The sequence below is a fragment of the Rattus rattus genome, chromosome 3, assembly GCF_011064425.1.
Source record: "Rattus rattus isolate New Zealand chromosome 3, Rrattus_CSIRO_v1, whole genome shotgun sequence".
Taxonomy (NCBI): domain Eukaryota; kingdom Metazoa; phylum Chordata; class Mammalia; order Rodentia; family Muridae; genus Rattus; species Rattus rattus.
In genome coordinates, this window is record NC_046156.1 from 114874504 (window position 1) to 115162861 (window position 288358).

The window sequence follows — 288358 nt, forward strand, 5'->3', positions numbered from 1 at the left end:
ATGATACGGTCAAAGGAAAGTTACTCCCCTGCATCCCAAGTTGCTGTGTGAAGATCAAGAACCATGGGATATTGCTATATAATGAAAGACAGCTGATCATATGATGAAAGTGGCCTGTGCCTAGCTTAGATGAGTATGTCCTGAGAATTGAGCCTGGCAAAAATGGCTCCCGCAAAGAAGGGTAGCAAGAAGAGGAAGGGCCATTTGATAATCAAATTGGTGGTGACCTGAGAACAGACCATCAACATTCACAAGCACATCCATGGACTGGGCTTCATGAAGCATGCCCCTTGGGCACTCAAAGAAATCTGGAAATTTGCCATGAAAGAGATGGTGACTCCAGATGTACAAAATGACACCAGGCTTAATAAAGCCGCCTGGGCCAAGGGAATAAGGAATGATCCACATTGCACCCGAGTATGTTTGTCCAGAAAGCGCAATGAAAATGAGGATTCATCAAACAAGCTCTACACAATGGTAACTTACATGCATGCTACCACATTAAAAAAAAAAACTAAAGATGGTCAATATGGGTGCGAACTAACCTGCTGGATGTCAAATACAGTTACAGAACTGCCTCAAAAAAAGAGTATGTCATGAGAAATGGGTAGAACGAACCCAGTTTCATGTGAGGTTCAGTTAAGACCACCATGCCCAAGTTACCTCCTCCAAATTTATAAGTCAAAATTCTAAATACAGTATGAAATTTGGGGCTTGCAAATATCCAACTTTGTAAATAGGAATGGCTAAAATGTGGGAAAAGTCTAGTACATGGAAAAGTATAAACCCACTCTAATCTCACCAAAAAAGCTATTGGCAGAACATCACACTGATGTAAGAATGATTAATAATAGCCACAATATCATTTTAATAACAAAAAATGTTGAGAAATCACCAAGGCCTCTTTTTGTTAAATGACTCCAGGATACTTGATGAATGAGCTGGGAATCTTTAAGTGACAACACTGAGAAATTTTCAAGAAAGAATTTCTAAAGTTCAGTCTCTAAGGGTCTGATGTTTCCATCAGTAAAGACCCCTGTGGAAAGATCTCAGTAGGAAATCTTTGGGTTTCTGCTCCAGACTTATGTATTGTATCATTACTGTGGACATGGGCAGGAAAGCCAGTGGCTGGGCAATCATGTCATCCTGTAAACATGCACAAAAGCCAACAGCTATAGGCAAGAAGGGAAAACTAAAAGAATCAACCCTCAGATCACTTGGATGCCATGGAATCCCCACTCAAGCTTTCTGTGAGTTTCTGCCACTCACAAACAAACACAAACCTAGGAGGTAACTCAGTCTGCAAAGGCAAGCAGGGAGGCCTGAGTTCCACCCCCAGATCTCATGTAAAAGAAGGGACTTGTGGTGACATGTTGCTGTTATACCAGCACTAGGGAGACAGAAACAGGTAGATCCCCAGGGCTCAGTGGCAATCAGTCTACCTTATTTGTTGAGACCCTGTCAAAACATATAAATAATAAATAACACAAAAGTATAGAGTAATTAAGAACAGGAAAGATCTATACTGACTTCTGCACACATGTGTATATAGAAGTGCGTATGCACATACAGTAGAGAAGGAAGGAGAGAGGGAGTAGAAAAAGGAGGGAGGGAGAGACAGGGGTTGGAGAGAGGAAGAAAGGGAGAGAAGGAGAGGGTGAGAGAAGAAGAGAGAAGAGAGAAAGAGAAAGAAAGGAGGAGAAGAGATGGGAGAGAGAGAGAGAGAGAGAGAGAGAGAGAGAATAGAATGCTCCATCATTTTCCATGCCATTTTCATCAATGACCTTTACTTTCCCTGTGCTTTAGCTGAAGCCCAGCCAACAGAGAAAAACACACACACACACACACACACACACACACACACACACACACACACACACACACACACACACACACTATAAAATAAAATTTAAATATCCCCCTCTATATGTAAGCCAAGGATACAAATCAGTGGCAAGGAACAGCTGAAATACCATAAGAAGTTCTTGGTCCATCCAGGGATTGAACTCTGGTCATTAGGTTTGGCAACAAACTGAACTCTCGTCAGTCCATAAGGAAACCCCATTATTAGTTCTCACATACTGTTCTGTTTCCCTGCTTTATCTCAGCACAGGATTTAATTTTTATTTCCTAAGGACAATGAAAACTTCGGGTTTTTTTTCTTTTGTAATGATTTTCTAACTTCCAAGTGTTAAGCATAGAGTCAAAGTGAACAAATCCACCATGTTTTGAAAAACATTCACTGAATTAATTATAATTTTTCAGTTTAACAGACAACAATGCAATGTAACATTTAGCGCAAACACGTATCTGTGTCTCATTAATGGAGACAAGTATTTCACAGCCCTTCTTATTCACCTAGACTATTTCTCAGCCATTACAGCCCTTCTTTGGCATCTTTCATGTTGAGATTGTCTTATAACTCCACCATTAATGACAATGATTGAAGAGCCATTTTGAAATCAACTCAGGTTGTACACTTAAGCTTTTCAAAACCTACTTTACTAAGGATTTTTAAACACTTCAGCCTCCCTGCTAGTCCTCTCACCAGAGATAGCAGGAGAAGGTTGTTAATAGGACGAGGTGGAATATGAAGATGTTTAGAAGGAGTTCTTTTGAGCAATTTCAGTCTTTGTTGTGAGGATGTCAGCAGTCGAGCCCAATAGTCAAACACAAATCAGTAGCAGTGGCTCAATACATGAGAAACCCTCGAGGAAGGGGCAAGAAGCAGGGTTGAAAAAGTGACTTTGTGGTATGGTAGAACTACTTTTGGGTATATGCTCAAGAGTGGTTTAGCTGGGTTTTGACGTAGAACTATTCCTAATTTTCTGAGAAACTGCCAAGTTTATTTCCAAAGTGGTAGTACAAGTGTTCCCCTTGCTTCACATCCTCGCCAGCATGTGCTGTCACTTGAGGTTTTTGATGTTAGCCATTTTGATGGGTGAAATCTCGGAGTTGTTTTGATTTGCATATTACTGATGGCTAACGACTTTCAGTATTTCTTCAAATCTTTCTTGGCCATTCAAGAGTTCTCTGTTGAGAATTCGCTGTTTAGCTCTGCACTCCATTTTTTATTGGATTGTTTTATTTGGGTTATTTATGTCTAACCTTTTAAGTTTTATATACAAATATATATATATTGTATATTAGCCCTCTGTTAAATGTAAAGTTGGTCAGGATCTTTTCCCATTCTCTAGGCTGCCACTTGTCCTATTGATGGTGTCCTTTGCCTTACGGAAACTTCAGTTTCACGAGGTCCCATTTATTAATTGTTGATCTTCGTGCCTGAGCTATTCCTGTTCTTTTCATGAAGTTGTCTCCTGTACCAATCAATGTGTCAAAACTACACCACACTTTCTCTTCTATTAGATTTAGTGTATCTGATTTTATGTTGAGGTTTTGATCCACTTGGACTTGAGCTTTGTTAAGTACCAAATTTTATTGCCTATTCCTGTGTTGATGACTATCTCAGCTGCACTTCACAATTTTAGAGCAAATGTGAACTTTTCCTCACTTTTTCTACTTTCTGCACAGATGTTCTCATCAGTGAAAAAAATCCTTGATTTTAGTCACCCATTCTGCACATTTTTCCAGTAAGATGATTAATATTAAACATAAATCTTCCCAAAGACTTTATGTACTTTTTAACTGTGTTAATTTGCAGCTCAGAAGATACCAATGGCACTGGAAATACTTCATCAATATATAGTGTTTGATTGAGAAGCATCATTTATATCCTAAAATAAGAACTTCTCACATAAAGCATCAGTTCAGGGAAGCCCTGGGTGTCTGCAGAGCGACCACCTTTCATTCCTTTATCCCATTTTGTCCAGATTTATTTTTCAGAGGCTCAAGGAAAAAAAAACATCAGGATCCGAGCCTGCAGCAAGTATTCTGAGACTTTACTTCTCCCTGACATTTTTAGAAAAAATATATTCCTTTCTTCATATTTATCACCTTTAAAATGTACTCTTTCTTCCACGAGTAATTTTTGTATCCCATGTTGAACATAATTGTTTGTCCGCTGCCTGATGCTCTGGATGTAGCAACCACATTGCTCATGGACCATGTATAGTGAAAGTCAGATTGGTGTTTGCTTTGATGTGAGATGTTTATTGCACCTGAGGTGGCATGAATGGAGCTTGACTCTGATCATGTCATACACAATAAAACATGGATCATTGCATCTGCAGCACAGACTGGCTCATGAAGTTTATAGAAGTCTGTCCTTTCATGTGAAGCAGACTGCTAATGTAGCAGAAAATGAATGTAGAATTATATGCTCCCCCAAACCTAAAAGGTTAAATTTTAACCATTAGAAACAATGTGTGCGTGTTTGTATTGTGTGTGTGCACTCTCATGTGAGTGCACACATACTCCGATATGCATGGGTATATGTAAACTCATACACATGCGGTCAGGATTACTATAAAAAGACATTCACACTCTAAAGAGAAGTACATGTGGCAGCCATGTGATCCCTGTGAACTAAATATGAACCTATTTCAAACAGAAATACAATGCTGGATCAGTGAGTTAGAAGGGACTTATAGAGCAAAAATATAGACATGTGACAAAGGGCAAGCCTGAACCTTAACTCTACCTGTTAAGTGAGTCCCTTGCATTCACTTGCTCAAGAGTTACATGGTTATATTTTTGTAGTACTGAGAATTGAACCCAGGTCCTTGAAAAAAAGGGAAATGTAGTCAGGTGGAGTTTCTTTTATTGTTTTTAACATATAGAATTACATTTAAAAATATTTATAATGGAAATATTGTAAAGGGAAAATAGTGTTTGCCTAAGACTTTTTACATGGGTTTGTGTACATATGTGTGCATGTATTTGTGCATGTTCATGAAATACCCTAGACAGTGTGTATGTGTAAGTACTAGGCCAACTTTAATGTGCCTTCCTCAAGTGTAACCCCACCTTATTTTATTTGTTTATTTATTGATTTTGAGGGAGAGGCTCTCTCTGAACCTGGAACTTGCTGCTATTTGACTAACTGGTCAACCAGCCCCAAACCTGCCCGTCTCTGTCCCTGTAGACTTGAGTTATTGCCATGCCCAGCCACACCCAGATTGGTGCGTGATGGAGATTCAAACTCAGTTTTTTTAATTAAAAATTTAATGCAATATATTTTAATCAAATTCTTTAACCTCACAGAACTCCTACCAAGTCCTCCAAAGCTTCCTACCCACTCAATTTCAAGTTCTTTCTTACTCCTTATTTTAATAAAACAAAACAAACCAAAGAAAAAAATCAAAACTTTGGTTTGGTAATTTTCATTCAAACATGTTGTATAGCATGCAATTCTCTACAGACCTTTGGTTAATACTTTTCAACCATGGGACTGTGTGCCTTGATAAAACAAAAAAAATAGTTAATTACTACATTTTGATCTAAACTTATTGCATTAGTAAATAAAACCCACACATCTTCAGGCTTTGAGTATTAAATTTCATATCAGTTATGTATTTGTGAAAGCTATTTCCACAACTTCACACTCCGTAGACAGTATAGATGGATTTCACATCCTGTCATTTCTCACAAGGCAAATCAACACATTATTGACTCACATTTCGAAATGTTCCTTCTGTATAAGCTTTGGATCCTCAAAGGCAGATACATGAAAACTTGATTTTACAGTAAAGACAGAAGCTGAAACATCATCTGTACTTCTATTTCTTTTGGTTTTGCTATAGAACAAAATTGAAAACCCCAAACACCGGTGTCAGATTTATTCTCATTGTATTCATGTGCAAGTAAATGTCACCTGGGTGTGGCCTGGGAAAGCCAGTTCCTTTTGCATAAGCTTCAGAATCTTAAAGGCAGAGACATGAAAACTTAATTCACCATAGGGACAAAAGCTAAAACAGTGTATTGCTATTAGATATAGCAACCAATGACTATATGCCTCTGTGGAACTATTTCCAAAAACACTTTATATGTTTGAGTCTATAATTTTCAGAATGACAACACAACTGAAAATTTTGTAAGTTATTCCAAATAGCAAATGGCTCTTAAGTAATGGTTCCTGAAACAGATGCATAAATAAATATATATGGCATATATCAGAAATATGTATATACAGTGTGTCTATGCATTTTATACAGTATTAATATATAAATGCATGCATACACATCTGCACTTAACCATTTTAATAAAGACCCTTTAGAGTCCAGTACTAATAACAATCTCTTCATGGAAGAGTATGTTCTTGCTAATATTGCATAACTCTGCCGGAACATTAGAGTTAATAAAGGTTATTGACTCTGCCCACCATTTTCAAACCGTCTGTGCACTACATACACCGTCACTATCCTTTGCCTTTGTGCCAGCTCCTTCCTGCCTCTGTCTATGAATTCTCATGACGGCAGACTGCCTTAGAACATTTAAAGGGTCCTCTTTGACTTGTGTGCTCTCTTTCTTTACCGTGTACAGTCATCACACAATAATAGGGCTCTCGCTGTTTATCCTGTCAGCGTTTTTAGAACACAAACAATTTAGATCACTAGTTATTTGGACAAATATTAATTGTTTTCAAAGGTACATATAAAAGTGTAAAAAATATTGTGCTTTTTAAGTCTGAAATAAGTCTGTAAAAATCCCATCTGGCTACTCAGTATTATCTCTGCTATACTAATATAAAGAATCATTATTACAAATACTTTATGGACTGAAGACATCTCATGGTTTTGGTTGTTTCATTGGGTATGGAGTTTGAGCTGACTCCTGACATTCCACAGTGCAGAGAAGATGGGGTCAGCAAGGAGCGCTGGACAAGTCTGAAGATTTGACAGTTCTGGAGAAAGGAGGAGTCTTCATGTAGACAGCTTTCCTCTGACCCTCTTCTGAGAGGAATTATTAAAGCAACTGAGACATGCTGCTAAGCTTGCTGCCCCTCTTCTGTTAGGTACACAAAAAAGCTGAAAGCCAGATACGCAAGCACCCAGGTTCTATCTGATTTCTCTTTCCAGTCATATATCTCAGAGACGGCCTTGCGAGGTGGACAGAAGGAAGCCTTTGGTCACAAAGTCATAATGAATATGGTCCGTAGACCTGCTCCTCATGGGTAGTGGCCCTTGGAGGTAACTGTACAATCTAGAGGCATCCTCTGTTGTCAGGACCTGTGAGGTCTGGTTGGTGGGAGCCAGAGATTCTGCTGTGTCATGCCCCTCCTTACAGACTGACTTCATGCAAGAAGTCAGTCTTGCTGACGTCACGAAGCCATGGTGGAGGGTCTGGACAGCCAAGGCTCTTCTGTTTCTTTTCAGAGTTTCTCATCTGTGTGGCCCCACCAGCCACATAACTATGTTTAAATAATTTTGCCAAGATTTCTAATTCCCGTCACCACCAATTCAGGAGCATTTTCCGGGATACTAAGAATAGCCTTTTGGCCAAGGTAACCTAACTTTAGGAATCTTTCTAAATTTTTTTAATCAGACTCTAATTGGCAGGAAATGTTCTTTCTGATGCTAATTACTATGCAATCACACACATTCTGCAAGTGAAAATTATGACTTACTTAAGGCATCATAAATATTTGCTCTTACGCACACTAGCATTTTTCTGTATTATGGCTTATGTACTTCACCACAAAATGTGGAATTCATGTGCAAGGTCAGCAGGAGAAGTACAGATTTGGAGCCTCCTGCATGGTTCGGGTTTTGCATTATGAATATGGGGAAGAAACCTTTCTCATTTTGACTTTTACCAAGAAATTATTCTCTAAGTTTCTTCCCATACATGCTGTAACTGAGGCAGGAAAGTGAGGAAAATTACGGGTGCATGGAAGAATAGCACCTCACTCCAGAGTTTGGTTGATGCTTCTCTCCACTGAGAAGCCAGAATCCCAGAACAATTAGAATTCGTTGTGAAGGTCTCCAATAGAGAAACTCTTGAAATGGTATTGAGTGGCTAAGGGCTATGTGACTTTAGGCATTGCCTCATTCCTCTCTGCAGATCTTTTCTGGGAACACCGATCAGGACTGTCAACTCTTACCTCCCAGCATCCTTGTGAGCTAGACTTTCCCTAGTCAATTATAATCCTGTCAAGTGCTACTAAGGAATCAGCCTAAGATCCCATTAAAATTCTTTGGGATCCCTTTTGTACTAATTCATGTGCATCAGCTGTAAAGACAATGAAGGGCAACTCTAAGGTCCTTTATTTCCTTACTAAGTGATCTCTTTCTCTTGTTTCTCCTGTTTAAAATCTGGGGAGGTGGCACAAAGTCCCATCCCTAGCTGAGAAGCTATTGGCAATTCATAGAGTACTGAAGTGGGAGAAGCCAGTTTTCCTTAAGGGTGTGGCCCCAGGTAGGTCTACCACTCTCCAGGGACTGGCCACATACTCAAGAGTACTTGTGTTTCATTTGCTTGTCTATTTGTTTGGTTTAGGTTGATTTGCTTTTTTAAGACGAGTCAGGTTTAGATGGGTAGGGACCTAGAAGAATTAGAGGAGGGGTAAATGTGACCCAAATATATTGTGCAAAATTCTCAAAGAACTAAAAGCATGAAAAATCTGTTAAAAGTGTCTTTTATTGAACTCCATCTCTAATTATCCTGGAATAAATCAAAAGAAATAAACAGATGGATTTGTCCAGAGGGTATCACATGCAACTCCAGAGTCAGCACAGGGAAATTTCTAAAAGGGCACAGTACATGTGTGTTGTTTGTTTAGGAAAATATGTTTTAGGTTTTCGTCTGTATGTTGTTAAAAATTAAAGCTCACTGGGCCTTTATTGGGTCATGTCCTGTCACCGGTGGCTGTACAGTCACAGGAAAGGAAGGTCAGAAGGGAAAAACTGACTACTATTCTTTTTTTTAACATTGTGTGTGTTCATGTGTCTGTATGAATATTTCTGTATGTATATGTATATCTCTGTGTATTTCTGTGTGTATATGTATATTTCTGTGTGTATTCATGTCTGTGTGTTTGTGTGTGTGTCTAAGTGTATGTATGTGTGAATGTCTGTGTGTATGTGATTTTCTATGTGTATGTGTGTGATATGTTAACAAGCAAAAGTGGAGATCAGAGGACAGTTTTGAGGAACTGAATCTTTCCACCATATGGGTTTTGACTCAGCTCCACTTGCTACCATTCACCATGAAATTTCTTATCTCCATTCTTCTCAAAGTCCAAGAGATTCCTTTCAGACATGGATCCAGGTAGAGAGAGTATGCACCTGGGAAGCAGGCAACCCCAGCTCCCAGCTCCATCTCAGTTTCCCCTACATGTAGGATCCATCTCTAATTTATGTGTAATTCAATATTAGTGCTTTGTGAAAATCATTGTTTATTTTCCTATTTCACACCTAAAAATGATTGATGGAATGAAAGACACATGTCAAATATAGGCATTGATTTGATATAACTGTTTGGAGAAGGAATGTTTTAGAAGCAAAGAAAGGTTTTGTTTTCTGTTGGACATTTTTGTTGTTGTTATTGCTTTCCACTTTGAACCCAGTTAATGTAAAGTTCAGCCTGTATTTCTTTGTTGGTCAGATGCTTTCATTTGGCTCCAGGAATATTTATTCTGAAAAAGCTCATACAACATTTAAATTATTTTTTACTTCATTTCCTGTTATCTTGAAATATTAAAAGTTATGAAAGACATTTTAATAGGTATCTAAAATATAACTATGTGCAATTTCGATACAATTTCCAATGGTATTTTAATAATACAATTCTGTATTATTAACTTTGAAACTTTCTAGAAAAAAATCAAATTTGTTTATTTTCATAAAATTTGCATGAAAGACAAATACAAGTAATAAGAAAATCCTTCGGAGTAGCTTGGGTTTTTGTCTTGTGGTAATTTGAATAGACTAGACTCTATGGACTCATGTATTTGAATGCTTAGTCGTCAGGGTGTGACAGTATTTGAGAGGCTTAGAAGGATTGGGATGGATGGCATTGTTGGAAGAAGTGTGTTTCTGAGGGCAAGCTTTGAGGTTTCAAAAGCCTGTGCCAACCCGAGTCACACTCTCTGCCACCAGATGAGGATATAGAACTAGAACTCTCAGTTACTTCCCCAGCAGCACGTCCACCCATGTGCCGCCATATTCTTTACCATGACGGACTAAACTTCTGAAGCACTAAGCAACCTCTCAATTAAATACTTTCTTTTAAAAGAATTTCCTTAGGCATGGTATCTCTCCACAATAGAACAGTGATTAAGACATGTCTCTTGTTCTGCACTGACATTCTTCTCAGTGTGGCAAGGAAGGGTCTTGTTTCTTCACACTCTTTGATTCTAATGGAACCATACAGTTGCATGGAGTTACATATGTGTCAAAATATGAAGAATGATGTTAAGTAGAATCAATAGTACAGCTGGAGTCACTTTATGATTTGGAAATCATAAAGTGTCCCCAAAGCCCTTCCTGACAGGCTGACACTCTTTCACAGGTGTGTGTAGCACTACCAGCATGACTGGTGACATTTTCTAAGCAGCTTCACTCTGAATACAAATACAATAAATCATACAGAAATAATGTTTGATTGTGTTTCATAATCTATACTCAGGGAAACTATGAATTATCTTCATAAATATAGTGTCATTATGGATTTACAAGTAGAAAATAAATGATGGTCTCTGAACAGAATCTTGACTGTTACTACAAACAAAACGAATTGTGTATTTCAAAATTGATGAAAGAATATTTACGTGTTTTGCCACCAAACAAAAAATATTTAGGGTGTGTAAGATGATATATTTGCCAAAAAAATAGACTTAATGATTTTACATTATAAACACATGTCCAATATTACTCTCTGCCCTACACACACATATGATTATTATTTGTCAATTAGAAATACAATTCTGTGGTTTAAATATATTTGGCCCAGGGAGTGGTAAAACTAGGAGTTGTGGCCTTGTTGCCGGGGGCGTGGCCTTGTTGCCATGGGCGTGGCCTTGTTAGTAGAAATGTGTCACTCTTGGGGGTGGGCTTTGAGGTCCTATGCTCAAGCTCTGCCTTATGTGGAAAAGTGTCTCTTTCTGGCTACCTGCAGATGAAGATGTAGACCTCTCAGCTCCTTCTCCAGCACCATGCCTGCTGCACACTGCCATGTTTTCCACAATGATGATAATGGACTGAACCTCAGAAAATGTAAGCCAACCCCAACTAAATGTTGGCCTTTATATGAGTTGATGTCTATTTACAGCAATGGATAACCTAAGTAAGACAAATTCCAAAAATGAGAAAAAACTATGAAAATATTGTCATACAAGAAGGAAAAATGAACATACTTCAGTGAGTCCTCTTGTCATTTTCCAAACCGATTCTGCTCTACTGACACAGTGGAGTCAGATTTCAGAGGCAGTGCAGGTCAGAGCCTGCTCTCTGGGAAAGAGTTGTCTGACAGTACAAAAAAGAAGAAAGGAGAGAGAGAGGGAGAGAGGAGAGAGAGGGGGGGAGGGGGAGGAGGGGGAGGGAGGGAGGGAGGGAGAGAGAGGGAAGAAAATCACCTTCTGTTAAGATCTACAGGGAATCATCAAGAAATATACAATCATTTGTTCACACCATGACAAACAATCCCAAATAGCCTGATAAATGTTTTTCAACATAGCCTAGATCATCCATGCATTACTGAAGAGCCTTTATGTCTGTGAAATATATAAAATCAGGCAGCAACTTGGTTGCTCTGACGCCTGTGGTTAAATCAGATGAGACACATCAGCGGGACTGTCACAAGTCATTTCCCTTCTTCAAAGCTTGTGCTATTGATGTGCAAGAATGCATCCTGGCAGTTGAAGGCAATGCCGTGACCAGTAGTGTCCAGCACTCGAGGATGAGCCTCTGGGGTCAGGCACTTGCTCTTTCTCCTATACATTTGCTAGGGCCAGTAGTTTTATAGGAATTTTATTTTTATACATGAAACACCAGGGCATTATAATTACTATAAAACTGTACTTTAGGATGAGAAATGTTGTTCTCATGAAAATTCTATTACAGCTACACAATAAAACCATAGCAATTATGTAGAGAATTCGTTTAATGTGAGCAATGGTCAACTCTGTACCCGATGCTTAAAATAAATGAAACCTACCCTCTTTTGAACATAGACACATACAGACACATAAGGCAATCATATATGCACAGGACACAGACACAAAGAGAAGGCTCAGCATGCATACGCTTACACATCCAAAACATGGGACACACATGAATACTTGCACACAGGACACACACATGTAATCACATGTACACTCAATCATGAATTCATGTCAGATGAGGAACTGAAGAACCTTCTAGAGATGCCATAATAATCCTGATAATCATCAACTATACAGCAATGCTTGAACATCACTAATATATATATATATATATATATATATATATATATATATATAAAACCAGTTTTATTGTGTACAGATTTATACAGAAACCTTCACTTCCATGTGAATGTTGTATCTAAGTCTCTATCATGCTTGGGCTTGAGGGACTGTGATGAGAGGGGAAAAGATTCCAGGTGGTGACTCAGAACTTATAAATTTGTTTCATTGTCACTCAACATTAGAAATGATCCACATGAACCCCAAGGTCCCATCATTCCTCACTCTGTGTAACAAAGCTAAGATTCCAAATTCTAAGGAAACTACTTATAGAAAATTACTCTCCTTTTCCTTTAATCTATACTCAATTAAATGTCTAGAGTCTTTCCAGTTTTTCCCAAGAATCCTATGTAATAATGATGACTTTGGCAAGAAACATAAAGTACTATTCCAGGATCATAGATATGTTCACTTGAAAATTGTTGTAGCCATACAGCTATGTGTTCATATTACAGCACGCTTTGTCCTTTCTGTTACAGCATTTCTACTTCTTCCTTGTTCTTCCATCCCCTTTGTAGAGTGAGTCTGCCATTTAAATGTATGTCTTATGCTAGCACATCCATCTCTGTCTCCATCTGAGGAACAACACTAGCTCAGTTAGATGGGGACTCGCATGAAGACAAGCTGTGGACGTATGCTTGTCCGTCAGGTTATGTGCTAGGTCCATTTACCCCCAAGATTTTCCTCTGTCCTAGGAGAATTTCAAGTCCAGGCAAAGTTACTAAAGTGAAATTTTCCAAAACCCCCAAGGTGCGGATTTTTAAAGTCATCAAATATACAGCTATGCCAGCACGGGTTTGCCTAGTGAACTGTTCAGCCAATCTCCCTTGATAATGCAGAGAAAGCTACAGGCATTAACAGCGTCTGGATGGGAACTTGTCCCACCAGAGTGGACAAGTTTACCCTGTGCAGGTCACTTGCTCATGAAGCTTGGCTGAGAACTGGCAGATTGGTAGCTGTCCTCTCAGCTGAGAACACACACATCCCTGAGTGTGTCACTTTTCCTTCCAACTATCCTTGTCTCAGCAAGGAGCAGCCCAGGAGGCTTCTAAACTTTATGAAGCCAGTGTGTTGCCATTTAAAGCATATTAAACAACATTAATAATAATAATAACAGACATGGTTGGAAAGATTATACAAATACAATAAGGCTCAATGCCCACAGGGAGCCAATCAATGCTCAAGAATGTCCCCCAGGAAAATTGTAAGACATGAGGAAAATAGAGATTTTATCTGTGATGATAAAAGTTTCAGCTTAATTGAAGCTTGAATTCAATTCAATCTGGTTTAGGGCAGTCTGTGATTTTCCCTAAAGTATTGCTGTAATGTGTGAAAATATATCTCAGAGGAATTAATGGTATTCCTCAACACATAAATAGAACAGAGGTTGGAAGATTCTCCCCCACCCCTGCCCCGTAAATATTTAGCATGGGGAACTTTGCTTCATTTTAAAATGCAACTATTTGGGCAATCTTCTGAATTATTTAAATCTCTTGATTGCAATATCGAATAACTGAGTCAAGACAATAGGCTTAGAAATGGCTAGAGTTTTGCTTTTAATTTCCTTTCTGTGTTCATGACAGGTAATCAAACAGTACGGCAGAAGAGAAGATGCATTCCTGTGGTAGTTGAAAGCCCTTGACTCTGCTGATCAGGACAATAACAAAAGTGTAAATAAATGAGAGCCCTAACTGTGCCTCACACACAGCTTTGGGATGTTAGGGTTGAAGGCTGGAGAGATGGCGAAATGGGTAAGGCCTTTGTTTTGTAAGCACGGGGTCCTGAGTCCAGATCTCCACAACTCAGGCAGTCAGACTCAGTGGTACAGGCCAGCACATCTGGGTTATGTCGGCAGGAGCACGGGCAGGCAGGGGAATCCCTGTAGGAACAGGGTGGCCTGGAAAGACTGGAATTGGAGGCTTTCCCGGTTGACTTCCACACACACACACAGGCCGCGGATGTCACTCATATCTATGTTCGAACATGCATACAGATACGTATAACATCATACACAGATATATACACACAAATAAGTTGTTAATTAAAGCATCCACACGTTAATTAGATTACTTAGTGTGGGTCATTTTATTCATGAAAAGAATTGAAGGGAAATGACGATAATCTCCACCAGGAACTCGAAATGAGCCATAAAAATGAAGCAAAAGGCAGACTTTAAATATTTGAACACACTTTTTGAATTTAAAGCTTAATTATCAAGTGAACAAAGAAGCTGATTAATGATTGATCGAGGAAAGTGATATTCTGTAAAATCTTGTACTATCTAGGAATATATGAAAGGGTTCTGAGTGGGCCCAGTTAGATGTGAGTCAAAAATAAAAGTGGGAATGAAGATACTGCACATCAGCAGAGAGAAAAAGCAACATCCAGCAAACTCCCTCTGTCTTTTGTTCTGTCCTTGCAATTTGCCTGCAGCTCTAGTTTAACTCTTAGCATAACCCACCCCTTCTTATGCTCCATTATGTATGCTTTTTTTCCAAGTGGCACTGTGGCCTGTGAGAAGGTATGATCTGTTTGGCTCTTCCACAGTGGCACATGGGTGGATGGGGTGATCTGACTTGGTCAAAGCACAGGAGTCTCTTTTGTTCTTCCCAGGATCTGGGGCATGCAGCAGCCTCATCTGGGATCCCCATTGTCCTCATGGGACTCTTGTATGCATATTTGAATGAGCAAATGAGTATGTTAACTTTTCAGAGGGAGAGAGAGATGGAGATGGAGAGACTGACAGAAAGATGGAGAGGAAGGGAGGGATGGAGGGAGAGAGAGGGAAGGGGTGGAATGAAATATATTTCCTTTTTATGTCTATGCGTGTGAAAGTGTGTATGTGCATGTCTGCATGCAAAGTCTGTGAAGGCTACAAGAGAGTGTCTGAGTCACTGGAATTACAAGTAGCTACGAGCTGCCTGATGTTGGTACTCAGAAGCAAGCCCAGGTTCTCAGGCAGAGCGCTGTAACTTCTGAACCATCTCCACTTCCTCAAACCTTTTAATAGACCATTTCAGTTGAGAGTAACAGTGCCACTGCCTATCATGTATTTCAAACATGGGTTTATAGATGGTGTGCTTCTTATCAGCCAAGAACAAAACATGGTATAACAACACGGCACAGACAGAAATGGCTCTGGTCCCTTTCTATGTTCATTCACGAGCATGAAATTTCTAATTAATTTTCTGTGTATTATGAAGACACTGCATTGTGGTTCATAACTCAGCTGAGCAGTCCACAGCCTTCCAGACCCTGCAATGCAGAATGAAGTCCATATAATTCAGTTACAGCCATTTAAGCTGAACTGTGAGCACCGTACATCAAATCAGAAGAGGTTTTGCAGTCCTGAGCACAGAAACTTGAATCAGGTAAAATAGTAGTTTAATGCGTCTATCACATTCAATGCCTGACCCATTGATAAGCCTTTGTATGGAGCTGTAATAGTCGTTTGCAGAGCACACACTTGACGTTAAGGAGAAATTGAAGACTTAGAGAGATGATTTGGTCATTGAAGTGCTTGAGATGCACACAAAGGTTGTGAATTTGGAATTCCCATCGTCCGTATAAAAGGCTAGGTAGGATACTTGTAATTCCAAAACTGGAGAAGCAAATATAGAAGAGCCTTTGGCTAGCCTGCCTATCCAAATGGGTGTGCTCTGAATCAGTGAGAGGCACGGTCTCAAAATATAAGGTGCAAAGCAATGGAGAGAGGAACACATACAATGATGTCATCTAGACACCACACATGGGCGTATTAGCATGTGGGTGCACATGCGCGCACACATGCAGGAGGAATAGAAGAAGCAGAACACATTGACTTTCTCTGCAATTGTGCCTCAAGTGCACTTCAACAGCCCTTCACATTTCTGAGAATGACTATGACAGGCCCAGCTATTATCACCATTTGGAGAGTGGGAGCAGGTCTTTATGATCAAACAGCTCTATTGATTCGTTATCATCCTTATGTGTTGTTCAGTGACCTTTGTACATCTACTATATGTGACTCTCAGAATAATTAAGGAGTCAACAAAAGAGGGCGCTGTCTGGGATTTACCTAACCAGTAGAGGTAGTAGAGAAATTTTCCCCACAGAGGACCGAGAACATGGCATTAGCCAGGAATCTTTCCCGTAAATATATTTTCTTATGCACATATTCAAATGTAGCCAAACTCTACCATATGCCAAACTGGAAAGTTATCTGTGAATGTGTAAAACATATGAAAGCTGGAAAGCTAAGCATCCAGGGGAGTCTAAGTAAAAAATAACACATCCCCATTAAAAAAAAAATCTGCTTTTCTTAATTGGCAGTATTTCCCAGTGAGTTTCTTTGTATCCTTTCCAACGGAGCACAAGGAAAGCAATTGACACCTGGAAAGCTTGACAACACCACCGCAAAGGGACACAAAGGCCAGCACGCCCTGGCTTGCCTCTGGCATGTCACCAAACCAAGATCTGCCTCGATGCCTGAGAGACAACTGCTTTCCTTCTTACCTAAGCCCGGCTTTGAATTTAATTGTGTTTAAATAAGAACATTAGCGGTGTAAGTTTAGGGAGCTGTGGATGGGGAGAGTCCAACATTTACAGATGTCTTCTCTAAAACCACAACTTCAGCTTTATAGTGAAAGTCTGTCCTTAGCTATATCCACTTAAATTTAAAAGAAAGCATGGTTTGGTTTGGGAAGATGACTCAGTTGGTAAGTGCTTGCACCACAAGCATGAGGCCCTGAATCCTGCAAGAATGGTTTCAATGAGGTATTTTTTCCTCCCTATTTTCTCCTACGTTTGCTGGTTCATCATTTTTTTTCTCCTTTTGGCTCATGAGCTACCAAGAGCAAAGTCTTTGCTAACCCAGCTGGGCACTGGGAGAGCTCCTTCCCTGGGAATCCTTTCGATCTGTTCTGAGTCCTGATGATTCTGTAAGCATCAAATGGCTTCAATTTGGTTCTTGGATTTGGCAGTGAAGCAGTTAATAGAAAACATAGTTTCCCCGGTTTATCTTGGGTTGAATCCATGGTGATCAAATTTGGGGCATGATAACAGACATTAGGAGTACTGACAGTGAGAAGAGTTTCTGTCCCAGAGGCAAAGCAGAATACAGGTACTTTTCATCTCCTCTTAGAAATTGGCGGGTTTTCTCTACTCCCCCTTTAGTTGGTGGCAGCACTCCTCTGAATCTGCCTTTATCTATTAAGCCTTCAAAGAGCTTCTTCCTCTCCAGCAGCTTCTACCCCTTGAGTTCAGGGGTGCAGAGGGCATGTGCTCCTTACTCTTAGAGGTCAACTGAATGGCTTCTGTTGTGTGTATCCTCCTCAGTACAAGATGACGAAGGACTACCATACACCTGCTCGCAGTCATCATTTACCTAGTCATTTCAAGCTCAGGACATTGTTGCAAGTTATCAGTCATTGTATTGTGGCTAAGTAACGAAAAAGCTTCGTGCACTCTACCTTGCCCAATCCATCTGTTTGTTATGATGGAATTAGAAAAGCTTGCAATTAGAAAGACTCAGCTGACAGAGCTCAGAATGCGTGCAGCCTGGAGTCGATCCCCTAAACCATTTAAATCCAGTGTGGAGAGATGCACCTGTTATGCCACCAATTCAGGTGAAGAGGCAGGAGGATCCTAAGTTCAAGTTCACATTTGGCTATATAGCAAGTTCAAGGCCAGGTTGGGATACATGAAAGCATGTATAAAAACAAAACAAACAAACAAACAAACAAACAAATAAGCCAACAAATAGAACTAGAAGGAAACTTGTTTTCCACACTAAGGGAAGCTTAGTTGTGATCCTCAAAAACCTTGCATCTGTGTTTGAGTCTCTAGTTTACATATTTATTCTTCCCACATGGCCTGAGTCATTTATTCTACATGCTTTATTAACACACTTTGCCAACACAAAGCCTTTTACAACATTTCAGGCAAAAGTCAAATGAAAATATTCAGAAATTCCACTTATTTTAAGTAAGACACCCCCCCACAGAGACTCATATTTCAGAGATCTCCTAATGAGAATGTGACCCTCCTGAAGGTCCCTAGACCTTGAGGATGATGCATCGGGCAGGACTGATTTGCGCAGGGGCAGACGCTCTAAGTTACAGAGTATATAAGCAGCCATGTCTATGCAACTCGCCTTGTCACATAAGACGAATAATTCACAAGTGATTTAATAGATGTCAATGAATCTCTGAATGGTCATTTCTATGCTTTTTCTTTTTCTTTTGTTTCAAGTAAGAGACGAACTCCACCTTCAGATTCTGGTGTCCACAAAGATGCTGGACATTCTGATGTCCATCATCTCGGATGATGATAGGGATGGCAAAGTCAACATGGATGATGACATAGATGCCGGAGCGCATCAAGGATGATGGCAAGGATGTTGGAAGCAATCAAGTACATCGGCAGTCTGGAAAGTTCTTTCTTTCAACTTGAGTCTACCTTTTAAAGTTAAAATACTCTCGTCATGATACAGTTCTAGACAGCCACATAGATGAAAGCCTGGTGATTTCAGATACATGTATCCTAATGTTCTTGACAGTTGCTCTTCTATGAGTTTTAATGAAAGATTACCATTGAAATTATGCTTGGATGTATGGTCTTACATGAGTACGTGTGTGTGTGTGTGTGTGTGTGTGTGTGTATGTGTGTGTGTGTGTGTGTAATCAGAGGATAGCCCTTGCTCTATTCCTCAAGCACCATCCTCTTCCCTGTGTAGAGTTTATTGATTTAGCTGGGATGTATGACCAGCAGTTCAGGGATCTATCCAGCTGTCTCTTCCTTCTAGAGCTGCCATAATTTCTCAACACCATACGTACCCTTTCTTTGCCAGTTCTGGGGATTAATATCAGGCCCTGGGCTTTCAAGGCAAGCATTTCACCACCTGAGCTATCTCTCAGCCCTCAGATTATGCTTTTTGACACTGACACTAGATGGTGAGTAGGAGTGTACAGGGATTATCTTATTCCTATAATAAACCTATCATATTTTTTAATGAACCTCCTTGGAAAACTTTAACAAATTATTTGTAGCAATTTACTTAAAATTAATCCAAGTAAATCTTGGGCTAAACCACACATTTTCCACTTCTTTCTTTTGTCCTCTAACTTCCTTCTACTTTTTAATATTCTCCCCTCCCCCTTTTCCTTGAGAACTTAAAAAGAAACAAAGAAAACTGAAATGTAATTTCTTCTGCAGTATTTTGTTTTGACACTGAAATTTTGGCCAGAAACGATGCTGCTTTAAACATTCAAGAGTGTGGGCCTGTTTTCAATACGAACTGAGATTCAGGGAAACATTTTAGACTCACTCAGCCTCAACTGCATTGCCTGCCAGGAACTCCACACAGCTGCAAAACTCACTAAGGAAAACCAGGGTAATTCTTAACAGAAACAACTATCAAATATCCTTACAAATAGAAAATAGAGGTGGGCATAATTAGCAGAGTGGAGGGTATGTTTCTTAGCTCTGTCTCATTCCTTCCACCTTTAATAGCAAGAAAGCAAGTTAGTTTTACAGCCTACAAAAGTGTAGCGGTTCCTCACCCCATTTCCTGTCACTCACACTCAAACTCAATCCACCATGGTCTGTCAATAGACTGGAGATGTTTGAAAGTCAGAATAGTCAAAGCTGAAAAAGTATTTTCTTCTTAGGATTACACAGATCTGATCAAAGAATGGAGACTCATACTGTAGTGCTCCGTGCTATGGCTAGGAAAAGATGTGAGGTGGTCATTCATTTCTTCTCCCGCACTCATTTCCCACTCCTGTGACTTCAAAAATGTGTAAACAAAAATAATAAGAATATTTGGGTGTAGGTTAATGGGGTCCCGCATCTGCTCTGCCACAGGGGTCAGGCCGCTTAGGGAAGCAGGACTCTGACTGCCACTGGGTGGGTGTCAGGCTGTGAGAAGCCACAGGACATGGCTCTGGGGGTGGGGAAGCACAGTCCGAATGCAGGACACAGCTGGAGCTGGCTCTGGTGTCCCCAGACCTACAGGAGACTGGGGCATCAGTTCTTAGGCTCTTGGGCATCCAGGAACCTCTGTGATGCCAGGAAGAGCTGAGAATGGAGTGGTCTCCGGCTGGGGCTGGGCTGGATCTAGCCCGAGCGAGTGAGGAGAAGGGGGAGGGGCAGGGAAGCTCTCTTCTGAAATTAGAGGTGGCTCTGTAGGTAAAGGCCTTCACTGTGGCTCCCCAAGGCGGATCCCAATGAAAAGAGGCAGTCCATGGTTTCAAGGCATTTATTGTAATAGTGGAAAGTGGATGAGTAAAACCGTACCCCACTTATCAGAGTGGACCTGAGATTAAATTCCTTTTTCAGGGAGGAGTGTCTGGGAAGGAAAGTTCATTGGCTAAGCCTCCAGGCCTCTAGGCACCTCAGTATAATGAAGAGCTGTCTTGAGCCTATGTGACCTGTGGTCCCATCCTCTACCTAGGAAGGGGCTTGGGGCGTTTCCCTTATGTGACTGATGATCATAAATCTATGGAGGGCTACAGCTTGTGAATGGCCTGGTTTCCTGGAAGTCAAGTGAAGCACCTACCATCCCTTTCAGATTCTCCGGTGTTCAAACCTCCTCAACCGGGAACCAGAGCATCTTTCACTTTCCCACATTTGGGGGGGGTGTATATTCAGCTGATCTCAAACAATAGAGCAGAATCAGGATGATCAAAAGAAAAATAAAAGCAGATGACAGGCCCAAACTCCCCCACCCCCGCACTCAGCAGACACCTCTTCCCAATGTCTTACAGTATTACTGAAGGCTAATAATAAATTTCAGAATACCCCTTTTCCCCCTTGCAAGGGGCTGGACTCAGAGCTACACACATGTTATCCAATTGCTCTGATGCTGACCACATCCCCAGCCCCTGAGACCACTTCTTCTGAGACCCTGAATATCTTTCATGTTAAACTGATGAGGCTGAAGCAGTGTGTTGTGGAGTACAGAAATGTCTGAAAGATAATTTATCATTTTCCAACTCCAAATGTAAAGAATGCATGAAGTTTAAGGTCTATGGAATCCAAAATGTTTGCTAAGTTTGATAAATCATTTAGGTACTAGTGCTGTAGCCAGACTTGACCAATAGCCAAGAGACAATTCATTTCTAGCAATCATTATTAAAATCAACATACGTCGTCAATACTTCAAATTACCCATTGTCGCTCTTTGTTCTCCAGAGGCTCATGTGTTTGAACAGTTGGTTCCCAGCTTGATGTTGTGTTTGGAAATGTTCGTTAGAGCTTTGAGGGTAGAGCTTAAGGGATAGAGCTGTGGGTAGAGGGGTAGAGCTTTACTGAAGAAAGCATTACACATTGGGGCGGGCTTTGAGGTCTGATAGCCAGACCCACTCCCTGTTGCTTCCTTCTGCTTCCTGAGTGCCGAGCCAATCTCAAACTCATGCTGCATGAGGTCCACAATGATGGGGTGGGACACTCTGCAACCGTGAGCCAAAGAAATCTTTTCCCCCAAAGTTGCTTTTGACAAGTATTTTCTCACAATACCAGAAAAGAGCTAAGATACACAATGAAAATGTGTCCTGCTGCTACCTCAAGATCTGGTCGGGGCTTCTCAAGTGTCTGTTGTCCCTGGGCTCAGCAGACTTGTTGGTGAGGGTGTGTGCCCTAACTCAGTCTCTCAGAGTTGCTTCTGCATTCATAGCCAGCTCCCTTGCCTGTCGGTGGTACCAACATAAAAAACAAAACAAAGCAACCACAACAATAACAATGACAACGACAACAAAAGAACCCTGAAGATCCTCGAGTCTTTCACAGGGAATTGAGGTAGCTGGCTAACATAGTTTTTATGTGAACATGAAATATAGAATATTTACATTCAAGGAAGCTAATGTTTTGGCTCTCCTTAAAAGCAAACTAGTTGATTTTTCTTATAGATTCCACATCAGCCCCTCAAGGCAGATAAAAACAGGTAGCTTTGTTCATCACAGTGCCTCTGCCACAGTGAGCTATAAATATCTGCACCCCTGTCTTTGAAGGGGACTGTGGTAGAACACTTACATGGCTCTGAATCTTTAGATGTTTACGAAGAAAGCTTGATAGGAAGGTATCTTCCCAAAGTCCAGAACCCACTGAGAGGCTGTTCTCTGCTATTAAATGACAATATAACAGGTACTACTACACTAGTACCAGACTGGCACTTTCCTGACATGAAATACCATCAAAATAGAAACATTATGTTTTGGCTGCTGATTCTGACTCTCCTTCCATGGAAGATATAAATATAAATATATAAGTATATTTTTTCTCCCATGGAAATGTTATCCTCAGCATTAGAAAAATAGATTCTGTTGCCATTTTGTAAAATAAAAGTAAACCTATAGTTTTTAGCATTTGCCTGAAATGTTGTTTCTCCTTTCCAGGCTAGGCATATCCCTGTCTGCACACAATTCCTGCTACCTAGGGAGTGAGCTCTGCTAACGTTATCACTCTGTGCTGCCCCATGGTGTGGGCTCTACCCTGGGAGACAGAGGGTGCTCACTGTTAACATTCAAACTCTGTGCTGGCCCATGGTGTGGGCTCTTGTGCATGTGAATTTACAAGTAAACAGAGGATGGACTGTACCCTGTCAATTTATCTGCATAAAGGAAGCAAGATTGGTTCTAAGTGTAAAATGTAAAGCTAGGGAGACACGCAAATCTCCGATGGTCACTGGCCTGTCAGTCTGCCCTACACGGTGAGTTCCAGGCACTGTGAGAAAACCTAACTCAAAACTCAACGTAGGAGTCGCCTCAAGATTAACAGTCAAGATTGTGTCTGTCTTTTCCCACATGCATGTGCAGACCCATGTACTCACATAAACATGAACACATGCATACAGACACACGAGACCTACATACATGTAAAAATGTAAATGGTAACAAGATTTATCGTGCTGCTGAGAAAACCAAAACCAAAAGCTGAATTTTTGACAGTTAAATGGTGACCGTTTTAAAATGGAATCACTCATTAGATAGATGAATAGATCCCTAGCCACTGTTACGGATTAAGTCAGAGTCAATGATCCATTGGATGGGAACTTTAGGACTCCACCTCTTTCCCAGAGCTGGTGGCAAAGGGCTGCACTTGTTTTCAGGCTGCACAGTGAGACTGGAGGACGCTCAGGATTAGTGTAAGTAGACAGTCCTGCTCAGGCACTCTTGTGTCCATTTCCCAGGCCTACTTCATTAAAGTTGGATGAAAAGCCAAACTTTGTATTAAATAGTTAATTTTAAGTATACATACTGAATATTAATTTTTAAAATGTGCTTATATTACATATAATTTAATTTAAACTTTGAAAAACCACCTTATTAAAGCTACAGACCTTACTTATTTACAATATTCATTTACTTTATTATTTTGGGGGGATTTAAATAACTTTTTATTGATTCTTTGTGTATTTCACACCATGCATTCCAATCCCGGTCATCCCTTAATCCCTTCATATCTGCCCCTGCAATACCACCCCAACAAAACAAAACAAAGCATAATAATGAAATAAAATGAAAGCAATAACAACAAAAATTTCTCCCTGGAAACTGCAGTGTGTCACAGTATGTCCTACAGCTTCACTTGTGCCCAAAAAGCTTCACATGCAAGTGCTCATTGCAATGAGTCATTGATCTGCTTGGAGACCTCTGGCTCTGCTACACTATCAATACATGATCCTCACTGGGACTCCTCTCAGATATCCTGTTGTTGTCCCATGTTATGGAAATCCTTCAGCTATGGATCTACAGAATTAACCCCTGTATGTGATTCAGCAGTTCGTAGATGAGCTACATGTTGGTTTGGGACAACTCAAGGTCTGAATCTGGTCTGGGAGGAAACTGAGTTGGTCAGCCCACCAGCTCTCCTGTATCCATGACACCAGGGTCAGTTCTCCAGCTTTGCCCAAGTGAGGGGTAGAGCCAGCTCTCCTGCTATCCAAGCCCTTGCCCAGACACTCCCATGCCCACACCATTAGAACCAGCTCTCCCCTGCTTTCCAGGTGAGGTACATGGCTAGCCTTCCTACTCTTACCCCTTGGGGTCAGCTTATCAGCCAACTATAGTCATTCCTAAGAGCTCATTTTGCTGTTTTTGTGTGTAGTTTGCATGTATATGGGTGCATGTCTGTGCACAGCTCTATGGGTCAGTATGTGCAGAGGCCAGAGACTATTTGCTAATGTCTACTGTGACTGCCCTTCACCTTAAATGTTGCTTGAAGTGACTGTGTTCTGATCTGTCTCAGTCTTACATGGCAGCAGCAGAGTTGCAAAGATCTTCAAGGCATGCTACTACTTGAATTTTATTTGATCCCTTCCCATCAGGGAAATCAGCAATGACAGCATCCAGAAGAGATGAGAAGGTCAATGGGAAGGAAGATGACTCTAATATTTTACCCCACAACCATCACAGGTACTGTCATTATAACACCCTTGTCTCGTGACCCTCATGATCCCTTTTGGAAGAACATCGGGGTTTTATATACATTCTATACCTGTGGGAAATTAGCCAGGAACTTTCCCTTTCTCTCGTTTTCCTGGACCATAATTGGAAGCAATGTCATTTAGTATCTAGTTAATTTGTATAAAGCAATCAGTGAAGGGATCGAGGCTAATTGAGTTGCCTTCGTTTGAAAAGAAACAGCAGGGGGATGGCACATTACCTAACAGTGGCAGTCAGCTCCAGGTACCACCATCCACTGAACTTCCTGATTTCTTACACTGAGCCCACTTTCACACACCTCCAACTTATGTTCATTAATGCACTCAATAGGGTCTGGGGTTAAGGAAAGCTGGGGTTTGGAAGTGGAGAAGGGGTCAGAACTGAGGATTAATGCATTGCAACATAAAGGCGGTGTGTAGAAAAGCCATGCAGTTCAAGAACCACCCAGAAGGACTGAGAAAATGGGTCATGAGATGAGGGGGACAAGAACTTTGTGGAAGACATAAGAACTTAGCAACCGAGACATTGGCCATGGAGTACAGAGGGCAGAAATGAAGGATCTGAAGGAGATGGATATAGGTCACAATGGTCACAAGAAGATTGATGGCTGAACAACTGAGATGTAAACAATTCTGTGGGTGAACAAATGTGTGGGGCCCAACCAGGTCTCTACACTGAAAATATGCTGGAATTCTTTACACCCAACAGAAATGTATCCTGTTGGTCCAAAGTATATACTGCATTCCTACTCTGCCTCATTTTCTGAGTGGTAAGTATTCTAAACTGGACTAATAATGAGGACTACAGATTTACTAATGTAGTAGAGCTAAGTACTACACACTCAGTACTGCAGTGGTAGTGAATACTACAGACTCAGTACTACAATAGCAATGAGTGTTGTAAACTCAATACTGCGGTAGTACTGAATACTACTTCATTAGTGGTAAGATGCTGAACTGGTCCAAGAGTCAGACTGCCCCACAAACATGATATTTATATCACACATCCCAAAGCCCAGAAAATGCTACAGAAGAGAGAGCAGAAGGATTGCTATGAACTTTGGTCATATGGATATGTCTCAACCATAGCAATCATAAAGGAATGGCAGCTCTGGCCCCCTGCACACGACAGTAAGAATTGGCAATAGGAGAGGAACTACTTAGGAGGAAGTAGGAGTGAGCAGTAGTCAGGAAATGGCCTGCAGGTAGAGGGAGAGCAGGTAACCACAGTACCTGTATACAAGGATGAGATTCCCAAAAGCCAATCTAACATTGAAAATAGTGATGGCTTCGCTTCACAGTTCTGTGCATATGCTGTTCTCAAACCCATCAATACACAGTGCATGCTGTATAACTAGGGAAATTTTTTTAAAAACATATTGCAAACATGTAGCAATAAATACATAGAAATTATTCACTATAATAATTCTCAAGACACTAGCATGTCTTAGAGAAATAAGTGTATGTGAAAAGCTGAAATATATAACAGAAAAATATTTGACTTCTTTCTGCCTCTGGTCACAAAAATCACTCATAGAAATGGTAAACACTAATTGTAATCGATCTGTGTGTGAATTTTGAAAACACTAAAAGAGTTAAATTTTGGAATTTAAAAAATGGATATTATAGCATTATAGTCATTATCCATTGCTATAGTATTTGAACAAGATCAATGGCTCAAGTTAAAACCATCCTCAATAGAGAAGAAAATAAAATGTTATGCAAATGAACTAGCAACTGTACATTTTTTTTTGGTTTTCTTTCTTTACCTGGATTTGTAGGTTGACTTGTAGCAATTTGTTTAATGAGGAATCAGGAACAAGAAAACAGGGCAATGACCCCGTGAATTTTTGAGTCAGATTACTGTTACTCCCAGAGATGCTTCTGATAGCCACCCATCCTTGTAAATTGATCAGCCCTGATTAAAATGGAATTTAGCATTTATTTCTGGGTCTGTGAAGAAGTTTGGGTTCACATGAAAATAGGACTGTTTTTCTCATAGACTTGATTTGGTTGAATAACTTTTTAAAGTCGATAAGTAAAAGAAAAGGAAATTTCAACTTGATGCTCAAAGAAAATCAAAACACCTCACTGGAACAAAACAATGTTTCAGTGTAATTACTCCTCAGAGTGCCTTAAGGAAACAAATATGAATTTAAAAATGTAATATTAATAATAACAACAAAGACGACAACATTATTTTTATTGTGGGCTTTTTTAATCCTAATGAGTTTCCTTTAAAACTAAAGAGTAAAAAGGCTTACTTTTCAAGAAACTATCACTCCATGGGTTTCCAGTCATTTACTTAGTAGCCTCACCTGCATACTTTGCTTGGTACGATGAGGAGAACCAGAAACAAAATTTGTATGTTGAAATCTCTTGATAAGGAACCAGAGTAGACCTTGAGAATTATAATCCATGAAAAATGTCCTCTAGAAAATTATACTCGGAAAAGCAAACTCTATAATCTTATTTTTCTTAAAACCATTTTAGAACCTATGCTTGCTTTGTTACTACTTACTATTTTGTTCGATATTTTTACTTCTACGCACGAACGTCAGAGTAGAATTCTGAATCCCTCGTTAGCACTTGGAATTTCCTTTTTATTCTCGGTGTGTTTTATGAAAAAGAAAAAGAAAAGAAGGAAGGGACGGAGAAAGGAAGATAGAGGAGGGAAGGAGAGAGAGAGAGAGAGAGAGAGAGAGAGAGAGAGAGACAGACAGACAGACAGACAGACAGACAGACAGACAGACAGACAGACAGACAGAAAGGAAACTAATGTCTGAAAGTCAGCATGAGGTTAGCTGTATACGTCTATCTTAGAAACCTGTTGAACCTTCCACTGTTCTCTAGAAAGGATTTCTTTTTGCTGCTGAAGAGCTGGCTGGCAAGGCTCTGTCCCTTCCTGGGGTTCACTGATCCAGCTTTTCCAGATCCAGATTCCTGAGAAGGAACTGGACATTGGAGGAATGAGGCTGCAAGAGCCCCACGTAATGCAGCTATGAAGCTTGTCTGGGCAGCAACAGGGTGCACGGGTGGGCTATGCCACAGCAAAGGCCTCTCTTACAGATATGCCATGCCCCTGAGAAAGGGAAAGAAGCCTGCTGCAGCAGCGGGAATGGTATATGCGACGCCAAGAGTCCCCTGAGAGGACAAAACTGGGAAGGAACCCACACTAAAACATCAGCAATCGCCTTCAGGAAGGAAAGCCAGGAGTTCAGGGTCACTCGTTTCTGACCTATCATGCTAGTTCCCCACACCTTAAGTTTTATCTGCTGAGAAAGAGCAGGGTACCACCCACGTAACCCAGCCAAGGAGGACTTCTCCACGGATGCTGGCAGCTCAGAATTTGCTCCACAAAGCGTGTAGGTCTAATGTGGCAGACTGAAAGACTTCTGGAGTTATTCTTTATCCAGAGCCATGTTCCAGTCAGTTATCTAAACTGTTCATCTAAAAAGAACATTTTCAGCCTCATCTATAAATCAAGTTTCCTCTTCCAGCAAGAGGTCTAGGGATAAATTCTCTTTTGATTTGCATTGATAATTAAAACATTCTTTTGGGTTACTTCATTCCACTGTGGTCTGACTCCCATTTCTTGTGTTACTTGGGCTTTATTTTGGAAATACTGCCGTTAACCAAGTATTTCTGAAGCCGTGTTTTTCTTCTTGTGTATTTTGGGTTGTATTTTATTTTTTCGCCTGTAGATTTACTCCATTTTCTCTCTCTCTCTCTCTGTGTGTGTGTGTGTGTGTGTGTGTGTGTGTGTGTGTGTGTGTGTGTGTGTGTAAAATCAAGGGTTATTTTAGTGATGATTGTGCTTAAGATTTGTGTTAGGAAAATTTACGCATTTATTTGATCCAATGAAGACACACGGAGAGCAAAGTCACTGGTATGTGTGCATATTTATCACAGGTGTACTTGACTGTCCCAGAGCCAGGGACACTGGCCTGACCATCTTCCCATCCCTACAGACTAATTGTTAGAGACAACACCACTTGTGAGAAATACCTATTATGGGAGTTATGCACTGAAATGATGGCCGAGTGTCCTGGAACCAGTTCCAATTCTCTATTTAAAAAAGAAAGAAAATAATCTCTTTTTTAAATGTTGGAATGATTTACTGAAACAAATTAGCCTTTGTTGAAGCTGATTTATTAGATCATAAAAGCAGTTTAACATATCTGATCATGCAGCAAACAAGAACTTCATTTGGGGTGCAGAGGAAGGGAAGTGGCCATTCTAAAATATAAAGGCAAACTCTTACACACATTTTAAAAGACAAGTTCTGCCATCGCTTTATAGACCCATCCTTCTACAGCAGAGTCCAGGAGTACACCCCTGTCTGTTCTCAAGTCTGCCAGATAATCAATGTCTGGGAAATCTACTACTAATCAAGACTCAGCAGAAATAGTTATTCTACTGTTTAATTAGGAGGTCAAGCTAAGCTAGAATTTTAGAATTTCCTCACTTTGCTGGTACATCCTGTGAGACACACACTATGTCTAAGCTTAGGGTTCATTTGTGTATGTGAACCACGTGAAAACATGTTGACAATTCTATTACAGAGGAGGTACAGCGCACGTTTGCTAATTCTGGCGATTGACTACTCAGAAGCTTGCAGTGTGTACAGGGTGACATATACTGAACGGAAGGGGCACAAAATAACAATTAAATAAATCGTAAGCACACACGATCCATCGACAGAGACAATGTACCTACCACTGAGCACCAGTGCACTGCAAAACAACATCAACTCAGGTTTGACAAACTATTATATGTGCTACCTGGTTTCATGTCAACTTGATACAAGCTGGAGCCATGTAAAAGATGGAAACCAGTTGAGAAAATGCCTCTGTGGGATTGGGCCAGCAGGCAAGCCTGCAGGACAGTTTCTTACTTAGTAATTGATGTGGGAGGGCCCTGTCCATTGTGGGTGGGGACACCCCCTGTCTGGTGGTCCTGGATTCTGGTGGCTGTTCCTCCATGGGGAGAACAAGCCAGTAAGCAACATTGCCGAAGAGTGAGGTGGAATCCTTTGCCCAATAAACCCTTTACTCCTCAGGCTGCTTCTGATCACCGTGTTTCACCCCAACAATAGTAACCCTAACTAGGGCAGGATGCAAATGTATTTCAGAGTAATCTTTAAAAACTAATGCTTTGGATTGATTTTTTGTTATAAAATATTTATTCTTTGCTTGATAGCCAAGCCTTACTATTTTGAAAAATGTGAAGGCATTATTTATCTGTTTCCACTGTTTAGATTTCTTTCATTCCCTCTGATTTTAAATATTTATAGGAAGTGTCCTTGTGTAAAGTTTAACAGATGATCATATCAAACACTGATATTGCATGTACGTATAGAGCAGTTTCAACACCAGCTCTGGGTAACATCATTGTTCCTTTGTTTGAATTTCTCTGCTACATTCTGGGTGTCTCCTTAAAGAATATTTTATGACCTGGTAAGAGGTTTTGCATGATGGATTGTATTTCAAAGTTTCATTCCAATATCGTGCATCTTCCCTTGTGTACCAGGGAAATAACTTAAAATTCTTTCCATTCTTTTTTTAACCCTCATAATTTCTTTTTTATTGTTTAAATTTATTTACAATCCAGTCCTTTTCCTCCCTCAGTTTCCCCCTCCCAAATAGAGATTGAGCCACCAACCAGGAGCATAAATGAGCTGGTCTGAGGCCCCAGGCACATATATAGTAGAGGGCTACCTGGTCTGGCCTCAGTAGGAGAAGATGCACTTAATCCTTGAGAGCCTTGAAGCTCAGAGGAAGGTAAGGCCTGTTTTCATTCTGTGAAGGCTCATTTCCCAAGTGTTGGGGGGAATGCCAGGGTATTGAGGTGGGAGCTGTTGGCAGGGAGTGGGAGCATCTTCATAGAAGCACAGGGAAGGGGGGTGGGAGAGGGAGGAAAGGAGATAACATTTGAATTAACATTAAATGTAAGTAAATAAAATATCCAATAAAAATTCAAAAAAATAGAGAGATTAAACCCATGACCACAAGACTAAGTATACAGAACACTTTCGTCATGGCTACGTGTCCAAACCACATTCCACACCTGTGTTTTAGTAAATGTGTGATAAAATTGTGTGAGTAGTTATGTCCCTATGAAGATGTCCCAGTCAGCTCCTTGAGACTGTAACAAATGCCTAATAGTTAACTTACAAAGTGAGAAGGTTTAGTTTTGCTCCTGAATTAGGTCCATGCTCAGTCAGCCCCTTGAATTTGTTCTGTTTTGCTTCATTGGTTTTTTGTTTGTTTGGTGTTTGTGATTTTTTGTTTTAATTTGGAAACAGGCTCTCACAGTGCAGGCCAGGTTCATGCTTGTGATCCCTCTTCCTCAGCCTCTCACACAGTGGGATCACAGGTATAGCACCACACTGAGCAAGCCTCCTTGCTTTTGGATCTGTGTGAGGAAAGCATATTAGAGAAGCTTGTGTCAGAACAAAGCCATTCACCTCATATCCACCATGCAGAAGATACAAACTGTAGCGGCAGCTAAGTTATATAGTAATTAAAATAGAATTTGAGGTACATGCAAGCTCAAAATACATCTTTGTTCTAACACTTTTTGAAGTAAATAGACTAATATACCACATTATATGCATAATGTCTCTTTTTAAAGGTAAACAAACAGAGAAAAGATCTGGCACTCCATTTTCTTCTCTTCCCTTGTGCTCAGGAATCCAGGGATGGCTCAATCAAACTGGCACCTGTTTTTAAAACACCTAATTTGAAAAGCAAGGGAAAGTGGGTGTAGTCATAGAATATGCAATCATCACACAGGCAGCCCAATCTTCAGTGCCAAGAAATAAGCAATACCTAAATAAATTCAATGAAACGAAGAGATAGAGAATATAGACAGACTCTCCAAGACTGTGGGTCTTGCATACCCTTCTAGGAGACAATCTTAGATCAATGCCATATTGGAACCTTATACTAAGCCTCTTGCTCCAGATCTAGGTTCTTCTTTCTCTTTGGTTCTTTTAGTTTTTCAGATCTTGTCTCTTAAACATGCAATCTCCTTAGGTGTTTGCACTGGGCTCAGTTGTCTGTATTGAATATATACTAGCTGACTACATCATCTTCACTCATTTACATCTTCCTCCCATATACTCTTTAAATGCTTTGTCCATGTGTTCTACTCAAAGAATGAAATACTATTATTATTCTTTGAATCTTAAATGTTCCCCAAATACATATCGAATACTTAGTACCACAAGCTTTGAGGGTAATTTACAGACATTAGGTATTTCAGGAAGTGGGACATTGAAAGGTATACTTCAGACCCTGTTCCTTTTTCCTTTCTGTTTGCCACTGTGAGGGGAGCAGTGCTTCTTTACTGGGCATTCTCTTTCGTGTTATTCTCCCTGGACCAAGGCCCAGAGCCACAGAAGCCAATGGACTCAAACTTCTGAAGCCAGCGGCCCTAACTTGGCTTTCTTAGGCATTTTGTCACACCGACTAACTAGCATAAACAGGAAAATAAAGAACTGTGTCCCCAACTCTGGAGTCCCAGAAATTTAATATCTTAAGTGGAGACTTGGAAAAAGATTTTAAAGAAAGCTCCAGATTGTCCCTGCTTAGTTTCAAGTGAAGGTGGGTGCTCCACATTCATGGGTAGAGGATGGGAGATAGACAGAAGTATGAACATGAGGATGTTAGGTAGTCTCAAAGAGGCAGAGGACCCAAGACCTTAGAAGAAAGCAAACAACAGATCGGGTTTACACGTCCTGGGAATAAGGGTGATGACAAATCTCAGACAAAATGGTGTAAGTGCTGTGTCTAGCAGATGCTGTGTTAGTTGAAATTACAATGGAAATGTGTGGAAGGAGCAAACCCAGTTTCTGTTTCACAATACTAGAGAATGAGTGGATAGGGCAGGGCAGAACTAGAAGACAGGCATAATTTCCCAAGTATAATGCCCAACACTTGGTATGAGGGATCCTTGAGCTGTTGGTCAGAGGTGTCTCCAAAATTCCACAAACAAAATAGGCTCTTGCTATTGATTTGTTTTCCCACCAGAACTCGATGATGAAACTCTGTTGTGAAACACACCATATACATTGGCTGCAGGATACGGAATAATCAAATTTGACCTTAACCAGGTAGGTTTCTCCCTGTTGACTTGCTTTCATAGCATTGGATGGTGTTATACAGTCTGCTGAGGGAGAAAGTCATCAAAGTCTAATATTTGCATTAGAACAGACCCTATGAATAATGCAAAAACAGTCATTGTGGAGAGATATAAGCATGTGTATTATTTGTGGCAAAAATATTATGGGAATGACCAACCATTTTCTGATTGGTTTTAAGGCCTGCTTCACAGGAGGAAATGTGTCTCTGGTACTGTAGTCTGTCCAAGAACCCATGTTGGGGAGTTCACAGACCCCATGGGTAAGCCTCCTACCACAGATTTGCTAAATGGTTATAGTATCAAACTACCCTCTAAATTCATGTCTCTGCCCAGTTGGTTTAGTGCAACCCTCATGCTTCATCAAGTAAGTTTCCTTTGTATGGTGGACAAAGAAACTCACAGCTAGTAAAGGAAGAAATAAAATGTCTGTGGAGTGTTCAGTCCCAAGTGAGATATTGATATCGACCTCTCTCTCTCTGAGGAGTCATCAAGTAGGAAACAGAAATGTAAATGTAATTTGGGGGGTTTCATCACCCCCTTTGTTCCCAAGTAACTGTAGAGTATTTCTAAGCCTACTCTAGCCCCTTTTAGCTCCATAATAAATGACACAGAGACCTGGAGTGTTTGTTAGCATTTTACTGCTGTGAGCAGATGCCATGACCAATGCAACTCTTATAAGGATAGCATTTAATTAGGGCTGGCTTGCAGGTTCAGAGGATCAGTTCATATCATCAAGGTGGGAACATGGTGGCATCCAGTCAGTCATGGTGCAGGAAGAGCTGAGAGTTCTACATCTTCATCTGAAGGCTGCTAATAGAAGACTGACTTATAGGCATCCAAAATGAGGGTTTTAAAGCCCACAGTCATAGTGACACACCTACTCCAACAAGTCCACAACTTGGAATAGTGTTGCTCCCTGACCCAAACATATACAAACCATCACACATAGTATTTTTATTAACAAGCTGCAAGCAGTGTAAAGCAGGTTTTGAGCTGTTGTAACCTGACTACGCTGCCTACTACCCAGCCATGAGGTCCTTTGCCTGCATCTGCATTTTGCTCTGGCTCATTCTGGTCCATGTGTATCCTCATGGCTGCTCTCTTGGTGTGACATCATGGTGAATACCCCTTGTCCATCCACAATGTTTCTCCATACCTTATTTCCTTCCTCAACCACCTCTCTTTCTCCCTTGCCCAGTTATTGGCTGAATCACCTCTTTATTAGCCAATCAGATGGGATCGAAAACAATGTTTATGTATCATTGAGACCTGAGATGTTTGACCATGCCAATGCAAACAGATGCTGGGCATCGAAGTCAGTATCTGAATACACAGTGCCCAAAACCATCCCCAACACAAAAACATGGTAAGAGCTGGATGCTGGGAAGGAATGAAACAGTATCCTCTAGACACAAATACCCCTGCCCCCACCCACACGCACTCATGAGCTAACACAGTAACTATGAAAGGTCCAACCTGCCAATATTCTAACATGAGCTAAATGACCCCTAAAGTAAGAGTTAGGGACACTTGACTGCTTCTCAGGGAGGAAAAAAATCAGTTTTCTTTAAGAGTGTGGCTCCTGTGGACAATTCTATATGCAGAAATGTATGGATAGTGCAAACTGAACTTGAAGGGTTACTAAATTTTAAAACTACATAATGTTGCTGGGTAGAAAGGTGGGGATGGATATTGTAGGACTCAAGGGGATGAGTTAGGAGTGGCTAATATAATGCAATGTATAAAATACTCAAAGAATTATTAAAAATACTTATTTTAAAGGAGAAGATGGGTAAATAAGAGGAGATGGAGAAAGAGGAGGAAGAGGAGGGTGGAACTGAGAATGCAACACAGAACCTGGGTCAGGCTGGGCTGTGGAATCTTCTCTAACTCAGAAGATCCCCAAGATTCCCTGACAGTGAGCTCCTTTCTAATGCTGGGTTCTTCTGAGCCTTTCAATACCATATTCTACTTGAAAGAAACATTTGTCCTAGCTTGACTGGGTCTAATTTTTGGTACCATAGAAAGATGGAAAGAAAAATGAGTGGAATTTCAGAGATGCTACACAATTACACCATCTGTAAGGATGACCTCACTCTGCATGGGAAGAGGTGTTTGTCTCAACCCACACTTTCTAGTTTGACATGAGATATTTTATTCTAAAATGTTCCCCATGCTCTTTTAAGATTTTAGGAGCAAAGCTATGTAAACCTTGGGATGTAGAATTTCTGGCCCATTGGTTTCAAATTGGATCAGATTCATTGAGTCCTTTAGTTTCTCTTGCATAGGAGAGATTTCAGGTCACCCACTCACATGTGCTCACAGCTGCATAGTCACTGGTAGATCCCTGAGAGTAGAACATTACATGCAAAGGTAAACTCACATGACAGAAACTGCTCCCTTAAAGCCCATACTTCATTAAGGACATCGCCAGGGACTTGGCATATATAGCAGCAGAAAGAATAGTTACAGGCGTCTTCCTCATGCAGCTTAACCCTTCTTGGTTTCAAATTAAGCGAAAGTTTTGGGTTTTTAAAAACTGCATTATTAGACTTTTAAACTCTTTTCTTTTTAATTAGTATACAAAGTAATCAGTTTCCTTAGGCCATTTCCATAGACACTTAATTTGGGTTAGGCTAACCCAACTTCCCTATCTCCATGCTCCCACCCCTGTCTCACACATCTTACCCTACTCCTGTCCCCTCAACACCACACCCTTTCACTCTCATCCTCTGTCTTCTCATATGTGTCCTCTCACCTCCCCACCAGTCTCCATTTCACTTCTTACATCCTAGACCTCTTTTCTAATTTCCTAACTTCCCCACTACTCTCCTCCCTCATAAATACATGCTCAGCAGGTAAAGCCATCTGTGCTCAAGTCTGGTGACCTGAGTTTAATCCCTGGCTCACCAATAGTGGAAGGAGTGAATAAACTCCTCAAAGTTTCATCTTGACCTTCACACTTCCTTAGGACACATATATCCCCAACACCTAAAGAACAGAAATAATCATTTTTTTTTATTTAGAGCAAGTATGTCCTCAATCTCTTACAATACCATTAGCAGTATTTGCTATCTGGAATTGTTCTGTCATATGTTAAACTAACAGCTGTATTATGTAAACATCATAAAATATTGAGATGAATTTTATAAATTATTATTATTATTATTTCTTTTATTGGATATTTTATTTACATTTGAAATGTTATACACTTTCCAATTTCCCCTCCTGAAAAATCACTATCCCATTCCCCTCCCCCTGTTTCTATGAGGGTGCTCCCTCACCCACCCATCGATTCCCTCCCACCTCCCTGCCTTGGCATTCACCTACACTGGGGCATCGAGCTTTGACATTGATGCCCGACAAGGCCATCCTCTGTTACATATGCAGCTGGAACCATGGATCCATTCCTGTGCACTCTTGGGATGGTGGTTTAGTCCCCGGGAGCTCTCAGGGGTCTAGTTGGTTAATATTGTTGTTCTTTTTATGGGGTTGCAAACCCCTTCAGGTACTTCAGTTCTTTCTCTAACTCCCCCATTGAGGATCCCATTCTCAGTTCGGTAGTTGACTGTGAGCATCTGTATTTATCAGGCTCTTGCAGAGCCTCTCAGGAGACAGCTATATCCTGTCAGCATGCAGTTGTTGGCATCAGCAATATTGTCTGGGTTTGGTAGCTGCATATGGGATGGATCCCCAGGTAGGACAGTCTCTGGATAGTCATTTCCTCAATCTCTGCTCCACATTTTGTCTCAATATTTCCTCCTATGAGTACTTTTGTTCTTTCTTCTAAGAAGGTCTGAAGCATCACACTTTAAGTCTTTCTTCTTCTTGAACTTCATGTGGTTTATGAATTGTATCTTGGGTATTCCAAGATTTTGGGCTAATATCCACTTATTAGTGAGTGCATACCATGTTGTTCTTTTGTGACTGGGTTACCTCACTCAGGATAATATTTTCTAGTTCCCTCCATTTGCCTGTGAATTTCATGAGGTCATTGTTTTTGATAGCTGAGTAGTTCTCCATTGTGTAAATGTACCACATTTTCTGTATCCATTCCTCTGTTGAAGGGCATCTGGGATCTTTCCAGCTCCTGGATATTATAAGTAAGGCTGCTATGAACACAGTGAAGCATGTGTTCTTGTTATATGTTGGAGCATCTTTTGGACATATGCCCAGGAGTAGTTAGTAGCTAGGGTCTGCATACAAGAGAGAACATGTGTTTGTCTGAGCCTTTGTTACTTTACTAAGTATATTTCAATTTTTCTGAAAGTTGTAAAACTTCATTTTTTTACAGCTGAATAATATTCCATTGTGTATAATATCACACTTTCAATAGTCACTCATTAGTTCATGAACACCCAGGCTGATTCACCTTTGGTGCTATTGTGAGCAGAGTAACACTGACCATGGACATACAAATAAATACCTGTTTGGTAGGATACAATGTCATGGTCTTTGGAAGGTCAGGACTCCTTGTGGCAGTGCAGAGCTAGCATCTTGGACATACTGGACCCACAATCTGATTCTGGGAACACAGCAGCAGCCACTCTCTCTAAAATAGACCAGTGAGATAGGAGGAAGTTTTATGTTAAGTTCTTCTGTGGAAAAGGACAAAAATCTGTGTCTCATCAGGTGGTCTGTGAGTAGGCAGGTCATGAAAGTATTGTTTTCTAATCTTTTGTAAAGAATGCTGACATCAAACTCTTAAAGAAATTAGACTGAGGAAATGGAAGGAAGAAATGAATTCCGAGGTGGGCCTTCTTTCTGTATCCAGTGGAATGAGGGCACTTGATTCAAAGCCCATGCAGAAAGATTTCATTTGTAACCCAGACCCTTTATGTTTCCATGTTCTGTCGCAACAACAGTCTATGGACCCCTTCACCACATCCTGGGTCAGGTGAAGACAGAACCATATGGGAAGCAGTCTAACCATGTAACAAAAAGTGGAAAGAAAGAAGAGCAAAGTTCACCTGGAGGAAATTGGTGTTGGGGGTGGGGCTTGGTGAGAATGGCCAGGTCTTCAGACTCCACACAGACTTTCTTAAGAGAAGGAAGGAGGCTCAAGAGTCCTCTAGGTGATGTGATATGAAATAGGGAGCCTTGGTTTCAGAACCAAGATAACCAAGATAGCCCCCTAATCTCCGAGGTCAAGCACTATAAAAAGCTGTGTATATCCCTGGACCACAATCTATCTTCTTTTGGAACAGGTTTCATAGTAGTGTCCCCTCCCCTAATACTGATATTTATGAATAGGGTTCAAAGATACTCAGTGCTTAATTTTTTTGGAGTTGGGGGACAAGTCAGTTATAGAAATCAGAATATGTGTGGATGTTAAATACCTCTATGGTTTGTGGGCTTACTCAGTGGTAGGACATTTGCCTACCATGCAGAGGGCCCTGGCTTGGTTTCTTTCTACAGGACAGCAAACGAAAATCTCAGTAATGAAAAAAAAAGACAAGTGAGACTGTCTTTCGTATTGCAGCCTGTTCACTGGCTAACACCCTCCCTTTTAGAAAGTGTTCTGAAAATCATGTAGGCTGAGTGTGGTGTGTTGCTTGAAAATATTTTAGTTAAGAAGGAAAATATTTTACATACAATGCTGCTCTTTCTAAAGAAAATTCTAGAATGCAACACTGTCATGGAAACCTGGTATAAGTGAGCCATAGCAGAACATAAGAATTTGAGTTGAGTCAGCTTCCTTCAAAAATATGTTCTACAAATAACTTCCAGTGAGACGTGCTAAGTAGATTCTTATTAACAGTCACACAAATTCAGAATCTGTGCTTCTGAGAGGATATATGACTATAGAGCAATTCGGTGAGACCAAAGTTGTGAAAGGAAGTTCCAGGTAGCCGTGTCGATTTCTGATTACACTAGTTTTATTTGATAACTAAACCAAGTTCAGGAGGTTAGTTGAATATTCAGAAATGATGAGTCAATGCTTTTGTGCACCAAGCAATTTTCTAGAGTATAGGGATGCAGGAAGGAGGAGTGGATTAGATGCCTCATCAGCTGTTTCCTCTCCATCCATCATTGACGCATTTTTATCTCTATTGAAAATGATCACAGGCAAAAAGTAGACACAGGTCATCTAAAATTAAGTTAAATGTCAGTACAGATAATCAGGCAGTCAAACTGCTGCAAAGACCTTCCTTGCTGATCTCTGAGTTCCTCCTACCTCCCAATGAACTACCTGAAGTTTAAGAAGAATAATGACCTTCATATTGCTGGAAAATTCTATGAAAGCTACTGAGGAAGAAAATTAATCAACATTCTTGCAAAGCCATAATGTCTGGTAGCTACTGTATGGATGGACCCAGCAAACCATGCCCATGGTCCCATAGCAGCAAAACCATATGGAAGAAGCTAACCAATCTCTGATGGAACTTATACCTGATGCCATTAATGAGAGAGGTGGCTTGCTGTGGAACAGACCTAGGAAAAAGGCATTATTTTTCTAAGTTCACATATTAATCTCAGCCTCATCAGAGAATCTATTTTACTATAACAAAAGGTGATTAATAGGGAGACCCACAATTGCACAGCATATGAGTGTCACATCACACCCCTCCTCCCAGCCTCCATGATCACTGTAGAAAGGGAACAAAGATTGTGTGAGTCTAAGGCAGTAGAGTGAAAAGTACTTGCCACATATGACAAAGCCTTTGCACAGTTGAACTTACAGTGGCTGTGACAGCACAGACAAGATCCAGCCAGACAAAATCTCCCGGTAGATGGGGAAGGGGCTCTTGAAGTCCCACCCGTAACTGGGTAGCTATGGGCAATTTTAATGCTTCCAGGGGAAAGATAGCTGGTTATTTTCAGGGATGCAGCCCTGAGAGGTTATTCATGCTCCAGCATACGGCCCCACACCGGGGCAAACAGAGGCAGCACTAAAGTGGACTCTCACCTTTACAGAAGACCATGGGGAGTTGGGATGGAAAGAAGGTTGGGTTGACAAAAGCACAGAATATGTATGTATGAATTTCCCAAACCCTATTTATCTTCTAGATATCAAAAATAAAGAAAAATACAAACTCAAGTAAAGTAAGGCAATTTTGATGTGCTTTTTACCAAGATAAGCTCACAAACAAAAACTGAAAGGCGGAGCAGCTTGATGCGTAGATCTGGAAACTCCATTGGTTTTCTCTATGTGGCTGCACCTGCTCCAGGGTCAGCTAGACCCTCAGAGTGACTGAAACTTAGGCTTCATTCCTTCTGAGTGGGAATGAATGTGCACCATTTGAGATCTCTGATTTCTCTAAGCAATTGTTCTTTCCACTGTTAACCGAAGCAGAAATGACAACCTGGCGTGGGACTTACAGAAGCCTATAGAAGAAAAGTCATCAAGATGTCAACAGACCTGTCATTCATGCTTTTATTTTTCCTGTACAATTAAATAAGTTATGGTCTCTAACTGCTGGAACATTGTGCATAGATCCATTTGTGAGACTTGGGAACATGCATCTTCTAAGTCCAGATTCTGATGCAAGGTGGGGCTTGCAAGTTTTCATAATTTTAAGAAGGTTAAACAGACATCTGTGATATTCCATGTCCTGTTTTGAATAGTAGGTCAGTCACAGTTGTCCACAAGTAGATTACTTAGGGTGCCATTCTGAGCTATCCAAATCTGAGAGATCTGCTTATGTGAGGGTAGAGCATTATATTTCAAGTTCGATATTGGCTGGAATGATCAGAAGGGAGACAGATTATTTCTTCATCAATTTAAGTCTCTTTTTCAGGCTTTCTGGGGGGATACAGTTTCCTGCCTCATTCAGCAGGATCTGCTACAGAGACTGGGGTCAAGACTATGATTCTGAGAGTAAAGCAAGAACTGACAGCCAAGAGATGTGTATGTAACAGTTCACGCTGTCTCTGTTTCCACTCCTGCGGGTTTCACCTCGATTCCACTGAAAGTCCTGAATCTCTGAGTGTTTTGAGTATTTTGCACGCCCGATGTTAGAACAGAGGGTAATGATTAGGAAGGAGACTCTCTAGATATGGCTGTGAAGTTGACAGTTATTTGCACTGTAACAATAGCTTGCTTTTCCTCTCGTAGCTCAGTTTCTAGCCATAGGCTCAGTCATAGGGTTTTCTTTTTACCCCTGGGCTACAGAACACAGGAGAGCCTGACACTGTCTTCCCCTTTTATTTTTGGGTGTATATACACTTATGCTCACTACAAATAACAAAAGCGTTCTTTTTTCTCTTGGAGATTGACAATACCAGAGAAAGGGTCTCTACAGCTTTATTTCCCTTCACCCACAGCACTGGAGTGGAGAACTGAATTCTCAAACAAGAAGAACACTTGCTTTGCTATGTTTCGAGCCTCTCAAAATATTTTGAGAAGCCCAACAATTAACGCTTTTCTGAATATTTTTTAGGGAATTTAATTAAATCATTTGAGGTTTTTTTTTTTTAACCTTAAAAGGAGAAAGCTTGAGTGTTACAGGAAAAGAAAAACCTATTTCCACATCTATTTTTCTCAGCTTTGTGTTCAAATAAGCTATGATCTACATTTGAAATTAAGCATTCTGGGATGAAACTTAGAAAAGAACAGAAGAAAATATTTTGACAATTACCACAAACTCTGTGTGCTTTGACTCCTTTTAAAAAGCCGATTTCTTTAATTAATTCATGAAAGCATTTGATTAACTTTTTCACCTTTCTCCATACACACACACACACACACACACACACACACACACACACACTAACACACTATGAATTTAATCCTAGTCATTCTTTGATATTTTTTCCATAAATCTTATCTATAAAAGCTTAGTTATGTCTATGGTTGGCCAATAAGGAATACATTTCTGAACCATCTTTGCAAGTAATTATAGCCATTTGCATGATTTGGGCTTCTTCAAGCAATACTTGGTACACAATAAGCAAAATTTTCCATTTTTTGAAGTGAAAAAGTATGAGTCTGAAAATATGTATGTACCATGTCTAGGTCTTGCTATCAATGAAGAGGGTCACTCCTAATGACTGCTTCCTTTTCTTTTGAACGTAAAGAAGCTATGATTGAAGTGGTTGTGTTTGTAGTTGCCACATAGAGAGCCACATAACTGATTGTCAGCTGTAGATATCATATGACAAAAAATATATACTTTAGTCTCGAGAGTAGACCTAAGATCCATATTATGGTGGTTTAGCTTGTAATCAATTAACATAGATTACTAATAACCTTCCTTTAAGAGAATTCCTCTTAGAGAGAATGTGTTACTTTAAAAAAATTAGTCATTATGTTTAAAAGAGAACACCAACACAAAGATGCATGTGGCAAAATTTATTAAGCATAATTTTGCTAAGTGTGTTATACATATAAGTATCTGTAACTCAGTGCAAGTGGCTTGTCCATGCTTTTCTGTTGTGACAAAACATTCTGCCCAAGGCCATGAGCATCACCATTCAATAGTCATCCCATTTGAATCAGCAGAACCAAGATAACCCCACATAGACATGCTCGGAGACCCAGATGCCATGTGTTTATTTATGAAATTGAAAATTAACACTGAATGCTAGAGAGATGGCTCAGTGTTTGGAAGCACTGGCTGTCCTCCAGAGGACCCAGGTTGATTCTCAGCCCCCCATAGTGGTTCACGACTGTCTGGTACTCTGACTCCAGGAGATCGGATACCCTCATTCATCCTCCAGTGGCAGCAGGCACAAGATACACTCATATATGTTTAGATTAACACTAAACTTCACAATTCCACCTCTTGTACTGTGACCTTGGAACACAAGTACATCAATTTTAAGGCACAATCTCCCATCTCTTTCCCCTCATAGCTCATATTTATCTGATGATATACTATAAAATATTGCCCAAATTTAAAAGTTTCCATATTCTTTAGAGTTTTAGCATTTCAAAGTCTCAAGTGTCTTAACTGCGAGTTCAGCCGGTGTATGTAATGCCACAGGGTAAACAGTCCTGTTTATAAAGGGGAGAATGATGGTATAGCAAAGAAGAAACAAACAAAACCAAAATGCAGCAGAGCAAACACAAAATCCCACAGTTGCATATTCAGCATCTGGGTCCCCAGTGTCATTTGCTGAGCTCCATACTGCTCTGGAAGCCCAGCCCTTCCAGCTCTGCATGGCATAGAGCTTCTCTCCTAGTCTACTCCATTCTGGCTCACAGCCTTGCTGGCAGACATTCCACAGTCCTAGCAGCTCCAATAACCTAAGGTCTCAACTGCAGTTCGATTTCGCAGCTGTATATAATGGCCTCTCAGCGCCCCTCCCCTGGGACCCCAAGCATGCCACAGAGTGCATTGGCGTCATCTGTTCTCCATGACCCACTCAGTATTGCAGCTTCAATGCCTTCAAAACCAGTATCACAGAGATGATGCTGCCAAGTTCTGCTGCCAACTTGAGATGGAACCTGGGCCCTGGACCACAGCTGCATCCTCTTCTATGTGCTATGAAACACTCTACTAGGCAGCTGCATTTAAGGAGCTACGGGCCTCTGAGGCTGGGGCTTTCTTCCTTTGAATGAATTTGCATCTAAACAAAATGGGATTCGCTCTCATTCTCTGTGTGCTCTACAATGGTGCTGATCTCTCTACCAGTTACAGATGCTTTAGCACCAGCTCGACTACCTTCCTGCCTTGAGATTTCCTCTGCTAAGCAGTCAATCTTTAAATTGAGCTACACTCAAGTTCTCAGGACATAGGCAATATGAAGCCAAATTTTTGGCCAAAATCCCACACGAATGGCCCTCAACCCAGCTGATATTTGAGCCCTTCTGAGACAAGAGCACAGTCCATAGTTTTCTCAGCATTTGTGCTTCCCAAACTCTCACTCGAACATCCCAGCAAGCTCTGCTTCCATCATTCAATGTTCTTTTTGCCTTGCTCAAAGTTCTACATGCTATAGCCAAAAAAGTCTTCAGGTGGTCAAACAGCCATATAGTCACGTTTATCACTCTACAGCACTACTTCTTGATACCAATTTTGACTCTAGTTTCTTCTCCCACTCCTGTGCTAAAATGCTTCAACAAAAACAACTGAAAAGAGAAAGGGTTTATTTAACCTCAAGGTCCAGGCTACAGTCTGCCACAGTGAAGAAGACACAGCAGCAGGAGTTCAGGGTAACTGTAAATGCTGTCTAACGTAAGAAGAAAAGCACTGTGATTGTACACTCGCTGATACTACGGTTTCATTCCTGTTACACCATCATGGCTCCCTGCATAGAGAGTAGTGCCACTTACAGTGGGCAGCTTCACCCATGTAGATCAAACCAATCAAGAATCTCTCAGTGACATAGCCCGAGGCCAATCTCTCAGATGATCCTTTATTGAGTAGACAGTTGTCACTAACCATCACATTTGAGTTGAAGTACTAAGCTAATTGTTCTGTGATCACCAACCTTCTTAACCAGCAATGTGTTTGTTCTTTGCAGTTGCGCCCTCTTTAGATTTTTGCTGTAACAATAAAATAATTGTTTTTCTTTAGTATCCACGACTTTGATTTTTCTCTTTGGTCAGATTTTGCCTTTTCTTCTGCGTTACACTCATTAAAAATGATACTGTATCCTCACATCTGTGGCACAGCACAGTATTGAATGTGTCAATACGAAACGGGGATATTTTACTTAAAGTAAGTTTGGATTCTGTTCTCACCAAGACCTCTTTGCCCCCCTGTGGAGTTCAACATTCAAGTTTAACCCAAGGACACAGCTCAACTCAAAATATGCCTTGAACCAAGTGAGTCAGTTTTGACAGGATACACACAGAGAACCAAGTTTAAAGGGAAAAATAAACACTATAGTTAAGAAATACACATCTGTAAACTAGAATGCTAGAAAAAAGGAGTGCAGGATAAAGATTCGAAAGTATCAAGAATGTCAAGAATGTGTATGGCTGACATATGAGGTACCTGGCCCATAAGCATGAAGTCCTGAGTCTGATCCATGGCACACACAGAAAGCTGCATACAGCAGTAACTGTAACTCCAGCCTCGGAAGCGGGAGAAAAGAGACAGTAGATCCATGGTGCTCATTGGCCAGCAAGAATTAGTAATGCCCAAGTTCAGTGAGAGAACTTGCCTTAAAAACAAAGTGGAGAGCAACAGAAAATACCCAGTGTCAACTTCTGGCCTACACACACACACACACACACACACACACACACACACACACACACACACACACACGAAAAATAAGAATTTAAATAAATGCAAAGTACACCATAGCTTGTTCATACTAGTCCCTAAGGAGATGCACAAAGACAGTAAAAGGCAATTTTCTTTTGATCTCAGCCTGAGGGAACGAAGATGCTAGAGATAGCTGCCGTGTGAGCTAATGTGAGTGGCTGTGTAACTCCCTTCAAAAAGCTCAGGGAAGGCCAAGCCCTTCCACGATATCGTGTTGCATTGTTTGTGGCTGAGTTGAAGTAAGGCAAGGCAGATGCTGGGGTGTTTAAAGGGAACGTAACAGGAGTGTGAGCGGATGAGAAAATCTACCACCAGCACTGTGAGGAGAAGATGTTTTAAAACATTCACAAGGGTAATATTTGTATTTATTGGACTAAACCTCACAGAGAGATCTCGAACCATTGAATGGAGAAGGCAAACCAATACATTTGGCTTCAATTAAAGAAAAGGAGTGTTGGTGTTGAGTGGAAAGGGGTAAAGTTTTGGCAGATTCTTGACACCCACTTCAAGGCTGGGTGTACATGATCCCAGCACTGTATAAAAGAGTGTAGGCTCTTTTTAGGATGCTCCAGCGTGAAAGCCAAACCATAAATCCAAGCTGAGGCAGAGCCACATCCAGGTTGTAATTCCTGAAATGTTAATCTGAGCCCTGGAGCATAGCCCTTAGCCCACACATTCCCTGAACTTCTCAGCCAACTTCTGTCACTCCAGAGGTGATAAATAGAGTGAAAAGCCATTCAGCCACTGTGGCTTCAGAGCCTTCCCAGCCCCGTGTTCTGTCCTTTGTGTCCCTTTCTCTTTATCACAGTGACATTTCAGTATTGTTGAAACTCAAGGAAACTGAGACTCAGACTTGGAGCAGGTGGCTTCAGATTCCATGCTCCTGAGACCTCAGCATGTACTGGAGGATGGGAGATGGGGACAGTAAGGATGGGGAAAGTAGAGGGGCAGCCAGGCCTGGCTTCCTGGTGCATTGTGTGTTCTAGCAATTCCAGGAGGTTACAGTGCTAGCTAGGAAGAGGAAGGAAGATGCATGGAAGAGTCTGGGGACAATGCCTGTGTTCCTTCTGGTAGCCCAGGCATGCTGTGAGATCAAGGACCCCATCACTTGGTCCTTTGTGACAATATCCAGATCCTACATTCTTACAGAAACCCTGCCATTTACTTTAACTAGTTCTTGGTTCCTGTAAGAGTTGGCTAGTTTCCAGAGTAACCATCTTGTATATAGGTGCAGTCTCTGTACTTTAGCTTCCCCTGTCCCCATCTGAGTCCCAACATCTACAGATTCTTGTCCCTCTTCTCAGTCATATTCTTAGTGTTGATTTGCTGTTTTACTCTTTGCCCCGAACTTCTGGAATTCACCCAGATAGACTAAATCAAGAATCACTACACAGATTTTGGGTTGCTTTTCAAACTTTGCATGGGAACCTGGGCAATGCAGAGTATGTGTTGCGATGGTAACTGCCCCATGGTGCTGGGTAGTGGCCCAGGGCCAGTTCCCTTGGCCACCCCATTGGTATGCCTGATCCCTTCTCAGACGCTCACTCCCACTATCAGAGACCCTCACCATAGTTTCTCATGCCACAGCATTCCCTGTACAGAATAACTTAGCCTATATATAAATAAAAGTAATCTTGAGAAGCAAGATTCTTGAGGAGAATCTTGAGAAGTGCTTATTAAGCACTTGCAATCTTCAGAAATTAAAAAGAAGTAAATAAAACCTACACAATTATATGCAAACAAATATTTATAGACAAAACTATTCATGCTGACAACATTCGATTATCAGTTCGTTAACCCATTGCTTTACATACTAATTTTTAAAATTAACTAATTTTTAAGTTAGCCATAAAACTATGAGTCATATATATGATCAAAATAATAAGGTTGAAATATTTGTTTTAAGATCATATTTATGTTTGGAACAGTGGAAAAGATTTGTTCAGTTTCTCATTATTTTAAATCTAGTATTCCTTTTTAAGTTATTAAATCTTCAACTCTAGGGGATGGCCTCTGGGTTTGTGATTTGACCTCCACTTGTATTTTAGAAACCCAAGAGTGATCTTGTAGGGCTACACTGACCCCCATACCCACCATCAAAGTGTGGGAGCCCCTGTTCCCCTAAGGCCTTCATCACTTGCTGCCATCAGTGGATCAGACTCTGGCCATTTCTGCATCCTGGCATCTCACTTCAATTTCCATTTTCCAACTGGCATATGGCATTAATCTGCTAAGGCTACCATCCTGCAATATGCAAAGTAAAGGAATGCAAAAGATAAATTCCTCTTTTCTTCCAGTCACAGGGGCTCAACTATCAAGAAGGCAGTGGGGTTGGTCTCTGCCAGGGACTCTGGTCTTTGCTGGCAGACTGCTTTCTATCTGTCTGTCTGTGTTCTTACACGGTACCCTTGCATCTGATTACTATCCCTGGCATCTCTTTTATTATGAAGACACCAGTGTTATAGATTTGGGGCCCACCCTAACTTGAGCTCAGTTCTCTTGTTAAAGACCTCAGTTATAAAGATGACATTTTCAAAGAAGAACACAGTAGGAATGAGAGTTTCTACCTGTGAGCATGGGGCGGCGGCCATGAAAGCCATCATGCATATGATCTGCTTCAGCCTTGAAGTTTCATGCTTTCCATCTGCACATCTTTAGCGATGTCTATTTAGTCTTTGGGAGCATCTGTTAAGCAGTTGTTCAATTCTCCATTGTGTTCTGGATCTTCATTCTCTGTAGATTACATGGCAATCCTTCACCAGATAAATGTTTCCACGTATCCTCTCCCAGTTCTCTCCACTCATGTTTGCAGTTTGATTTTCTCTCCCCACTTAGTTCTGCTTGATGGAATTTCTCTTCTTCTGTTCCTAGTCTAGGACATAACTGGAGGGAGAAGCTACACACCATACTATACTCCAAGGCTGTTTTCTTACACATCCTGCAAAAAGAGCTTGGTCCTTGATAGTTTTGTGGAGTGAAAGAAATGAGTCTCTGAAATCTTGATTGAATCAATGTAAATCATGAAAACTGACACAAATTCAATGATTAAATTATAATTTTTTCTTTTATACTTTATTATCTTTTTTAATTTGAATACGTGTTCCCCAAAGGTCACTATATTATATAACTATTCCCTAGGGCAGCAACTCTTGGGAGATGGTGAGATATTTTGGGAGGTTAAGACTAGCACTCCTTACATCATGAAGGGCATGGCCTTCCAAATACTCTAAGCTCGCTCGCGCTCTCTCTCTCTCTCTCTTACTCCCTGAATTGAAGTAACTGATTTATCCCATAACCACAAAGTACAATCTTCCCTTCAGTTCTGGTACATCCAAAGCTAAGACTTTTCATAAAATGTCTTCATTGTTTTAGTAACACATGGTTATACAAAATTTTATAGCAGGAGTGATTCTTATGATACTCAATTGTTCTCAACCTTCCTGAGGCCGCAACACTTTAATACAATTTCTCATGTTGTGGTGACTCTTAGCCATAAAATGATTTTATTTCTCCTTCATAACTATAATACCTAGGGTATCTGATATGTGACTTGCAAAGATGTTGTGATCCACAGGTTGCAAACTACTAATATAAAGAGCATGACCTAGCTTTATACGTATGGATTTGGATCTCTTTAAGGAGTAATGAAGGTGCTGGGACAAGCATCCTGTGCCATTTGATCTCCCACACCAATGCTATTATAGGCATGAATATTAGTCTTCTAAGACCTCACAAAGGCATAAGCTGAAGCTCTCACCCAAACAAAGGAAATGATACTGTTGGGAATGATGCCCCCATAAGACAAAGACATTGAGAGTTCTCACTCCATCAGGGCACAATAAAAAAGAGCAGCCATCTAAAAGTGAGACATAGATCCCCTCCACAACAGAACCTTGAGCCATGAACTTTTCTAGATCGAAACTATGAGGCAAATGACTTGTGTCACAAGGCCTTGAACCTACAATTTCTTCCTAGACTCCCTCAAGCCCTCTGTTGCCCTTCAGACAGTAAGGCTGTAAACTCAAGGTAAAGGAATGGAGACAGTCTTCTAGCAAATGTTCATGTTCTTTTGCTTACATTTATATGCTGTGTTCTATTTTCAAAGATAACTGTCATCAGTCTTGAGAAATGGTACTCTGTTTAAGAGTACCAGCTGCTCTTCCAGAGGACATAGGTTTAATCCCCAGCAAGATACTCACAGCTATCTACTTTCCATCCCAGGGAATATAATTATGCTAAGTACTCACTCTCAAGCTACCTTCTACTCTTTCCCCAACTGTTTCAGCATCTAGTAAAGACTTTTTGTCATGCAGTGTCATTTCACTCCAGAACACAGGTCATTTGAGGCTGGATCTCCCTCTCCCTATTCTAACATCTGATCACATTGTCAAGCTGAGGTCAACACCAAACCAATTCACTCTGGTGGCCCTATGGCATATCTGCAGTTGAACTCAGTAGAACATCTGAGAAGACATCTCAAATAAACACCGAACTGACCAAAGGTACCCGGCCTTTTTCACAGTGTGCTCTGTGATAATTTTTAGAGAATAAAGAGAACACTGAGCTCAGGTAAAGGAATGTTGGGAACATAGGAGATCCTGAAAAGTATACAAGGTGGTAAGAGAAAACCACAAGCTCTAAGAGAACACAAAACAGAACAGTAGTTTGTGATGGGGCAGACATGTATATTGTTTGTATTTGTGCAGCATTCTTTGACTTGTAACCCTATTGAATAATTGTTCCCAAAGAACAAAGATACCATGACTGAGTGTATGTCACAGGGATCACAGCACCCCATCCTTCAGCAATCAGAGAAGCATCTTTCTTCTCTTCTGCATGTCAAGTGGTGCTTTGCCAGTTTACTGTATTCTGGGAAGTTGTTTGCTATGTGCCCTATGAAAAGGACAAGGCTGGGATGCAGGAAAGAGTTACCCATAAGGATGATAATGTCTTTATTTCAAAGTAAGCATATAATTTCTGTCATTTCATTATTCATAGTGAAAGTATTGTTGTATTAATGTCTACTATTTCTTTAATAACCTCATTTTTCAAATGAGGTATTATTTAGGAACTAGTAAAAGAAATGCCTCCTGCTACATTGCGTGAAGCATGTTGGACTTTGCAAACGTCAGAGGCATAAGCCATATTGTCGCAAGCCTCAGATTTTATTTATGATGAACATGGCCATTTAACTTCCACTCCTGGAAATCAAATTCTAGGCTTAGAATTTCTTCTTTTGATTAAAGTTAACACAATTAATGTTTCTAGTAGTGTGTTCAGGAATCTCACAGTACAACTGTAACATGTCAAACACAATTTACTTAGTAGAGAGTGGACAATCTTCAAAGCAATGAAACTTGCTATGTTATGCCCAGCCCATCTCATGCACTTTCAAGGACTGTCAAATATCTTCACAAAGAAACATAAAAAATTTGGAAGAGCTGACTTATATTTAAAGAATCTGGGTGTCTTAGATAAGACTAAACATTCACTAAAGAAGAGAAGCTGTCATGGAGACACGTACAGTTTTTGACACTGGTCAGTTTTAAACGTGAATTATTCAGGCAAACAGTATGCATCTACCACTGCAGAGCATAATATAACAGAAGACAGCAAAACCAGAAGCTGACACAGCATGATTTATAGGGTAAACCTTGTTCTCCTCTGATGAAATAAAAGCACCTGTTACTAGACAAAATATATGCCAGAGGGAGTTGTTCTGTTCAAAAAGCTTTCTACTTAGAACTGAAGAATTCAGCTCAATAAATCAAAATTGTATACACTAAAAGCAAAGCCAAGCACTTGTTTTATTGGGGAATGAGTGTCTTAAAGGCTCACCAGACCATCAATTCTGCCACGAAGTAGAAAAGACTGCAGTTAACTATGCAAAGGGCTCTTTCTCCCAAAACAAGTTTTAAATTGGAATCAAAAATCCTCCGTATCTATAATCTTGCTGATGTTAGGGCTTGGCACAAATATCTTTGTTTAACTAGTCAAAAGTTTGTCCTTTATTGCTTTCTGCTTTTAAAGAAACATCTCTCTCTCTCTCTCTCTCTCTCTCTCTCTCTCTCTCTCTCTCTCTCTCTCTCTGTGTGTGTGTGTGTGTGTGTGTGTGTGTGTGTGTGTAAACCTGTGTGTATGTATGAATGGTATATGTATGTGTGGAAGTCAGAGGGCAACTTACTGGAATCATTTCTCTCCTTCCGATCTCAGAAGAAACAGATAAACAAGAGCAGGCTTTCTAGCGGCATACTTTCTCTAGTAAGGATGCACCTCGAAAACCTCCAGAAGCACCAGAAGACTATGGGGTTCATCTCATTTAACCAACAGCACTAAATGCTTTGAAGCAATATCTAGAGGTTCAGTCGTGTTGAGACAAGACTGTGTGCTGATCGAAACCCATGGGATTTCAGGCTCTGCCTCATCCTAACAGACTCTACCTTATAAGTGGATGTTTACTCATTTGAGTGGAAATAATAAGGCAAGGTGATCAAATCTTTGTGGAAATAGAAACAACATTGTCTAATTCTCTTTCTGACACCATCCTCAAAATATAGACTAGCTATGTTTCAAATGTGCCCCTCTATAAATGTTACTACAATAAATTGGGGCCATCTGAACACATAAATATATTAAAATTATATCAGGTAGTAAATGCTTGAGAAGTTATTGAATACACCACACTTAGGAAAGGCTGTGTAACACACTCATCTAACCCCACCAACAGAAGGACACTTCATTGCAATAGTGTCAACCCAGCTAGGATAATTATCCTACTCTGTATGCGTGGAAGAATCCACAAGAGGTCTCCAGACTGTCTCAGTATCTCAGCTTAGCTAATCCGTGGTTACCTTCCCCTACCTAACTCTGTATGCAATATCATGAACAAAGAGAGCTCTGACTTCCACCAACACAAAGACCAAGAATCTAATCCGAAGGCACAATTTCCAGTTTTTCTATAACCTGTCTGATATTTACACCAATGTATTAGAGCATGTCTTAATTAGTGAGATTTTTTTATTCTGTTATTATAAACATTTACAAAAACTGATATTATATCTGAATATGACATTAAGGATAACCTTATTCCAGGTTCCTAGGCCATTGTCACTTGTTTTTGGCTGCAGAGTGAACTATCTCTCATTCCCTTTCTCTCAAACAGAGGAGAGTCTGACTGCCAATCCTTTCACGTGACATTCTCTGAAGAACCTTCAGTGCAAACATCATGATTTCATGTAATCCTTCCTTTCTTATGCACAAACTCTAATTTCTTCATAAAATGTATGATAAACAATTGGAGAATGGAAAGAAGGAAGGAATTAGGAAAGGAAGGAAGGAGGGGAGGGAAGGAGGGAGGAAAAGGAAAAGAAGAAAAGAGAGAAGAGAGATGGGGAAGATAGGAAAAGTGAAGGGGTGGGAAATAGAAGAGAGGAGAGAAAAGGGGAAGAAAGAGGAAGGAAGGGGAAGGAAAGGGAGGTAGAACACTAGAGCAATACAGGAGTTTTAAATTTCATCAGATAACAAGTTATCATCCTCTCTGCATGCTGTATTTGTGTAGGCAGGAGATAATATAATACATATGGTTCATGTTGGTCATTTGTTTCTGTTTTTAAAATGACAGCTCACTTTTGTTCAGTAACAATGAACATGTTCATTGTTCTCTGCCTCCTCTAACACAGAACCCTGATCTACAACAGGGCATGTACATGACTCTCGCTTTTTACTGTGACTTAACACAGCTTTAAGTGCATCTCTAAAACTAACGCAGCCCTTCTTGATGTGATCACAAACTGAGTCAATGCTCATGGCATGAGAACTTTACATTTGCTAAAGGAGAACCCAGGAGCAAAGTCATCACAGAAAGCACTTAATTTTCAGGAGTTAACTTTGTTTTAAGTGTTCTAATCTTAGAATATTTTTTCTGATACTAATTAACCAGTACCACTGGAGTTTAGCCTCTTTCTAAAGCATTGCTGTTATTGGTCTCCATCTGGTCTAATTAATAAGAATTCTTCATTAACTGGTTCTGACCATCAGCCAACTTTCATGTTTCCAATCTGTTAAACTTGGTTAAGAACTAGTGTAGCTCCATCTGCATAGTGGCATTTCCCAATAAGCAGGACCCACAATGGCTATTGGCTGTAACATCCTAGCTATGTTCTAGCATGTTCCTCGAATTTTCATCTTGCTAATTGGTGTGAAAGAGATTGAAAGTTTTCAGTGGTTCTTCCACAACAAAATTTCCTACACTAAGCAAATATACCAATTCCAAACTAAGAGCATGGTCCTTTGCTGCTCATGATAGTCTGAATCCTAATGTCATGGTTACCTTGACTGACTACTCTTGGCTTCTGGTTCTTGTGCTCCCTGCTCTAACATTATTTGCTGACATCATCTCCTTTCACCTCTTCATGATCTTTTAAGTCTGACTCTAGGCATACTCACACCCTAGCTACTCTTTAAACAACCCGGTGGCTCTGGCTTAAGAGACTTTTGCTTTTCCTGTCACCTAGCATGATTTCCCATAATTGCCTTTGTGGCTTTCTTACTACTGTGGTTCTGTGTTTGAATGTATTATTTCCAAGATCAGACTTTAAAAATACCAAGAGCTGCAATCTGTCATGATTAGATCTTCAAAGACAACTTGGACCATACCACACCACACACACACACAAACACACACACACACACACACACACACACACACACACACACACACACACACACACAGACGAGAGAGAGAGAGAGAGAGAGAGAGAGAGAGAGAGAGAGAGAGAGAGAGAGAGAGGTGGGGGGTGTCTGGAAGACTTTCACTTAATTGTGACTTGTCTTTATCTTTTCAAGAAGAACCTGGCAGAGAGAGGAGCAGAAAACATTCTCTAGGTGACATGGCATAGAACTCCAGAGTCACCTGCATTCTGCATGGGACAGTCTTCCTAGCCTGGTGTTTGTTCTGTACTGCTGATTTCTTTCTTTACTTAAAGAATATTTTCAGCCTCTCACTCCTTTCCTGCTGCTAATTTCAGAATCCCAGGATGGTCAGCACTCGTGTGCATAGACCACTGACTCTTCTCTGTCATTCATGAGTGTGCTTGTATTAGGGGAGGGGCAATTAAGTGGAGAAAATGGTTTACTGTGCATGGGTCTGACCAGGAAACACCGATTTTCTGTCAAATTTGTCCATATCTGTTAACAAACAGACAGCCCTGAAGGGGAAACTCTCCCCACATTCCAAGCATAGAGCTCTATTGGGCTGTTTGTGCTCTTTGCTGATCCCAAAGCCTGAGGGAGTGCCATTGCCCTCATGAAGCCAGAATGAATGGGAGGGAAATGATATTGAAAGGCCATTAGTTTTTTCCAGTGAAGGCTCAAGAGTCCTTTCATGTTCTTTGGAAGGTCATTTGAGATGCCAAGCTGATGACCCTGCCTAAGGTGCTTAGATCAGCGTTGACTGTCAAAGGGATAGGGATTAAGAAATGTAGGAAATGTGTTTTTACTCTAAACCATTATTTCTATCAAAGAAATGAACTTTATAAACTCTAACCCATAATCCCCTTCCTTGCTTATTTTATGCAGCTTATTCATCTAACACCACAAGAATTAATGATCTGAAGAAGATCCTCCGAGGATGACAGGGAAATAACACCAGTGTGAAAGCCTAAATTTCAATCTTCAATGACCCAGAGCAAACTAATCTTTTTGAGCAACTCCTTCACGGCAGTAAATTTTATTTGTGGCATTAACTCTGTGTGGAATTTCCTCTGCAGCAAGATAGAGCAGCATTTCTCAAACTTTCAATAGTCTTTGCACTTTTTTTAAAGTAAAGTCCACCTAATTTTAGCACCGAGAATCTTAAAAGCTCACACCCTTTCACACCCTTGCTGGTTCCAAAGGTCAAGAGATGCTTAAGGAGTTAACTTAACCCTTTCTCCTTCCTCCTCAAACCTAGTATTTACCTACTCACCTTTCATCAAGGTCAAGAGGTTGCCCTTTTCCTTGCAGCCATTTTGACAGTCATACTTGAATCTGAAGCCTCTCACCCTCCCACATTCTGATCCTGATTTTTCCTGCCTTCCTCTTACTGCCTGCCTCTATCCTGCCCACCATCACAAACTGTATTGTTCCTCATGGCAACATTCCCTGTGTCTTCATGCTTTCATTTACCTCAATGCCAAAAGAGACATATACATTGCTTAATGACTCTTTAGACCATTCAAACATGTCTTGATTCTTATGCTGGCATTCCTAGTTTGTCTACCCCGATGTGCCAGTCTTCAAAGATTTGGGAACAAAATCACCTGACAAACTCATCAAAAATACAGGTTCAGACGCCTTAAAGAACATGAAGCAGAGCCTCTATTCGTAGGTCTCTGGGTTCCTGTATTGCACTGAAGGCTGCAGACTGTGGCTATAGAGATATTAGAACTTTCACCATCCATCTTCCCAGCTCGAACTGAGCTCATTCTGTGTGAAGCATCCTCACTCTGACCCTGAACACACAACTCTCTGCACAGCACTTCAATCCACAAAAGCCAGTCTGCAGCCTGTCTCTCTTTGATTCACACACACAGAGGTCATCTAGTATCTGCCTGGTTGTTATTTGGTTTTGGTGTGCTTTGTTTGTTTTTGCTTTTGGAGAATAACATCATGTCTTTCAGATCTACAAGGAGACTGTTTGAACTAAAACTACAAATACTGATACCATTTCCCATACTGTGTTCCTGTCAGTATTCAGAACCAGAAATTACATGACACCAATATACCTAACAAAATAGGCTTAATATGATTTTGTGACTTTTATACTATTGGTGATGTTAGCAGTTAGACAGTACAGATGTGTCTGTGATTCACAAGTAAATTTCTAATTCAAGAGCATAGTCAGCCAATGATTTACATGTTTCCTTTACAATTTGAAGCATATTTGAAATATTTGATAGGTAGTTCACTTCTGTTCCTCGTGGGAGGTCATAATTTAAATAAAAATGAAGTTAGTAAATAGGGGGTGGATTGGCAGTTGATTAGAATAACACCTTTGTTGTCATGTTATTGAATTAGTCCATTCCACATGAACAGACAGCATAGGAGGCTGTTTTCTGAAACACATTCTTTAACTCTAATAGCTTAACGGTTCAACTGCTGGTACCAGAACATCCTGTCACTTATGGTGGGTTAAGGCTCTAAAGTATTACATGTGTGCAATGGGCCTCCACATGCGTGAACACAAACCTTTGTATGCACTCCTACGTATACTCTATTTAATGGCATGTTCACAAGGTGTCCAAGTATAACAAACTTTGAAAAGTGTTAGGATAAGGTATATAATTAGGCCTTGTGACATTCAGGAATTCAGAAGACGGCTTGCCACAGTCACCTGAAACCAGCGTGTTAGAGCCAAGACAGGGTTTTTCCATCACATGATCAGATAACTTTGTCAATGGAGCATAAATATTTGGCAAATCTTCTTTTGCAAACATACATTTACTGTGCCGGTTCATGTAAATGACTTCTAGAATGAGGATGATGCTGAAATCAAAAGTGCTCCATTTTGTACACTGTATGTAAATATTTTGCTTCTGAGACATGACGTGAGTTTTGAAAACATAACAACAGGAAGGACAGCTCTCCATAAGGCAATGTTTTGTTAAACAGTGTAACTCTAATGTCAACAGAATGAGCAACTGTTGAAAGGCTCATTAATAATCATAAATGATATTGAGACCCACATTGGGTACATGTAATGTTCACAAGGGTTCTCCTAAGAATGCTGGGTGTTGCATTTTTAAAGTCATAAATTCAGGCACTTGAGAAAACAGTAAGTCTAAAGATCAGATTTCAGTGTGTGATGGCAAAATGCAGAGTACTAGGCAAAGACTTTTTCTAATCTCTAATACTGAAAGCCTTCTGAGGTAAATACAGCATTTACTTTGTGTTATTGATGTCTCACATATACTTCATTATAACATAATTATGCATTAACATGAAGCACTCATTGCATATAATTATTCAAATGTTTTAATAATTGACACTGAATTTCATAAACATTCAGTGAGGTGCACTTGCTTACAATTCAATTTTTTGACTGTTCTGAACAAAACTATACCTGGTAAAACATAATTCCCACTTTAAGTGAATTAAATAGATTATATTCTCAATATTTTTCAAATGCTGTTCAATATGCATATGAATTTACAGCAATTAAGAAGCAACACTGTATTCATACTCTGCTCAGTTTGATCATTAGGGACTTCATAGCCTCTGGGACCATGAGTAGGCCTTTTTCTCTTGGTACCACGCACAGCTCAGGGTTCTATATACCATGAGCACAGGCACTTCTTGGCCCTTTCCTTTCAAAATGAAAATCAGATGTCAGACCACTGACAAATCTTGTGCTGTTATTCACATAGGAATATTTAATAATAATATCTCTCAGAAGATAACATATCTGTAGCCCATTGAAACTTTCATACATGTTAACAGGTCTATTCTTCAAGACCACGCATCACTGTAGGTAGGACAATTTAGGGATTATAGAATAGACAGTGTCAGGTATAAAGCTGCATATAATATATAGAGATTAAAACCTTTGGTGAGAGAAAACCAAAGGATTGAAAAAGAAACAAGACCATTCTAATAATTAAAGACATTAGAAACTAATCGGGGCCTTCTGACAGTTAAATATTCACAGAAAAATATTTTTAAGACACTCTTAAAAAGTGACATTTAGAATGCCCACTGAGGTATAGAAAAGACAATCCTTAAATTAGAAATAGAAAAAAATTATTCCTTTTGTTTATATTTATATTCAGATAGTCTAAAAATATATTTATATTTATATTTATATTCAGGTAGTCTAAAAATCTGCTTTCAGGCTGTTTGAGACTCAAAGTCACAGCACGTGGTCATCAACCTTCTACCATCAAAGTGGTGAATTCAGGAAAGAAAATGTTCTCTTCTGTTTGGATTATGAGACTGTGTGTGTCTACATATGGGCGTGGGCTCTACCACAGGTACATTCCGAGGTCAGCAGAGGTCAGCAGACCTCTGAAGCGGGAGCTCTAGGCAAGCGAGTGATCACGTATGGGTGTTGGGAAGCAGGGTTGGACCCTATGCAAGAACAGTGCCCTCTCTTAGTCAGTGAGCTATCTCTCCAGGCCTCGGAAATTTTACTCTTAAAGGCCTGAATCACTTTCTCTACCACAATTTTTTTTCATGTAGCTCTTATATTCATTTTAAATACTGTTATTTAGTTGTTACTTAAATACTATGTATTTCCTTCACTAAAAGATGAAGCAGGTCTGCTAACTTTCTCTCACAATGAGCAGTAAAAAAATAGAAGGTCACAATATAACTGCTGAATCTGTAAAAAGACATTTCCTCTGAATTTAAAAAATAAGGTCAAATGGACACTCACAAAATAAAAATTGCACAAATATATTCTGCTCTTTACTCTTCAGAGAGCTTCTATATTCTCTGCATGCCTGATCTGGTTTTACATATGAGTTTTACATATGTAAGTGATCAACGGAATGAGACTTTGCAAAACATCTATGTGTGTACACAGTGCACTTCAGGCCTCTAACTGCACATACATGCACAAACCATATATGTGTTTTTCTCAAGTAAATAATCTCCATAGCCGGACTTCGCCCCTTCCCACACAAGCACAAGCCAGCGGTAGCAGTGAGGTAGAATCAAAGAGACAGCACTGGAAAACTGGCCCATTTTGAAACCTAATCTGGTTGCTAAGTTAAAGTTAACAAGGTACCCCACACATTGGGGTTTAATCCAAGAGGGGAAGAGAGAAATGCAATTCTAGGTGGAGGTGGCTCCCGAATAGCCAGGGCAGCCAGGGTAACCAGAGCAGGCAGGGAAGCCAGCACAGCCATGGAGGGCAGCCAGGGCAGCCAGTAAAGCAAGGGCAGCCAGGGCATTTGTACTCGCTGTTCTCTGTGTAGCAGCAAGAAGAGGAAAGTCTTCATTGGTGGCAGGATTACTTGGTTAAGATTAAACAAGTAAAATGGGTCAACTGTCTCAATATTTTAGGAGAGAGCCATAAATTTCACTTAAAGGTTATCCTATTGGATAGGAGTTAAAACAGAGAAAAGCTTGAGGGTACCCAGGAGTTGCTTACAATAAATAGCATCTCTCAAAAGGCATTGACTTTCACAAAGCTTTAGATCACACTTGTGAGAAAGAAAACACAGATATCAAGCTCTTATCTCATGTAGAAATCAGAAAGGAAAAAAAACATGTTTTGTGTTACAGATTGAGGCAGACAAGTCCCCAGCGTCTTGTGTGATAATGGCTTATATGCCTGAGCATGGCTGTCTTTAGGATTGATGGAACCTTTAAGAGGGGAGGCATGCTCTGTTGAGGACGTGGTTTCTTTCTTGCTCTCTCTCTTTCCTTCTTTCTCACTGTGTGTGTGCGTGTGTGTGTGTGTGTGTGTGTGTGTGTGTGTGTGTGTGTGTGTGTGCGTGTGTGTCTGTGTGTGTCTGTGTGTCTGTGTGTCTTTTTTTCCACTGTAAGCTTCTGTAATGATGTCCTACCTCCCATGGCCTGAAAGCTAGTGGACCCAGAGATCACGGACTGCAATCTGGAGAAACTGCCAGCCTTCTTCTCTTTAACTTCTTTCTCTTGGGTATTTTGTCACAGTGATGGAAAGATGAGACAGAACAATCGTTGACAATTAGATTTGCTTATGTGTCCACATCAAACACAGTGGTTCACATGCTTGTAGAATTCATTATTCAGAGAAATGGAGGACTTCTCTAGTGCAAAAATACAGCGGAGTTCCAGAATGAAGTGGACAGAGTAAATGGCGATTGTGAAGGCAACTGAGGAGATGCTGACAAGGACCCCAGCACTGCAGAGCAGCTTGTGAGGACTCAGCAGGCAGCAACCCTGTTAGGTAAGGGACTGCTCCATGAAATCTGTATGTTGAAGCCTATCTTTGTCTAAAGGATTTTTGTTTTGTTTTGCTTGTTTGTTTGTTTTGTGGAACAGAAGCTGGGAGACAAGGAATTAGATGTGAAGAAGGCATGGAAAGTGCTGGATCTGTGTCATGGAGCCCTGACTAGTTAGACACCCTTGAAACTGCAGTTTCGAGTTGCTGCCATATTAAAACTAAGGAGTCAGGGCATCTTTCCCAACTGCCATGGGTGTGTATTCAGGAAAGGTCAGCACCATTGGGTGGACAAAGACACACACACACACAGACAGACATATACACAGACACACACACACACAGACACACACACACACACACACACACACACATATACCTAATAAATAAATAAGTGTAAAAATATAATTAAAACCCCAAGCCCTGGTAAAGAGATGAATACATTCCCCCCTAAGAATTCCCTTTTATTGACTGAGTAGGTGAATGCCAGCTTTGGCTCTCTCTGGCTCTCTTTGTGTATCAGTTACCATTCTTAACATAAAGTACCTCCTTAAACAGAAGAGGGACTCACTAAAGCCGGATTTTTGAGTCCTTCACCCTGAGAATACCGAACTGCATTTAAATTATTTTTACTATAAAGTGAGCTTATCATTTCATAAGGGAAAACTCATAGCCTGGAAAGATAATACGGTTCTAAGTGGCAGGTGCCCTCTCAAAGCATGGTTTGTGGTACTTTGTTCAAGCCACACACAGACACATCACTCCGGGGCTGTATGTGAAGAAGGCACTTGAAACCCCAGCAGTGAAGTAGAGTGGAGGTGAGGAGTGGCTATCGTTTCTTCCGAAGCCAGTGATACTGACTTACTTCCTTTTTTGAGTAGAAGCCAGGACTCTCCCACGTGCATAATTTTTTTGTTCCTTAGAAATGCTTTCTAAGCACCGGAACCCAGACCTCCTCCCTGGGTTTTATTTTTCCTGTTTTAATCTCACCAAAGAAATGCATAGACATAGATTGAAAATAGCACGCATGGCACTCCATCCTAACTGATGTCTCCGAGTGGGCATTAGATAATCACACACATTCCCATAACAGAAGGGCTGGGGAAATTTTACCAAATACATAGAGGTAGTGGAAGAATTTAGATGTTGTGTTTGCATCTCTGCATGCTAAAGATTCTTTGCTTTAGGAAAACCCACACAAATGCCTCACATCAGACCTGCAATGTATGTCTGGGGATGAAGGGTTTCTGTTTTGGGTTCTTTAAGTCTGTTGGTCTTCATCATAAGAACCCTGCACTTTCTAGTCTTTTATTTAGCCTTGCCATCATCTGGCTATTTGACAAATCAGCAAGATATGAATTACTGAAATGTTCCGTTTACTGGCCCCCAACACACCTGACCTCTGACCTTTCTGTGGCGAGCTCCAGTGGCCTGGTCCCTTAGTGGTTGCGTTCCCCATCTCCCTGTGACAGTGGGATGTCCAGGATCTCAGGACACTGGACTGTGGGGAGTTCCTCAGCGTTGCCTCCAATAAGGTGCAGTGTTTATAGTGGCTCAGTCGTTGGGGTATTTTGCCCTTCTTGGCTCATTCTTTCTGTTTTCCTTTTCAATGAGAGCAGCTTTGAGCATTAAATCCTCTGTCAGTCACATTCTCCACCAGACGTTTTATCTATACCTTTCACATAAGGCTCTCAATTACACCGTGAAGTCTGTCTTGTCGTGGCTAGAGAAGTAGACTGACATAAGTTGGCCCCATATTTGACAAAACATGAATGTCATGAATGAGACCTCAGATATGCCTGACATCACAGCATGCACTTGGATCATAGAGCACTGAGCTTAGCCCATGGTGAACCTGAGGTCGGGCTTGTACTCTCTGCCCTACTATTGCTCTCTCTGCACAGTTACACGTTTCCACAGTCATGCTGACAACAGCTTCCGAAGCATCCTCAGCAGTCCATCCTGGTCGAACATTTGAGAAGGGGTCCAGAAGAAATGTGTTCAGATGGTCATTTAAATGTTCTCTTGGTGTCTTGTGTGAATTTTGTTTTATTGCTAAAAAAATGTAATATGATCAGGCTGGAGAGATATTTCAGTAATCAAGAGCACCTATTACTTATGTAGATAGAAGACATGGGTTCAACTCCCAGCACCTAAGTCTGGCAGCTCACAAACATCTGTAACTCCAATTCTAGGGGATTTGATACCCTCTGGCTTCTATGAACCCCTACGTGGAGTAGGTGGTAAACATACACTTATAAAGGTACAAGTGTTCACATAGATAAGTAAATGTAATACAAAATCTATATTTTAAGCACTTCAGCTCAAATGCAGAGGAATCAAATGTATGCACAGGGCTGCGGACCTGGCCTCCACACTAGCTTTCGTCTGCTGAAAATGAATTTCATGTACCTGAAAAGTCTCCTTTCTGCTCTCCCACCTGCCTCAGACTCCTCTATTCTATTTCCTGCTTCATATCAACTTCCTTCTATGCATTTAGTAAAATGTCCCCAGCCCTTCTATTATGGGAATGTGTGTGATTATCTAATGCACACTCAGATAACCCAGGACACATGTCTGCTTCAAGACACCTATGAGGAAACATGACACAGGGGGTAAGACCTGAAGGGTATTGTTCTTCTGAGAAAATTTCTCAGAGATTCCTGGATCTAAACATCAATTTCTTAGCCACATTTCCTTCCTATTGAACTTTTTCCCAGATAAGAAATGGCTTCAGGAAGCCCATCACTTATTGAAATATCTGGGCCCATCATGAAATAAAAAATGTCTATAGTTATGCAATACATACCACTTTATCTAGTCAATTGTCAAAATGTCTTGAGAAATGACCTTATTGATATCTTCTAAGTTAGAGCCCTTAAGGCACCTAAAATGTTTTCTCAATCACCCACCCATGGGGTCAAAAGACAGAAAAGAGTCTCAAGTCACCTGATAATAGTAATAAACATGTTAAGAAATTGTTCTATGGCAGTTATAATCAATGTGACTTTAATATGTACAGAGAACTGGTTGGTCTTCGACCCCAGAAGGTATCCAGAAGGCATCAGACATAAAAACACACACGCTCAAGGCGCAGAACATGGTTCTTGTGAGGAACTGGGGAAGTCTACTTGCCTGAATCCCTGCAGTTCTGTGACTCAAGGGCCACCTTGTATCAATGAAAAAATGCTCTGAAGTTCAATGTCTAGTTTGATGATGCTATTTCTATCTTATTACCCATATCACATTCTAGCTTTTCTTTTATTTGGGGGTTGTTGTTTTTTTGAGGTATATGGCCAACAATTTATCACTTCACCGAGTATCTTTAGAAGAGCAATGACACTTTCCCAAGCTCACCATACAACCCAAATCTAATTGTAATGGCTAGAGACAAGACTCTGAGCTCATGATTTGTGGATCAATGCCTTGTCATTTTCAGGGGCCACGGGCAGATCAAAACAGGAAACCTGAGAGAGGTGATGGAAGACTGGAGGACAAAGACTTCTGTACATACCTCCATCAAGGACATAAAGTGGGACCTGACTCGTCTGGCCAAAAGAGAGGAGCAGAAGAGTATTAGTTCTTCCGCCTCAAACCTTAGGTCATGGCTGACACATTCTTGCTTTGACCTGAGAAAGCATACATCTTAGATGCCAGTGAACACATGGCCCCTCCACAGGAAGAGCCACGTGGAGAGAGGAAGAGCCACATGCAGACACTCCACCACACAGTGCTGGGGTGGTAAAAGGTAGCAAGAGACAACTGGCAGCCCTGAGAGAGAAGCATCCTGCTGTTCGTCACCTGCCACTGTGGAGTTTTCTAATAAGGCCACCCCATCCCATCTGCTCCTCCATCCAACTCATGCACTGAGAAATGATTACTCATCCTGATTTTAGCCGTCATGTCATATATATATATATATATATATATATATAGATAGATAGATAGATAGATAGATAGATAGATAGATAAATGAAAAGAAGGCATCTCATTTTATTTGAATTAATCTCTCCAAAGTTCTGAGCCAGTTTTTCTAGAATCAGTGGCACGATCATGGCTCCCTTTCTAGACATTCTAAGACTCCAGCTTAAAGTAGAAGTTTATTTTCTAACTAGGTGAATCTCACCTCACTTGGTCCTATTTTCTCTTTAGACTGTGGTGACCATGCTTCCTGGACACATACATTTTCATTTCTTATGACGGACTGACACATCACTGTCCCCTTTAAGTACCACGACAAAAATCCAAAACCATTAAAAATTTGCACCAAGCACGTTGATAAATTATATTTGATATCAGACAGATGTTGTGCTATCATGGAATTTAAAAAACGAGTCCAATCTTAGTACTAACAGGTAGAAGAAAACAATATCCCGTTAAATATCTTCCAAGTAATTGTGCATCGGGTCTTCAGAACCAATTAGAAAATGCCAGTACAAGTTTCATTGGGAGGGAGAATGAAAATTCAGAAGTTGATGTAATTTGTTTGATATTGAACAGAGGTCAGTCTCTACTAGTCTGTGTGGGTGAAACATTTTCACAGGTAAAGCGCCCACTAATATGCAGTATTTGTTATTCTTTCAAATCATATAAGCATCACACCTGTGTGGGGACTCTGCCAGTAAGACAGCCTAACAGAGACATTTCTTTAGTATGTTAGTTCCCAACAATGGTGCTGTAACCAGTGAAGTCTAAGTCAGTGGCATCTTGTGCATTTACTTAAACAGTCACAGATTTTTTAGGAACTTAGAAACTGGGAAGTCCATGGTCATGTTGCAGATGGATAGTTTGTGGAAGGGAACCACTTTTTTAAAAAAGATTTATTTATTTTACATACGTGAGTACACTGTCACTCTCTTCAGACACACCAGAAGAGGGCATTGGATCTCATTACAGATGGTTGTTAGCTACAACGTGGTTGCTGGGAATTGAACTCAAGACCTCTGAAAGAATTCTTAAACCCCTAGCCATCTCCAGCCTGGAAACCTACTTCTTGACTCTGAACTCCCACTCAGTTGTCTTCACATTATGGACAGGGGACTCTATGGTATTTTCTGCTCTTCTGAAGGAGTTAGTCCCAACACAGTGTCCTGGGCACCTCATTGAAACCTAATTGCCTTTCAAAAGTCCCATTTCTTAGGATAGTCTCATTGAGAAATCGACCCTTAATGTATGAATTTAAAAGACAACATTCAGATCATATTTTTCTTTACCATTTCCTATTTCATTATACTATCATTGTGCATATAAATGACCTTCCTCTTGCAAAGTGACAAACTCCTGAAATCTCCAATTTTTCACTTAAAATTGTTCCATCCAAGCCTCCGGTGCCCAGGTAAAGGGATTCCTGACAGCAAGATAAACTAGAATTAGATGTTGCATTTCCCCTGATTTAGCAGGATTTTTGTTAGTTTGTTTTGCTTTAGATTTCAAAGTCGTTGTTTTTACTTTGAAAACAGATTTTATTTTCCCTTTCTGCCCAAGATAATGGCGTCTGTACATAACTACCAGAATGGGCACTTGGAAGGAAAGAGGTTTAACATATCAAGATCTCAAGGCAAGAATCAGGCCTACATTGCTAAATGAGAATCTACTGGTTGGAAGAAAGTGTTGTTTCTGGGACCCTCTAAAATGAGGTTTGAAGAGGATGGTGGAATAAACACAGTTAGTTCCCCTTTCTCAGCCCTGGTTTCATGGGTAAAAGTGCCTGGCAGGTTTTTGGAAAGCAGTTTAACTCTCATATCTCACTGCGACAACCTGCAGACCTATGGAATGGCACCCAGCATAGTACCAAATACAATCAGCCGTCACAGACAAACACCAACAAATCCCCCAATTTTGTTATATAATTTTACCTACTGGCATTACAATTATATTTAAATTGTCAAAGATGCTTTTCTCTGAAAATGTCTGAGTTGTGTTAAATATAGTCCTTTCATGGACTAAAGTGAGCAATCTACTTCCAAAGGAAATGGTCAAGGTTTGATATTTTCTTCACGAGTGGGTGGCTTTACCTCATTGGATGCTTTTGTTGAAAAAGTGTCAAGTTTTATCAAGCTTTAAAATGCATGTGTTTTTAATTATGTTCAGAGAGATCATACAGTTGGAAACAGTTACTCTCACAGCGCACTGTGAATCGGCAGGCCTTGATTGCTTACCCAGTAGGACGCCTTTGAATTGGTTAAATCAAATAACTGTCATGTTGGACAATCCAGAGGGGACTAATGAAGTAGATGGAAGCTGGAGAAAAGCCAAAGCAGCTCTGACATGGGAGGAAGATGACCGTGAAAATGACATAGTATTCTGCTCCTGTGCAAACATACATCTATCCCCTTTCTGCAAGCATTCATCATTCAAGTGTACAGTACGAAGGGAGACTATCAGTCGGATAAGCAGTTAGTTTAGTTTCTAATAAACAGCAACGATAAAGGATAAACAGTCTAATCTTCTCCAAGCCATCTGCACTCAACTACTCTGGAAAATTCAAGATGCTAGCATAAGCTTCATTATACTCTGCCATTTTCATGCCTACTAGTACCACAATTGTTTATGTGAAACACTAGACACCTATAATAAATCTTAATTAAAAATAAAATTATAAAGAATTTGTAACATTATAAAATATATACACGCATTATACTAAGCAACATAAATGAACAGAAAATGCAATGTTTTAAAGGTATATTCACTTTCTGTGACAGGAAAAAACATATGAAAATAAATTAATAAACAAGAATTTTGCCTCCAAAGGATCAAATTACCACTTTGATACAGTTGACCAACCCATACACTAATGGCATAGTTTTATTTTTGATTCACATTGAACTTTAGTGAATGGTTTTGGGGATTTATGAGGTCTCTGTTGCTGTTAAGTTTAGGGTCTTGTGCCCTTAGGTGAGTTCACACCGATACCCTCCTACCCTTGCAGTTGAAGACCCTCTCAATTTCTAGACCTCTAACGGCAAAGAAAAAGACCCTCCTTTGCTTTGTTCCCTGACCTAAACTGAGTTGGTCTGGATCATCATTTCCACCCTTGGGGCACTTCAGGGAGTGGTCCCTAGTTGTCAGTGCTAGGCAATGGTTAAGCAGCTCTTCTCGTTGCTGGTGGCATCTCCCCTCCCCCCAGTGTCCATAGAAGTTAGACATTTCTAAAAAACAAGCGCCTCAGAGTGACTTACCATTTCATCTAGAAGACCAAGCAAACAAATCGTATTCTTACATTACAACTCCTTCCCAAACTTGTCCTCTTCTGTTACTACATTTCTTTCTTTTCTTAACAAACCCTGTGTTCTTAGATATTCTATGACACCCCTCCCCAGTATCTCTTCATTCTTGTGGCTACATTTCCCCCAAAATACTGTGAAAATGACCCCCTTAACAGTGGAGGCATAGCCAAATGCATTGTAAAAGCTATAAATTTTATACAGTTTGAGGTATATTATCTAGTCGTGTATTCATATTACAGTTGTACTCAGAATTCTCAGAATTCTTTAACAGTTAAGAAAATTAACTTATTAAGGATAGATGGGGGTTGTAGAGATGACTCAGTGGTTAGGAATACAAACTGGACTTGATTTCAGTTCATAGCACCCAGATCTGACTGGTTACAGCAGCCTGTAACTCCAGCTGCAGAGGATTCCATGCTTGCTGACGACCCTATGTGGACATTACATCCCTGTACACACACAAACACACACTCGACTAAGAAACAAGTCAGTATTTAAAAAATAAAGAACAGACGCAAGCCAATATAATTAAAATACAGCTTGCGATTTCACAGCACTATCCTAAGCAGTTTGCAGATGTGAACGCATTCATCGAGCTCAGCAGCTCTACTCAAACAAACGAGAAAAATGAGATGGAAGAAAATGAAGAATGTGATGAAATTCACAGAAGCAGAGCATGACATCGGTACCCTTCAAGCCAACATTTTAACACAGCAATGACAGTGTTGGAAGAACAGAAAAAACATGGGCTGCTCAAGCAACTGGAACCTTCCACAGCCAGTGCACATCAAACATTTTCAAGGTAGTAAGTTAAAAAGATTGCCTCTGAAACTCTATGGTAGTGTGAGTCTTGTGAGTCTTTCCCTATCTCCTCCCAAGAAAGCTCCTAGGACTTTAAAGTATTCCTCAAACTGTCAGCAACTGAATGGTATGTGTGTACCTGCGCGTGCACGAACGTGCGTCTCTCTCTCTCTCTCTCTCTCTCTCTCTCTCTCTCTCTCTCTCTCTCTCTCTCTCTCTCTGTTTGTGTGTGTGTGTGCATGTGTGTGTATACATTTTCCTTTCATTTTAAATCGATACTTCTCTCTCCCAAACTAAAAGCACTGTGCTTATTTAATAACAAAAGATACATTGTACACTCTCTGATTTATTATAAGAAGTCAGATCCATTAACGTGAGCAAGTAAATGTGCAAAATTTATAATGTGTCAAAAGCCACTTCAATGGTGGACAAACCACAAGTGGTCAGGAGAAATGTGCTTTACCTGATGGACTCTAAACTAAATGTAGAGGGAGACAGAGAAACTAAGCAAATTCACACTGTGTCAGGCCGAGAGGAAGAAACAGAGGTCTCTGGAAGTTTCCATTTCAGTCTTGGGGCCTGAGAGGGTGGTGCAGAATCTAATGGTCTGACAAGTGTGAGAGAGCCCATCCTGTGGGTTTCTTAGGAAGGATGATTTCAAACAGAGAATACTATCAAGATCTGAGGTTTGTGACTGGAAAGATGTCAGGTGGGTATGGAGGAACAGGGAGGAAAGGAAGATTTGAAGTCAGAGGGGCTTCAGAGAAGGTCAGGGGCGCCTCAACTTCAGCTCCCTGCTAAAGAAGTGGGTAATGATAAGTCTTGACAACAGAAATGACAGAACCCTCTGTGTCTACACAGTTTCTAGTTTCTCTCCCTCTCTTTCTGTCCCAGGCAGTAAAGACCTAAGCAGGAATGTAGAAAAATGAGAGAGCTGTACACATTTATTGTATTAAATTATATAAGCAAAAACAACACAGCACTTGACTCAGGGGTCTCCACAGAAGTAAGTGGGAGGCTGCGCTGATATGAGACATGTACAGTCCATGGATGCTGGGGAGCCAGGGTTGGCAAGAGGGAGCCATTGCTGACATGTGACGTCAACAATCAAGGAACAGGCTTAGCCTTTCCTGAGAGGAAAGTGAAGTGTGCAGAGGCAGTATGGGGGCCACTGAAGTCTAACACTGAAATTCTAACCCTGTCCAACAACCACATCCCACACCTTCCTCCAGAAACACTCAAGTTCAGGCCAACATCGCCTCTCCGGGGTTATTGCAACAATTCCTGGCTAACCTTCCTTCCCTTCTACCTCCTACATGAATTCTCTCCACTGCCTATGGTAATCCCTGTGAAAACCATACGGACGGAGTCAGATCGCCTCACTCCTACAGCAAAACCGTCGAAATCTGCAGGAAGGCAGAGGTTATCGTAGCCTCTTAGTTGGCAAGCACTGCCTCTCTCATCTCATCCAAAGCCAGGATGTCAGGCCCTCACAGCTGTGCCAACGAGTGGTTTTATCATCAGTTATGGGGACTTGGCTCCTTCTGTTGCTAAGTTGAAGGATCTGCCAGGTTTGGGTGGGAGTAGCTCGGGTCTGCAGCTAGGCAGAGCCCCCTCCTCAGCAGGGCAGGGAATGCATGTCAATAGCAGAGAACCCACTCTACATGTGCTAAGCTGGTCTGGGCTCAATTTAACTTCTCAAAAAGCAAAAATTAAAAATAACAAAATAGCAGCAGGAACAATGGAAAATGAATGGTTTATAACATGTAGAATGAAATAAGATACAGAAAAATAAAATAAAAGATTTAAACCAAACAAAGATGAAAAGAATTAGAGACAGCACAAGCAAAAACAAAACTTTAAGGGAGGGGGGACCCAGAAAACAGATGAGGAGAAGAAGAAACATAAAATTATGATAAAGGGGGGAGGGAAGAGAGAGAAATAACAATTAGAGAAGAAGCAGAAGAAGGAGAGTCATAAGAAAAAAATGGAAATGCATGAACACAAAAGTTGATAGAGAAAATCAGTTTAGGGTAAATTGCGGGCCTGCGTGTGATTTTTGAAATGATGGCATATGTATAATATGCCATGAAAGAATTTCTTTACACTCTGGAACATGAAAAAATGACTTTCATAGAGTGAAATTTGATCACCTTAAAAGAGCAGTGTGATACAATAGAATCAACATGTTATGCACTGCATCTCTGAAGAAATAAAGAGGGTCTTCAAAAGTGGGCTACAGAGGGGGCCAAGGCATCTGCCACAAATAAACAAAGGCTCATGGGAAGAATTTACAAAGAGTAAACAAGACAGGAGTATCCTTACAGAGCGAGCAGAACATTGGAATGGGGACTGGGTTAACAGAGCAATGGGTGACTGTGCTTTGCCAGTGCTGGCTGTTGTGACACAGTGGCTGTCGTTCAGGCACCCCTCATGAGATAGGCGTTCTGAGTGAAAACTGCAAATAAATTGCTCTGTATTTTTTTTCTGCATCATAAATTTATTTCACATCACCACCGAAAATGTCTTAAAATCAGAATTATTTCTTTTCCATTAAGAAGGTTGTTATCAGAAAGACTCTTTACTATACAGCAGCCATGGAGAATGGATTCTTGTGATTCCCAAGGGAACAAATGAGGTCACACAATGATGTAGACCTGGGAGGAGACATTAGAAAATGGAGCATGTCTTAAGTGGAGTCAGCTGGATGAGTGGAGAAGGCGGGAGGTAAGGTCAAGGGAAGATGGCCTTTGGATCTTCCAGTCTTGTATTTATGGCTACAGAATATTTCCTAGAGATATTAAACTATTCCTATGTGTTGGTAGAGCACACAGAAATATATAGGTCAACCCTACACATTCAAATTTCATAACTGCCTTCCATTTGCAGATGGTGGAAAGCAGGCTTAGAGCTAAGATCTGAGAGTAGGATTCCAAAGCCAGAAATGGCATACACCCTGGGCCCGAGAGCAAAGTAAAAGAAACATTACCAATCCAGCTTGCAATGTGGGTCTTATCGATAATCAAGTTTCTTTACAGTACAAATAAAAAGAGACCATAAAAAGAGGAAAGCTGATTCTTCTGGGAAGCAATCGAGTTTAATTAGCTCTTTATAAGCGGTGTGATAATTGGCAGCATTCAAACTGCTGACAGCTACGCTTTCTCCGTTCGTTTTTTTTTTTTCATTCCCTTTTCCCCCATGCTTCTTTTAAAGGAAGATCAAAGCGTTTATAGCGAGTGAATGCTAATGGCGCATACATTTATGTGAGACACTTTAAAGTCCTTCAAAGGCTGTTCATGAGAATGTTCTTTATTCCCGGATGTCTGCCTGTTAGTGTATTTGACACTATTAGCGGGAATTATCTCTATTCCCCTTCTCCTTTTAAAAAGAAAACAAGTCTACTTTAACATTTTGAAATGTTGGTTAAAATGAGAGTTGAGTAACCTTTTTGCATCTCGCATGGGATCCTTACTTTGAGCCGCAAATCACCACAAAGTTAATGAGTCTCTGTGCCCTGCACATGCGTCTTTGTCTACATTGTATGTTGCTAGGAGGGCCCTGAGCCTGCCACACAAGCTTGGGAAAGTGATTAGCCCCTCTTGTGGAATATCTGAAGCTCTGACAGGTGGGAGGTTTAGCTCTTGTAGTTTGTAAAGAGAGAGCAGAATATTTTCAATTGAGCAAAAACATTTCCCAGACTCTTACACGAACAGTTTTCTTGAAATAATAAGATTTACTCACGGCAGCTTTTTGCAAGGCTGGGATAGGTTCTTGCAAAAAGCAGAAATGGATAATGATGAAAAACGACGAGTGGGCTTGGGACGGATTAACCTCCTGAAGCATTGGCTGAAGCTTCGAGTGTGTGGTCCTCAGGCTCCGTTCTCTGAGTGCACATTATAGGGTGTTTCTAAGTGTTTATTCCAGCCACGTCTCAAGGGTTACTGTGTATACTTGAGCACTATGCTTGAAGTGTAGAAGTTGCCCAGTTATTAACTGTTGCTTTTACTACTTCTGTTGAAGAAATATAAGAATAAAGAAAATATAAGGCGCAAAATACCTATGGGGCTCAGCATGTAAGAGTTTTAATAACTCTTTCCAAAGATGTATCATATTCTCCTCTCAGAGCAAAAGAAACAAAAATTACTGGATTCCATTCAACTCACTAGAAGAATGCAAACAAAATTTAGTATGGCAAAGCAGAACATTCCAGAAGTGAAAAACCTGATTTAGAAAGATCTGCCCTGTCCTATGTAATGAGAAATATCTACCATCATGATAAGCCCAGGGGTGAATTGAAAAGGAAAACACCTCAAGCTAAGGTTCAGAATCCAGAACTTACCTACTTACCTACTTACCAACTCTCAGAGGCTCAAAAACACATGGGCAGAGCACACAACAGAAGGCCACCTTTGAGAGTATTGCAGAAGATGAAACTGAGGCACTCAAAATGTTAGTGTTTTGGACAAGAAGAGAATAGTCTTTCTCTTGACTAAGTCCTACACATGCCACCAATATACACACACACACACACACCCCACACCACATACAAACACTCACATGGTGCTGATAGTGCGAGCTTTGCCTCAAAAGGATTTTGAGCTATTATTTTATAATTCTGGACATATTAACATGATAAAAATATACCATAGATTAAAATTGTTTGGGGTATTAAGATCTTGGGAGCTATTTTGGACAGAGTATCAGGGGGGACCTCTGTTGATTGTACCCACCAAGAAAGTCAAGGGTTATCTCCATGGAGAATGATATATAAGAATGAGAGAAAAGGTGTTTCTAATAATGTCCCATTCATCTACTGACACAATGTCTATGTGTGAAGAACCAAATTTTGCTTTAAGGTGGCATTTATAAAAGCCACTCCATAATCAACGCCCCATCCACTCTCTGGTAAAACAAGACCTATTTCTAAAGTGTAAACAGAGAGCATTGTCCTCAGTTCTGTTCTGGCTGAGCAAGGACTGTTATTTAACGTATGAATATCTCTGTGAGTCTCTATGGTAACAAAGACATGTTTTGGCAGTGATTGCAGTGAGTCCTGTGATTGAAAGTGTGATAAGAATTATTATTATTATTTTTAAATCCCAGGCCTTCTGCCAACATTTGAGAAACCCGTCTTTCTTTAAGCCTGTGAATTTGTTGAACTGAAAATTTTTAAAGGAAGACCTCCCCTAGTGAGGAAAGCAACTTTCTACTATGAATTATCCTGCAGTATCTTGTAGTATGTTGGCAAAGAATCAGCATTATGAGGTTCCTCTTCAAAGTTAGATTGGGAAACAATTAGTAAAACGTGTAACAACCAAAATGTAGTATTAGACAATGTGCAAAGCGTTGAGCTCAGCTGTGGACTAGTTCGGGAAACTCTAGGACACTACACCACATATGGAAATGAGAGCCCTAGAAAGTTGGTTGCATAGAAACCTCACCAAGTCACTGAAGATCAGTTTAACTTAACTGACTGGCAAACCTACACTCTGAATCATTTTGCTGTATTATTTGATTTTCAGTTATTCCAAGATAGCCAGATTAAACATCGAGGAATTCTAACACCGATGTTCTTATTCTGAGATTACATGTTGTTGTGTGTGTTTAGAAGCTTTACAGGTATTATCTACACATTTAACATCAGTCTTTCCATAAAGGGAATGATCTTAAGACTTTGGGCATATCTAATGTCTATAAAGACACAGGTCTTACAGGACTGTGTGTATCTAACGCCATTCTTTCCATCAAAGAATTTTCTTCTTCATGAGCTTGCCCAAAGCAAAGGAGCTTTCTCAAATGACTGTCACTTAGACATGATGTTACTCACTTATAGACAGGAGGGTAGAACGCAGGGACCTCAAATTGTAAGAGTGCCCAATAAACTCGTGGGTGTTTGTTCTTTGTTTTAATCTTCACTGATTTATGATGAATAGTCTGTGCTCATTTTGCTTCTAGCTGGGTAGGGATATCGGCCAAGTTGCTGAGGGGTGTGGCTTCTACATGGATGTGCCAAGCCTAAGAGGAATGTATGGAATCTGATGTTTAGTTCAAGTACCTCTTTTCTCTCTGAGAAGACAGGTGGATAGGGGACACTTTCTGCTGGCTTCCCAATAATATGCTCTACCACAGACTATATTGAAAGGCCTTCCAGGACTGCTACTGCCTTTCTGAGCAACTTCGAATGAGTGAGCACAAAGTCACCATTTTTCAAGGAAGGGGATGTTCTCTGTGTGAGGATAGAAGTTGGGAGGGTCACAGATCTGTCACAAGGGGATGTGCTTGTACCCTGGTGACCTTGAACAGGCATGTGCGGTATTTCCAGGCCCTTTCAATTCCTATGCATAAAACAGGTATGAAAACTGGAGGCTTACATCCTGGACATGTACAGCTGGACTTGCAGCTGTAAGACACAGGAAATCTCCAAGCAGAAACGAGTCCATGTTGGTTGGGAGTAATAGCAGAGGAAAAAATCAAACTCATTGAGCTGTCTCTTTTCTTTCCCCCACCCCCGAGTTTGAGTCAAGCAGGGGTTTCTGCTGGCTCTTGGTCTTCCTCCAGCGAGATGATGGAACTACCAGCAGTGACCAGTCTCAATCTTCAGGCCCTCCCAGACCAGGCAGAGGAGAATCCCCCAATAGACAACCAGATTGTGCAGATGCCTTGGCTGGTTTCAGTGGGCAGTGTTGAGAGCACTGGCACACTTCACTCAATATTGGAACTGTCACTTGGAACAAGGATAAAGCTGTGCATTCTGGGTCTTTTCCATTGCACATGTGTGTGGGATTCAAGTTATTTGAACTATAAAGAGGCCGTTTTATTTCCTTTAAATTCTTCACTACAAAATATAACTAAAATCATTGATATCTCAGTTCATCAAATGGCTGAATCCATGTGTGGATAAACATACATTACTTTTTTCTCACTATTATGATGAGGAGAGCCAACTTAAAGGAGGAGAGACTTGTTTGCATTCACAGTTTGATGGAGCAGTCTATCATAACAGGGTTGAGGACCAAATGCTGTGGGAGTGGCTAGCAGCTCCATGTTAGGATCACAGTTACTTGTTAACATGTGAGTGGGTCAAGGTGCAAGGATGATCCAGTGAGAATTGGAGAAAGGCTATCACCATCAAAATCCATATCAAAGAAACCACTTCTTATACCTCAACTATACTTTTCAAAGGCCCACAACTTTCAAAAACAGGGGAACCAGCTGGGATTCAGTCCTGCAAAGCAGGGGCCATTTTACATCTGCACCATAAGGCTAAGCAATTAAAAAACATAGTACAGATATAACCAGCTTTTTTCTAGAAAGCTTTTCCTGAATGACAGCAAATGAACATTACCTGGGTGCACAAAAGTAGCTTTTCACATGCACTCACATATGCACCCAGGGGCACAACCACACACACACACACACACACACACACACACACACACACACACACACCACACACACACACACACACACACACACAATATACACACACACCACACACACACACAAACCATACCACACACACACACCACAACACACACACTCATACCACATCCCCCCACACACACACACACCACAACACACACGAGAGAGAGAGAGAGAGAGAGAGAGAGAGAGAGAGAGAGAGAGAGAGAGAGAGTGTGTGTGTGTTTGGGCTAGACCCCTCTTAAAAACGTTTAGCTACAGTAATTGCCAAAAGAAAGTTTTAGCACCAAATCAGCATTTCGGTTTGAGAAAGATCTGTTTAATAATTCACCAATGCTCCATCTGCAGAAAGTATAGAAATGCCAGGAACAGCACTGTTACTGGGGTGCAGGGCTATCTAGTGTATCGGCAAACCACACTTAGCAGAATAAATATTTTTGGCTGGAGAGAGGGAGGCTCTCCAAACACAAATTAATCTCCTTAATGCATTTTCCTTACCTTCATGAGAAATCCATTATGGGCTCTTAAGTCACACTCCGCACATTGTTAGGGCTTTATATGATGTGGGGTTGGCACAAACCTAGTTTTTCTTTCACACTGTGGGTATAAAAACAATGGGCTGGGTGGTTTGGAGCCAGGCTCCTTAACCACTAGGTGAGAACTGGCTATCCAGAGAAGCTGCCGCATTCCTAACACACAAGACCTCAAATTCTTTGAGAGATTCAAAAGTCAATTGTTACAAAGGCCTTCACATATGTGGACTTTTCCAAGTATCCAGAAAACTGTTAGTTTAAGCACGCCTCCCACCCCCGCTATAAATTGACTAAGGAAAAGGCTCCTGATGCAAGACTGATTGCTTCTGTCCATGCCTGTCTCCTTATTGTCAAAACGGGCAGTGCCGTGAAGGCACTGGAACAGGAGACATGGCAGATTGTGGCCTTAAAAGTTCCACATTTCTTCAGTATTACAGTGTGTCTAACCTTAATTGTGCATACATTTATTTACAGTATTCATAAGTTGATGTTCATTTGTTCAGGACTGGATGTCTTCATCAGCCAGGTCAAATCACAGAGTAGCTAAGTGTGCACCACATCTCAGACATTAGGATGTGCACAGGCCAGATGTGTCCTGGTGCTGTTTGATGGGACACAAACCCAATTATGAGAGGATGAGGAACCTCCTCAAGGCAGATGTATGGTCCTTAAGAAACTGCCTACAGTTTGATGATAAAACCCTCTTCTCTTTTCTTCAATGTTATTAGCTTGAGTAGTACAAAACCATTGAGAAACCAACTTGGGTTCTATTTTCTTTAAAATGGAGGTCAACAGTCAGCTGTCAGCACAGGTGGCAATCGAACCTCTCTCCTAACAAGGAGCACAGCTTCTGTGAGAAGTCACCTGGATGCTGAACACAGTGAAACCTTGCCACTATGTGCAAGATATTCCTGTTGGAACAATAGGAGGCACAGACACCCTCCACATATAGTCTTCCTCAAGTTCTCTCAGAATTGCTCCTCAGCAACAGACATCGGGAGTGTGGAAGCCACCGACACTCACACATGGGATCCATCTCATCTTTCAGTTTAGTCAGAGTGTTCCCAGACTCCCTGCATAAATACATCCCAGGGCTTCAACATTCAGGGTCACCAGTCTATAGCCCCAAACATGACGATTTCACCACAGAACCAAGTGCTGGAGCATCGGTGGGTATTTCCACATTCTGCGACCATTCAACTAAGTAAGGTAATCAGAACCACCATAGTAAGATCCAAAGCAGCCAAGACATGTTATGCCTATGGCCTTGGAGCCGCTGCATTAGTTATGTAAAGTCACAGCACGCAGGAATTATTTTTTTTCAATTAATAGTGTCCAGCAGCCTATGAATTTTCTGTTTGTCATGAACTCTAAACCCACAAAAAATTCTATGTGTGCTGTGACTTTAGTTTCCCAGACTTTGCAGTTAATCGGTATTCTAGCATAGTGGCTAAAAGTCAATGTTCTTTTTACAGTGAACCTAGTAAAGGAAAGTATTTTATCTCCGAAACATCAGCTTAATCATTACTTATTTCATTTAGGGAGCACTTTCTATTCCAATGGAACAGATGAAAATGTAGAAAACAAGGAAGCCTTTCTTTTTACTCCTTAGCCACTACAGCTGACAGAAATTAGGTTATGTAAATTTTTTGCTTAAATTTAAGCCAAACAAACAAACAAAAAATCCTTTGGCATTCCTAGTTGCACAGGCAACTTACGTCAATGGTATCTGCCTCCTTCCTCATCTCTGCTTGTATTACTGTTTCTTCTCTTGTGTAGTTCTCTCTCTCTCTCTCTCTCTCTCTCTCTCTCTCTCTCTCTCTCTCTCTCTCTCTCTCTCTCATGTTACTTGAGAGCTTAGGGATTGCATGACAAATGTTACACCCAGTGGACCATCTGCCCAGTCCACCTGCAATTACGGTATATCATAAGTAGGAGAAACATTGCAAGTGTGATTACTGATCTTGAGATGGGAGCTTAGCCTGAACTAACTAACTGAACTCAGTAGAGTTGCATACACGCCTACACGGGCGTGTCAGTCAGATAGAAGATGCAATAACAGAAGCAGAGATCAGATACAAGAGAGTTACTCCTGGCTGTAAAGATGGTGGGAGGGGGTACTGCAGAGATGGCTCAGCAAGTGAGAGCACTGGCTTTCTGCAGAGGACACAAATCCAATTCCCAGCATCCACATGGAGGCTTATGACCATCTGCAGTTCAAGGGATCCAAATCCTTCTGACCTCCACTGGAAATAGGTACACACATGGTAAAGTGACACCCATTCAAGCAAAGCAGTCAAACACATAAAATAATAAAGTCAATAACCCTTCAAAGGAAGATGAAGTGAAAGAGCATGAGGCAAGGATCATTGGGAAGACTCTGGAAGCTGAGAAAGACCACAGAACAGACTTCCATAGAGCCCCCAGGACGAGGGTCAGCAGCCAACTCCTTGACCTTATCTTATCCAGTGCAACTTAAACTTCTGGCCTCCGGTTGGTAGTCACTAATGTGTGTTGTTTTTGGGTCCCTGCATTGATGTCACCCTGGTATAGAACATGTCAAGCAATAGCTCTTTCTATTTCTCAGCATACACAAGCCACTCCTCCAATAAGGAGCTTTTTTCTTTAGACCCCAAGGAAGAGAGTCTCTCTGAAGCTTCTGCCCCTTCTTATCCCTGGTCTACTGGGCCAGCCAGGCAATTAGTAAACGGTTGCTGGAGAGATGCATTAGATGAGAGACTAGGAAGATAAACAGATTCATTTAAAAAGTGATTTAACAGAGTGAACCTCTTATTCTATGAAAAGCTAATTATTTTAAAGAATATGTCTGCCAGGCATTCCAAATGTATAATTGCTGTGAGCTTTTTAATCATTACACAACCTGTCCTATGATACTAAATGCTCCTTAGAAAGTCTTAAATAAAAAACAGATAAGAGGAAAGATGTATGGAAACCCTGACTTTCCTCCTCTTCTTTAAAAGTGTTAAGTAACTGACCACATGAACATTAACAGCCTACTCATTTGACGTGACCAGAACCTCCCACAGGACTAGGTTTTAGAATTTCCAAGGGGGTAATGAACACCTGGGATTTTTGGAAAGATAGAAATTGATGAAGTTGGGGTCAGGGCTGGACAATAAGTGATCTTTACTTCATAATAAGAGCCCAGGATACTCAAAGCAGTAAAAGTGAATCAAGCTTTCTTACAGCCTTACAAAGTCTAACCTAGGTAAAAGGAAAAAATGCCTAGTGCCAATTTGTTTCGAAAAAAGTGGTTATTAGAGTTCTCCATTTCATTGGCCCACCCCCTCTATTTTTCATTGGGTGAGATCTTCAGGAAGGTTAAGTCTTCCTGGTGGAAGTCCGTCAGTGTTACCTCCCTATATTCTCCATCCTATAAGTTCAGTATGCAAAGCCTTATCTAATGTATAGCCCCATCTCCAGGTTCCCTCCTTTTCTGGGAGGAGGCTTAGTCACACAACTGTATATTTTCAATCCAGTATTTAACTGAGTGTGCCTAGAGGAGGAAGCACAAACTGAGAGCAGGGAATATAGGGGTCTAGTGTCTCCTGCTAATCCATATTTCTCTGGTGAGCTCTAACTGTACCTCTTACTGACAGTGGATCATAATGACTTGTTTCTTGACAGACCAACCAGCTAACTTTTGCTAACAGGCTTCTTTTATACCTAGACCCAAATAGCCATCAGATTGTGTGAGCCCATAATAGCTTACAGCCCATTGAGTTCTGTCAGTATATACTTCATTTATAGTTTTTTTCCCAAATTCTCCATAAGAGAATTGGGTTATTGACATACACCATCCATCACCAGGAGGAGCTTGTTTTACAGACCCAGTTAACTTAAATGATAAATTTTATATAACATCCTTTTTCATGTAATAGATTGGGAAGAATCGTGCTTCTGGGTAATTTCTCCTTTTTATCAAATGTCAAGTCTCAGGGTAGGTTAGGGAGATGGGGGTGTAATAGCCTTACATGTGTGTGTTCACATGGTTATGAATGCCATCACAGGATGCTGGGAGAGATCCTCAGTTGTCTCCAATCTATTGCGCTGGGATAGGGTTTCTCATTGAACTGGAGGTCAGGATGGCTGGCAAGTCCTTGGGATTGCCCAACCCTAGCCCTAGCCCTAGCCCTAGCCCTAGCCCTACCCCTAGCCCTAGCCCCTACAATGCTGACATATGCTGCATGATCAGGCAATGTCTTGCATTTTATACAGGTACAGAGGATTCATGTTGCAGGTCAAGTGCTCTTAACCACTGCTGTAACTCCCTCAATCTTTCTTATGAAATATAATATTCATTTGCTGTGATATTTTAAAGACTGTCATTATTAAAAGTTCCTCTGGCTGATTTAAAAAGCATAAACCACATTTGCTCAAAGTAATAGTTTTAATTTACCTTTTGAGACACATATAAACGTAGTAAAGATACATTGTTATATTCAATGACATTATTTGATAAATAGCATGATATCTTGTTGAAAGTAAATTTTTATTTTAGTGTTTTATGCTAACTTGAATTTTTACAAAGTATCCTTTGTTTATGCATATCTTGAAAATATTTTGTATCTAATAATTTGATAATGTTCTTTAGATCTGAGAGGAGAAAATTTCTACATCAAGGAGATTGAAATTAAGTAATTAGAAGGTTCCTATCCCTCTTCCTCAGTGACTCAGTCTTGTAAAGACAATGTTTTATAGAAAATTGCTACATATGAACAAGCTGTGCTAAGGTCTCTAGATATATTTTACTCTAAATGCATTCTCCTGAAAGGGAAAAAGTGTGCACTTATAAATGTCTCGTTTTCCATGCTGGTGATCAAATAGGACCTGGAACATGCCAAGTGGGTGCTCTAACTTGAGGCCACATCACCAGTTCCTTGCTCAAACATTTTTCCTGGGATACTGGAGATTAAATTCACAGCTATGAACCTGCTCACCAGGCTCCAGAATCAGATTTGCATCCCCAAACCATAACCACAAGAGAAAATGAAATCAAGGAAAATGAAACAAAGAAAACACTTAAATCCTGACTTTTCACTGTCAAAGAGTAGTCTAATGATAAAAGATGTCAAAGGATGCTTCCTTTGAATATTCTAGTGAAAGTCACAAGAACATAGAACTATTTTACTGCCAGACAGAAAATACTTATACCAAAAAACTCAAAATGGAAAAACTTTGCCTAGCATCCAAGACTCATAGCAGCCATCCCCTGGGATACAGGGAGCTTAATGTAACTGCAGTTCTGTTTGAAAACATTCTTCTGTGCTCTGTCAGTACTGTGCAAAATGTCAAGCTTTCTTCAGCTTTCTATGCCTGGAAAAACCAGACCTTGTTCAAGTATTTCGAATCAGAAAAGGTTACATCTTCTTCCAATAGGAGTGGTTTAGCTGCAACTACTAGAAATCAAAGACTATAGCAAAGATATCAAATACACAGTACTCATTTTCAAACGTCTGGTTGGGTACCAGGCTGCCTAACTTAGTGGATTGAAAAATTCCAAAAACAAATCATATGGCATGGTGACTTTTGGGGCCCAAATTATTATCTATTTGCGAAAATAAAATAGTCCATTACCAAAAGCACACCTTTTAAAGATAATGTGTGTGAAGATCGAGGGAGTTTGCACAGCAGTTAAAAACACTGACTGCTCTTCCTGAGGACCCAGATTCAGTTCTCAGCAACCACCTAGCAGCTCACAACAGTCTGTGATTCCAGATTCAGGGAGTCCAATGCCTTCTTCTGGCTATCTTGGGTACCACATTCATGTGAACAAGCATAAACACATGCAAAATTCCATATAAATGAAATTAAAAGTAAAATAATAAAAATTAGAAATAGTGTACATAGAGTGTTTAAATACAATATATTAATGAATTTTTTTTGAGAGATTGGGTTTAGAACCTTATAGCCTGACTTCCCAAAAGCCCTTGAGTTTTGAAATAACAAATAAATTAGCTTACTTCAAGTCTTGAACACATGGTCTCTACTACTAGGCTCTCATTCTGGGTTTGGTTCATTTATTTGCTTGCATGTTTGTTTGTTTGTTTGTTTTTGTGACAGTCACTGGGGGAATCTATATCTCAGCAAAAAAAAAAATTCTAACACTTTGATTCACTCCTGATTCAATAACCAAATTTTATGGCAGTTAGGAGAAAACTTGGAAATCTATATGGGTGCATGAGTTACTTTGTTCCTGTGAATTACTTGCTAAGTTCAGAAAAAAACAGTTTGTTTTGCACCGTTCTGCACATAGTTAATAAATTTGAAGAGGTTTCCAGTGTTATTACTACACATAAAACATGGACAGCTAATTAGCCTCTCTTGAATATTTAATGTGCTCCTCTGTAATACAGTTTTTAATGATAGCAAGTAAATCAAACTGATATTACAGGAAGCAGAACCTGCAAACTGATCCTTTTCAATTGCTACCAGAGGAAACCAACCATCACCATGGGTTCCGGAAGGTATCAATAATTTAGTCAACAGATGGCACCGAGTGCCACCAAAAACAATTCTCCTTTGTACTCACTTGTCTGGAGATAAATGTGGAATTGTGGCTTTCTATATTAATCTAATTATTTTACTTGGACATCAGACATTTCACTAAAACATAAGATAATAAAAGGTTATTTTGTCATTTTGAAACACACCAATATTTGTATTTTTGTGCCAACATCACCTTAAGTTATTATACCTGAAAATCAGTCTCACTCAGATTTCTGTTTCATTTGCTTTTCCATTTGAGTCTATTTGCAAGGGTGACCTGTGACTGGGTGGCCTTGCTGGATCACACCATGGGGCCTATTCTCTTTCACTCTGTTCTTTCCCTCCTATGTCATTGAATCTTCACAGAAAAAGAGCATGACAAGCATCTATACATGATGCTCTTAAATGTCCTGTTCTAAAATGCAAGACTACATTTTCAGTCATGTTTAGCAGGTGTGTACATCAGCATGTGTCTGTTTGAGCATGTGTGTGTGTGTATATATACACACACATATACATATATACATATACATTTATGCACATACACACTTGTATACACATACACACATATACACATGTATACAAACATATATACACATGTATACATGTATACACATACATACATATGTACGTGTTCATTTGAGCATGTATGGGTGTGTATATATCTGCACATGTATGTGAGTATTTACGTTTATGCATGTGTGTGCATATTTATGTCTGTACATGTATAGCTGTGAATGCTTGTCCTCAGGTACCCTCCACCTTTATTGTGAGTCAGGGTACCTCACTGGCCTAGAACTGGCTGGCCAGAGAGCCCACCAGATTCCTGACTCTACATTCCAGCACCAAGAACAAACTGAAGTCCTCATCATTGCAAGGGAAGTACTTTGCCAGCTGAGCTGTACTGAGCCCACCCTAAATAAGTTTCTAAGTATAACTTATCCAATTTGCTCCTGATTCCAAAAATCAGTTCCCAAATGCTTTCAGGGGTGTTGAATGGATATGACATAAAAATAAAGGAACATTGCTAATAATTATAGAAATAACACTGACACAAATTGTCATGTCTGTACAGTAGACTAAAACACTTAATCTATTTATAGTCCAAATACCATAAAAAGTAATGGAAGGGTAGAGATCTTATTAGATTATTATTCTAAGTTATAAACTTAGCAACATTATGATACAGTGGGAAATAGCCCATGTCCTATTGTGTTTTTTCTTAGACTTGGGAATGCACATAAATTGTTGCTGAAAAATTATTGCAATATCATACTATAATGTACAAGTGGGGTAAATTTTTGAAAGGCATAAAATTGTAGTATTAGTCAATATTGCACATTAAGAAACAGGAATGGTAAAATCCTGTTTGCAGACATGTTTAATTCTAAGCATCCACTCCTGGGGAGTCAATACACTATTTTAAGAACATTGTACTGTTTACCAAATACCATGGCAGTGTTAGAGAAGACAGATTCTGTTCCAAGTATGAGGTCACCTGTCAGCCTACAGACCTATCATGCAAAGCATCACAAATGGGAAAGCAATGCCCAGGAAGAGGAGCTGGTACCTAGCTGCCACCAGAACCAACAGGAGTTGTCAGGAGCTCCTCCCAACTGAGCAAAGCAGATCCTGGAGCTATGAAGAGGCATGACAAATCACAGTGTGTGTTAACAACAGTGAGATCCCATAACGGAAAGTCAATGTTCTGGGAGACCTGATACTTCTCTGCTTCGACTGTAGTTATCTGAGGGAATGGGGCACTAATCATCTATATTTCTCAACACAGATAACAAGCAAACAAATGAAACCCAGTAAAGTCATTTTATTTTAAAGTACTTCTATGCACTGGCACAATGGCTCAGGAGGTAACAATTACATTACCGGTTATTCAAATCTGATGCCCTGAGTTCTGTCCTAGAGACCCACATAAAGGAAGGAGGGAACAGAGTTCTGAGGACTATCTTCTGACCTCACACACATGTTGTGGCATAGCACACATCTACATACACATACAATAATAACAATATTTTGTTTCCTGAAGAGTGGGGCTGCCTTTACACATAGAGAATTCCAACAGGAATATATCAACAGTTCCTTTCAAGGGAACTCTAATTCAATCTCTTAAACGATGCTCTCTTCATCTGTGAAATGATATGTCTAGGCTTCCAAAAGGTTTTAGCATCAAATATTCACACACGTTGGACCTCCATGCTGAAGCTAAAACATCTGGGAGGCAGGCCAACTATAACTGTGATTTCCTTTTCTCTCTACGTGTGGTTCCACGTAGTCTTTTTAATTCAGTATCTCCATCTCTTAAGGATTGAGGACATAGCCATTCAAAAAAGGAAAACCAAAGTGGCCAAGTATAAGGGAGAGCTGTGGGTGAGACTGAACTTCATGCTAGGTATTTGCTCTATAAAAATGAAGAGCTACCTCACTCAGGATGATATTTTCCAGTTCCATCCCCCAATCACAGAAAAACACACATGGTATGCACTCATTGATAAATGGATATTAGCCCAAATGCTCAAATTACCCTAGAAGCACAGAACACATGAAACTCAAGAAGGAGGACCAGAATGGGAATGCTTCACTCCTTTAAAAGGGGAACAAGAATACCCTTGGCAGGGAATAGGGAGGCAAAGTTTAGAACAGAGGCTGAAGGAATGCCCATTCAGAGCCTGCCCCACATGTGGCTCATACATATACAGCCACCAAACTAGATAAGATGGATGAAGCAAAGAAGTGCAGGCTGACAGGAACCGGATGTAGATCTCTCCTGAGAGACACAGCCAGAATACAGCAAATACAGAGGCGAATGCCAGCAGCAAACCACTGAACTGAGAACAGGACCCCCGTTGAAGGAATCAGAGAAAGGACTGAAAGAGCTTGAAGGGGCTTGAGACCCCATATGAACAACAATGCCAAGCAACCAGAGCTTCCAGGGACTAAGCCACTACCCAAAGACTATTCATGGACTGACCCTGGGCTCCAACTCCATAAGTAGCAATGAATAGCCTAGTAAGAGCACCAGTGGAAGGTCCTGCCAAGACTGAACCCCCAGTGAATGAGATTGTTGGGGGGAGGGCGGTAATGGGGGGAGGATGGGGAGGGGAACACCTATATAGAAGGGGAGGGGAATGGGTTAGAGGGATGTTGGCCCAGAAACTGGGAAAGGGAATAACAATTGAAATGTAAATAAGAAATACCCAATTTAATAAAGATGGAAAAAAATAAAGTGATTAAAAGAAATTGTCACATGGAAAAGAACAAAGTGAAGAGAATGAGAGGCAGAATAAGTATTGGCTGAGCATAGTAATTCACCCCCAGAGAATCAGGAGGGAACAGTCTGACATTTTTTAATTATTACTATTTATTTTATTTATTTGCATTGTCCCCACTCCTGGTCCTCCCTCACAGTTCCTCATCCCATTCCCCCTCCCCCTTTCCTCTGAGAGAGTGCTACCCTTCACCCCCCCCCCGAGCCTCAAGTCTCTTCAGGACTAGGCACATCTTCTCCCTGAGAAGTGAGAGACTCTCAGGACTCAATGGGGGTGAGATTAGCCCAAATGCCCAAAAGTGGGGAGAGGAAACTCGAAGAGTCCATCTCTAGTAGATAGACAGAACTTCAAGTGGAGGGACAGGATTACCAATCCACAGCCAAAATTTTTGACCCAGAACCATTCCTGTCTAAAAGAACTTCAGGGACAAAAATGAAGAAGAGACAGAAGGAAAGGCAATCCAGTGACAGGTCCAACTTGGGATCCATCTCATTTGGAGCCACCAAGGCCTGACACTATTATTGATGTTATGATGTGCTTACAGACAGGAGTCTAACACGGCTGTCCTCTAAGAGGCCCTACCAGGAGCTGACTGAGACAAACACAGATACTACAACAAGCATTGGCCTGAAGTTGGGGACCCCTATCATTGAATTAGGAGATGTATTGAAGAAGCAGAAACGGAGGGTGACTCCATAAGTAGATCAATCAGTCTCAACCAAACCGGACTCCAGGGAGCTCCCAGAGACTGGGCCACCAATCAAAGAGAATACAGTGGCTGGCCCAAGGCCCTACCACACTGACATTATTTATGCATTGTATTCTGCAGGCTTTCTGAGGCCAGGCCATCCTTACCTTGTCCTTTTGATTCCTGTGGGTGGGTTTTCCGTGTGTAGTTCTAACTACCTGGAATGTCAACTCCCTAAAGTCTGCCAAGAAGAAAAGGAGAACAAAGCCTGTAAAGTGAACAATCCCAAACATGACCAAACAGGAGGAGAGGGGAAGGCAACCCCCAGCAGAGACCCCACATCCTCTTTCCAATGGAAGCTTTCCAGTGGAAAGAAGTGCTGTGCACTTGGAAACCCCAGTGTCCCAAATAGTAACATAAGATGGCTTTTCAAATGAGCTGACACTGGGCCCTAGGAAGCCTGAGATTTGAAAGCAACATAGTTCTCTAAAAAGAAAAAAAAAGAAAGAAAGAAAAAAGAAAACCAGACTCCAAAAGCCTCCCACTAGTCACAGTAGAAGCAATAATGAGCAATAATTATTAACATGCTTCCACAGCCGCCATCATAGGAGCCATGATTCTCCCAGAGACTGTGAGATTATTTACCAGCCTGGCACTTATGAGAGTGATCAGGCTGAGCTAGAATCCTTATGCCATCTGCATCCCCTTCCATGATTGCCTGGAGAGCGGCTGTTCCATTACCAACTACAAAAGCAGCAGCCTCGGAGGGTCAATATCAAAGTACACTTAGCTATGCAGTGGACCACCAAGGCTTCCTGAAAAGAGCGCTTTCAATAAGAAATACTTGAATCTGTGAATCCTTCATCCAGACTCGGATAAAGAAGAAATATGTGTGTACATGGATGACCTGAAGGTAGAAGAGTGACTCCAAGAGAGGAGGAAGGTGTTCGAAGGAGTGGGTGTGGGGAGAGCAAGAGAGTCATAGGGTAGAAATGGCTCCAAAGCAGACGGAGAACTAACCAAGGAAAGAAAGAGGCCAATAGGAAGGGGAGACTGAAATAAGAGGGACGGTTGGGAGGAGAATGAGAACGACTGAGATACAGTGGTATATATGCATCAGAATGTCACAGTACAACCAGTTCTTCATATACTAGCCAAAAACAATCTGTTCTTGATGGATTAGTGTCACAAAGGTAACATTGGACTTGGAGTAGATAAATCAGCCAAACTGACACACACACACACACACATACACACACACACAGACACACAGACACACAGACACACACACACACACACACACAGCAGGAGATGGGGAGAGAGAGAGAGAGAGAGAGAGAGAGAGAGAGAGAAGATTGTTGACATTTGACAAGCTGTTTTATAAAAAAAATATTCCAGATGATTTGTAAAACAAGTAATCACACTGTAACCTAGCATGTGGATCAGAATGCTGTGAGTCCCAGGTCCAAGTTTTCAGTGGCTGTCCTGTTTGCACACCTTCTTGGGTTGTAGAATATGCAATTTGTCTCAGTGTGATTCTTTGTCTTCCTCCCTCCTGGGGAATAAGATCTCTCTCCCTGCTATGCTGCAGGCAAATATATAACTTAGGCTAGTATACTCCAATTGTAAAATGAAGTTTTCCAATACTATCAAAAGTGCAATCAAAATTAACCTTTAAAACAATTCATTCTTAGAACTCAGTATAAGAGCATATCATCTTAGTTTCTTTTTCTGTGATAAAATATATCAACAAAAGCAATGTCAAGGGGGTAAGGGATTATTTTGCTGCCAGTTCAAGGTTACAGTTCATTATGATGAGAAGTCAGGGTACTATGGGCTTAAGTGGCTGATTACATCCCATCCAATGTCAGGAAACAATGAATGCCTGTGTGCTCAGCTCAACCTCCCCATTCACATGGTCAAGAATCAAAGAATATGTATTCCAACCCTTCTTAAAACATTCAAAGAATAGAAACTGAATGAACACTCCCCAATCCCTTCTATGATGTCAGTATGACTCTGATATCAATATTAAGTAAATACAAAATGAGAAAAGAAAACTGCAGGCCAATATCTCAGATGAACAAAGAGTCAAAAATGCTCAATAAAATGCTTGCAAACACAATACAGGCATACATTAAAAATCTATTCACCAGGACCAAATTGGATTCGTCTCTGAAATTTAGGGAAGGTTCAACATATGAAAGCAAATAAACATTATAAACCACATAAATTGACTTAAAGAAAAAAGTAACACCATCATCTAAATAGATATAGAAAAAGCCTTTGACAAAATCCAATATGCCTTCAAAAAAAAAAAAACCTCCTAGAAAATGTAGGGCTAGTGGGAACATATTTCAACATAACAGACAGAACCTATATATGAGAAATCCATGCCAATATCATCCTAAACAGAGAAATACTTGAGGTGACACCATTGACATCAGAATCCAGACAGTGATGTCCACTACCTCCATTCCTTTTCAATATTGTGCTCAAAGTAGTCACTACAACAATAAGACTAGAAAAGGAAATTAAAGGGGGTAGAAAGAGGGAATAAAGATGTCAAACTATTCCTATTTGCAGATGACACAGGACTATACATTAGAGATCTCAAAAACATTACCAGAAAACTTCTAGAAATGGCAAACAATTTCACCAGTGTGGCAGTATAGAGAACCAATTTTCAAAGTCAATAGCTTTTCTATGCACCAACAATAAATATACAGAGAAAGAGATAATGAACACATTCAGTAGCCTCAGATAATTGTTGGGAGCGATGCCCTTGAAGCCCTCCATTATTGATGTTATTATTATGATTAGTTAAGGATGACTGGGTTCATGGAAAATCCCCAGCCAGCTGCAGAAGACTAATACAAATCTGATCGTCAGGATGAATGATATGATAAAGTTGTGACCTTGCTGAGAAATACATCTGATGTCGGGATGCCCAATGTGATGACCTGTAACCTTTCTGAAAAACCAACATCCTGCTGACTAATAGACATGACAAACCTGTGACCTTTCTGACATCCTGTCAACATCAGCCAATTCCCTGACCACACGAATATTGTGTCCTTGGCCTGCATAAATGTTCCCCCCCATCTGTTACCCATGTTATGGTATACATTCAGCCTTGGGAAAAAAATAAAATTGTTGCCTTGATCAGACTCTTGTCTTGGCGTCCTTCTTCGTGTCTCTTGTCCCCCATTCTCTTCCAGGTACTCTCAGCCCCCATCGTTGACATATAATTATGAGTAAGCCTAACCAGAAATGAAGTACTGGGCTTGATCTGACTAGAAAGCTTCCTCTCTAAGGACAAGCTTTCATAGTATCAGAAGTGGCATGAAGGCTTCCAAAGGAGGTAAGCAACCAACAGGCCTTACCATATCTCTGTCATCCATGAACCATAACAATGACTGGTATGGCACAGTAACCCCAAGGGTGAATACCTTGGCAGTAACCAACAACTTTCCAATTGGACTGAAGACCTACTCAAAAAGGGGGAAACCTATCTGGTACTAGAAATCTAACCATCGACTTGGAGCTAATGAAGTCATGAATCTTGAAAGAGAATCTACAACTACCACTTTAGTAACCCAACATAATCATCTCACGACATTCTAAAGACTTATTCTTATACCTGCGGAGTCTCCTCACCCACTCAAAGGAACTTATTTTTGCAACAGACAGAGACAACTACAGAAAGCCACAAGTAGTCCAAGGGCAGAATTGTGGAGCAGTTCACAACTCTGGTATCGCAGGTTCAGGGAATATTGTGGAAGAGTGTTTGAAAAGATTGTGAGAGTCAGAAGAACAGGGTATACCTGTGAGATTGTCTCTTAGGAAAGTTAGAAGCTACCATAATATCAAACCAACATGACTACCCAAATGTGAACTGAACGAGAATATCAACAGTCATGCTCACATGCTCAGGGAAAGTCCAGAAGGCCTCAACCCTACCCAACAAAGGCAAGTAAAGAATGCCTAGGGAAACAGGAAGGGGAAAGTCTTCCCCAAGGATGAGCACACCAAACGATCAGCCCTGACAACATATATTCAGTAACAGCATATGGACAGAGTAGATTGTATTCATCTATTTACGGATTCACAAACACACACGTACATATGTAGCAACAATTAAAGAGAAAGACATGAATTTGAAAGAAAGTGAGGGGGTACATAGGGAGGATTAAAAGACAGAAAGGGAAGGGTGAAATGATGTAGCTAAAATCTAAAATAAAAATGAAACCAGCCATTCTTGATATAAACATTTTAAAATAACAAAGGAATAATGTACTTTTAAAGAAAAAATGAAATTATGTCAAATTTGACAGAGAAATTTTATTGTGAAACAAGGATCTATAGAGCTATTTTACACATCTCTGGCAGAATAGTCAGAAAAGTTTATGACTAGAAAACACATGTCGGAAAATACTTGAATTGTTTGTTCAGTTGTCTTGCCTCTTCTTTCTTTGTGTCCTCTTCTCACAGACTATAGCCATGAGGAGTCCTGTGTCAGCTCAAGAAGCCCCGGGAAATTAAAATGGAAAATCAACAGCACAGAGACTGCAAAGCTGAGGGAGCTTTGAGACGGGGAGACAGATGTCAGAAGTAATTACTTAGTATTCCAGGACTTTTAACCAATTTAGACATCAGCCTTGTTTACCACAAACTCAGCAAAACATGATCAGTCTGGGAAAATGAACATATTTTTTTCCTGGAGATGACACCCAGTCTGTGACAGTGTTTGACTAAAACCAAAGAATCCACTCCAGAATGGCTGTGCTCTGACAGTCACAGCCTGGATGATTAACTCATGGTGGTAGCATTCAAATACCAGGATTTTAATGTGCTCTTAGCTAATTAAGACAACAGAACTCACTGAAAATATCGTAAACTGGGTTGTTCTTTAAAACTCACAGCACATTTTAATTACTTTTGAAACTGAAATCTGAGAACCCCATCTTAGCAAACAATTGAAAGTTGATTGCCCTTGATACTGTATGTGAGATTACTGCTTATTGACTGTGAATCACTGGGTATCAAATTTGAAGGTCATAGCCTGTACCCAAGTTGCATCAGAACACCCATATAAAGTAATAAAATGAGCAAAATTAATAGTGGAAAGCAAAGAAAGAACATTTATTCTATGTGGCCACATTGGGAAGATGGGCAATGAGATACAGGGAAGCCTCCATGTCTGCCCCTGGGTCCTAAAGTGAGATCAAAATTTGTATAGTGGGCCATAGAAATGCACATCTAAGCAGTCCTGGATAAGGTGTGGTGCTGCCCACTACTGACCCACTATTTTCTGAGCTTCACGCTCGTCTTGTAAGGTTGTTAGAACTGTGAATAAAATCTCTTCCCAGGAGACAAGATCCCCTCTGGCTGGGGGCATTTTCTTTCTCCCAGAATGAAATTCTGTACAGATACTCATTGCTTTGGAGTCCATTGTTTCAACCATCTGATAGATTGAGAGACACACACGTGTCTCCTTAGAACATCTCCATTTCTGCTGGGCCTTTACGTACTTACAGTTTTCTTCAGTAATTTTTCAAAAATTCTAGGGACCTAGCACTCTAAAGGTTTTAAACTTGACAGGATTTGACAAATCACACTCTATTTGCCCATAACTGCAAGCCCTCCTTTATTTGATTCATCTTTTATTTGCAGAGTTCTCTGTGCTGGTTGGCAGCTGAGGACTGCTATTGAGCAAGTCAAATAATTTTACACAGATTCATAGGCGAATGCATAAGGCAGAGTTATTCTTTCCTTGATAAAAAACAAAGACTAGGTCCACATTGGCCACTTGAAAGCAGCACGACTATGTGCCCTAGTTTTATTTCAACTGGGAGCATAAAACACATTGATAAAAAACAACTTAGGCAAGAAAAGGGATGTATGTCTATTGCCAGATTACAGTCCTTTGTTGTGGGAAGTCACAGAAGGTCCTTTGAACGGCAGGTCACATCGCATCCTCAGTCCAGGGCAGATGGTACTGATCTAATAGAGGCTCCTTGCTGACGGGCTTATTTGCTCAACTTCTCAAACAGTGCAGCCTCTGCCCAGGAACTGGTGCAGCCCATAGCAGGTCCGGTCTTCTGTCAATTACCAAAGATGATCCCCTAAGTGTTCACCCACAGTCAACCCAATGCAGATAACTGCCCATTGAGAAGCTCCCCTTGTGTGATTCTAGTCTGTGCCTAGTTGACAATTAAAGGTGGCCATCACACGTGTAGATCTTTCATCAGCATAAAAGGTTACCTGTCCCTTACAGCATTACCCTTAGATTTTTCAAAAACTATTTTAATAAGGGTTGTTAAATTCTTCAACCTCCCTTTTAGCCCACCAATCAAAGGTACGGTAGAAGAAAGGTTACTAGGAAACAGGTGATATAGAACTGTTTAGAAGTAGTTTCTGGGGGGCAATTCCAAGCATTAATCAGCAGGAGTGGCTAGATCCAGAAAAAACCGCGAGGCTCTGCAGAATCATCAAGAAGCAGTCAGAATACTCTAAGTTCTTTGGTGAAGTTCCTTGGTGCTTTTTCTTTCCAGAAAGTCATGACAAACAATGATCAAAGAAGACCAGCAAAGTGGTGTAAGGTGAACCAATGCAAAATCATCTTCTCACTGTCTGGGGAGTTATATTTATAATATTTCTAAACATCATGTGCCCTCTCAAGCATCTGCTCCAGCAAAATAGCATTGCCCTCTCATAAGACAACTTCCAGAACACCACATATCTATTCTCAGCAAAATATTCTCTCATGTGTCTGCTTCAGCAAAACATCCTCTCACTAGACAGAAAAAGATTACGTGACACAAATGAGTTGTCAGAGAAACCAGAAATTTCTACTTCATACAGCTATCTCTGCTGCTTTAAAATCTGCTTAGGATTCCACGAACTCATTCTTTTCAAGTTGTGCCATGACAGCCAATCCATCCCTCTTTCTTGGAGTACCAGTCAATTCTCTCTGAACTTAAGGAGACAAATTGCATGAATGTGACTCCGCCCAATCCATGGAGCACTCTGTAGTAGATTTTGAGCATGGTATCTAGATTACATGAAGTATGTTTGCAAGACCCAAATGGCCTTATCAAATGATGGCTACCATCCATCGTTTCTTCATATTTCTTTCTCTTTATTAATTCCTTGAGATTTTCATACGCTGTATTGTATTTTTTACCATACTCATCCCTCCCTTAGCTCCTCGAGATCTACCCCTTCTCTCTCCCCCCATTTTCATGCCTTCTCTCCTTTGTTCGTTATAGTCATTTGCTGTCCATCAAATCAAGACTCAATGATCGTTCTGCCAAAGCAAGAGAACAAACCTCTGATTTTCTCTTTATCCAAAGCTATTTCCACAGTTCACCAAGGTCTTATAAAAAACCACTCCCATGACCTGGCTTTGCATTTTATCACCTTAGACTCAGCAGCCAGACATGTCTTACCTCAGATTATCATTTGTCCCTGGAACATTTTATGTTTCAAATTCAGTCAAATATTGACTGCCATGACACATTTCAGGCCAGGACTGTCAGTCTGAGGGCAAAAGGGATGACTTAAACATGCAGACTGCTGAGGCAAAATGGAATCTTATTTTGATCAAAATCTGTACCACATGAAATGTGGTTTCAATTTGAAATTAGGAATGATGAGATTGCCAGGGAACTTTGTCCATAGTTGGTTATTTTATTTGGGCTAGAACAGAATGTAGAATACCACCCGTGCTTCTCACCAGAACACAACGCTCGTGTGCATCACAACATGAGTTGGAAGCTCAGTAAACAGTCTCCTAAACTAGTAAAATTGCATGTGAATGTGTCAGCTGAAAGCTGCCTGTAGGGGACCTGTAAATTTTGTGGCTATTTCTTCAGACAGCAGGACTCCCTCACACATGTATGTTCAGAAATCTACATAGAACATATCACCTGTTTTATAAAGAGTCAAAAGGCCTGGCATCAATTCACATTCCTTTACTAAACACAAACATTCTTTATCTCTGCTTGATAACAACTGTATGTTTTCAGACCTGTTCATGTTAACTATGACTCCATTATGGGCCTGGTATTTGCCTACTATGCAGAGCATGAAAAGACTTCCCCAAGAGTTTGGCCATGGTTGATGAGCAAAATAACTCCTCCTATTTTCATCTCATTCCCCAGAACTCTACTTGGAGGCCACCAACAGTACAATGTACTTTGAAAAAAAAAAACCTGTATGATTGACGCAGATGTGGACTTACTTATGCTCATTTCAAACAATTAAAGATGAATTAAGATGCTATTTGAGGACTGTATGTGGTAGTATTCACCTGTGATCCCAACACTTTGGAGGCTGAGGCAGGAGGATTACAATTGGAAGGGCAGCCTGAGCTACATAGAAAGATATAACCTCAATAATCTCAAAGGGTGAACAATAACAAAATAAAACCTAACAAACTTTCTGGAAAATATTTGACCTCCTTGAGCTTGAGCAGAGATTAATAGCGATGGCTTTGAGCCTGCCTCTTTCACACCTCTCTCCCCCGAGAATGCATCTATTCTATTCATTTTGAAAAATATTTTTGTTACAATCGATCCATCCTTAAAATGTAAAACTCAATTTCTAAAATGTAGGCCTCTCCAAGGTGCTCTTCAGGGGGTGTTGTGTGTCCATACTGCAACCCTTGTTAACAACAGAATTTGAACGTCTTTGTCGTCAGCTTCCTAAGGAGTGGTCCCATTGATGTGATTTCCCTCTATGTCTGGGATGGTCGTAGAAATGGTATGGATGAGTCATGGTCACTAGAGGGACTTCTCACAGCTTTTCCTGTCTCGTTTTATCTTCTGAACCTCAGGTGGACCGAGCAGAGTCAATTTGCATTCATGCTGTGAAGCCCTTTCTACTGTATCGCTGCCGGACCCTGCTCTGGACTGCCCTTCAACAGATACCAAACCTGTGCAGGCAAGGAATGAACCACTGACCACCTTGCTCTAAACTTACTAGGAGATAGTGCTTTTCTTCTCATTGAAAGCAAAGAAACTATTGAATTTATACAGAACACCCTTGATATTCCTCTTAGACTAACAGACCCTTCAAATCCCCAGCCGTCTAGCCATGTGATCTGCATGCCATACCGGGTGAACACAGGCAGTAAGGGCTTACAGCTCACTAGAGACCTGGTTGGGTGCCAGAACAGCCATCTTTCCTGAACTCACTTCTCCCAAGGAAAAGTCAGTTCTGCTGCTTTGAACTACGACTCCTTTGAAAACTGGGTCCACAAGTAAAATGGGAAAGAAAACTCTGCTCTGCTGAATTATGGAACCGAAAATGTTAAAAAGCAAAAAGTCTAACTTCACACAGATTGATCTCACCATAATGTTAAATTCACGTAAAATAAAACCCATGCCTGTTTGCGATGCCAGTGATTGGTTCTTAGACGGAATGTCTGCAGGGAATAAAGTCACTTTGCAATGTATTTTTTTTTCTTATAAATAAAATATTTATGAAGTACATGACTTTCAAAAGTGTGAGGATTCTGCTTCTCATTAGCCTTGTTGTTCATAAGCATTTCCTTAACAACATGGAGCTGAAGAGCTGTGTTCCGGGCCTTTCTCATTCCCCATCTTTAAAAAAATTAAATAATGGTTTCAATTTAGCTTAACAAGCTATCAATGAATCAGCTAACTTAGAAAACTCTAGAAACAACCCTCAAAGCCATAGGGATCTTCACCTCAAAGACAGAGTCCTGGAAGCTCTGTGCTGAGCCTCTCTAATGAGGGCCTGGTAACCGCCTCTGCTCCTGGATGATAGTACAAACTCCCTTCTTCCCCGAGGGCATGGGGTGAAGAGGGCTTTTAAGGTTCCTTTGAAAGCATATCAAGATATTTTGCTGAAATACACAAGAGAACCAATGGAGCAGCCATATTCCAGGAATCCCAAGCAAGCCTTTCAGGGTATATATAAAACTCCAAGGTTATGATTTTATGTGTGAACACTCAAGTGGAGATCAACCATTTATTTTGTTGAGATTGTTACCTTGTGAAATCACACATCATATCTCCCAGGCAGGATATTCCTGCCACACTGTGACCTTGGGAAGTAGAATGTTGATTTAGATTCTATGTGAGACCTTCACTCCACAGAGATTGGATTTTTCTTGCTGTAAACATTGCCCTTGCCTTAGTGGGGGTTGGGAGGAGGCTAAGAGGAGAAGATATTAACAATTCCTTGCAAGAGTGCCACTTGCCCTGATCTAGGATCCGGGGAGAGGGCAATGAGATTTCAAACTCAGAGAATTATCCACACCCACCTCTCCTCCTCTAATGGGTAGCTATGATTGTGTTCACTGGTTTACTCTTAGCTCTGTTCTGAATTAGAGAGTTTTATGTCCTTAAGGACATGAAGATGCTGCAGAATTTCCTCATAGGGGAAACAGTTTTCTGTTTTGAGTTATACAAAGGCAGGAACATATCCCCATATTTGGGGAATAAACGTGAAACACTAAGACTCACTAAGACGGTTTGCTCCACACAGATCACCCAAAAAATACAAAATTAGATTAGCATCTGTTACTGGGGTTTAAACCACATTTGATGGCTGTCATGATTTAGATGATAACCCATATTATACTTCTTATTCCGAAACACAAATAATCACGCCAACATTTCTTAAAATGCCAGAAAGAAATTCAGGATATGTGGCAATTGGGTGGTTTTAGTTTCAGGAGATTTTTATGTATGTTGTAAATCCTTCAGCTGTAAGGTGATGTTTGATGGTCAGTGTGAAGAAAGCCTCTGAGGGAATACAAGGTTAGGGGCAGATACTTAATTCTAGAATGTCCTGGGGGACAGGAGTGAGGCAAAATCATTTTAAATGTGTGGTGGCTCTTTATAAACCAGTAAGTCCCGTTGAGTGGCACTCTCTGCAGAGACTCTTTGCCTTTCTGCATTCTAGGAAAGAGGGGCTAGCCTCAGCTACGAGAGCATGCTCACTGTGTAGACATTCAGTGTGAAAGTGGATGGTAGGTTAAAGATGGGTACATGTAGGAGACCTTCCCTGATATTCCTCTTCCCTGCCTTGGAGTTAGAAAAACATGGAGCTGTACTCTTAAGGAAAACTGTGGCTAGAGATCTTTCACAATCAGCTCTAATTCAAGGCTGCTTCTACCACCATAAGCCCAGTCTGAAGCTGTCTCTCATAGATCAGATCTGGCTCAGAAGTTCGAAATAGCGAATATGCTTCGACAGGGCTCAATATGTTGGTCCCACCATAACCCCACGAGCTTAGATTCAGTTTCCTTCAGGAAAGTCCCAGGACTCTGGTAAGCAAGAAATTAGTGGGTGGCTTTAGGATGTCTTTTCTGACTGTTAGCCCCAGTTCTGATTTTTAACAGTAAGTAGTATAGCCTATGTAAGTTTATCTCACTATATGTCTCTCTAAGACAAAAGAGAATATTCTCCATTGCCTACTATAGAACAGAGAAAGATAGAAACGGATGCTCACCCAAGGACACGGTATTTTAAATAAATATTTTAATTCTATTGTTGGCATTTACAGGTAGAAAGCATACAGTATGTTACAGATATCAAACTGTGAAAATATGAATGTTACATAAGTAACAAATGTAAAAAACACATTTTCTTACCTTCTCTGAAAGCAAGAAAAGTTTCCGGCATAGGAAAATATCAGTATCAAAACCACAGCTCAGGTGTAAAAAAAAAAAAAAAAAAGTTTTACACAGTATTAAAAAATGATCTACAAAACAACAGAAAGTAAGAAACGCTGCAATCTGATTTTATATAAATTATAAAAACTGGGTACTTGGGGTAAATGTTGAATGGCTAGAAAATAAAACCAATTAGGGCCTGCATAGGTCAATTTGTTACAATGTTAAAAGCATAGAACTTTTTTTTTCAATAAATAACTTTAAAAATTGTCTCTTAGAAGTGCGCTGAGAACGTTATTCCAGAAGAGAAAGGTGGCAGTGTTCTGGGGACAGTATGTGGTCATCTTGTTCTTCCTGGAAGCCTGAGGTAAGTCAGGAGGCCATGACAGTTCGCACAGAGACACAAGTGTGTCTACACAGTTTTTAAGAAAGCTTTAAAGTGCGGAACAAAATGACTTAAGCCTAGTACCCACCGTCATGTAAAACAAGCCCTTATCGTGTCTGAGCAACATCACATATGAATCTATACGTCTGAAGAGTGTTAATGTGCAGTCTTTCATCCCTCCAAGATGGGAAGCGCTCCTTCCTGCACTTTACGCAGGTTGGTTAAACTCAAATGATCTTGCAAGGTAAAACACAAGGAAAACAAGCAACCCCACTGTGAAAAGACAAGCTCATGTCTACAACTGCAATGGTATAAACTGCAAAAAACCACAAACCAAACACAAAGCAAAACTCCCCAATGTTGCATGCCCCAAAACTCATCACAAAACAAGATGCATGCAGGAGGATCATTCTGTTCCACCGTTCCACCGAGCACATTTAAATTAAAGAGTCATTTGGAGTCTATGCGAGCAGCTTTGTGGTTAATTTTAAACGTGTCCCTCCCTGGCCACCAGTCTATACTGGCCTGTTTTACAAAGGTGACCCCGCTGGTGGGAAGCCACACCATCTTTTTGAATGTTTCTTGCCCACACATACACCTCACACGTACTGTTCTGCCTCCCCGTCTTTGGCGGCTGGTTTAGCTGCCCCGCTTTTACCTTCTTCGTTACCAGCTGCTTTTTCTGGGAGAGAGGCCAAATCTTTAAAGACATCCACATAGTGGCCAAAGCCCGGGCCCCAGTTCAAAAGATTGTCCCAGTTGAAGTTGCCTGCCTGCTGTCCCAGTTTCAGGGTGCTGTCTGCAGCCCCAGATGCTGCTGCAGGGGTACCCACCGGTCCCCCCTCAGCCCTGCGTCCATGGTACCTTCTGGGTTTCAGTCTGGCTCCATAATTATCTTCGTCATCTGCATCGGATTCATTAACTTGAGATAACTTGGGCATTCTGGAAGTGTAGACCACCGGCTTCTCCCTGTCGTACTCCATTTCTGAGCATGTGAAGGAATCATGGGAGTCACTGTCAGAAGAAGATTCTGGGGCAGGGATGCCGTCTGCTGGGTTCCTGGTTCTGGACAGAGGCCTTCTACAGTCTTCTTCAGAAGAGGATCTCCCATGGTCTGCACTGCAGATGCTGGGGTTTCTGGGGCGAGGGGTATTGAGCCTCTCTACCTCCTCGATGGAGAGTCCCACAGGAGGAGAAGATTCTAGGGGGATCTGTGCTATGGGCTGCTTGAGGCGACTCCCAGGTCTCGAGCCATGTGATGCCATGGCCTGGGGGCTCTTACTTCTTCTACCTAGCCTGGTGGCATAGTTGAACATGCCAGGCTGACAGGGGTCCCCATGCATTTCCAGCGTACCCCCATCCCGCAGAGGAAGATGCAGTTCCCGGGCTGGGCTGTTCCTGTAGAAAGCAGATGGTTTGGAGAAAGGAGCTGGGCTGTGTCTGGACAGGGGGTTGGGAGTGGGGCAGGCCGAGTGGCTGAGGGAGCTGGTTCTTAATGCCTGACCATATGAAGAAGGCTGGTAGGTCAAACTGCTTGCTCCCAAAGGCATAGGGGACTGCCTGGCGAAGCCCAGAGGACTGTGCCTCTGGATAGAAAACTTAGGTGTGTGGCTTCGGAACTGTTTGTAGTGCTGGATGATGTCTGCATCAGAGGGCGCGATACTGCTGGCATTGTCGATGTCGTAGTGTTCAATTTCCTGCTCAGGGGAAGCCAGTGGGGCACTGGGGATGGTCTCTGAGTTGTGGGGGATGTCAGTCTCATCGAAGATTAGGTAAGGGTTCTCTCGCTCTATGATGTCCGGCTTGGGATTCCCCTCAGGTTGTTTCCTAACAGCTAGGTCATCCCCATAGGGAGGGATGTTGTCTGGGTCATCAAAAGCCACATTCTCACTGCCCTTTTTCTTTTTCTCCTTTGGCTTCTTCTCCTCTTTGGGGTTTTTGGGCATCTTTCCCCTGCACTGGTTGCATAGAATCAAGCTGAGGACGAGCAGTGCTAGGGCTGTGGCACAGCTGCCCACGATTGCAGGCACAGCCCACAGAGGTAAGGAGATCTCATCTGGACCCTGACTCTGGACACACACGTGTCCCCCAGGACTTCCAGCCTTGCAAACCTTGCCCTGAGGACAGAGAACACCGAGGCAAGCCACCACTGTCTCACAGGTCCTCCCAGTGTGTGACTCTGGACAGCTGCAAGTGTAGCCAGAGAGCAGACCTGGCTCACAGCTACCTCCATTCTGACAAGGGTGGGATGCACAGTCACCAGGAGGGACACATTTGTAGGCATACCACTGGTTGATACACAGAAGATCGCCCCAGCAGGGGTTGCTAGCACAGATGTTGGGACCCCGACAGCCAATCTTCACTGAAGGATCGGTTTTGGAGATGGACGCTAAGCTGTGTTTCCCACCGAAGGGAAGGCTCTCTCCGCCATAGAGCACTGAGGCGATGCAGCCGTTAAAACCTGTCAGGGCAATAGGGTAAGAGATAATTTAGAGAAAAGCAACCATTTTACGTCTGAGTGCTGAGATCTGAAGGCGAGAAGCTCCCATAGCCCCCCAAGAGGTTCTCAGTCATGTTCCAGCTCAAAGATGGGGAGTTCATGTCCGCTGGGACTAACCCAGATCCATGTAGTTCTATAACGAGAATCAGAATGCTTCGGAAGGTCTCCACTGACAGAATTGTCTTGATCCTACTCTCTGTTCATCCACTTAACAATTTACCAGTTTATCAGTTTGATTCTTACAGGCCAAAGACCAAGAGTTACTAAGAGATCAAATTTATTTTGTGAACATCAGAAAGAACAAAATCAAGGCGAATTGCTACAACCACAAGACCATGGGATGTGCAATTATTGCACATAGTGTTTGGGGGTTTCCCAGGGTGGGAAGGTGGCTGGGGCACCCATGTTGCAAAAGATCAGGATGAGGGAGTCAGGAAAAAATGTCCCAAGGAATGTGTTATTAAGGAGTAGTAATGATAGAAACAACTAAGAAATTCTTGATTGGGCTTGAGCCCACTGATGCCAGGGAATGCCTATCTGAAGGCACAAGACTTTACTTTGCATAGCAGACTAGCAGAATCTACTCTGCCTTGATTTCTTACAAAATCCAAATAGACTGTGCATAATCTAAAATCTTTTACATAAAAGAACTGCTGACCTAGAATTAATTTTTTATGCTTTAATTCTATTATTGGTACCACATTTTGTGTTTTCCTCTGTTCTGACACACTTTCCCACCCAAGAGGCAGTTGTCAGCCTGAATTTCTCCCCCCAGATTTTTCTTGGATATCGATCCTTGACTCTACATCCATGGATTTTGACTTCTTTTCCTCTTTGTAACTCCTCTTTCTTGCTGTGACATTTTGCACTCTTTGAAAGTTCCGAACATTTGTACTGACTCATTCTTCTCCAAACCCTCCTTCTCTTTTGAAGTAGCTCGAGGTTAGACCCTAAGCTTCCTACACCCTTACCTCAGGGACACCCACCTGGGACCACCACCCATCTTATCTATACCCACCGACACTCCACTTACACACATGGGACTGACATCTCTAGACCAAGTCTATCCCTCTCATCCATTTGATGCCTTTCAGAGGAACTTTAAATCCATTCGTTCCATAACAATCCCCAGGATTCCCTGAGATCTGTTTCTCTGTTCTTTTCAACAGTCCCCTTCCCTGGTAGCACTAAGCTTGTTTAAGATAAAAAGTAAGAATGCTCCCAAATCTTTACTGAAAATGGCCTCCAGATTACTTTGGGTCCATTTACTTGAATGTCATAACTTGGCCATCCCATTAAAACAATATCTTTCCATAATGCTGTGTTTTCCATATACTAGCTACCAACCCCTGGTCCTGGAGCTCCTCCAGAGTTCATCGTCATAAACAGCTTGAAAGATGGGCAATGCTATAGCATGTTTACCTGCAAATACTCATTAAAATTTTAATTACTCTTCACTGTTGTGCAAGTGAAATAAATAAGTCCACATTTTCCAACTAGAACACCATCTTTAATTCCTCAGTCTCACTATCTGCCTCGAGCTCACCTTTTCCATCAATTAAACCTTTCCACACTCTCACCCTCCTTCTGACTTAATAACACATGGGTTTCTGCATTTCCTTTTGTACCACTGACCTAAGGTAGCATCTATGGCCTGTGAGGACCTGTGAGGGTATTTTCTTACTCTGCTCTCCTGTGTTACTTGGGAGACTGGCTTTGATGAACACAGGAGTGAGAAGACAGTGGCCCTGAGCACAAGCCAAGCATCAGAGCAGCCCAGGCTTAAATCAGATTTCAGCAGCATTGGCAAAAGCTGTTCTTGGTAAGGACAGTGCCCTGATCCAAATCTCTAAAGACAGTTAGGTTGATGAGATGATCCATAATCACAGTATTGGGAATCCAACTGCTTTTGTAAAAACTGCACTGTGATGGAACTAACTCCGTGGAAGTAAGTTACATAAACTAAACTGAAGTTTACCCCCATCATATTCTGTTTGCCAGAAACAACACCTACATCTTGAAGAGCAGATTTTCCTCTGCTTTATCATCTTCCTGGATATACCAGGCACTTACCTGTCTGCGTGTCCCGATGGGCTTGGTTGGGGGGGATTCCTCCCAGAGACATGGAAAGCACCTCGATGCCACCAAAGTCCTGCGTGGGGTGGACAATGTCTCTACTGTGCATCCTGTCTACAGACAGCACAGTGGTGCTTCCATTCTTTGAGATCCGGAAGGTATGCCAATGGCCATCTGCAACGTATGCTTCTGGGATGATCCGCTCCACTTTCCCGGCAACACCTGCATCTGATGTAAAGTGCACTTTGCCGTTCTTAATCTGGAAGATGCATTAAAAACAATGCACAGGTCAAACATGATATCTTTCAATAAAAAAAATGGATTTAAAATACAGACCAACCTAAAGGAGTTGGAACCGATGAGGCATCTGTGGCAATACAATGTGCTCACATATATATGCTCACATATATCATCAAGGTAATTGCAGACATCGTTGCTTATTTACTAATTCTAACATGTTTTAAGTTTATAAGTAGTTTCCTGAGGGGTGTGTAACTTTCCAGAACAAAGCTGAAATACTGAAATGACTAGGTAAACTAAATAATTGACACTATTTGTGGTTATTTGCATTTCAAGGACAGGGAGAAGCATGTTAAATCACTAAGTTTATTTTAAAAATGGCTAAAATGGTTTTAAAAAATGAAAATAAAAACTTGCAAGTCCAAAAAAAAATTGATAGGAAGCTACAAAGGCAGAGCAGTTGGAAAAACAATGACAGATGTGGTTTTTCTTTCTTGTCCCACAACACTGGCATTTTAGAAAAAAATGGGATTCATTATTCCATTTCTAAGGTGGAACACCATAAAGTAAGAGGGGATCTGGCCAGGACTTCACTACAGCTGTCTCTTCAATTTATCTAAAGGAATTTGATGTCTTTCAGTCCACCCACTAGAACACTAGGTAACAGGACACTCCAGTTTCCAACTCAAAAGTTTCCAGTATTATGAGCTGACCCTTCAGAAAATGAATAATTTGTAAGGCAAGATGAGCCCATGGGTCAGAGAGCCCTTCCCATCCCTGCTGCCAGATAGAACTGCTGTCCAGGCAAAGAAATGCAGTAACCCAGGAGTGACTGAAGGGAAAGCGTCTGTGTGTCACTCAGCTCAGACACTATGTCTATATGCAAGGACTACTCCTGGGAACACTACAAATCAGTTCATTTGTACTTTGTGGAAAATTCATGCTGCAGAACTACATATATCAATCATATAGTAATATTTTAATGTGATAATTCGAGATAAAAATAGTTTTCATAGCCTGAGAGTTAGATCACTGGGTAAAATGCTTCTTTATAGGTATGAGGACCTGAGTTCAAATCCCCAACACCCACATAAAAAGATGAGCACAGCCATGTGACTCCAGCACTGATGGGAAGTATCTTGGGAGCTTTCTTACTAGACAGCTTAGCAATATGTGAGGCTTCCAGTTCAGCAAGCGACCCACCCAAAGCAATCAGGCAGAGAAAAATAGAAGACAGGAAGGGTCATGCTGTGGTCTGCAACATATAAACCTCTCTTATGTGCAAACACCATATACTCACACATTGCATATGTGTGTATAAGTATAATATGTATATGCAAATTAAATTATTAGAGAGAAACCATTCTAGAATTCTCCTCTCACTTCTTCTAATTATATTCTCAAACCCTTAATCATCCAGAACCTTATGGCCATTAATGTATGGGTGTGTGCCTATGTAAGTGTGTGTGTGCCTATGTAAGTGTGTGTGTGTGTGCGCCTATGTAAGTGTGTGTGTATGTGTATGTGTGTGTGTGAGACAGAGAGAGACGGAGACAGAGACAGAGAGAGACAGAGACAGAGACAGAGAGAGACAGAGACAGAGAGAGACAGAGACAGAGAAAGAGACAGAAACAGAGACAGAGAGCGGGGAGTTCAATACATGAAGAGTTTAAGAAATGATTAGAAGGTAAGACAAAAGAAACAAAAGCCATGGTTCCTGGATGGCCGGCAGCTGACATTAGAAAAGCACATTCTGTCTCAGCCTTCCTCAACTGCACTCCAGCAGAACCCTTCATCTCTTGCCCAGCACGGCTACTTTCTGAGTCCATTTTCTCTTTTTTTCTGACTGCCTTTTCCTTTCTACTTATTTCACCTGCCAAGTTCCTTAGTTTTGAAAACTTGCTGCTCACAATCTTCTCACTAAATGTCATGACTGCTAATTACATGGTTATCCGACACCATGTTGAGGAGGCACAAGCTGCTGTCCTAGTGACAAAGACAGACCCTAACATTCAGCTGCTTCCTTATGGAAGCTCTCACTTCTTCAACCATAATATACGTCGTCTGAATTTCTTGGCTGAAGGAGAATGTAGATAGCAATGTGTCATATGCCATTTAAATGGCCTCTGGACTCGGAAGCAGCCTCACAGATAATCTCATACAAAAACTGTAGTGTGGTCTCTCAGAATGGAGGAACTTTGAGCAGAGTCCTCTTAGTGTCCCCTCCCAGTTCTGTTCTAAGAAGCAGAATCCACTCTGTAGATCCTGGCTATTTAGATCATGGCTCTTTTGGCCATCGCTCTTTTAGTATCTTCTGCCTTCATTGCTTCTAATTTGCTTTTGAATAGAAATTATATACAGCATACATCGAGCACACTTCAAACACTTCTCTGTTTCACAAGTTATATTTATTGATGATCCAAAATATTTGTCTAAGTAATGAAGTTAGTGAAAAATTCAAGATGTCCTTATAGGAAATCGGGGCCCTACCTTAAATTCCACACTGACTGACGTTTCTGACCACACAGTTCTCCATCAGGGTACCATTTGTATTATAGGATTCTCAACTCTCATCTCTAGCAACTACCTGGTCACCATCACCCCTCTAATAAACAACATCTCCAAACACTGCCAAGTTACCATAGGGGGTAACTCCATGTAGAAACAAATACCTAAGGAAGATACAAGTAGATCACCAGAAAAAGAGTTGCTCTTTTGTGTGCCTTACTGAAAACAGACACCTAAGATACAGCAGGGTAAGTTGGCTGCACAGAGAAACCTGGAAAAACAAAACCTAAAATTTAACAATAAGCTTCAATTTCATTTTTTAATATTATTTGTGAATTAAATCAAGCAATTGCTAGTACTGTTCTGTATACTTCAAAATTTTGATAGGAAAAATTAGTAAGTGTGGGTTTGTTGTAAGAATTTTCTAAAATCAATACAAAAGTATCAATAAAATTGTAAAACAGAATGATCTTGTTAAACAGTTGATACAAATAAATACAAGTTCTCATGGGTGAATTGGTGCTAATATTTGTATATGAAAGATTGTGGTTGTCATTTCAGACTCTCAGAAAGTCATAGGGGTGGGAAAGTGATGGCTCCTAGCTTGTGAATAACTTGTTTTTATGTCTAGTTATAGAGAGGAAAAGTGAAGTAAAAGGCTGGAGAGAATCCACTTGTTAAATACCCATTTCAAAAATTACTGTTTTGAGATTTTTATTTTATTTAAAGTGGGCAGAAATATGATTCAGTGCTTGCTGTACAAGTGTGAGAACCTGAGTTTGGAACCCCAGCACCCATGCCAATAGCTGCAAAGGAGTCAAGCAAATCCTAAATGTACATGGTCAGCCAGAAAAGCAGATGTATGGGCTCCAGACACAAAAAGAGACCCTGTTTCAAGGGAAGTACAGTAGAGTATGATAAGCCAGCTCATGTCCTCTGTCTTCATAGTAATAAGAATGTACCTCTCACACAGGTTCTCCAATGCCCCAACACACACTTCCCCTCTCATTCTCATTGAAACATATTTGGAGAGACAAAAATAAACTTTACTTACAATAAATACCAAACACATTTAACTTCATGGATTTTTCCTAGGTGATGAATGAAAAGCGTATTTCAGAACAAAGTTAGATAACTTCTAAGTACTTATTCCGATCCTAGCATTTAACCTATATTAGCAGTGTTTAAAATAATTCTTGATGAAAACTAATTCTTCATAATTAAGGCACACTCTTCATGCTTTATTTTGCTTGCAGTAGGAAGGAAAGCTATGCTGATTTTTATCAGGCAAAACAGATTTGACAGCCTATTCATCCTGGCTTACCTGACAGTTGACTCTAAAACAAGACAAAGATTTAGAAACTGACCCTCTCAGATTTTATTTTTTACTCTGGTCCAGGCCCTGGAATCATGTAGGGTGGATGGTATTGGATCACTGCCAAGCATTGACCAGAATTCCAAGACTTATGTAAAGAAGAGGACAGAATTTCTGGGAGAAGTGACTGAGCCCCCAGAGTAGGTAGGAGTCATCTGATGGGTCATCCCTGGTTCCCCTCTCACCTTCACTGTGGTATAATTGCTGCTTTCCTGGATATGGATCAAAATGCCATTCTCACTCCGAGTTCTGAATTTTACTTCCAGGCTATTGACACCAAAAGGCTCCAATGTGGCTTCCCGTATGCTCTGCGTCAGCAAGTATTCCCGCTTCTCGCTCTGGCTCATGTGGTAGTCCAGGCGTCCTTTGCCTTCTAGTGACAAGGCAGTGTCTGGAGTGACAGCTGAAAGCCAAGAAGAAATTGAAGGCATTCACTAGACTTTTTAGAGCCTTCTTCAGAGTAGCAGAGAGCATCAAAACTGACAAAGTTCAAGTTTTTAAAAACGCTGCCCCTGGTCCTCCTCTGAGAAAACAATTTCCATTTGTTAATAATTGTGCAAGTGTATTTCCAATAGTTGAGTCCTTTTTTGGATCTGTGAAACATAACACCCTTGATGACAGTCATTAATCACTGGGGAACTCATCATCCAAACTCTTTGCTGTGGGAGAGAAAGCCTGGACATGGAACACACAGCCAACTGCTAAAATGCACAACAAAACTTGTCACAATTTCGGTGCATTCCTGAAATTATTAAGCAAATATATTTTTAAAGTTGGAAATCTTTGACTCTTTATGCCCACTAGTCTCTGCTTTTTAGAATTATGGACCCTCAAAAAGTGTCCAGAAAAAGATTTCTATTTGTAACTCCCTCTACTTGAAACCATTGTCATGGATGGAGTATCATCAGACCTAATAAAAGACTCCCACTCCAGAAGTAAAAACTTAACATCATCATAACCAATAACATAACATAACTCAGGAAAGAATGCTAGGGAAATGGAATGGGGGTAACTCTGCCCTGTGTGTTACACTCTACACAGATAAACAGAATAACATTGGAGGAATTATTTCTGGGTTTACAAAAATGAGTCTCGGGGCAGCTCACTGAAGAAATACCATGTAGTAATCTCTCTCTCTCTCTCTCTCTCTCTCTCTCTCTCTCTCTTTCTCTCTCTCTCTCTCTCTCTCTCCCTCTCCGCCCCACCACTGTTATAGCCAGTATGCTAAGTTACATCTATGCTGTCTGCCTCTAACATCTTCTGAATTGTAACAGATTCTAATGCTATCACTCACTTCTCTCCATTCTCTATTACAGTAGCAGCAAATGGTTCCTTTAAAGGCCATCAGGTGCCTGTGGCTGAATTAAATAGTAATCATTCGTTTCAAAATAAAGCAGTTCTCATAAAGGCAGCCCCAAGGGCTGAGTAAAATAGAATACACAGCTTTCGATTAAAGAGCCATTCTTTACTGATGGCTCAAGTATTACAGACACTTGATCAGCATAAGATTAGGGCTTACAGGAAAGTCATTAATGAGCAGACTGAGAGAGCACTATTCAAAACCAACCTAAGCTAAACAAGACTGAGACTTTTATTTTTAGCACATGAACTCTCACACACAATTTGGAGCTTTGCATTATTCAGTGATACAGTGTGTAAATTTTTTATGCCAGATATAAAAAATGTGGCCAGAGAATTATCACTAGACCTTAGACAGTATTGATCTACAACCTCAATATAGTTGCTGAAGTTTTAGAGTTCCTAACTGCCTGATATGTGACATAAAATAGCCCATGATTCATTTATAAGGTGAAACTAAGTAGTTAAGTCCAGTTATTTGATTCTTCAGAGAAGAGGCCAATTTATAGCCATCATTGTATTCTACCCCATGTTAAATACTTAGCAATGGTCATGTTAGAGTCCAAATGCAGTAACATGCTTTGGTGCACATGCAAACACTTTCTGGGGCAGCAATGGTGTCCTGTGAAGGGGAAAATGGCCACTTACATTTTTCACAGTACTTCCCAGTCAGGCCCTCCATGCACTGGCACTGCTGCCATGACCAGAAGTCCACACAGGTGCCGCCGTGCTGGCACGGGTTTCGAGCACACGTGCCTTCTAGTCTAGGGCACCTACAAGAGAGTCACAGAAAAAAGGGATGAAGCATGAAACTGGAAGAAGGAAACTTGTCTTGAAGCAGACAGACTGATCAACTTGCTTAATAGAAGGCCTTCAGGATAGGAAGGGACTTGTGCCAGCTACCCTCCAGCAATTAGTGACATGGAACCTTAAAACACAGTCTCACTCACACCAAAGACAAATACTTTATACAATGACAACCAGAGGTGACAACTTCTGTAAAGGCATAATGGTCCAGAAATCCTTGGGTAGAATGGTCTAGAGCCACATGTTAACTTAGGTCCCCATGCACTCCACAAAGACACTTGTAATTCAGCCTTTTATTATTGTTGTTAATCATTCCATTTGTTTACATCTCATATGACATCCCACTTCCTGGTTACCCCTCCACAAGCCCCCCAACCCACACCTTCCTTCTCCTCCCTCCTCTTTGTCTCTATGAGGGTGCTCCCACACCCACTTACCCTCTCCCACCCCACCCCTCCAGCCAGCTTTGACAACAGTCATGAACATAATAGAATGAAATAAATCCCTATACTCATGGAGAAGATCTTTTCTCCACCTGTGAAAATAACAGCCAATGAGGGAGAAGGTGTTTACGTAGTTTGTTAGACAGAGCTCCTCTATGTAAATTTAAGAGTGTGTGAGCATAGGGGGCTGCTGTGTCCCCAGATTCAGGGTAAGGGAAGGACTTTTGTATTGAGATGTCAAGGACATTTAAGATCATTCTAGGCTGAGGAAACAGCAGTGAGAAGTCCTACTGTAAACTAGGAACACTGGATGTGGGAAACATCAGGAACAGAATAACCAGTAAGAGGGTGCTGATAAGTTACAGGTTATGCTGCATCACAGACGCCCTGTAAATCAGGAAAGGACTCAGCTAAAGCCTTTAGATGTCCATTGTCTCCACTTCTATTGTTTAATGATAAGAAATAAAATCTTACTGATCAAGGATGCCTTGTGCTGCCAGAGCCTGGCTGGGCTCCAGGGGCCGTCCATTCACAGCGAACTCCATTATACAGCCCACAAAATCGTGGCTCTCCACATGCCCCTTCCTCTGAAGGATTGGCTCTAGTGATCTGATTCCTCCAACAGTGACTCGGTTTGGCTGTACATCAAGAGTCCTACGTGAACATGAAAGGGTAAAGATCTCAAAACCCACACAGCACACTTCACTCAATTACTAAGCTTTTCAGGAATGAGCATCACAGGTCAACACCCAGCCTTAAAGCAAATGCTCCCAGGATTGCTTGTTCTTCATATAAAAAAAAATACAGTGAAACTTATGAAACTATATTTTCAACTATCCAAGTTGGATGTGCACAGCTATAGTGTCAGAAGAAAAGAAAAAGAACATTGTAGAAAGGACCAAATGCACAGAAGTGAAGACTGATCTCTGCTGCTCTCTGAGCCACAGTGAGCCCTGAAGCATGCTGATAAAAACTGGGTGGGAGGTCACTGTGCATCTCCACTTCTCCTGACAAAATCCCTTATGCCTTTGATTGGCCAATGCTGCATTCAGCTTGAAGTGCTTTAGGAAAACATGCATTAATTAACATGAAAACGTGAAGAGAATGTGTCTGATTGGTGATCATGCCCTACAGGCTTGCAGAATTCAGCAAACACAAAAGCACTTCGTGGAGGAAAATCTAAACAGCTCTGGCTGCAGTGGACACTGTCTGAATTCCTTATCCTTGACTCTACTGCTTTGTGACCCTTAAGCTCAACATTAAAATAATATATCACGGACATTCATTACTTTATCAAATGAATATCTCTTTCAGGGAGTGGAGGAATGTTAAGTCTGGAGAATACTTATTTTAAAGTTCTTGTAAACCTTCATTTCAGTGATGAGGAGAACAGAGCTATCATTTCACTTACCAGTCATCTGAAACAGCCACATTACTGACAGTGCAATAGCCTGGCTCTTGATTCTCTGAGCAGGAGTCCACAGTTAACGAGGCTGCCTGTAAGCAAGGGAGGGGAATGGTTACCACAGGCCCACTGATGACATCAGCCTCCCCAGTAGACATTGCCAGCACTGCTCTCATGTGGGGATAAGTGAAATTATTGTTGCTATGATTTTCTTGATTTACTGTATACTTAGTACACCATATAACTTGCTTCATATATTAAGATATAAGTGCAGGTCTCCTTGGTATTTCATATATATACATATTGAGTATGTTTGAGAAATAGTCCTCTCCTTCTGCCGCATTTATACAAGAAAGGATTAAGAAGCTGTATTCTTTCTGGAAATTCTCAATTCCATGATTACAATTTTAATAAAAATATCTACTCTATAATCCAGTTTCCTAACAAATCTTTCAATTTTTTTCAAAAGACTTATTATATCTGCCTTACTTACAAAGAGAGTGTAAAGGCATATAATATATACTATAATATGTGGCAATTTATGGTTTAAATATATTTTCTTTTCAATTGACTATAATTATTTCCATGCAGTTTACTATGATCCTGGTTTCTCCTTCCTTGTCTCCCTGCAAAAATGTACAAACATCAAGTAAATTCCCTGATTGATGTTAAGAATTATTACTTCAAATAGCACTGGCAAACTTCTATGTCAGAACCTCTCATCAGTGTTTCAGTCACAACCAACAGCCATTGTCATGCAAGCTGGGGACCAGAGCCCTCCACACAGAACTTCCTGTGTAGTCAGTGTCTGGATAGACCACTTGGTCAGTAAAAAGCCACCAATGGCGTAGAGAAGACCCAAGGCACTGATTGAAGAAGCCAAAGTTTTCCCTATGGGCAGTGACCAAGAAGGCTACTTGTTGGGAAAGAAAATGTTGCATTTCCCCATTATTCTGCACTTCATGGTGAGACTGATGACCACTCCCCGATCATCAGTAAAAGTCACCATATGCCAAAGCTTTCATATTTCAACCAAAGCATTTGGTGTGAGGTTCGGTGAGTGGCATTATACTAGATACCCCAAGTTAGAAGGAGTGTTTCTCCTGGTACAGTGAAAGGATTCTTACGTGTACTTCGACGCCATGGCACACCCATCTGAAGGAAGTATAACCACAGCACTGCCCATGTGTGACTGTGAGTCACAGGGTTGATTATAATAAACAGTAGGAACACCACAGGGGCATAGGCAAGATTGTCAGCACACCTCCCTTGCATGAAAGCAGGGCAGACATCAGGTTCCCCGTCTTAAATATAAGGCCACATTCATGATGGGTGCAAATGACTTTACTTTCTTAACTCTGCCTATGACTTTTAAGGGCTGTCCAGCAACATGGATTTTTAAATGGAAGATTCGAAAAGTTTGTGTAACCCTCTCATTTCTCAGAATCTTATCAATAGAATCCACTTACCACTATTGCCCACTGAGTATTAAATGCTAACATTAAAACATATTATTCATCCATTTTTAATATATCTAACAACCATTAAAATCTCTAAGAATTCTTGTGAGCTGCATGAATATTTTTCTTACTTTCCTCTCAAGTGAACTGTAATAAATATTATCATTTTGGGGGGAAAAATCCACCATTCCAACCCAATGCAAGATATTTATGTCCCACTTTTTTATTATTCCTTGTGGTGTTTCCTCAAAAACTAAGAGACACCAACCTCAGAAGCAACATTGCATTTCAGAGAAGACTTTGAATGCTTCTCTGAACTCACTGCTGCAGAACAACTATGCAAAATACTGCTATTAAAAACCCCCAAATCCTTCTTACAAAATACAGGATGCTTATGCACCAACCAGTGCTCTGGCCTGCATCTGAGGTGGGCATTCTCAACCTGTAGTATGGATTTCTGTTTTGGGAAAACTCATGATGATAAAAATCCAAGATGATATAAAGGCCCTAGTCACTCATATAATTTCATCGTTAGAATTCTTTAAATAGTTATCATAGACACAAGCTCATAACACTGCTTTTTCTAACCAATATATTCTTTCTTTTCCTGTCAACAGGAGTTTAAATTGAGACATCTCTGGTCTGGCTATCTGATGATGAAATCCCAGAGGCTAGTGATGTTGCCAATTTCCAACAACTTTGTTTTGAAATGTATAGAGTAAGAGATTCAAAAATCAAATAGGAGCCTTTTTTCTGCACATTTTCTGAAGCAAGGACATATCTTCTGACTGTGGACAAATTAGTAATGGCAGAAATATTTTCTTCACATTTAGCATTACTCAAAACCATGGTCCAGCTCTGATTACAGCCATGGAAGAGGGGCTCAACAGATGAGTGTGGCTGTGTCTTACAAAGAGGTAGAAGGTCGAGAAAGCATCATTCCATGCGATGTAACGAATAATAAGTATTAACTTTTTTTCTAAGTTTTTGTAAGTTTAAACCCCATTCGTCCTTACATTCAACATGTAACATGAATTACATTCAACATGTAACATGAATTACATTCAACATGTAACATGAGTTACATTGAACATGTAACATGAATTAAACTCAACATGTAACATGAATTACATGTTCATTAGATTAATGATCTTCGAGACAGAAAAGTGATCATTTTAAATACAGTTCTAGGTTTCCTTTAAGCCTCTGAGCAGTACTGGCTGCTAATGCATTGACCGTTCATTTCCCACTCTTCATAATTAAATGAGCAAAAGAAAAATATTGCTCTGAGGTCACACAACCAACTCGTATATTAGCCTGTAATTTGGGCCCATATGCATGCTTCCCAGGGGGGCTGCTGACTGGCTGCTGTGCAGAGAAGGGATGCTGAGAGAGGAGAGATGCCTCACCATGCCTGCTCGCCGAGCAATCACTGTGTGGAATTGTCCATCTGACACCTTCTTCATGGTGGTCAGTTTGTACGTCCCACTGCCAAGATTATATGAGAATCTGAGCCTTTCTTCAGCAATTTCCAAGGCCAGGAACTCTGCCCGCTCTCCTGTCTGGTTGTCGTAGTTATAAAGCAATAAAGCATGACTTTTGATAGTTGCAAACTTGACATAAATATAGTTGTTGTTGGGATCCAGGCTAGGAAACTCCATGTATGACAGTTCCTCAAATCCATAACTGTTCAGTTCACAGTGCTTGCCAAAGACACCTGCAGGGAAGAGAAAGGACTTTGAAGGCCAGCAATGTTTTCTTAAGCTATTCTTAACAAAATATTTTCTGACCTAATAATGATTAAAATGACATTATCGCCATCCCTTCCTCGGGTGCTATCCAAAATTGACATTTTTATAAAAAGCGCCATGGTCACGATTGGCAGGCTGACCCTGCTTACAGCATCAACAAAAGAAGACCGAAAAGTATGAGAGAGACGAGATGCTGACATTGTTTGGTGCATTAGGAATTTACCACAGTGTGCCTCAATTTTAAAAATCAAAGGCCATGGAAAGAAATATGTTTGAAGAGAGTTCTTTCTCAAAATACATTGAAACTTAGTTTGTTGACATTTGTAAAATTTACTATGGCATAATATTCAGCCTTAATATTTTTCTTATTATTTTATTTTATTGACACAGGGCTTTACTGCTAACCCAGGCTGTGCTGGAACTCACAGAGATCCTCTCCTGCCTCTGCTTCCAGAATGCTGGAATTAAGAACACGTGCAACTACAAAGACCATGGTGCATCATTATAATTCTTAAAAACCGTGTTATCTCAATTGAGGACAGTAGACTCGGTTGCTTTAACTTAAAAATCATGTCCCCAACTCAATGTTCTTTTCCAAGGTCACAAAATGGGGGAAAGATGCTGCCACCAGCCCAGAAGTCACTGTTTTATGTTATGCAAATGGGCCTTTTGCCTTCCTTTGTGTCTGTGTACCAACTCTATGCCTACTACCCACCAAGACCAGACGAGGGCATTGGATGCTCTAGAATTAAAATTATAGATAGCTGTGTGCTGGGAAGCAAACTGTGGTCCTCGGGAAGAGCAGACGTTGCTCTTAAGCACGGAGCCATCCTGTTTCGAGCTTTGATCTGCCTCATTTTCAACTTGCCTTGGGATGAGTCAAAGGAAGTTCATTTAGAGTGACTTTGTGTTGGTCTTTCCATGTTTGTATTATCTTTTTCCAACTTGAAAATGAGTTTTACTGATGAGACTACACTAGGCAAAATGCTTTTTCCACAGACACTGGCAGATGTGGCTGATGCGTGGAAAGTGACACATGGCCACAGTCAGGGTTTATTTTCACCTTAAAAAGGTTTCGTTCTTTAGTTTAGATTTAGTATCTATTGTAAATGTATTGAAGCCACAGTCCGGAAGCTGCTCAGCCTCCAGGGGTGACTGCCACTATTTCACAGAGTATTTACAGCTTAAGCACCCAAGGTCACGGAATCATGGGAAATAGAAAAGAACTTCAAAACCAATACACTGATCTTGCTTAACTGTTTTGACTGTGTCATATTTTATATCCAGTCTTCAAGATAAAATAACCTAAAAGTGTTTGCAATGTCCACACGGATTATCTTGTCATTTGCTGTGCAGGCAGGGATAACATTTGGTAAAATGACTAGGAGTGATTTAAATCTCAAACCAAACTAAAGAGGAAACATTAGAGGAAGGACGCATAGGTGATATATTGCAGAGGTAGCCTTTAATATGCCACTAACTTACATCTACATTATTTATATTTTATGACTTTGTATTGCATATTATTCATACAAACAATAATGCTCCTGTAGTAGACAGAAGTTGCATTGTACATTATTTCGATAAGCAAGGAGTAACTGAAACTAAATAAAAAGCAAAGGAAAATGATACATGCTGTGTGTTTCTCTGGGTCTTTTGTTATATCATAACTAATGTACAAAAGGGTAGACAAGACTCAAGTGTAGCTGAAGTGTGTAGATGTAGGCAAGGAACTTCACACTTACATTTAAACGCACACTGTAGGTTCAAGTATAAAATGTGTATATAGATTTTTTCTTGAAGTTTTTTTTTTTTTACTATTTCTATGAAAGGGATATCGCCCATCTTAAAATATAAAATAAAATTTAGTTGCCTCTTTAAAATTTCTCTTCCAAACGTCTGTGACCCCCCCCCACATACACAGCACTTTCATATGTATATCCTGTGCAATACAAAATAACATAATTACATGAACTAAAATCTGAAAGGCTAGATCATCTTACAAGCTATTTTTCCTAAAACACAATCTGCTTTCTATCTATCTATCTATCTATCTATCTATCTATCTATCTATCTATCTATCTATCATCTATCATCAGCTATCTAATTATCTGTCATCTGTCATCTACCTATCATCTATCTATCTTTCATCTATTTATCTATTATCTACCATCTACTTATCTATTACCTATCTACCTATATGTCTATGAATCTAAAAATATATTGAAATCTACAGAATGAACTTTGGCGAGTGAGACTATAAATGGAACAGTTTTTCCACCTTCGAAATCCTAGGGAAGCTAGTGTTTGGGATGTGTGTCTCACACCCTGTGTGTCACCACCCTGTGTGTCACCACCTCCGGTCGTCCTTTGAGGCACTTTCATCTGCAACTCCTTTCTGTGTGTGTCACCCACATTCAATTTAAGAAAGCAAATTACTTTTCCTTCTAATTCAGTCTGCGCAGCTTGGGATGATGTATTGGAATTCCAAGGCCTTTTATTTTGTTTTTCTTTCTAAATGCTTCTATGGTCAGCTGACAGTCTACATTTAAACAGTGCTTTTGGGTTTTGCCTTTGGAAGGAATTAGCTTGGATCTGGACTGCCAGCCTCGTGTCTATTGTAATTTAGAGTATGCTGTTTCTCTCCCCCAGGGCTGTCTTCAGGGTGAGGGAAGGTCCATTTGGATCCCAAGGTACACCCCCGGTTTAATATCAGCACCATATGGAAAACTATCTAACTGTTTGGCATTAATTGTTCTCAGTATGCATATTTGCCATTGAAATGGCGAGGAATGCTAACATCATAAACACTCTGTCAGTCACTTGAAAATTATTTTCCACTTTCTATTCCAATTTACTTTTCTTTCATTCCAAAACACAAGTTAAATCATGAAGCTTGACTGTGGGATCCCAATAAAATGGCCTTGCAGGAGATCTGAGGAAATGGCTGTTTTCATACTGACAACCCTTTTGCTTCATGAGCATTTTGATGAGACCCTTGAAAATTGTGATATTGGCATGACCCCAGCAACGTCTACAGGTTCCACCTGCTCGCTAGTCAAATCATCATGGACAGTCTGTGACAAACTTTTCCTGATTTTGAACAAATACCTTAATTTCTGAGCCTCAGAAATATCGGTAAAATTGATTTTTCATAATAATTACTATTATCATCATAATAATATTGTTATTTCTATTATTATTTGTGTGTGCATGGTGGAGACATGTGTGTCACACATATATATGGAGGTCAGAGAACAACCCTGGGGAGTCCATTGTTTTCTCTCTCTCTGCTATAGTGTCATAGACTGAAGCAGTAGTACTGAGCAAGCCATCTAAACGGCCCCATGCTTACATTTTTACATCCCATCCCTAACATTTTCCCCTCTGTTTAGTTGGAAAAAGAAAACTAAATCCGAGAGTTGAGTTGTCTTCTGTGACTGGTACCACAGACATTTCACTGGTTACTAGTTCCAATGGACAGCCAGTAGACCTGCAGATCTCAGGCTCATGGGAACACAGAAGGCACATGCAAAACAGCCTCATTCTCAAGGACAGAGACACACCCCTGCAAATGGAATCCTGCTTCTAATGCAAGGCAAAGCCTTAAATCATTGAATTAATCACAGCTGCTTGCTGACCTATTTCTGGGTGACTATGAGGGGTCAACTGGAAGAAATCAGTAAATGCCATGTGAGGTTCTAATAACATCCATTCCCAAGGGAACCCAGTGGTAGCGTTTTTATTAACTTCTGCGAATTATCTATAAAGGCCTAATATACATTTAGGTTCCAAAATCATCTAGTATAGAAATAGTTGGATTAATGTAAAAGAGAAACAAACAAAAATACTTGACCATTCTTAGAAATCGAGGAAGAATTAAAAGTGTTTAGACAGTATTTTAATTGCTAAGTTCTACGCTGAAAGAAGGCGTCCATGAGGTTATTTATTATGTTGAGGTATTTTTTCCAAACAATAATTAAAGCGATGTACTCGGTAGCATTTCCACAATTAACCTTTAAAACAGTCAGCATTAAATATTTCATTTTACTTAATCCCTTTGTGCAAAATGATTAATATTCTCTCATGCTTTGAATGTCTGACCCTCCTGCCTCCTGGGATTGCATGCTGGGATTGTAAGAGTGTACCACCGTGAGTTTCTCATTCAACCCAAGGTTCCATGCATACTCAGCCAGCACTCTGAAAGCTCAGCCACATGCCATAGCCAGTCTCTAGATAGCAATGAAGACAGTCTACTCACCGAATGGACAGTGGCAGTAATATGACTCCACACCGCTCTGACAGGAACCACCATTGAAGCAGGGATTGCATTCACAGTAATTGACTGAAGATTCACACATTTTTCCTAAAATGTATCAAACTGGTCAAGAAATCTTAAAAGTAAATATACCAACCACACCCACTATAAGTACATCCTTCAGAACCAAGTCACAGAGCAGAGACACAGAAGTCCATCAACTCAACAACAGGACACTGGGATCATTTCTCAGACAAGTTCCTTCTCTCTTCCAGATGCGCTGTCATAAAGACAGATACAATTTGCATCATCTAAGTAGCCATCTTGGAGAGAGACCCATTTTCAAGGGAGTTTGTGGTGAGAACATTGAATTATTTCCCTGATGTTGTTTTGGTTGAGATCCCCACCTTCTCATTGACACGCTGATTCACACCGACATGCGAACTTTTACAACCCTCTTTCCATTATAAAAGTTTTATTGCTTCAAATGTTTCAAGGGGAGAAATGGTGTGATTGGGCTTGTCAAGCACTCTTTTACCTCTCAAACAAAGCAAAACAAAATCCCTGAACTTGAACTTATCCTATGCCTTGTGTAAAGCAGAGTAGGAAATAAGAAAGTCTGTCAATCGCATTTTCGAATTCACTCATTTTTCATTTGTTCCCTAGCACAGTCCATACATGCTTTATCTGTTGCTGAGAGAATAATATGCTGCATAGTTTCAGCATATAGGTCTTGTTCATGTATACCTTGTTAAACCAGATGCATTTATATTGAGCCAGGCAGAGAGTGGATGGAGAATAGCAGATAAGAAAACATAAAACCACCCAAAGGGGATGTTTGCATGATCAGAGTCATGATAAACCTACATGAAGGAGAGGTACATGTGTCACAAGAGGTCTTCTTAGAACCTTTATGTGGACACTGTGTATTTGGGGTATATCTGTGAAGGGGTTTCCAGATCCTGTTCACTACAGTGGGAAGATTCATTCTAAAGTGGGCTGGAGCCCAAGACTAATCCAAAAGGGAACCTGCCCTGGGTGCCAGAAATCGTCTCTCTTCTTCCTACCCGTGGTTGCGATATGACCGGTAGCACCTGCTATTGTGACACCCACAAACTGAGAGCCAAAAGAATACCTCAAGATAAGCTGATATTTTTGACATGGAAACAAGAAAAGTGACTAATATGGAAGTGAGTTCCTGCCTGAGAGTTGATAAGTGATGCTACTGACCAATTAAGTCTTCTGCTTCTGTGTGCAGTTCGTCTTGGGCTGTGTGAGCATTCGCTATCCTGATAGCCAAAATACAGTGTCTATACCCTGTCTTGTTTTGTTGTTTATTTTTGCGTAATTTGAAAAATTGTTCTATAAACTGAAAGTGCTATTTTATATGACCTACTAGAAAATTCCTAATTTCCCAATGCTAACAAATAGGAAGACTGATTTTTAGTTAATTTCCATTAATCAAAATTAGGATTTTAATTATTTGTCTCAAAAAATCTGTTCTTCGTGTGTATATGTGCATGTGAGAGAGAGAGAGAAGATGTGTGTATACACATGTATGTGTTTATATATAAGCATATGTAGGCCTAAGGTCAACATTGAGTGTCTTCCTCAATGGCTGTCTACCATAGGTTGTCATAGACTGTCCCTGAGCCTGGTCATTGACTGAGCAAGCCGGCTGGTTAATTAGCTCTGTGAATCTTCCTGCCTTGCTTTCCCCAACTCTGAGGTTACAGACACACCATCATGGCAAGTTTTTTAATCATGCCATATGGATCTAAACATGGGCCCCTAGAGATTGGCAGCCAGCAGTTTGCCATCTGAGACACTCCCCCAACCTCCAGTTGCTTTAGTGGTTCTAGGGATTGATCTTACAGCCTGCTGCCTGCTAGGCCAGTGCTCTGCAGAGCTGTTTCTGCCCCACTAATGAGCACTTTGTGTATCTTGCAGTGCATGTATATTTTGTCCGCAGAGCGAGACAAAGCTGACCACAGACGAAGCTTACATCACAGCAACTTCACTTGACACACATCTTAAGTTTTTGTTTAACTCATTTTTTGTTCTTATGACTTGATTCTGAAGCCACAGTGGTTTGAGTCTGACATTATAAATCTAAGTCAGGCCTTGTGGTACTGCAGAGCCATTTCTGAGCATCACCGAATCACACACACAATATCTTTCCCTTATAAACAGCATCAGTTACCTCCTGACAGGAACACAGAGCACATTTTCAGAACACTCCTGAATTCTCAGGGGAGATCATGAAAATAAACAAGTTACAGTTTTAGAGGTACCAAAAATAAGTTCACAGTGCGGTAGGAAAGAGACACAGGCTGGACTGTGTTATGGTAAGTTTGTGCTGAACATCACACCATTTATGCTGGCTAGAAACACATCCCCCTCCAGCCCCCAACTCACTTTCCTACTGGATACAGGATACCTCTCCTTAAAATGTGGTTTATTTTCCCCTTATTAAAATGCCATTGCTGTCCAATACAGATTTAACTAAGACCTACTGACTTAACTTTTTATTGTTTTCCTACAAGAAAGTCTTACACCACTCCTTCCATTTATTTCAATCACTGTAAAAGAATAGGCAATTTTCCCATACACTAAAAGTTAAATACTGTTTGATTTTAGTATTCCCTTTCTGGTCTGAATGTTTCTTTTAGAATAATGCTAAAAGTGGCATATTTATATAAGTAGGCCCATATGTCTTACAGTCTGTGGGGGTGAGATGTAGATCATGGCAGCATATTAGCTGCTGCTGGGCTATAAACTGCCAGCCACACCTCCTAAAGACAAGAGACGGGGAAGCAAGGATGGAAAACCTAGGCTGGACTAGCAAAAACATTGGCTCGCATGAACTACAAGAGTTTTAAACCCACATGATTAATCTTTGGAATTTCTACTCCGGGGGCTGGAAAGATCACTCAATGGTTAAGAAAAATGCCTGCTCTTTCAAAGGACTGGTGTTTGGTTCCCAGCACCTACTTCAGGTGGCTCATAACCATTTGTAACTCCAGCTCCAGGGAAACAAGTGCCCTCTTCTGACCTATACAGGCACTGCACCTAGGGGCACATACCCCACACAGGCATACACACATTTGCATCACTAAAAGTGAGTCATTAAAAACAAACAACTCTAACATGAGTGGAATCCTACTGAAAATGTCATCTTTTAAATTTTCCCATTTAACTAATACAATAAATTCAGGTGTTCTTTTTGTGTACTTTTACAAGGAACTTGTCATTCATACATGGTACTTCATTGTAAACATCTAAGTTTAATATAAATATTCACCAAAGGCAATTTCAGTTAGTTCAAAGACTAGTAGAAAAACACCCTAAAATAAAATAAGCCTTACTCATGCATTTTAAAATATACAACTACAGTGTGCCTAAAATTGCTAGAAAATAAAAATATCCTGAGAATGGTTATCTTCACAATAAACATTTTCAGAAAAAAACAAACTATCTTTTTGCTAAGAATTTTAATTTAAACAAAATTTAAAGTAAATTTAATTTACTTTTAGAAATTTTTAGAAGATAATAATCAAAAATATATAAAAAACTTAATGATGGCATTAAATAAAGAATTAGAGTCTTAATAACATTCTTATTTCTTGTCAGAGTATATGAGTTATTCATTCTTTGAAAACTTTTTTTGAGTTCTTTAATTAATAAAAATTATGTAAAATCCATCATATTGATAAAGTTGATACTTATATTTAAAGACAACTTTTTGAAGACATAAGTATTTAATTTAAATTTCAGAATCTAAAAGAGTCATCATATGTACTTCTCAGGTGTGAAATGCTGAGACTGTAGGACCCAGATGGAAACCAACAGTCACTCCCAAACTGTTCTGTGTAGGTCTTCCTGTAAACGTAAATGTAAATCAACTTCTGTTCATGGCATACGGTCAGGCAGAGAAGGTCAGGCACCATAGCATCTTCTCTTATGACAACGTGTGTGTTGCGGTGGTGTGAAATAAATTCTTGGGTCATTAATTTGAATCAATCAGCAATACCCATCAGAGTCTCGAGGCTTGCTAGCTCTCTGTTCAGATGTACAGAGCAGATCTCTGTGTCCTCAATGCAAAGCGCCATCTCTGTGCAGACTATCATAGTTACTATCATAGTGGGCGTTTGAAGAATGAATTGCTCTTTCCCTGCTTTGACATCTGGCTATGAATTGTGCTGAAAACCACTATTTATCTTAGACAGATGGAGAGTTGCTTTGGGTTGTGTAGATCCTGATCACATGAAAAATGGAAACTAGCAAAGGTGAAAATGAACACATAATCATTAGATAGGGTGTCCACACAACTCTCAAGAGTAGAGTTCAAGTGTACAGGAAGTGCTCGGCCTAAGAACATGGTGTGCAGCAGAAGACAGGAGGTGGCTTGGACAGAGACTGGGTATAATAGGGGGTATTGAACACAGAGTGAAGATGGAGGGTGCGTTGAACACAGGCTGAGGATTAAAGATGTACTGGCTGGTTTTGTGTGTCAACTTGACACAAGCTGGAGTTATCACAGAGAGAGGAGACTCCCTTGAGGAAATGCCTCCATGAGATCCAGCTGTAAGGCGTTTTCTCAATTAGTGATCAAGGGGGTAGGGCCTAGCTCATTGTGGGTAGTGCCATCCCTAGGCTAGTAGTCTTGGGGTCTATAAGAAAGCAAGCTGAGCCAGCCAGGGTAAGAAAGCCAGTAAGTAACATCCCTCCATGGCCTCTGCATCAGCTCCTGCTTCCTGGCCTGCTTGAGTTCCAGTCCTGACTTCCTTTGGTGATGAACAGTAATGTGGAAATGTAAGTTGAAAAAACCCTTTCTTCCCCAACTTGATTCTTGGTCATGATGTTGAGTGCAGAAATAGAAACCCTGACTAAGACAAAAGTGTTTGTTGAATACAAACTAGCCCTGTTGGAAGTATCTTCAGTACATTTATTAAGGAAAAATATTCAAGGCTTATTTGTTAAATAGCACATCTTTTTGATAATCAGAATATAGCTAAGGTAGCAATTAGCTGTTAAACAGAACTATGCTATGTAGATAAGGATTCTTTTTTATATTCTTAGTTGATGAGACATTCTGTTTTCTCAAGCACACCACCAATGATCTGCCACCAAAAATGCCATCCTATCTCTTGTGTTTATACACAGAGCAGAAGGGTTCTATAGGAAAGTATATGCTTCCAATCCATTTTCTATGCAAATCACTGTATTAACATATTTTATTGTTAATATTTGTGTATGTGTTATTCATTCTGAGTATGGATTTTCTTTTTACTATTTTATTACTTTATGTGCATGTGTGTTTTTCCTGCATGTTATTTCTGTACACTAAGTGCATGCACACCAGTGTTTTGGAGGCCAGAAGAAGGCATCAGAACCACTGGAACTAGAGTTCCAGATGGCTGTGGGCTGGCACATGGGTGCTGGGAACCAACTCCTGTCCTCTGTGAGAGCAGAATGTGCTCTTAGCTGTTGAGTCATCTCTCTAACCCCTTAGAATCTTTTACAGTTAACTCAACACCAAGTAGATATTTTTGCACGCAATGTGAATATTGCCCGCACTTTTCCCAGGGAAAGGTACCACCAAGAAATTTAACTTGTCAAAATGTTTTTCTCAATACGTTTTTCTTTAAAATGTGAGGCTGCAACTACTTGCAGATTTCTTTCCTTCTGTATTATAAGTTTCTCTTACCTCATAGTTATCACAGCACTCACACAACTTGGGATCCTTTTTTCAAAGCCTCTTACTCTTTCCATTCTGTGAAAGCATGTGTTTGGCAAGCTCCTTAGGAAAAATTACTGTGTACGGTGTGTGTGTGTGTGTGTGTGTGTGTGTGTGTGTGTGTGTGTGTGTATAAAACTTTTTTCTGCCTGGAAAAATTATACTATAACTTGTCACAAAAGTAATGAGTGGACAAATTTTATCTTCCCCCTAAAAGAACAAGACATATTTCAAAGCAGATGGTGATAAATCCAAGGCATTCTTCCCAAGGCCACACCTGACATGTATCCAGATGTGTGGCTGTACTTGGAAAGGTTAAAGAAGTCGTGCACCAGCTGTATTATAAGCCCATGCACTGCCTATATTGTAAGCATTCTAGACTTAGGAACAAGTCCCATCTGATGGTTGAGCTTACAGACACGTTTCACCCAAGAAGGGACTCAAGGACATGCTCCAAACTGCAAACCTGTAGGTGTGAAGATGAGAGCTGAGGTGGCTGCTGACTACCTCTGTGCTTTCTAATCTGTGGTTCACTATAAACACAAATGGGTAGGAAAAGAAATACTGGGTTGTTAAAGAAATATGATTATCAGGCTGATGTTTTCTGGCAGGAATCCTCAAATTCTGAGGTGTGAATAACACAAAAAATTAATTTTGACTTACTGATATATATGAGCAATTGATGTGATCATGGTATTTATTCAATTCTATAAAACCTAGAAAAATCTTTTCAGGTATTCTATAGTGTAATATATTAATTAATAATTAATTAATATAATATATAGCATTAATCTTTTCTAGTAGCCTATAGCTACTCAGAAACCCACTTACTAATATGAAATTTAAGTTACAGAAAAAGTGCACAAACAATAAAACTATTAGTTTTAATTCTAGGTGTTAGCTTGCTGGGATTTGGAGCCACCCAGGAGACACGCCTTTGACTGTACATGTGACCATGTTTCAAGAGTTTAAGAGAAGATGATGAGTGCAGGTGGCTCAGCCCATGGCCTGGAGTCCTGAGCTGAATAAGAACAATGATAACAGTGTTCATTCTCCACTTCCTGACTGAGGCTGCTATGTGCCCAGCCACCTTCCATTCCTTCCCCATGCTTGTTTACTGGTGAGAATTTTCTTGGTATCCTGAGCTACCAGGAAAATGTACGTTAAAAGAGCATTGCACTTTCTCCTCATCTCAATCAGAGTGGTCACCATGAAGCAAACAGATGATGAAGAATACAATGAGGATGAAGAGAAGGGTAACTTCTGTGCACTGCTTGGAGGAATGGGAATTCATCCAGCTCACTGGCAAATGACCCAGCTCTACAAGGCTCAGACATATGTCTCAGGGAGTCATATCCAACCACAGAGATATGTGTGCATTTATGGTGCATTAGTCACAAAAGCCAGTGATTAATGGACCAACCTAGATGTGCATCAACGGATGAGCACAAAGAGACTTGAGTCACAGCTGGATGTGAGCCACCATGCGTGTTGAGTACTGGACCTAGGTACTCCCCAAAGGCAGCTAGTGCTCTTTTAGTGATCTTTACTACTGAGCCATCTCCCCAACCCTAGATCCTGGATTTTACATAGATACATAAATTCATATATATATGCAGAAAAGCAGACATGCATTTTTAACAACAGGGCAAAGGGAGGAAGAGAAGGAATGATCAATATACACAATATATGCATGAAAATATATTTAGCGACCATCTCTGTGCAATGAGCATGAGCCGATAGAAGAAAACCATGAGATCTACAAGAATTAATGGAAACTCAGTGAAAAAAATGCTTTAAGATATACATGAACAATTCCCTGGTGATAAAAAATAAAAGAACCAATGTATGTTTTGATTTATTTCCATATGTTCCTTTGTGCATACCTTATTTCACACAACACACAATGCCTTTGAGTAATCCATGAATACCCACAACCAGTATGTGCTGCTTCTCCAGTAATATACAAGATGCACAAAGATAAAGCACATAAAAGATAGAAATATAAAATAAAAAGAAGTCATATGTATGTATTGAAAGCATTGTTATCCATTCTTCCTCAGAGGTGTGTATATATATAACCTGGGATTTGTTATATGATCCATTAGCTCTGACTTAAAAGTAGACACAAAGCAGAGAAATGGGTCAGTAGTCAAGAGTACTCGTTGCTTTTGTAGAGGATCCAGGTGCTGTTTCCAGCACCCACATGGTGGCCCACAACCATTTACAATTCCAGTCCCAGGGTATGTGACACCCTTTTCTGAATTCTATGGATACCAGTCACACCCACGGTGCACAAACATACATGCAGGCAATCAAATACATAAAATAAAAGTCCAAATGTTAAAATAGAAATAATCATTAACCTTTGTATCTAATAACCAAGAAACAACACAGAAGAGAGGGTGGAAAGACTGTAAGATTCTAAGGACCAAGACACTTGGTGTGAGAGTGTCTTCTAAACATGACAGAGATGCTATACCCAGGAAATTTCAACATTGTTGCTGAAATGAGACCCATAAAATAACCACACCAGCTGCCACACCAATTACATGAATGCTGAAAATTTCACAGGGCCCCACCCCTTACTATGTACATATAAGCAACATTAATGGGCCCAATAAGCTATATTTGTGTGTATATGTATGGGTATATAGCAATAATAGTTATAGAAGAGATAATGACCTTGAGAGGGAATATGGGGAGAGTTGAAGGAGGGAGAGAGAGTGTTGGGATGATGTAAATATAGTATTAATGTATGAAATTCTCAAAAACCATATATGTTCAAATGTCAACATGCATATCAAAGCCAAAGTCTTAAAGAAAACTAGTAACAAGCACAGAAAGTAACACACTGACATACCTGTGTATCCAGTTTTGCACACACAGTTGAATCCCCCTGGGAAATTCTGACAGACGGCTCCATGCTTGCAAGGGCTGGGCAGACATTCGTTAATGTCTCTCTCACAGGCTCTCCCAGTGAAGCCCTCTGGGCAGCTGCATGAAAATCCCCCAACTAAGTTGTGGCAGGTCCCCCCATTGTGGCAAGGGGCTGGAAGGCATTCATCAATATCCACTTCACACCAGCTTCCAGCATAGCCTGGAACGCACTTACACTGAAAAGGCTGCAGTGGCTCATTGGCCACAATGATGACAGGCAGACTCTCCTGGATCTTCAGCGCAGAGCCCACAGCCAGCCTTCGAAGGCAGCTGCCTCCGTTCTGACACGGCGCATGAATGCATGGGTCATGATCCATAGATTCGACCTTGACTCCACTCTGCCGGAGAAGGATCTCTTTGATGCTTTCGAAGAAGGTGGCTACACCGCTGGGGTTCACATATTGGTTATTATTACGTTTCACAGCTGCTAAAAGAAACGTTCTGTTGTTCTCCTCATAAGCAGCATACAGCTGCACCGCAGTGCCCAGGCCGGTAAGCTGGGAACTAGCAATGCGCAGGAAGTGAAGGTAGTGATTAGTCAGGAAGTCCTTGACTGTGGGAACACCGACACGAAGCAAGATGCTGTTATCTATCGTAGCATTGGAGAATCCTGCAAAGAAAACTCGGATATTGTTGGTGACTGTGCTGTGAACCCCATCGCTGCTAACCACAGTCAGGTCGAAGGTGCCGTCTGTGGATCTGGGCTGGGAACTCAGGTCACAGCTGCCTGCTGGGATACTGAAGAGACTTGTGACTCCTGACGTGAGGGAACAGTGGAAACTGTCTAACACATCCGGATCCTGGGGCTTCACAGAGCCCAGAGTCCCGCCAGGAAATAAGTTGCCATAATAATTAACAAATATCTCCACTGTGCGGGACTGCGAGGGGTTGTCATTTTGATCTAGAACAGTGATGTGCACAGTTCCTGTCGATGACATCTGAGGAGCCCCAGAATCTCTGGTGACCACAGACAGATAGAAGTCTGCAATCTGCTCTCGGTCAATCTCCCGGGTTGTGCTTAAAACTCCAGCGGTGTTGAGACTGAAATAATTAGTGGCAGGGCCTGTGCTCAGCAGGTAATAGTTGAAAGGGCCTTGATTGGGGGGAAGGTCAGGATCCGTGGACTGCAGGGTCATCACTAGAGTTCCTGGGCGTTTGTTTTCTAGAACTTCTCCTTCACTGACAGTCAACACTGGGCCATTGTCATTGATGTCTTCTAGGGTAACTAACAAGGAAGCACTTCCTGTGGCAGAGGGAGTCCCTGAGTCTACAGCCAAGACAGTGAGATTATAAACAGGCAGGCTTTCCCGGTCCAGCCCTGAGGTAACTGTGATCTGCCCTGTCTGTGGGTTAATGGAAAAGGCACCATTTTCATTTCCAGACCCAATGAAGTATGAGAACCTGCTCCAGCTAGGGATGGAATCTGAGTCAAAGGCACTCACAAGGTCACATGGGTCCCAATAGGGACCCCTTCACTGATCTGGACTCTATAGGTGTTCAGACTAAACACGGGTGGGTCATTAGCATCAAGCACCGTGATGTTCACAGTGACTTCATCAATGTCTGCGCCCCGGATGTTGCCGAAGTTCTTGGCCAACACTTTTAAGGACACCCTTTCTTCTTTCTCTCGATCAAGAAGCCCAGACACATAGATCTGCCCTGTCATCTTGTGGATCTGGAAGCCCTTCTTCCTGCTGTTTCCAAAGATCAAATAGTGCACTTCTCCATCAGCACCCATGTCCCTGTCACTGGCAAACACTTCTCCAACAGCAGTTCCCCTAGGAGCCACTTCTGACACTTCAAAGTAGTAGAGCTTGGAAACAAAGCGAGGCACATACTCATTGGTTCCCATCAACTGGATGTTAACAGTGGCAAAGCTGCACTTTTCCTCATCGGGGACATTGAAGGCTTTCACTGTGAGGTGGTAGCTCTGCTTGGTTTCGAAATCCAAGAAGCCTTGAGTGGTGATGACCCCTGTGTTGGGATCAATGACAAACAGATCACTGTCTGATGACTGCACAGTGTATGCAATCACAGCATTGGCTCCCGAGTCAGCATCTGTTGCATTTAGGTGAATAACAGTGGTCCCGCTTGGGGCGTTCTCCATAACAGTTGGGAAGAATTCATCAGGAACAAACACTGGAGAATTGTCATTCACGTCGATCACACTCACAGTTAGGCTGCAGTAGCCAGTCCTTGCAACCCATCCTCCATCTGTGGCGCTAATGGTCATCTCATGCTTCGAGCTCAACTCATAATCAAGGGCTTTGGCTAGGGTTACCACACCTGTTGAGGAATTGATAGCAAAGATGCCCTCTTCATTCCCTGAAGAAATGTTGTAGCTGATCAGACCGTTCATGGCTGTGTCACGATCTCTGGCAGAGACAGTTCTGACCACAGACCCAATGCTGTGGCTCTCAGGGATGGTGGCACTTATATGGCTCTGGGAGAATTCAGGGGTGTGGTAGTTCTCTTCAGTGACTGTAATGTGAACGACTACTTGGGAGGAAAGTGGGGGATTCCCTTTGTCCTTTGCTGTGACTCTGATGAAGAAGTTTTGATTTAGGTCAGAAACCAAGGAAGATGCTATTGAAATCCACCCAGTATCATTATCCAACTTAAACTTCCCTAGGTGATTCCCATTAGACACAAAGTACTCCACTTCAGAGTTTAATCCAAAGTCTTTGTCATCTACCGCTGTCACTTTGATTAACTTAGTACCGACTTTAACGTTTTTGGTAACTGGGGTAAAGTATTTATTTTTGAGAAACTGAGGTGGGTTGTCATTGCTGTCTACTGTGTTGATAGTAACTGTGGTCTCACTGAGTAAGGAAGGGTTGCCTCGATCAGAAGCTGTTACAATGAAACTGTGCCTGTTGATGTTCACATTACTGAAGCCACTGACATTTTGGTATTTTAACACCTGCTTGTTGAAAATCTCTCCAGTTGTGGCATTGATTCTGAAATACTCTGACTTCGACTTTATGAAATAAAACACTTGTCCGTTTGACCCCTCATCGGGATCAGTGGCAGATACTTGAGTAACTCTGGAGCCAAGTTCAGTAAGTTCAGGGCAATCTAAATAATAAGAGGGTCTGCTAAATCTTGGAGTGTTGTCATTGATGTCAGTCACAAAAATGGTGACATCAGTACTTACGGTCCAGCCAGAATCATGTGCGGACACACGGATCCTGTATCGATCTGTATCTTCTCTGTTTAAAGGTCGACTGATAACAATATCTCCTGTGTTGGGGTTGATTGTAAATGGAAGAGCTGTGTCTGCTATGGAATATCTACTAATTGCATTTATGCCAATGTCTTCATCAGAAGTTGTGACACGGGTAACTGTATATCCCAAGGAAGAGTTTTCGGAAACATAGGCACTGAATATCTGAGAAAACCTAGGTGCATTATCGTTTTCATCTAAAACACTGATAATCACTTTGACAGAGGTGCTCTGAGAAGGAGACCCTTTGTCTGAAGATTTCACAGTGAGCTCATAATAAGATATTTTTTCTCTGTCTAGTGGCCGAATGCTTCTGATTTCACCTGTAGCGTGATTGATTGTGAAACTGCTTTCCTGGTTACCATTCACAATCTCATAAGCTAGTTGTCCATTGGGACCACTGTCCTTGTCTGTTGCTGAAACAGTAAGGATTTTTCGAGGGGATAGGTTTTCCAGGATCTCAGACACAAAAGGATCTTCTTCAAAAGCCGGGGCATTGTCATTGATATCTAGCACCGTGATGTCAAGCTTCTCATAAGAAGAGAAGGGAGGGAAGCCTCCATCTCTGGCTTCGATCCAAACAATGTATTTTTGTATCTTCTCAAAGTCCAAAGGTTGGCTGATGGACACCTGTCCTGTTAGTGGATCAATTTGGAAAGCGTTGCCCAGGTTCCCACTCGCGATGTAGTAGGACAAAGTTTCTCCTCTCAAGGAGGACCCGGTGATGGTTGTGACCAGAGTGCCCACTGGCTGGTTTTCTGGAAACATGAATGTTTGTTCTTTGGCTCTGACTTTGGGGAAATCTGCCTTGTTGGCAAACCTAACAGTCACTGTGGTAGAATCTGTCTTTGGAAATGAGCCGCCATCTTTCACATGGACAGAGAATGTCACCTCGGAAGCTCCACTTAGTGGCCCAGCTGCCATGATTGCCCCCCTCAGAGGGTCAATGTGAAATTTTTCAGAGTTTCTACCTGAGAGTGAGTAATGGAGTTCAGAATTGGGTCCAATGTCAGCGTCAGTGACCGTGACGGCAAAAACAAAGGAACCTGCAACAGAGGAGGGTCTCCGTTAAAATCACAGGGAATCTTCTGGGTGAATTCATGATAAGTCTGAGACCATGCGGCTGCCATGTTCAACCTTCCCAACACTTGGAAAGAACAGCATCAAGTTTATAGTCCCTGATGTCTCCAGGTCAAATCTGATTAATGACTTTGGAAACCAACCAGCCTTTACTTTCTCACCAAGCCCTACACACATGCTAGATTTATTTACTTATTTTTCAAAAAGCCCTTGAGAGAACCATCGTGAGGAGCAACTGATTGTCTGGAATCTCAGCCCTGCACACAAATCTGCTCTTCATACCATCTTCCAGCAGACACTAGAGTTCATAAGCTCTTCCAAGAGCCACACCCCATCTCAGTGGAATCCATTCACCAGTCCCTAGCATTTGAAAACACCATTGAATTGCTCTTTGTGAAAGCTTGTCCACAAACATGCTCCATCCCAATCGCTGCTTTTGGGTCACTGCCTCCTTTGTTTCCTGGCAAAATTGTTTGATCTTGGAGTTACCACTACATAGAGATAACGTAAACGTATGTACAGACATGTGTAATAGATTTAAGAAAGTGTAAAGTAGAATGAATAAGAAATGAAGAGGGAACTCAATTTGGATATCAACAATCAGTGTCTGGCAGGATGCCCTTAAAACAGACTGTGGTGGAAATATAGAGAGAAGCATCCAGTAGGACTGTTTTCAAAGATCAATATCTCATTCTGAATGCTTTTTCCCATATCCCCACAGAATTGACAAAAGTAGAAAGCTAGAAATTTTTTAAAAGCCAAGGAGTCTTGCTAATTATACTAATCCAATGAGATCATGACCAGCACTTCATTTTGCCTAGAGGAGTCTTCTCTGTATATCATACAGAGGCTGGATCACAATCATGCAGTAGCATCGTTCGAGCTAGATTTTCTCAAGAGGGATCTATGCCTCCCTATCATTTTTATAGCAACTTGGCACATCCATTTGTAGATTTTATTTAGTCAATTGGTATCAGATATGCTGTAGATAGTAGAAGATCAAATATGAAGAGAAATACTGAATCCATTAATTTATTCTTCTAGCAAAATATATTCAGGGTGGTAGTACTTTTATTTGTATATTTTACTGTTTATAATTTCATCAAAAACTACAAATCTAAGAATGTCTGCTTAGAGCCTAAGACAGCATACCACTACTTACAAAATAAATGGTAAACTACTTTTTAATGCAGGAAGATAAATTCATGTTGTTCCTAAGACGGCAATTCACAAGCGGCTCATAAACAAAAGGGAGACTGGAAGTAAAAATATCCAGTATTGAAAATTAGTTATTCATGCAACATTTTGAAAATAAGTCTATAAAATATTGAAGTTGAATATTCATTTTCCTTCAACAATCAGGGAATTGATATGAGAACTAAAGATGTTGTTCCTCCTCTTGGGAACTTACATTCAAATGATATGTCAGATGAAAGCCATCACTGACAACGAAGAGGGATCTATGTTTCTCATTTACTGTGCTGAAGAAGCATTTTGAGAATTAAAACTAGGGAGCTGTGTCAAGTGTGAAGTTCTGTACACACCCTAATTGGGGTAAAAGAAGATAATAGACAAGACAGGAATTGGAATCTCTTCAGGTTCATTGAATCTGAACCTCACACCCAGATTTTTAGGGGCTTGCAGATTAGGCTGTATTAGAAATATATGTCTTGTAGCTCTGTTCCCAGAAAGTGTCTGATAAGCCGCACATGAGTGACCTCAGCATTGAATTACCTGGAGGAGTAGGAGATGGAATGTGTGTAACATATGGGTGATGCTGGAACCGGGGTGGGTTGTCATTAACATCAGTAACAGTCACCAGCACACTAGTAGAGCTGGAAAGAGACTCTGGAGATCCAGCATCACTGGCAACCACGACCAAAGTGTAATTATCTTTGGTTTCTCTGTCCAGCAATGCACTAGTGATGATCTGTCCCGTGGATGGGTTGATGGTGAACTGTGAGTTTCCACCGATGATACTGTAACTGAGGCAGAGAGCAAAGAGAAGCAGGTCACCTTTAGCTGTGATTTCATGACACCTTGCTTTCCTTAAATAAATAAATAAATAAATAAATAAATAAATAAATAAATAAATAATAAAACAAGTGAAAATGTAGATATTTAACAAAAAAACTTGAACACACAGGAGTGAAGAAGGCCAGATATTAAACTGCGACTTGAAATGTTCTGCAGCTGTCATGGAAGCAATCATTATCCTAAAGTGTTCAATGACCACAAGAGCTGTACAAGATCCTTAGCAGTCTCCACACTCTCAGATCAATGTAAGACCACAAAGTAGGCCTAGAGCCCAGTTGCCGTGCGGACAATAAGCTAGAAATTACAACCGCAGGACCTTTTCCTAACACTGGAGTTAATGACCAGAATTACAAGTGGATACTTTTAAAACACCTTAAAAAGCATCTCTTTCCTATGCTTTATCTATGATAAAGAGAGTCATTTGGGGATATTATTCTTTAATGGCAAATGCTGGATTTGCAGCATGTTGGCTTTCCAGCACAGCAAACCCGCTGTTTGCATACAGAGCCTTTCTACTTCCACGTTGCCTCATAGCTCGCACCTCAGATGGCCTCACTATTTCCCTGCCAAGAAAGGATGACATTTTCCTTGTCAGTTTGATGGTAAACAGATCCAGGAGCTCTCAGGAGAAGCACAGCTCCTCCATTTTCTCTGAAGAGGGGGCAATTGGTGCTTATTCCTGATTTTATGTCTGAAGTAGAATCCAGGATGACAGTCAGAGAAGCAGCTTGACCTGATGGATCACAGAACAGTCTGCAGTCCACAAATTGCAGAGCAGAAAAGGTAGATGACATTAAAAAGCTTTCCTTTTCAAAGGAGATGATCTCCTTGGAGTCAGCTGTGTGTCTTGGTTTGGCCATGTGAGCAATGGGGTATGTCTAATGGAAACTACAGGGCAAGAAACACATACCTCAAGTCACAACAGCAGTGTGCATATTTCCTGATGTGCCTACGGCTGAAGGCAAATGTCAGCCTTTCTGTATTATTTTATGAATGTGATATATTACAGAGTTCATATTTACAAAAACAGTAGTCCTATAAAACTGAATTAGGAATATTTGGTTAAGAAGTGGCTTAAGGATATATAAAGTAGTTGGCATTATTCAGGCTTTTGTCCTTTGGGGCATACATATATGCCAGAATGAAGCCTAAAGGAAAATAAAATGTCCTGTATTTCTTGAGTTGAAGAGCCTTATGGCAAGATACAACTACTACCCCCTCCACAGTTCAAATCTTTTCTCCTTATTTAAGTAAAAATGTCAAACATTTATAGACAACATTCTAAAAGTTATGAAGCCAAGGCCTGTGAAATACTCAAAGGAACTTGCCTTTCTGACAGCTTCTGGAGAATGGGGTCCTGAGGGGCATGTGGTGTCTACTCTGAAAGTTTGGTTTCTCTCAATAGCTATAGGCATTTTCCAATAATTTATTAGGAAAAAGATGTGATTGGTTTTCCTAGAAACATTCTTTCGTAGCTTGACAACAACAGAGATCAAGATTCAACCATTTCCTCCCATAAACATCCACTAAAAATAAGGAGCAACAAAATAAAAGAAACTGAAGTTAATTGTTTCCTACATGGTGGAGAATAGGAGCAAAGGTGGAAAGACAGATAATGTCTGAGATAATCGCTGGGACAGGCTTAACTAAATGACAGAGAAAACCTCCACAGTAAAACACAGATTATTTCTTTCATGTCATTGGACATAATGCTGCCTGTAGGATTGTTCAAAAATAGGTAATAGATTTTAAAATTTTTATAAATATTAACTACCATATTAACATGATTCCTATTAGGGGCTTCATTAAATTCTGAGGTCCTAAAAAGTTTATTTCAACTATGAAGTATGGTGTAGTAGCCATCACTTGCTAATTTCTGCTTCTAAGTAGAGAAGAGTGGGAAGAAGCACAAGCCTATCTCTAAATAGACTGCCACATACAGCCTGTGGTAGGATTTTGACACCTCATTTATTTGAGGCTCAGTTGGGGTCTCATCAGTGTGGGTGATCTTGGGCTTCTGGACCCTCAGGGACTGTTATAGAGTTATGATGTCCTGAACCGTTCTTTTCATAGATGAATGCCTATTCTGTTCTTTAAACATTCCAACATATGACCAACATTTTCCTTACTGTATGACACACTCTAGGCAATTTGTATATTCTTTCCTTGAAATGCAAAACAATTCTCATCATTTAGATGTAGCCTTAGACTTTTAGTAGATGATGTATCTGAATCTATGGGGGAAATCTATGTACAAGGAAACTCGCAAGCTACAAATGGCCCATCTAGATGAAGGCTTTAACTCTGGTGACTTCAACATGCTCTTTGCACACCATACCATGATATTAAGATGGGAAAACTCAAGTGACGTTATATAATGAAGATAAGAAATGCCAAACCTGGGGTTAAGCATGGGGATGCATGCCTTTGATCCCAGTACTTGGATGTAGAGGCAGGTAGATAGCTGTGAGCTGGAGGCCAGCCTGGAGTTTCAGACTTGCCCATGTTACCTAGTAAAACTATGTGAGAAAGAGAAAAAGAGGGAAGGCAGGATTGAAGGAAGAAAGGAAAGAAGGAAGGACAGATGGTAGGAGCTAAGCTGATAGTAGAATATTGTTTTCAAAGGAAGAAAGGCACAGTCCTAGACAACCTTTTCATAAAGGGCCTTAGTGTTTTCAGCCTCACAAGATATCTATGGAAACTTGTGTAAGATACCACAGAGAAGGTGTTCTTTTGTATTCAGACTATATGACTGGGATTAGAGGTCAGACAATAAAAGCAGCAATGAGCCAAATTTCATCTTCCGGTGGCCATATGCTAAGCTTTGGTGGGAGCTACAATGGGGTGTGAGCATGGCTGCATGACTTGTGAAAGTCCTTATCCTTTCACTGGTCCAGAAAGTGATCTTATGATGATGAAAGCTTGGCTTTGGGGGGGACACAATAAGCCTGGGAGGTGCTGAGCTCATTTATTGGGTGCTTGGAATCTAGAGATTAGGAAATAGGCAACAGCAAATACCAAGAGACTATTGAGAAAGACCAAGCCAGCCGATGCCTGAGCTTCATTTCTGGACACAACCCATTCTGTCACTGACTAAGGTTCTACCTTCTCTGAATTACTTTCTACAATACAGAATAGGATTGTCCCAAAATGCCAGTGAGGCATGCTATGGCCCTAAACCTTCTCTTGTGTGTGTTTGTTTGTTCGTGTTTATTTCCCATAAGAAACAGAATATTTTAATCTCTTCATTAGTTTTCCGAGATCCATTCACATGGAGCCCAGACTTTCTTCCCCTGATACCTAAGTTTCTCCAGCCTCAGAGACTTGGTACTCACCCTGTTTTTTTCCTAGAATGTCTTCTTTCATTTGCACAGACAAGACTAATGCATCTGTGTGGAGGTGATTAATGACTTGATGCTTTTGCTGACTGAGTGGCCTGTAGCTCTAGCCTGCCTCCACATCACACATTGAGCAAGGCAATGCAGGGCTAAACTGCCTGTGAACCCACACATAGGCATAAGTACCTATGCACCATGTATATTATAGTGTAGCATGTAGAACAGATTATATCCAGGATTCAGGGAAGACAATGTTCTCTCCAGTAGGTTCATGCATGGCATAAGTAAGTGTAGTATGAACTGGAGCTTTGACAAGAGAGGAAGCAGTGAGAACATAAGAATGTGACCATGGATCAATCGGGTACAAGTAAAGAGCAACCTTAGCCAGAAGATGTGGATTAGGAGTGCAGACAATATCATATTTTTCTAAATGCACAAAACAAAGGAGCAACACAAGAAAGGTGAGGAACACCGAGCACATTGAGTCCTGAATGCAAACAGAAACATCAGGCGAGCAAGCTCACCAGAGAGTAACACAATCACAGGGGAAGTTCAGACATAGTAGATAGTAATAAACACAGACAGAGAACTGCCAAAGAAATCAATTCCTGCATCCTCTCCATCTAACTCTCTAATTTTTTCTGTCTGTTTCTCTATTTTTCTTTTTCTATTTTTTCTGTCCATCACTGTCTGTTTGTCTCTGTCTGTCTGTCTCTGTCTCTCTGTCTCTCTCTCTCTCAGTGTGTGTGTGTGTGTGTGTGTGTGCACGTGTTCATGTGTGTGTGTGCACGTGTTCATGTGTGTGTGTGTGTGTGTGTGTGTGTGCAGGAAATGCTGTGGGAAATATTTAGCTGCTTTGTAGAAAAGATGAAATTCAGATAGCTTCCTATTTGTGACCAGAGGACCATGGTGATTGAGACAAACAGATTTATTGAGAGGAAGACTTGTCAGAGAAAAGAGAGAAAGAGAAGGATCAAGGATGGTTGAAGTAGAACTAAACGCTATATGGAACTCCACAGGTTTCCCTAGTCTCCTCCTATTTTAGTAGACTTTAGTAGCTATAGTTCAGTAACACAATGACTAAAAGTCAGATTGGAAGACTGTTGGGAATAAGGGGTTGAGGGAAAGTCAACCTTGCGGGTTAGTGGCTGAAGGAATCAGGTTTTGAGCATAATGTGCTACGTGCTCATTTTGGAGAGGGTTTCTTCTCCAACACTGAGCTTTAGGATTCATCTCTCCTAAAACCTCCATCAAAACATACTGAGTATCAGCTGAACAGAGGACTTCAGTCTTTCAGGAATTGAAACAATATAAATCATAGGATGGGAGGACTGCACATGGGGACACACATATGTACACACACACACACACACACACACACACACACATGCACGTGCACACGAGCACGATAAATGAATGAAAAATTCTTGGTTTGCTCTAAAATTGTTTCTCCTCCAGTTTCCCCACTTTGGCAACAGTACCACAGACGGCCAGCTGTTCAAGGCAAAGGCTTAAGTAACAAAGGACACCATTCTGTGCTTGAACTGTGTACTTCTGGGCTCAATCACGTGGTCTTAGCCTCTCACTTTCCTTTACACCAGCTAAGCACAGAGGCCCCTGGCATATGCTTGAATCTCTATGTGAAGCAATGCTTATGAAGCCTCCGTTCTTTTTTCTGTAGAGTCTTAGGCCTTGCCTCCTTCATTCATTTTGAATGCACAGAGTCTATATTTGCACCTTGACTTTAAAACAGGCCAATAGTTACTCATATGCAGGTAAATTTTAAAAATTGTAATTTTATACCATAGCTAAAAGATCTTAGGTTGCCTTAAGATTTTTCCTCTAACTCTCCAGCCTCTTCTCCACTCTGACCTGTTCATATCCATCCCTCTGCCTGGTTCTTCTAACACATTGACAACACCTGAGGGAGGACATCTGCTAAGTTCTTGGTGAGGCCCCTAAAATTCTCAAAGGGATTCAGGGATCTGTCCATCTGCATCTGCTCTCCCCTTCTGTGCTAGAGCAGCATCATCTCCTCCAGAGGACGTAGCAGCAGTAGTCACCATAGAAACTGTCCCTCCCTTGCTTTCACCTTAGTCCTTCCCACCATCTACTATTACATGCAATATGTCAAAGCAAATTGTAGGCTCGCTACTCTGAAATATTTTGTTACAGCTTCACAAACCATGGCAATTAATGCTAAAACTTGATTGGACACAACGTTGGAAGTTTGGGAAAGGATACTTCTGGATGTGTCTGCAAGAGTGCCTTCAGAAATCAAAAAGGCTCTGGCCCAAACATAAAATGTCAACAGACTACTGGAAGTTGGTGCAGTAGGCAGCGAGGCCTGTTAGGTAGAAGTGAGTCCCTGGAGCATACACTGGAAGGGTTTATGTTGGCACTTGTCCTTCTTGTGACTCTTGCCTGCTTCCAGGCTACCATCAAGAGAGCAACTCTCTTTACCACATGTTTCTACAGTCATGCTAATCTCCATTATGCCAGGCCCAGAGCCCTGGATCCAATCTAAAGTCTCTGAAACTATGGCCAGCGTTAACCCTTCCTTCTTTGGAACATTTCCAAGCAGGTCCACAGGTTCCACAGAATGAGTGTCATTTGTCACAGTAAAAATAAGGACAAACAGGGCCACCATACCCCCCACATCCCCCTAATTAGGTCATTTTCTTTTGTATTCAAGAGAACAACCACATGTAAGAAACTCTTACTCCATTACATTTCACTGACTACCTGGCATAGGATGCAAGTTCAATGGAAGCAGAGCTCTTGTTTTATCTAACAAGGACTTGATCAGCAACTCAATGTTTATTAAATAGGACTGGCTCTGGGCCCTCATCCCTGCCAGCAGGAAGACACCAGTTTCCCAATAGGCCTTTGTTCATGAGAAATTAATAGCAAATGACAAAAATAAATGACAAATAACAAAGATAATTAATAAGTCCATTATCATATAATGCATATATTGCCATCATCATATTATTAATGCATGTTATCTTTTTATGACATCTCAGACCTTTGCAGATTCTGTCTTCTCACCCACTGAGTTCTTACCCACCTAACTCACACAGCCCACACACAATTACAGGAATGTGTCTCCAAGGATTATCTGTTGAAAATGGGGAAGTCTTTCCTTATCCATTTAGAACAAGCTGAGAAGAGAATGGGGCTTTATTGGCCAAGCATTACACATTACAAGTTCTGCATCTCTTTAAACAAACATCCACACTGCTGCCCTCTGTTACCAGGATTTAGATAAAGAAACTTCTAGATGAAGGAAACATGTTAATATTGGAGCTACTGCTTGGTTATAAAGTCTTCAATTTTTTTCCCTGCAGGCCTGGGGTGTATTTATCCTACTGGTAAAGCTGCTTTTTATTTTAGAACATTCTGGAAGTGATGCATGATACTTTTAAGCCGGACCTTAACTACAACTAGCAACTCCCATGAAAAGCTCTGAAACTCAGAGTCATCATGTCAAAAGTCACCCTGTTAGAGGGCTCAGTGACAAGTCATGGATCTCTGTGAGGAGAGAGAGGGCAGAACTGAACCTAATCTCCACCTTACCCTGATCAAGCACCTGCAGGTAATGCCATGCTGCATTCTTCAGGTAATAACACCAGCCAGCTGCATAGTGCAGAACTTCCCGATGCCATGATGAACACCAAATGTAAAAATAGGGATTAGCAACAAATAACAAAAATAAATGAATGAATGAATGAATAAATAAATAAATAAATAAATAAATAAATAAGAAAGACAGCTGTGTCATCAAAGAACCCTGCAAATGATGAAACAGCGATAAATATGTACAGGGTTAGAAGAAGCGAACATGCCACTGTCTAATTCTCAGTTCCAGGATAGTTGCCTGACAATGGTTCACAGGAGCAGTATGGAGTGTTAATATGGAATCCCCACTGAAGTTAGATAGCATGCGCTGTTAAAGACCAGAGTTGGTGAGGAATATGTTATAGGGTTCCGTGTACAGACCTGATGACAGCATTTGTTGCAGCATCTGCATCTGAGGCATTTACCAACAGGACATCTGTCCCCGTCGGGGCGTCCTCAGGAATTGCAGTAAAGTACATGTTACTGGCGAAAGTGGGGACATTGTCATTGATATCATCTACAATGATGTTGATTGTTCCTGTTCCTGTCAAGGCTGGTGATCCTGGAAATAAAAGAAAATAATACTTTAATGTTTGTATTCCACAATTCTTAGCTATAGATAGAGTTGTGGGATAATTTCTAATCGCGTAAGACATGACATTTTTATTCTGTTGGAAGAAAAATGCAACAGAACTTTCATTTTTCCCCTCTTAGTGTCCTAAGGTCTGAACTGCCTATTCATGACAAAAACAAATTGGCATGCTTCTCTTACATTTCAAAAATACAGATGCATCAAAGCAGGAAACAACACCCTAGAAGACACACTACCCATAATGTATCTGACATTACATTACAATAGGCATATCAGACTTGGAACAGCCAACAGGAATGAGCCAGCCACTGTGCAGGTCTACAAACCACATGGACCTGAGACCATCAGCACGTCAACCTGAATATCCAGTGAGACTCCTCAAATATCTCAGCCACTCTTCTGTGTAATCAATACTTGTTTATAGTGAGGACAAAATCTTCAGGCTATTCCAGCAAAATCTTTATATGGATGGGCTGATAAAAGCCATATTACATCTGCTTGCTACTTCCTCTAAACATGTAATATGTCATTTTAAGTGTTTCGGCCCTTGTCATCATTTAGTCAAAAGTGAACATCAAGCTGCAAGTGCTGCTTGAACAGTCATATCTAATGGTGAACGGTTAGGATTCTGTGGGTTGCCTTCATAGTTGAAGGGGAAATCATCTTTGGTTGTGTTTTCAAAACCATTTTTCAAGTGTTAATTCTTCCAAATAAAAGCATAGGGGACGCAACTCACAGCCTTTAACTAAAACAAACTGAAGCCCAGACATTCCCCTTTTCTCTTTGAGGGTTACTTGTCTTTTTCCCAAAGCTTCTTCCTGCATAGGAAGCTTACACAGTCCTCGTATTTATCCCACGTCTTCTGAGATGAAAGCCACACTTTTGGTTGGCTGGCATATGCTTTGCGGAATGGCTTTATCATCACAGAGCAATGTTGAGGTTCATTGCCTTCCTGTGTTATTTTTTTACTAGTAATCTTGTCATTCGGTGATATTTATTTTGCCACAATTTAAATGTCTTCCAAATGGAAGTTTGGTTTCTCAAGACACAGGACCAAACAGCCTGGGAGATCAAATATGAAGGAGCCACAATCAGTAGACTATAGATTGACACAATGGTGAGCTGTCTAATGGGTCCTGTATAGGAAGCCAACTATAGATCAGATAAAAGAGCCTACATGAGAGTGAAGTGAAATAGCCCCTTCCAGACACTTAACCACTGAATTTGATCTGCATGTTGAAAATTGATGTCATAAACTGTATACGTGTCTATGTCTTTCTAAATAATATTAAATATTAAATTAGGCATTTTATTCATATTAAGATATGTTAAAAATGCATGACCACTGAAATACTATGAGGAAACAGGTTTACATTAAGAAACAGAAAATTAGGTCCCAATATATTCTACTTAAAGTCCATTGCACTCTTTAAAAACACACTCGCATTTTGAATAGTTGAATAGCAGAAGCAAGGTTATGCTCAGAGTCTTCCACACACAAAGTAGTCTTGCAAGCACCTGAGAAAGCCCTGCATTAAAGTCTCATGAACATGTTGATATGAGAAACAAGCTCCTCCTGGGTCCTTCAGTGCCCACGCATGTCTTTACAAAGCTGATGGTGACTGTCGCCATCCAGGGAAAGAACACTCCTGTCAGCTCTCTTGTACATGAGAGTAAAATAGGGGTTAAAAAATCAAGGGGCTTTTGCAAAGATAAAGACTAGCAAGAAATAGAGCTAGGATGGAGATATGGGTCCCAGCCTAGAATGTTTGCCCTGAATGTACCCGAAGGTGAAGCGGGGGAAGAGCCTCATGACCCAATGATCTGTGAAAATATCCAGTGCTGTCCCCAAGCTCTGGGAACAAACTCAGACAGGAGGTGGCAAGGCCCTCCTAAAAGAGACCATGCTTCAGACCATGAGACATACTGACTCAATAGTCTTGGCACAGACAGAAAATTTCTCACAAGTGAAATATTAAAGCTACAGTATTTTGAGAATTGCTGTTTGAGACCCATATCTGCATTGCATTTCTTAGATGCTCAATTGTTTATTTTATTTTATTGACATGGGAGCTTACAATCTCTCTCATGTTCACAGTCCTCTGCCTGCCTTCATTAAAAAAGAGTCAGCTAGACAGGTTCCATGCATCTGTGTGAGCACAAGAATATATCAAGATTCCAGCAGCAGCAAATGGAGATTTAAATGTATGCCTTTTAATGAGATATAACAAACTCAATACCAGAATTCTGTCCTTAGTACTCTTTACTTCTAGTTGAGGGAAAAAGGTTTATCAAACCACCACCACCCCCATGCCAGCCTCAGACTCTACTTTGCCCACATATAACATCAATTCCAGCAGCCATTGCTGTTCACTTCAGACGAGAAAATGACAGGAAAACTATAAGAGAAAGTCCCCTAAGTAAGTCTCATTTCTACAGTAGTCTTGACAGACAGGATACAGTTCTTAGTCACCAAGTATCTTACAACTTCCTTCAACCAGTGTTTCTCAGCATGAGTATGCCAATCATGAAATCAAAATTAAACTTGGCCCATAAACACACACACACACACACACACACACACACACACACACACACATGCACACATGCATGCACACATGCATGCATGCACACACATGCACACATGCACGCATGCATACACACGCACACACACATGAACACGCACACGCACATGCACGGACGTGTACACATACACATATACATACATACAGATGTTTATATATAGTCACATCTATATTACTGGCTTCTTTTGGAGGTAGTGTGCACATGAGTACAGTGGTATGCAGAGGACAGAGAATGGATCAGATTTTCTTGTGCTGGAGTTACAAGCACAAGATCCTTCTGACATAGGAGCCTGGAATGTAAATCAGGCCCTTTGGAAAAACAGTATGTCACTGAGTTATCCTCCAGCCAGACATTACTGTTCCGTGCTCTTAACCACTGACCCTACTCTTCAGCCCCAATATTATAATTGAATTATTAATACCAGATTTACAGTGGCATATTTAATACAGTGGGCAGTTCTCATTTAAAAACATATTACATGAAACAGATGCTGTTTTTCATTCTACTGGTAGTCTGAAATGTAAAGAATTGGATCTTCTCTTTTTAATTCAGACTATGGACAAGAAAGGGAGTTATCAATTCTTTCAACATCCTTTCCTCCATTCACTAATCTAAGTCCAACTTTGGCATCCTCACTCTCCATTGTCATCCATCAGCTTTCCTCTAACTTGGAAGATGAATGGAGGGCAGAAGAAACTGTTACTTGTCTTCGTAAACGTCTACACGGAAAGTACGTGTATAGTCTGTTAAGCTTCTTTCATTTTACATGTAGAAATCAGTGCTACAGACTGACTGTGGATCAGGGTGCAATGATCTAAAAATCATTTTGTAAGGCAGATGATAGCCTATGGCCGGGGTCAGAGAGCAATAAAGGGGACAAAGGTCAAAGGTGGATTCTAACTGCATACACCCAGAAGGGCTAATGAAATCTACATCCCAGGAGAAGATAGAGCCAAGTGTAGCCCCCAACAGATCTAATAACACTGCTATAATAAAGCCAGATGGTCACATCTCATCTGGACTCGTTTATCAGAACCAGACACAGTCAGAGAAAGAGGCAGGAACAGTGGTGTGCGACCTAATGAAGAGACCAAGTATACAAGCCAACCAGAAGGCAGTGGCTCAGGAACCTCTAATGACTGGAGCTAAGAAAGACACTTGAACTGGAAGTCAAAATAACAACTATAATCCAAAAATGAAAAAAGAAAAAAAACTAATTATAATTAGTAATCCTAAAATACAGGAATTTCAGATTTCAATCTGTAAAATTGTATGCATTACATAAAAACATGTATGTCTGTTTATTTACATATGCACACTCACGTAAATGGATAAACATGGATAAATTTACAAGCGGCCTCCTACATTTTATAGTATGAAGGGAAAGCTCACTACCCCTGGCTTCTGAGTTATATTCTCTGCTTTTGGATTTAGGAACCGATTAAGTTTATTCCACCCTTATGACTAGTAAGCTCAAAGATGTCAAAATGAAATTTAAGTAAGCTTAAAGAACTAGTTTCAAAAGAAAATGGTTCTGGCAAGCACTCTTTCAGAAAACATACATAAATATAACAAACTAGACTATATCACTGGAGTCTACACAATATTGGAACTTTTATGTCAGCTCCTCGCCACTACATACGTTTTGTTCCTGTGGTGCTCAGCATCCCTTATTTTTTACTTTTTATTAATAAATTACATTCATTTACCAGTACACACACTTTTTTCCCGGTGGGAAAGACCAGAGCAGAAAAAATAGAACTTTCACCCTGGTTTGCTCCCTCTCAGCAAAGCAGATCTCATTCCTGATAGCCACCGTACAGTGTGCAGCACAGTGTGCTGGCCCCATGATGACACATGTGTTAGATGCAATAAAGTGCAGACATTTTATGACTGTGAGACTGGGTCATTTTTCTCACAGTTATCAAATCACCCCTGAAAATGGTCTGAAGTTTAGCCACTCAGTGTTGACATGAAAGGTTTGCTGGCTATATTTACACTTGAATGCAGAGAGCACAGCAAATGGAGTGCATGAGCCATTTTAAATGTGACTGAGCATAATTATCTAATTACATATACACATACATATACATGTACATACACATACATATACATACGTAATACTGTGTTATGACCACTTACTCATTCTGTGAGCATGTGTTAATAAACCAAATACACATAGATGGGTATTGCTTGGCATGTGTTCATATTTCAATATCGTCAGGATATGCTGTACTCTACAGACAGAGATAAGTTGTACAGAAAGAAATAGCTTTCTTTAGTAATGGTCTGCAAACAGCCACATGTGGCCCTTTGCATCAGTACCTTGTGTAGTCAAATTGGCTAAAATCTTATTGCAAGGGGAGTTTACAGAAATGTTTAAAATTTTAAAAATTGAATATCAGCTAATGCTTTCATCCAGACAAAAGGCACAGTGTGAAGAATTGCTGTTTTCAGAGTGAAAACAGACACCCAGATATTGAAACCATGAAACAGCAGAGCTGTCTCCAAATCCTGACCTCCACCTGCTGTGCCACTCAGTAGAAACACCAAGTGTCTGGCTAACAGAATCCCGGTATCTGGATCTGCTGTGCGTAAGGTTTCCCTGTGAAGCCGTGGGAAGCTTCGTAACTTGGGAAAGGTCTTTCCTCACTTCTGTTAGACTTCTTGTGTCCTTAGCTTCAAAGCTCCCACAAGAGCAACAAAGCAGGTGGCTTTATTACCTTTTATTCTTACGAAATATGGTGGAAATCCTAGGTCTGATTCAGCACTGCTTGAAGTTAAATTTTTATCTGTTTTAATCTCTAGAGAATAAAATCCTCTGTGGTAAAGCATTTTAGTATTAAAGGCCAGACTTTATACAGCAAAAAAAATTAAATATTTATGAGCTATGATGCAAAGTCTCATTAGAAAATAAAGAAAATGAAAAAATAATTTTGAAATTAACGTTTTAACTTACAAGTAAAGTATGAATTACTAAATTCCTGGATAAAAAGAAAAATTTTTTTAGAAATAAAAAGATCATTATTTGGAAATAAAGAGTCACCTTAGACCCAAATGCACAAAGAAGCTCCAGTGGTTTCTGATAACTGAAGGAAAATCCACCACTGTATCATGCATTGGCTCATGGTTGCAATTTTTATTATTAAAATCTTCACCATAATCCACAAGGCAATTTTTTCCTCAGGCATAATCATATCAACAAAATGCAACCTTTCTGAAATAGTCAATAAAACTCCCTTCACATGTGCAAGTTCCTGCATACCAATCTAGCCTCTTCTTTATCACGGATCCATTTGTGAGCCAATGACCCTCCCCCGACTAAACAATGGGGTATACAGTATTAATTCAAAGTGCCGTCATCTCCTCACCAGGAAGATGGTGTTTGGTTCTTTGAGTTTTCAGGTTAAATTCTGCAAACACAACATGTTTCCCTCCATTAAAAACACAATTCCCACCCTGCCTCAGAATGCAGCCATTTTGTCTTTCAGCCAAATGATAAATGCCTTTCATTAGAGAAGCTGATAACTGAAAATTTCCCCATAGGCCAGTTAATTATCTGAGCTCACAGTCATTCTAGAACTTTCTGTCTAAAGCAACAAACTGATAAGGGATGAAGCACTTTATTTATACTAAGATTAATCTCATCCTCTTTTTAAATGCAGAGCCACAAACTGTCTATACATGTATGTGAAGTACATCACACATGTCATGTTAGCAAATTGCAAACATACCAAGTACTGTATGAAACCCTTGAATTTCCTGATATGATGAGGCTAATAAATGCAAGACTGTAATTTACAAATAGCCTCTTGTAAGAGCTACTTTAAGGATGCAGAATCATAAATATTTTTCTTAATTCCTAAATAGTTTTTTTTAAATAAAAAATGTCAATCCCCAAAGAAGAAACGCATAAATGCTCTGTAAAAGACAATATGGTGGAAACAAGGAAAATCAGTGAAGAACTCACTTTCATGGTGCCCACTCATGAATGCATTAGTAGCTAAAGACCTCAACTGAGGTCAATCATCAGCCAGGGGGTGTTGGACTTTCATGTTAATGTCAAGAGCTTTGAAAAGTATTAAATAACTATCTAGCTATTCTGAGAGCAAATAATGTCCTTTGATTTCTTCTCACGAGCACCCAAGGGTACACAGAGGTAGTACCTACAGCCTTCCATCATTCCCTAAGTGGTGTGCCTATTTAAATGCCTTTTCCAAGAAATAATGGTTTATATTTGGCTTCTATAAAGTTATTTCTCATTATATCTCAAATAAAACATGTTTAAACTAATTCTTGAGAATCTGTTCTGAAATTTTTGGTTTTAGAATTTAAATTTGTATTGGTGGGGGGATGCGTGGGGGGTGGTTGGGGTGTGGGGGATGGGCTTCCAGAGGAATGGCAGCGTAGAGGGAAAGAGTCTTCTAGACAGAAGGAACAGGTCCTGAAAATTCCAGAATATGCTGGAATTTGTGATGGAGCAGGAGACTGAGAAGCAGCAAGACAGGCCTCAGGATCCCTGGAGGTAGGACAAAGACCCACCTACTAAGATATCTTGTTCAAATGTGGGGTGAGTGAGGAAAATCAGAAGGAGGGAGTTAAACCTGATGTGTCAGGGAGAGGGGAATGGAAGACACCTGCTGCATATCGAACCATTGCGTGAGTCTCGTTTCTATGAGATAAAGCGAGAGGGGGGTAGCTTTAGAATTTAAAATATCTTTTCAATTATTTGAGATTTTCACACAACATATTTTGATCATATTTACCTCTCTCCCTGACTACTCCAAGATCCCCCCTCACCTCAGATTTTGTACTAAGTGCAAAATGATTTATTTGGTTCTATAGCTACATGCAAAACAATTACCTGGAATACACTAAGCCCTGGGTTCAGTCCTCGGCTTCTTATCAACTAAGCCTTGTGGTACAAGTCTATAATCCCAAAACTAAGAATAGAAGTTCGAGGTCATCTTGAGTACATAGCATGTTCCAAGCCAGCCTAGGCTGTGTAAGACTATCTAAAGACCAAGACTATCACATTATGACACAAAAAGGAAGTCAGAAAAGAGACAAAGTGGAAGCTGGAGTTCCATGCCATGGTTGCTCAAGGTAAAGGGCTAGGGAATGTTTGGGGAGGTCACACAGGTCAGACATGCCTGAGTAGCTTGTCATGTAGTCAAGGGTAACCACTGGAGGATTTTAAGACAGCAATTGGATACAGTAATCGAATTTATGATCTTAAGGTTGTGATGGCTATTCCCAGTTGTCAACTTGACTACATCTGGAATGAACTACAGTCCAGAAATGGAGGGCACACCTGTGATCTGGGTCTCGGGGCTGGAAGACACAGGCTTCTGACCTGGATCTTGACACTGAATGACGTAAAGTTTTGATCCAGATCATGAAAAGCTTAGACCCAGGCAAGGTGTTACACTCCTTTAGTCCCAGTTAGGGAATTTGACAACCAAGAATAGCCATCAAAACCTATAAGATCATAAATCAGATCACTGTATCCCATTGTTATCTTAAAAATCCTCCAGTGGCAAGTAGATCTCTGAAGTTCAAAGCCAGCCTGAGAGAGAGCAAGTTCCAAATCCAGGAGTGGTACACACCTTTAATCAGGGCCATACTCTCTGCTGGTGGCCTACATAAGGACAGTATCTTCTCTTGTTGTTGTTGTTGTTGTTGTTGTTGTTCTTCTTCTTCTTCTTCTTCTTCTTCTTCTTCTTCTTCTTCTTCTTCTCCTCCTCCTCCTCCTCCTCCTCCTTCTCCTTCTCTTCCTCCTCTTCCTCCTCCTCCTCCTCTTCATCCTCCTCCTCTTCCTCCTCCTCCTCCTCCTCTTCATCCTCCTCCTCTTTCTTCTTTGTCTGCTTGTACTTCCTTGCCAGCACATGTGATGGAACCTATTTCTTCAGGATTCCAGCTTATACAGAAGACCAGCTGAAACACTTACCCTCGTGGGACTAAACAACTACTAGATTCTTGGACTTCCCATTCATAGCTGCCCATTGTTGGGTTAGTTGGACTGTAGACTCTAAGTCATTCTAATAATTTCCTTTAATATTTAGAGACATTCCACAAGTTCGTTGACTCTAGAGAACCATGACTAATACAAAGGTTCATCTGCTGCCTTTTGAATAACATAGCATGCAGGAGAAAAGACAGGCATCAAAGAGACTGTCACCCTTGCCTTCACAGGAGCAGCGGAGTTACAGTGGAGAGGAAAACCATGAGATCCACTTGGAGCAGTTGTGAGCCTTGCTGAACCTGAGCCCACTTATTAATAAACTCAATATACAGAGGAAGCTGGATAGAAAATGGAAAGATTTTCCCCTTTCCAGCTGTGTAAACACTGATGGGAGGTCAGAGTTGCAACTATTTACTGTGGCCCTACTAAGTTTGATACATGTCTATCAAACATGAGACTTACTGTCAATAGCAAATAACCCAGACTCTTACCTATTTTGTGCAATACAAATTATGTACCAGCCTTAATATTATTAAGTCACAGGCAATATGTCCAAAGCAGTGTGGCTAGAGCATGGAAGATGTCTCTGATTCTAAGTTGAACACTAAGGGTCTATATATTTCCAGGGTAGACTTTATATTTTATAATAAACATTACACAGTAAACTTTTAACTATAGCATGCTGGCTACTCTGCTCATGCTGTTTACTATACCAAAGACATCCTGTATACTCTACACTGTGATGACACTGTTTGAAAACCCTTGCAGGGGAGCCAACATAGAAACTGGGCCTATAACCCTGCGAAGGACATTAGCTGTGTCAACATGATCTCCTCAATCTGGAGAACCAGAATGGCATTTATTCATTAATGATGGGGGCAGCACGGGTTCACAAAGGCCTCTACCCTGTGACAGTACATACTTATGAAGAAACAAAAGTAAGCAGCAACACGTGACACATGTCAACAATCAACACATAAAGCTGGTGAGGCAGCCCTATCTTTGACTGAAGGCAAGCAGACTGTTATGTTTGATTAAGCTGCAGTATGCTCAGTACTTCGATGCTGTTAGAAAGCTGAGCTGTTTTTATATGCCCTGTTCTGCTTTAGTTTTTCACCCAGATTGATAGGATGAATGAGGCTTACCATGAGCACAGGACAGGGAGCTTCTCTGCACTGCCATGCAGACAGTCACTAACTAAAACACAGTGAGGTTGCCATTCTGGAGTTTAGTAGGAAAGAAGTCAGGGGTTTAGGCCTCTGCCTGGCTAATATTCTCTGACATCAGATTTGGCATATTGCCACAGCTGGTCAATTCTGGAGTGCCAGCAGGTAAGAGTTTCAAGACAGTAGAACAAAGGTAATTTGAAGACTTGGAATAAAATTCAAACTTTTTTTGAAGAGCATTATGATATTTCCTTGATCTGCAAACAATATGAGTTTGACAAGATGTCATCTGATATCTCATATCCTTCATATTTTTCTGCATTTTCTCATGTCACCTACTGCTCTAACTGTTAATTATGGTGGCCAGTGTGTACTTTAAGTACCTTACCAGAGATCTCAAGCCTAAAAAAGAGGATTGAATTGTAGATTCTGAAACCTGATACCACCAATATTGGTATTACAATGAACATGCAATTATTTATAATATCAAAAATGTTGGGGTCTTACAGTCAACTCCAAGGGCAACAAAAAGCCTGTATTCCTTTGGGTGTAGGTATTCCTTGGACTTTCTTACTAACAGTTCGAAGGAAAGTTTCCCATGCCGCACATTGGGGGTTTTGTTAGTCTATGGCTCTTAAGGAAACTATTATCATTCTAAGTAGTTAAATTCCATTTAAATTATTTAAACGAGACATGTACATTGACACCAATAACTATTGAACATGAGTGGGACAAATCTCACAAGGCCCCTCCCTTAGATAAAGAGCAACAGAGAATGAATGAGTGTTGAGAAAGAGAGTATCAGTCTTCTCTGAGGATGAGTACCCTGACAGGTTATCCTGTGCCAGATTGGTCAGCCCCAAATATGTGTACACATGAGGAACGCTGAATGGATTCAGGGAGATCATAGTCACACATGTGCATGAGGATAATATTTAAAGAAGAGGCTGTGAATTTTGGAATGAATGAGTGGAACACAGGAGAAGTTGTGGGGAGTGAGGTTGAAGTAAATAAAATACTCAAGTATAAAATTTTCATAAATGTAAAATAAATAAATAAGTGTGGAAATTATTTGGGTGCAGGCTGTGGTCATCAAGGACAACACCATCAATAGCTTGACGGTATTCTAGTGCAATCTTTCAGTTTACTTTTTGTTGTCCAGATAGACATGACTGGAAGCAACTTGGGAGATGAAAGAGCTTAGCCAGCTTATACTTGAAAATAGCAGTCTATCCCTGAGGGAAATTAGGGCAGGAACAGAAAGTAGGAAGCTGAAGGCAAGGAATTAAGAAGGGACCACAAAGGAATGATGCTCGCTGGCTTGTTTCTTATGGATTGATTATGATTCTGCTTTCTTATAATATCCAGGACCACCTTCTTAGTAGTGGCACTGCCTAAGAATGGCATGGACCCTCTCACATCAATCAACAATTGGGACAATTCCTCAGACATGGCCACAGGCCAATTTGATTTGGGTAATTCTTGAATTGAGACTCCCTCAGATGACTCTGACTATGTATGTCAAGTTGACAACTGAGTTGACTAGGCCCAGATTTCAACACAATATCTGCTTTTCTGTCTGTGGGTACAGATGTGACATTCAGGGTCTTCAATGGGAATTTTGATACCAATTAGTGTAGGGAATTACTATTAAATTTTTGTGTATACTGCAGAGTTGGAATAAAATTGAGCAGCTTAACAAATAGAACGTGATTACACTTCACAAGAAGAACTTTATGTTTATTCTTTGTGTTGGTCCATTTTTGTCAAAGTGACATAATCAAAAATAACCTGAAAAGGGAGTCTCACTGAGGAATTGTCTGGGTTATGTTGGCTTGTGTGCATTCTTGTAAAGTACTTTCTTATTGGTTAACTAAGACCAAAGATCCCTCTGGAATGTCTGTTGGCCATACTGTTTTGTAAGCCCTGGGCTGAAGAAAGATTAAAGAACAGGCTGAGTGTGTACATGCATGCAAATGAACTTTGACCTCTGCTCTGTACAGTAGGTGTGATGTGACCACAGTGTACTTCAGTCACCCTGACCTCTACACAGTGAGGGCTTGTCACCTAGTATTGTGAGGTACACAAACCCTTTGCCTTTACTTTTTTTTCAAATATTTTAGCACAGCCAGGAAACTAAAACTAAGACATCGTTGCACCATTTCACAGAAGATGCTAAGGTAGAGAAAGATGACACAATCCACCCAGATAATGGAATGACTAGAATTCATACAAGAGTGATTTGAATTGAAACTTCTCCGCTTCTCTGTACTGGCTGTGCCCTGGCTGATTATCTACCAGATGACTTGGGAGTGAATACCTTCTCCAAATCCTCCTTTCCTAAACATTAAAGTCTTAGAGTACTCTGAGCTCTGAGAGTGTCTTTATTCTGACATTACCATTCACTGGCTATGAGACACACAGCAAAGAGTAAATGTTCCCCATACTAATAGTGGATAGTACAGATGGTAACAAAAATTCCTGTACTGAAAAGACTAACCTCTATAAAACTTTGTAATGATTAACACAGGTGGCTATAAAAACAATAACAGCATCACTTTACCTACCCAACATCACCTCATTTGCTGCCTAGCCCACTGATATCCTTAGGGATCCTTAGAGGAAAAGGTCATCTAGGTAAAGTGGTACAGTCTTTTCCTGTCATGCCTCCTGACTTGGAATGCTCCTAAGTCAGAGTTCCCTGCCAGGACCCTCTGTGTGTTGTGCCCTGCCCATCACAAATCACCCTACCTTGTACCTCTAAATCCTTCTTCCCTCCCACACCCCAGAATAGCCACCACCACTGGAACGCCCTCCTGGTGCCACAAGTTTTATGGAGACAGATGCCTTGAGGGACTTCGTTCCCCTATCCAGTTTCTGATCTTGCCACTTCCTTTCCACAAACCATATTTGTGTTTGTGAGTGTCTGGGGTTGACCACATGCTTCCAGCTCTAATGAGTGATGACAGCTGAGGCTGGAATATTTTAGCAATAAAACCTCAGGCCTAAAATCCAACTCCCTTCCAGTTTCTCCTGAATTCAACCACACCAGGCACCTTGACTGGTTTGTAAAGCCAATTTCCATTGAGTTTTCTGGAAGCATGCATACACCTAGAGCCTGAGAGCTGTGACAAATGCTGGCATGGACTTAATGAGCAGGTCTCAGATTAATCAGATTAATCTGTATGTCGCTGGTGAACTACATTCTGTCCCTCTCCCTTGGAATTTTAAATAGTGCATATAATGTAACAAAGGTAATTCATATATACTAAAAATAGAAAGGACTTTACTTTTCTTCACAAGGTCCAGAGAGGAAATGAGATTAGGAAGGAAGGATCGATGTAAGGGAGGATAGTGCTCAATTAAAGATGAAAGGCACTGTCCTTGAAATATGTCATTAGCTATAATCTCAAAATCCCCCATTGGTGTTTGAGTGGGGCCTTGAAACACTCTGATTTATGGAACTTTGCATTCAATGGTAGTTTCAGCATGCCATATTAATATAAATTTCGTTCACAATAAAAATGGCCCTTAGTGTGTTAGTAAAAGGTCACACTCATAGATGCTCAGGTAGCTTGAGGGCAAGGAAATTTTCTTATGCAGAAGCTGCACCTCAGTGAGGAGGCTCTTACCATTTACCACTGAAGTCTCATTAGCAATACTCCATGTAAATTTGAAGCACTAGTAAATTTCAATAAACATGTGATTCGGTAACAAATAAAACCTTATTCATTTTCTACTGAGTATCTGACCCACAACTGAGCAAAGCAGCAAGGACACACCTGCATCCGCAGCTGTGACAACCAAGACGAAGTGATCTCTTGCTTCCCGATCCAGACTCTGGGTCACCCGAAGCTCACCACTGGCAGTGAGGACAAAGGCATTGTCTTCATTTCCACCAAGCAAAACATATGAGAGTTGGCTATTTGGTCCTTGATCATCATCTCTTGCCACCACCTACAGGGGAGAGTAGTCACATGACTACAATGAGTCACCTAACATGTGAAGCATGTGGGCCAACTGAGAGATAACAGGGGACATGGGTATAGACAGTGCAGCAAGGGTGTAGAGGCCTGGAGACACAGCTCAGGAGATAAGAGTACTGGTTGCTCTTGCAATAGGCCCAAGTCCAGTCTCTATTACCTATGTAGTACTCAAAACCATTTGTTACTCCCATTCTAGGGGATCAGATGCAATTTTCTGGCCTCCCTGAGCACTGAGCACACATGGTACACACATGCAACATGTACATACACACATGTAGGTTAAACATTCATACATAAAAAAAAATAAGTCTAAGGATATTGTAATTGAAGTAGCAAATAATAGTATATACTATGTAGACATACCTGCAGAAATCTATAAAGAAACCAATGGGCAGTATTTGTGGAAGTCTTCCCAAAAATGGACACCATGGTTTTTCTTTTGTGTAAAGAGCGGGAGATAAAATAGCATTTTAAATGAACTCTTCCAAACTTTGACACTGCCTTATATGTGGATATTATTCTCATAGTAATACACAATTTGAAAATATTCAAATGAACAAATGTGTGCAAAATGAATATATGCCTAGGACATAAGTCTCAGGCATGATGCTAATAAACTTTGATGTCCAAGGCTTTCTATATCTGCATCTATCTGCCCCTGACAGTGAGAGGAGGGAGGAGATCCTGAACACTGTTCAAAAAGGAAACCTTTTGGCCCAAAGTCTTAACAGTACCATACACCCTGCTGTGTTTAAGTATACTGACCTGGAGAATGGTTCTGGGCAGGGCCCCTAAATTTTCAGGAACATTCACAGAATACGGAGACAGCTCAAACACAGGAACAAAATCATTCATGTCAAGTAAAGTGATGGCGACTGTGCAGGAATCTGTTCTGGGGCTACTGCCCCGATCCATGGCCTGAACAGTTAAAATGTAAGCAGGGATCGTCTCTCTATCCAAAGACTTAGCCACCGTGATGGCCCCTGTCACCGAGTCGATCCTGAACTCCTGATGTGTGTTTCCACCCACGATGCCATAGCGAACCTGCCCGTTGGTGCCTTCGTCATTATCTGCTGCAGACACTTGGATTATATCTGTTCCAGTGAGTGTGTTCTCCTTAATCTGCACTCGGTACATAGCCTGGGCAAAAACTGGGTTGTTGTCATTGATGTCGAGGACCATAACCACAACCTCAGTAGAGGACGACAGAGGTGGTTGCCCTTTGTCTGTGGCCACCACTGTTAGGCTGTAATTGGAAACTTCCTCTCTGTCCAGCTCTCCAGTAAGATGCACCTCACCATCAATGGTCCCAATGCTGAACTTGTTTCCTGAAGGGTTCAGGAGAGTATACTCAATATAGCTGTTGGGGCCACTGTCTGGGTCTGTCGCTTGAGCCTTGAAGACAACAGTATCAATGGGTGTGTTTTCTGGAATGTACGTCAACTTGGGGGAAAGAAACATGGGTGGGTTATCATTGACATCTAACAAGATGATGGATACTTGGGCTGTGCTTGTGAATCTGGAGGCAGGAGGCTGGGGCAAGTCATGGACCTGAATGACCAGGTTGTAGAAGGACTGACTTTCCCGGTCCAAAGCTTTGAGGGTTTTGAGGACTCCATGCTTATCCACTGCAAACTGTCCAAGGCTGTCCCCTGAAGCAATGCTGTAGGACAGCTGAGAGTTGACACCTAGAAGTGAAAGAGGAAAAGTTAAGTTTATTGAACAGATCAGATGGAAATCTCAGCCATAAGAAGGATCTACTGCATAGTAGAGCACTTCCGACACACTAACAATTACCGTGATTTTCTGAGTGATTGCACGTGGATCATTCTAAGTGATTGTGGATGATTTACTTATAGTTATATACACATAGAAATACTGCACACAAGACTCTTTGCCTCCTTTGAGCTTTTGATCTGAAAGGCATTTACAATCTGGTGTACAAATGATCCATACAGGCTGTATTATTTACTGCAATGTTGAAATGTTAAATTACCAACATGAAGAGGAGGAAAGGGTTCCAGAAAGCAGATATTTTTCTAAACTTTTCTTTGTTTCTATCACATAACTCCCTGGGGCCCAACACTACCAATGCCACTCTCTATATTATTAGCTAAACATTTATAACTTCGGTAATTTATTGAGGCCGACACCAGTTTTCAGAGAAGGGTAATAAAATGTTCTGATGTAGGACATTAGTCATGGATGCTTAAAGTCTCCTTTTACATTTCTTGTCAGAACTAATAAATACTTTTAATTCCTATTATGCATCTGGCCAAGCAATGTACTTTAAGAAAATAGCTCCTCTCAAGCTCTATGCACATTCAAACGTTAGAAAATGCAATCCTTAAAGGAATGGTTAGCAATAAAGCTGTACATGAAAGGGCCCAGGCATAAGGGTCATGTTGCCAGTGGCCCATGTTTAGATTGTTTTGTCCCTAAAAATATGTATCATCTTTTAATTAAAACAAACTATCAACTTATTTTTAAAAGTTGCAGAAATGACTAAAGCAAAGAGGGTGAGGAAGGTATATTTGTCATTATGTTTTAAAATTTCATTGAAAGGTAGTTTCTAGATAAGCAACAAAAACAGTGAGAGGTCAGATTTCCTGCCTCAGAACAGAGTGTCTCAACCAGCTTCAATGTCATGTCTCTGATCTCATCTTAGAGCTTTCTGGGTCCCACCTACTAGAAACAATGTCTTAGCTCTTTGCTAAGAAACTCCTAGAACAGTTTGCTAACTTTTTCTTGTGAAATATATTCTTCTGGAGCCTAAAAACACGAGTACATGTTTGCTTTTACTGTTTTTGATTCTCTAGTTCCCTTCAAGGCAAATTACCCAAGTCATAGAATTTCCTTCTCCAGTGTAGTCTGTCACTATGACTCAAGGACTTTCTCTCTCTCTCTCTCTCTCTCTCTCTCTCTCTCTCTCTCTCTCTCTCTCTCTCTCTCTCTCTGTTTCTCTCTCCCCCCCCTCTGTCTCTGTCTCTCTCCCTCTCTCATCCTACATGCTGATACCAAGAAACCACATTCAGAAGGCAAAGTCAGGCACTGATGTACTGATCTAAAATTTCTTATGCAAAATTTGAAGCACAAATTTTTAGAGACATAGACTGTGCCTTCTGGTCATTCATCGGAACACTTTACTGAAGACTACTCTGGGATGAATGAAGCAATGTTTATAAGCTTAGGGGCTAGAATACCAGGGAAAATATGAACAACTAAAGCTCAGGTATCACACACCAATTCACCTGTAGGAATGAAAGTATCAATGTCCCAGACTGGACAATGCCAGCTGAATGCTTTACCATGTCTTACACCTGCCCAAGTTTGTAAAAAGTTCCACCTAATTTGTTATAAAACTTTAAATTAGGTGAGTAAATCAGGAGTGATTTTTACATAAAGTATATTTTAATAAGAACATTTTCTGAGTCTCATAAAGCCAGGAGCAAATGTGAAATTCTTGTTCTTATTGAGATCCATAGACACCAACACATAGGAGTCAAAGCAATACCAAAGAGTGTTCATGAAAATCTTGGTTCCATGTGGACATACAAAATGGTCCCCAGCCAAGATCAATGGAAATTAGAAACAGTAACAACATTCCACATGACTGAAATGGAGACCTATGAGATCCACACAAATCAGCTCAACTGGGAGCCTTTCCAGCCTGCTGTCATGGATCTAAGCATCCTTGGCCTCATGGTAAATGTTAAACTGTGCAGGAAAAAGAGACAAGGTCACAAAACTCATGGCCTTTTATGAAGAGAGAGAGGCCAGGGAACTAAAATATAAACCTTCAACTACCACTGTGAATAAAGATTATGCTTAATTTATAATCACAAGCAAATTAGGCAATGCCACTTAAAACAAACCACAGATAACTGTGATCTTTGAAACAGCAAAGTATCTATTATTTCATGCACTGTTTTAAGGCAAAAAATAGGTCTTATCTCAGAACTAGAATCAACAGTGTTACACTGAGTTGCACTTTAAAAAGGGTGTTTCCCTCCAAAGAGTCTAATTAATAAAGCAACCTTGGCCTTGAAATCTATACCTAGAAAACACACCCCAGAAGGACGCAGACCCCTTTCAACAATGGCCCTGTTTGGAAAATTACAAAGATCTAACCATTTCTCCGCCTGTTCCTTGCAGCAAATGTCAGAGCAGAAAAACAGGAAACACATTTTTTCTTAATTTTGAGTAAATGTTAAAATTTTTATTTGGTGGGCTTTTGTGGTCCAATGGAAAATGACACTGAATATGGCTTGTTTATCCAACCACTCAAGTTCAACTTGCCGAAAGTCATGTGGTTCCATGATTTTCCTCGGGAGCCTGATTGCTCTAAGAGTGGTGCAGATACACAAAGGGGTGTGTGCAGTGGGGGAAGGGTGCATGCTTGATTGTGACTGTATAACATTGGCGTTTGGTGTATACTTTATTCCCAAGAACTGCAGAACATTATATAAATACATAAAATGAAAGTAATGAAACACATTTTGAACCTAAAAACTTGGCTGCATAGTGAATATGTGCATATAGTCACGATTTATACATGTCGTAAGTATGTAAAAGGCTAATATTTGCTTGCCTGTGACGTGGTGAAGATACACAGTACTGGCTGTTACCACTCATCTTCACAGAGCATTTTCCACAAAGTCATGAGGAAACCGAACCATGAGGTTCGGCCCTCATTCAATCTATACCACGTGCCAAGGATAAATGAGCACGCTCATGCAGAAAAACTGACCCTGTGTCACTATCTGAACATCCTTTTATGGCCATCATGCCTCAAGCACGCGTGTTTTCCAGGATGGTAAGAGAACAATAATCTGACATATGTCCACAATAATCCTAGCTATAAATTTTGTTCCATGCAATATTTTCTAACAATATTCATAGACACATTTATATCAATAGAGCTATGACTTATGCCTTAACAATGATATCAGATGTGCCTTCTCATTGAGATTATGTCACGTAAAGTTTAAACTCTGAGTGTGCACATAGACAACTCAAAATGTTAAAGTCACTCTCCTAGAGCATTTGTTTATGTAGAAGACAGCAGTAGGACCTGTCAGGAACTTTCTGAGCAGAGGCTAAGAAGGATCTGTTAAATTTCAGTGTCTCGCTAGCATTCATTGCTTGTAGACACATGGGAAGTCTTTGCTGTAATTTTGTTCATGTTCTTACAAACAAGGTCATTCTTATCATTATCCTCCAAGCCCAGAAGGAATAGGAACTGTGTCCTCTATTTTAAGCCAAGGTGCAGGAAATGACACTGATAAAAGTATTCAGGTTAAACAATGGCTAAATGTAGCTTGAAAGTTTTACAATTTTAACCAGCACAATTAAAGGGGGAAACACCCTTTTTAGGAAAGATTTGGTGCTTACAGTTACTGTATCTTTGTGACTGCTTGGGCAGGGATCATTCCAGCAAGTTTTGAAACATTAAGTGTATTCTTTTTAATCATTTTTATATTTAATGTTCTGAGAGTAAATGAAACTTACTCCAGATGATACACTGGTCTGCAACAGATTATAACCCATGTACATACAGAAATATGTTTAACATAGAAAGTTGACCCCAGAATTGCAGCGTAAGGTCCTGTGTTCAATCCCCAGAACTAACATAAAAATGTTATGTATCTATGGTTGCGCATACTTCCAATTCCCAGGCTCGGGACCAAGAGACAGGTGGAATCTGGGAATCTACGACCAGACTGATGACCATACCTGGCAAATTTGAGGCCAATGAGAGACTCGGTTTCATAAAACAAGGTGGGCATGCCTACACAATGACAGCAGAACCTAAGCTGTGTCCTCTATGCATGCAATCACATATAGCAATGCACCCACACAAACACATGCACACATGCACGCACACACTCATGCATGCATGCACATAGAAATCAAAATAAGATAAATCTTTTAAAAATCCTTAACTTTGTTATATACTGTAGGCTAAGCAAATCCTAGCCTTTCCTGACAATGGATTCCTGCCAAAATGTTATTCCAATAATAATATTATTGCCAATATGTTATTATGAAAATATTATTTTCATCTGATAATGTATAGTTATTCACTATAAAATATTTTCTTTAAGACTTTTTTCTCTTTTGTCTTCAAATTTTATATTTTTTTCAAAGTTTAAGTAACATATGAACCAGCAAGACAGCTGAACAGGTTAATGTGCCTACAGTGACGTCTTTTGGCCTTCCCCAGGACCCACACTGTGGAAGGAGAGAATCAACAGGACCCACACAGTGCAAGGAGCCAACCAGCTTTCCGAAGTTATCCTCAGACCTCTACACACACCATGGCATATGCATCCACATACCCATGGCCAACCAAGTAGATTAATAAATATAATCAAAATTAAATTTAAAAGTCTGAGTAATATATTTACATACACACACACACATTTTTATCTAACACAAACTCAGAATGAATCTTTATTCTCACCACTAAATTACTAAAGTAAAATGCTGCTAAAAGATTTAGGGCAAAAATTAAAGGTAAAATTTGTAAAGTGTGTATACATATTGTGCATATAGTTAAATTATATGACAAATTGCTTGTTTTTTTAAATCCTCTACAGTTAAGTCAAAATTCAAATTTCCACCTTGATAGAATACCATTTACAAACAAATACAAATAGCATAGTTTATCATGTAATTTAATAATTGAGTCATGCAAAATATGCACTCGGTTTTAATGGACTATGTAAGCGCATCACAGAAACGACATACCGTCATCTGCATCGGTGACGTTGAACACAAGGACGGTGGATCCCAGAGGCAAGTTTTCCATTAACGATGTGCTGTAGGAGCTCAGACTGAAGACAGGCGGATTGTCATTGACGTCAAGTATGTTGAAGTAAGCTCGGATGGTGGTAAACTGTCCTCCGCCATCCTCAGCGCGGACCGTGAGTATGTAATACTGCTGCCTTTCATAATCCAGGGCTCGGGTCAAGTTGAAGACACCAGTAACTGGATTCAGGAAAAACACACCATCCCCATCGTCTTCCTCTACCACATAGCTGATCTCTCCATTCACACCAGAGTCGTCATCTGTTGCTAAAATGGCTGCCACCAGGGAACCTGCACGAATGACAACCCAAATCTAAATTAGTGGGATGAGAGTTATTGAATCATGTCTAAATGTTTACAATGAGACCATGAACATGTTTTCACAGTCAAATATTTTAAATAGAAGGTCACTGTAAAACAGAGCACAGTATTTTACTGACTTCTAGACCGACACACCCATTCCCTTAAATCACAACTCGGGGACCATACTAGACATCCCATGATGCTCAGGCTGCACTGCGAGGGTTAACAGAGAGGTAATCTTACTTCTGACCTTGTTTCACCCAATGCTACCAAGTGACAAATTTATCAATAAATCAATATAGAATCATTGCAGCCAATAGTTAGTATAGGGAACTGAGATTCCCAGCAATACTATAGATGCATATCCTAGAGCTGCTCAGTTTATGGTGCCTGTGGTCATTTCTGTAATTAGTACAGGGAATAAATGTGCTGAGAAATTCACTACGGACTGAGCGATTCATCTCAGGAAGGGAAGGGAAAACTGTCAGAGGGAGGAGTTATTTAGAAGTCACGTCTACCCAATTTTCTGTGTAGCTTAGGCTATCCTAAAACTCACTCTGTGGAGGAGGCTAGTCTCTAACTCAGAGATGGCTCTGGCCCCTGCCCCTGCCCCTGCCCCTGCCCCCCCTGCCCCTGCCCCTGCCCCTGCCCCTGCCCCTGCCCCTGCCCCTAACCCTGCCCCTGCTCCTGCCCCCACCCCTGCCTCTGCCTCCCAAGTCCTGGGATTAATGACATGGGCCGCCATGCCTTGCTGCACTGTTGAATCCTGCAGACAGAAACACAGTGTGGCTGAGGCTGGCCTCTAATTCCCAGCCAGCCCTCTTTCTGTCCCACCTCCCCAGTGCTACATCACACGTGTAAACCACCATATGCAGCTTCACATTTATCTTCTAAATCAATAGGTTGCCAACTCTAACAATTATTATTTCCATTTTACAGAAGGAAAAGAGGACGCCTATAGGAAAGAGCTGTGCTGCCTGGTCACTCAGCACGCGAAGGCTAGGGTCACTAAGTAGAGCTTTCCACAAGCTTTTCTTGCTTTCACACGTTTTTGAAGTAACAAAACAGAATGGAGCTGATGAGTGCCATGAAAGCTGATGACTGGGGGCACAGGGCCACTCAGAAGCAGACATTATTAACTACAGGCTTACCTCTCCTCATCTGCTCTCACATATTACTAATTTGCTCAGGAATCGCATAAAAGATGTCATGCAATAGATCACAAAATGTGATGTATATGTCTTTATAACTGGAGGTAAATATGTGATAAACACTACTCACCACTTAAAACAACCAGAAGAGTCCACCATTACTATTAAAGGTGGTCCCTGCAAAACATACCTCAGGATATGTCACCTACCAGGGGTTGTGTCTTCTGGGATGTCGAAAGAGTACACAGGTCTGGAGAATCTGGGGGTGTGGTCATTCACATCGCTTATGGTGATGTTTATCCTCATGTCGGAGGACTGGAGGCCGTCATCTGCACGAACCAGCAATGAGTACTTGGACCTGTGCTCCCTATCCAGCCTCTTGGTGGCTATCAGGTCTCCAGATTCAGGGTCAATCCGGAAGCTGTCATCAGCTCCACTAATGAGAGCATACGTGACCAGCGCATTTGCACCCTGAGGGGAAAGACCAGATAGGTGAACTGCTGGAGTCAAGAACATTGCTTCTTGGTTTCAGTGAGTGTGAATTTGACAAAGGGGACTCGGGGGCATTAAATTCACGTAACAGTGTACAATTTCAAGGGATCAGAGTATATAAATTCAACTAAGAAGGGAAAGATTTATGACCTGGAAATCAAAAATTATGGATCAAATAGACAAAAAAATTCATCTACATCATGCACTAGAGGTCATACGTGGCTACCAGGTTCGCATTATCTGCAACAATCTACAAGGTCTCTTTCTAAATACTCATGACCTTCATAGAAATAGAAAATAACAGAGGGGACTGAGAGATGGCTCTGCAGTTAAAAGCATGTGCTGCTCTTGCAGCGGACCCAGGTTCCATTCCCAGAACCCATGTGCAGACTCAAATGCCTGTTAACTCCAGTTCTGGGTAATCTGAGGCCTTCTTCTGGCTTCCACAGCTCTTGTATGCATGTGGAGCACATAAACTCACATGTGTTCACACGCATACACATAAATCAAAATAAGTAACTGAACAGAAAAGAACCCTATTTTAAAAGTCATGCAGAAACACAGATGATCTCAGTGAGAGAGAGCAACATCAGAAAAGAAGAAAGCTGGAGGCATCACTCCTCCTGATTTCAAACTACACTTCAGAGCTACAGCAATAAAACTGCATTCCTACATAGATCCATAACAGAGTAGAGTAGAAACGCGGAAATAAATCCATGAGAATAATCAACTGATCCCTATGCAATTGTGAAGAATAAGTACTTCAGCCAAAGATGTTCAGGAAACTGATCATTCACATGGCGAAGAAAGGAGCAGCCATCTCACGTGCTGCTCAAAAGTAAGCAAACTCCTAAATATGGAACCCAAATGCTAACTCTCCGTCCAGACTCAAATGTCTCTCTTCCTGATAGGGTTGGTCTTGCTGACCAATTCACAGTCGTGACGCCAAAATAAAAAAATTGTAGGTGATAAGACCACCAAAAAATGGTAAGTAAGGTGACATCAAAAGGAAAAGCTTCTAGGCTATGAAGAGACCAGCAGTTGTGAGGGCAAACTATACACATGATAGGTTAATTCCCAAAATACCCAGAGGGCAAAAAATTACTGATCTGACAAAAACTAAGGACCCATGTAACCATCCAGAGGCTCGGAAAGGTAGCAGATGTGTGAAAAGAGGAGGTGCAGGTTCACCAACTGCTGTGGAGGTTCAAGCAACAATACTCAAAAGTGCCACCTCAGACCTAACAGAGAAGTTACATTCCACAAGAAGCAACAAGCATCAAGAACTTCTCGGGAACTCAGAACCTTGCTCCCTATGGAGAGGAACAGTGGAAAGGACAGGAAGAATCTCAAAAAGCAAATACATGAAAAGCCTGAAAAAAACCCATTCAATTCTACTCCCAGTGAACGCGAAGAAACTGAAACCAGCGCCTTCAAAACAAGATTGGCAGTTTCCTGTTCAGCCTGGCACTGTTCACCACAGTCAAGGTTAGGAGATGACCTGCCCAACAGAACTGTTTCACAGACTAAATCAGTTAATGCCCATTTTAAAAATTAGAGTGGTCCTTGAAACATAGAGGATGTATGGAAATGCTAGTTGGTCTTACTCTTCATTGTTTAGGGGAAGGGCTTGGTGATATGGTGGTCCACACATAAATTCAATCTAGACAGAAGAGTTTTCTCTATCTGTGGCATCAATTATCTGGTCCCAATCACTGCCCTTGACTACAGGGTGTAAGGATTGCGAGAGTGCTTGAATTGAAAAACTTGTTTTGATTTAAACACAGCTCCTGGAAACAAATTTGCCTTTTCTCATTGTGACTACCCAGAAATTGATTCATTAAAATATGCAAAGAACTCTCACCATCGTTAGCGGGCAGAAAGTAAAGTGTTGGGTAGGAATGAAAAGCTGACTGACTGGGTTACAGATCTGAAGCACTTGTCCTTCTTTTCCGTGAGATGTTTTGATGTTTTGTATTGTGTGTGTTTCTGTATTCCTGCATGTGCCGAGATCAGCTTCAACAGCCTGAGGCGAGAACACCCGCATTCTAAATTTATGTTCAGCAGCCTCTATGAGCTTTTAATACGGTGCTCCCAAAGCCAGTCTTAAAATTTAATAAAGAGGGTGCCTCAGAATCGCTCATAACTTAATACGAGATGATCCGAGTTTGACACATACTCTCTCTGCATCCACCTGTATCTAACATAGTCACTGTAAACTTATGGTTGAACAAAAATATCTGAAAAGCAATTTTTTTACTGCTGATGTGCCCTCCTTCTGGAGTTTTCCATTTCACAAAGAACTCTACTACTTTAATGGTGCCTTAGCCACTGTATTCTGGACTATCAAAATGATACAGACTAGGAAGCCAAGAGAATGTGAAGATGCAGGAACATTTTGATACCATTATTAAAACAAAGATTCTGTGCTTAGAAAAAAGCCCCATCTACAGAATGACTCAGGATAATTAAACAACGTCCTTCAAATGGTAGTCATTCCCCTGAGAGCAAGTGAAGATCGAACCCACACAACAATCTGTTCCCCTTGAGAATCAGCTGGTGCTATTTACTCATGAACAGCTCAAAAGTCTGGTCAAGAGGCTTGGTTAAAATGGGGGTTTTGCAAAGTCTGTTTGTTTAATACCCCAATCCTGTCAAACTGAGGATAGGCCATTAAAACCTTATCCCTGAGCAGCCAGAAGAACCCCCGGGGGATTCCAGAGTATGCAACTGAGTTTTCCAACTTGAGGTGCTTTTTTTCAACAGCTGAACCTTTGAATGTTCTGGGATGTCCTTATCACACAGACTTGATGACTGGAGAATGGGACTTTCGTACACTGATCTCTTTTCTCAGTACTCTGCAGTTTCTCTAACGCATGAATATCTCCCAGTTACATTAATTAAAGAAAAAGTGTATAGTCTATAACACAGTAAATTGATAGAATTTCCCAGCAGATAATATCTGCACACTCAGCATTTTGAAGAGGCTCGTTTCTCCACAGTCAGTAACACAGCAACGTCCTGTGTCACTGCGGAGTAAAGGAGGCACCTTGCATCTCAATCCTGTTCTGACAAAGCAGAGGAAGAAAGAACAACAGAGCAAAGGCCTCAGAGAACAGGAAACATTCAAATGAGCTGTTTCCACCCCAACTAAGAGGTGAGGAGCTGAGCAAGCAAAGACAGTAGACCAAAGAGTTATCAAAAATAATTAACATAAACCCATCAAAAAACAACTCAGAAGAAAAAGGCAAATCTGTGGCTCCTGTAGGGTGCTTGTGTGCCTGTTCTTGATACAGGATTAAGAAATGGCAGCTCCCCACAACCAGAACTGGAATACTCTGAACTGTGGGGACCTCCCATTATTAAGAAAGGGGTATGTGGAAAGAGGATGGAATCCCACTGGGCTTCATCGTTTAACAAACTAAAGAACAGTCCTACAGCAGGCTTCAGACTTCTGGTGGATTTACTAATTTAAAGTCTCTGACACACCCTGCTTTTCTACCCCCAACACACAGACACACAACCCTTGCAATCTGTGGGCACCCCAGTCTTCACCAGAGCTTTTTGCTCTCCTATCTTGGCCTGCTGACAAGAGTCCCCCCTTTCTATGTCTACTTTACCCTTTGCATCTCTACCCTGTCTGACCCTGAGCAAGGCGCTTACAGACCCTACATCTTTGTCTTCATTAATTGGGATGTCTATGTCATCATGCCAACATGTCTTACTTAAGTATTAAATCTAGAAACCAACTCTTAACAAAAATAAAAGCAAGGTACATGAAAACCAACTTGGGTGTAAATACCTAGAAAGATAAGGAACCTCCCACTCTTCCTCAAATGTCACTGAGAATACGAGTGGGTCTCTGAGACTAGCATGAAGGAGTTGGGCATGAGCCTTGTATGTGGTGCAGTCTCAGGCACAGTAAAGCCACAAAGAGAGGCAGACCATGAACATAGCACAGCACTCGTGTCAGCAGCATGAGCTCTTGAAAGGGAGGCATCGCTAGGTAATAATTAACAATGGATCTAACAGTCCCAGAAGGACGGTTCTTGGGAGAGTTGTAGACTGATTAAAACGATCAAATTTCCATACACAATTTATTTGCAATCCACTATAATTTGGGTTGAGAAATCCCATATTAATCATATAATTCCACAGAGTCAACATCCATACCAATAAAATATTTATTAAAATTAACATAGCTATTGCTTCATTCTTCTAAAGTGATTAGAGCAAAACATTTCAAACACATGCGTTTTATTTCTCCCTTTCTAAAATGCAATTATGGCCATTTGGTGCTGATTATCCTACATCAATTATATGACATTCATGTCAATATTATATTAAAATGGAGTTATAAGATTTCATAAATGGCTACAACTAAATAGGTTGTATCAGCCTTGATAAAGTGAGATATTTGCTAAGCTTCATCAGATGTCACATATGATGTACAGGACAAGTGTTCATTCTCATAGTTGTCAGTAATCACTGACCTAGGAATCAGTATTAACATTTCTCTATACAAAGTAAAATAGCAGGCACTAACGAAAAACACCAAATACTTTCTAGAAGAGAACTATAATAATCTAAAAGTTTACATTCTATTCAATTCCCTGTTCTAATTTTTGTGAAATTAACTGACTAGGTTATTATATTTATAAATTGGCTTTTTAGAACTAGCATGTTATTTGTTTGTTTGTTTATATATTAATTATTCCCTTACTTTTAATTTTTTTAATTTTGAACAGGATCTTACTATCTAGTCCTGATGTCTGGCATTCACTAGGTATACCTGGCTGACCTTCAACTCACAGAGATCCACCTGCCTCTATCCATAGATTAAAGGTATGCATGACCCCATGTATTCTTGTTCCACCTACTATTTCAGTGTTAAACTGTGAACCACTTAATCATAATTAAAACAGTCAGATGTTCAAACATTCCTGGAGTTGACAGGAGAAAGCCAGTTCTGTGTAGGGTTTGACTAAGGGAAGATGGACGGGTATGCTGGTGTTCGAGAAGGGTTTCCCCTCAATTGCAGAGCATTAACTAGACCTGGGGAAATCTAAATTAATTGTATAACCTTCCATGCAATTTGTAGAATGGCTATTTTACGTCTTTATTTAATAAAGGATGATAATCTATATTGTGTCCAAATTTCATATTTGCCAATAGCTATGAAATTTGTTCATTATAATAAAGTGAATAACACACTAGTTCTATGCCTGAAGTAAATATTTAAAAAATTAAATTTATATGGACATAAATAAATATAATTATTAAAAATACAAAGATTTTTAAGGTAACTTTAAATATTGTTAGTTTGAAATTGTTTGTTTCCAATCACAACTAAAATAAAAATAGATACTTAGATGGTATGAAAGTAAAAACAAGTAAGTAAATGTAAGAATAAAGACATTTTGGATGCCTTTATTTTTAAAAAATTATTTGGCCATGAGACCTAAAATGCAAAGGACAGACACCTGAATTGCTGATCAGAAACCAGACTCCAACTTATCCTTATCCTTATCCTTATCCTTATCCTTATCCTTATCCTTATCCTTATCCTTATCCTTATCCTTATCCTTATCCTTATCCTCCTTATCTGGTGCCATTGTTTTCCTTTATTTGTGTTGGGGGTGTATATGGGCTTTTATAGGTAAAGGTCGTGTGAGTACAGGTGGAGGTCAGTTAGATACTCAACTTGACTTTAAAAAAAAAAAAACAACTTTTATTAATTTTTTTAATTAATGAACACAATGTCCACGCAGGTCAAAGAGTCTATTGGATCCGCTGGAGCTGGGGTTGCAGGCAGTTGTGAGCACCCCAAGGTGGGTGCTGGGAACCAATTCCAGGTCCTCTACCAGAGCAGCCAGTGCTTTTGACTGATGAGTCATCTCTGCAGTGACACCTTTTTTTATTGAAGCTTGGTTTATCACTGAGACCCGGGACTCACCAAATAGGATAGATGGTCTGGACAGCCAGCTCTAGAGATCCACCTCTCTCAGTTTCTCCAGCAGTGGGGTTACAAGCTAGCACTGCTGCACACAGCTTTTTTATAGAGGTGAAGAAAATGAAATTTGGATCTTCATGTTTGGGGGCCATGCACTTAACAGACTAAGTATTTCCCATTCTTACATCTCAGTTCAAACACATTAATGTCTGTTCTCAGAGAAAGAACACAGAATTTGTAACCTTAGTCACGGAACACTAGAGCTCCCATGCACCTGAAATTCTGAGTCTCTGGGATTACAGACTCTAAAGACATAAACTACCTCGTCAGCATCCATGGCAGTCAGCTGCATAATCTTAGAGCCATCTCCAATGTTCTCTTCCACAGTGAGATCCAGGGTGTCTGTTGGAAACACTGGTGGGTTGTCATTGATATCCTGAAGTGTTATTTCTACCTATAAAGGAATAGAAAAGAAAGCAATACATGAGGCCTCTACTGGAAATCCAGATCAAGAGTCCACAGAACTATACTTCCCTGAAGAACTTAAAAAGTATCCCAAAAGCAATGTTTCTTGAAAGAGGGGCATAAATATTCATAGGAACACTTAAGACCAAGCAAATAGCATCTACTTTCTTGATGGTAAATGATATTAAATGGCCACAGTGGGATTCAGAATGAAAATCGTCCTCTGAGACTTGTCACTGCAAACCCTAGTGAAGGTCTCCCAAGTCTAGGAGCCAGCAATGGAAAACCAATGTGTCAGCTGACACCACGTTTTTTGCCACTTCTAATTCATACTGAAATTTCTCCACATTAACATCAACTCTTCAATTTGGGGGCACAAAAACTACACACTTGTCCATCTTGACTCCCATTTGCAGTAACAAAAATAGACCAACCTCCCTTTCAGACCCCAGGGTCTGTGGATCACAAGTATTAACCCCTTTGAGAGTCTTAGCCAGAGTCACTTTCCCTACCTAAGTAAAGTTTTCAGGAGAAAAGATGTATGATGTTTAAACAGCAGCTCCATCTTTTGTCTCCATTCGGAGTTAGGAGAGAGAGAGGCAAAGGCTCTGAGGAGACTGCGGACATCTACCAGTGTAACAAAAGCTCCTGGGAGAAGGTCACACTTGAGTAGAGGAGGATAGCCCAGCCAACCAGCAAGGGCATATTTCTCACAAAACTGGTATTCTGTGAGACGACACTGTTCATAGCTGTACTGTGAAGACCCTATCAGATGCAGGGATTAAGATGAGGAATAAGAAGAGGAGGAGCAGCCAGAGGGTATGGACCTCCTCAAGGGACTCAGGGAGAGGGAAGAGAAACATAGGTGGATACAATGTCAGTCTCTGACCAAATACATTGGGGAAATACAAGCAAATTAGATAAACAGGTGGATGAACAGTTGAAAAACAAAGAAAATATATAAATTGACTACTTAGTAGTTGCTGCGAGCCTCTCTCCATCTTAATGGAGAGATTTTCTCACCAGCAAATGACCCAACCCCATCTTGGCAAAGGAATGAGAGGCCCATAGAGGTAGAGGTCTGTAGCTTGTCTCTCCACCAGTGATGGAGTCACCAGTGTCTCTTCATCCTCCGTCTGAAGTGAGTTCCATGGCAGCTCTAACAGAGCCTGTAAGAGGCAACCAAAGCCAGCTTCAGAGCAGACTTCCAATAACAGTGGGTTTACCAAACAAATTAGACTCTGCCCTTCTCCTGACTGAACCCAAATACTTTGTTTCTCTTAGCCTCAGTCCCCATCTCAGAATCAAGGGTGTGTGTAGGAAAGCTTTGAGAAACACACGCACTTGCACGTACATCCTCATGTGGCTGAAAACTTGAGGCGTTGATCCACACTTGGCACCTTGTTTGAGACAGGGTCTTTTGTTCACCACTGCATTCTCCAGGCCTGTTCCCTCACCCAGAGAGTACTCTGTTTCCACCCCCATCTTGGGGTAGGGAATCTGGGATTAGAGATGTGCTGTAGTGTCCCAATTTACATGGCTTCTGAGGATTGGAACTTGGGTCCCCACCCTAGCATATCAAGTGCTTTACCCACTGCAACATCTCCTCAACCCCCAAGAAGAACCAGTGCACGGGTAGCTGCCAGCAGCAAACATCACCCCCACAGCTGGCTCTGGCTTGTCTTGTAAACAAACATGGAGTACAAGAAAGTATTCCTTAACATGCACTCTCTTCATTCAGGAAGCTAATGATAACTATTGTTTTATCTTTAAAAAAAAATGACCAGGTTTAAACTGAAGGAGGTCTTTAAAATGATAGGATTTGCTAAACTTTCAATGTTTGTTTTCTGCGTTTTATATGCTATTTCAAAACAAATCCTTTCACACCTTCATCCAGACAGGATAGAAACCGTTGACATAGGAACCATGCCACTCAGCCAAGCACTGAGTCATTTCTGTGCTGAGAGAAATGACTGCCCCGATGTGAGAAGACAACTCAAGGAATTCCTCAGAGTGGGGAGACAAACTTCTCTGACCCAAGATGTCAACAGTTGGTTTCAGTAGGGGATATCAATGCTTCTATTTACATATGTGTCTATAAGCACCTTTCACCTTAAAGGAAGGGTGTTCTGTCCTATTTTCTTCTGTGATATTGTGACTAGCATAGACCCAGCACTCAAAGACTCCAAAGGCTGGATGATAAATGTTGACGTAAGTACGAATGCCACAGGCAACACAATCCAGATTCCAGGAGAGGATAATTTGTGCATGTGCAAGAATGTATTTATAGCTTGGATATATTTTTCAAATATCACTTGCTGTGTTTGTTGGTTACGCACAGGTTTTCATAGTAACACTGTTCTGTATGGCTCCCAGCTAACTGTAGTTCTGAGTTGATACTAAGCCTAAGACCTTCATAACTCGCACCTGGTTCCTGTGAAGGCTGTTCACACACACACACACACACACACACACACACACACACACACACACACACACGCACGCACGCACGCACGCACGCACGCACGCACGCACATGCACATGTGCATACACTCTCCATCCTAAAACAATAAGTGGCATTGTGTTAGTTCACTTACTATAGCTAAGAAAATACAGAAGGCATCAGGATAGAGGAAGAACTTGCAACTTAACGTCTTTGCCTCCTATCGGCCTTTGCAAAACAATTCTCAATATGTGGGAAAGAGATTTTGTGTTGTTTGAAAGACTGCAGGATGCTTAGCACATTGGAAGTTCAGAGATCCATTCATTTGCAAGATGTATTAGAATTTAAGAAATCTGAAGAAGCATCAAGTTCACTTCCTTTAATTTACAGGCAGCGGGAGCCAAGGCATTGAAATGCCAAGTGCTTTTATCTAAGAAAAACAATGCTAGGCCACAGGCCCAGGGTCCGTTGAATTTTCTCCAGCCAAGTGCAGAGGCTGGAATGCTGAGCAGGCTCAGTGATGTGCCTGAGGCCACTGGCTTCTGCCCTTAGTGTCAAAGCAGAAACCTGCATCGGGAAGCAAGTCCTAATCAAAGCAATGTGAAAATTATGTTTGAGGAAGTTAACGTGAAAAGAGTTCTATTGAAAGCCATTTTGCTAAGGAAAAAGAGAAAGAAGAAATAAAGAATAAAGGAGAGAGCAAGAAAGAGGAAGGAGAAGGGGGAGAGAGAGAGAGAGAGAGAGAGAGAGAGAGAGAGAGAGAGAGAGAGAGAGAGAGGATTTTATCCACAGTTTTTCCATTGTTAAGAACTTTAACTGTGGCTTGTGGGAAGATATTCACATGGGTCTGTCTTTGCACTACATCAAGTTCAATTACTCTTTCAGAAGGAAGCTCGGGGTGTACATTACAAATGATGCCATAGTGTAGATACAAGTATAACTGACTGCTTTTAAAATCAGATAGATATTTTCTTCCTAAATAATGAGTTCCTTTTAAACACTAATTACTAATTACAATGAGGTAGTTGGAGAGATAGAGCACAAACTAAAGTAGCAACCCGCACCATGTCAGGCAACAAGCACATGGCTGAGTGGCAAACAAGATATAGCATAGCGTAGCATATTATCTTTGTGGGACTGGCACGTTAGTTAGATCCCGTGTGCACTATTAGATACCTGGATTTAAATAAATTATGAAAAGCATTGCATCAAAAATAAAAGTTAAGAGTTGACATGTATCTTTTAATTCTTGATGGAATTAAAAGATTCCATCAAGATTATGCAAAAGTACATTTCTTAAGGCTTTCTTAATTTGTGTGTGTGTGTATATTTATGTGTATGCATTTGTGTGTGTTTGTATATGTGTGTGTCTGTGTGTGTGTATGTGTGTATGTGTGTATGCTCACATAATTATGGTATCTACAGTGCTAGAAATGGAGTTACAGGCAGTTATGAGCTACTCAGTATGGGTTCTGGGAGCTGAACTCAGGCCCTTCTGAAATAGCAGTCTATGTTCTTAACCTCTGAGCTCTCTCCCCAGCCCTAAAGGTGCAACTTTTAATGAATTGGTTTTTCTAAAATTTCTTTCAATAATAAAAGGTTATAGCTCAGAATTCTCTCCATATATCCACAGGCTGCTGAAGTTGGCAGAGTCTGAGCAATGCTTTATTCTAGAAGCTTGGGGTCAGGGGTTTCCTGGCAGTCTAGATTTGGGAATATTTGTAAGACTATATTGACATATTTGAGGTAAGAAACTCAAGCCTAAATAGCACATTCACGTTTGTTTCATATGCAGCTTCTCCACACAGCTGAAGGCAATTTTAAGACATATTTTCTGTTGCCTATGTCAGGACTGCTTCCCAAGGGCAAGTGTAGAATTTTCCACTTGTGGCAACATGTCCATGCTCAAAACGCTGTGCATTTTGAAGTACTTTAGATTGTCAGAGCAGAGACGACACTCGGCCTGTCACTGAGACTCTCCAGTTCCCCAAACCATTAGCAACATTCAAAATAGTGACTTCTAGATTCAGAGATTTGGAGAGAACAAATCTGTCTTGTTCATATTTACAATCCAGCCATACCTAACGGAATCTTTCCCTTAGGGACATATCATTGAAGTAACCCTGATTTTGTATGTTTCCAGTGCTCACCTGTTACTAGAATTTGAGGAACACACTGACTGAAGCTGTTCTCCCTACAGAGGCAGCTAGAACTACCCCATCCTGTTGCTCTCCTAGCTCTTTTGAATCTCATTCACCAGGTATCTTCTTGGCGCTACTAAATATGCTGTGATAATATATTGACACCATGCTTATAATCATGATTCAAACATTAACAGAGCTTGAGACAAACATGACCTGACATGAATGGGTTCCATTTGAGAGAGCATGTGAGACTGTAAGTGGGGCCCAGCACCACAGCAGAGGTTGCCAAGCTGAACAGGACAGGGCCATTCCAGTGAGCATAGCCCACAACAGGCTCTGACACTCTGAGACTCTGACACTCCAGTGACAGTTTACTAAATGGTCCTCTGATCACAGACATGTAGACTGAGTACATACCACTGGAGACCACTGAGGAAAATATTCTAGTCTTACTCTGAGAACTGTCTTCAATCCGTCACAGTGAAGTAGATGCTGGGAAACGCCCACCTCCTCTTCCATATGGAGGTCCCATCCCTTCTTCATTATGGAGACCCCCTCACCTCCTCTTCCTAACGAAGATCCAGTTGAAAACTACCCCAGGAGCTGTTCAATCTTCATGCCTAACCAGTCACTTCCTCTGACCCTGAAAAGAGGAAGGCGCCACCTTTCCTGCTTGTCCTGAGATGTCATGTGGATTTTACATTTCCCAAAATGCCTGTACAGAGCTGTCCAGAAAGCCCAGGATTGATGGGACAAGGAAGCTGACAGTCTACCCAGGAAACCGGAGAGCAGCAGTTATGACACAGACAGCAGGGTGACTCATTAGAACCTCTGCTCTGGCTAGATAATCAAATTTACATTTAAATGTGTTAATATCTGCTCTGACTAGAACCAGATATGACGCGATTTATTTCATTCCCCGGGATCGGCTCATTGATTATGCCCTGCAAGCCCCTGGGAGCAAATCTTTTATTTATTAAAGTTATAGGAAAGCCTACATTTGCTGTAATAACCCCCTAATGCTAATTGATCATCAGCCAGAGCGCTGGAATTCTGCTTTAGTTTTGTTTTGGCTTTTGATTGCAGATGAACTAACCAGAGATCTTCATCAGTAGAACACATGAGCAACTCCAGTTTAACATCTCAAATGGAGACTTAAATCTTGTCATAAGTATAGCAAAACCCCAACCCCTGTTTTGCACTGTACTGTTTGGCTCTGGTCTCTACGTACTTCCATTTCTTAAAAGGAAAAACGACGCTGCCGTAAAGCACGGAGCCAGGATCCACCCAGCTGCTTTCAGTTTGTTCCTCAGGCCTTTCCCTATTTGGGGTGACCACTGGGAATTCTATTACCATGAGTCTGGGTGAGGCTTACCCTGTGTTCTGAGCGGTTGGTTCATCGTGCTGCAGGGCCAACATCCATTACAGTTTTCGAGTGACTCACATTTTAGTTATGAGAAGGTCTTAACAAGGAACAGCTTACATTTAAATGCCCAAATGTCAGGACCACAGCGTTTGGACTACGGAGGCACACGAGGTCATGCTTAGCCTGTGAGCAATACGTTCAGGCATTTATTTACCACATAGGACCAACCTAGTCCCACAGCCTGCGGTTGTGAGAGTGTTCGTCTCGTCTTGAAGATCGTCTAGAACTAAGAACCTGGAATCCTGGTGGTAGAAATCAGAGTTTGGAGAAAAGACTCCACATCCCACACTGTTAGAGCCTGGCAGGGGCTGAGTGTGAGCTGTCAGGAAAGCCGGAGTGGGGTTGGGGGTGCAGAAAAGTATATGCTGCCTCAGCAAACCCCTTGCAAACTGAAATCTGGTGCTCAAGTAGGCCAGAAGAAGGTGTTGGATCCCCGTGGAACAGGAGTTACAAACAGTTATAAGCTGCCACACAGATTAAGCACACAGGCTAATCCGAATCCATGTCTTCTGCAAGAGCAAGGAATGCTCATACATGCTGAGCCACATTTCCAGCTCTAGGCCATCTCTTTCCCCACTTCAGAACTAAAAGTCCCATGTGGCTGTTCAGAATCATAATTCCTACATTTGGAAGGCCAAGGCAAGTGGCTGTCCCAAAAGTCAATCTTAGCCTAAGCTAGACAGCAAGACTCATCTTAAACCAAATAGCTGAAAGAAAATGCTAGGAGTCTGGAGAAATGGCTCAGGTGCTAAAGGTCTTCTCATAAGGATGAAAAAGTCCTTTCATAAGGACTTCAGTTCCCAGGGCCTATGTGAAAACCGTGAGCTTGGTAGTGGGCACTTGCAACTTTGGGCATGGAAAGGTGGGGACAGCTGGCTGCCTGGGACTCCCTGGCTAGTCACCCTAGTCTTTGTGAAACGTCCCAGAAAGAGACCCTATCTCAATTTTTATAAAATTTTATAAAAGTAAAGGTGAACCACACACACACATCACCTTACACTTACACCTGCACACACATTTGCACACAGCACACATATATACAGATACAAAATAGTTAACCATTATTATTTTATGTCTGCATTATTTCACAGGAAACAACTTAGTAAAAGAAGTATAATTTAAAAGGGATGAGACTTGATAAAATTAATTTAGTGGTTAGTTGCTTTGGGATATACTAAGCGATTAGGCATTTCAGCATTTGAAACTGTGCAATTTAAATGAAATTACAGGTGTATGTAGGCACCTGTCCATCACTCCAGACAAAGACAGGTTGCTCTAGTCTAATTACTACTGAATATTAATTAAGGAAGAAGGAAGCATGTGCATTTTCCATTCTTTAGTTTTGCTTTTAAAACAAATTGAAAATCACATAAAGATCTCCAAGGCACAGCTTGTTACCCATAGACACTACATGGATGTGACCATGCCCAATTAAATTTCTCAAACTAAAGCCATTATGCTAATCTCTCGACACTAAACTCTCCCAGCAGTCAGCAGCATATGTTCTTGGAATTTTGATGCATTTCTCATAGGCAAGAAATACTTGTGAGTAGCAGGCAGGCTTGGAGGGAAGCCAGCGGTGACGAGGGTGGCCAGGAGTGCAGGCACAAAGCAGTTAAATCCGTTCTGGAGGCAGCACGCTTTCCATAGCTCACTAAGTGTGTGGTGACAAACAAGAAGCTGGAGACCTAGTGCTCTCGGTGTTGCTCAAGTTAGAACCAAATAAGGAATTCTTCTAAAGCTGCCATACGTACCCACGTCAACTTTGCCTGAAACCGACACTGCCTGACTCTACATTGGCCCAGATTCCTGCACATGCCCTAAAGTGTACACAGACTAGAGGATAGAATTAGAAGATGTGTGGCTTTCATGTGGAACTTGAGGAAATTTTTATGTTTCTTCAAACCAAATACCCAACAAAAGCATCCCAGAATGCTCTTTTGGGTTGATCTGATGTTGATCTGGGTAAGGGAGACACATAGCAGAGGGAAATTTTATAAAAAATAAACAAATAAAAAAGTTCTGTGGAGATTAGGAAACCCACTTTTTCCTAGTTGAGTGGGCTTTAGACATCATGATGCAGAATCAGCGTCTACTCAGACCAGTGCAAAGGCTGGAAGGCAGCTCATGCTGTGAAGAGCTTGCTTTGCAAGCAGGAGAAATGGAGATTGTGCACCAGAACCTGTGTAAAAGCCAGGCATCCTGGTGCTTGCTGGTTTTGCTAGACTTTGTGAAGCAGAGACAGAAGGGACATTCCAGCTTGCTGTCCTGCTCGGCTAGCCTGTGTGCTTAATCCAACCAGACAGAGACGACCCAACCAAAAGGTAAAAGGTGGATGGCATCTGAGGAACAACACCCAAGTCTGACCTCTAGCCTCTACATGTATGGACACACAAACACACACACACACACACACAGAGACACACACATACACATGCAGACACACACATACACATACAAACACACACATACACACACATGCACTCACATGTACACACCCTCTTGCACGCACTCGCACAATACACATTTACAGAGATGTACACACACATAAACATGCACATAGGTATATACATATGTACATATACATATACACACATGCATATATGCATGCTCATGCACACAACTATATACACTCATGTACACATGCACACAGTTATACACCCATATGCACACAAATGCACACATACACATGTACACAGCTACACAAATGTGCATACGTCCGAAAACTGAAAATGGCAGGCTTGGGTAAAAAGCAGAAGTTGTGGTGATGATTGATTGATTCATTGATTCATTGATTCATTGATTCATTGATTCACTGAGCCTAGTTCTTCATCCTGCCTTATAAATAACTGTGTGTCCCTCCCACTGGCATTGTTAGCTCTCCCAATGCCTCCAGACTAGTCCATCTATGATGCTCGATTGGAACGGTCGTATAGGCACAAATGGAGAAACTTGAAATGTCCTAGAACCACATGGTTCTGTCGGCCTCTGGTAGCAGGAAAAGGATGGTGTATTTTCAGAGGAGGTGTCAGAGATGAGAAATTTAGAGCCCAAACAGGAGCTTCCTGCCTGCATCTTAGCCTTGAACAGCCTCAGCTGCAGCTACTCAGAGAGGCAGGAAAAAGTGCATTCCTGTCAGCTTGTGAGCTACGGGAGCTCTTCCAGGGGAAACAGTACTAGCAGGAAAGGGAGCAGGTGCATGGGGAACAGGAGGGCTTCACTCTCTGAATTGCCTCCAGAAAGTTAATGTTCCAAGTACTGGTTGATGAGACACAATGAAGAGGGAAAAGCCAGTGTCTCCTGGCCTGACGTGTGCCTGGTACTTGAGATATGCTTTATTGTCCCGAGTTTATTAATAAATCATCCTGCTTCCATGAACAGTTCACTCCCCCCATGAACATATCTATCATGGAGACTCTATGGCCACAGTGGAAGGAAATGTAGCCAGATGGAAATTCTGGGAGAGCAGAGTAATAATCCTCATTGATGTTCACCATAATAACAACTAAAATGTAAATTTCTACAGAAAGGAGTGGTGAGTCAAAGGTATCAAAACATACACTGGAAGTGGCATCCGAACAGCATTCAAAAAATGCTGTTGGAGAAACTGGGCATCCACATATAGAGAAAAGAAGCTAGATTCCCACCTCCCACCCTAGACTGAAACTAACTCCAAATGAATCGAAAACCCTGATATAAGATCTAAAACTTTGAGTGTAGTCAGGTAAAACATCCCATCCACACTGCCTCAAAGAAAACAATAAACTTCTGTGGAATAAACCTAACCAAGGACATGAAAGGCCTCTATAATAAAAAAGAAAACCACAAAACACTGAACTCAGAAATTGAAGAAGACTGAGAGACCTCTCATGCTCATGGATTAGAAAAATCAAAATCCTGAAAGATCCTATCACACCAAAACAGTCTACAGATCCCGTGCAATCCCCATCGAATTCCTAGTGACATTCTTCACACAAATAGAAAAAAACTATTAAAAATTATATGGAAAATCAAGAGACCCCAGACAAGGACAGCAGTCATGAGCAAGAGAGACAGTGGTGGTCTGGTCATACCTGGTCACAAACTACATTGTAGAGCCATCACAGAAAACACGACATGGTCCTGGCACAAAAGCAGACTCACTAATAATGGAACAGGATAGAGGGGTGGGATACAAGGCCACACGGCTGCATTCACCTAATTTTTTTTGATATTTGACGAAAAATACACGATGGAAAAAGATAGTATCTTTGACAAATGCTTGGAATCCTGACTAGCTACTCACGGAATTAAACTAGGTCCTTGTCTCTCACTCTGCTTGAAGAGCAAGTCCAAATGCAAGAAAGGCCTCAGAATAAGACCTGAGATTGCTAAAGGAAAAAGTGGGGAGTGAATTCAAAGTACAGCATGTGTAAGGAGATTCTGACTAGGATTCCAACAACTCAGGAGACACAAGTAATAATCAATGAGTGGGACCTCACACAAGTAAATAGTTTTTGTACAACAAATGAAAGTGTAAATCAAGCGTAGAAACCACCTACGGAATAGGGAGACAAACAACACAATTTTGAATCCTGGGCCATGAGACTGAACTGGTAGATAGTTATGAAAGGAATAAATTCTAATGGCTAATATATGTTTCAAATATTACCAATATCATTATCAGGTGAAATGCTAATTGAAATTTCCCCAAGAGTCAATCTAACTCCAGCAGAATGGTTAGTGTCAAACAGACAAAGAGAAGTAAATGCTTTACAGGATGTGGGCAAAGTGGCCTGCTTATCCATCAGTGGTTGGATGTAAACTGACACAGCCACAATGGAGGTCAGCGTGGGGGTTCCTCACAAATCCAGAGGTAGATCTTCCATATGAGTCAGCTATTCCACTCTTGGCTATATACCCAAAAAACTAACTACAGATATGCTTCTTACACATTCCTGTTTATGGTGGCTCTATTAACAAGAGTCCAAAAATGGAAATAGCCTATGTCCATCAATTCATGAATGGATAAGAAAAATGTGCTACATACACAGGATGGAATTGTATTCAGTTGTGCAGATATATGCCTTCCATCAGTGCCCACTTCCTCAGGCTAGATAATCTTGCAAAGGAAGAGAGAAAACGAAGGTCCATCTGAATGCACTGAATGCTAGATGGCTGCATGTGGCTTGTATCCATAAGGTAGATCAGATGCTTATCAGCAGTATGTAACTAACATTGATAAGGCACTGGTGGTAACTTCTTAAGACCTTGGCCTTAACACCCTGTGCACCAGTGAGACTTCGGTCCCCCTAAGAAGCCCAACATCCTGTATACACATTAGAAACTAAAAGCGTCCTTCGAACCTCAGCCTGTTAAGAGCCCAAACTGCTCGTGGTTTGTTCTCCTTTTTGCTCTGCAGTTGTCCGTCTTACTCTGCACCACCGTCACTCTGGAATACACTTTCCTACACAGCCCACTAGGCTATGCGGCACCACCCGGCCCATGAATTGTTCTTCAATTCCAGTACCAGGCAGCACTATGTAGCCAGTGAGAATAATCCTGTGTGTTTTCAGTGCTGGACAGTATTATTTTTAGGTTAACCAATGAACTAAAAATCACTCTATTGTAAATATCTCCCAAAGAAAAATACCACACAACAGATTAAGATCACCTGGCAATCATGTGCCCGTACATCTCAGAGAATCCTATGCAGTTAGAAAAGAAAATCTGAAACATTAAAGCTTCAATTGGGGTTTTATTACAGTTGCTGTCAGTTACACTATTATTTTTTTCCTCTAAAATCAGGAACCTGATAGGACGCCTACTCTCTCCCCTCTCATTCAATGAAGGGCTCAGAGTCTCAGCTATATCAGTTAGACAAGTGAAGGACAACAAGAATAAACATGGGGAAGAAAGAACCATGCCATCCCTATCACCAAAAGGCCCTATAGAATCTACTATAGTAAACACTTAACAATAGCATTGCAGAATACAAATCACTGTGTGTGTGTGTGTATGTGTGTGTATGCCTTCACTTATCCTAACTGTGTATCCCTAGAGCAAGAATTTAAGACGACTATCCCATTCATAGTTCCAAAAATATTGAATATATTTGGCCAAATGGTTGGGGGTCTCAAAGTTGAAGATTTTAGTGCACTGCTCAGTAAATTGGAGAAGGTTCTAGACAATGGAAAGACCATCCGTGCTCTGAATGCTCAGAATGAATGCTATGAGAATGACCTTCCTACCATTGCCAATCTGCAGATTTAATGGACAGTTGATTTAGGTGACCATCTTGCTTTAAAGTCCCCCAGTCTCTTTATGTTAATGTAGAAGGAAGAGGCATGGGAGCATCTAGAATGGGGTAGTATAGGTTAAGTGTTTAATAGTGAGGAAAGAGAATGGTGAGATAAAGGACAATTTCATCTCAGCCACACAGAATAGAGATCAACATCACACAATGTTTGACCTACTGCCCACAGAATGCTCGCTCACTGTTGTGAATCTAAACCTAGTGTGGGCCAGTCACCTCGGGCATGCAATCATTTAGGGTCAAATTTCTCAAATATTGAGTCTTTCAACAGCAAAAGAAGATAGGACCCTGAGTGTCCATTCTGGCTACCAAGGTGTGCTGTGTATGTGATGATAATGTAATATATACCACTCAACTTTAACGAGAAGTGAAACTGACCTTGCAGTGATATACACAAAACACATTAGGAAAGTGGCATGGCCCAGCAACTAAGCACCTATAACACGATGCTCTTTGTGCCCGTCACCATAATAGTCCAACTCCAGAAACACAACTCATCAGAGGAGGTTACTGTCCAGTGGGTGTAAGGCCTCAGTGTCAGAGGCCAAAATCACACCAATAGTTATGGAGTTAATGACAGTTTTGGAGCCCTGGAAACGTCCTGAATGCCGCTAAACAATACATTTAAAATTGGTTAAAATAAAAAGTGTAGGTTATGTGTATTTCATCAAAAAATGTTTAAAGTGTCATGGCAAATCTCTATCATTTATGTTGAAGAATGAATGAATGAATGAATGAGATAAACATGGAAATAGCTGCAGAAAGGTTGGAAGTTTTTGTTCACTCTTGGCCATTGCTGACTGCAGTTTTTCTGTCACACTTAGACAACTGTGCTCAAACAATTCTAAACAGTAAACACTGTAGTAACACTTCCCAGGAACCCCAGCTGGGAATTGGAAGCCGGAAGGTTCAACATCATCCTGAACTACATAGCAACTTTGAGGCCAGTCTAGGATACATGAGACACAGGCGCAACACAAAGGAAAGATTTGACAGTTAAGTTGGGATTAAGACACTGCTGTTTTACCTGAAATCTCATCTCACTTGTGCCTTCCAACGATAATACATGTGTACCGAGTGTCTGATAAGTGCTCAAGTTTAGTGGAAAAGCAAAGTGTGGTCTAGGTTTGTCTAACACAAAGAGACGTACTCATCAAACATAAAAAAAAAAAAATCTAGCTACAGCTACACAAAATACCTCTTCCTTGGCGCACACATTTGCAAAGAAATAGAAGGCGTACAGTGCCAAGCACAATATTTTCCTCTGTCACCTTGCCAGAATGAAATCTGACCATCTCAGTCTAAAGGATGAACAAGACACAAATAAATGAGACTTTAAACCACTCCAGTAATATTTGGGGCCAGGAAAGCATGGAGAATATGATTACCTTAAAAACTATAGTTTCCAGAAATTCTCCTAAGAATTCCTCAGCAGGCATTTGGCTATGATCCAACCTTTCCTTTTTAAAAAAAAATGCTTTGGATATCTTCCTATCTTGACATTCTCGACAGATGTGAGGTCTTGCCAAAAGTCAAGTGAGTGTATGGTATATTTTTATCATACTTTCAACAATCTTAATTTGCACTCAGCTTTGACTTCTGAAACCAAGAAAGTCTTAAATTCAACTTCAATAGAAAGAGTTAATTTTGATCCAAGGATATGTGTATGTGTCTGTGTGTGCAAGTGTGCACACTAGGGAAATATCACAGACTCCCTGGCTTTCCTCCAAACACTCCACCAAGTCAATCTCATTGGCTCTGATCCAATTCTGTTCTAAAATATCTCTCCAGTTTGCATTTCTTTTGTCTTTCTCCTATTTTAGCGACATAGATGGTTTACTGGCAATGTTATGGAGTCTCGCTCTTAACCACTGACATTAAAAACCAAGATAAAGAATCACCAAATGGCACTGGAGTGAATGACTTTCAGATTCATGTCCATGGTACCCAAGAAGTTGTACAGACCCCCACCCCCAGACCTGTGCTGGCCCAGCCTCACCTCCCCAGACCTACATCAAGCCATGCCCACCTTCCCAACCCTTCACAATCCTACATCAGAGACAGTCCAAGTTCTTCCACAAAGTCAAAGGCTACATCGGAATCTATCTCATTTCTTGCCAAATACTTAGCACTTCATCCTGCCTCCAAAAAGCTAATGTCTACGCTTGTAACAAATACTAAATGACACCACAGGAAAGTCCCTTGAAACAGAAGCAGGCGAAGCACAGACCAAGAAGGGCTTCATAGTTCTACTCCAACAAATGTGAAACCATTTTCCACTCCTAAGTGTCTACCTAAGGTGAGTAGAAACACACACATACATGCACACATACACACACACACATACTCACACCACACATGCACACACACCCATTTTCTCCTCTCTGATCATCAGTCTGTTGCTTTGTTATATCTAAAACTATGGCCAATACACAAATCACATTTTGAAAAAAAATCTTTCTAGTTATACTTCTGTGTGTGTGTTTTATGTGTGTGTGCCTGTGTCTGTGTGTGTGTCTGTGTCTGTGTGTGTGTCTGTGTCTGTGTGTATACATGTGCATGTGTACTTGCGTACCCCTGGAACCTAAAAGAGGGTATCAAACACCTGACCCTGGTCCTCCACAAGAACACCGGGTACTCTTAAGCACTGAGCTGTCTCTCTAGTTGTACAAATCGACGCTCTATGAAACTGTGCTCATTCCTATCAAAGCACACACCTGTGCTTATACAGAACTCAGTGCCTCCTCTGCTCTGTCAATTTCAGTGTGATTTTCTTATATTTTGGACTAAAATAGAAATCCATTTTTCCTAATTGGACAATTATATTTTTCTACTGAGCTGTGAGGAATTTGCATCTTCCACAAAAGCTAGTCAAGTGTGTCAAAATAGAAGACGGTTCTCTTCCCTGGTGAATATGCTGTCACAGCTGGATGCCTCCAGAAAAAAGTTACATGTTTAGGATGTCTTTTTATATTTATTTTTTTACTGGACAATTGTTTAATTCAATGAATCTAATAAATTCTCTACCAATAGTAACTGAATATTTTTCTAATAAAGCCATTCTGTACTCATCCCTAGAATTGGCCAAGCTGAAACTCTACCTATGTAGGCCACCATCCTACATAAGAAAGAAAACCTCTGGCTAGGTCTGCATTTGCATATTTTAGGGAAGGTTATCCATGTGCTCCATATTATCAAATAAGAATTACTTCTCCTCTAAAATCCACCCAACTTGGAATCACTCACCCTTGAAGTGATACCAATGTTGTCTTTCCCATGCCATTCCTCAGAGCAATGCATTAGGCCCTACTCCTTTCCCTCTTCTGTGCCTCATGCTTCAGTGGTCTCACCATCCTGAACAGTGTCGTGTGTAGTCCTCCCTTAGAAGCTAGGTTAAGAATGGAGAGAAATCCCAAAGAACAGAGACATACTCACCATGCTTGAATTCCCTCCTACACCAACAGACAAGGACGAACTAAAGTGCCAACACCCCCTGTGCCATGCAAATGAACCAAAAAAATCTGTGATGAACCCTATTTGTCACCTTTCAATATAAGACTGTGGGCTCCCTGAGGATAGATGCTGTCTCTTGGGTTTTGGACTTGACAAGTGTGATTAAGTTGCTCCTAAATGCATTAGGAGGTAAGAACTCATGACTTCAAGGTGAATTGTACTGAGGAGGGAGATGAACAGCTAATATATGAAGTTTGAGAATGTTCAACTTGAAGAACAGACAAGACATAAGGTAAACACCCTGGAGACATTGGAAACAAGGCAAAGCCAAGATGAAAGGGAAACTTCTACTGAGGCGATGGAAGACAGCTCTCCAATAGAGAGAGTCCTCATCTCAGTGGATGTTGGGGAGAGCACTCCAGTGAAGAGCCAGCTCTCTATCCAAGGGGAACTTGATGCTTTGAGAATGAGAATAACAGATCTAATTTTGGAATTTCTTCTCAGAGCTCCAGGTTGGAACTCATAAACAAAAGAAAATGATTGGGCAGGCTGAGGGCTCACTGAGAAAAGTATTTGCCACCTATAAACAAGGACCTCAGCTCGATCCCCAGCACCCACAAATGTCAGGTGTGTACTTAGCACATGTGAGAATCAGTGCTGGGTATGTGGAAATAGGAGAATCCCTGGGGATCTCTGACCAGCAGGACTAGCCTACCTGGGAGTTCCAGGATCATGAGAGAACCCACTCCAAAAATGAACATGAAAGGAGGTGGAAGGAGACATTAATTATCACCTGTGATTTCCACGCACATATAAAAGAAAGATAAATGGTCAAGAAAATAAAACAACAAACAGAAACATACACACAGACAAATACACAGAGCCCCAGTGCCCTGAATACTGGTAAAACGGTGCATTGTAAATTTTAATCAAGAATGTATTTCTGTGACTGTTAATCTCCTATCTTTCAATTTTCTCTGTGAAGCACCTTCATTTGAGGCTGTATTTGTGCTTTTTGTTTGAAAAAAATGTAAAAGGTACAAAATATAGCACAGTGATAGAGTACTTGCCTAGCAAAAAAAAGTGGGCAGGGGATATTCTGTGTTTGATTCCCAGCACCACAAAATAAAAAGGACAGTCAAACATTTGATAAAATTATGCTTAAAGCAGGGCTGGGGATAATCAGTTTTTAATATTTTAAAGTATTCTTACGTGTATGAGTGCTTTGCCTGCATGCATGCATGTACACCGTGTGCATGACTGATACCTTCAGAGGTCAGAAAAGAACATCAGTTTTTTTGGAACTAGAGTTACAGATAGTAGTGAGCAGCCAAGGGTGTGCTGGGAATTGAACTCAGATCCTCTGAAAAAATAGTCAGTGCTTTTAGCTGATGATCTGTCTCTCCAGAGCAATAGTAAGTAAGCTGCATTCTAAAGCGTTATAGATCTTATATTGCCTACCCACCATGGTAGGCTGTTTGCAGTTAAAGATTTATGTTTGGAGTGCCCACATATACATACATATGTGTGTGTGCACATGAAAGTCCTTTAGCAGAGATGCCTAGGGGATAGCCTGCCTTCAGCATGCATGGCTAACTTAGGGTTCTGTTAATAGGTAATTTGTGTATCAGTAAAACAATACTACCCATTAGCACTGAGGAGTGCTCAGGGAGTAACACAAATGGAGCTTCACACTTGGCCTCAGTAACACTGAATGAATTTTCTCCACTGGTCTTTCATTCACTTCTCTCAAGGGAAATGGAGAAAATAGATATCCCAGGAGCGGGGAGCACACTGTGCAGGGCAGACTACTACAGGAAATGCTGTATGTCATCTGTGCTGTCACACTGTGTGCAAGGAAAACTACAGGAAATGCTGCATGCCATCTGTGCTGTCACACTGTGTGCAGGGAAGACTACAGGAAATGCTGCATGTCATCTGTGCTGTCACACTGTGTGCAAGGAAGACTACAGGAAATGCTGCATGCCATCTGTGCTGTCACACTGTGTGCAGGGAAGACTACAGGAAATGCTGCATGTCATCTGTGCTGTCACACTGTGTGCAGGGAAGACTACAGGAAATGCTGCATGTCATCACACTGTGTGCAGGGAAGACTACAGGAAATGCTGCATGTCATCTGTGCTGTCACACTGTGTGCAGGAAGACTACAGGAAATGCTGCATGTCATCTGTGCTGTCACACTGTGTGCAGGGAAGACTACAGGAAATGCTGCATGCCATCTGTGCTGTCACACTGTGTGCAGGGAAGACTACAGGAAATGCTGCATGCCATCTGTGTTGTCATACTGTGTGCAGGACAGACTGCAGGAAATGCATGCCATCTATGCTACCTTACTGTGTTCAGGGCAGACTGCAGGAAATAGAAAAATATTCAACATTCTGATGATTTCATTTCTATCTTCCACAGAACCATTCAGTGTTAAATTGTATTTCAATCTCAGTACAGTTATCTACAGTGTGAACTTCAATGTGAAATTTATTATATGTAATATTTTGTAAGCAATATTTCCTTGTTAATTTTTTTACTAACATGCCTATATTGGCAAAACTAAACATGTTTCTATTTTCCCTGACATTTTAATCATTCATTTTATAGAATTATTAACAAATTTTATTCTTTGAAGATTTCCTGTATTCACAGTGTACTTCAGTGTAAAATGAAGAAAGCCTCAAAAGATTGATCTGTTATTTCATGAACATGTGACTCCAGCTCTGATAGTAAGGTTAATAGGAACTGGTCTGCAATAATGACCACCTCTAACACTTCCGGTTCCTAGTGAAAAACACCTGAGACTTAAGTTGTATCTGTACAGAAGATGCTTGACAATTCAAGATGCCTGGAACACGAGATCTAGAAAGCAGAATCAACATTTTTCTTAACGCTACTTTCCCTTGTCCCTTCCAAAGGGAGGAAGTTTTGACCCCTAAGCCTTTAACCCACAACCCCAAAATAGACAGCAGTGGGCATAAATGGTAACAGAAGCTTGCACCCCTCACAACAGAAAAGGCAGTGTGGCTCAGTTACTGATAAAGGCAGAGTTCAAATCTTTTCTCTTTATAAAGGGTGAACCGGGGCAGTGGAAAGTGTCATGCCTTTTCTTAAACACACACTGTAATGCTAGGGATTCCTTCACACCTGCCTCCCTTAACCGAGAAGAAGGTTGTTTAGTTTTATGTAAATGTTAAGTGATTACAGAAGAAACTGACACCAGAGGTCAAGGGAACCTTCTAGAACCCTGTGAAGTTGTGAGGCTTTTAGAGTCGTCCATTACGTCATTAATATACAATGAGCAGAGCAGACTCCACATGAAGCCTCTCGGCACAGTGAACAAAACCCTCCATAGACACTGCCCACCACACCAGGAGGAGGGGCTGACACAAACCCGTGCTTCAAACCCTTTATTCAAACAAACCCAATGGCTTTAAATATGAGCAACAAAGAAATTATTTTCTCTGCCTTGAGGAAAGGGAATAAAATTCCTATTGGAGAATGGTCCAAATGTCATCTCCAACATCTGTGCTGGAGCGGGCAATGCTGTCAGAACAGCTGAGGTGGGGAGCCTCAGTTAACGAGGTTTCATTTAGCTCATACTATGAATCGCTAAAACAACTCTCAAGATTCTGCTCCATCCTGTTGTTTTTGCTAGTAGGGCTTTTAAGGCCAAAGCATCTACTTTTGGTTCTGGGTTAAGAGAACATCTGAGCTTTGCTCGTGGGAATCTTATCGATGTGAGGGAACACATGACAGTTTGACTTTTGGCTGAACGTTTGCCTAAACTCAACACGAAACAAGAATAGCTTATTCAGACATTCTGATTCTCTGGAAACAATTTTGGAATTTAGTTTACGATCATGTGACTGATGAGATGGTCTTAATAATTATTTTTGATCACCGATGCCCAGAGACCCAGGTATTTGCAATTGAGTAAGTTTAATTTCACTCATGAAAAATGAGTACTGGTGTTTTATAAATATCATGGGATAAAGCCACCTCTTAATTTATTCATTAGTTACACGACATGTATGATGAAGTAAGATAGAAGAAACACATAGATGTACTCAGGTCCACAGAAAATCTAATTCCACGGTGTTGGATTCATGAATGCCTCTCACAGCATTCCTGTAATATAAGGTAGCTCATCATCTACCAGATTGTGCTATCTGTCGACTGGCATCTGCACTGTCACGGTATCTATCAGATCACTGTGATCTATAACTACTATCCTTGCTGTGTGTCCTTGGTGTCTACAAAGGTAAACAATGCACATGTATTCCTATTTGCCAAATAATATTAATCCAGTATGTTTAATATTTGACCGAATTATTGGAATAACACATGCCTAATCATATTTTACTTTATTATGGTATGTATTCCAATCACCCACACTAAAAATGTATGTGTATGTCTGTCTGTACATATGAATGTCACCTCAGGTATGTGGCTGCCTGCAGGGACCAGAAGAGGCAATTTGGTCCTCTAGAACTGCAGTTGCAGGTAGTCAGGAGCCTCTCTCTGTATAATGCTGGGAACCAAGCACAGGTCCTCTTCAGGAGCGGTGAGTGCTCTGATCCACCGAGCCACCTCTCCAGCCCCAAACCATTATTTCACTTGACTTGTATAGGGTCTGTTGAAATGCATTAAGTTCACTTCACAACTCATAAATGGCAGCACAGAGAAATAAGCAGTCTTAGATCTTAAAGCAGAAAAGCATCCCCATCAGGACCATCTGGTTGAGTGGGAGCTCTCGGTAAAGTCAAACCAAACAAAGAAACTTCAGGCTGCTTCTGTAAATACCAATCTGCTATATATTATTAGCTCAAGCAACTGAGTAAAATAAATATTGACTCAGACATGTCATAAATCTGTAGAGTACCCGCCTAGCTGGCCTTTGAAGACAAAGTCCCTAGGGAAGCAGATATGTCTTTCCCTCTATCACAGATCCAGCTTGAGGACATGCCCAGATTTTGAGGCTTTGTGGCTGTTTGGTGGCCTTGCTCTCTGAGCTTGGGAATGCAAGCCAGGAGACACTATTATATGGCGGGACCACCAGAGTGGCTCTTGTGAACAAGATCAGGGTTGTTCCTTTGTTCTTTGAAGTTTCTCTGGTGATGTTTTACTCAGACTCCCACTCAAGAGCGGATCTGACCACTGAAGTAAAACCTCTGCTGTCAGAAAGCAAAACAGGGTCCTAGCAAGTGGGGTGCTCCTTGGAAACGTAATAATGCCAATCAAAGAACACAGCTGCCTCAGAAGAAGGCCCTGGTGCAATTAACCTAATTGCAGGGAAATGCTGTGTGTCCAGGCTGGGCTAATGTTGGGTGACCCTGCAGGAAGGCAATGCTTTGAAAATCACTAGAAATTATTTTTGTTGTCCTTATTATCACTGTCAAATGTTTTTCTCTTCTACAAGGTGCCCCTCGTTCTATTTCTGTTGAGTTCATTGATTAGCTTGGAGAAGAGAGACCCAATATGAAACACTCTCTCCACATCATGAAACAAAAGAGTAAAGTGTAAGATATTTCACTTGTATCATGAAAGACATATATGCAATACACAGGCTGTGTCAAACCCTGAACACAGGTGTGCATCAGGCAGAGACCTGGGACCCCCAAATCAAGCTGGCTAAATATCCTGATAGAATCGATGAGCGATGGATTCAAGTGAGAGATCCTGCCTTGGTACGTAAAATGACCAGCAGTAAAGGTAGACAGTTGAAGTTGAACTTTGGCCTCCACATGGAGGCATATGCACATACAGGCTCACACACATGTGCACAAACACATATGTACACTACGCACTCAAGAAAAAGAGAGAAAGCTGAACTTCTAGATTCATCCTTCAGTTTATATGGCTGTCAGGCAGACACTTTAAGTGACCTGAGTATGGATCATTTGACAGCCTCTCTTCAGTGGTTCCCTTTTTTCAGTTTCCAGATTTTCCCTGTTTGGTTTGAAGCTTGGTGTAATTTCCCTGGCACAGGGCTTGGCCTTGAAAGGGAGAATAGTTTAGTTTCTTCTCCTGGATAGTTTTATTGGTCCAGGAGCCTCATTAGTTATGTAGCTATTGATTGTATTGTACACTACACAAGAAAGGAAGATAATTCTCTCAAATATAGCCATCAAGGAAATAATCCAGTTCATTTTCAACCAACCACATTGAAATCATGAAAGTTGATTTCATCTTTCTTAATAAACTGCCTGGAGAATTCTAAATATTGCTTTCCTTATAAAGAAAAAAAAGCCCGAAACTCAACAAATATGAACTCAGTGTCACAAATAAAAATGTCCATTATTAACAAATATTTTAAAACAAACAGCTGATTTTGACATCGGCTGATGAGAGAAAAATGGCCACTTGTCCTTTTATCAAAAGACTTCTAAGACCACTTACTAGTAATGTTCTGAGATATTTTATTAACCTAAGGTACAAGCTCATTTCTCACTGTTATAAACATAACTTATTTTGAGAACTTACTTGTTCTCCTAGTCAATATTATACATTTGGGGAAGTTTTAGTAGAATCACAGACATGAACATTAAGTGTTACTCTGTCCTGAGAAGCAATGCATGATTATGGAATATTTCTGAGCCTTTTGGATAGATACACTCTATCCAAAAGTGACTTTGTAAATTTTCAAAAACCATGGCCCAACCAATGCATACTCTGCATTTTGAATTTTTAGAGACCACACAGTTTACTCTAAATAGAAAAACAAATGTTTATTTTTAATGGAGTAAAGCTGGGATAAGCCACACTATAGAATCAACAGCCTCCTTCCTGACAGGAAGTACTGAGACTTCCCTTAATTCCGAGACCTGGCAGGGCACTGTTCTATTATAATACACCAATTTCAGTTTTACACCTGGTGTCAAGACTTATATTAACTAAGACTGACAACGCATTATAAATACATATTTAAAAGGATTTGCTTTAAAGCATAATTATCTCACTTCTGAGTCAATCTGGGACATAGTTGTAAACTGGAAGGGAAATAAAGAAACATTTTAATTTCTAACATATTCTTAACCAACATAAAACCAGGCAAATCAACAGGGGGCAGATGTATGCCAATGCCTAAGGGAGAGGGACAGCATCTTCATGTTAAAGCTGAGTGTATGGATGGGGCTTTGTAGACGATTGTCACTAGACACTGCTGGGATTCATTTTCGAACTGTTGTAAAACTGCCTGAAGAAAGATGTCATTTTGACTGTGTGCCAAGCTTTCTATAGAACTAGACATTTCTTGACAAATAAAATCTGGTTTGAAATCTTTATTGGTCATTAAGAATTCACCCTTGAGTCCTTCTAAAATCCCAGAAGAATTTGAAAGCATCTTCAAGATAGAGTGGACTCACATTTTAACAATGCAGTACTGAAGATGGTGAATTGGAATTAAAAACACACTCTTCAGCTGTGTGCAGGGCACTCTGTTGGTGGCAGAGCAATGGGGAGATGAAACTTTCTTCTAATTCTGTCACATCAGCATAAACTTTCCCAGGGTTATATTGCCTAGGCCTTGAAGCTGGCATTTTATCTTTCTATGTCAAGATTGAGGGTGTAGGAGGCAGAGAACCCCAATTTCATTTCAGAAAATGGCTTGCGGTGATTTAAATGCGAATGGCCTTCATAAGTGGATATGCCTGGATGCTTTGTCCCTGTTTGGTGGAACTGTTTGAGAAGGATTGGAAGTGTGGCCTTATTAGAGACGATGTGTCACTGGTGGGTGAGCTTTGAATTTTCAAAAGACCCCATTTTACCATTTTGGGTTAACTTTCTCTGCTTTCTGTTTGTGGCTGTGTACATGAAGTCTCAGTTGCTGCTCCAGGTCTGCCTTCTCGCTGCTCGCTCTCCACCACATTGGTGACTTACTCTCTCTGCCCCAAATTCATTAGAAGGCACCAGAGTAACAGGTAGCATGGGTTAAAGCCTGTTATTTGTAGAAATGCCACTGTGAAATGCTCTACAGGAATTGTCTCCTTTTCTGAAATGAAGTTATTAAATCTGCAGTATTGAATCTGGTCCATAAGGTCCAGTATTTCTTAAAGCTAAGTTCATCCCAATTTGGGAAGGTCCAGATATTTGTAGCAAATTGGGAAATTCTGAAGACTCTTAGAACAAAGAACATGTAATGATTGGAACACTTCTGAATATGAAAATGTAGTTACTGGAATCATACTCAAACAGAGATGTCTAAAACCACTTCTGACTTTCACTGACAGAGATTGCAAAGTCACAGCAGAATCCTGCCTCGTCAATATGGCTTCATCCCCCAAGTACATATGTTCTCCTGTTGGATAGGCCTGGCCAGGGACTCTGAACTCTCCAGACAGCTTGCACTCAGAACAACACTCTTGAACACACATTAAGGATAAATTTATGTTAATGAGGGACAAGAGAAGACAGATCCGCTGTGTAGCAGATACCCTAAAGCAATGCTAACAAGACAGCCGCAGTGAAGCCTTGGTCACCAGCAGAGGACAGCCAAGGAAAACATTTGTGGTTTCCAAGGACATGGAGCTTTGTCTGCAGACATAGGTACAATAGATGCTTCTGGAACTAACCACTGTTCCACTAAATGTACAAAAGCACACTGGCCAAACTCTACATCCAAATGAAATTTATGACAGTCTTCAAAGTGAGCAATTGTGGCTGGGTAAGGGACAGATAGTTCAGGATTTAACATGTGCCTACTTCTAAATCAGAGGCATGAAATTTACAATCACACAGATTTTTTAACCCAAAATCAGAGAGTCGTAAGATCCAGAGCCTTTAAACGTAAGTTGTTTGAGTAAAGATGAAATGGGAAGAATTTAGAAAACCAGAGATGAGGTTTGCGGCAATCTGACCAGCCACACAGTCTAACCTCTTAAGCGAATCTACACACTACCACATGACACAGGACTACGCCAGGGGTCCCTTAAGGACATCCTATTGCCTCTAACCCAACAGCAACGATAAAGGGATCCCTTCCTTCCAGAATGTCCAGAGGGGATGTAACAGGACACCCGGCAGCCTTGGAGCTTGGGCATTCAGCAAACGGAACAGTCAATTTGACTGGCAAGGCTAAGGGGACAGCTCAACAACCTTTCTGCTCAGTGTCCCTCCCTAGTAACACTAAATGGCTCTGCATGGCTGGGGACTTTCAAGGAAAACAGCAGGAAGGCTATAAAGCTCTGTTTTCCTAGGGACTGAAGCCAGGACCCATTCTTCCAGCTCGTGAGGGTCCAAGCCTTTCTGGAGGCCAGTGCTGGACAAAGGTGCTCCTCTGAAGCTCATTAGAGATAGGAACACTCAGCCTGAATAAGAAGCACAGTAAACAAAGCGCAAAGCTCAAGCCTGGAAATGCTGGCTGCACAAGGCACACTTCCTTCCTCAGCTTTCACACTTACAAAGCTCAGAGTGCAGTCTTCCTGCTCAACACAAGAAACCAAGTCAGAGAGAGGAGAGAGGCTTTTCATAAGGCAGTGCTAAAGGACAGGACTCTAAAATGGTCCTCTAAACAATGGACTGTGGAGCTTGGGTTTTTTTATATTTGGGAAACAAAGATAAAATGACATCAGTGAAGTCGGTCCAACTCTGACTTTCTCATGTTTGACTGATTGGCCTGATACATGTGGAGATAAAACTCCAAATGTCTCATCGTACTCGGGTAAAAGAAAGAAGACACTGGCTGACCGAAGAGAAACAGAACCAAGCTGCATGTGCATTTAATGGGCTGTTAAGCGCCAGAACTTCTAGAATCCAAATTTATGATCCTTTGCGTTTCTGCAAGAAGCTGACCTCTCCTCCTCCAAAGGAGCATAAAGAAAAATTTCATTCATTATATAAATGTGCATTTCTCTAAAACACCAAGTAAGCATGCTTCACACACACACACACACACACACACACACACACACACACACACACACACACACAGACAACTGTTTTAATGTCAGCAAGTTTAAATGTCAGATGTGTCTTCTGTTTCAGATTGAGTTCATGACTGGAACTATGTGAGGTCAGACTGGAGTCAGTAGAAATTTCTCTCCACTTTGTAAGGCTTAACAAATGTGTTTGTGGGCTAACTCCGGCCATCTTTATGATGTTCAAATCTAGCTGATTGGATATGAATGGCAAGCAAATCCATGATTTAAATGAATTCATTGTTGAACTCTAGAAAGCAACCAGGGTATATGACAGGAGGGTATATACCATGCATACACACACACACACACACACACACACACACACACACACACACACACACACACACACACACACACACACACACAAATACACATATATGAAACATATGGCACATGCCATATATTCAATATATAATTCCAATATGCTGTTCCCCTGCGTAAGTCACTGTAAGTCTCTCAAGCAAACGACAGAGTGACAGAACTTCAGATTTCATAAGCATTTGCTTCAGTATTCTTTCTCGGAGGGTGGAAGTCGTATCATTTGTTGACAGCCGTCAAAGCCATTCACAAGCAAGTTAAACCTCCCGTAAACTTTCAACACATTTCATGTCTGCGGCAAAGGCATAAATGTGCTACATTTCAACCGCATCAGTCCCAAGCTACAGGTGTGGCCCTCACTCCAGGAACATGAAGCATCATTTTAAAAACCTTCTGCGACTTTGTCACTTGTATTTAAGAATCCAAACTTTCGAAATGTATATAAGAAATACTCAAGTTAATAATAATAAAAAAATATTAAAAAAAAAGAATCCAAACTTTTATTTATCTTTTTCTATGTATTGCAGTGTTTGTATTTTTGTGAGTGTGATCACACACCTGCCATGTCACACACATGTGGAGGTCACAGGACAGCTTTCAGGTGATGGCTCCCTCCTTTGACTTTGGAGGTCAGGGATCTAACTCTGGTCATGAAGCTTAACCCAAATGCTTCAGGTTCCTGTTGTGTGGAATCCTTACTGCTATTTCAGCTATTTGGTTTGTAATCTTTTGCTTTGGTTGGAAAAAGCTAAAACACTGGAAAAATAACTGTTTTCTTCAGAGAATTGCCTACACTCAATTCCTACATTCCTTAACCCTCCTTGGTATCAAAAAGTATCCCTTCAGCTTTTTTATTTTAGAAAAAAAAAAAACATTTCCCTGAGCTTTATTTTATAAGAAACCCAACTCAATCACTACTATCAGCAACATCATAAGGAGATTATCTATACAAGCAGGATATTATAGTACAAGCTGAACTGCCGCCTAGGTTTGCTATACGCAATCTACACACACACACGCACACACACACACACACACACACACACACAGACACACACACACGCATGCACGCACGCACGCACGCACGCACGCACGGGAGATGGGTGGAGGGGCTTTCAACTACAAACTTAATTACAAACACAATTTTCTTACTAACTTCGTTCCTCTGCACCGTAATTCCAAGAGTTGTTTCGCTGTCCCACCTAACCATTCTAGATTGCTCTGTGTATTAGATGTGGGCTTGACCCTGGAATTGCAATAACAAGCAAAGGAAAGCAGGATTTCACCTCCATGGAGAGTGCATCATACACAAGTGAATGAGGCAGTCATGAAACCATAACTGAATGTCAAATCATTTTCAGTCATGTAACCTTGAAACAAAATTATGAAGCCCTAGTCTTTTAAAGGTCAAATTTTTAGGAAGCGGGTACTGAGATCCAAAAGACTGATTCTTACGTCATCCTGATGAACACTGGGTTTTCCTGAACAGGAACTCAATATTAGGAGTTACATGTGCTATATCGATGTATGCATGCACAGATTTTATTTAGTTCTTGCATGTTATGTATAAAATCCAAATTATCTAAATATTTAGATATTTAATCTAAACATACAAATTATTTCTATTCTTTTCTAAAATAGTTGTTTTTGCTAGTATTGACAACTATTGTTTTTAAAATGCCTACAAACTACAGAATTACTGATATACATACATACATACATACATACATACATACATACATACATACATACGTAGACACATAGATTTCACAAACTATTTTTCCCACCAGAGGTTCTTTTGGTATTTACTTAATTTTTAAATTTTTATTTATTATTTTATTTGGGAGTGATACTTATGCTATAGTATAGTTTATGCGGAGGTTAGAAGACAATTTGCAGTAGTCAGTTCTCTCCTTCTAATACATGGGTCCTGGAGATCAAACTTAGATTGTCAGGCTTGGTAACAGCTGCCTTTCCTACTGAAGCCATCTTTCTGGCCCCTTGGCAATGGCTTTGAAAGAAGCCTACAAATGTTCCTATTCTGTTTTTTCTTTCTCTACTTATCATCAAGCTATCTTTCACTGACGTCCATTGTAACTCTGTGTCTCTCTGTAAATTTTCTGAAATTAGTTTGTCTTAATATTGAAAGACATATAGAAGTAAAATACACTTCCATTTTGGTGATTTGAATGATTTGAATGAAAATGGCCCCCATAGGCTCACAGGAAGTGGTACTGGTAGGAAGTGTAGACTTGTTAGCATGTATGGTCTTGTTGAAGGAAGTGTGCCACTGACGTTGGGCTTTGTGGCTTCAAGTTCTCAAGCCAGGCCCAGTGGCTCTCTCTTTCTGTGACCTGTTGAACCAGATCTAACACTCTTAGCTACTTGTCCAGCACTATGCCTGCCTGCATGCCACCATGCTTCCCAACATGAAAATGGACTAAACCTCTGAACCTGTAAGCCAGCCCCAATTAAATGCTTTCCTTTAGAAGACTTGTGGTGACCTTAATAGAAACCCAAAGAGAACTATATATTATGACAATAAAGAGTTTATATGATATTGTTGGTAAGATATACCATCGGTTGATTAATTAAAACTATGGAAACCAAAAATGAGGAAATCCTTACATAGCTAATTCCCACAATAAATCTTAAAAAATTTAATGGTGTAAGGCAAACATGTAGACTTTTGCCTATTATTACAGTGTTCGGGAGGCTAAGGCAGGAGTACTGCACTGAGTTAGAGGCCAGACTCATCCATAACATGAGACCTTTTCTCAAAAAATAAAATAAAATAAAATAAAATAAAGGAAGAAGAATTTAGTACTGATTACAAGAAAATTGTAAAGCTTTGCTAATTTCCCTGACTAGATCGCAGTAATGATCCGCACTTCCTGATTGCGTTTCAAGGATATATACAAATATTATTTGATGCAAGAGGCAAAAATTTAGAACTTAAAACTGTTTTTATCACTTTCCAGAAAGTCTTAATTACAAATGCTCATTTCCACCACTGCCAGTATCTCCTATTACTTACGAAGAATCCATGCAGCTCCTGAGAGTCACCGTCCCCATGCTGCCTCATCGTAATTCATTGTCCCTCCCACTCAGGAAGCAACAGGTCCCCAGTGAGCCCACTCCTGCTGCTGCCAAGATCCTGCCTATGACTGCATTGGTGTTGTTTCTATTAAATTCGTCCTTACCACACCCCCCCCAAAAATCCACAGATTAACAAAACCCATAGAAATTTGTCTCTCTAAAATTGACAAAGGCAGTAAGTGACTCATTTTTCCTATGTGATTAGATGCATAAATTTACTAAGGGTTAGGGGGAAAATACAGTCAAGGTCCCATATTCATTTGGTTGGATCTGCTGTGTTCTGTACTTGTCTGGCTCTGAGCCACCTTCTGTGGCTCACACTCTGACTACATTTGTAGTTCACAGCTCCCAACTTATTTCTTCCTTTTGTAGTGACTGCTCCCGTTCCTGCAGGTCACTGGATTATATCTTAAATATTCTTCTTACTACAGTGTGGCCTTATTTAGAAAAAGAGGGGGCACTTGCCTCAAACGCCACTGAGGAAAAGTCGGTCATCTGCAAGACACAGGGCTACTGTTCCTATTCAGGGCTTTGTTTTAAATCTTCCCTTGTTTCTCCTCAACAAACCCTGGCACAATGCTGTTGCCTGCTCCCTCCCAAACTCAATACAGGTTGCTGGGTCCCTGAATATGCGAGCAGGGCAAAGCTGGGCTTCCCATGAAAATCAAGTCAATGACCTGCCTCGTTGGCTTCTTGGGAACCAAAAAACAACCATAATTTTTCATCCGCTTCGTTCTCAGGCGTTGTCAATGTTCACTCAGGTTGTAATGCAATACACAACGCGTCAATTCCCCCAAAGCCAGTTCACCATGCATGATTTAATTACAGCCATTGGACAAACTCTCTCCACCTCTTCAAGCAAAAATTCATTGACCTGACTCCAAGAAATATTTCCTTCAATAGCATGTATTACCAGGATTATCCAATCAAGGGGAAGAAAATGAAGTGGTGTCAACATTGGTTTGTTAAGAAAACCTAAAGTATGACCATAAAAGTCTTTATCAGCAAACTGCTGATCCTGAAAGACCCAAATTCAGTCAACTGACAGCAAATTGACAGCCTCTCTAGTTCCCAGCCCGCTGCACCCCAACTGGAGAAACAACAAAGACCGGGAGCACTGCAGCCACTTTTATTCAAACCCTTCAAGTGCTGCAGTTGATGTGGAAGTCAGATATACAAAATTATGCATGGTTTTGCAGAATTTGCATGTAAAAGATTGCACAGCCGCTTCAATGCAGGTCGCTTCACTGTGACCATAGAAACATCAGAAAAGTTAGAAAATTCAGTCCACTGAACTTCAAATGACTTTATTAAAGTGCCACTAATCAGAGTTAAAAGACAGAAGGTTTCAGTGTCGGTGCCAACAAAGTAACTCCCTAAGTCTAATGACCAACTAAGAAAGCATTACTTAAGCTATAAGAAAAGGGGGTGAGGGGAGCTCACTGGAAGCAAATTAAATAAGAAAACCTCCCTTGCCTTCTCCCAAAGACTGAGCTCACGAGGGAGGACAGCCCACGGACTTGTGATACAGCAGAGAATGTGGCTCTCACACTGGCAAGCTGAGAAAGCCCACCTGGTTGACATCAGAGAACTGCTCCACATAAATTTGCTCAGCGCATGCAGGTCAGAGAAATCCACAGCTGCACATAAGACAAATATAGTTAGGCTTCCACACCTCATTCATGCTGAATCACGGGTGGGATAAATTCCAGTCTGCAAACGTGAAGCCAAGCTCATAAGTAATGTAGAGAGGAGAGGAGGCACACAGGCAGAGAAAAACTGTAAGGTGCCGCTAAGAGTAGTCAGTAAAATTACCTTTATTTAAGTGCTACTTATGGAGAAGGTTCTGAATCCCAGGGAAAAAAATTAAAGGAAAGCAAGTTACTTAAATGAAAAGAATACGTATCACCACCATTTTTTCCTCCTTCCTTCCTAGTCATTTTCAAGAAGTCTTCTTTGTATGTTTCTCTCTGACCTAAATATGTGGTTTTCAGTGGAAGAAACATGGGATGTCCCAAATTGCAAACTCAGCACCTGAAATGTCCAATACTTTTCCTTCTTAAGTGTTTTGTTTTTCACTCTTCACCACTGTCAATCACACCAAGGCAGAAGATGATCTGTATACCCAGTGTGCCCACCAGGACACTTGCTCAGCTCAGCAACTATAAACACTTGTTAGTCACCCACAATGCTTCAGCCAAGTGTCTGCTATAAGTGGACTACAGTAAGGTGTTTGTTACTATGAGCTGTCTGCACGGGGACCAAATTGCATGCAGACTGCTCATGTTACGAAGAAGAGCTGCCTACCTACACATGGATGCAACATGGGTCTTCTACAGGCTGCAAAAATACAACAAGGCCCATGAACAGGTGGCCTTGGCGTGTTGGTGTCTTTGCATCTACTTGGCAGTGAACACTGCAGACAGGAAGAGCCCAGGGATGAAGAAGGACAACCAGTCAAGGAGACCTTAATTTCGGAGGGGAAGTGGTAGAGACAGATTTTGTAATTCTACGCAGTAGACATAGCATTTGTGGTGCTAACAAAATGATTTGAATTAAGGAGATTATGGGGGACAAACTGGTTCTATCTGGATAGTCACCAAGGATACCTCCCAAAGCAGTGCCCTTGACCTACAAAACAAAGCAATAAGAATGAATCTTCCAGACAGGGAGAATATTTAATAAGATTTGCCATCATGAAGCCAGGGGAAATCTGATGTTTGGGTCCTGCTCTGGGATTTCTAGTAAATGAAAATGTGGGCTGTACTGGCCAGTCTCCCTCACAAGCTCACAGAAGGGATTAACCAGCAAGAGACAGAGACGCCTTCTCTCTCTAAACTACTGGCATTTGGGTGAGTAATCTGTCCAAGTCATTACCTAACCAATTTCCATCTCCACTCTTTCTAAGTAATAGAGAAATGCATTCAGCATAGGAAACAGGATCAAGGGGTTGGGGATTTAGCTCAGTGGTAGAGCGCTTGCCTAACAGGTGCAAGGCCCTGGGTTTGGTCCCCAGCTCCGAAAAAAAAATTGTCAAAAAGGAAACAGAATCAAGGATATAATATATACCATCCAGTAAAATGATGAACTTCCAACACGGATCCAACTCCAGGACCATGTGCCACATCCTGTGGGCATGCCCTACACAACTTAGAGCACTGCTCAATAGTCATTAGAAGAGTTTACATTACAGCAATTGAAACAGAAGTTTCCAGAACTATAAAATTTTAAATTGATCCGTCTTGCAAAGAAACGCAACCAAGTACATCCTTCTGGCACTTCTAATCTATGTAACAAGCCAAATCTTTGCCAACTCTGTTACATAGTATGACCAGAGGATCAGTGCAGTTTCTGTTGGTTGTTTTTGCTTTGTTTGCTTATTTTAATTTTAAATTATTTCAGAGTGGGCTCCCCTTTCAAGATACCTTTATACATTCAGGACATCGATATGAGAAAAACCTTCTTTGTAGGAGACTTTCAAATTAACATACGTAAGGGCCGTTCTAACTTGTTCTTCATGCATTCACTCACTGGTATACATCACACGTGCTGTTAGGTCTTTCTATAGTGCAGCCTCCCACAGGTTCTCTCCACACGTGATGTTGTCAAGTTATAATCATGGAGCAGAACAGTTCATCTAGCAGACAGTCCTGGCAAACTCAGATCTCAGTCTTTCAGGTTTACCCCACCGGAAACGTATCTCAAAAAGCTTCAGCAATCTTCCAAAATAGCAACCCTAACCAGTGAAAAACCGTCAGGGGACATTTCTAACTTCATGTTTCCATAAAAAGTGTGTGTGTGTGTGTGTGTGTGTGTGTGTGTGTGTGTGTCCGTCCACAAGATTTCAAACCAGTGTGTCTGCATTTATGTATATTATTACTATGTGTTATAAGCTGTAAGGCAACAGCTTATTAACAGATGTGGCCCCTGTTCTTGCTGGTTGGAGCAGCGACCTACGTCTTATGTATTAGGAAAAGAAATGTTTTGCAAGTATAATGAGATGATTTATCATGCTGAGCAGAATGTGTTGTCTAATAGAATATGTAGAAAATCAAACCAGGTGATATGGTCACCCTTCCATTCCAATGAGGACATTTCAAATTCTAACAGAGATGGGTGACCTTCAGCATCCAAAAAAAAGCAGGAGGACACTTAGAAATCATAGACCCTTGACGCCAGTATGAAGAACACCACAAAGAAACATCTCATACAATGAGAACAGAGCGCCACGGAGCACTTCAGAACACTGCTGTGAGGATACGCAACACGCCTCAGACTCTGTGTTTAAAATGCCATTTACAGTTAGATGCAATCCTATTGTGGCCCCTAATATGGTAGAAAAGTAAAGAATAATGCATCATGTGCTAGTGCACTCAATTATATAAATACAACCTCCAAATCATACCCTCACAATCCACGTCCTCACAACTAATTCACTTGTCCTTGTATGCATTTCAGTTATTTTCAAAATAAGGTTTCCTACTCCACGAAATGCATATGCTGATCAAATGACATAAACAGGAAGACTGAAAACTCTCCTAGCGCTTTGCTTCACTCCTGAGTAAGCAAGCAAATAAAACAATTAACTGTAAATTCTAATGTAGATGTAATCATTGATTGATACTTTAAGTCGTTGACAGTGATGATGGGTTGTTTTTTTTTTTTTTAAAGTGCAGATTAACTAAATTCAGTCACCCTGAAGTTAGTTTTGTGGGAACTGGTGGTTTTTATATTATTCTTATGTTTTTCTTGTGATGATCTTATCCTATCTAGTTAGATGGTGTATAAAGCCATATATATATATATATATATATATATATATATATATATATATATATAGGTATATGTGTGTGTGTTTTTGACAAGAAATAACAAAATCTTATTTCTCACTAGTGACCACAAAAAAAAATTTGAATAAAAGTAGATCACTGAGGAGGTGGACAGGTTTCTACTTTGACTTAAACAAAACATGCAAATAATACATTTATAATTTATGTAGACAAATTAAAATAATAGTCAAAAATTTAAATGCCAGAGGCTAGTAATGAAACTTCCAAATAATCATATTTTATAATATAAAATTAAGTTCAGAATCACTTAAAATGTGATTCATAATTGTTTGAGCCTAATAAAACTTTTACTCATGGAATGTCTTATTTAAATAGATGAATTTGCATAAAATGATGTTAACTCTATGCCTTAAGTTTATCAACTCCAGTTATTACTATGAAATTTTAGACATTCATAGACTAATCATTAGATTTACTTTACACCACTCTTAAATATATTTCATAGAATTACTTAGTATGTAATACTGACATAATCAAAAATTGTTTATTCATTATTTGTCCAACATTCAATAATACCCAGGGTTTTTTTTTCCTAGGGAAAAGTGTTTTTCCTAAGGGAAAAAAACATTTATATTTTATATCATTTGGTGAATTCTTGAAACAAAGTACTTTGTATATTTCCTGTGGCGTCAGTTTACATACATGCCCTCAAAGTTTTCTTCCTGAGTAATTGTATTGAACATTTTGTAAAATGAATGAAAAAGTTACTTAGAAAGCCATTACTCTTTCGGATATGATGGAGAACCATACACAGTCTCAATAAATCAATGCTCTTAAAAGACACAAAAGAATTCTAAATCCTCTACTTAAAACACCAAATGTCTTTGTATTTCAACGAGTGCTCCAGATGGCTAACCATGTTTCAATTATGCTAAATTCTGCTTTTTCTCAAGGGTTCTTTTCCTATGTGCATGCAGACTTCACATTAAAAGCTAGGTTTATGTTGATGGGTGCAGGCAACTATACTCTTATATGTAAATGCAAGTTATTCTCTAGTCGGGGAAGAGCATAAGGGAATCTCAATGCCTTAACAACACATTGGTACGGACTATAAATCATGTCTGTGGGTATGATCGATTCTGAGGAGTTCTAGTCCACCACCGATCAACTTTCATATGAATGGACCATACCGTCTTCTCATGGTTTTGCTTCAATCTGAGTTCAGAACGGTGAGAGTTTGGGACCCCACAGCAAGCCTCATTTCACGGTCATCCGTCTGCCATGTCCATTTCAAATTATAATGTTAGAAACATTCCAGATAGTGACTTTCTCCGGGCACCTCATGTGCTGTTTAAAACAACTCACACAGCCCACACAGTGAAACCCTTTGAATACATGAGCTCATGCTAAAAGGAGTTAAAGTGGCATTTTTAATGAGTGTTATGAAAAAGATCTGATTTCAGTCCATCTTCCATGCTAGTCTCGGGCGGCTCTCACAGTCTTCCGTGTTTCCTGTCCTTACCACAAAGCACTTTTCTCAGCTCTGCTTCTCTCCTCTAATCAACTAAGCTCGCCTTCTACATCAAAAACAACCCTTGATGAAGGACACTTATAATAACTGGTCAACCAATGCCCAAATACTGCAGGAGTTTCAAAGGACAGTTACATTAAGAAAAGCAACTCTCCATTGGCATCCCCTTGCCCATTCTATCTATCTATGCTCCTCCCACTGCTAAGGTCCTTGCCTGCCTCCCCTCCGGAAGTTTCAGGAACCACTGCTCTGCGACTCCTGTTTCTGCTCTGCCTTACTTCAGAAAACGCTAGCGCACCTGCTGCAATCGCTGCTTCTCCCGCTCCTGCTCCTGCTTCTGTGTCCTGACTGCCATTATCACGGCTCCTGTCGCAGTGGTTCCAAGTAGTACCACTGCTTCTGCTCCAGCTCCCGCACCACTGTCACTTCTCCCCACCACCACCGCTGGTAGCTGTTACCGCTGCCCTCTAACACCGGTGCATTCGGTAAGGGACACCCCTCCCCCTTCCACTCCTACCACAAATGCTGTCCCTCTCTTCTGAACTGATGCAGCTACTTCAGAGAAATGCAACCAGGCCGGCTGCCTGAGAGCTGCTCTCCTGACTGTGGAAATGTAGAATTCCCCCTCTGTGGAGTAACAGGAGCCAACTAAGAGGATCTTTGCTAAGGTGTCCTGTGTGTATTTCATCACCGCCGCCACTTCAGGTCTGCCCCAAGGATTTTCCTTAAACGTTTGAAAACACTTCGCATCATAAAGATACAGATAGAAGTAACGTTTAAGACTGAATCAAACTAAAATATTTACAAATAAAAGTCAAATATTATTCCAAACCTCTTTACATTTTGATTTGTTTAGATTACATGCATGTGTTGTTTGTGTGTGTGAAAGAATACATAGATTACAGAATCAGAGACCTTGATAAGAAAGGAAACTGGAGAACAGTATTTCGTTAGGTTCCAGTACTTTTTAAAAATCGGGATTTTAGTGATTGCTTTCTGAATTCAGTTGACTGAGATTATACTACTGAGTTTAAATCATTTTCATTCATAGCTCATTCTAAAAGAACTCAAAGTGAAATTTGTAGTCTATGCTACTTACACACAAAGAAAAAGACCATAGCGATGTATGCCAAACAACGTTAGAATACCAGTTAAACATTGTCCTGACACTCTTATGGAAAACTACGTTCAGAATGTATGGCAGTTTGGACTGACAGCTTAAAGCTCGCCCTGCCTTTTCTAACTGTGCTGCAGGCAGTTAGTCTATCCTCTCTGGGCCTCCACTTCACCATCTGTAAGATGGTGCCAGCAACAGAACTCATGTCTAAGCTTCATTTTTAGCTTGCATGAGAGAGCCTAAGCGGCCATCTGTTGTTGCTGAATGCTAGTTTCTGTTGTCTCAGGAATAGTAGGTTGTCACTGCTCGGTGATCGTGTTCAGTGAGTGCATAGCAATTGCTTTCTAGTATAACCAGAAAAATGTTTTAAAAAAATTACTGAGTATTGTATTTACTGAGGGAGAGCTACATATAAGTCCTCTAAATAGTCAACTGACCAGGGCCTCTGGGGAAGGAAGGGTTTCCGCAAAGCATAGATTAGAGTAGCACAGGCTGGCCCGTTTTCAAAAGGAAAGAAAGATGGCAGAGATCATGTTAACACAGAGTGGGTCTGGACTGAAGGAGAAAAGGTAGGCACTAGAAATGATGATGACCCTAGACTTAGGTGCAGGAAAGAGCCCTTTGCATGGAGCTGGGGTCCACTTAATTACATATCGATGTTTCATATTAAATTATTTAATATCACGAAAGGAGAAAGATGGGCAATTTCTAACAGACATCACATTACAGAGAGACATTTCACACGGATCAAAAAATTGAGGAAATCCCTATCTATATCAACACTGCCCTAGTTTGCCTTCTTGTTGCTGTGACAGCACATTCAGGAGAGAGGATTTACTTGGTTTGCAGTTGCAGGTTCATCACTGAGAGGCATCAGTCCAGGAGCTCAGGCAGAAGCCGAAGCAGAGACCATGCAGGAACAATTCTCACCGGCTTGCTCTCTCCAGCTTGCTCAGTTGCTTTTCTTTTACAAGCCAAAATCACGTGGCTGGGGGGCAGGGAGGGCATAGCACTGCCCACAGTGGGCTAGACCCTCCTTTGTTCATTAGCAATCAAGGAAATACCCCCAGAGACATGCCCAGTCTGATGGAGGCAGTTCTCCAGTAACGATCCCTCTTCCCACTTGGGTCAAGCTGACGACCAAGATCATCCCCCACAAACACTAAAAGCTTGTGTTGGATAAACAATGAGTCAAGGAAATCACCTGGTGACACCTCTCGATGCAGCTTCCTTTCAGCTCTTCTGACACACTATGACACTGTGTGCTGCACGGGGATTAAGCAGGGCTGCTGGACTCCAGAGCACTATTCACAAAACCCTAGAACTAACCCCTCTGATTCTGATGTCCCTGGTTAAACTGCTTCCAGCAAGTCGACTTCAACCCAAGGCCATGGCCAGGAGTGAGGTCAGCATTCTCCTGCCTCTATCAGCCGTTTCCCTACAAAACTGGAATTCCTAAGTGGTTTTCCCTCTCTGCTGAAACAACCCAAGTAAATGCGCCAAATTGGCTCTGTCTAAGGGATAAGATGATTAATCTCATGGCTGTGTACATCTAGACTCTCAAAGCAGCAATGCACAATCAACTTCCAAACTGCCCAGATACAAATCCTTCCTTTTCTCATTACCCGACACAGACTCAGATAGACTTCAGTTCTGAATCTTCCCAAGGTCTGAAGCCAACAGTCTTCTTGGTATTTAGCTTGGGAATATGGGAAAACGGGAACATAGGGACTGAAGCCCAGTAGGAGCTCTCAGGTATTGACAGAGTGTCCTGGGAGAGCATGGGGAAGTGGGAGTTCCTCTATTTTCCCTTGGTTCCCTTGTCTCTATGAGTGGAAATGGGTCCTCTTCCTACTTTTCGTTTCCTGGTCACTAGGAGGTGGGCAGCTTACTACACTAAGTGTTTCTTGCTGTCATGAGCTATCTTCCACACATGTCCAAATCATACACAGGATGGAATCGCTACAACAGCACATCCAGCTGTAACTTCACAGTGTCTGAGTTCACTGCCATGGGCCTTGGTTGGTGCTGTGGACATGTGCCTTCTGCAACCTGTCTTCCTGATACAAATTGTGTTTGCAGTTAGGCTCTTTATTAGCTCTCCCACCACTAATAAGTCTATGTTCGTTAACAGCTAACTTACTGAATTTTCCTTCTCCCACAAATACTACTAGAAAGCAAAAACCACCTCATTCATGTCTGAACATTTAATTAGGAGACACGCTTAGTTATATCCGTGGTAGAGACACCCCTTCAAAGTCAGCTTAACATCCAAATTTAATTTAGCTGACTATAAATGTGATCCAAAGCAAATGTAAATTTTCTGTTTTCTAAGTGCGTCCTTCCTCTCCACTTCTTGATTTGTTTTTGTTTGCCACAAGGTCTCCCTTTGAAGCCCAGGCAAGCCTTGGGCTTTCCATCCTCCCTCACTGTGTTGATTTATACTTCTCTTAATTACTAATTAATGCTTCATTTAATCTGATATATTCATGTTCTCTGAAATTGGGCATTATTAACTCTTTAAAAAATATTAGTGAAACCTATTTTCTGACTCAAAAGCCAGTGAGTCTTCACTAAACTATAACGAACAAAATTATAAGCTCTGTAGACAACATGGACTAGCCCCAAGGGTGTCAATCATCTTTGCATATCCCTTCAAGCTTCATCTCTTCATCATATTCATGTGATAATTTATGACAATGTATAATAGCTAGGAGCAGAGCAGTGTATTAGGAAGAACAAAAGCATTGGAAACAAATGGACTGAATCCAAGTCTAGCCAATACAATGTGCTCCCATCATCATGATTGACCATACACTCCTTTCTTACACACCTTCGGCCTAGGGATGGTGTCGCTCACAGTGGGCTGAGCCCTTCCTTCCACTGGTCAATCAATCTGACCAATTCTTTCATAGTTCCCTCATGCCATGTAATTCAAGGCTGTGTCCCATTAATGATTAAGGCTGATCGGTACAGTGCCTTCAGGGTCACTGCACATTTAACATTTGATTTCTAGTGAAATTGCTACGTTTCTTCCATTACAAGACTCACAAACAAAAGGCACTTGAATGAGAGAACTGGAAGCAGAATGGACACTTTCCACCATAATTCTTCATAGAAACACAGCTTAAAAACTGCAGTATGCAGCAGACAGGTGAAGATGTTCAAAGATTTACTGTGCAGAAATATCCCACATAAGCAAGTAAATTAAGCGAAGGTCTTTGTGGCCTGAGTATGGCCTGAAGTTCCCTATCTGACGTATTTGCATAGAAATGATGTCTGTATGGAACAGGTATGTAAACTGCCTATGAACTAGAGAGCTCATCTGGGTTTGCATTATAAAAGAGAAAACAAAGCAGATTTTGTGAGTTACCCAAAAAATAAAGAGAATGTCTGTGAATTCGGTATTTTAAAAACAAGATTCACTTCTCTCACTTAGCTAAAATCCCCAGGTACCGAGCTTTTTCCCTGCAGCTCACTACCCACTCACTGCCTTTTAAAATCTATTTTTGTGCTGGATTTCAGGTAATGAAGAAAATGATCACAGAGTTGTTTTTATGTGAACCCTTAATAATTCCTTCAATGTTAATTCTTGGTTTATTCACATCCACATGGTGTCCTTAAATGTGTCCCCAACATCCCTGTGTGAACAGTAGCTATTACCTTGATCAGCAGTTGTTTACATTTTTATGAAGCCATTGCCTTCTGGACCACACAGGGAGTAAACAGTGTAATAAAGGAGCCTCACAGTAAGCAGAGCAGCATTCGAGAACAATCACACTGCTGGGAGGTGCTTTGTCCTCCTAGGGCTTAGTGACGGTTTATGCTGTCTTCTTTTTATAGGCAAAGGCACAAGGCTGAGCATCCACCTGAAGCTCCCACCACAGGTCGGGCTTTGAACAAGCTCCTCTCTGTTTTAAATTCCACTGACCATGGAACTAGGGAGATGGCTCAGAGGTTAAGAACACTGAGTCCTGAGTTCAAATCCCAGCACATAGCGGCTCAGAGCCATCTATAATGGGATCCAGTGCCCTCTTTGGATGTGCAGATGTGTGCGAACACTCATAGATACAAAATTCTTAAGGAACTAAATCTCAATTTCCGATCACAAAACGTCAGCATGCAGTGCGCCTATGTGCCTAATGTTAACAACAATAGAGAGGTCCTCCAAAAACTGAAATGTATGTCAAATTCTCTAACGGGGGATTGAAAAATTGATTAGGAAATACCAACGTTACAAGGATAACATTTAAATTACAGTTGTATTTCTTTCGTTATTTACACCTTGTCTCATGTTTTATCAACAAAGGGAATGTGTTTCGGGCACTTTAAAATTTATTTTTTCATGTGCGTAGGGGCTGTATATATGAGTATGGGTCCCAATGAATGTTTAAGAGGTCTGAGGTCAGAGGTCAAGGACAGCTTTGTTTCTCAGGCACTGTCTGCTCTGGGTCTCGAGACAGAGTCTCATCCTTAGGCTGGAGTTCAACAAGGAGTCTGGGCAGGGTGGCCATCGAGCCCCAGGAGTCCGCTTGGGTGTTTCCTTCAGACAGTCTCTAAGGTAGGTGAGGGGTGTAATGAAGTTACCAGGGAGCAAGCATCGTGCCAAAGTCCTGTCCTCCATGCTCACTCTTCTATGTTGCTGCTGTTCACGCCAGTGCCACCCCCCATTCCAGCATCTACCATGTTTTAAACAGAAGTGATTCCTATAGCATATCTGCTCTTAGATGCCGAGTGACAAACAGGTTTCATTGGGAATAAAGGCATTGACTGACTCACACAGATACACAGAGAAGAGAATACAGGATTGGCCGCCTCTGTCACACCAAGCCATGTTGACCCAGTTGGAACATATTCTTGGAAAGTGAGACTGACATTCCAAAACCATCGTATTCCACAAAGAAAACTACACTTTCACTTCTGTCATTTCTCAATAAGTCAGGGGTCAAGTGGTGCTCCCAGTCTGCCAGGCCCTGGACTCAGGACACTCAAGATTCATTACTGACTTCCAATTAATTACAACCTTAATGGAAAGCTAATCTCTGTATTTCATTATTCAGAGTAATAAAGCAGGAAGAAGCTGACCTTGCAATGCACGCTGCTCCGGCCCACACAAACACAGACATGAATGGCTATTTTAATGGTTTGACCGGGTGATTTAGTACACTATCTTAAAAAAAAGTAGACCACGACTCAACGTTATGGAGCAATAGCAGGATTCTGAGCGGCTCCTACTGAGAAAAACCACCCTGACAGAGGCAGAAGCGTTTCAGTAACATTTAGTGGCAATTACGGTTCAAAGTTCCATTATTACACAGTTTGACATAATCACACTTAAAACTAGCATTAAAGCAATGGATAAAATACGGGCCTCGTTTTACATACTAGTTCCAGTAAAAATGTCACAAATCTGAAAATCGCTATAAATTTGAAATAATCACAACAATATTGAATATATGTTCAAATTTCAAGATATACAATTTCTCCAGAACATGAAATAAAGTAAATTTCTAATGATTTAATATCAGAGATGTTGTCCCGTACAAGCAAAAATACTTTCTTTGTCTGAGTGCCAATGAAGTCCTGGGAGCAACAATCTGGTTGGGACTGTGAAGGTTTCATGGAGTGGGGAGGGGTGAGCAGGAAGCAGGCTAGAAGCATCATTCATGAGACACATTTTCACAGCTAAACTTCCTGCTTCAAGTTCAATTCAGTGTTCATTTGAGAAGTCTTTGTGGGGCTTGTGGGCCTGCTGGTGTCTAAGACTAGAGTGCAGAGTCATCCCTGATTGGAGATTGGGAAGGAAACAATTTCTACTCTGTGACACCTCTGCCACTCAGCTTTGGCATGTGAATAGACAGACTGCCAATCACTTCTTGTGATCATTCTCTCTGAGACTGCAAAGTCTTCCTAGCATTCACAGCCTGAGCCTCTCCCCCATCCTCAGCCCCTCCCTCTATCCTATCATTCTAAGCCTCTCCCACATCCTCAGCACCGCCCTCTATCCTGTCATTCTGAGCCTTTCCCCCATCCTCAGCACCACCCTCTATCTTGTCATTCTGCCCCTGTAGGTCAGATGCTCCCCTGGGATGAGAGGATGTAATTGTCATTCACCTCCTTTGAACATTTGAAACCCTGTCACATCTTTAAAGCAGCAGAAGTTCTTCAATAGTTCTGTTAGCTTACAGCTTTAGTGGTTTCTGTTCTTAATGAAAAGAAACCATCTAAGCCACAGATGGCTAGAGATAATATCAAGTATTTTAACCACTCCTTTATGCTTTAAGAAGAAGAAAAAAAAACCATTCTCCTGGTAGATTAAGCTAGTTTTGTTAAAAAAAAAAAAAGAAAGAAAGAAAGAAAGAAAGAAAGAAAGAAAGAAAAGAAAAAGAAAAAGAAAAAGAAAAAGAAAAAAAATCACTTCATTGTCAGGTTCCTCCGTGAGCCACTGGAGAGCCACTGTCAAAAACACTGACAGAGACCTTCTCCAGGTACTTGAGATAATTCACCCAGGAGAGCCCGTGGGAACCTCTTCCCCATCACAAACCAGCTGCCAGGATTTCACTTCTGTAATTTACCTTGTCCATGGTGTGAGAAGATGGGGGGGGGATTAGTCTAAGAAACAAAAAGGGATTAAAAATGTACAGATTTCAGTTACTTGGAAACCTAGTGAAGGGAGCATTTAACAGAAGCAAGAGAAAGACAAAGTCAACAGACTTTGAGGGAATTAGATACAATGAGGACACTCGATGATATGTAATGAACTGTGTGTCTCTCATGGGGACCCGGTGTCCCCCTTAGCAGTGACCAGCCAGCCTCTCAGCTGAGGAGTCCTCTCACTGTGTGTCTTTCTATTCATGGCAGAGGGCACGCCACAGAGAGGAAAACTCCACTCTGAAGACATCTCACAAGCAGAAATTTTTGAAAAAGTATTTTCTTAGCACAGATGCCCAAAAGCCTAATGAATTTGTAATGTAGTAAAAGGACTAAAGTTTTAATAAGGGCAACTCGAGAACAGTGAGTAACTCTGAGGATTAATTGTATCTGTGAAAATTTGCCACTAAAGCAGTTGAAGGATGCACTTAAAATGTGCACTATGGATGTAATTGGCCATAAAGAATCCTAGCTATGACACAGTGCTTCAGTCATTTTAAAATACAGTAGTCAGTAACAACAAAATAACCTCTGAATGCTTTTGATTGGAATTGTCCTTTGAGACAGATTTCACTGTGTAGCCTAATCTAGGCCTGAACTCATGGTTCAAACGTCATCAAACTCCCCATCTGTCCAGCACTAGCAGTTTGTCTCATTTTTCAAGACAGTGAACCGTGTATCTTAGCTGGTCTTCAGTTCCTGATACCTCTGCCTCCACCTCCCCTAGGATTACAGGTGTGTGCCGCCATCCGAGACTTCCGGTTGCTGTTAACACACACACTCAGGAGCTCTAATGGAGAGCTAGATTCTCCACTTTCAGCTCCCGTGGCTGCTGCTCATGAGACACTTCCGTAGGATGCTGAGCCTGCACGGCTCACACGCCCCACATAGTGCTCCTCCTCAAAAGGCATATCCTCCTCTCATTCCTCACTTCCCCTACTCCAGACACTCCCCCAGTCCTCAGCTTGGGGTCATGGTCAGCATCACTAATCGATGTGCTGACCACCTTGACCTCAACAAGTGAGAAGCTTTAGAACAATAATCCCTCTCTGTGGCTGAAGCTCAAACACAAGCACTTTCTGCCTCTGCTGTGATCTCAGGTCCACTCCACCCAACCCGGGCATGATATCACTTCTTGAAGATTCAATAACAAATACAGGAGAAAAGCAATGTAATTTTCAAAGCAATTGATATATTCTGTCTGCAGAGTAACAACTTTTCTCCTGATACCCCCTCCCAAAATGGCTACCCACAAACATAGGGACTGGGCTGGCACATGTACGTGGTTATCAGGATTATTGTGCCTATGTGAGCCGATGTCAACATCAGGTTCACAGCCAGTGTTCACGGTCAACTTGAATGCCAGTTTCACTCAAAGTAAAAAATCAATGCTCTTTAGAATCAATTATTCTCTATGAAGTCTTCAGTCTTAATGTCTTGTCGGTGCTTTGTGTTACACGGGATGAGTTATACACAGAGAATCAGTGCTTTGCACCCAGCTGTGGTGGTGTGAAAGAAAGCTCCAACTGACTGTGCTGTTAGCTTGAGAAGCAACTATCTAGGGAGGCCCGTTTCCACTGTAAAGAGCCACTAACAGAAACTGTTCACTTTTATAATGAATGAAAGGGACCTGACACTTCAAACAAAACACTTGACAGGGTAGGTTGTTACCTGTAAAAATCTGAGCTGACGAGTAAAAATTTGGATTGTGAATACTTCCTAACCATCCCCAGGAGGTTTGCTAGTCAATACATGTAAAGTATTTTCTGCAAGCCAAAAGCTATGCTATGTGTTGTCATGAAAACAGGTGCTCAGATCACTAGGAGAAGATAGGAGAGACAGTCACACGCTGCCAGTGGATTGACTTGCAGTAACAAGTGGCTGCAAGAACACATCTTGGGGAAAGAAAGGGTTCTCACTGGATGGTGCTGGGGAAAAGCCCTGCTCAAATTTGGTGTGGATGAACCCAGACCTTCATTCCTTGTGTTGTAAAAATGGACTGAAGATGAGAGGCCAGACCTCAAGCTGAACTGTTAGAATAAAACACTTCCCACAATATACTTTGATTCAAAATAGTGATCTTGCATTATTATTATTATTATTGTTATTATTATTAATTATTATCTCAAAAGTACAGACTGGAAAATTTAAAAACTAGGCAAATAGAAATCAGACTACAAAGCTTTGACAGTGATAGAAACAACCAACCCAGTAAGAGAAAAACCTTTAGAAGGAAAGACAGCCTAAAGGATGAATCCAACAGGGGCTTAGTGTTGATAATATATAAGAAATTTAAACATTTCAAATAGCATCAAAGTAAGGAACAGAGTTAAGTCATAGGCATAAGATGTTATAGAAGTTGTACAGATGATCAACAGGTCTGTAAATGATTGTTCAACATCAAAGAGCTGCAGGCAAACACGAACCAAAACTATGATGTGATACTCCACTCCAGTTAGAAGGATCAACATCTAAAAACAAGATTAGTGCCACAGATTCTGTGAAGAATTTACTCACATATACCAATGCTTGGTGTGTTGGTCAGCTTACTGTGACTATAACAAAGTCCCTGGGATGATCAGTTTATGAGAATAGAGGGTTATTGTGGATTTCAGTTTTGGAGTCTCTGGTTCATGACCCATTAGCATCCTTGATTTGGGCCAGTGATGAGGCAAAAGATTGAGTCAGAAAAACATGGTAGCAGGAACTGGCTACATCATGAGCCAGAGAACAAAGAGGAAGAGGAAGGGATTGTGGTCCTGGTCTCCTTTAAGGATGTCCTAAATATCCTAAATCCCCCCACCCCCCAGCAAACTGCATCTCTGCAGGGTTGCACCCAACCTCAGTAGTGACACCAAGGGACCAAGCCCACAACAGCTGAACTGTAGCAGTGGAATGCAAACTGGTAGTTCCATCACAGAAAACACTAGGGAAGTTCTGTACAAACATGAAAGAGAGAAGCGCCACAGCCTACAGTATCCACAAGGAGTGAAATGCAGGTCTCTGGAGACTAATCCACATCCATGCTGACTGAGCACTGTGAAGGAGCCAGACTAAAACACCAACCCATGTGACCACCTGAGAGACACAGGATGCATGTGCATGACACTGCATGTGTTTCAGAGCAGTGAGACACAGATCTGCAACTCAATGGACGAGACCGGAGGTGTAATGCTGAGTGAAATACCAAGCACACACTGATGCCACATGATCTCTGTGACTCGCTCATACCTGAGAGTCGAGTAGAGTAGAGTTCCTAGAGTCTGGAGTATTTGGACAGGAGATAGCCAGATGTGGGTCTAACATATACCACTGTTATTAAGCGGAACATATTTTAGGAGACTTAATATACAACAACCACAACTGTTGATGACACAGTGTATTTATGATGGTATACATATATTTGTGGAACATCTAAAGGGAGTGTGTTCTGTGGAGCCTCATCACAAAAATAAAAATGCTATGTAATAAACTAGCAGAATAGCAAGGCTTGACTATATTACAATAAGCACATGTATATACACATAAATACAGATACATACAAGCATGTACATACATATATACACTCGCACACAATCACACATAAGCATTCACATATACACATACAACATATGTAACAGACTCATACACATACATGTGCACAGACAAACGCACTCATGATAAACAAATATGTTCATCAAAATGTTAGACTATCTATCATTTAAAATGAGAATAAGAATTCACGAAATAAACTACCAAAAACTGTCCTGTCTTACAAAGTCTCTGTCATTTACACTAGTATTTTCTGAATTGCAAATGGCTGATGGATGTATCTTAAACAGGGGAAGATCCAACTGCAACAAGACACAGATCACAGATGTTTGCATAACTACACAGGGAAATCACATGGTTGGCTTTCTGGTGTGTTGCCAAGGCACTGTTCCTCTAGGGATGGTAAAATCAGTAATTACCTGAGCAGGCACCAAACCAAAATACGTTTCCATTGTCCTACTCAACCTCCCTTTCTGAGAATGGATTAATCTCAATATATTAACAGAAAAAAATAAACAAAATAACACATTGTATTCAACCAGAAAAATAAAAGTTTGGGACTCCTACTATATTCCATAAGTCCTAAGCCAAAGAAAAAATTTAAAGCTGAAACATCGTTACTTCCAATTTTCAAATGTAAACATGTAACATCTTTAAACAGAAAAGAACATTATGTTCCATACAATGTTAATAAATCAGTATCCTTTATTTTCCTGTTGCTTTGTTAAAACTAGCACATTAGTTACTTTTCTGTTGATGAGAGGAAATACCACAACCAAAAGCAAATTACAGACAAACCCATCTATTTTGGCTTATGGTATGGAGAGATAAAAGTCCGTAGTGATGGGCAAGTATGGCAGAAAGTCGCAGGAGTCAAAAGTTGGGAGATCACATCTCAAATGCAAACAGGAAGCTGAGACTCAAGCAAGAAGTAGGCCGGGGCTAAAAGCTCTCGGTGCCTCCACCAGTGATTCCTCTACCAAAGCTCCACTTTCTAATAAAAGTTTCAAAATGCAGAAGCCTATGCAAGACATTTCTCATTCAAGCCACTAAAACAAGTTAAGGAGAATGGTTCAGAGACACTCTTCATCTGGAAGCCCTTAGGGAGTTGCAAGGGAACATGAGGTAGTCCCGGAGGTCAGTGGCCTGGAATGCAGGGTATATGATCCCAATGGGTGCAGCTCCCTTTCACTCCTGGTCACCATATGTCAGACCACACGTTCATTTCCCTCTGTTCTTTCAACTTCCTGACAATTCTCATTTCATTTGTAGAGCAGAGATAATTACTATTCTCTGCCCACATTCAACCGATTGGTCAAATTCACCTACACCATCAATTCGGACAACTTTGTTTTGGACTCCTCCATGAGGTAGCTGTATTCTGGTCTTGTTTCTTCTACTAGGTAGTTCAGTAGTAACACGTTTGTAGCCCCTACTGCATGCTGTGTAAAAACATGAGGCTTTGAAATATCAAAGACTGATGAAACAAAGCCAAGTCATCATGAGGTCCTAAGTTGCAAGTTTGGAAATAAAACATTTTTACATTTTAATTAAAATTAATTAATTAATTGACATATTACAGAAGAGAGAATTATTTTGAAGGCATTCCTGTCCCTGCCAAGCTTTAGCTCTGACAGGCCAAGTGAGAGAATGTGTCCCTTGGGCAGATGTCCAGAGTGAGCAATATCAAATGAATCTGTGCCCACACCAAGCATCAGACCTAGACAGAGAAAGCAGGTCAATTGTCCATCTTCTCTCCTGACCCTCTTATCACACAGTGATCTGCTGTGACACTGGCCTGAGTCATGTGCATCAGCCCGGACCCCTATCAGGTTAGACAAATGCATGTTTTCAAATACATCGGAAAGTCAGAACCTGCAAACAAACAATGCACACGTCACCCTTGCCATCAGGCTTCTCTTTGCAGAATCATAGTAAATCAATTGAACGTAGTGAAAAACTAACTAGTTTAATTTATGTATGAGGAAAGTACAATCAATAATGGTATGAAATTTTACCTCCGAACTACTGCTTTCAGTGTTCTTTGAGCATAACAGAGGGTATCCTGAAATATGGGTGTGTCATGAGTGCACGTGCACACACACACACACACACACACACATAAAGAGAGAGAGAGAGAGAGAGTGAGAGAGAGAGAGAAAGAGAGAGGTGGGGGAGGGAAGGAGGAAGGGAGGGAGAGAGAGAGATGCACAAACATACATCCATGCACAAATACAGTCTTACACACACACACACACACACACACATACACATTCACATGAACACACACACACAAGCAGGACCACACACACACACACACATACATACAAATAGGCACACATGCACACAAATAAGCACACACATACACAAGAGAGAGACTCACAAATACACACACATTTATGCACAGATACACACACACAAACACACAAACACACACACACACACACAATCAACAAAGGCTGATTCTCCTTTGGTTTCTCAATGCAGAAGGCACAGGAAGCCCAAAAAAACACCTGTCATACTGATATAATTGAGGTAAAAAAGACACTGTGGCATACTGTCCCCATTTCTAACAAAAAAATGATGTGTAATGATTATTTTTAGTCCTTATGCCTGTTTCAGAGATATCACTGTCGAGCACATTTATGGCAACCCGATCTTCCCCTATTGAATGGGTACACATCACAAGCGTGGTAGCGCTTCTAATGGCACCCAGGAACATTAATCATGTCACCTGTTTATCAAGTTCAGTCATTATCCAGAGAGTCTTAATTGCCAGCCTTCAGTAAATATTTTGCTTTTCAAACTAATCAAAGCTATTCATCTCAGAAATAACTACAGAGAAGAAAATGAGAGACAGGGAATAAACTCAAGTCAACATAAAATTATACATAAATCATGACTGGAGCTGAACAGAAGACCTCTGACGTCGAGATCTTTAGAGAAGGCGTAAGGGGACAATTTGACTCTGAAGCCTCTCCGGGGCAAGGTGTGCAAGGGGAAATTGAGATCCACTTACAGTGTACACCACTGTTGGGAATTATAGTTCTAGTGAGCACTAATGCCATCTGAATCCCATCCATAGGATGCATACAGCTAGCGATCGCAAAAGTAAATAATCACAGGGAATTGCAAAAGCTAACAATAAAAGCGAGCACTCCAAAGGAGAGCATCCTTCTCCTCCCACAAGGAGAAAGCAGGCAAATAAACACAGCAGCCTCCATCCCACCAGCCTGTTGTAGTTGGATCGCTGCCAAGCATCAGAAACCACATTTGATATTTTGAATGCTTGGATGAGTGACAGATGCTAGAACATCTCTGAGGGGAGTGGGAAGTGGGAGGAAGAACTCAGAAAGCTCTGAGGGAGGTTTCCAGAAGGTAGCCGGGCCAATTCTTGGCGACTTTCACACAACCCTGGAACAAAGGAACCTAATAGAGAAGAAGCCAGACGATGATAATAGGATGGGTGGGGGCAGTCCACCTTCTAGGGGATGGGCTTGGAACTGGTTTGTTTCCCACCTGGAGATAGCACAAGTGCCTGCACCACCACACCTAACAGCACTCTTTTATGTCAAGAACCAGAGTGGAACCTCCAATCGAGCTGTTCGCAGCCACCTGAGTTTACAAGGAAAAGGGAAGTGTTCAGTCCGTGCCGGTGTGTAAGCCCTGCAGGCAGAAGTCAGGAACTTTCACACACTTGGTTCAGCACACTGAAATTAGTCACTGTCGATAAAGAATCCACCAAGCTTGCTGAGGCTGGGGAAGTCCACATTGTCCTGATAGAAACTGCCACACAGGCTCCTGCTTCACTCAACTCTGAAACCCAACCCATTCAGAGTGCTAGCAAAGCTCTTCACCTTGGAACAGAAATGTCTTAACTCTGAGACTTTTCCTCCCACAAGTTGGTCTCTTTAGAGAGTTCTAGGCTAGTACAGTGGCTCTGCTCGTACAGATGGGCTTCAGTTACGTCTGCAAATGACTGAAGATGTGGCAGTAGCCTTACACTCATGGTAGGGGACATAGAAGTCTATTTTAAAAGTTCATTATTGATGACAACCTGGGTTATAGCTGCATTTTCTGAAACTGTCAGTATGTGACAACATGTTCACATTGTCCTATTTATTAAAGTAGCCATAAAAGTGCGGTTAATTCATAGAGAGTAAACATAAAGAAAAGCCCACTCAGAACACATAAAAGAGTACAAGCTCTTACCTCTGCTCTCTGTGTCCTGGGAAAAGCAGACGACTTCTCTATGGCATAAACATCCACCAGGTAGAGGCATGCTCCCTGCTCCCGGTCCAAAATGGCTGCAGTTTGAATGACACCAGTCTGACGTCCAATGGTAAACAGACGTCCGACAGTCTTCTCTTCACAACGAACAGAAACGATGTAATATTCCACTGGAGCTTCTGACCCTCTGGGGCTGGCTGCTTCTATGGAGATGACATTGGTGCCAATGGGCTCCCCTTCTTTCAAGATGGTTATGTATTTGGTCTGTGTGAAAACAGGCCCATCTAGGCCCTGAAGGATGACAGTCAGTTCTGTGGTTGACTTCCTTCTCTCTGGGCCAAGGTCTGTGGCTGATACTATAAGGTTGTAGATGAGCTGAGAAGGAACCAGTGCAGAAGCCACTCGAAGGTCTCCACTGTAACGATCCACAGTGAAGGTGTCTGTGTCCCCATTGACTATCTCATACTCCACTTCTCCATTGGCACCTTCATCCGGGTCTGCAGCCATGATGGTAGTCAGGACAGAACCAATCATGGCTGAAGGGTCTGCAGCCAGTGCGTTTTGTGATATAAACATTGGGACATTGTCATTGAGGTCCGTCACCAAAATGGTCACATTTTTCAAAGCATACCTCCTGGTTTCTATCGGCACAGCTTGGTCATTGGCTTTTACCGTTAACTCAAAGAGGTTGGCGAATTCCCTGTCGATCTCAGCACTGGTGTAGATGGTTCCTTTGACTTCGTCTATGCTGAAGTGGTTGCCTCGGGGCATCTGTTGGATGATGGCATAAGACAGCTGCCCATTGATATCCGCATCTGGGTCATGTGCTGTCACAGAAATAACAGATGTACCAAGGGGGATGTTCTCCACAATTGACTTAAAAATGTCTCCTGGAGGAAAGCTCGGGGGGTTGTCATTGAAGTCCCTCACTTGGATCACCACCGACATTGTGGATGACCGAGGAGGCCGCCCCTGGTCTTTCGCTGTTATGTTTAATTTATATAAAGACTGTGTCTCAAAGTCCAACTTTTTGGCCAGAAAGATACTCCCGGTGTTTGGACTAATACTAAAAGTCCCATGGTTGTTTGACCCTGTAATAGTGTAGTGGAGATCGGCATTGACACCTGAGTCCGAGTCAGTGGCAGTGACAGAGGATACAAGTTCCCCAATCCTCATGTTTTCCAAAACATCCACAAAGAGTGTTGACTTCGGGAAAGAGGGAGTGTTATCATTCTCATCCAAAATATCAATACTCAGGGTACAGGTCGAGTTGAGGGGGACGGTCCCTGAATCCACTGCCTGGATGAGGAGGGAATAGGCTGGGGTTGCTTCATAGTCTAACTTGCCTACGAGAGTCACCTGGCCAGAGAATTTGTCTATGGAAAACTGTCTCTCTTCATTTCCTTTGAGGATAGAGTAATGAATGAGGCCATTATTTCCCTCATCCACGTCCGAGGCAGACACTCGTAAGACCTGGGTCAGATTGGTTGCCGTCTCTGATACTGTAGCTTGATAAAAGTCTTTTAGAAACTTGGGGGCATTATCGTTGATGTCCTTCATGTAGACATGCACAGTGGCCTGGTCCTTGAGAGGCTGAGGGAGGCCCTGATCCGTGGCTATCACTGTGAAGCTGAACACTGCTGTCCCCCTTCTCCTCATGAGGGACTCTCTGTCAAACTTGTGAGTGTTGGTGACCTCCCCAGTGATGGCATGCAGCTCGAAATCTGGCTGTGCCACCTCAAAAGCGTATCTAACTTCCCCATTCGGCCCAAAGTCTTTGTCCACAGCGCTGACTTTGCCTACGAATGACCCAGCTCTCTGCTCCTCTTCGAAGTAAAATGTGTAATTGGTGCTATTAAACAAAGGCCTGTTGTCATTCACGTCTTCTAAAATCACAGTGACATTCACAGTAGCACTTAGAGGCTCTACCGCCCGGTCAGAGGCAACAACCAGCAACACGTATCTGTCCTGAAGTTCACGATCCAGTTCACTCTTTATATACAGCTGACCATCTGGGAATATGCCAAAGGCCTCCCCACTGTTCCCATCTGTGATCGCGTATGCTATCTCCCCATTCGCTCCGGAATCTTTATCCAAAGCTTGTACTTTAAAGAATCGAGAGTTCACAGGCTCTGACTCAGAAAGGGTGACCTCGTAGGAAATCTGATCAAATACTGGCGGGTTGTCATTTACATCGTGGACATAAACTGTCAGAATGATGCTGGAGGAGAGCTGGGGGACCCCCATATCGGAGGCCACGATTTCAACCTGGTATGAGCCAGCATGGACATCTAGGGCACCCAGCAGACTGATGTTACCGTTCTGCTCGTTAATAGTAAACAGGTTCTTGGGGTTCTGCTTCAGACTATAGAGCACCCTACCGTTGACACCTTCATCGGGGTCCACGGCTTTGGCCTGGAAGATGCTGTGTCCTGCCTGCCAGTTCTCCACTGCATCTATGCTTTCCACTGCCTGGAGGAAGTGGGGGGCGTTGTCATTCAAATCTTTCACTGTGATGTTAACCACAGCATCTCCCGTGACTGCCCCCCCACTGGCCACCACTCTCAGCTGATAAAAGGACTGTTCTTCCCTGTCAATGACACTTGCTGTGGTCAGCTGCCCTGTAACAGGATTCATAGCAAACATACCTCTCTGGTCCCCGGTGGTGATGAGGTAACTGATGTTGGCATTAAGGTCCATGGTGGTTGCAGAAACACTGCCCACATGATACCCCAGAGCCACATTCTCAAAGACCACAAAGCTATAGGCAGCCTGGCTGAATACGGGTGGGTTGTCCTGTGTATCTAGCACTGTGACTGTTACTATGGCCTGGCTGGGGGACTGTAAATTACCCCCATCGGTGGCCACTATTTGCAGCTGGTATGCTGTTTTCTCTTCTCTGTCTAGGGCCATCTTTGTAGAAATGACCCCACTCTTAGCATGAATCTGAAACCGAGACCTGTCCCCAGCTGATATACTGTACTTAACAGTTCCGTTGGGACCCATGTCTGGGTCAGTAGCAGACACTGTGGTGACATAGCTACCTCCAGGCTCATTTTCCTGGATGTGAGCAAAGTATTGGACTGGATAGAATACAGGGCTGTTGTCGTTTATATCAAGGAGACTGACGTTTACCTGCACGGTGGAGGACTGGGGAGGGGAACCCAGGTCTGTGGCTAGAATCAATAGACAGTAGAAGGCTTGTTCCTCTCTGTCCAGGGAGGAGATAATACTCAGCCTCCCAGATACCGGATCCAGGCGGAAGAGCCTTTGGTCACTCTCAGCCTCTTGCAGGGAGAAGCGCACTGTCCCATTGTCACCCAGATCCCCATCTGTTGCCCCAAGAACCAACAGCTCTGTTCCAGTTGGAGCATTCTCAACCACAGACACCTCGTAGCCTTCAGGCTGGCTAAACACGGGCTTTTCGTCATTAACATCCAGGACAGTGACCACAAGCTGGGCATAGGATACCTTAGGGTGGACTCCCTGATCTCGGGCACTGATATTCAGTACAATCTGGGAAGCAAGTTCACGGTCAAGGCCCCCGGCAGCGCTGGTAGTCACCAGGCCACTGTGCTCACTAATGTGAAACCAGCCCAACCCATTTCCAGAGACAATGCTATAACGCAGGTTAGCATTCAGACCAGAGTCACCATCGGTGGCAGACACCCCACTCACATAGCTCCCCGGAGGTACTTCCTCACTCAGGTTCACTCTGTACACTTGCTGCTCAAAGACCGGAGGGTGATCATTGATGTCATTGACAAAAATCACCAAGCTGGCCACAGAGGAGCGGGCCTGGACCTCGGCGGTAGGGGGCGCCCCGGAGTTATCCGAGACCGAGACTGTGAGGTTGTATGAAGGGATGCGCTCGCGGTCCAGGGCGCTGGCCACCTTGATGAGGCTCAGGTTGGGCACCTTGCTCCTCTGTACCTCAAAGTGGCGCTGCTCATTACCCCCGAGAATCTGCACTGAAATGTTTCCGTTGGCTGCTGGGGAGTCAGCATCGGTCACGGTGAGCAGAGCCACCACGGTACCCACCTGCGCGTTCTCATCCACTGAAGCGTAGCGCGAGGTGGCAGGGAAGTAGCGAAACTTCACTACCGGGTCGTTGTCATTGACATCTAGCAGCTGGATAAGCGCTTCAGCACGCCCGGTGAGCGAGGGCACGCCTCGGTCCGTGGCCTGAACTGTCAGCGAATACTGTCGCCGGGCCTCAAAGTCTAGCGGCTCTCTTACGGTGATGAGCCCCGTCTCCGGGTCCATCTGGAAGGGGGTTCCCTCGTCCTGCAGCCGGTAACGGATGTCCGCATTGGTGCCCTCGTCTGCGTCCGCCGCCGCCACCTGCAGGACACTGGAACCCACAACTGCGTCTTCAGGCACCCCCGCCTGGTAATGGGAACTGCCAAACACCGGGGGATTGTCGTTAATGTCCTGTACAGTCACGTTGACCTGAAGGTAACCCCGCCGCTTTGGCTCACCCTTGTCCTCCACCTCTACCAGGAGCTGGTACTGAGGTGTGACCTCGCGGTCCAGCCCACCCTTGGACACCAGGTGCAGGAATGCTCCCTCGCCACTGGGGTTCAAAGTGATGTCCAGGCGAAAGCGGCCCGCCTCGTTGCCGCGGACGATGCGGTAGGAGCGGTGGTCCACACCGTTGGAGCCGATGTCAGAGTCGGTGGCAGTGTCCAGAATGACCTGACGCCCGCTGCCACTATCCTCCTTGAAGGTGACCACGATCGAGGGGTCTGGGAAGACTGGGGCATTGTCGTTGAGGTCACGCACCAGCACGCGCACCTCGGTGGGGTAGGTGGGCGAGCTGGAAAGGACCACCAGGTTGACCACATCGCTGGGCAGGCTCTCGCGGTCGATGATAGCGGTGGTGTACAACGCTCCAGTGCTGCTGTTAATAGCGAACAGGGCGTGGCTTTCACTGAGCCGATAGGTGAAGCCAGGACGCGTTGGGATGGTGCCCACCAGAGTCCCTGGGGGCTGCTCCTCCATCACCTGGAACACCTGGCGCTGTTCGGCCGCTTGGACTCGGGCCGAACTGGGGAGCAGCGACAGCAGTCCCCAGACTCTCAGAAGCTGGCCCAGAGATGAGGAAGGTAGCGGGAACCGCCTGCGGCCCGGAGCCCGGTTTGCGGCCAAGTTCATGGTCCTAGTTTGCAGTAACCTGGAGAAGAGAATCAAGGTGAAGGTAATGGGATGACCTGGAGGTCTTCCGAGTGGCGCCAGTAAAAGGTCAGTTTGGCCGGAGACCTCTGCGGTTCAGAAGAGTGGGTGAGGGACCGGCACTAAGGAGAAGCTGGTGAGACGAGCAGCGCAGAGGAGAGTGAGACGACAGGCTGCGGAGCATCCCTGGGCTCTCCGGTGAAAGTTTGCAGGCCTCTAGACACTTAGGTTGAAATCCCAATTCTGAGAGTCCCGACCGCGGACCGGAGTTACGAGAGGCGGCCCCGATTTTGGGGGATCTGAGGAGTCGCTTACTGCACGAACATCTTTCCAAAAACTTTAGAACTTACCCGGAGCGCGACGCCAAAAGGGCAGGGCCAAGAGCCGCGGAGCCCCTGCACCCTGGAGGTAGAGCGGGGACGCCAGGAGACCCCAAGCTAGCTGTGAAGACTCTTCTCTGGTCTCGCTCTGGGGGAGCCGGGAAGGTCGCCTGTGGATCGGGCTCCCTCCCCCCGCAGCTGAGGCAGCCAGGGCTCCCCGTCCCCACCGGGTCTCCCGCAGCTCTCAGCTCCGTGCCCCTGCCGGCAGCCCGGGCTGCCTTTGCTCCCGCCGCGGGTCGAAGCCCAAGGTCCAGCCCAGGCTGCCGCGGGCGCTGCTCCGCATCCTTCACCTCCGCGCTGGCATCATTTTTACGTCCACAGCGCGTGGGTTTCCCTTCCTCCTCGGCGCCGTGGGGGTCGGACAGTGGCAGCAGCAGCGCTTGGCCCCGGAGTCCCCTCCCCTCACCATGCCAGGGGCTCTTCCCCGGGCGTCAGCGGGCACCAGCGCCCCCGAGCGCTCCTCGCCCTTGTCCAGGGATCTGTGCTTTTATTGTCCCGGGTCAGTTTCACTTTGTAATCCTTCAGGCTTTGTGTTTGGAGTGGGGTGGGTCCCTCCGTCGTGGTCCCCGCGGACGATGGGGACGCGGAGGAGCGGGGCAGCTGCTCGGGACACCGGGTGGATGCGCTGCTTCCCAGCCGGGGCTCCGAGGTGGCACTTCGGTGTATCTGTAGCCCGGCGAGTCCCCCGCTGCCTCTCCTGGTCCCTCGCACTCTCCCCGCCCCTTCCCCGCTGCGCGCACTCACGCACTCACACACACGCGCGCACACACGGAGGGGGAGGGTTGTTCTCGATCGCGAGCAGGACTGAGAAACTTTGCTCGCCCCTCGGTGCTCCCGGACTCCAGTGGCCGCCACTCCCCTGCTCTGGTCCTGTCACCCGCGGGCCCTGCCCCGCTACAGCTCATTGGCCACAGCCCCGCCCCGCGTCCCCGCCGCCCTAGCCTGCAGCCGCCACTGGCTGGGGCGACGCTCGTCACCGTGGCCTCCGAGGTTGTGGGCGGGAGGTAGGCGAGCCCCACGGCGGAGGCGCTAAGAAGGGGGCGACCACCCCCAACTCCTTTCTATTTATTTATTTTCTCTTTTGGTTAAACCTTGGCCGGCGTCGGCGCAATCACCGCAAGAGGCAGCCGCGGAATAGATGGGGGTGGGGTCAGGTTTAGAAATAAATAAGTTTAGTGTCCGGAGCTGGGGCTGCCATTAGGCCGTTAGTCTGGTAGTAACTCGGTGGAGGGGGTCGGGGAAAAATGAAAGAAAGGTTGGGGCGAGGGTCTGTTAACGCGGGAGGAAGGATTAGCCAAAGCCTGTCTGGGAATGCGCGCGGCTGCTGAGCTTTAACCATTTCGTGTCCTCGCCAGGAGCAGTGTTTGAGCAAACTGAGACCCACGGTACCCCGCAGAGCCCCAGATCTTCCGGACTCCCAAACCTGCGCCCCTCGTCGCTGTCCCTCAGGTCCAGGGCATACCAAGGCCTCGGTGCAAGCCAAACTCCAACTTCTCAAAGAGAAGGGCATGCTGGCACCCACACAGCATGGTTAGTCTCATAGCTGGAATCCTGTACTCAAAGCAGTCTGGAGGCTTCAGCTGAAACAATGGCAGCTTCTGCGGGAACAGTTTCCTCTTACAAACCCACTTTGGAATTTTTGACCCCCTGTGGGGCTTTTCTCCCCTTGACATTCTCTAGCCAAAGGAAATCTAATAACGTTTGGTTTCGATTTGGGCCTGGGGGAAGAATAACTATAAGAAAATAGAAATAAATGAAATGAAGTTTAAATTTAATTTTTTTAAGTGTCACACATCACCAACCGCACTCAGATTATGCCCCTGCCTCGGCTTATTTTGTGTGATGGCGCATGAGGTTTCTTTAAAAGAAAAAAGCAAACGTGACTAGGAATCGGGTCAATAAATTTCCCCTTTAAGGGAATCAACTTGCAAAATATGAACTGAAGCCAAATAATGCAAATATAGGGCATATTCATACAATTTTGCCACAGGAATCCCTCCAAACATCAAACTTTCTGCACCCAGAGATGGTTCGAGCACGAGCCAACACTGCCCCCTGCTGGCTAGATCCAGTCTGACTGCTTCGGTGGCTGGTTTCGTGCCTTAAATTAAATGCAGCTGGGAAGATCTGGTTACAGAGCTAATTCCTCCTTCTTGCCAAGGGATGGGGGCAAAGAAAAGGATCTGGAAGGATCTCCTACTGCCTTTCCTTGTGTGAGGTCAGAAAACAATCAAAAGCGATAGAGAAGACAACACATTCAAGTCCCAGGGAAGCAAACCCCTTGTAACGTAAACTGAGGAAGGATAGAGCCTGATTCTAAAACATCGTGAATTCCTTTGTTTAGTTGGAACGTTCACTTCTGCCTCTTCCTCAGCTATAGCGTGATGAGTGGACTGGAAACAGACCAGAGAGTTAGGCGTCTCTATTGCTACATTTTTCAGACTGCAAAACTATTAAATACATTTCGTTAACCGCCCCCCACCCTTAAAGAAAAAAAGCAGAAAACCAACGAAGCCAAACAAAAACAAACAAAAACGCCGAAGCCCGGTCAAAATTATTTTGACCAACCTTACCCCACCCCCAATGCCATTATTTTGCTGTAATTCAGCCAAAAAGGGTTTGTGGATTAAAGTTGGGTCGAAGGGACTTCAAATAGCTGCAATGAGAGAGCGGACAGTGGAGAAGACTTTAGTTCTGTTTGCTAATCCTGCGTAGTTCAATACTCAGACACATAAGAATGGGAAGAAATCACTCAGATATGTTGGGGGAAGACCGGTGGATTTTCTGCTGGTCGGCCTCATGTGTATTTGGAGAGCATGTGAGGCGCCTTCACAGCTCCACAGAATGGAATTAACATCTCTTGCCGTGAATTTAATTTGATAAAACAGGTAATTTAATTCATGCTGCAAAGCAGAGTGTTTAATCTATGAAATAAGTGTATAGCCTTTGTTTTAATTAAAAAAAAAAAAGCAATGCAAAAAAAGTGGGTCACATTCAGTCCAAAAATATTTGTTTGGAAAATTCGAAGGGAGGATCGCCACAAATTATTTAAGCAATGCTATGGTTAGTTGAACAACTAACTTTCCATAATGATGTAATCGACTCATTTGTAGATAATTCTACACAAAACTACAATTTTGCATGCGTAATATGTAATTTAAAAAGAAATAAGGAGAACGTTCTGAATAAAACATGGAGTATAGCTCTTGTTATATTTTATTTTTTTGTCTCCCTTAAATTTCAAGAGCTGTGTTAACATAGCATACAATCTCATATGTATGTATATGTATACATACACCATATATTATATAGTATTTGTTATTATACAATATAAACATTGTATATAATATATGACACAATATTTAATGTAATATAATACAATAGATAATAGATACAATATATTACCATATATATAATTCTTCCTCTGGGTGGGAATAAAGGCTTTTACCAGGGATGCTTGACCACCTCAGTTCTGTCCCCAGAAACCAGACAAAGTAGCACAATTGTCTGTAACCGTGGCGCCACCTAGTGGGAATCTGTGGGAAACAGGCAGCCTGAGGAATACAGTTGTGCAGTTGAAATGAAGCTTAGAATAAGATAGGAAGAGTGGACATGATGTCCTCTGACTTCCACACATGTGCACACACACACACACACACACACGCACGCACGCACACGCACACACAAGCACAGACTCACATCTCTCTAAAATGCATACCAAAAAAGCGTACTTCTTCTTGTAACGTGGAACGGAGACCTGAGGTAACTGTAAACGTGGACTATGTTTTGAAGCCATGGACTACTTTACTAAGCAGACGACAAAGGAAGTGCAGCAGCGGATGGAAGACTTGAGGGCCACTTCCAAGTGTTCTTTTCCTCTTGTCTTTCAGAAAACCCAAACAAATGCAGTCTATTTTTTTCTACGCAGATCTTAATTATTTATGAAAATGGTTATCAAGTTGGGGTTTTAACAAAAATGGAATTAGAAGCCATGCTGGCTAGTTTTGTCAACTGCACACAAGCCGAAATCTCTGGAGAAAAGAGAGCTTCAGCTGAGGGATTGCCCTCCTTTGTGCTGGCCTCTGCACTGCCTGTGGGGCATTTTCTTGATTAATGATTGATATATGAGCGTCCAGCTCGCTGTAGGTGCGCCCAACCCGGGCAGGTGGTCCTGGGCTATATTCAAAACCAGTGGGAGCAAACCAGGAAGCAGCTTTCCCCGCTGGTCCCCGTCCGTGCTCCTGCTTGAGTTCCTGTCCCAACTTCCATTGGCGATCGACTGGGATAACGGCGTATAAACCCGATAAACACTTTCCTCCTAATTTGGTTTTGCTCAGTGTTTCATCACAATAAGTCAGTAAGACCAATGGTTCTCAGGGACAAGGTATTCACCAATATCAGTGTTTAGTAAAGACACATTTGTGCCCAAGCAGGAGACAAACCAGAGAACACAAATCATTTGAACATCACATATATGTTGAACAGGTGATTTCAGGATGCTCTGCTGTGCGCTGCTGTGTTGAATCTTTAATTCAACATCCAAAATTATTTCTGTGTGTTGTTGTTCTTTTTGTTGTTGTTGTTGTTTTGGGATTTTTTGTTTGTTTTTTTGGGTTTTTTGTTTTTTGTTTTGTTTTTGTCTTTTGTTTGGGGTTTTTTGCTTGTTTTTTGGTTTTTTTGTTTGTTTGTTTTTGGTGAGAGGTGACAACAATTAGTTGAACCACACTTCTCGATTGCTAGGGCATTTGCAAGCTGGAGCTAAGTCTCTTTCCCTCTAGCACTCCTCTTCTCTTCTTTCAGAGTTCCTTTCTGAATCCAGTCTTCCTCGGTGGCTGAAGACCGGTCAACTTGACAGGATCCAAGTCACCAGTGAGGCACACCTCCGAGCATGTCAGTGAGGGGAGTTCTGGACCAGTTTACCTGAAGTGGGAGAACCTACCCTAAGTACAGCGGACACTATTCCATGAGCTGGGATTCTGGACTGAAGTGAACCGAGAATGCGAGCTGAGGAGCTGAATTCCAGCCCTCACTGCTCTCTGTCATCTGGCTGCAGGTGTGGCAAAAGGGCTGCCTCCTACTCCTGTCACCATGATGACCTGTGTCCTCAAAGTAGGAGCCAGTTTAAACTCTCCCTTAAGCAGCTTCATCTGGGTATTTTCACCCAGCATCAAGACAGGTGATTAATATGAAACCTCTCCTTTTCCATCTCCTTCCCATTGTTTCTTCGCTTCTACTCTTCTCTGTTTTCTGTTCTTCTTTTCCACTCTGCTTTAATTCTCTAACCTGCCCCCATAAGCTCAGGGATTTGAGCACTGGGTCCCAAGCTCCCCCCACTGTTTGAGAGAGACGTGGAATGTTTAGGAAGTGAAGTCTTGCTGAATGAGTTGGGTCTCTAGAGCAGACAATAGAACCTGTTCCTCGGTGCTTCCTGACTGGTTGCAGCCAGTCTCTACCTCCTAAGTCACTGGTTCCCATCTCAAGCAGGCCTTTGAAATGTAAAGTGATTAACACATTGCCCTGCACTCACGACCTGCTGTGCAGGCCTGCTGTGTCTTCCCACTCTTCCCTCCACAATCAGACACTCCACTCCTCTTTACTCCTTATTGCCCTCTGTGCCCAGCACACCACGTTTCCCAGAGGCGGCGACCTCCCATCTGAAGCTATCCTGAGTGGTCTGGCAAAGGTGCCCTTTAGCTGTGCTACGATTGTAGTGGAGGCAACTGGCCTTGTGGTCTTCATGCAGTTCAGTCTGCTGCCTGGTAGATCCCATGTTTCTACTGCATGTGTTCACTGCTGCCTTAACTTTTGCTCTGTCTGTACCCACAGTGAACAGGCCACCATGCCATGTATCAGTTCCCTTCCAGGACGAGAACTCTGTTTTGTTTTGTTTTTTTGTTTTTGTTTTGTTTTGTTTTTTTCTTTTGATCTTGGCTTGTTGAACGACTTATGGATATGTGTTGAATGTTTAGCTCAGTTTTTCATATTTTTTTTTGCATTTCCTAATACACAAAGTGGAAGCTATTAATTCTCCTTGAGGTGCTCCATTCTCCTACTTTTGTAATTAGATGAGCATTTTATGCACATGAAAATGAAGAAAAAAACCACAGCTGAAGACGAAAAAGCATGTCCACCTGCACAGATATGACTAAACTAATTATTAAAAAAGTCTTAATATCTTCTAAATCAAAGTTGAGTTCAAGCCAGGGGGTAGTAAGTTCAATTGTGTCGAACTTAAATTCTCCAGTCAGGAGTTAACATAATTTCTCTCCTACTTCAGAACGTGCCCCCAGAAACTTTATTTCCCACCAAAACAGCTCTGACTGGGCTGTGAACTCCATGTATCTGTGTTTTGAGAAGGCGTCCTGTCCAGTGAACCCTACTCTACAGAGATGTCCCCATATATTTCTTTACCTATTCTATAACAGAAATGTATAAAGCCTTTTTCTACTTATGATAACTCTTTCTTGATACGAAACAGTGGGTTTATCCATCTTTCTCCCCATCTTATTTTCTTGTGTTTGGCATGCTGTCATCATTTTTGTTTGTTGTTTGTTTTTGCTTATTTGATTTTTCAAATGTTTAAAAAAACAAGACCAGCTTTGTTTGAGTGGATTGCTGTGTAAGTCACTGTTCTGTTGCTGTTATAAATATTGTGATCAGGACAACTTAAGGAAAACTTGATTTTAGCAAGCAGCTTTGGAGAGAGTACCTCATGGCAGGGTCACATACCCTCAAAAGCAGGAAGCTGGCTGGTCCCTTCTTTAACCACACACAAGAAGCTGAGAACAGGAAGTGAAGCCATGTATAAACTCTCAAAGCTCATCTCCAGTGGCATGCTTTCTTCCTAAAGGTTCCATAACCTCCCCAAACTTCAAGGTGTGTCAGGGACCAAGTGTTCAAACCCCTGAGCCTATGAATAGGTTTTCCCTTCGTAACCCCAGGTGTGTCCTACATGGTTCTAGTTCTTCTGTTTTGTCTTACTTTATTTTTTATTTCTTTGTTCTTGTTTAGAAGGTTTACATTAGAGCTGGCAAGACTGCTCAGTGGGTAGGGCATCTGTGGCCAAGCATGACAAGTTGGGTTTGATCCATGAATGATCAACAAGTTGGAAGAAGAAAACCAAGTCTTCAAAGTTGTCCTCTGACTTGCAAACCTGAGGGCTGCACAATGTAAGACACACACACACACACACACACACACACACACACACACACACACACACACTCAGAATAAATTAAAATGGAATAAAATATTCAGGAGCTGGTGGGTGGCTCAGTAAATAAGTGAACTCACGCCCACCCCACTACTCCCTCCACCTCCACCACCACCACCACCCCTTCAATCTGATGATGTAAGTTTGACTCATGAGATCAATGTGTTGGGAGGAGACACAGGTTGTCCTCTAAGCTCCACATGAGTGCATGACACATGTTTTCTCCTTATCTTCTGACACATACATACCACACCCACGAATATGTACCATTTTAAAAAAAAAACACACATGCATCATAATGCTCATGTTTCTATGTCTCATAGTATTATTCTAATAATGTAATTTTTTCCATGTTTAATTCTGAGTATTTCTGACTCTTCTTCCAGTTTACAAAACCTCTTTTCAACTACTTCTAACATACTTGTAAATATTTAAATTTAGCTTTTAGTTAAATTATTGACATGCAAATGCTCTGCTCTGCTATTGCACAAAGGCCTGGATTCTAACAATACTGACATGCTTGTCTTCCAGTTCCTTGAACAAGCTAAACAGTTCTGACGTTCTGTCAACGTTGTCTCTGACAAGCAATATCACAAAGATTGAGCTTTTCTGATTTACCGATACTGTTTGACAGTAGCTTGTTTGTTCCGTAGTCAATCTTGCTGGAACAGAGATGCTTACTTTAATGTAAAGCTTTTACTGAATGATTTTTGAGTGCTGGGATTTCCTTTCTTTTATAAAGACAATTTGATAATTCTTTCATTAGGTATCTATGGATGTCTTGGTTTTGTTTTCTGTTTTTATGATAAAAAAAATCCCTGACAAAAGCAACTTCAGGAAGACAGGGTTTCTTTTAGCTCACAATTCCAAGTTATAGCCTATCACTGTAGGAATCCAAGGGTGTCAGGAACCAGAAGCACCTAACCACACCACATCCATTGCCAAGAGCAGACAGAATGAATGCATCCTTGTCTGTACTCAGCTTACTCTCTTCACTCACACAATTCAGGATGCCCTGCCTAGGGAATTGTGCCACCCACAGTAGGTGGGTTTTCTCACCTCAATGAACTTAATCAAGACAACACTCATAGGCATGCCCCCAGGGACACCTGGTCTAGACAGTCCCTCACTGACTCTCTCCTTCCAGATTAGACTTTACCAACTTGACAATCAAATAGGCCATCCTACTGGGTTATCATTTTACCTGAAACCATTGCTTTCCTTGGATCTAAGATACTCACCACAATGAAACAGTATTTTATGAAATTCTATACAGTACTACCAAGTGAACTACAAACATACTCTCATGCAGACCTTGTGGTTCCTACCAATGGCTAATGTTTCCTTTCAACTCCTCTTTTTCATAACTCTGCTGGCTACTTTAATGGTGACCTGACTCCAGGACCTGAGAGTTGAGACAGCATAAATCACCCCATCAGGTTCCCTGCTTTTCTCTAACACACTGACACTGTCTGTCTGTCTGATGGCAGTTTTCTGTGATACCTGAGTCATCAGGGCCTTGTGACCCTTAACAAATAAGTACATTTCCAAGACTGTACAGATTTTTGGTAAGATGGACTCAAAAGAAAATGAGTCTTTACCACAAAGTGATTTCTAATTAATAAAAAAGAAAAAGATGGCAATTTGCAACTAGAATCTGCTTTCGTTTCTACCATACCATCCTAGTAATGTGATCTCCAGAACTGTTTGTGACTTTAACTATTCAATGATGGGTCCCTCGGCCTGCCCAACCAAGTCCTGATGTAGCCATCCTGTTTCTCTTACCTTGGAGAAGGCAGGGTAAGTTGGTTAAGGTTCATTCCCATGGGAAGCTCTTAGCTCTCACAGCCAAGGATACCTTGAAGGTCAGAGCAAACTTGTAAGTGAGCAGAATCTTCCCAGAAGAGCTGCTTTGAGAATGAACTGAGGTCTCATTCTTAGCTGTACTCCATCTGGCAAAGCTGGTATGAAGCCAGCTCTTGTATTTTTAAGAAAAATGATAAACCTGAGTAATTTTAGTTAAGTGATAGCATAGTAGCCTGACATTCCCAGAGCAGAAGGGCTGTCACCATTGTTCCTTCAGATACTTTCCCTACTCTGACTTTCTTTTCTCCAGGGAAGACTACACCCTGTGGTATCGATCTGCCATGCACAGCCAGCTCACTCCTGAGGAATATCTAGATAAACAACGGCTAATGTTTCCTTTCAACTCCTCTTTTTCATAACTGTGCTGGCTACTTGGATGGCAACCTGACACAACCTGACACATCTGCGAGGAGGGAACCTCGATTGAGGAAAATCCCTTCATAAAATTCGTGATTCACTGGGGAGAGCCCAGACCATTGTGGGTGGAGCCATCCCTGGGCTGGTAGTCCTGGGTCCTATAGGAAATCAGGCTGAGCAAGCCAGGGGAAGCAGGCCAGTCATCAGCACCCTTCCATGGTCTCTGCATCAGGCCCTGCCTCCAAGTTCCTGCCCTGTTCAAGTTCCTGACTTCCTTCAGTGATGAACAGGGATGTGCAAGTATAAGACAAATATAGTCTTTCCTTCCCAAGCTGGTTTGTTCAAGGTGCTTCTGCCCTACAACAGTAACAGTAACGAAGACAAGAACTAATTCCCTGCTACAGAACTTTGATATAAAGTTCTGTGTGTTTTTATTTCTGATGTCTGTATATCAAAACATTCAGCCTATCGGCAACTGTTTCAGCCAGTTACGCTGTGTGCCAGGTTGAGATTCAGTCTTTCCATGGCCTATGTTATTAAGTTTGCTCTTTATAAAGTATTATTTTTTTCACATTCCATTAAGTTTGACAGATGCACCAGAATTAAGCCGATCCTTAACTTTATGTTCAGCAGAGACCCACAGTCAGGCTGTAATCTGAGACTAAAGGTAATGTTTTTACATAAACAGCAAGGTAGTGATATTTTAACATTTGAAAGCTAATGGTGATCACACCGATAAACTCTGCAAAACTCTGCTTCTGTAGTGCAGCAACAAGTGTGACCAATTGATTATGATCATGTTCTGATAATGCTTTATTTATAAAGGCAGGAAGTCGGGGTCAATTTGGCCACACAGTGTCCCTTGCTGACCTTCCTTTCAGAGCCCAGGAGGTTCCTTTCATGAACCCATATCTTTGAAAAGCTTAATTTAAAATAGAGATTTATGCTTTATGTGTATAAATGTTTGCCTATATGCATTCCATGTACGTATGTATGTATGTATGTATGTATGTATGTATGTATGTATGTGTGCTGTATGTACCATGTGTATATAGTACCCATGAAGGCCACAAGAGGTTAACAAATCCCCTGGAACTGGAATTGAAGTTAGTTGTGCTCCAAAGTATGCATCCTGGTACCCCGGTGCAAGTTTTCAGCATGAGCCTTAACTACAGAGCCAACACTCCATCCCTGCAAGATTAATTTTAAACCGTTTCCACTCCCCTACGACATTCAACCTCTCTAGTCTTTCATACAAACCCTCTTGTTTTGGGGTTTTGGGTACTTTGGTTTCATATTGTATTATCTAAATCTCCTTCATGCATATATTCCTAATCATGTTTATAACACACACACACACACACACACACACACACACATCTGTGTGCCTTTGCTTATATAAACAACAGGCAATGCTATATGTGTGTGTATGTGTGTGTACCCCCTTTAGTCAGGCTAGTGTTTAATTTAAAAAGACTCTATGAAGCCATCATTTTCTGTAAATAAATCTAAAACTACATGATGGAAACTAGAATCTTATTTTTTAATGTCACACTTATGGGAAAAACCAAATGAAGGGTTTGCTTCAAAATTCTTCATAATATCATATGTGTGACTGCGTGAGCAAACCCACTGGAATGGAAATTGCTTACACGGAATGTGAGCCTCCTCTGAGTGTTGTGGCCGTCACCACAAGCTAGTAATTACTGCCCAGAGTGTGGAGGAACTTCTCAGTTCAACGGCTGTTTGCAACAATCTACCATTTTGTTGAAACATACGTCAAGAAGTGGTCATGGTTTTGTCTTTATTATCTAGAAGTCTCCTACCTCTTTCAATCTGGAATAAATGCATGTGATGGTTAAAGACCCCTATGTCTTCTAGCAAAACCATTAAGATGAACAGTGCATTGGCTCACATACTGGTTTAGAAAGAGAACAAGAGAAGGTGTGTGTGTGTGTGTGTGTGTGTGTGTGTGTGTCTGTGTGTGTGTGTGTCTGTGTGTCTGTGTGTGTGTCTATGTGTGTGTGTCTGTGTGTGTGCATGTGTGTGTGTGTGTGTGTGTCTGTGTGTGTGTGTGTGTGTGTGTGTGTGTGTGTGTGTGTGTGTGTGTGTGTGTGTGTGTGTGTGTGTGTGTGTGTGTGTGTGTGTGTGTGTGTGTGTGTGTATGTGTCTGTGTGTGTGTCTATGTGTGTGTCTGTGTGTGTGCATGTGTGTGTGTCTGTGTGTGTGTCTGTGTGTGTGTGCATGTGTGTGTCTCTGTGTGTGCCTCTGTGTGTGCATGTGTGTGTGTGTGTCTGTGTGTATATAACTAATTCAATCAATGCACATGCTTGTCACAGCAGGTAAGTGAAGAAGAGATCAGCTGACCATATGGAAATGTCAGAAACATGGAAAAATATTATTGTAACTTTTATCAGCAGAAGAGTGGACAACTGGAAGAACCCAGTCAGAGTCCATCTGAGAGGGCAGGGAACCCTTGCCCACAGTTTACCCCTAGCATCTGATTTTAAGTTAAGATGATCAGATATGAGCTGCTGCAAGGTAACCTACTTCATGTTTTCACTGAAATAAGTGTCCCTGGATGTGATAATAATTCAGCATAAACGTCCCCACTGAGAGGCAGCTCATTATATGAGCTGGCTAGAAACAATAACTTGTTCCCTTTGTGTTCATTAAAGAAATTTCTAGACCCTCTCGTTGCTGCAGATGGTGCTGAGACAGCCCTGTTCATGTTCCCAGGAGTAGTATTTGAACGTCACTATGTACGTGGGTGTTTGAAAAAGACATGAGGACCCAGTAGAAAACAAACAAACAAACAGTTTGAGGATCTATTTGGTCAAATCAATGTTTTTTCCTTTAAAGAACACGTATATCAAAATCACTTGATTATTAAAAGAGAAAACAGAGAAAGGAAATCACTCGATGCTTGAAATAAATGTCAATTTATTCTGCTTGCTTAGCTGTTTCATAAAAATAATGTACATCCATTTCTAATAGAAACCGAGTGTACTACGTTCTCTCAGTAAGGGAACCGGCTGAATTAGTGGGTCGCCTGTCTTAACTCCTCAGCCGTCTGAAGATGTAAAAGAGGTGGCTTTATGTATGCATTATTTATATTTATTTTCTCATGAAGTTACTGTGGTGTTCACCAATGTAAGCAACTGGGGTCTCAAAGATACATTGTGATTCTCTCTCTGCTGTTGTTAAATTTATGTGTTAAATATACATTTCTTTTAAGTTTGTAATTTAGTTTGTTACCCAGAGGCTGAAGGAGGACACAGAAAACTTTAATTATATGGCTTTTCCCCCTGTTTGTCTTAAATGAGTGGTACTAGTTGGCATCACACCACAGGAGCCAGGGAAAGAAACAATTTTGTTTTCTCTGTATCCAACATGATGCTTGGAATTCAGATAGCACTGAGTAAAAATCTACTCATCAGCCTTCCTCCTGGGGCAGCTAAAGGTTTGCCACACCTTGGCTACAAAACAATGTAAAGCCTTGTCTCTCAACGTGCCCTAGCAGCCACTCATCAGGGAAGCCTCCGGAGTCATTGGGGAGGGAACAGAAAAACAAATCAGAAAGTCTGTTTGTCAGTTCAAGGCCCTGTGGTGGGTATTGTGGCTTGACATTCGCCATCTGTTCGAGAATTTCTAGACTGTTTTCCGACACTCTCATACCCGTAGCTCTTCACCCTCCGTCCTACTTACAGGCCCTCACGTGGATCTGTCAGGCAAACTGTCTGCAGAAGCCATCTTCCTCTTTGCCACTTGGCGGAGCCCTGGATGCGGACCATCCTGCTCCACAGGGACCAGTGTTCATCTATCTGTAACCCTGGTACTCAGCTGCTTCTTACGCCCGCAGCAGAACTTTGTCTCCTTACCTGGGTGTTATGGGTTCACAGCACCCGATAAAAGGGCAGTTTCTGTGTCTGTGTCCTCCTGACATCTTGTGGACATTAAGTGAACTTTTATTGATACAAGCAGGGATTTGGGGATAATTCACTTTTAGTTCTTTCAAGATTTCTTCAGACCAAGGATTCTCATTCCTGCAGCAGAACCTTCTACGTACTTTATAAGGTTACTTGTTTCTTCCAGGCTAGTCAAAGGTCTGAGGGCGCTTATGAAAAGATAATAAGCTTAGAGCTTTGAGCCTTGGGAGTCAAGAAAATTAACAGATGTCATTACCAGTACTGAACCATTCCTAAGAATTCATGGTTCAGAGTCTCGGTTAAGGAAAGAGTGTGCGCTCTATCGGAAAGACTTCCCCAGATCACTCCAGCGGGCTCTTGTCTTTCTAAGCCTATCGCATAGTAATTCTTTGTTTATTTGAGATGCTTCTTGGACCCGCCTCATTTTCAATGCATCCTTAATTACAGAGTCTGTGATTAAAAATGGCAAACCTGTATTTTGAGAAGAAAATAAGCTGTGATTTTAGTTGGAAGCAGTAATTTCCCAATGGCAGAGCATATTAACCCCTTCTTCTCTGCCCTGCAGATTCCCAACAGATTGGGAAAAGATCTTTACCAATCCTACAACAGATAGAGGCCTTATATCCAAAATATACAAAGAACTCAAAAAGTTAGACCACAGGGAGACAAATAACCCTATTAAAAAATGGGGTTCAGAGCTAAACAAAGAATTCACAGCTGAGGAATGCTGAATGGCTGAGAAACACCTAAAGAAATGTTCAACATCTTTAGTCATCAGGGAAATGCAAATCAAAACAACCCTGAGATTTCACCTCACACCAGTGAGAATGGCTAAGATCAAAAACTCAGGTGACAGCAAATGCTGGCGAGGATGCGGAGAAAGAGGAACACTCCTCCATTGTTGGTGGGGTTGCAGACTGGTACAACCATTCTGGAAATCAGTCTGGAGGTTCCTCAGAAAATTGGACATTGAACTGCCTGAGGATCCAGCTATACCTCTCTTGGGCATATACCCAAAAGATTCCCCAACATATAAAAAAGACACGTGCTCCACTATGTTCATCGCAGCCTTATTTATAATAGCCAGAAGCTGGAAAGAACCCAGATGCCCTTCAACAGAGGAATGGATACAGAAAATGTGGTACATCTACACAATGGAATATTACTCAGCTATCAAAAACAATGACTTTATGAAATTCATAGGCAAATGGTCGGAACTGGAGAATATCATCCTGAGTGAGGTAACCCAATCACAGAAAAAAACACACGGTATGCACTCATTGATAAGTGGCTATTAGCCCAAATGCTTGAATTACCCTAGATGCCTAGAACAAATGAAACTCAAGACGGATGATCAAAATGTGAATACTTCACTCCTTCTTTAAAAGGGGAACAAGAATACCCTTGGCAGGGAATAGAGAGGCAAAGATTAAAACAGACACAGAAGGAACACCCATTCAGAGCCTGCCCCACATGTGGCCCATGCATATACAGCCATCCAATTAGACAAGATGGATGAAGCAAAGAAGTGCAGGCCAATAGGAGCCGGATGTAGATCTCTCCCGAGAGACACAGCCAGAATACAGCAAACACAGAGGCGTATGCCAGCAGCAAACCACTGATTTGAGAATAGGACCCCCGTTGAAGGAATCAGAGAAAGAACTGGAAGAGCTTGAAGGGGCTCGAGACTCCATATGTACAACAATGCCAAGCAACCAGAGCTTCCAGGGACTAAGCCACTACCTAAAGACTATACATGGACTGACCCTGGACTCTGTGTCATAGGTAGCATTGAATATCCTAGTAAGAGCACCAGTGGAAGGGGAAGCCCTGGGTCCTGCTAAGACTGAACCCCCAGTGAACTAGATTGTTGGGGGGAGGGCTGCAAGGGGGGGGAGGATGGGGAGGGGAATACCCATAAAGAAGGGGAGGGGGGAGGGGGATGTTTGCCTGGAATCCAGGAAAGGGAATAACACTCGAAATGTATATAAGAAATACTCAAGTTAATAAAAAAATAAATAAAAAATAAAAATAAATAAATAAAAAGCAATAAAAAAAAAGCTGGCTTAGAATTTCAGAGGTTTAGTCCATTATCATCATGGCAAGAATTATGGCAGCATGCAGGCAGACATGGTGTTGGAGAAGAAGCTAAGAGTTGTACAACTGAGATACATTGACCAGGCTTCAACTTATAAGCAACCTACAAGATATCAAAGCCCACTCCCACTGTGATACACTTCCTCTAATAAAGGCACACCTATTCCAACAAGGTCACACTTTCTAATAGTGGAATTTCCTGTAGACCAAGCATTCATTCACATGAGTCTATGGGAGCCATAACTATTCAAATGACCTCAGTGACTAATAAGAAGTAACACCAATATCACATAGCAAGCCAAGTCCCTAAAGCATGTTTTTGCTTTTGCAGAAAGTTGCTTCTCTGTAAGTCAGCCAATGTAAGAAGCAGAGATGAGATTCACCAGTTATTCAAGTCTTAGCATGGAGACTATGAAAAGAAAGTAACAGGGTGGTCATAAGCACAGTGACTCTATTGGAAGAATCCAGAAAAATCAGAAGCCCATAGAATGTCTGATAAAGAGTCTCAAATGCCTGAAAAGTCCCTGGGGCCACAGGATTAACTCAAGGTAAATACAAAGACAACTCAGGCCTTCCAATTTCTGCCTCAGCCCATGTCTGTCCCTGTGCCACAGCTCTCTGTATCCAGATTCCCGAGGGGAGAGAGCTGGTCTCCCAGAAGTGCTGACACACCCATGACCACAGGTGAAGGAATTGAACAAAACCATCCAGGATCTAAAAATGAAATAGAAACAATACAGAAATCACAAAGAGAGAAAACCCTGGAGAGAGAAAACAGGAAAAAGATCAGGAGTCATAGACACAAATATTACCAATAGAATACAAGAGATAGAAGAGAGAATCTCAGGGACAGAAGATACCATAGAAAACATTGACACAACCAAAAAAGAAAATGCAAAATGCAAGAAGCTCCTAGCCCAGAACATCCAGGAAATCCAAGACACAATGAGAAGAGCAAACCTAAGGATAATAGGTATAGAAGACAGCTAAGATTCCCAACTTAAAGGAACAGTATATACCTTTAACAAAATTATAGAAGAAACATCCCTAACCTAAAGAAAGAGATGCCCATAAACATACAAGTAGTCTATAGAACACCAAATAGATTGGAACAGAAAAGAAATTCCTCCCCTCACATAATAGTCAAAACACCAAATGCACACAAAAAAGAAAGAATATTAAAAGCAGTAAGGGAAAAGGTCAAGTAACATGTAAAAGCAAACCTATCAGAATCACCGCAGACTTTTCAAAGAGACTGTGAAAGCTAGAAGATCCTGGGCAGATGTCATACAGACCCTAAGAGAACAAAAATGGCAGCCCAGGCTACTATATCCAGCAAAAGTCTCAATTAGTATAGATGGAGAAACCAAGATATTCCATGACAAAACCAAATTTACACAATATCTTTCTACAAATCCAGTTCTACAAAGAATAATAGAGGGAGAACACCAACACAAGGAGAGAAACTACATCCTAGAAAAAGCAGGAAAGTGATCTCCTTGCAGCAAACCCAAAAGAAGAGAGATACACAAACATAATTCCACCTTTAACAACAAAAATAACAGGAAACAATCACTATTCATTAATATCTCTTAACATCAATGGACTCAATTCCCCAACATAAAGAAATAGACTAACATACTGGATAGGTAAAGAGGATTCAGCATTTCACTGCACACAGAAAACACACCTCAGTGACAAAGACAGACACTACCACAGAGTAAATGGCTAGAAAACAATTTTCCAAGCAAATGGTCCCAAGAAACAAGCTGGAGTAGCCATTCTAATATCGAATAGAATAGACTTTCAACCAAAAGTTATCAAAAAAGATAAGGAAGGATGCTCCATATTCATCAAAGGAAAAATCTACCAAGATGAACTCTCAATTCTGAACATGTATGCTCCAAATGCAAGGGCACCTACATTCAAAGCACACATTGCACTTCACACAATAATAGTGGGAGACCTCAAAACCCCACTCTCAGCAATGGACAGATCATGGGAACAGAAACTAAACAGAGACACAGAGAAATTAACAGAAGTTATGAACCAAATGGATTTAACAGATGTCTATAGAACATTTCATCCTAAAATAAAAGAATATAACTTCTCAGCACTTCATGGTAGCTTCTCCAAAATTGACCATATAATCGGTCACAAAACAGGTCAAGACAGATACTAGAAGATTTAAATAATCCCATGCATCCTATCAGATCACCATTGACAAAGGCTGGTCTTCAATAACAACAAAAACAACAGAAAGTTCACACATACATGGAAGTTGAACAATGCTCTACTCAATGACAACTTGGTCAAGGAAGAAATAAAGAAAGAAATTAAAGACTTTTTAGAACTTAAAGAAAATGAAGGTACAACATACCCAAACTTATGGGACGCAATGAAAGCTGTGCTAAGAGGAAAACTCATAGCGCTGAGTGCCTGCAGAAAGAAACAGGAGAGAGCATATGTCACCAGCTTGACAGCACACCTAAAAGCTCTAGAACAAAAAGAAGCAAATATACCCAGGAGGAGTAGAGGGCAGGAAATAATCAAACTCAGGGCTGAAATCAACCAAGTAGAAACAAAAAGAAATACACAAAGAATCAACAAAACCAAAAGCTGTTTCTTTGAAAAAATCAACAATATAGATAAACTCTTAGCCAGACTAACCAGAGGGCACAAAGAGAGAGCATCCAAATCAACAAAATCAGAAATGAAAAGGGAGACACCACAACAGAAACAGGAAATTGAAAAAATCATCAGATTCTACTACAAAAGCCTATATTCAACAAAACTGGAAAATCTGGATGAAATGAGCAATTTTCTAGACAGATATGAGGTATCAAAGTTAAACCATTTGAAGAGTCCCATTACTCCTAAAGAAATAGAAGCAGTCATTAAAAGCCTCCTAATCAATAAAAGCTCAGAACCAGATGGGCAGAATTCTATCAGACCTTCATAGAAGGTCTGACATATTAGGTCATAGAAGACCTAACATCAATACTCTCCACTATTCCACAAAATAGAAACAGAAGGAGCTCTAGCCAATTCTATCTGTGAAGTCACACTTAGGCTGACACCTAAACCACACAAAGACCCAACAAAGAAAGAAAACTTCAGACCAATTTCCCTTATGAATATCAATGCCAAAATACTCAACAAAATTCTTGCAAACCAATCCAAGAACACATCAAAAAGATTGTCCATCATGATCAAGTGTGCTTCATCCCAGGGATGCAGGGATGGTGCAATATTCAGAAATCAATCAATGTAATCTACTATATAAACAGCTCAAAGAAACAAACCACATGATCATCTCATTAGTTGCTGAGAAAGCATTTGACAAATTTCAACACTCCTTCATGTTAATAGTCTTGGAAACATCACAAATTCAAGGCCCATACCTCAACATAGTACAAGCAATATACAGCAAACCAGTAACCAACATCAAATTAATGGAGAGAAACCTGAAACAATCCTATTAAAATCAGGGACTAGACCAGGCTGTCCACTCTCGCTCTACCTATTCAATATACTACTAGCCAGAGCAATCAGACAACAAAAGGAGGATACAAATTGGAAAGGAAAAAGTCAAAATATCACTATTTGCAGATGATATGATAGTATACTTAAATGACTCCAAAAAATCCACTGCAGAACTCCAACAGCTGATAAACAACTTCGGCAAAGTGGCTGGATATAAAATTAGCTAAAAGAAATCAGTAGTCTTCCTCTACTCAAATAAACAGGTTGAGAAAGAAATTAGGAAAATGACATTCTTCACAATAGTCACAAATAACATAAAATACCTTGGTGTGACTCTAACCAAGCAAGAGAAAGATCTGTATGATAAGAACTTCAAGTCTTTGAAGAAAAAAATTGAAGAAGATCTCGAAAGATGGAAAAATCTCACACAGAGATTTGCACATTGATTTGCAGGATTAATATAGTAAAAGTGGCCATCTCACTAAAAGTAATCTACAGATTCAATGTAATCACCATCAAAACTCCAATTCAATTCTTCATAGATGAATTAGTAAGAGCAATGTGCAAATTCATTTGGAATAACAAACAAACAAAAAACTCAGGATAGCAAACACTATTCTCAACAATAAAAGAACTTCTGAGGAAATCAGCATCCCTTACCTCAAGTTGTATTATACAACAATGGTGATAAAAACTGCATGGTATTGCTACAGAGACAGGGAGATAGATCAAGGGAAGAGAATTGAAGACCCAGAAATGAACCCACATACTTATTGTCACTTGATCTTTGACAAAGGAGCTAAAAACATCCAGTGGGAAAAAGATAGCATTTGAAACCAACCGTGTTAGTTCAACTGGAGGTCAGCATGTACAAGAATGTAATAAAATCCATTCTTATCACCATGTACAAAGCTCAAGTCCAAGTGAATCAAGGACCTCCACATAAAACCAGATACACTCAAACTAAGAGAAGAAAAAGTGGAGAAGAGCTTCAAACACATGGACTCTGAACAGAACAACAATGGCTCATGCTCTAAGATCAAGAATCAACAAATTGGACCTCATAAAATTGCAAAATTTCTGTAAGGTAAAGAACACTGTCTTTAGGACAAAACAGCAATGAACAGATTTGGACAAGATCTTTATCAATCCTACATCCAACAGAAGGCTTATATCCAATATATACAAAGAACTCAAGAAGTTAGACTCCAGATAATCAAATAACCCTATTAAAAATGGGGTAGAGAGTTAAACAAAAAATTCTCAGCTGAGGAATATGAAATGGCTGAGAATCAGCAGGGAAATGCAAATAAAAACATCCCTGAGATACCACCTCACACCAGTGACAATGGCTAAGATCAAAATCTCAGGTGACAACAAATGCTGGGGAGGATGTGGAGAAAGAAAAACTTGTTTCTTTGTTACCATTTTTATTGTCTTGTTTCTGGACGTTAGGAGGGAAAGTCTAAGTGACAAATTTGCTCTTGTTTCCCCTTTTCTCCCGTGTTTGTAAGATGCTAGAGAACATTCTCTTTCTTGCTCTATCACCCGTGAGGTATTCTTATTCTTATTCTCTCCAGCTTACTGCTGGAGGTTTTCCCCTTTATCTTTGGATTTCTAAAATACCATTGTTTCTCACTTAGGCCCAGGGTTTCCTCTCTCTTTCCCAAATGACGCCACCCTCCCAGCTCGCAGGATCTGAGCTTTGGGGCCTGATGTGAACTCCTTTTAAATATTCCCATTGCTTTCTGTTCTCTTTTCTTTCCTGTTATCCCTGATAATGAGAAAACTGAACACTTCACAGTGGCTCACTGCAGGGTGATGTCATACAGGTGAAGGCAGGCACAAGATAGAACAAGGCCTGTCATTGGATGTGAAGAAAGGATAGGCGGGAGAAAAGTTTTAGAGAGAGGAGGAGAATGGAGTGAGAAAGAAGCAGCGGAGAGAACATGGAGGCTGATGTTAAGATTCCTCTCTGCACATTTACAGGTTGTTATGAATGTTCTTAAGGTATGGATGTGTACAGGGCTTTGTGTGTGTAGGTGGGCAATTATATATTATCAGTTGGTTGTAAGTTAATTGTGTAGATGTATTGTACATTGAACATTGAACATATAAACCTGGTTGTTGAGTTCCAGTTTGTTGAGTAATGATTTCACTGGATATTGGGAGTGTGAACAGAGTTTGTGACAGGAAGCCGTGCTAGTCTATAGAATGCTTGGCACTAACATGGTGTGGGGCCATGCTAGCACCGCCCTCGAAATGCTATGTGAGTCTCAGGCATGGTAACAACCGCCAAGAGGATGGGGTGTGGAAGTGGTAACAGAGAAACAGCTAGAGCGCATGGATCCTTGGGAGTGGAAACTGGCAGGAACCAAGATGAGTGTCATTTTTTATAATTTTACAGCAAAAGCCCACAGTTCTGGCACATTCTGCTTTCTTTCATTATAGTAGAACCTAAAGCAGCTCTACTCTAACTTGGATGTGTATATTTTACCAGGCCCAGTGGCTTTTCTTGCCCGGTCATGTCTACCAAGGTCAGAGTCAGAGGCACTCAAAATTGCTAGAGTGCTTTGCAATCTACTGCTGCCTTCTGCTTCTAAGAACTTCTGTCATTGTTCACATCCTCCAGTCACTTTACCTACCATCCATGTGATCTGTCAGTAGCCTCAGGATCTGAACCTGTCCCATATGATCATTTCAGGATTTCGTACACACACACACACACACACACACACACACACACACACACACACACACACACACACACTCTCTCTGTTATCCATACACCCCACAGACACAACTGTCTCACACATATACCACTCCCACACACACACAGATACACACATTCACACACACACAACACACACACATTCTCACACAATCACATCACACTCTCTCTGTTATCCATACACCCCACAGACACAACTGTCTCATACACATATACCTATGCTCCCACACACATTCTTTCACAGATACACACATTCACACACTCACACAATACTCACACACATTCTCTCACACAATCACATTCACACACACACACACACACACACACACACACACACACACCTTGGCATGTCATAGCAAGTAAATGATGCATAGAATGCTATGCAGTGATACATTTCCAACATGGGGCAGTGAGGAGATCTACATCAATAACCAGGCCTCACTCTCAGGAGACTAGCACCTCACTGCGTGTTCATGTCTGTTCCTTGAGTGCTTGATATTCTGGCTGTCACCACAGAAGACTACCCTCTTGGCAGCTGTGATGGCAGGCAGAAAGCCACATCTGAATAGAGTCCTGAAGGTCGCAAATGAACATCATGTCTGACCTGGTTCCCATAGAGAACTCACTCCTAACTTTGCTGACAGCTGTTGTCTTCCCCTATTCTCTCAACCAGTGTTTGGTATACACTGACTTGAAAGGGGGGAGATCACAGGAGAGGGGAGAGAGAGAAATGGAGACAAGGCTAAAAAGAACGAGATGGAGATGGGGAGACAGAAGAGACGGAGACATTGAGAGGAAGAGAAATGTTTGATTCAGTCTGATGCTATGACTTCATATGATCCTAAGTTTTTCTGATAGTCGAATCTTCAAAGTTAGTCTGAACATCTGATTAGCTAATTAAATAACTAATTAATTTTGGATTGGGGGATGGAATCCAAACCTTTGTCATGCCAGGATAGCACACTACTCTAGCACTCTTCATTTTTAGTCTCACTATGGAGCCTGGGCTAGCCCAGAACTCATCTTCTTGCCACAGGCTGGACTTGTAGGTATACAATCACTCCTAGAGACACATGAATTTTGAGGGATCACAGTTCAGCCTAGAGATGCCAGCAAGAGTATACTGCCAGGTCGAGCCATTCTGTTCCCAAGAATTCAATGTTATCACTTGTAAGGACTGGTTTTTCTACACGTCTAGCATACTTTACTCAACAAAATTTAAAAATTATTCTCTAGGGTCTTTGGATATGTGGTACCCACTGGCTACCATCTTTGTGTTTAAATCGTGATAGTGGTTAAGCTAAATCATCTTATTTAATCCTTTATACCTTATGGAATCCAGAGGTCCAACTCATTTTCTAAGAAAGGCTATTGTCACTCAGGAAGAGACCCCAGGTCCGCTGTGTTCCCACAGCTCTGGACTCTGTCCACCTCTGCAGTCAGTGCCCTGGTCATACTCTGGTTACTTCTCTCTAGATAGTAAGGTCATGGACCACCATATGCACTGTTCATTGATAAGGTAATCAATGCATTCCATAGTGGTGAGAATTCACTGCAGGATGCCGTTGTCCAGATGGATCGCTGATTTCTGTGAGGAAGAAGAGCAGAAGTGAAACAGAATGAGAGCATTTTCTCGGCTATCCTGTGTGAACGCCTCAGAGAACTGAGAAGGATGTAGCTTTTCTCCGTTTTTAGAATCTAAATTATTACACATTCTTTTTTTTTCAGATTGACTATAGATTTTATTGATTTTTTATTGGCTATATTTCTTTATTTACATTTCAAATGTTATTCCCTTTTCTGGTTTCCTATCCATAAGCCCCCTATCCCCTCCCCATTCCCCATAAGGGTATCCCCCCCATTCATCCTCCTTATCTTCCCTCGACATTCCACTGTACTGGGGGTACAACCTTGGCAGGACCCAGGGCTTCCCCATCCACTGGTATCCCAACAAGGCTATTCTCTGCTACATATGCAGTTGGAGCCCTGGGTCAGTCCATGTATAGTCTTTGGGTAGTGGTTTAGTCCCTGGGAGCTCTGGTTGGTTGGCATTGTTGTTCTTATGGGGTTGCAAACCCCTTCAGCTCTTTCAGTCCTTTCTCTAATTCCCCCAAAGGGGGTCCCATTCTCAGTTCAATGCTGCTAGCATTGACCTGTGTATTGGACATGCTCTGGATGGGTCTCTCAGGAGAGAACTATATCCGGTTCCTGTCAGCCTGCACTTTTTTGCTTCATCCATCTTATCTAGTTTTGGTGGCTGTATATATATGGGCCACATGTGGGGCAGGCTCTGAATGGCCATTCCTTCAGTCTCTGCTCTAGACTTATTATCACACATTCTTAATATTCATATATATATATATGTAAACATTCTTTAAGACAAAGACAAGCATCTTCATCTGAACCAAGCCCTTTGGTTCTCTACTTCCAACTTGGTTTAGCCTTCCAAAATGAGTCAACAGAAATACTTAGTAATACAAAGTAATATTTAGCATATAATACTTAGCATGATAACCCTGAAATCTCACCCTGTGGGCCCTCTCCTGAAGGCTGAAATGCCAAGCAGGCCTTTAAAGTGTATTTTCCCCTGAAGCCACATGGTGGCAGGTTTGTCCTTAAGAAGACCGGGGTCTCCATAACAGCCCTGTTACATTTTCTCCTTTGCATGTCTAATAGAAACAGAAGGGTTAGGATTAGGATTAGAGGGTCACACTGAATGCCATCTTCCTTTTCCTCTTGTTGCTTTGGTCCCCTATGTCTTGTAAGCCTGGTAACTGTTCTCCAGTTTCACTCTGAGCAGGCCCTCAGCTGAAGGGCTCCTGTGTGCTGGGTCTGAGCATCTGGGACACAGAAGGAATTTGCCTCATTTCCCTTACGTGGCACGGCAGCCCAACCTCAGTGCCTGCTTGGGCTTGTGGCTCTGGTCCTGTGATGCTGTGAAAGCATAGACCCCTCTCAATTACATCTCCACGGATACTCATGCAGAGAGCAGCTGGACATCTGGCCTCTCTCTCTGTGGCCTCTATCTAAGGCAAAAACCTTAAATGCCTAGCATTTTACCTCATAGATAAGAGGTCAACATTTATCTAATTCCCCCGGGTTCCACTTTCTCACAGGACATCTGGGAAAGGTCCCTTCCCCAAAGCTTATAACCATTGTAGCAAATACCCATTTAGTACCTGGTGGCCACTTCCTTCTCTTTGACACTATTCTGAGTCACCATGAAAACAAACCTCGGGGACTCAGTGAGAAATCTTCTAAATTAAGTTAATTAGGGTGGAGAGACCCACCCTAAATGGGCAGCATCACCCATGGGCTATTGTCCTGGGCTGAATAACAAGAAGAAAGTGAGCTGAGTGCCAGCATCTGTGTCTCCCCACTTTCCGACTGTACCTGTGATGTGACCAGCTAGCTGCTATGGCTTCTTCCTGACTGTACCTGTGATGTGACCAGCTAGCTGCTATGGCTTCTTCCTGACTGGACCTGTGATGTGACCAGCTAGCTGCTATGGCTTCTTCCTGACTGTACCTGTGATGTGACCAGCTAGCTGCTATGGCTTCTTCCTGACTGGACCTGTGATGTGACCAGCTAGCTGCTATGGCTTCTTCCTGTCTGTACCTGAAATGTGACCAGCTAGCTGCTATGGCTTCTTCCTGACTGTACCTGTGATGTGACCAGCTAGCTGCTATGGCTTCTTTGCCGTGGCAGACTGTATGCCTTGAACTGAAAACTGGAATAATCTGCCCTCCCTTAATTTGCTTTTTGTCAGGTATTTATCATGTCAGTCAGAACTATTGTGACTGTACAATGGTTAATAGTCTTGACTTTTTTGATAAATAGAATGATATTCCACAATATAGGGCATTTTATACCAGTATCCTAATTAGAATTATATTTGCATATTATAAACATAACCCTAGGATCTACTTGGTTGAAATTGCTGTGTCATCTTTTTTTTTATGACCACATCCAAAACATTTTAGCATAGCACGTGATACTTTTTAAAAATGAATTTAATATACTTGAGGTTATTGAATTTTCTAGCTTCCTGGTTCTGGGTGAGGACTGGTGCAATCCTTCAGTCAGGGGTCAAGTTGGGTGCCTAAAAACCAGCGGAAACAGCCTTTACACCACGGCAAGGGGCAAGCACACAAGCCTGACTCCATTTGCTATGTCTCTAATCACTCCCTCTGAGGCAAGCTTTCTGATGCCAAAAGTTTATTACATCGCACATTTGAGTATCTGTTTAATATAACTTAAAAAGCATTCAGCAATATTATAAGAATATGCAATTCAAATGGAAATGTCTGTCATACTGAGTTTTATACTATTCGGATAACTATAAAATTCTGAGTAATATATATTTTTAAGTCAGTGAATTAATATTAAATATTAAGTAAAATCAGATGCAAATTCATTCCATTTGTCTTCTGACAATTCCATATTAGATTTTCATGTAGATTAAATTAATTGGTATTGTAATGAAAGAATATTCTGTAGCTACCTTCTTACTCGAGCACCTCACCTCTTAATCTTAGTTTTCCAAAGACCTCTGCACTCGGAGCTGAAGGTACAGACTTATATAAGACAATATTAAAAATAATAGAATGGCAGGCATATGCTTCCAGTGATCTCTGTCTTTGATTCTACATTGAAGGTATCCCCTTTTCATATGAACACACACACACACACACACACACATACATATATATATATATATATATATATATATTTGTTTTCCTAGGAACTAAGTCTTATATGTCTTTAAAAGTTTTTGAGTCTAATATGCATGAAAATCATTCCAGATAAGTATATAACCTAGTTTGATTTCCTCTTGCTGTGATGACAAACCCACAGACCAAAACCAACTTAGGGAGAAAAGAGTTTACTTGGTCTACAAGCTATAGATCATCAAGGGAAGCCAGGGGCAGGAACTCAAGGAGGAAACTGGAGGCAGAAACTGAAGCCGAAACCATGGAGGCCTGCTGCTAACTGGCTTACCCCCGGGCTTAAGGTCAGCTAGCTTCTTTTTTTTTTTTTTTTTTACAGGATTTTTTTTTTATTAACTTGAGTATTTCTTATTTACATTTCGAATGTTATTCCCTTTCTCGGTTTCCGGGCAAACATCCCCCTAATCCCCCCCTCCCCTTCTTTACGGGTGTTCCCCTCCCCACCAGGACCACATGCCTGAGAGTGCTACATCCCACATCAGCTGAGCCTTCTTATATCAATTAATAATTAGAGAAATGCCCCACAGTCATGCACGGAGGCCAATATGGAAGTAACTTCTAGGCTGATACTAAGTGTCAAACTGACATCAAGATTAGCTACTGCACTTGCTAAAAGCCCTTGAAATTGTGTGTTTTAAAATAGAGGTCAGGGAACAGAGTAACACAAGGTCTGTGGTGGATATTATTAAAGCATTTCTGACTGAGTCCTGGGCAGCACACTCTAGTCCTTTCTTCAACATTTCTGTAGAGGCCCAAAGAAAGAGTCCACTAAATGGGGGGAAAAAATCGAAAATTATGACTGTGGCCAAGTCTGGAAGCCTGCTTTATTTTCAGACAAACTGTTTTAAATCTGGAGGTAGGATTGTGTATCTTTATAGCTCCTCGAATCCTTTTTAAATATTATTAATAAACCATACATGTAAAACTCTGTTGTCTAGGGCTAGGCTGGATGAAGCAGGAAAAGGCAACTTAAGGAACAGACTCTTCTCTGGGACCCTGATGGGGTCAGGAGTGGTAGTGTCCTGGGTAGGCAAAGGTCTATAAAATTATGGTTCTAAATGTCTTCTGATGACTGAGATATAAATCAGGCCCAGAATTGCTTTCAACTGCCTGATCAAACCCTGCCATGAAGGCACCACACCACAGGCGCCCATGCTGCGTTCACAGGGAAACTTTACACACATGTTGAAAGATTTACTGAGACATCTAAAGAAGGGCAGCATTGAAACTCTCTGCTGGGACAGGAGAGAGGCAGAGGGAACATCTGGCAGGGCGTGCCTCAGCCTTCCAGCCTGTACGAGCAAGCCCAGAGATGCGGGCTGCCCACACCTTTCAGTGATGTGGCGGCACAAGAACGCTCTGCAGCTTTGGATGCATTCCCATTCTCTGAAAGACTCTGAGGAACTGGCTGTGATTCATCACAGTGGTTGTGAGAAGGTAGGATTTCTTTACACTCTCATGCTGTATACAATGAGGTAAATTTTATTTTTAAAATATTATTTATTAATTCATTTTCTGTGTGTGTGTGTGTGTGTGTGTGTGCATTTGTTGTTTATGCTTGTGGAGCACAGAAGACAACTTGTAGGAATCTCTTTCCTTCCACCATCTGGGCTTTAGAAGTTAGGTCTGGTTCTTTCTCCCAGCCCCACACTCCCAGAAATAAGATTCAGACTCAAAATACATTTACAAATACCTTAACCATATAGCTAGGCTCTTCTCTAACTAAAGTCATAACTTAAGATAACCCATTTATTTTAACCTATTTTCTGTCACATGGCTGGTTACCTGTAGCATGTGTCCATCGTGTTACATCATCCCTAGTGGATCTTCCCATGCCTGCCTCTATCACAGAATTCTTTCTGCCTCCCAGATGTCTCACCTTCTATTTCCTGCCTAAGCCACAGGGCATAGGCTTTTTAATTGACAGGTGATGCGTCCATACAGCACACAAGATATTCTCTCCACAATGGGTTCCAAAGGATCAAACTCGGCTGTCAGGTTTGGTAGCAAGCCTCTCTGCAAAGCCATCTCAGTAGCTGAGAGAAGACATCCTTTAAAAAAAAAATCCATCTCTCTGTTCTTGTTAGATATCAGACGGGCAGAAAACACTAAAGCCCATGTAGACTGTTTCCCATGACTGGGCCCTGGCCTATGATTCCCCGTGTACATGGTTGTAGGAAAGTGGAGTGTCTCAGGTATGTACATACAGTCACCTATGCGTCCGTTACATGAAAAGCCATCAAGTGAACACACTGGAGTTATCGGTCACTCTCCACGCTTAGTGATTAAAACACCAGTGGAGGGAGGAGGGGGTCTTTTGGCTTGCAGTTGGAGGGTGCAATCTGTCACAGTGGAGAAAACATGGTGGTTGGAGCAGGAGGCAGCTCACCATGTTGCAGCCTTCACCACATACAAAGACAGATCAGTGTTCATGCACAGACAGCTTTCTTCTTTGTATGTAGTGCAGTGGCTCAGTCCAGAGAACAGCCCTCCACTTGTAAGGTGGTTCTCCCCACTCATTGACCATAATCTCAGTAGCCCACCAGGGGAATGCTCATAGGCCTTGCTTGTTTCACAGGTGACGCTGCATCCTGTCTAGTAGAAACCCAATATGAACATCGTATCAATCAACTGGTTGTTTTAAAGTATTGGTGTGCTCTTACCTTTTTATCGTATACCAACAACAACAAAACACAAGGTACTCTATAGAAATGAATAAATGACAAGTTTACCCTTAAACTCCATACGATGAAATAGAGAGACTTATTTGAAACCTGAAACCGGAATTTGTTCCAGGATTTTCCACATGTGAATCTTAGGCGCTTTTAAAAATTGATCCATTTCCAGGACAGTCTCCTGCTGCCCTTAGAGCCCCTGGGAGGGTTGTGGTATACTCTATGGTGGTTTAGAAAATGATTTCTAGAGCTTCAAGGCACTGCTGGGTCTCATTGATATACTTCTCAAACATTTCTTGAGTACCGCAACTGTATACATGGTGGCCCTTTGGCTGTAGATCTCTATAATCAATACCATTTCTTACCTCCTTTTCCAGGTCCAGCTCCACTTTCAAACAGTTGCTTCTCAAAGAAAAGGCAGAGGAACTCTGGTGAAGAGAAGCCAAGACATATCTTCTCTGCCCAGAACCAAGGCTTCCTGTCTCACCTTGTAAAAGCCAATCTTTCCCTGACTGTCAAGTCCCCACCTCACCTGGCTTACTTCCGTTTCCCCATCCTGCTGTCCTGAAGCTCCCCAGGCTCCAGCCATACTTGCCTCCTTTTTCCAGAAGAGCACATCTGGCCACAGGTGGCTCAGAGTGTTTGAGATTCCATATCCTCTGCCTGGAATACTCCTCGACAATGTCACACGCCTGCATTGTCATGCCCTGCAAAGAGGTGCTCAGTTGCTGTCTCCCATGTATGCCTTTAAAAATGTCAAATGATGGGCTGGAGAGATGGCTCAGTGGTTAAGAACACTGACTGCTTTTCCAGGGTTCCTGAGTTCATAATCTCAGCAACTACATGGTGGCTCACAACCATCTATAATGGGATCAGATACCCTCTTCTGGTGTCTGAAGACAGCGACAGTATATATATATATATATATATATATATATATATATATATATATATATATATATATATAAAATCTTTTAAGAAAATGTCAACTGAAACCCACAGCACCCTGTCTGGATTTTGATATTGATTATTGCTTGATATTTGATTATTATTGATTATTGCCTACCTTCTTGTATATACTGCTGTGAAACCAGACATTTTTGGCTAAGTTGTTCGCTAGTAAAGCTCCAGTGCAGACCAGAGTGCATGCACTGAGGAAGGGTAACAGCGCGGATATTTGTTGAGTGGGAGAAAGACAAAGGGTGGAATCTAAGTTGATGAAGTCAGTTGACTTAATGTGAAATGGGACAGACCTTCCAGATGTGGCATTTGAGATGCTGTCAGCTGTCACTGTGGAGTTGCTGGAGAAGTTGTTGCACACACACACACACACACACACACACACACACACACACACACACACACACACATACACACACCCACACCCCACTATGACTTTCTGTATTATTTTCTTTATTAATGTTTAGTTGAGATGAAAGTTTATTGCAGATTCCTAGGTGTGCATTCAAGAAGGACAGAGAGGAAGAGGCCAAAACTCCTGGATGTGTGTTGTATACAGTGGTCCCGGGACATAGGGCATCATTGAGCTGGTCTGGGAATTTCTGAGGTGAGGGATGGGGAAGGGATGGGCTTGTCACACGGGTTGCCCGAGCAGGTTTCTGGGTGCCTCCTATAGTTTCAGCCACAGGTCATTGCTGGCCTCCAGCCATGACATTCTGGGATTGCTTCTTAATTATGGTGACCTTCTTAACTCTGAATCACTACTTAGTAAACTCACTAACCTTGTTTCACTCTGACTCTGAAGTGTTTGCTGCCAGGTAGGCGAGGATGGGGCTTTATCTGTTTGGAAGCCCCTCTGAGAGAACACCTTCAGACACTGGCGACAATACCACTCTGTCTCCCCCTGCTGCTTTAGGCCAGTCATGACAACAGTCAGCTCTTGGACTTCCCTGAGACTCTTCTGCCGTGCCCTTCCTCTCAGATACTTTCCACAGTGTTTTAACAGTTACACTCACTTTCCGTGACTACTTGGCATCATTACAGTACTTTCTAGATACCTAAGGTGCCTTCCTCCCTTCATTTATTTTCAACATCTCTTCCAGCATCCTTGGGTTTCAGTAGCTGACGATGGTACTTGGTTTTGTGTGTGCTTATCTGGTGTGGCGTCGTTGAGCATCGTACATCCTAGGTTAGGTTTCTGACAGAAACTAGGGAAAGCAAAAGACACTGTTATAACAAATACTTCATGTGTGTAATTCTTCAATGGTGATAGGAGGCCTCACCACTTATCTCTTCCTATTCTTTCTCTGGGGGCACTTCTTTGGACGAAACATCTTCAGGGTATCCAATTGTTACACAGCCTGTATTGTTAATCCTGAAATTTGCTGGAGAAAAACCATCTCCACCATTTGAGCCAATTTGAAGCAAGCTTTTCATTAAATACTGGCCAAGATGGGTTTTGGTCAGGACCACTCCATGAAATTCCCAGCTGAACGGCCCTAAAACACATTTTGCAGAGGCTTATAAAGACAAACCTGTAGGCCACCATACTTTCCCATGAGACTTTGCTATTTTGCAAGAACAACAATTCCCAACATTTCAGAAAATTACCTGGTCCTTGGGTAGGTGGGTCTTACAGGTTGAGTTTGGGACTTACAGTACCCCCTTAAGTTGTATCTTGGGTCAAATCCTTGATTCTATGGTGAATACTTGTTTATATTGGGGTCTAATAATCATCAGTTTAATGGTACCCAGGTAGGAGTCTAGTTAATGCATCAGTGATGTAAGAGTCAATAGTAATTAGCAGAAGCAAAAGGCCCTGGGGTGGCTGACATCAGAGTTAATAATACCTGGAAGGATCCTGGAAATGGATGAAGAATCAATCGTATATTTTATCTCCGGTCTGCTCTTCGTAGTATTTCCTTGAATACAGCCAGATTCTAATACCAAATGGTTTGTACAGAAATAGAAATAACAATTTTAAATTAATTAATTAATTAATTAATTAATTTACTTTTACAGTCCATATTTTATTCCCCTTCCGATCCTCCCCCTGACTGTTCCACATCCCATACCTCCTCCCTGTCCCCAACCCCATTCTCCATGAGGATGTCTGCACTCCACCTACTCCACCAGACCTCTAAACTCCCTGGAGCCTCCAGTCTCTTGAGGGTTAAGTACATCTTCTCTGACTGAACCCAGACCTGGTAGTCCTCTGCTGTATATGTGTTGGGGGCCTCATCTCAGCTGGTGTCTGCTGCCTGGTTGGTGATCCAGTGTCTGAGAGATCTCAGGGGTCCAGGTTAATTGAGAATGCTGGCCCTCCTATAGCATTGCCCTCCTCATCAGCTTCTTCCAGCTTTTTCCTAATTCAACCACAGGGGTCAACAGCTTCTGTTCATTGATTGGGTACACAAATCTGCATCTGATTCTTTCAGCTGTTTGCTGGGTCTTTTAAAGAACAGGCATGATAGGTCCCTTTTTGTGAGTATTCCATAGCCTCAGTAATGGTGTCATGCCTTGGGGTCTCCCTTGAGCTGGATCCCAGTTTGGGCCTGTCACTGGACCTTCTTTTCCTCAAGCTCTTCTCCATTTCCATCCCTGTGTTTCCTTCAGAGAGGAAGAATTATGGGCCAGAGCATTGACTGTGGGATAGCCACCCCTTCCCTCACTTGATGCCCTGCCTTTCTGCTGGTAGTAGATTCAGTAAGTTCCCTCTCCCCACTGTAGGGCATTTCATCTAGGGTTCCCCCACCTTGAGTCCTGAGTATCTCTCACTTTCCAGGTCTCTAGTACACTCTAGAGGGTCCTCTCAACCTCCTACCTCCTGAGGTTGCCTGTTTCCATTGTTTCTGCTGGCACTCAGTGCTTCAGTCCTTTTCCCCCACCCAATGCCAAATGTTGTTCCCCTCTACCTCCATCCCCATCCCCTTTCCTTCCCTTGTCCCTCCATCCCTCCCCACTTGTGGTTGCTTTCTTCTCCCAAGTGGGACTGAGGTGTCCTCACTTGGGCCCCTCAGCTTGTTGATCTTTTTGAGTTCTGTGGACTGTATCATGTGTATTTTGTACTTTGCTTTTCTTTTTTCTTTTCTTTGCTCTTCTTTTTTTTTTTTTCTTTTTTTTTTTTTTTTTTTTTTTTTTTTGGCTAATGTCCACTTATTAGTGAGAACATACCATGCATGAGTTACCTCATTCAGGATGATATTTTCCAGTTCCATCCATTTGCCTGCAAAACTAAGGATGCCCTCATTCTTAATAAATGAGTAGTATTCCACTGTGCAAATGAACCACATTTTCTGTATCCATTCTTCTGTTGTGAGACATCTGGGCTGTTTTCAGCTTCTGTCTATCAAAAATAAGGCTGCTACAAACATGTGCCCCTGTGGCACAGTAAGGCATCTTTTGGGTATATTTGGGTAGGATGCCGATTTGTCTTATTGACTATGTCCTTTGCCTTACAGAAACTTTCCAGTTTCATGAGGTCCCATTTATCAATTCTTGATCTTACAGCATGAGCCATCAGAGTTCTTTTCAGGAAATTTTCCCCTGTGCCAATGAGTTCAGGGCTGTTTCCCACTTTCTCTTCTATTAAATTCATTGTATCTGGTTTTATGTTGAGGTCCTTGATCCACTTGGACTTGAGCTTTGCACATGGTGACAAATACAAGGGTATTTTCATTTTTCTATATATAGCCAGCCAGTTAGACGAGCACCATTTATCAAAGATGCTTTCATTTTTCCATTGTATATTTTTTGGTTTCTTTGTCAATGATCCAGTGTGCATACGTGCATGGTTTTATTTCTGGGTCTTCAATTCTATTTCATTGATCAATTTTTCTGTCTCTGTATCAGTGTCATACAATTTTTATCACTATTGCTCTGTAGTAGAGCTTGAGGTCAGGGATGGTGACTCCCCCAGTCATTCTTTTATTGTTAAGGATTGTTTTCACTATTCTGTATTTTTTTTGTTTTGTTTTTTTGTTTTTTTTTTTTTTTTGGTCTTTCCAGATGAGTTTGAGAATTGCTCTTTCCATGTCTTTGAAGAATTGAGTTGGAATTTTGATGGGGATTGCATTGAATCTGTAGATTGCCTTAGGTAGGATGGCCATTTTTACTATGTTAATTCTGCCAATCCATGAGCATGGGAGATCTCTCCATTTTCTGAAATCTTCGATTTCTTTCTTGAGAGACTTGAAGTTCTTATCATAAAGATCTTTCACTTGTTTGGTTAGAGTTACCCCAAGATATTTTATATTATTGGTGGCTATTGTGAAGGGAGTTGTTTCCCTAATTTCTTTCTCAGCCTGTTTACCATTTGTATGAAAGAAGGCTACTGATTTACTTGAGTTAATTTTCTATCCAGCCACTTTGCTGAAGTTGTTTATCAACAGAAGTTTTCTGGTACAATTTTCGGGATCACTTATGTATACTATCATATCATCTGCAGATAGTGGTACCTTTAATTCTTCTTTGCCAATTTGTATCCCTTTCATCTCTTTTTGTTCTTATTGTTCTAGCTAGCACTTTGAGTACTATATTGGATAGTTATGGGGGGAGTGGGCATCCTTGTCTTGTCCCAAATTTAAGTGGGATTGCTTCAAGTATCTTTCCATTTAATTTGATATTGGCTGTTGGTTTGCAGTAAATTGCTTTTATAATGCTATGTATGGGCCTTGAATTTCTTTTTTTATTTATTTATTTTTTTTTATTAACTTGAATATTTCTTATATACATTTAAGTGTTATTCCCTTTCCGGTTTCGGGCAAACATCCCCCCCCTCCCTTCCATATGGGTGTTCCCCCCCACCCTCCCCCCATTGCCGCCCTCCCCCCAACAGTCTAGTTCACTGGGGGTTCAGTCTTAGCAGGACCCAGGGCTTCCCCTTCCACTGGTGCTCTTACTAGGATATTCATTGCTACCTATGAGGTCAGAGTCCAGGGTCAGTCCATGTATAGTCTTTAGGTAGTGGCTTAGTCCCTGGAAGCTCTGGTTGCTTGGCATTGTTGTACATATGGGGTCTCGAGCTCCTTCAAGCTCTTCCAGTTCTTTCTCTGATTCCTTCAGCGGGGGTCCTATTCTCAATTCAGTGGTTTGCTGCTGACATTCGCCTCTGTATTTGCTGTATTCTGGCTGTGTCTCTCAGGAGCGATCTACACTTCTGCACTTCTTTGCTTCATCCATCTTGTCTAATTGGGTGGCTGTATATATATGGGCCACATGTGGGGCAGGGCCTTGAATTTCTGATCCCTCCAATACTTTTAATATAAAGGGGTGTTGTATTTTGTCAAATGCTTTTACTGCATCTAAGGGGATGATCATGTGATTTTTTTTTCTTTGAGTGTGTTTATATGGTGGATTATGTTAATGGATTTTTGTACATCGAACCAACCTTACATCCCTGGAATGAAGCCTACTTGATTGTGATGAGTGATGGTTTTGATGTGTTCTTGATTCTATTTGCAAGAATTTTATTGAGTGTTTTTGCATCAATATTCATAAGCAAAATTGATCTGAAGTTCTCCTTTTTTGGTAGGGTCCTTGTGTGGTTTAGAAATCAGAGTAATTGTGGCTTCACAAAATGAATTGGGTAGTGTTCCTTCTGTTTCTATTTTATGTTTGAGGAATACTGCTATCAGATCTTCTTTGAATGTCTGGTAGAATTCTGAACTAAATCCATCTGGCCCTGGGTGGTTTTGTTTGTTTGTTTGTTTTGTTTTGTTTTGTTTGGGAGGTTTCTAATGACTTCTTCTATTTCCTTATGGGATATGGGCCTCTTTAGAAAATTTACCTGCTCTTGATTTAGTTTTGGTATGTGATACCTGTCTAGAAAACCATCCATTTCTTGCAGATTTTCCAGTTTTGGTGAGTATAGGCTTTTGTAGTAGGATCTGATGATTTTTACTTTCCTCCTTTTCTGTTGTTATGTCTCCCTTTTCATTTCTGATTTTGTTAATTTGGATACTGCCTCTGGGCCCTTTAGTTAGTTTGGCTAGGGGTTTATCTATCTTGGTGATTCTTCAAAGAACCAGCTTTTTTTTTTTTTTGGTTTCGTTGATTATTTTGTACTGTTCTCTTTGTTTCTATTTCATTGATTTCAGCCCTGAGTTTGAATATTTCCAGTCCTCTACTCCTCTTGGGTGAGTTTGCTTCTTTTTGTTCTAGAGCTCTCAGGTGTGCTGTTAAATTGCTAGTGTAAGGTCTCTTCAGCTTCTTTATCAGTGCACTTAGTGCTATGAATTTTCCTCTCAGCACTGCTTTCGTCATTTCCCATAAGTTTGTGTATGATGTGTCAACATTGTCATTAAATTCCAGAAAGTCTTTAATTTCTTTATTTCATCCCTGACCAAATTATCATTGAGTAGAGAGTTGTTCAGTTTCCACATCTATGTGGGTTTTCTGTTGCTTTTGCTATTATTGAAGATCAGCTTTAGGCCATGGTTGTCTGATAGAAATAACAATTTTTAATGCCATATAATACCACTTTGTTCTTCATAAAGCAGGCAGGCCAAGTGCCCAAGCATATTGTAGAGGTATTTCAGTTAGAGAATCTACCAGTTGGTAAATCTGGGCCCATTTCCTCATATTCTACTTAGCATTATTGGTTGCCATTTTTCCCCTATCCCAGAGAGACTCCTTTTGACTTAGTATTTCAGCCTCTTCGAGGTGGGGGTGAGCAAGAGATGACATACTCTCTTCTTAAACTAGGATGTCATTGTCAGAGCCCTAGAAGGCTGAAAGATTAGTCAAAGGCTGGGCCATGAGGAATCTATAAGAAGCATCTGATTAGCTGGCCAAGCTGAAGCAAGGGATCAATCACATCCACTGGACTGGTTTACATCAGTTTTCAGCAAGTCTAGAGCTCAGCAATTTGCAGTCCACAGGGGTGCACCTCTGGGTGGTGTCTGTCAGCCAAGTGGAAATCTGCTGAGACACATATAGACTGAGGACAGAAATTAAAATCTAGAAACTTAAATAAAACCTTACATCTGGAACAGTTCTAGTAATTTGGGGAGGGGAGGAATCCCAAGACCATGGAAGAGATGCTACTCTCAGGAATAGACAGGTAGAGAAACTAAGGCTGTACTTATCTGGAGTACATTTGACCTGTGGCAGTTGGATCCATGTTTTATGACTTCTTTGACTTTCTGAAGCTTACTGAATTTTTAGTTAATAAAAAGAGATAAAAGTTTAGACATATTTGCATCATCATGGTATTGAAATCTGGGTTATAAAATAACTGGAATAGACTCATGCCTCTGAGTCCTAGCAAAAACTATAGCTTTCAATTTGAAAGCATGAATATTTTTCCGATGTCCAGAGGACCAGGTATAGAGATTGCATAGTGATGTTTTAGCTGGGTAAAAAGCACCTTTGAGTCTATACTCAGAAGACAACCAAAGGAAATTTAAAATCTCAAGCTTGTAACTGAATATCAAGTAGTCAGTGCTCTACCAGCTTATCAGCACTCCATCAATCAATGTTAAAACTTTTTGAAACCTTTGAAACTTTACCTTAAATTAATTTTGATACCTTTATATCTTGTACTTATATATTTTTAATCTAATCATTTAGCACAAACATGAGTAGTTATTACTAAGAACAGCCATTGTAAAGCATGTTTCCTTTGTGCAAAGTTATACTTGAAACCTGTTTATCTTTTAATATGAATCCTGTAGCAAGGCAAACCTTTCTTCCTTTTCTTAACATGATACCAAGTGGCTTTAGGCGAACTGACTAATTAGCTAACAAAGTGGCTGCAGCCTTGGGGGAAGAAGCTGATTGCCTGCTGCTGCCTAGCTGATAAGGAAGGTTATAGCTAGCCTAGCCCCCAATGCCAACAGAGATATGAGAAGGATAAATTATCATAGGACATATCGTCCAAATGGGCTGCATGTTAGTTAAAATGATAGAGACTGCTCCATAGTCTATTACCTACATGGTCATCCCAGACTCCTGTGATCTCCATGGTGTTGGAGATAGAGGTACCAGGAAAGCATCAGTCTTTGCTACTAAGCCCAGAAGATGAGAGGCTTTCCTGTGGAGGAGGATCATGGGAAATACTGATCTTACTTTGTCTAGGCAAAGCAGAGTAATTGACTTTCCAGTGTCCTGCTTGACCACAGTTTGAGTCAGGCCCTGGCCAGCAGGCAAGTCACTGGACTGGTAATTAACTTTACCACAATCCAGGTGGAGTCCCTGTAGCTGTACCCATTGTATTCTTGGATACTCTGGGGGTCACTATTAGGATCTTGGAGTCTGTCTCCCATAGTAAGTTTAAACATCTTAAATGCCATATTCACCAGATCTGACAGACTTGAGGATCATTATCTATTAAGTATACATGAGCTAAACAACCTTTGCTTGCTTTTAGTTACTTATTTTAGGCTATACCATGAAAGAATATACAGAAGGCTAAATGGCTGGGAAAAAATATTCCAAGCAAATGATCTTAAGAAACAAGTTGGAGTAGCCATTCTATTGTCAAATAAAATCGACTTTCAACCAAAAGTTATCAAAAAACATAAGGAAGGACAGACACTTCATGTTCATCAAAGAAAAAATCTACCAAGATGAACTCTCAATTCTGAACATCTATGCTCCAAATGTAAGGGCACCCACATTCATAAACGAAACTTTACTAAAGCTCAAAGGATACATTGGAACTCACACAATAATAGTAGAAGACTTCAGCATCCAACTCTTATCAATGGATAGATCATGGAAACCGAAACTAAACATAGATACAGAGAAATCAACAGAATTTATGAACCAAATGGATTTAATAGACATCTACAGAACATTTCATCTTAAAACAAAGAATAAACCTTCTTAGCACCCCATGGTACCCTCTCAAAAATTGAACATACAATTGGTCACAAAACAGGCCTCAATAGATACAAAGAGATTTAAATAATTACATGCATTCAATCAGATCACCATGGACTAAGGCTGGTCTTTAATAACATCAAAAATGACAGAAAGCTCACATACACATAGAAGTTGAACAATGCTCTACTCAATGATAACCTGATCAAGGAAAAAATAAAGAAGGAAATTAAAGACTTTTTAGAATTTAAGGAAAATGAAGGCATAACATACCCAAACTTAGGGGATATAATGAAACCAGTGCTAAGAGGAAAACTCATGGCTCTGAGTGCCTCCAAAGAGAAATTGGAGAGAGCATACTCTAATACCTTCACAGCACACCTCAAAACTCTAGAAAAAGAAGCAAATTCAACCAATTTGAGTAGATGGCAGGAAATAACCAAACTCAGAGCTGAAATCAACCAAGTAGAAACAAAAAGAATTATACAAAGAATCAACAAAACCAGGGGCTGGTTCTTTGAGAAAATCAACAAGATAGATAAACCCAAGCCAGACTAACCAGATGGCATAGAGACAGTATCCAAATTAACAAAATCAGAAATGAAAAGGGAGACATAACAACAGAAGCTGAGGAAATTAAAAATTTATCAGATCACACTACAAAAGCCTATGCTCATCAAATCTGGAAAATCTGGAGGAAATGGACAATTTCCTAGACAGGTACCATATACCAAAGTTAAATCAGGATCAATTAAACCATTTAAACAGTTCCATAACAAATAAAGAAATAGAAGCATTATAGAAAGTTTTCTAACTGATGAAGCCCAGGACCAGATCAGTAGTTTAGTGCAGAATTCTATCAGGCCTTCAAAGAGGACCTAATACCAATACTCTTCAACTGTTCCACAAAATAGACACAGAAGGAACACTATTCAATTCATTCTTTAAAGTCACAATTACACTTATACCTAAACCACAAAAAGACCTACAAAGAAAGAGAACTTCAGACCAACTTCCCTCATGAATATCAATGCAAAAACACTCAATAAAATTCTCCCAAATGGAATCCAAGAACATAGCAACATGATCATTCACCACGATCAAGTAGACTTCATCCCAGCAATGCAGGGATAGTTCAATATTTGGAAATCCGTCAATGTAATCCACTATATAAACAAACTCAAGGAAAGATCATTTCATTAAATTCTGAGACAGCATTTAACAAAATTCAACACTTCTTCATGATAAAGATCTTGGAAAGATCAGGAATTCAAGGACCATACCTAGACATAGTAAAAGCAATATACAGCAAACCAGTAGCCAACATCAAACTAAATGGAGAGAAACTTGAAGTAATCCCACTAAAAGCAGGGACTAGACAAGGCTGCCCACTCTCTCCCTACTTACTCAATATAGTACTCTAAGTCTTAGCCAGAGCAATCAGACCACAAAAAAGAGGTCAAAGTGATACAAATTGAAAAGGAAAAGTCAAAACATCACTATTTGCAGGTGATATGGTAGTGTATTTATGTGACCCCAAAAATTATACCAGAGAACTGATAAACAACTTCAGCAAAGTGGTTAGATATAAAATTAACTGAAAGAAATCAGAAGCCTTCCTCTACTCAAAGAATAAGCAAACTGAGAAAGAAATTAAGGAAGTGACACCCTTCACAATAGTCACAAATAATATAAAATACCTTGGTGTGACTCTAACTAAGACAGTGAAATATCTGTATGACAAGAACTTCAAGTCTCTGAAGAAAAATAAATCAAAGAAGATCTCAGAAGACTAAAAGATCTCCCATGCTATAGGATTAATATAGTAAAAATGATCATCTTGACAAAAGCAATCTACAGATTCAATGTAATCTCAATTCTTCATAGATGAATTGGTGAGAGAAATTTGAAAATTCATTTGGAAAAGCCAAAAAAAAAAAAAAAAAAAAAAAAAACCCAGGATAGCAAAAACTATTCTGAACAATAAAAGAACTTCTGGTGGAATCACCATTCCTCTCCTCAAGCTGTATTACAGAGCAATTGTGATAAAAACTGCATGGTATTGGTACAGAGACAGGCAGGTAGATCAATGGAATAGAATTGAAGACGCAGAAATGAACACACATACCTATGGTCACATGATCTTTGACAAAGGAGCTAAAACTACTCAATGGAAAAAAGACAGCATTTTCAACAAATGGTGCTAATTCAACTGGAGGTCAGCATGTAGAAAAATGCAAATTCACCCATTCTTACCTCCTTGTACAAAGCTCAAGTCCAAGTGGATCAAAGACCTCCACATAAAACCAGATCCACTGAAACTAATAGAGAAAGTGGTGAAGAGCATTGGACACAAAGGCACAAGAGAAAATTTTCTGAACAGAACACCAATGGCTTATGCTCTAAGGTCAAGAATTGACAAATGGGACTTCATAAAATTGCAAAGCTTATGTTAGGCAAAGGACACTGCCATTAGGACAAAATGGCAACCAGCAAATTGGGAAAGCATCTTTACCAATCCTACACCTAATAAAGGGCTAATATCTAATATATACAAATAACTCAAGCAGTTAGACTCCAGAGAATCAAGTAATCCTATTAATAATGGGGTATAGAGCTAAACAAAGAATTCTCAACTGAGAAATAACAAATGACTGAGAAGTACCTAAAGAAATGTTCAATACCCATAGTCATCAGGGAAATGCAAATCAAAACAACCCTGAGATACCAATTCACATGCCTAAGTTCAAAATCTCAGGTGACAGTATATGCTGGCTAGGATTTGGAGAAATAGGAACACTCTTTCATTTTTGGTAGGATTCCAAGCTGGTACAACCACTCTGGAAATCAGTCTGGCAGTTCCTCAGAAAATTGGACATAGTACTACCTACCTGAGGACCCAGCTATACCAGTCCTGGGCATACACTGAAAAGATGTTCCAACATATAACAAGGACACATGTTCCACTATGTTTATAGCAGCCTTATTTATAAAAGCCAGAAACTGGAAACAACCCAGATGTCCTTCAATAGAGAAATGGATACAGAAAATGTGGTACATTCTCACAATGGAGTACTACTCAGCTATTAAAAACAATGACTACATGAAATTTTTAGGCAAATGGATGGAACTAGAATATATCATCCTAAGTGAAGTAACCCGGTCACAAAAGAACACACAATGTATGCAGTCATTGATAAATAGATATTAACCCAAAAGCTTGGAATACCTAAGAAAAAAATTCCCAGATCATATGAAGCCCAAGAATAAGGATGACCAAAATGTGGATGCTTCATTTCTTCTTAGAAGGGAGAACAAAATACTCACAGGAGGAAATACAGGGACAAAGAGTGGAGCAGGGACTGAAGAAAAGGTCATTCACAGACTGCCCATCCTGGGGATCCATCTCATATGCAGCCAACAAACCCAGTCACTATTGCTGATGCCAAGAAGTGCTTGCTAACAGGAGTGTCTGCTGAAAGACTGTACCAGAGCCCTACTGATACAGATGACGATGGTTGCAGCTAACCAGTGGACTGAACAAAGGGACTCCAGTGGAGGAGTTAGAAGAAAGATTGAAGGACCTGAAGGGGTTTGCAACACCATAGGAAGAACAGCAATATCAGCCAACCAGACTCTACCAAAGCTCCCAGGGACTGAACCAACAACCAATGAGTACACATGGAGGAACCCATTTCTTCAGTCACATATGTATGTAGCAGAGGATGGCATTGTCCAGAATTAATAGGAGGAAAAGCCCTTGGTCCTGTGAAGGCTCATTTTTCCAATGTAGGGTAATGATAGGGTGGTAAGGTTGGAGCAGGAGGGTGGGAATGGAAACATCCTCATAGAAGCAGGGGGGGGTATGGGAGAGGGAGTGAAGGAGATAACATTTGAAATATAAATACATATAATATCCAAGAAAAATAAAATAAAAAACAGTTTACAAAAAGTTAATAGCTTTTATGAGATTAGGATTTTATAGGATTATCTCTGATATGATTAGCCTTAAAAAATAACAGTATCTGAACTGAAGCTCTTTGAATATCAAGATAAGACTTTTAACTCATAATCACAGTTCACGAAGAGAAGAGAATGGGAACTTTGCTAATCCCTTTATAATACCCTATTACAGGATACAATAGTTTCTTATATTACTCAGTTTATCAAAATAGCTAAAATTTAACAATATTTAGCACAAACAAGGAGGTTAAAAACATTCTGACATCAATATTTGTTAGGCTAAATAGCCCTTGTAAGGTGAGCCCCTTGGCCAGATTCCTGTGGTCATTGTCCTGCTGCATCATAAGATAGGAATACCTCAGTCTCTGATAATTAATGTTTAGTGCTTCTTGCTGTGACTCTAATGTTTAGCTTTTTATTTATCTACTTTATCAATACCATATATTAATAATTATAATAGCACATCATAAATTTAAAATATCCCAGAGCTCCATATAAGCTTAAATAATTTTAAAAGCTATTCCTTAAAAATATCCAATGTTTTTATTTAAATTTTATGTAAGTTTCCTCTTAAATAATTTTTAAAATCTCTCAACTGTATACTCTTACGATATCAAAATAAAGGACCTTTTTTATTTCAAGAGTGAAGATACAGGATACAACCGTAAGCTGTAGGAGGCAAAACTAACCTTACACTGTGCAAACAAACAGTCCAGAACCTCTAAAGTCATCTGGGAGACTTTTATGTTACAAAGTTTGGCTGTCAGCAAGGTATGTTCTTGTATATGAACACATGGGAGGTGCAGCTTTAATACCTCATTTAAAAAGCATTGTTTTTAAAAGCTATCATTTATAAACCTTCTTTTTAGGACAAAATGGAAATTATTTTAAAAAAAATCCTACCCCAATTTAACAGTATCTTTGGAGACCTGTTAGAATTGCTAACATTCTTCTATTTTGGTTTAATTAAAAATGAGGAACTAGAAAGAGGTGATGGTGGTTCAGGAGTGTCATGTTCTTTAGCTTCTTCCTGTTGGCCTTGGCAATGCTGTGCTGTGGCTTTTGTGAACATAAAGTACAGGGGTTTGGGGACTGGAGAGATGGCTCAGCGGTTAAGAGCACTGACTGCTCTTCCTAAGGTCCTGAGTTCAATTCCCAGCAACCACATGGTGGCTCACAACCATCTGTAATGGGATCTGATGCCCTCCTCTGGTGTGACTGAGGACAGTTACAGTGTACTCACACATGAAATAAATGAATAAATATTTTTAAAAAGGAGGAGGGAATAGGGATGCTGGTCAAGTCCCAGGAGAACTGGCTGTTTCATTGCTGTTCAGGGTCTCTGGGACCATCTGTAGGCAGGAGAGTAGAGGCCTAGTAGAAGCATCTGTGAGAGTAGACTAGGGAATCTATGGGTTGCTTCTCTGAAGCTGTCCTGAATGCAGATTTTCAGTAAATGCCTTGATTTGGCAGGATGTTGAAACATATACATTTTAGAGGCAAATAATAAACTTTAGGTTTGAAAGAAAACCTTTTTCTTAAGTTGTACAATTGAAACTTTGGGGCCCATAGTCTTGCTGAGTATGTGAAGGGTAGTCTCAAAAATGGGGAATAGAGGGAGGAATCCTATGCTTTGGGATAGGCAACATATGGGAACCTAGGCCATTGATGAACAGGGGTACTCATCTGAAGGGAGTTCATTTTGTCCATGAAAGATGGATCTAAGTAAGTTTCCTGAGGCTTACAAGAATTTTTTTTAAGTTTCCAAAAGAGATAAATTTATCAACAGCATGAACAGTCTTTAAATTGAGCTCAGGAAAAATGAAAACCTTTCCTGGAGCAGAAGGGTAAAGAGGGCTTTTTCTCTCTATCCAGAAGAATGAGTGTATAAACATCTTTAAGTCTGTATTTAAAACACAACCAAGGGAAACTTGGATTTGTAACTATGACACTTGGTCATAATGATTTAGCATAAGATTCACCTTAAGCCTACAGTTAAAAAACAATCAAAGGAAACTTAAAATCTTGAGATTGTGATTATGAAAGTGGGTCATATAGTGGGATGTTTTATCAGAGTTAGGGTATTTTATCAGAACTCCATTAATTAATGTTAGGATTCTGAATTTTCAAAGTCTTAATATAATAGTGACATAGCAAAGGGAAGAAATCTGAAGCATTGTGTACTTTAAATAATTTTTCTTTCACCATCCAAGCTTTTCTATATCCTCTAACCTTTATATCTTATAATTACTGACCTCAAAAGACCATCCTAGGCACTTGAATATTTTCTTAGATCCTTCTAACTTAAGCTTTTATATCCTCAGACCTTGCATAAAGGTTATATCTTTTTCCATCCAATTATTTACCACGAGACATAGATGGTTGGTCACCAGGGAGCAGTCACTGCAAACCGAGTTTTTTAGATAAGGGAGCAGCAAAACATTGCATCTGAAGTGTGTGTGTCTTTTATCACGAGGCTTGTGAGCAGGGCAAGCCTGTTTGCCTTTCTGATAAGAGATCTGGTAGTCTTAGCTAACTGATGAATTGACTAATGAGCCAAGACTGATGGGCTAACCTGGGGTAAGGAGCTAGTTGTTCCTCTAGCTGTCAAGCTGCAGTTCAGCTTAGCCTTCAGTAGAATCAGAGACCTAAGAAGGGTAAATTATAATCTAGATATTGTATATTAATTAAAATGACATGGGTTAGTCTACAGTCCACCACCTAAACTGTTCTCCAGCCCCTGTGTTTTCCATCACAAGTCGGGCAGAAGCAGTCTGGCCATCAGGCCCAGAAGATGAGAGGCTTTTTCTTCTGTGAAGGGAGGACATGGAAGAGATGACTTCCATGGAAGAGATGTTTTATTCTCCAGTTTCCTCTGTCTGTCCACAGTTCAGGCTGAGCTTTGGCAGCAGGAAAGGCAGTATGGCAGTGTGGCAATGTTTCCCAGTGGTTGGCACAACACAGCTCAGGTAGAGTCTTTTGTTGCTGTGCCCATATATCTCCTTGAAGACCTTAAGTGTTGCTGTTAGTATTTGGGAGTCTCTATCTGTAATAGTAAGCTTAAACATTTAATGACATATTTAGCAGATCTCTGACAGTATCTACTAAGTATATATGAGGTAGACATGTGTGTTTGTTTCTAGTTACTTGCTCTAGCTGTAACTAGCAAACATAAAGCAGGAGGCAAAAGGTTGATATTGTAATTAACTACATTAATTTCCAGCATGGTTTTAAATATATTCCTGAATGCACATATCCTTTAATATGATCATTCATAAGGTTGTCACTATTAGCTTGCATTTAACTATAGTGGCTTTTATGAGATTAGGACTGTTATAGTGGCTTTTGAGACCAAAGTCTGTTAGGTATGAGCCTTAAGAATCATGGTTTTGAGTTGAAGTTCTTTTAGTAATAAATCAAAATCTTTTAATCTGTAAGCACTGACCATAGAAAGATTGGAAACCTTTGATCTTTATATAATATAACATTATAAAACTCTATAGCGTATAAAAATGCAAGGCCACACGAATGCTTAATAACATTTTCAAAAACATGTAGTAGCTTGTGTTCTCATGCTAATTGTGTTACCTAAAAACCTGTTTACAATGTTCCACATGTAGGCTAAGTGGGGAGCCTGCCCCCAGTTGACTCTAATTGGGAAATAAAGTTGCCAACTGCCAATGGCTGGTCAGGATAAAAGAGGTGGAACTTTTAGCATTCTGAGACAAGAAATGCAGGGGAGGAGAAGAGGAGGTCCACCATGAGAGGGGCGTAGGATGGACCACACTATGAAGGAGTAGGAGGGTAAAATGGCAGAAATGAACATGCAAAGGGAAAGCGGCTCCATGAGTGGGCTTCCCAGGAGGAAACAGGGCAGAAAGATAAAATATAGATTTAGAAAGTGTTAACTCAGGAGTACTGGAGGGGAGTGTGTGCTAGGCACAGGGAGGTTTGGAGTTAGCCAACACTGAGCTAGCAAGGCATGTTAAAAATAACGTTTTGTGAGAGTGTGTCTTTCATTGGTCAGTCCAGAACTCTTAGGAAGGTGCAGAGATACTCTTCCACCCGTCAGAAGCTCAGAGCGGTTTAACAGTCCATCACTTCATCAACAAGGCTAACATAAAAGGTTAAAGCAGTAATCTTTAACCTTTTAATGTTGTGAACCTTTAAGGTAATATGCATTTAAAGGTAATAAACCATTTAAAGGACAAAAACATAGAGCAATACTGTAACATATGAAGACAAGATAGAAACCATAAAAGTTTTATCTCAATTGAAAAGTGTCTTTGAAAACCTGCTTTTCTAATCTGTTCTGATCGCCTGTTGTTGCCCTTCCCTTAAGCAAGATGGTGGTGAAGCCAGGACTTTCCACAACAAAGATGGCTGACAGTCATGTGATGTCATGATGGCAGAGAGGCTATAGCTCTCCCTTTGCCAGACCTTAGCAAAGGTGGTAACTAGCCACATATTGATTATATCCCAGGATGGAATGTCCACTTCAGGAGGGGGACAAGAAGAACAGAAAGAGAAAGGAGAGAAAGGGGAAGAGTAAAGGCCAGCCAGGAACATATCAGGGGAAGAGAGAGTAGATGGGGAGAGAGAGAGAGAGAGAGAGAGAGAGAGAGGGAGAGAGAGAACAGAGACACAGAGAGGAACAAAGAGAGACAGAGACATATTTTCTTCACACTTACACACACACACACACACACACACACACACACACTCGTCCCTGCCTCTGTGTAAGTTCCATTCCTGCTTTGTCATGATGAAAGGAAGGAGGAAAAGAGGGAGTCACAATTCTAACAGAAGCATCAAGAGCCCCAACTCACGCTGTGCAAAGCAACCCTGCAGAGGCATTTAAACTTAGAAAGAAACACATTGACAACCAGCCTACGGAGAAGAGCAATGGCGTACAAACATGTGAAAGACAGTTTAACTCTGAGTTGTGAGGATCAGTAAGGATGCTGTGTTCAACTTCAACTTCAGTGAGGCTGTCAGCCAGACCCCTAGAGGGGAAGGGAGACCTCTGAGACAAGAGGAGGGATGAACTCAGGAAGAGAAGTCAGAGCTAGTGTGTGGTGACACAGGCCCTTGATTCCAGCAATCTGGAGACAGAGGCATGTGGAGCTCTGTGAGTTCAAGCCCACCCAGGCTTACATAGCAAGCTCTAGGCCAGTCAAAGCTGCATAGTGAGGCTATCTCAAAGCAAAGCAAAGAAAAAGAAAGCAAAGCAGGAATGGAACTTGTTTCAGGAATGGGGTTTAATAGACATTTATTTTTGAATGAAATATCTGATGTGAGTCCTTCAGACATATAAGTGAAAAATACGATAGGACCGGGTGGCTTTTCTGTTTCTCACTTTCTCCTCTGTGATAGGTGGATGTTTAGTGCAACCTATGAATCTCAGGGCAATACTAACATTTATAAGTCTTGATTCATTCACAACTAAATACCTTTGAAAGGTGATTTAACAGTCTTGTAATTGACAGTCTTGGCTACTATGCAGTCACACTTCTTTATGAAGTATATTACAAATTACAAATACTGGTTCCTGCCTGGGTCAAACTAGTGTTAGACCCAGTTAGAACTAGTTAATTCTGTAACTAAACAGTTTGGAAGGAGGATGCTGTCTGCCCTTTGAGCTACGCAGAGCTGCCTATCCTTCTCTGACCACTGGAGGTCACTGCTGCATTGTGGATATATTTCATAATTTCTGAAGCAAGAGTATCCAAGTTTATAATTAGGACATTACAATTTATACATTTTGTTTACATGAAAATAAGAAAGTTATTGAGTAAATTTATAGCAGGAGGCGATTTTACCTTGAAATGGCGTATTATAAAATTTATATTAATAATTAAATATAAATACAAAAACAGGAGTTTTACTTCCCTAAGCCTATGTTCTTTAAAAGTTATAGGTCAACAACTAAAATTTCTCTTAATTGAATGTCTTTGCCCGAAAGGATGAGTCCTAAAAAAATACCAGGAACTAACAAGAAGAGGAATGTGCTATCAAAGTTTGGGCTGTTTTGAGCATTTTGCTCTCATTGAGCCAAGGAGTGCTCGTAAGAACCCTGAATCCTCCAGCAACAATTTTCTCAGAGTCTAGGCAGCAGAAGGCAGCCCAGGGGAAATTAGGCAACAGCACATGTGTAACATAGTGCTACCAATCAGGTGAAATGTGTGTGTGTATGCACTGCGTACATACAAGCCAAAACCATAGCATTACATATGAACACATACAACTTGTACCTAGCATTTAGAAATGATTTCTACTCACAGTTTTGTGGAATCTCGGGTTCACACTATTAAGAAACTAGAAAACGAGCCTCCTGCTGCTTCATACTCAACACAAAGCACTTGGGGCAGAGAGAGGTTTTCCCTGCTTGTAGGAGCAGAGAAAATGGTTGGGAGGTTGTCCACCTTTCCTCCCCCTAAGCCCAGCTGGTCAAGGTTCCCTAGCCTAGCAGTAGACTTGTTTCTGTAGCTTAGGGGAAGGGCCTTACAAATCCTCTAGCTCTCAACTTTCACAGATGTGGGAAGTGTCTCAGGATCCCAGTCTCTCCTCCTGGGGAGCTATTTCAACTCCAAGTAATTTGCTAGGCAGCACCCATTTTAGGCCACTCACACAGCATGCGTCCCTCCCAGAACTGTACATGGCATCCTCCCTTTGTATATGAAGCCCAGTGGAAGTAAATGGCTTCCATTGGCCAACTGACTTCTTTTATGTGTTAACCTGGCTGGAGTTTTCTCTGGGCTCTAGTTTCCTGTTGCATTCCTACAAGCTGTTGCTGACACAAAGGTACTATCCCAGAAACCCATACTGGGACAGGAGTAAAACCTAAGAAACAGGTGTTGAGAGGTCTGTAGCAGACGTGTTGATGAGGCTCAAATGTCTGACTCAATCACAAAAGGACACGGACAGGAAACAGTGTGGACGTCAGCATCCTGATGAAAGAAAGAGTGGAGCTCTTGAATGGAACAAAAGAAAAGACAGAATGTGTAGAGGGAACACCCCAGAAAGCAGGCCCAGAGTGTTGCCACATGCACACTACTGTTTCTAACTTTAAAAAGAGTCAATGTTTTAAATTGCACTGATTGCTTTAAGCATATTTCCAGACTCACGGTAATGTGTCTTTTGTACGACAAATGGGACACACAGTTGGGCAAAGATGAGTGGATTTCCCCAAACTGCCCATCTCCTCAAAGCTACTGACAGAATTCTGGAGTTTCAACTTTTGTGTGGCTTCAGTCATTCTCTCATAAAAGTTCTATTCTGTTATTATTTTAACAAATCCTCAGAGACATGTTTAAAAAGATGTAATTAAAAACAAGAAAACGTAAAACTTGTCTCCTGAGCCATGGTTCTGCTTTGTGTTCAGGTCACAGCAGTTAGCGCTAACAGGCCACCTATTCTCCATGAGCCCAACGAAAACACAACCAATAGCAAAAGGCAGAAAAATGGAATGTATTCCATGTGGCCACTTTGGGGAAAGGAACAATGTGGTCCAATGAGGTTTGGGTGTAAACAGAAGGAAAGAGGTGCATAGCTAATTTACTCTGATCAAGGTGTGGTCCATCACCACTGCCTGAGACTTGTCAGAATGTATAAAATCTCTTTCCAGGTATGCCCTTTGGCTGGCACAAAGCCAGCTCTCCCAGACTGGGAGTCCTAGGGAAATTCCCTCAGAAAGTCTCTACTGCAGGGCAGTGAAGCTGAGCCCTCAGCGTCCGTGCCCAGTGTAGTCTTGATTGTGGTCGCATCATACATGCATCGGGTCAGTTTTCTCCCCAAGCACACGTGTGTGTGTGTGTGTGTGTGTGTGTGTGTGTGTGTGTGTGTGTGTGTGTGTGTGTGTGTGGTGTGTGTGTGTGCGTGCATGCGTGTGTTAATTTCAGTGCTGCTGTGACTCTCTGTGCTTGCTCTCTGCTTCAAATGAGTCTCTGAGTAATAAAACGAAAACAACAACCAAATCCCTATCCCTCTATCCTGACCCGCTAGATGCTATCTAGCAGCAGGGACAGACAGAAGTCTGGCAGGCTCCAGGAAACATTAGAGCCCTGCTGGGCCCTGACAAAGTCTGTAGCCCTTGGACTTGAACCTTTGTGGCACCGAGATCCACTCAGTAACTTCTGGGTTTCATAGAGAGATTGCCTCCCAACAAGATGGATGCACAGCAGCTGTGACTATCAGATGTTGCCTGTGCTCCTGAAGACAAAAGAAAGCACTGTTGCCCAGGCCGTTAGAAGGCTGCAGTCAGCCAGTAGGCGTGTCCACCACGATCACAGCGATAAGGTCTGTTTGCTGGGCTATCGGTAACTAACATTCCGCTCTTAAAAGGATGGGACTCACAATGGTACAGCAGTTGGCTGGGTGGTGAGGGGATGTGAGATACTCAGTTACTACAGAAAGGGAGAAGAGGATGCTGGTAGCTTGTAGTCGCACCTACTTAAAAATGCCCTCTTGTTACACCAGCCAGAGGAAGGTGGTTATAAGACGCTTCTTCAGTATTGAAGACTTTTCTTCCTGCATCCAATGACAAATAATGTTGCTGGAGAATGGTTCATGGAAATGGGTTGTTTGAGCTGTTCTCCAAAGCCCCTCCTGAGGCTAATCTGGGAAGTACATGTCAGGATATTGTATACTGGACTATAACTCCCTCAGGTCTCTGGGATCACTCCAGTGCTCTAAGTCCCACCCCTGTGACACTGACATGTGACACTCAAGAGACGGAACTGTGGCCCATAGTCACTGCTTGCTTGCTCAATGTCTGACCCCCTTCTCTCCCCAGTTTCTCTCCCCATCCCTCCTTTCCTCACCCAGGCAAAGAATCCAGTGGCTCCTTTAAGAGGAAAAGGTGGAGCTTAAAGTTTACAGTTTACAGCTGGAATGGAAACTTGCCAGGAGACTGCAAAGCAAATACTGTATCAAAAACAAAAGCAAAAAACCACCACCACCACCAACAACAACAACAAAACAAACAAACAAAAACCAGTGGCTGGGTACTTTTAGCCTGCTCCTCACAACCAGCTTAGGGTACACTGTAACTTTTCACAGAGGACCCCAGTCTCAGAACAATGGCCACAGAAGTGTTTTAGATAATCAGACCATGGAGCGTCTCTCCCCCCCTTTTCAATCCTACACTCATTTTTTTCTCTTCGTCTTAGCTTTTGTAGATTAGAACAAAAAGGTAGGCTCTTATTTCTAAAAGGTCAATTTAATTTCTTAAAACCAATTCAAACATTTCTCCTTTAAACTGAATTTGAGAAATAGAAGAAGGAAAACTGGTGTTCTGTGAACCCAAGTCACGGGAGAGATGGAGAAAGAAAAGGATTTCTATTACCCAACCAGAGTTCAAACAGCACAAAACCACTTTCAATGCGGGATAGAAATCTTCACGTACTCTGCGAGTTCTCACTGCTGTAACAGAGTACCCGACACCAACAATTTATAGGAAGGAAAGTTTCATTTTTGCCTTGCAATTTGAGAGTGCCCTGGTGCCAGGCAGTTGGTCACGTGGCTTCCGCAGTCAGGAACTAGAGGTGACTGCTGACACTCAGCCCAGTTTCTCCTTTGTGGTCACGTGGCTTCCATAGTCCGGAAGCAGAGACAGATGTCTGCTGGTGCTTGGTTCACGGTCTCCTTTTCATTCAGTCCAGGATCTCAATCCATGTAACGATACCACCCACAACGGTTGGGGGTCAGATCTTCCCACCTCAATAAACCCAATCTAGAAATTCACAGACATTCAGAGAGGTCTGTTTCCATGGTAATTCTTAATCTAGTCAAGTTGGCAGTGTAGATTAACCACCACAAGGCTCCCCGTCTCCTTTAGCCTTTTGTGGTCATTTTCACTCTATCTGAAACTACGTGGCTCTGCCAATGACCCAAGGGGCACTGAGCTACACACGCGCTCTTGCCTCACAGTGAACGGAGATGAAGTTTGCTGGTTCCTGTTCTTCAGGTTCTTCCATCACCCTCGACCGTTCAAATCTGCTTGAGAAAAGCAAGAGGTGACTCCTCTGGGGCTGTAAGGTTGTAAGGTAATTTTCCTTAACCACTTGCCTGTGTGTTAAAGCTGATCTGAGTAAGCTGTTATTGGTTGTGCAAGTGAGTAGCATGTGAAGTCATCATAGTATCAGACTACATGTGTATGTGGTTCTTGCATGGACTTAATGCTGTATATTAAGACCCTATGCAATTTTGGAAAATATAATAGTTAATTTAGTGAAGTTCATAATACTCAATTTTAATTTTCTTAAGTACAAATTTAAGTTTTTATCAGTGAAGTCAAAAAATATCACACTATTCTAGTAAATCCTAGGCTGGGATAGAGCCACAAAATAGAACCTCTTAGTTCAGAGTCAGTTACAAGGCACTGTCATGCAAGGAGAATTCATTATTCGGTTAATTTGGGTTATAGGCCCCACTCTTTGGGCTATTAGTGGAATACCTGTTATTTTCCTACGGGTTCTATATGCATGGATTTTTTTTTCTCTTTCTCTACTTGCCTGGGCCACTTTCTCTTCCTTCCCAAAAAAAAAAAAAAAAACAAAAAAAAAAAAAAAAACATGGAACATCTACAGAAACAAGAAGGAGTGAGTTTATGATAGCAACTGGGATAAAGTCAGAAGAGGGAAGTGAAGGTTGCTGGGAGATCTCATCAGGTGGCCTGCACACCATGTCAAGTGGTGATGCTAGGCTGAGGGGCCATGGAGAGCACCCAGGGGTTCTCTTGGATGCCATTAACCATGTGTTGTTAATAGTGTCTCTTGTTCCTCTGCTCTCTTTTGTATTATCTTGCAATAATTGTTTCATACTGCAACATATATCCCAGGCCACTTATGATCTGCCTTCAATTATCATTTCTTGCTTCATTTTGAAATGGACAAAAACTAAAATTTAATATGTTTTCTGATGTTTTGGTTGTTACTTTGTTTCTTGAGATGGGCTAGTGTGCAGCCCAAGCTAACTTTGATCTCTTAATCCCCCTGCCTTGACTTCCCTCACTTTGGCATTACCTTGACCACACCTAACTCTCAAAACATTTTTATTTCATGCATCATTTTGCTATTTTGCATTTGAGGCCACATTCTTTTTGTACTGCATGGTGTGTGTGTGTGTGTGTGTGTGTGTGTGTGTGTGTGTGTGTGTTCTTGTGTGCATGTGTGAATCACCTAGAAAAAGAGTCTTAATGAAGGACTGTCTGTAAGTATTCTTAACTGAATTAACTAATGTGGAAAGATGCTGCCCACTGTGAGTAGTACAATTCCCTATGCAGGAGGTCCTGAACTCTATAAGAGTAGAGAAATCAAGGTAAGCACAACTAAGTGCTTGACTGTGGATATGGTGTGATCAACTGTCTCAAGTCCCTGCCATTGTGATAGACAGACAACTCGACATAAAAAAGTAAAGTGAACCATTTTCTCCCTAAAATGCCTTTTGTCCAGATGTTTTATTGTAACAACAATGAGACTAGACTAGAAACTCTGTAGATTTTTTAACACTTTTTTTTTTTAAACTCCATTGGTCTTTCTGCTTCTCACTTAAGAGCAGATACTGTGGCCAGGGATGATTCTTCTCAGAAGAGAACAAATCATAGGTTATTTTCAAGGGCTGTTCCCAGATCTTCAGCCTCCATACCCTAAGCGATGTCCAGAATGACGGGCAGGATTTCTTCCTAGAGTCTGGTTGGAATTAACCTCAGAATGTGAAGAGCCCACTAGGAGACAATGCTCTATTGTTGCAATTAGCTATTCAGAACTAACCACAGTCCAGGCTCTCCTGCTAAAATAACTCAGATACCCAAACGTGTCCAAACACTAACCTTGGTGAAAACAGATAAATCCATAAGTCAGAGAGAGAGAGAGAGAGAGAGAGAGAAAGAGAGAGAGAGAGAGAGAGAGAGAGATCCAGCTGCAAATCCCAGGGCTAGAAGCAGCAAACTGCTTCCCCTCAGCTCAGCAGTCCCTAGGCTCACAGAGCTCTCCTTTGTTACAGTAATAAGTGGAGACACGAAGGGGCTGTGCTTTCGGAATCCGCCCCAGGGTTATCAGGGAAGAAACAGCTCTTCTGTTAAAGCCACGAGGCGTGGCATCAGAAGCCATTCAGAGTGTCCTTGCCTCTGCTTTATTCTTACTCAGTCATCCTAAAAATGCCCCTTTCCACGGTGTCTGGCTTCGGTTTCCCTGGTCGGCTATTAGGAAGGCTTTGTGTCCACAGTTATTCTTGCAGAAATCCATCTTAGTACAGTCTCAATTCCAGTGAAAGCTACTCTTGCAACAAAACAGACAAGATAACAAGATCTTTTCCCATCTTTAGATGTTCTTTTATGTGTGTGGTGTGGGATGGAGGTGGGGTGGAGTCCATGCATGTATATTTGCATGTATTTTTAGGCCAGAAAACAGCTTCCGCTACCATTCCTGAGGCACCAGCACTAGTCATAGTTTTGGTTGGTTTGTTTGTTTGTTTGTTTGTTTGTTTGGTGTGTGTGTATGTGCTTTAGACAGGGTTTCTGGCTTAGTTATTTTCATATTGCTGTGAAGAGATCATGGCCAAGACAACTCATGAAAGCAAGCATTTAATTGGGGGTTTGCTTACAGTTTTGGAGAGATAGAAATCCACGACCATTATGTTGAAGAGCATGGCAAACAGACAGGCAGGCATGGTGCTGGAACAGTTAGCTGAGAGCTTACATATTAAGACAAGGCAGAGAGAGAAATAACTGGCAATATAGGGGACTTTTGAAACCTAAAATCCCACTCCCAGCAATACCTCCTTCGACAAGACCACACCTCCTAATCCTTCACAAATAGTTCCACCAACTAAGGACCAAGAATCCCATGGGGATCATTCTCATTCAAACCACCATAGTCTCTTACCAGCTCAGAGCTTATCAACAAGGCTGGCTGGCCAGTGAGACCCAGAGACCTGATTGTCTTGACTTCCCTAGTTCTTACACCACCTTTTAAAAAAGGTGTTCTGTGGATCAAACCTAGGACCTTATGCTTTAAAAGCCAGGCCTTTACTAGCAGAGTCATTTCCCAGTCTCAGTCTTCAGATTGTCTTGACTCCATCTAAATTCAGAGTCCCTGTATAATGTTGTGATGTGAGTAGCCAACCAAAGTCAATGTCTCTTGCTGGTTAGAATGAGAACTCCATTCAACCATGTTCAGCTCCATTCCACCCTGTTCACCCATTATATGTAGATATGACCATTATGGTCTTCACAGTTCCCTTAGAACCTATGGTCAGTCTCACACGAATTACTCTTTCAAGCCCAGGGGAGGAAAATGAAGAGCCACCTACTGACCTGGTCATTTGTAACTGGTATTATTAACCCATCTAGTCATATGGAGAAGGCTTTAACCAAGGCTTTCTTTAGATTCTAGAGTTGAGGAGAAAACTTAACAGCCATGCAGCCCAATGCCAAGACCCAAAGCCTGAGTTCAATTCCCAGATAGACATAAAAATAAACCAGAAGCTTACAACCCTAGAGCTGAGGAGATGGAGATGAGCATATACCTGAAGCACGTTAACCAGCCAGCCTAGCTGCATCAGGGCTCCTGGGTTTCAAAGATACCTGGGGTGTATAGTTCCTAAGGAATAATACCCACAGTTGACTTCTGTTCACACACACACACACACACACACACACACACACACACAGTCCTCACACACAAACTCACACATATCTGCATGCACATGTTTACCTGCATATATATATGAACACCCACACACACACACACACACACACACACACACACACACACACACACACACACGCAAAGAATTCTCACAATAGTTTTAAAATCTCAGAGTCCTCCAAAGGAATAGGCCTCTGTACCCTGGATGTTGGCTACAACCACACAATTGGATCCCTTACTGCATTCTGAATTGAAGTGTATACATGCTACGCAAGACTGATGCTGTACACATCTGGAAACAGTTGTTACCAGCTTAAAAAAATCCTTGCTAGAAACCAAAGTTCAGGGATGGCTCTAAAGATTGCTGTAAAACCACTTGATTCTAGGAAAATACCAAAGGGTTCAACATCACATTGCTTGGTGTTTGATAGCAGCTTTGTCTTTGAGGAAGTCAATATTAGCATCCAGTGTCAATCAATACTGGACACCAATGGAAACAAAGCTGGTAGCAAGTAGCAGTGCGATTTTCTCCCATTTTCTCTGAGAGTGGCTACCGTACAAAAAGGCTCTTTATGCCTTGGGGAAATTAATCACAGTACTTTTTGGTTCCTTACAAGAAAAAGTCTCATTGTCTCCTGAAACAAACAAATGGCAATCCAGACAATAACTATGAAATGACATGTAACAATTTCCAAAAGCAACCAACATGTCCCAGAGAAATGCTTCAGTGTCAGACACTGGGCAGAAAAACAACAAAATCATCCTAAGGTCACTTGAGGTCACTAGTCAGGCATGGCTCATGGCAGGGCAATTCTATCTCCCACTGAGTTTAAACATCTCTTTTGAACATTACAGGTTTCAGGGATTTATTTTGTTAATTAGGTCTTTGATGGGAATTGTCTTTATTGTTCTGAAAGTCACACTTGAAAAATCACCCCTTCCAAACTTTCCTCCGCCCCAGGACAACTCTGTGTGGAGGCTCTGGGAAGGCACCAGTCTGCAGATCCTGGAAGACAAGAAGATTCCAAAGAAACACTGTGTCCTTCCCATCTGCTATAAAGGCAGTGAAGCAATGACCTTCAAGAAACTAGAATTTTCCTTGGCAACAGGCAAAGGCTGAAGGCTGGAGCCAGTCAGAGGGAGAGCCTGTCTCCCTGGAATAGTGTTCACACAAATCTAACTAATACGTCAGATCAACTTGCAGGGGAGTCTAGGACAGAGACAGTGATGACAGCCAGAACCACACCTTGATGGTTTAGCTGTGCACACCTCCTGCTTTCTTTAAGCCTAAGCCTCGTGTCAGGACCCTAGGGAAGGACTGGAGAGTCCACGAACTTTGTTTCCCTTCCCAGTGTGGCCACTTCGAATCAATTTGTTCTGCATCCCACTCTTGTCTCTTCACTAAGCTATTCAGGGGCTTGCTGGGGGCCTTGTTTGCCATATGGGGCTGCCAGGGACTAGGCCTGGCCCTAATGTAGGTAACATCTTATCTCCTCTTGCATGAACTTCGCCCCTCACTGCTTTCGCCTGTCACTCACACCAGCCACCCTGGCTAACTGTATCGGGAGAACTGGTGTCACTCACACCAGCCACCCTGGCTAACTGTATCGGGAGAACTGGTGTCACTCACACCAGCCACCCTGGCTAACTGTATCCGGAGAACTGGTGTCATATCCTCCAAGAGTAGGCCCAACCGGGAACAACGCACAGGGGTTGAGTTTTAATCATGAACTCATTTAGTTTTGTTTTAGTCGTTGAAGAGAAGAAAGAAAGCAGGGGAGAAGAGCTAGAAGAAGGGAAAGAGAAAAAGGGAGGGAGTTCCCTTATGCTGGATAAGAGACTAGGCAGAGGGCTCTGTGGTTCCCTGGTCGATTCTGAGGTAGATGCTGACATTACTGTATAGTAGATGGAGAATAATGTTGACTTTAAGAACAGATCTCAGTCCAAGTCTTTATCTGGTCTTTACTAGAACCCTGGGTTGTTTGTTTGTAAATAGCATTGATAATGCTTCACAAGGAGGGTAATGGTAGCTATTAAATGAGATAATAATTTCAAAGGATAAACAATGTGATTAGAATAAAAAAAGTGCAGGGAGTTAGACAAAGACCTGGCCCCTGTTTCTAAAGAAACCACAGACAACTGGGGTAGGCAAGTTACTTCGAAGTGACAGCAGAGTACACAGCATCCTCCAGGCGCCTTAATATCAACAGAGAATGTCCCTGTAAGTTTCTATTGCTTATTGGAGCTAACATTAACAATAACACAGTGTAATTGGTCTTACTCTTTCTCTATATAACTGTTTTTGGAGGCTGGATTTATTTTACCTCAAAGTCCAAATAACCATGTGTCAGCGGGATAGAAAGATACTACTGGAAATTAAGTGTGTGCTATTGCATACAGAGCACATCTGTATGGCAAGGAATTTTGTAGTAAGTGAAAAGACATGCTTATTATTTTTGTCATCTATATGAAACCGATCTTTTTCTAAAATTCCAAGTCAAAGTAGAATTTTATATAAAACAGAGGTTGAAAACCATTCGGAGATTTTTTTTTCCATCCCAGAGTTACTTGTTTTGATTTTCAGAGATATTATCATTTTGATCCTTGTGGCTGCAGATTTGGAAGCCAGAGTTACTTTTGAATCCCGTTCTTTCACTGACCAGTGTTCAAAACTGAAAAAGAGAACAGGCTTGAATAAACATCAAAGGGAACAAAGGCAGTATTAATACATCCTGCAGGACCAGAGAAAGGTGGCCATTGCTGCATTATCTGCCTTCGTATCAGCCATACTTGGCATTTAATGCAGACACAGCTCAGAAACTCAATGTTGCTAATCATAAATATGACTGCTTTACTTTTTAAAAGGTATATGTGTTTGTGTGGGGTTTCATGAACATGTGTGTAATGCCCTCAAAAGCTGAAGGCATCTAATTCCTGGAAGGCACCGGGAGTTCCAGGCAGTTGTGTGCTTCCTGATGTGGGTCCTGGAAACTGATCGACCTCGAACTCGGGTACCCTGGAAGAGCAACGAGTGCTCTTTATCAGTGAACCGTCTTTCCAGCTCCATCCCTTTTGTTTTTAAATTGTGTGAACTCACTTCACCTTCACACACTTTTTTCTCAACGTGCTCTCTGAATTTAGTTCTTTGTCCACCTGACGTGGATGCGTGTACTTTTGGATATCATCTTTAGCTGATACACGAACTAAGCACTAGCTATCCATCCTGGCCACCTCCGACAAGCCGTCTGTGTTCGCTCGCCAAGTTGCTGCCTGAACCTCGGATTTCCATCTCCATTACCCTTTCAGGAAAGCCTTAGATGCAGCTGCACCTGCTTTAGTTCATGTTAATGTGTCCTGCTGGCTTCTTCACAGCAGAAGATCATGTTTCAGAGCATGGCGGAGGGTCCTTTTGTGGCTACAGGCATGAACTAGACTCCGTAGAGCATTGGTAGAGTGAGCCAGGCCCGGTACTCAGGCCGCAGCTCTGGGCATGCTCAATGCCGAAACTTCTTCACCTCCCGCTGATTCAGCTTGGGGTGATTCACTGGGCAGACTTACCCCACCCACAGATTGCAACTTTAAATTTACAACAACCCCATTAAACCTAAGGCCTGGAGCTTTGGACAGATTTCTAAGCCACGAGTGGTGTCTATGTCCTTAGTCCCAGACCTCTGGAAGTGACAATAAGGCAATGTTGCAACTCAAGCCTGGGCTCATAGTACAGCCGCCTTAACAATCACAACGGCCACACTAATTCTGCTGGGTGGCCACAAACTCCATCTTCCTAGTGGTGATGTTCCCAACATCAAAGGGACAGACCATAAGACCAACGCAGCACTGAACACCCCAGAGAGGCAGCACACACATAGGGCTCTATCGGAGCCGCCTGCTGTCCCGCGCTCAATGAGAACAACAGGTAGACTATGTACTCTCTTGAGAAAAAGGAGTGGTCTGAACACCTGCTTCTTCCTGGTGTGGGACATGGGATAATTTTTCTTTTGCTTTGGAAAGACTAATATATGGCCAGCAAGATGTATCAGCCAATAGAACAGGCTTTGGAAGCCTAACTACAGCTACCACCGGGATCAACAGGATGGAAAAAGGCTACTGTAGTAGCAATATGTATGATATCTCTCTCTTCTCTCTTCTCTCTCTCCCTCTCCTCCCTCTCCCTCTCTCTCCTCCCTCCTCCCCTCCCTCTCCTCTCTCTCTCTCTCTCTCCCTCTCCCCTCCCCCCCTCACACACACACACACACGCACATACACACACATACACACACCATAAATAAATGAAATTTTAGAAAGTCCAAAGTGCCCTAAGACCTTAATGGCCCCATGGCCCCAATGTGTCCCAGCATCTGTAGAAGGCCCCATCCTCCACAGGGTGCAGACATTACCATCAGTGCTCCTGTTCTAGCTGCCTAGTCACCAGGTCTCAGGTACCCAATAACACCTGTGCTGTGGATCATTGTGATTCCCTTGGGAAGCCTGGAGACCTCTTCTGAGTGCATTTGTCAGGAGGTAGCCTGTTGCAAAAGGATACTATATGCCTTTGTCTCTTTTCGGGGGTGGGGGTAAGGGGGAAATTGTTTCTGACATTGTATGCTGAATAATATAGAGAAGAAAGAATCCATAGAAAGTCCATACCACATTCCTGAGGTGTAGCCACTTCTCCCTGCGGAGATATCGGGCGTGAGGGTTGTCTTTGAGGTCATCACCTAGTTTAGCTTTCAGCAATGGACAGCCATTCTCCAGGTACCGTCCTGTCATGGCAGCAGCTGTTGCAGTGAGTTATACGAGGTGCACTGATGTCCACTACGCCTGTGTCTTAGACCTTTAAGTGTGACACCAGGTCCTCCCACCAGCTCTAAGTGTGGCATCACTTTGGAGTTTCACTGACCTCAATTTGAAGCTTGTACCAGACATTGAAGATGTCAGCTTCAATTACTCACTCGCACAGGGGAGGGGGCCACTGGAGTCTGTGAACAGCATGCTCTCTGTTAGTGGGATCTCGCCTAAGACTTCTGAGTTATCTAGCTGCTTCAGTCTAACAGAGAAATCACATGGTGATTGGCTTTAGTCAATTTTAGATGTCAATTCAGACCCTGAAATAGCCAGGCACCTTTCATCCCAGGAACGAGTGACTGAGCAGTTACCAGTGTCTACTGAAGTCAACAGACAAAAAACCAATACGACCATCCCTTTTATCTCCATTCATGCAAATCATTGCAGTTTTCAAATACAG

General features: G+C 41.3%; 1 protein-coding gene across 1 annotated transcript; it reads right to left on the reverse strand.

The window, feature by feature from the left end:
• Window positions 1-97942: 97942 nt before the first annotated feature.
• Fat4 (FAT atypical cadherin 4) lies at window positions 97943-227310 on the reverse strand. Its single transcript, XM_032898472.1, is given in 18 exon segments — window positions 97943-100944; window positions 103057-103318; window positions 107368-107585; window positions 109190-109314; window positions 110266-110445; window positions 111203-111288; window positions 114066-114373; window positions 118669-118773; window positions 127269-128789; window positions 128792-131617; window positions 133386-133636; window positions 141029-141209; window positions 154739-154913; window positions 155708-156630; window positions 161696-162046; window positions 163419-163680; window positions 169977-170108; window positions 221059-227310. Coding segments are annotated over 18 exon segments (14943 nt in total). The 5' UTR covers window positions 226234-227310; the 3' UTR covers window positions 97943-99082.
• Between the last annotated feature and the right edge of the window lie 61048 nt (window positions 227311-288358).